This window comes from Colletotrichum graminicola (assembly GCF_000149035.1).
Source record: "Colletotrichum graminicola M1.001 genomic scaffold supercont1.3, whole genome shotgun sequence".
In the NCBI taxonomy this organism is placed as follows: Eukaryota; Fungi; Ascomycota; class Sordariomycetes; order Glomerellales; family Glomerellaceae; genus Colletotrichum; species Colletotrichum graminicola.
In genome coordinates, this window is record NW_007361007.1 from 94,972 (window position 1) to 330,514 (window position 235,543).

The 235,543-nt window shown below is 51.0% G+C and overlaps 69 protein-coding genes and 3 non-coding genes across 72 annotated transcripts; 35 read left to right on the plus strand and 37 right to left on the minus strand.

Moving 5' to 3' along the window:
- Positions 1–6,519: 6,519 nt before the first annotated feature.
- On the plus strand, positions 6,520–8,187 carry GLRG_00934 (ammonium transporter; the record flags this gene model as incomplete). The annotated part of the gene is made up of 4 exons (XM_008091619.1): positions 6,520–6,618; positions 6,682–7,001; positions 7,101–7,778; positions 7,836–8,187. 4 exons carry the CDS (start codon positions 6,520–6,522, stop codon positions 8,185–8,187), a joined length of 1,449 nt encoding a protein of 482 aa, XP_008089810.1.
- A 1,135-nt stretch (positions 8,188–9,322) lies between these two features.
- Positions 9,323–10,170, minus strand: GLRG_00935 (short chain dehydrogenase; the record flags this gene model as incomplete). Its single annotated transcript, XM_008091620.1, has 2 exons — positions 9,323–9,515; positions 9,596–10,170. The coding sequence occupies 2 exons, from the start codon at positions 10,168–10,170 to the stop codon at positions 9,323–9,325; spliced, it is 768 nt and encodes a 255-aa protein (XP_008089811.1).
- A 2,268-nt stretch (positions 10,171–12,438) lies between these two features.
- Positions 12,439–13,857, plus strand: GLRG_00936 (amidohydrolase; the record flags this gene model as incomplete). Its single annotated transcript, XM_008091621.1, has 1 exon — positions 12,439–13,857. The coding sequence occupies one exon, from the start codon at positions 12,439–12,441 to the stop codon at positions 13,855–13,857; it is 1,419 nt and encodes a 472-aa protein (XP_008089812.1).
- A 926-nt stretch (positions 13,858–14,783) lies between these two features.
- Positions 14,784–16,142, plus strand: GLRG_00937 (uncharacterized protein; the record flags this gene model as incomplete). The annotated part of the gene is made up of 1 exon (XM_008091622.1): positions 14,784–16,142. One exon carries the CDS (start codon positions 14,784–14,786, stop codon positions 16,140–16,142), a length of 1,359 nt encoding a protein of 452 aa, XP_008089813.1.
- A 396-nt stretch (positions 16,143–16,538) lies between these two features.
- Positions 16,539–16,943, minus strand: GLRG_00938 (uncharacterized protein; the record flags this gene model as incomplete). The annotated part of the gene is made up of 2 exons (XM_008091623.1): positions 16,539–16,603; positions 16,676–16,943. The coding sequence occupies 2 exons, from the start codon at positions 16,941–16,943 to the stop codon at positions 16,539–16,541; spliced, it is 333 nt and encodes a 110-aa protein (XP_008089814.1).
- A 670-nt stretch (positions 16,944–17,613) lies between these two features.
- GLRG_00939 (uncharacterized protein) lies at positions 17,614–19,346 on the minus strand (the record flags this gene model as incomplete). Its single annotated transcript, XM_008091624.1, has 4 exons — positions 17,614–18,012; positions 18,084–18,929; positions 19,011–19,088; positions 19,182–19,346. 4 exons carry the CDS (start codon positions 19,344–19,346, stop codon positions 17,614–17,616), a joined length of 1,488 nt encoding a protein of 495 aa, XP_008089815.1.
- Positions 19,347–21,942: 2,596 nt separating this feature from the next.
- GLRG_00940 (major facilitator superfamily transporter) lies at positions 21,943–23,660 on the minus strand (the record flags this gene model as incomplete). Its single annotated transcript, XM_008091625.1, has 5 exons — positions 21,943–21,978; positions 22,033–22,824; positions 22,885–23,018; positions 23,081–23,327; positions 23,394–23,660. The coding sequence occupies 5 exons, from the start codon at positions 23,658–23,660 to the stop codon at positions 21,943–21,945; spliced, it is 1,476 nt and encodes a 491-aa protein (XP_008089816.1).
- A 4,475-nt stretch (positions 23,661–28,135) lies between these two features.
- Positions 28,136–29,819, minus strand: GLRG_00941 (glycolipid anchored surface protein; the record flags this gene model as incomplete). Its single annotated transcript, XM_008091626.1, has 2 exons — positions 28,136–29,665; positions 29,739–29,819. 2 exons carry the CDS (start codon positions 29,817–29,819, stop codon positions 28,136–28,138), a joined length of 1,611 nt encoding a protein of 536 aa, XP_008089817.1.
- Positions 29,820–35,941: 6,122 nt separating this feature from the next.
- Positions 35,942–36,601, minus strand: GLRG_00942 (uncharacterized protein; the record flags this gene model as incomplete). Its single annotated transcript, XM_008091627.1, has 1 exon — positions 35,942–36,601. The coding sequence occupies one exon, from the start codon at positions 36,599–36,601 to the stop codon at positions 35,942–35,944; it is 660 nt and encodes a 219-aa protein (XP_008089818.1).
- A 1,656-nt stretch (positions 36,602–38,257) lies between these two features.
- GLRG_00943 (galactoside O-acetyltransferase) lies at positions 38,258–39,024 on the plus strand (the record flags this gene model as incomplete). Its single annotated transcript, XM_008091628.1, has 2 exons — positions 38,258–38,607; positions 38,715–39,024. 2 exons carry the CDS (start codon positions 38,258–38,260, stop codon positions 39,022–39,024), a joined length of 660 nt encoding a protein of 219 aa, XP_008089819.1.
- Positions 39,025–39,703: 679 nt separating this feature from the next.
- GLRG_00944 (uncharacterized protein) lies at positions 39,704–41,120 on the minus strand (the record flags this gene model as incomplete). Its single annotated transcript, XM_008091629.1, has 2 exons — positions 39,704–40,506; positions 40,562–41,120. The coding sequence occupies 2 exons, from the start codon at positions 41,118–41,120 to the stop codon at positions 39,704–39,706; spliced, it is 1,362 nt and encodes a 453-aa protein (XP_008089820.1).
- Positions 41,121–46,353: 5,233 nt separating this feature from the next.
- Positions 46,354–47,034, plus strand: GLRG_00945 (uncharacterized protein; the record flags this gene model as incomplete). The annotated part of the gene is made up of 1 exon (XM_008091630.1): positions 46,354–47,034. One exon carries the CDS (start codon positions 46,354–46,356, stop codon positions 47,032–47,034), a length of 681 nt encoding a protein of 226 aa, XP_008089821.1.
- A 2,155-nt stretch (positions 47,035–49,189) lies between these two features.
- Positions 49,190–49,417, plus strand: GLRG_00946 (uncharacterized protein; the record flags this gene model as incomplete). Its single annotated transcript, XM_008091631.1, has 2 exons — positions 49,190–49,330; positions 49,403–49,417. The coding sequence occupies 2 exons, from the start codon at positions 49,190–49,192 to the stop codon at positions 49,415–49,417; spliced, it is 156 nt and encodes a 51-aa protein (XP_008089822.1).
- Positions 49,418–49,698: 281 nt separating this feature from the next.
- On the plus strand, positions 49,699–49,962 carry GLRG_00947 (uncharacterized protein; the record flags this gene model as incomplete). Its single annotated transcript, XM_008091632.1, has 1 exon — positions 49,699–49,962. The coding sequence occupies one exon, from the start codon at positions 49,699–49,701 to the stop codon at positions 49,960–49,962; it is 264 nt and encodes an 87-aa protein (XP_008089823.1).
- Positions 49,963–51,504: 1,542 nt separating this feature from the next.
- Positions 51,505–52,122, plus strand: GLRG_00948 (tetratricopeptide; the record flags this gene model as incomplete). Its single annotated transcript, XM_008091633.1, has 1 exon — positions 51,505–52,122. The coding sequence occupies one exon, from the start codon at positions 51,505–51,507 to the stop codon at positions 52,120–52,122; it is 618 nt and encodes a 205-aa protein (XP_008089824.1).
- A 1,230-nt stretch (positions 52,123–53,352) lies between these two features.
- On the minus strand, positions 53,353–54,023 carry GLRG_00949 (uncharacterized protein; the record flags this gene model as incomplete). The annotated part of the gene is made up of 2 exons (XM_008091634.1): positions 53,353–53,652; positions 53,979–54,023. The coding sequence occupies 2 exons, from the start codon at positions 54,021–54,023 to the stop codon at positions 53,353–53,355; spliced, it is 345 nt and encodes a 114-aa protein (XP_008089825.1).
- A 7,538-nt stretch (positions 54,024–61,561) lies between these two features.
- GLRG_00950 (ubiquitin-conjugating enzyme) lies at positions 61,562–64,898 on the minus strand (the record flags this gene model as incomplete). Its single annotated transcript, XM_008091635.1, has 4 exons — positions 61,562–62,175; positions 62,240–63,700; positions 63,814–64,022; positions 64,084–64,898. 4 exons carry the CDS (start codon positions 64,896–64,898, stop codon positions 61,562–61,564), a joined length of 3,099 nt encoding a protein of 1,032 aa, XP_008089826.1.
- Positions 64,899–65,724: 826 nt separating this feature from the next.
- Positions 65,725–67,621, minus strand: GLRG_00951 (glycosyl hydrolase family 6; the record flags this gene model as incomplete). The annotated part of the gene is made up of 7 exons (XM_008091636.1): positions 65,725–66,104; positions 66,278–66,320; positions 66,375–66,603; positions 66,659–66,689; positions 66,745–66,992; positions 67,060–67,470; positions 67,530–67,621. The coding sequence occupies 7 exons, from the start codon at positions 67,619–67,621 to the stop codon at positions 65,725–65,727; spliced, it is 1,434 nt and encodes a 477-aa protein (XP_008089827.1).
- Positions 67,622–69,702: 2,081 nt separating this feature from the next.
- On the plus strand, positions 69,703–71,077 carry GLRG_00952 (adaptor complexes medium subunit family protein; the record flags this gene model as incomplete). The annotated part of the gene is made up of 2 exons (XM_008091637.1): positions 69,703–70,039; positions 70,104–71,077. The coding sequence occupies 2 exons, from the start codon at positions 69,703–69,705 to the stop codon at positions 71,075–71,077; spliced, it is 1,311 nt and encodes a 436-aa protein (XP_008089828.1).
- A 414-nt stretch (positions 71,078–71,491) lies between these two features.
- Positions 71,492–72,622, minus strand: GLRG_00953 (uncharacterized protein; the record flags this gene model as incomplete). Its single annotated transcript, XM_008091638.1, has 1 exon — positions 71,492–72,622. The coding sequence occupies one exon, from the start codon at positions 72,620–72,622 to the stop codon at positions 71,492–71,494; it is 1,131 nt and encodes a 376-aa protein (XP_008089829.1).
- Positions 72,623–73,910: 1,288 nt separating this feature from the next.
- Positions 73,911–74,362, minus strand: GLRG_00954 (multicopper oxidase; the record flags this gene model as incomplete). Its single annotated transcript, XM_008091639.1, has 2 exons — positions 73,911–74,262; positions 74,340–74,362. The coding sequence occupies 2 exons, from the start codon at positions 74,360–74,362 to the stop codon at positions 73,911–73,913; spliced, it is 375 nt and encodes a 124-aa protein (XP_008089830.1).
- Positions 74,363–74,533: 171 nt separating this feature from the next.
- Positions 74,534–74,761, minus strand: GLRG_00955 (uncharacterized protein; the record flags this gene model as incomplete). The annotated part of the gene is made up of 2 exons (XM_008091640.1): positions 74,534–74,656; positions 74,696–74,761. The coding sequence occupies 2 exons, from the start codon at positions 74,759–74,761 to the stop codon at positions 74,534–74,536; spliced, it is 189 nt and encodes a 62-aa protein (XP_008089831.1).
- A 4,285-nt stretch (positions 74,762–79,046) lies between these two features.
- Positions 79,047–79,427, plus strand: GLRG_00956 (uncharacterized protein; the record flags this gene model as incomplete). The annotated part of the gene is made up of 1 exon (XM_008091641.1): positions 79,047–79,427. The coding sequence occupies one exon, from the start codon at positions 79,047–79,049 to the stop codon at positions 79,425–79,427; it is 381 nt and encodes a 126-aa protein (XP_008089832.1).
- A 1,075-nt stretch (positions 79,428–80,502) lies between these two features.
- On the plus strand, positions 80,503–80,829 carry GLRG_00957 (uncharacterized protein; the record flags this gene model as incomplete). Its single annotated transcript, XM_008091642.1, has 1 exon — positions 80,503–80,829. A coding segment is annotated over one exon (327 nt), but the record flags the coding sequence as incomplete, so codon positions are not given.
- Positions 80,830–82,295: 1,466 nt separating this feature from the next.
- GLRG_00958 (uncharacterized protein) lies at positions 82,296–83,054 on the plus strand (the record flags this gene model as incomplete). Its single annotated transcript, XM_008091643.1, has 2 exons — positions 82,296–82,629; positions 82,690–83,054. 2 exons carry the CDS (start codon positions 82,296–82,298, stop codon positions 83,052–83,054), a joined length of 699 nt encoding a protein of 232 aa, XP_008089834.1.
- Positions 83,055–84,000: 946 nt separating this feature from the next.
- On the plus strand, positions 84,001–87,488 carry GLRG_00959 (copper-translocating P-type ATPase; the record flags this gene model as incomplete). The annotated part of the gene is made up of 2 exons (XM_008091644.1): positions 84,001–84,499; positions 84,553–87,488. The coding sequence occupies 2 exons, from the start codon at positions 84,001–84,003 to the stop codon at positions 87,486–87,488; spliced, it is 3,435 nt and encodes a 1,144-aa protein (XP_008089835.1).
- Positions 87,489–88,969: 1,481 nt separating this feature from the next.
- Positions 88,970–90,930, plus strand: GLRG_00960 (NupC family nucleoside transporter; the record flags this gene model as incomplete). Its single annotated transcript, XM_008091645.1, has 3 exons — positions 88,970–89,307; positions 89,375–90,710; positions 90,766–90,930. 3 exons carry the CDS (start codon positions 88,970–88,972, stop codon positions 90,928–90,930), a joined length of 1,839 nt encoding a protein of 612 aa, XP_008089836.1.
- Positions 90,931–91,516: 586 nt separating this feature from the next.
- Positions 91,517–91,813, plus strand: GLRG_00961 (uncharacterized protein; the record flags this gene model as incomplete). The annotated part of the gene is made up of 1 exon (XM_008091646.1): positions 91,517–91,813. The coding sequence occupies one exon, from the start codon at positions 91,517–91,519 to the stop codon at positions 91,811–91,813; it is 297 nt and encodes a 98-aa protein (XP_008089837.1).
- Positions 91,814–93,396: 1,583 nt separating this feature from the next.
- On the minus strand, positions 93,397–93,765 carry GLRG_00962 (uncharacterized protein; the record flags this gene model as incomplete). Its single annotated transcript, XM_008091647.1, has 1 exon — positions 93,397–93,765. One exon carries the CDS (start codon positions 93,763–93,765, stop codon positions 93,397–93,399), a length of 369 nt encoding a protein of 122 aa, XP_008089838.1.
- Positions 93,766–96,474: 2,709 nt separating this feature from the next.
- On the plus strand, positions 96,475–98,355 carry GLRG_00963 (amino acid permease; the record flags this gene model as incomplete). The annotated part of the gene is made up of 3 exons (XM_008091648.1): positions 96,475–96,875; positions 96,969–97,262; positions 97,326–98,355. 3 exons carry the CDS (start codon positions 96,475–96,477, stop codon positions 98,353–98,355), a joined length of 1,725 nt encoding a protein of 574 aa, XP_008089839.1.
- A 373-nt stretch (positions 98,356–98,728) lies between these two features.
- GLRG_13031 lies at positions 98,729–98,800 on the plus strand. The gene has a single exon. It is a non-coding gene; the product is annotated as a tRNA-Met (tRNA).
- A 338-nt stretch (positions 98,801–99,138) lies between these two features.
- Positions 99,139–100,968, minus strand: GLRG_00964 (amidase; the record flags this gene model as incomplete). Its single annotated transcript, XM_008091649.1, has 4 exons — positions 99,139–99,286; positions 99,367–100,235; positions 100,289–100,842; positions 100,899–100,968. 4 exons carry the CDS (start codon positions 100,966–100,968, stop codon positions 99,139–99,141), a joined length of 1,641 nt encoding a protein of 546 aa, XP_008089840.1.
- Positions 100,969–104,073: 3,105 nt separating this feature from the next.
- GLRG_00965 (uncharacterized protein) lies at positions 104,074–104,915 on the plus strand (the record flags this gene model as incomplete). The annotated part of the gene is made up of 2 exons (XM_008091650.1): positions 104,074–104,171; positions 104,228–104,915. The coding sequence occupies 2 exons, from the start codon at positions 104,074–104,076 to the stop codon at positions 104,913–104,915; spliced, it is 786 nt and encodes a 261-aa protein (XP_008089841.1).
- Positions 104,916–107,442: 2,527 nt separating this feature from the next.
- GLRG_00966 (uncharacterized protein) lies at positions 107,443–108,726 on the plus strand (the record flags this gene model as incomplete). Its single annotated transcript, XM_008091651.1, has 2 exons — positions 107,443–108,587; positions 108,651–108,726. The coding sequence occupies 2 exons, from the start codon at positions 107,443–107,445 to the stop codon at positions 108,724–108,726; spliced, it is 1,221 nt and encodes a 406-aa protein (XP_008089842.1).
- Positions 108,727–109,279: 553 nt separating this feature from the next.
- GLRG_00967 (uncharacterized protein) lies at positions 109,280–110,044 on the minus strand (the record flags this gene model as incomplete). Its single annotated transcript, XM_008091652.1, has 1 exon — positions 109,280–110,044. One exon carries the CDS (start codon positions 110,042–110,044, stop codon positions 109,280–109,282), a length of 765 nt encoding a protein of 254 aa, XP_008089843.1.
- Positions 110,045–111,652: 1,608 nt separating this feature from the next.
- On the minus strand, positions 111,653–113,806 carry GLRG_00968 (major facilitator superfamily transporter; the record flags this gene model as incomplete). The annotated part of the gene is made up of 5 exons (XM_008091653.1): positions 111,653–112,254; positions 112,353–112,796; positions 112,852–112,920; positions 112,983–113,223; positions 113,276–113,806. 5 exons carry the CDS (start codon positions 113,804–113,806, stop codon positions 111,653–111,655), a joined length of 1,887 nt encoding a protein of 628 aa, XP_008089844.1.
- A 1,231-nt stretch (positions 113,807–115,037) lies between these two features.
- On the plus strand, positions 115,038–115,959 carry GLRG_00969 (uncharacterized protein; the record flags this gene model as incomplete). The annotated part of the gene is made up of 3 exons (XM_008091654.1): positions 115,038–115,722; positions 115,782–115,858; positions 115,912–115,959. The coding sequence occupies 3 exons, from the start codon at positions 115,038–115,040 to the stop codon at positions 115,957–115,959; spliced, it is 810 nt and encodes a 269-aa protein (XP_008089845.1).
- A 301-nt stretch (positions 115,960–116,260) lies between these two features.
- Positions 116,261–117,238, minus strand: GLRG_00970 (uncharacterized protein; the record flags this gene model as incomplete). Its single annotated transcript, XM_008091655.1, has 1 exon — positions 116,261–117,238. The coding sequence occupies one exon, from the start codon at positions 117,236–117,238 to the stop codon at positions 116,261–116,263; it is 978 nt and encodes a 325-aa protein (XP_008089846.1).
- A 913-nt stretch (positions 117,239–118,151) lies between these two features.
- GLRG_00971 (major facilitator superfamily transporter) lies at positions 118,152–119,687 on the minus strand (the record flags this gene model as incomplete). Its single annotated transcript, XM_008091656.1, has 1 exon — positions 118,152–119,687. One exon carries the CDS (start codon positions 119,685–119,687, stop codon positions 118,152–118,154), a length of 1,536 nt encoding a protein of 511 aa, XP_008089847.1.
- A 2,168-nt stretch (positions 119,688–121,855) lies between these two features.
- Positions 121,856–123,485, plus strand: GLRG_00972 (major facilitator superfamily transporter; the record flags this gene model as incomplete). Its single annotated transcript, XM_008091657.1, has 4 exons — positions 121,856–122,152; positions 122,277–122,678; positions 122,735–122,921; positions 122,986–123,485. The coding sequence occupies 4 exons, from the start codon at positions 121,856–121,858 to the stop codon at positions 123,483–123,485; spliced, it is 1,386 nt and encodes a 461-aa protein (XP_008089848.1).
- Positions 123,486–123,904: 419 nt separating this feature from the next.
- Positions 123,905–125,032, minus strand: GLRG_00973 (pectate lyase; the record flags this gene model as incomplete). Its single annotated transcript, XM_008091658.1, has 3 exons — positions 123,905–124,330; positions 124,396–124,640; positions 124,726–125,032. 3 exons carry the CDS (start codon positions 125,030–125,032, stop codon positions 123,905–123,907), a joined length of 978 nt encoding a protein of 325 aa, XP_008089849.1.
- Positions 125,033–127,534: 2,502 nt separating this feature from the next.
- On the minus strand, positions 127,535–128,740 carry GLRG_00974 (tol protein; the record flags this gene model as incomplete). The annotated part of the gene is made up of 1 exon (XM_008091659.1): positions 127,535–128,740. The coding sequence occupies one exon, from the start codon at positions 128,738–128,740 to the stop codon at positions 127,535–127,537; it is 1,206 nt and encodes a 401-aa protein (XP_008089850.1).
- A 1,792-nt stretch (positions 128,741–130,532) lies between these two features.
- On the plus strand, positions 130,533–131,669 carry GLRG_00975 (uncharacterized protein; the record flags this gene model as incomplete). Its single annotated transcript, XM_008091660.1, has 2 exons — positions 130,533–131,425; positions 131,477–131,669. The coding sequence occupies 2 exons, from the start codon at positions 130,533–130,535 to the stop codon at positions 131,667–131,669; spliced, it is 1,086 nt and encodes a 361-aa protein (XP_008089851.1).
- Positions 131,670–132,139: 470 nt separating this feature from the next.
- On the minus strand, positions 132,140–133,063 carry GLRG_00976 (uncharacterized protein; the record flags this gene model as incomplete). The annotated part of the gene is made up of 1 exon (XM_008091661.1): positions 132,140–133,063. The coding sequence occupies one exon, from the start codon at positions 133,061–133,063 to the stop codon at positions 132,140–132,142; it is 924 nt and encodes a 307-aa protein (XP_008089852.1).
- A 2,060-nt stretch (positions 133,064–135,123) lies between these two features.
- Positions 135,124–136,345, plus strand: GLRG_00977 (carbon-nitrogen hydrolase; the record flags this gene model as incomplete). The annotated part of the gene is made up of 3 exons (XM_008091662.1): positions 135,124–135,171; positions 135,222–135,315; positions 135,372–136,345. The coding sequence occupies 3 exons, from the start codon at positions 135,124–135,126 to the stop codon at positions 136,343–136,345; spliced, it is 1,116 nt and encodes a 371-aa protein (XP_008089853.1).
- A 560-nt stretch (positions 136,346–136,905) lies between these two features.
- GLRG_00978 (uncharacterized protein) lies at positions 136,906–138,141 on the minus strand (the record flags this gene model as incomplete). Its single annotated transcript, XM_008091663.1, has 4 exons — positions 136,906–137,267; positions 137,321–137,762; positions 137,820–137,924; positions 137,977–138,141. The coding sequence occupies 4 exons, from the start codon at positions 138,139–138,141 to the stop codon at positions 136,906–136,908; spliced, it is 1,074 nt and encodes a 357-aa protein (XP_008089854.1).
- A 3,421-nt stretch (positions 138,142–141,562) lies between these two features.
- GLRG_00979 (uncharacterized protein) lies at positions 141,563–142,585 on the plus strand (the record flags this gene model as incomplete). Its single annotated transcript, XM_008091664.1, has 1 exon — positions 141,563–142,585. The coding sequence occupies one exon, from the start codon at positions 141,563–141,565 to the stop codon at positions 142,583–142,585; it is 1,023 nt and encodes a 340-aa protein (XP_008089855.1).
- Positions 142,586–143,343: 758 nt separating this feature from the next.
- GLRG_00980 (uncharacterized protein) lies at positions 143,344–144,109 on the plus strand (the record flags this gene model as incomplete). Its single annotated transcript, XM_008091665.1, has 4 exons — positions 143,344–143,489; positions 143,570–143,793; positions 143,855–143,916; positions 144,047–144,109. The coding sequence occupies 4 exons, from the start codon at positions 143,344–143,346 to the stop codon at positions 144,107–144,109; spliced, it is 495 nt and encodes a 164-aa protein (XP_008089856.1).
- A 1,965-nt stretch (positions 144,110–146,074) lies between these two features.
- GLRG_00981 (ankyrin repeat protein) lies at positions 146,075–146,605 on the plus strand (the record flags this gene model as incomplete). The annotated part of the gene is made up of 1 exon (XM_008091666.1): positions 146,075–146,605. The coding sequence occupies one exon, from the start codon at positions 146,075–146,077 to the stop codon at positions 146,603–146,605; it is 531 nt and encodes a 176-aa protein (XP_008089857.1).
- Positions 146,606–147,038: 433 nt separating this feature from the next.
- GLRG_00982 (uncharacterized protein) lies at positions 147,039–147,445 on the minus strand (the record flags this gene model as incomplete). Its single annotated transcript, XM_008091667.1, has 2 exons — positions 147,039–147,210; positions 147,315–147,445. 2 exons carry the CDS (start codon positions 147,443–147,445, stop codon positions 147,039–147,041), a joined length of 303 nt encoding a protein of 100 aa, XP_008089858.1.
- A 327-nt stretch (positions 147,446–147,772) lies between these two features.
- On the minus strand, positions 147,773–147,844 carry GLRG_13032. Its single transcript has one exon. It is a non-coding gene; the product is annotated as a tRNA-Ala (tRNA).
- Positions 147,845–149,063: 1,219 nt separating this feature from the next.
- On the minus strand, positions 149,064–150,276 carry GLRG_00983 (ribosomal protein L13; the record flags this gene model as incomplete). Its single annotated transcript, XM_008091668.1, has 5 exons — positions 149,064–149,202; positions 149,278–149,536; positions 149,634–149,687; positions 149,835–149,970; positions 150,256–150,276. 5 exons carry the CDS (start codon positions 150,274–150,276, stop codon positions 149,064–149,066), a joined length of 609 nt encoding a protein of 202 aa, XP_008089859.1.
- A 1,126-nt stretch (positions 150,277–151,402) lies between these two features.
- On the minus strand, positions 151,403–152,374 carry GLRG_00984 (BAG domain-containing protein; the record flags this gene model as incomplete). The annotated part of the gene is made up of 1 exon (XM_008091669.1): positions 151,403–152,374. The coding sequence occupies one exon, from the start codon at positions 152,372–152,374 to the stop codon at positions 151,403–151,405; it is 972 nt and encodes a 323-aa protein (XP_008089860.1).
- Positions 152,375–154,862: 2,488 nt separating this feature from the next.
- GLRG_00985 (glutaredoxin) lies at positions 154,863–155,336 on the plus strand (the record flags this gene model as incomplete). Its single annotated transcript, XM_008091670.1, has 2 exons — positions 154,863–155,013; positions 155,167–155,336. The coding sequence occupies 2 exons, from the start codon at positions 154,863–154,865 to the stop codon at positions 155,334–155,336; spliced, it is 321 nt and encodes a 106-aa protein (XP_008089861.1).
- A 453-nt stretch (positions 155,337–155,789) lies between these two features.
- Positions 155,790–157,109, minus strand: GLRG_00986 (chalcone-flavanone isomerase; the record flags this gene model as incomplete). The annotated part of the gene is made up of 1 exon (XM_008091671.1): positions 155,790–157,109. One exon carries the CDS (start codon positions 157,107–157,109, stop codon positions 155,790–155,792), a length of 1,320 nt encoding a protein of 439 aa, XP_008089862.1.
- A 6,348-nt stretch (positions 157,110–163,457) lies between these two features.
- Positions 163,458–166,091, plus strand: GLRG_00987 (F-box domain-containing protein; the record flags this gene model as incomplete). Its single annotated transcript, XM_008091672.1, has 4 exons — positions 163,458–164,201; positions 164,369–165,085; positions 165,144–165,255; positions 165,313–166,091. 4 exons carry the CDS (start codon positions 163,458–163,460, stop codon positions 166,089–166,091), a joined length of 2,352 nt encoding a protein of 783 aa, XP_008089863.1.
- An 899-nt stretch (positions 166,092–166,990) lies between these two features.
- Positions 166,991–168,491, minus strand: GLRG_00988 (exonuclease; the record flags this gene model as incomplete). The annotated part of the gene is made up of 2 exons (XM_008091673.1): positions 166,991–167,998; positions 168,066–168,491. The coding sequence occupies 2 exons, from the start codon at positions 168,489–168,491 to the stop codon at positions 166,991–166,993; spliced, it is 1,434 nt and encodes a 477-aa protein (XP_008089864.1).
- Positions 168,492–170,155: 1,664 nt separating this feature from the next.
- Positions 170,156–171,588, minus strand: GLRG_00989 (geranylgeranyl pyrophosphate synthetase; the record flags this gene model as incomplete). The annotated part of the gene is made up of 2 exons (XM_008091674.1): positions 170,156–171,300; positions 171,357–171,588. The coding sequence occupies 2 exons, from the start codon at positions 171,586–171,588 to the stop codon at positions 170,156–170,158; spliced, it is 1,377 nt and encodes a 458-aa protein (XP_008089865.1).
- Positions 171,589–172,204: 616 nt separating this feature from the next.
- Positions 172,205–179,355, plus strand: GLRG_00990 (ATPase; the record flags this gene model as incomplete). The annotated part of the gene is made up of 6 exons (XM_008091675.1): positions 172,205–173,711; positions 173,780–175,234; positions 175,287–175,623; positions 175,702–176,390; positions 176,441–177,334; positions 177,386–179,355. The coding sequence occupies 6 exons, from the start codon at positions 172,205–172,207 to the stop codon at positions 179,353–179,355; spliced, it is 6,852 nt and encodes a 2,283-aa protein (XP_008089866.1).
- Positions 179,356–180,954: 1,599 nt separating this feature from the next.
- Positions 180,955–182,203, minus strand: GLRG_00991 (uncharacterized protein; the record flags this gene model as incomplete). The annotated part of the gene is made up of 3 exons (XM_008091676.1): positions 180,955–181,364; positions 181,499–181,922; positions 182,063–182,203. The coding sequence occupies 3 exons, from the start codon at positions 182,201–182,203 to the stop codon at positions 180,955–180,957; spliced, it is 975 nt and encodes a 324-aa protein (XP_008089867.1).
- Positions 182,204–184,704: 2,501 nt separating this feature from the next.
- On the plus strand, positions 184,705–186,073 carry GLRG_00992 (O-methyltransferase; the record flags this gene model as incomplete). Its single annotated transcript, XM_008091677.1, has 4 exons — positions 184,705–184,996; positions 185,062–185,188; positions 185,247–185,710; positions 185,766–186,073. 4 exons carry the CDS (start codon positions 184,705–184,707, stop codon positions 186,071–186,073), a joined length of 1,191 nt encoding a protein of 396 aa, XP_008089868.1.
- A 456-nt stretch (positions 186,074–186,529) lies between these two features.
- Positions 186,530–188,830, minus strand: GLRG_00993 (uncharacterized protein; the record flags this gene model as incomplete). Its single annotated transcript, XM_008091678.1, has 11 exons — positions 186,530–186,550; positions 186,642–186,874; positions 186,977–187,173; positions 187,235–187,353; positions 187,404–187,537; positions 187,626–187,871; positions 187,923–187,991; positions 188,056–188,131; positions 188,186–188,298; positions 188,369–188,757; positions 188,817–188,830. The coding sequence occupies 11 exons, from the start codon at positions 188,828–188,830 to the stop codon at positions 186,530–186,532; spliced, it is 1,611 nt and encodes a 536-aa protein (XP_008089869.1).
- A 1,875-nt stretch (positions 188,831–190,705) lies between these two features.
- On the plus strand, positions 190,706–191,281 carry GLRG_00994 (uncharacterized protein; the record flags this gene model as incomplete). The annotated part of the gene is made up of 2 exons (XM_008091679.1): positions 190,706–191,061; positions 191,116–191,281. The coding sequence occupies 2 exons, from the start codon at positions 190,706–190,708 to the stop codon at positions 191,279–191,281; spliced, it is 522 nt and encodes a 173-aa protein (XP_008089870.1).
- A 320-nt stretch (positions 191,282–191,601) lies between these two features.
- Positions 191,602–191,684, minus strand: GLRG_13033. The gene has a single exon. It is a non-coding gene; the product is annotated as a tRNA-Arg (tRNA).
- A 1,891-nt stretch (positions 191,685–193,575) lies between these two features.
- Positions 193,576–194,022, plus strand: GLRG_00995 (uncharacterized protein; the record flags this gene model as incomplete). Its single annotated transcript, XM_008091680.1, has 2 exons — positions 193,576–193,758; positions 193,822–194,022. The coding sequence occupies 2 exons, from the start codon at positions 193,576–193,578 to the stop codon at positions 194,020–194,022; spliced, it is 384 nt and encodes a 127-aa protein (XP_008089871.1).
- A 568-nt stretch (positions 194,023–194,590) lies between these two features.
- Positions 194,591–196,415, plus strand: GLRG_00996 (C6 zinc finger domain-containing protein; the record flags this gene model as incomplete). The annotated part of the gene is made up of 4 exons (XM_008091681.1): positions 194,591–194,619; positions 194,790–194,936; positions 195,112–195,819; positions 196,052–196,415. 4 exons carry the CDS (start codon positions 194,591–194,593, stop codon positions 196,413–196,415), a joined length of 1,248 nt encoding a protein of 415 aa, XP_008089872.1.
- A 1,560-nt stretch (positions 196,416–197,975) lies between these two features.
- GLRG_00997 (GMC oxidoreductase) lies at positions 197,976–200,224 on the plus strand (the record flags this gene model as incomplete). Its single annotated transcript, XM_008091682.1, has 4 exons — positions 197,976–198,036; positions 198,097–198,355; positions 198,625–199,530; positions 199,612–200,224. The coding sequence occupies 4 exons, from the start codon at positions 197,976–197,978 to the stop codon at positions 200,222–200,224; spliced, it is 1,839 nt and encodes a 612-aa protein (XP_008089873.1).
- A 536-nt stretch (positions 200,225–200,760) lies between these two features.
- On the minus strand, positions 200,761–201,452 carry GLRG_00998 (quinate permease; the record flags this gene model as incomplete). The annotated part of the gene is made up of 3 exons (XM_008091683.1): positions 200,761–201,063; positions 201,124–201,215; positions 201,269–201,452. The coding sequence occupies 3 exons, from the start codon at positions 201,450–201,452 to the stop codon at positions 200,761–200,763; spliced, it is 579 nt and encodes a 192-aa protein (XP_008089874.1).
- Positions 201,453–209,200: 7,748 nt separating this feature from the next.
- GLRG_00999 (quinate permease) lies at positions 209,201–210,271 on the minus strand (the record flags this gene model as incomplete). Its single annotated transcript, XM_008091684.1, has 3 exons — positions 209,201–209,696; positions 209,769–210,098; positions 210,159–210,271. 3 exons carry the CDS (start codon positions 210,269–210,271, stop codon positions 209,201–209,203), a joined length of 939 nt encoding a protein of 312 aa, XP_008089875.1.
- Positions 210,272–218,004: 7,733 nt separating this feature from the next.
- GLRG_01000 (uncharacterized protein) lies at positions 218,005–219,775 on the plus strand (the record flags this gene model as incomplete). Its single annotated transcript, XM_008091685.1, has 6 exons — positions 218,005–218,011; positions 218,074–218,144; positions 218,219–218,349; positions 218,415–218,531; positions 218,606–219,455; positions 219,545–219,775. 6 exons carry the CDS (start codon positions 218,005–218,007, stop codon positions 219,773–219,775), a joined length of 1,407 nt encoding a protein of 468 aa, XP_008089876.1.
- A 262-nt stretch (positions 219,776–220,037) lies between these two features.
- Positions 220,038–220,354, minus strand: GLRG_01001 (uncharacterized protein; the record flags this gene model as incomplete). Its single annotated transcript, XM_008091686.1, has 2 exons — positions 220,038–220,158; positions 220,233–220,354. The coding sequence occupies 2 exons, from the start codon at positions 220,352–220,354 to the stop codon at positions 220,038–220,040; spliced, it is 243 nt and encodes an 80-aa protein (XP_008089877.1).
- Positions 220,355–221,187: 833 nt separating this feature from the next.
- Positions 221,188–221,742, minus strand: GLRG_01002 (uncharacterized protein; the record flags this gene model as incomplete). The annotated part of the gene is made up of 1 exon (XM_008091687.1): positions 221,188–221,742. One exon carries the CDS (start codon positions 221,740–221,742, stop codon positions 221,188–221,190), a length of 555 nt encoding a protein of 184 aa, XP_008089878.1.
- Positions 221,743–235,543: the final 13,801 nt, after the last annotated feature.

The window sequence follows — 235,543 nt, forward strand, 5'->3', positions numbered from 1 at the left end:
TACGATCTGGTGGATAAGGAAAGGCTGTGCAAGGCTAAGTGCAACCAGACAAAGACGGGGAAGCGCAATCTTGACAAGTTCCAACCGCCAGGCCGACAGCATAGCCAGAGCTAAGGCGTGCTTGTGCCGATTATGGTTTACTTTCTCTGATGCGTGAGTCAAGGTCAGAGTACTAGATAACAATCTCGGTGCAAGAGGGCTCAAATATTTCTCACACTTTAATTCATCCACCAAACCTGTAGCTCACTCGAAAGCTTAAAAGATCTAAGCTTTTCATTAATGGACTCGAGATCTTCAACAGCCAAGATACGTCAGGATCCATCAGAAAGCAAGTGTCTCAACCACCAAAAAAGCCCACGACTGAGGAGGCCGCTTGTTGCCTCGCGTGAGAAGCTGCGACACGCACCAGCCAGGATTTTCCTTTTGCTCCTGGTCTCTAGGATAAGAATCAGAACCTGGACGGCTAGAGCAGCAGTAAGAATGGCTGGCATGAGATGTTTGTCCAATGCCAGGAGCCAGGCAGTTCGGACACGCGCGCCGTTCAGGGGTAGTGATACTATGAGATAACCAGTAATTATAAAGATGGTCGTGGACTTTTGCCATGTTGAACTTAGGACAGGACAGTGAGTGTAAGAGCGGCGCAGAGACTTAACACGGATGAGGCCAGGGTTGCGCGAGTGGTGAATCCATGTCCCAAAGCCCATAAGATCAGCAAGGCTAAGTTAAGTCCAGCATAAACAAGAGTCAATACCTACCAGCCTATGTTAATAACATGAACTTGTTAATAATTACAACAAAGTGTAACAACAAGAGTAGCCAAGAAGTACAAACGAGTTTAAACATCGATAGAAGTAGTAACGGCCTCACAGCCGAAACGGCCTTAAAGATACAGGCCACCTGAACAGGGGCAATTAGGAGAAACCCAGCCGACAGCAGGATAGACAGGACGCTTTCTTCAAATAGCACGGTAGAAAGATCATGTCAGTAACTAGCTACAAAGTATCGCATTATCATTCAAGGGCTGCGTACCTGTAAAGTCAAGTCCGCCTCAACAAGACTCCGTGGCGACGACTGGCCCAAAAAGCTCATCGTGGCAGACATTCGACACATTATTCATGCTAGGTCGCAGAATATTATATGAAGCCTAGTGAATTATTAAGGGTTTCGTTGCTATAAGGGGGTTATCGTATGGCCAGGAAAGGATCTGGTCCTCACGCGAGGACACAAATGAAATTGGAGCTTCCCGAATCTCGTAGGGTGAGGGATAAAGAGAGGCACAGAGCAATCCTTCTAAACAACGTGGGCACGTACGTAAGCAATGATCGGCAACAAGAGCTCCTCACGTCTTCACTGTGATTAGTTTAAGTAAGTAGGTCGTAGGGGGTATGGGGGCGACAACATACATACGTAGTACTAACATTATTGAAATAATGCATCTACCAGTCTCCTGTCGGAAGCGGGCTCGGCACTAGAATATTCTGCAACTCTCGATACTGATTGGGTCACTATGGGAGCTGCTCATGTTCGAAACCTGGAGCAGCCAGATGACGGTGAATTTCTTGGCTTGATCACCGAGGAAAAGGAAGCGCAGTATGCTGAGGATCATAAAGGCCAACTCCACAAACCCTTTGGCTCGCTTCTATTTAGAGCACGAGATGGTCAGGTTAGCGAGCGTCAAGCTGGGCCGGGAGGCGACGACACTCCCTTGCAGGGTACTGCCTTCATAGAAACACACTTAGATCCCCCTTGGATACAACCCCAGCATCTGAGCAACGGAAGCTCAAATCCATTCTCGGCAATGTTTAAGAATCTCAGCGTGAGTGCGTAAAGCAGCACATCGTCAAAGTCCCATAGGATGCACTTTTTCCTTTCGACATCCAGGCAACTACGATCATTCATGGAATGTCTGAAATCAAATGAGAAAGTCGAAGAACTTGTCAAAACAGTATTCGACGACGAATACAGACATTTAGAGGCAGACAAGAGAGACGATACCCAATCCAGGCTCGAAAACGCCCTGGCAGAACACTCGGTGATCGAGCAAGTCGAGAAGAGGCTGGAGGATGTCATAAAGAGTATGGCGTGACGAAGAATGGCCGGAAGAATGTATTCATTGAGATTGGAACCGTCGGCCAGGGAGTGACGTAACAGTGTATTTCATTTTCTGTTTTCTGCAATGGACTTATAGTGTTCAGTGCACTGTGGTCATGGCCAGAGGCCAGAACCTTTATACTTTACAACTCAAGGCATCGCGACCTTGGATAGGTCTGCTGCATATGGGCGCACGCGTGTTGAGATAACTATACGGAGTTGGGATGTTGAAGGAAGGGCTATGATCTGTCTGCAAGCCTCCCCTAGCCTGACTTGAAGATTCGGTTCTCAATGTCTCGTCGTAACTAGTTCTTCGTTGGCAGATGACAGATGTTGGCCGACTGCTGATGCCATGGACTCGTGATTCTAGAGGAGAGTGAGATATTCAAACTGAAGCCGAGATGCACAACATTGGTCCTTAGTTGTGTCGAAACCACCAGAGATATATGAGGACGTAGCAGGACGGAGTGCAGACGTGAATATATAGATGAGTTGCTGGTTGCGCCCGCAAGCACGTGCATGGAGAGCGCCCGTCACCACGACACATACAGCTGGGATGAGTGGATGACGGGCGGTTAGGCGCCGGCCTAGGCTGGCAAATGGGCAAAGAAACGCCCGCAAAGATGCAGGGCACGGGGACAGAACCATGGCCACGGGACGACGGGAGTATGAACGGATGGGATCTAAGAACTCTAATCAAAGCTTCCCGAGTGGTCGCCGTGTCACCCTCTAGAGGTCGTGCTCGCCAACCCGACACATCTAGGTATCCGTACCCATGTTTGGCTAGACAAACGAGGATCGCACGCTTCGAACCTCGGTTTGCTGTACTCTGGAGACAACGAAGCGGAGAGACGAGGATGTCCCAAGTTTGTCTTGTCGCGCCAAGGCTTCCAAAAGACATAAACTTGACTTCAAGGGAAGCTGGGGAGGGACGGGACTGAGTAATATTTTGGTCCTGTTCCAGCTCCACGGAGCTGATAGCAATCAGACAGGGCTGATGAAGAACAAAGATAAAGGGAGAGAGTAGGACAATTTAGGCTAATCAGTGGGTGCAGTCTTATCTTGTGGATATCTAACGACATGTCTCCGATATCAACATGACAAAAAGAAGCCGCCATAGCCGGCTTCTTTGGCAACAGTACGGATAGTTAGTTGCTGCTAGCGCCACGTTAAACAGGACCTCCGGTAGCCGGGGGTGGGGGGTCTTTGGAGATACACAGGTCTGTCAACTACGTGACGAAGATTTAGTATAGTTGAGCTGTCTGTTTTTGTTGTTGTTATTGTAAACTTTGCCAGTGGTACGGAGTGATGGAGGGCGGCATGATAAACCAAAAGACTAATTTTACACAAAGGGGACTTCTCAATGAGAATAATACAAATATTCCGCACCTACCTAGAGTAGAGGTACCTACCTACCTATGGAAGTGAGACAACCGTTGGAATGGGAACTGTGGACGTGCAAGGAGGAGGTCAGGCCGAAAAGGGAAAGACGTTTGATGAAAGAAATGCCCGACATGCCCGGGCCAGGAAGGCTGGTCCCTGCCTTGAACCTTCGTCCTCGCCTTATCAGCGCCAAGATGGCGCTAACATGGATATGACCCACTGTGCCGAGAGATAAGAAACGTCGGCCAATGACGATGCTTTAACCGGGTGGCAGCTTCTCCAAATGGACAAACCAACTTCTATCCTACCATAATCCTACCTATTGTTGCTTTCCTTTGGGCCTACGGTACAAGGGTACATAGGTACAAGGGTACGTAGCCATACACTACACACAAGTGAGTAGGTACGGATTGTGTACATCGTATTCCGTACTCCGTATCTGTAGAGGCATCTGATGATATGTTGGGGTATACGGATACTCCGTACGGATATGTGAAAAGTGTACGATTGCGCTACGGTATGGCTATGCTCTTGAATCGAAGCATTCACAGACAGAATGCTTGGCATGCTTTCATGCTTTCCCCGCGAGACTCTCACACGATCGACGCATAGGGACGCCACAATAATACGCTATCGACTTCGAATCGCTTTCCAAAGCTTCCCTCGGCGAGGGTCCCTGTCTATCGATAGGGAAAATATAGCTATCGCGGCCCAACCACCGAGCACCGCCGTGTAATCCTGGCTTGCCTTGATCCATGATAGCTTCACGGATACTACGCCAGCTTATCCGTACAGCCATCCCCAATCAGTGTTGGTTGTGCTGCCATCTATGAATATTCGGATTTATCGCTCTTCTCTTAGGTGCTCGTATTACCTCTACACTCAGCTTCGCCAAGTGGCGCCTTCACAACAAGGTAGCGGCCACTCTTTAGCGTTTGCTGACAATCATTGCAACACCAAGAAAACCTGTCGACGGCTTGGACCGTTTGCCAGACGCGACTGACAATTTACCGTCATGATCATCCATCTGCGACATGGGGCTTTCTTCTCTCGACGCCCTCCCCTTGTCTGCGTGTTGTCGCAGATGCGGCATATCATCCATCATAGGTTCTAGCTAGAGCCGTTTCTTTTCTTCTTCCCGCGCATGTACAACACACCGCGGGTATCTTGGGCGGGAAAGAAAGCTTTCCTATCACGGCGACACGCTTCAACTTAACCTCGACGTCTCAGCAAACACACACATGGCGCGCTAAGCTACTTTCGTCAACCCCCCCCAACGGCGGGTTGACGAGAACCCGTGGACCGCAGCAATCACCAAGCGCCCCGCGGCTGCATCAAGTGGACTCGAGATTTGCATTGTTCCTCTGGCCACGTACGACTGGGGGGGGGGTGGGGGGGGGATAGCTAGCACGTCACAGATACGAGCCGGTGCTGCGGCTTGCTCGCCAACATGTTGATCACCCGCTCCATCAGGCCACCCACGACGAGCGCCTCACCTGCTGCTTGGTGTAGCTGGGAGGGGGGGCTGTGCGCAACATATGGTACCACTAACCATTGCCATTCTGAGCGTGCGATGCATGTCGTTCATTTCACAAACGCAAGCTGCGCCGGCAAGTTATCATTAGAGGCAGGTCTCTCTCATTGCTGCGGCAGCATGTTATGGAGAAGCCGTCCTCGCCTGATAATTACCTCTAGAACACACCACCGGTCGACCAAAGGGGGCATCTGTCCCGTTCCGCCCATACTTGCGACCGCCGGAAAACGTCCCCACCCGGCCGCGGCCAAGCCAAGCGACCGGAGATCATGGGTAAGACCTGGGCAGCACTAATTCCCTACACTGCCCTCATCTCGAACTGCCCTGATCGCCTGCTCGCTGCAGGCTTGGCTGTCTCGGTTCCAGAGATGTCCGTCCCAACACGTCTGGACCACGTCGCACGGCGGGCGTTGTGGGAGATTTGGAAAACTGTTGTCCCTCCCGGCCGAGCATGCAGCGTCCAATGTCAACATGCGACGACGGGCGGAGGGGGCTTGTCCTCCGGAATTAACTGACCTTTGTCACCTTGGACGGACCAACAGCGACAGATGATGAGCAAAGTTCAAGCCACGTCTTGGCGCGTTCCTCTACCTCTACCTCTACCCATCCAAGTAGGTACCTCGGTCTCCAGAGGTTGACCACGCCTCTGGAGACTTGGACGATGCGGAGCCCATCGCAAAACGGAGGGAAGCGTGTTTGGTGGCCAAGTTCTGCCAAGACACCCCCGGCTTAATGGCTCGAATTAGCCTTAAGCCGAATCCCACCATGGCCTGTCTCCAAATTCCTTATCAGTGTCCACATATTCCAACGACCCACCGGTCCTGGAAGCATGGGGGGCATGTGTACCTACATGGGGTCAAGAGGCATGTGGTGCACACAATTGGTACAACAACTCCATTGACGTGGATTGGGTAGACCCTTCAGATGAAGCTCTAAGCAACCAGCCAACTTCGTACCACCGCATCAGGAGGATTGGGTAGGTAGTCCTTCCAACCAAGACATGGCTCTGCCCCCTCCTCCTCCTCCTTGTCTGCAGCTTGAATCCATCTCATTCTTTTTTTATGCTTTGCTCCCCACCCCTTGGCTTTGCGCCATTGGTGTTCCAGACGAACGAGTAATACAGAGCTGGGCAATGAGTTTCCTCCGCCCCAGTTGATCACTACTTTGTCCAAACTCTCCAATCTTACCCGCACCAGCGGTCTGGGCTGCATATCCCTACCCTGTCCGGACCCATCCAGAGATACCTACAGTGTGCCCTCGGTCCTCAATGGAACACCCATGCTCCCTCTGATTATTTAGCCTTTGGCTTCCCAGCGCACACATCACACCTGTGCCTCTCCCTTCCTTTCTTCCCTCCTCCTCTCCCTGCAGTACCTCAGCCTTCGACGTCTGTTCGCCGCATCTGAGAACTCTTGCCCACCCCCCTGCGAAAGTGGAAGACCTCCGGACGCACCGTACCGCGCGCAGCTCAACCTCATTGACCACATACGCGCCGGTGCGCAACAGTCATCATGTCTGCCGGTCTTTACGCCCTTCCGTACAATGGTACGGAGGGGAGGGCCGACGCCGGCTACTCTTCTGGGGTTCAAGACCTCAACGTCTTCTACGAGGTGGGTTGACAGTCACCTTCCGCAGGCTCGCTTCCGTGTGCGCTTCTAACTGAAAGGAAATAGTCCGGTGACCTGGCATGGATCATGGTCTGCGCAGCTCTCGTGCTGCTCATGATCCCCGGTGTCGGCTTCTTCTACTCGGGCCTTGCTCGTCGCAAGTCCGCGCTGTCCTTGATATTAATGTCGATGATATGCGTCGGCGTAGTGGGCTTCCAATGGTTCTTCTGGGGTTACACATTGACCTTCTCTCACACCGGCTCCGTCTTCCTCGGTGACATGTCCAACTTTGGCCTCAGGGATGTCGTCGCTCAACCCTCTGTGGGCTCCAGCAAGATTCCCGACATTCTCTTCTGCTTGTACCAGGGCATGTTCGCCGCTATTACGTGAGTTACACCTCCTGATTCAAGGATGGAAAAATAAGCCGTCTGTTCGAGTTCGGACAGGAGGGCGGAGTCATGACTCGGCATCTAACAAACCTCCAGTCCCGCGCTTGCCCTCGGCGCCATTGCCGACCGCGGCCGCATTCTTCCCGCCATGGTCTTTGCCTTCATCTGGGCCACCATTGTCTACGACCCCATTGCCTACTGGACTTGGAACTCCAAAGGCTGGCTGTTCATTCTCGGCTCCCTTGACTTCGCCGGAGGTACCCCCGTCCACATCTCCTCTGGTGCCGCCGCCCTTGCCTACTCTCTGATGCTGGGCAAGCGCACCGGTTACAACAAGGTTCACGGCCTTCCCTACCGTCCCCACAACGTTACCCATGTCGTCCTCGGGACCGTGTTCCTCTGGGTCGGCTGGTTCGGCTTCAACGGCGGTTCCGCCCTTGCCTCTAACCTCCGCGCTGTCATGGCCTGCTTCAACACCAACCTCGCCGCCGGTGTCGGCGGTGTCACCTGGATGCTGCTCGACTACCGCCTCGAGAAGAAGTGGTCCACCATTGGCTTCTGCTCCGGTGCCATCGCCGGCCTCGTTGCCATCACGCCCGGTGCCGGTTTCGTTACACCCTGGGCCTCCGTCATCTTCGGTATCGTCGGTGGCTCTGTTTGCAACTTCGGCACCAAGCTCAAGTTTGTTCTCGGCATTGACGACGGTCTGGACATCTTTGCTGTCCACGGCATCGGTGGTATCGCCGGCAACATCCTCACCGGTATCTTTGCTGCGTAAGTTTTCCATTTCTACATCTTCGTGTCCCTCAGTCTCGTTAACCGTCAACACAGCTCCTACATTACTGCCCTCGACGGTGCTTACACTGGCGAGAACGCCATCGCCGGCGGCTGGATCGAGCATCACTATGTTCAGCTCGGCTACCAGCTCGCTGGCTCCGTCGCCGGTTTCACCTGGTCCTTCGTCTTGACCTGCCTCATCCTCTTCCTGATGAACTTCATTCCCGGCCTGAGCCTCCGTGTCAATGTCGACGACGAGGACCTCGGCCTCGATGACTGCCAGCTCGGCGAGTTCGCCTACGATTACGTCGAGGTCACCCGCCACGTTTCGGACATTTCGCCGAACAGCCACGACGGTGTCCCCGGCAGCTGCGCCGACAGTTCCCTCCCCGAGAAGACCGTCTGAAGGATTCTTTGAGGGCCTCGAATCATCTCAACGTCACTATAAGAATGCGCTTGTTTGCCGGTTGGTTAGCCGGAGGTTACAAAAAGGGGAGCGGCCATTATACATAATACTCATGTTCACACTTTTGCTTTGATACCACCTTGGCAACTCGCTTGCAAAATATCCTACCCAAATTTTAAACTACTCAATGAATGACGTTATTTCAAGCAATCGCCTTGGTTTGATGTGACATGATGCTATTCCACCGCCTTCTGGGAAATAACACGGATACTTTGAGTCGCTTACATGGATCTAGACATCAGTAAATGCAGGGTAGGGTGGTCAACAGAAAGGGCCGTCGTTAGTCACAGGCGGTGCTCTGGCTAATCCGCCGCCGAATCCCATTCCACTCACTAACATCCCAATTTCCCGAAATCAATATTGAAGATCTACTAAAGAATTAGAAATAAGCGAATATATAGAGTTAGTAGGGTAGAAGTCAAGATGTAGATTAGGAGTCGGGCTAGGGCTTGTATAAGACATCGGATTGAGGATATGATTGGGGTCAGGAATGTGAATATGTTTGAATTGATGTGTGTTCAATTGGCGGCAGAATAGCCAAAGCTGGCGGCGGGATGTACTTGCCCTTCATACCGTCTACTTGAGGTCATCATGGCTAGACCCCATAACTTCACTGTCGTTCGCAGGGGGGTTCTCAATCGTTGCCACCTCATTGCCTGCACCTTACTACGTAAATTTATGCCAGCCACCCTCTTCGCACCAAAGTTCTCGTTCTCGGGCTGTGTCAGATGCTAGGGTAACAGCAGCCAAGGCCAATGCGGGACGCCTGAATCCCTCGGACCCTTCGCCAATAAGCCGAACCAATGACTCTTCGACAACGAGCATACAACACTTCGGAAGTACAGTCAGCACTCAGCTCAGAAATAGGTCGACCAATGATTCCAAAACGTCAATGGCGAATGAATAGTCTTCTTGTTGGTTCGACACAAGTAGATTCGTAGTCGCCCTCGAACACGAGTTGCCCAAAGTTGACATGGACGTGACGTTGGTACCGACTACATCCAGTTTACCACAGAGACTTAAGGACTCGGGCTGTAATCAACTCATTTTCTACGCTCTCATTTATCCCCAGCCCCTATGGCAACGACCCTCCGTCGACTAACCAAGCTTGACCCGTCACGTACGACGCTTCATCTCCAAGCAGAAACGTGATCGCCGTGGCAATCTCCATGGGCTCTCCAATCCTCCCCAAGAGCGCCGGGAAGACATCCGCTCCAGTTCCCGCAGTCTCCATTGCCTTTCTTAGGATTGGCGTGTCAATCGCACCACTGGTATCAAGTTGTCAGCCGCCGGTTTCGGATTCATGCTCGCTTGCTGCAACCTCGGTGTCGCGGATAAGGGAACTTACGGGCAAATGGCGTTGACCCTCAATCCCTTCCGCCCAAACTCCCTCGCCGCGCTCTTAGTCAAGCCCACAACGGCATGCTTACTCGCGGTATAGGCCCCGTGGAATTCCAAACCATAATGCCCGGCGACCGACGCAACGTTGACGATACTCTTTCCCCTAACACCGTCTCCCATCGAAAGGATCTCGGCCCTCATCGCGTTCAGGACACCCCTCGCGTTGACGCCCATCACAAAGTCCCATTCGTCATCCTCGATCTCGGTGACGTTGGCCTTGTTGCCCTGCCGTCCGAGGACACCGGCGACGTTGGCCGCGCCGTCGAGCGGCCCGAGCTTCTCGACCGTCTCGGCGATCCACGCATCCACCGCCTTTCGGTCCCGCACATCTACAATCTTGGAATAAACGTTCTCCGCACCGTAGAGGCCCGTGAGCTCCGTCGTAACGGAGGAGAGAAGCTCCTCGTTGACATCCGATATCGACACACGCGCGCCAAGAGAGGCGATGTGTCTCGCCGTAGCGTTTCCGATACCCGACGCCGCACCAGTGATGGCAATGACTTTACCCTTCAAGCTGCCCATGTCTGCTTTCTGTTTGTTCTCGTCGCTTGCTGATTTATGGAGGAAAGATAGGGAGGGTGGTGGAGTAACAAGAGTAAGAGAGGGGGTGATGCTTCGTCACTCCAATCTAAATACTGAAAATTAAAAACCTCAACTCCGCACGTCAACAGTCTCGTGGGGACCTTGCATAATAATCTGTTCCCAAACCGGCGTGCCCCCTCCACTATCTGGACATGTCGAATGGCAGGTTTAAGCTTATAAGCATGGCTCCCCCACCTATTACAGTGGCTCGATCGAGATTTCAGGCACATATCTTTGGAGGGTCACGTCAGTTTCGGACTAGCCGATGGGGCCGCAACACGTTGGCCGGACGCAGTGGAGCTTGTCAAGCATTGCAAGCGGTGCCGGAGGGTCATTGTGCACATCACAAGCTGCTCTTTCCGAATAGAGTCGGCGGGGTACAACGTAGCTCAAGTTGGGTGAAAGCAAACAGCATTGAGTACCAGCTTCCGGACACACCTTGTCAAGACCAAAGATGAGGTCCGTTGGGGGCTTTTCGGCTCAAGCCTGGTAGCTATTCATGTAGAAGGTATGCCCGCCTCACGCCGAGTCTTTTGTGATCAGACCTGACGGTGGAAAACTGACGTAGTGGAGGCCGTAGGTGGGCTTTAAATTCGCATCTATTGTTTTGCTCTTATGACTTTTTGCACCTGAAAACTACATTTAGCCTGTCGTCAGCGGCCTAACCTTCACACTTGTTTGTTTCCCCTCTCTCAGCACCCCCTCGTGTTTCGCCTTTTCGTTTTCAAGAGCTTTAGCACTGTGTGCTTACTGCTAGTGGTCGTCAGGTCATTGAAAGCACGTCCCAGTTCGAGGTTTCATTGTGTTAACTTTGTTGTTGTTGCTTGGATATAGTAGACAGCCTCGAAGTCTAGGTCGGCTGGAAATGCATCGATCAAAGATGGGGATGCTTTGTGTCGTGAATAATCTCTCAGCCATGGCAGTTCTAAATATGCAGCGTTGGCAGAGTTGAGAAAGGCAGTGCTTGTGGTTCTATATATGACTGAGATGCCTGGGTGAATTATAAATATGTCAAAGACGTCAGGTCACTGGCGCCGGTTGCTTTTGAGTTAGGGCAGTAGAAAATGGCGCAGGATACGGTGCTTAAGTAGTTTGGAGTTTCAGCGTGATTCGAGCGCACACAGTTCTACAAAAGGGACGGTATCATTTTATTTCCCTGAGATGGAACTCCACTGTAAGTCGCCTTAAGAGTGTTCCTTGTTTCTGCACTGAACCAGCTAAGCACTAAAGATTCTATGCGTAAGAAGGCCCTTTTCTGTCCAGGATGAGGACCAATTGGACGTCATGATTATCATGGACGTTCCAAATGTCATCCCCTATCTGTGTCTACCGCCAGTTTCCAACGAGAGTGGTGACTACTCTCATGATACAGGATTACCGATGTGGTATGTCATGCACTCACTTTGAGCAGAAGGAGACAGGTTAGAAACAAGGACCCGCGGCTTAGCATTCACTCAAGTGTTTAAGGGGTTTAAATGGACCTAGTGATCTGAATATTGATCCAGAATGCCATTACCCCCACAACATTCCATGATGTTTGAACACAAAAGCATACCTATCAGAGGACCAACTTGATTGGTAAGGCAGGGCGACTGACTATCAACGATATGGGAGTCGAAGTGCGATGGAACATATCATTTCTCCCTTTTCAGAACAACTATTCAAAGGAAAGTTAGTATTCAAAGTCAACAAAGTAGCAAAACGTAAGACCATTAAAAGGGTACTTGTTTCCGCGATTCCCCGTCTGGAAAGATACGAAATTCATTTATAAATTATGCGAGTAAATAATCTTACCCAACTAAGCATAAAAGCGTCGGGATCTCAGTGAGCATGCGAGGTGGGGATTTGTGAGTTTGGTTAGAACAGTGAATGACCGATAGCGCAGTCTGCGGTAGGTATTCAGGGATACCGGATAAGCGATTGGGCCAAAGGCAAATGTCTTCCAATTTCCAATCAGAAATGGACCAAAAAACGGCGGCCAACAACGACCTTCCTAATCAGGGTTATGGTCTGACTGCGGTCTAACTGTTTACGAGACGCAAAGGATCACGGCTCACCAGGCAGCTACAACTCCATTTATAACAAATGCGAACAAACTGTCCTGTATGTTGAGTTTGCAGATTCTCTCGGATCCCAGGACGATTGCAGATTACAGACAAAATGACCCGACGGCCCATTGAAAGACCGGCCTACATCTACTCCCCAGCGATGGGCGGTTCCTTCAGACCAAACTACGCCGATGGCCCTGAACCCCCTTTCTCACCCACCAAGAAAACAACACTTGTCATCATCAAGACCTCACTCCTCATCCCCGGCGACGGCGAACCTCTCAAAGATGGCGCCCTCGTCATCTCCTCAAAGGTGATCGCCTGGGTCGGACCGCAGTCCTCCCTCCCCTCCGAATACGCCGACTCGCCTCACAGATCCTATACGGTGCCTTACCTTATGCCGGGCCTCTGGGACTGCCACGCTCACTTCGGCGGCGAGTCGCCCAATGACGATGGCGGCAACGACCCGTACCAAGTCTTCATCACTGAGCACCCCGCCGCGTCCGGCGCACGTCTCACGCGCGGGTGCTGGCTGGCCCTGCAGCGGGGGTACACGTCCCTTCGTGACGTGGCCGGTCTGGGCTGCGAGGTCTCTCGTGCGATCGAGGACGGCAGCATCGTGGGACCCAACGTCTACAGCTCCGGATCGGGTCTGAGCCAGCTGGCCGGCCATGGCGACATCTTCTCCTTGCCCGCAGGCGACGTCCTCCTCAACCTCGGCGTGTCACAAATCACACCGGGTCACTTTGGCACACACGCGACCATGATCGTGGACGGGGTTGACGAGTGCCGCCGCGCGGTTCGGCTCCAGATCCGGCGCGGCGCCAAGTGCATCAAGGTCATGGCCTCCGGCGGCGTCATGTCCCGCGACGACAACCCGAATTACGCCCAGTTCAGCGCGGCGGAGCTCGAGACCATTGTGGAAGAGGCGACGAGACAGAACCGCGTCGTCGCAGCCCACGTTCACGGTAAGGCTGGGATCCTGGCGGCCATCAATGCGGGCGTCACGACCCTGGAACATGCCTCCTTTGCGGACCGCGAGTGTATCGACCTCATCAAGGAGAAGGGCATAGTCTACATCGCCACGCGTATTGTCGTGCACTTGCTCCTCAGCACGGGGGGCAAGGGACTCCCTCCTACGGTATGGGAAAAGGCAAAGTTGGTTGCGAAGAACCACATGACGGCCTACAAGATGGCCATCGAGTCCGGCGTCCAAATCGCTCTAGGCACAGACACAGGGCCGGGGTACAACATGGCGACGGAGCTGGAGTGCGCCGTCGAGGCCGGCATGAGCAACCTGGAGGCGATCAAGGCAGCGACGGCGAACGGCCCGCTGAGCGTTGGAGGACAGGCGCCGAAGACGGGGCAGCTGAAGGTAGGGTACGAGGCGGATGTCATTGGGCTGCTGCAGAACCCGGTGGAAGACGTCAAGGTGTTGCAGAAGGTTGACAACGTCGGCTGGGTTTGGAAGGGCGGGAAGCTCTTCAAAGGACCGGGCGTCGGGCCGTGGGGCGAAGAGCCGGGTGTCTGGGAAGACATTACGGGGGTTTCGCGTCTTCGTTGTACCACTGGGTACTAAAACCTTCATCTATCCTCTGGTCTTTGGCTTGGTATCTCACGTCGCTTCCCGCCTTGGCTTTGGCTAGTTTGTGTATCGGCTTTCCTTGTCTGCATACGGTCGCCAAACAGGCCGCCTCATACCACCGCTGTTGGATGGTAAGGGGTTCTTAAAAGGATAGGAGACCACACACACCTAAGAGATGGAGTGTAACTGACCTGTAGTTCTAATAAAGCATCACCCTTCTCTTCATTCTCATCTTGTAAGTTATCTCGCTTCTGGCTCTCTTCGACGGTTTCATCTAAAACCCCAATCTAGCCAGTCCTATCGTCGTGACTGGACAGAAAATAAAGCTACCAGCCCAAGCCAGACTCATCTTAACAGGCAGCTACGATGGTATGCGTCGCTCGCTCCAGGAGTTTCACTGAAGGGTGGTAGTATCCCAACACTGCAGCGTCCAACGTGACTTGTAGGAGCTCCCCAAGACTAGCCCTTCGTAGCATTTGAGTGCGCATAGCTGCTTTCAACTTGATAAAGAGAAGCGAAGCAGAGCCTTTGTGTTCCTCGGATTCCCGAAACTCCGGTTTAGGACGTTGTCGGTTGTCAAGTATGACCTCTCGGCCTACGTTGTCTGCATCTTTGTGATGCAGATTTGATGCATCAGGTATCAAAGAGATGGCACCTCAGGACTGCTTTGCCGTCGATAGAACACAAGACTTCAAAGGCTTTGCAACGTGTCGTCATTCAAGACTTCCTCCAAGAAACCCGAACATTGTAGACCGCCAATCCCCCGTCGCTCAAACCTGTGTCAGTCAACCCTCTTTTCCCGACATCATCTTAAATGCCACCCGTCCCCAAATCCGTATACACCGACCTCGTGTACCTTCTCAGCATCTCGCATCCCTTCCTCGATTGCCTTTCCCCCAAGAAACCGACCAATAGCAAGAATGTCGCTCAACATGGCCCAACCGACGTTGGAACACGGCCGCCAAGTTGTCCTCGGCTCCAGGCTCCGGCCCGTCAAGATCCAAGACGCCGTGTACAGCAGACTCATCGAGATGGCCGAAGACGACGAAGACTGCGAATTCGCACGCTGGCTCCTCCTCCAGGTCTGCGAGATCTTCAGAGACGATATCGACGACCAGAAAGCTATCGTGCCCATTGGTATGGGTGAGCGAGATTACACCGCCGGCTGGAGGGATGCCCTCGCAACCATCCGCGGCCTGTCTTCCCTTTGCCTCAAAGGACCGCAGGAAGACGGCGACCCATCCCGACCAGAGCCACCTGACGTGTTCAGTGCCCGTTACGGGGACGTGGAGCAGTATTACCAGAAGGGCTTAGGGATTCGGTGGGAAGAAGAGCGGGAGAGACTGAACTGGGGAGACGAAGTCCTCGCGCGTTGTGGCTTTACGGGTGCCACCGCCGAAGCGTTCGAGAACGATCAACAGAACTCTTCTACGAACGACTCCCAAGCCTCCAGCAGCTTGATCAACACACCTTCGAACGTCAGCATCAGCGACTCGGTGCTCGAAGCCCTCTTCCCTCCGGAATCCTCGGCGGAGTTGTCGTCCGCCTCCAACGGCTCGTCCCCCTCGAAGCGGGCTCCTTCCACCCCCGATTCCCGCCAGCCGCCCAACGGGCACAACCGCAACCTCAACAAATCCGACATAATCCGCGGCCTCGACACGACCGCGCTGCTAGCCCACTTTGAGCGCCAATCGCGCCTCTCGGAGCGCCGTATCGTTGCCGAGCTCGGCCGGACGAGCCTCCTCCGCCAGGCTATCTTCCAGGACCGCTTCTTTGGCCGCGTACCGTCCTTCGCGGGAGCCCCAGGCGGCGATGACCTCGTGAACGATGAGTACGACGCGACCGATATCACGGACGGGATCAATGAGCCGTTCCTGGGCGAGGCGCAGCAGATGCGTGCGGTAAGGCAAGTCAAGACGCTCTTCCGGCAGTGGCGGAAGGCTGCGGCGGAAGACCAGGGGGAGGCGGACGAGGGTTCGGACGGGGGTACCCGGGTGACGGGGCGAGAAGATGGCGACGACGACGACGAAGGCGTATCGAGTGATTCGGCGAGTTTGTCCCACGCTCCGGAGCCCTGGCTCGACAGCCACGCTGGAGCAGCGCCGCCTCCCAGCCCAGGGTCGGAGTCCGTCTACAGCGACGATACCCTGTGGCCGTCAGCAGCTTCCGAGCCCTGCGACGAAACGTCGGCACTGGTGGCCCCTCCCACGCATCATTACTGCTTGCCTGATGATCAATGGGCCATGCTGCACAGACACCGGCGACTCCATCAGTCATGATCACGCACGCCCTGATGAGAGCGGACCAAGCAGCGCGTAGAAAACGTGGTAGACGGTATGAGAGATGGACGGTTCACGAAAACATGTTTTGCTAGTGGGTAGGATTGTTGATGATGTATTTTTTCCATTTGTTCTTTTCCGAGGGGGTATCAATTCGTTTGGATTGGGGCTGGGGTTCCACCTGCGCTTTGCGATTCTAGACTTGGGTAGGTTAGTATTTTGTTTCGAGGGCGTTCCAGCCAGGATAGAACAGCAAGAATCGATGGGTTTACTTACGAAGCATGACCATGCCTGCTCCCTATCGTCCCTCTTATCCGTGCCCAAGCCCGAGAGCTTCAACGGAATCACTCTCTCTCTCTCTCTCTCCAGCCAGCATCTGCGCTCCCGAGCCCGCGCCTATTCAATCTTTTCCGTCTCCATATCGCCCTCCTCGGGCTTTCTCTCCTCGGCCTCTTCAACATCTACAGGAGGGGCGAAAATATGTTAGCCTCGGCCGTACCCAGCTCGCGGTTCTCGGTACGAGGCTCACTCACCCTTCATGACAACCTCGCCCTCGGCGGCCATCTTCCTCCTCAGGGCGTGGGCCATCTTCTTCTCGAGCTTCTTGGCCTTCTTCTTGCTCAAGGGCGCGTTGGGACCACTCGTGGGGGCCAGACCGGGCCGCGCGCCGCGCATGGCATCCGTCTTTGCGATCTTGTGCCGGTTCGCCTCCGATTTCTTCTTGCGCTCCATCTTGGCGACGAGGGCCCTGTTGGCCAGGCGGTTCTTGGAGGGGCCGTTGGGGTTCTTGACGGAAGGCATCGTGGCGGTTGGTCGTATTCCTCTTCGTCTTCAAAAGGGGGTCTTGGTTTTGAAGTGGCGAGTTCGCAAAGGTTTTGACAAGAGAGAAAAAAAAAAGAGAGAGGACGAAAATGAGGTCGAGGGGTCGATCACCGCTATGGAATTTTGATTTTTTAGTGGAGATGGCGGGATGCACTACACTACAGGGGTTCCAGGCGTGGCGGGTGTCCCCCCGCATGCCCCTCAACCGCCGCCCACTATTCTTTCTCCCTCTCAATCCGCACTTCACCGACGGCTTCAGGTACCAAACACCCGAGGTAAAACAAGGTCAGCCAGCCGATGCATTGATAAGCAGGGGAACACCATGAATCAACGTCAAAGGGCTAGATGGGGCTCTGATACCGAGTAATTGCAACTTTGTCAGTACCCTTCGCTCTCTGGTCAAGCTTTTAATGCCGTGACGGGCAGGATTATATTCTGAATTTCAAGGCAACATGAACATCATGTTTACACTCTTCCAAACGCTAGATTCTTGTTCTTTTCAGACGCCGCGCAGCCCATTACAACAAATATGCGAGCGTCCCCGGACCCAAACGCCAAGCCTGAATGCAAGATATGTCATCCCTGTCTATTTATTCATTCAATGCCCATGAATGATGTGTGATTGTTTCTGTCTTCGCCCCCGTCGCCCTCACCGCGCTACTCGGTCGCTGTTCTTGCCGATGGTGCTGGGACTGCTCGGACTTCCCAGACCTGGCTCGTCGTCTGTTTCCTCAGTGAGGCCCTTGCGCGCGTCGTCCTCGTCGTCGCTCATGAGTCCTTCGAGTTCAAACTCCTCGGCATCACGCACTTGGCGGTTCTCGCCAGGACGGCCGTTGGCTACCGGGATGCCGTTGACCAGGACCACTTTGCCGTCCGTGTTGGAGTTGCGGTCAAATAGGTGTACGAGCATCATGGTGAAGAGGAAGAGCAGGAACGCAAACGAGTACAGTATGAGGATGTAGGAAACGTGGTCGAGACCCGAGTTGGCCACGAGAGCCATCTGCTCCTCGGTGGCACCCATGAAGAGGAAACCGGAGGCGTACAAAAGCTGCGCATCGTTAGCTGCTGTTTGTGTGTGTACAAGGGGTATCCTATCCGCCTCGGACAAGGGCGACTTACAAAAACAGGAATGAACTGCCAGCTGTTTGTCTGGCGTCCATCGGCCGAGACTCCCGGGGCGTCCCTGACAACAAAAGACACCTCGATAATTCGAGTGATGCCGACTCCCATCAGCGTCTTCCCAAACATGTTGTGGGTCATGGCACTGATGGGCAGGTCCTGAGGATGGGCGGACATGGCCCAGCCAGTGGCGCCGATGACGAAGCCGGGGATGAAGTTTCGCTTGGGGTTCCCGTCACGGTCGCGGCTGAGCCAGATACCAACCAGACCGGCACACCACCAGATGATGCCCATGGTGGTGTGCTGCCAGTCGTTCCTGACCCATGCCGTGCCCCATCGGTGCTCCGTGAAGGTGTTGACGCAGCCCCAGGCTGCAATAACGATACTGTCGAAGAACTCCTGCGACCGACCGCTGCGGCGGATCCAGAGCTGTCCGACCAGGAGCAGAAGCGTCAAGATGATGCCGTAGGCGATGAAGGCGCTGCCCATGATGAAATGGGCCAGGCACTGGCCGAGATGGTCGCCTTGGCAGAAACCCAGAGAGGTGATGCCGCCAAACAGGAACTGGGTCCAAGCCAGAACGGGGGAGGCCTTGCCCAGGATGCCGTGGGCGGGCTTGATGAATTTGCGGATGCGACCGTTGATGCCCTTTTCGAGGTGCAGCTTCAGGTAGATGCCCAGGCCGACCTGGGCGGCCATTATGATCATGAGCCAGGTGGCAAAAGAGGCGTGGACGTTATGGGGGAGGAATTGTCGGCCACCGTGCATGTGACCGAGGAAGTAGCCGAGAATGGCGAGGGCGGAGCCGAGGACTTGAGTCGGAACGTGCCAGCGGCTCTTGGTCATCTGTAGAAAGGGGGGAGAAAGACGAGCGTCAGCGGTTGCGCGCGACCGTCAGGTGGTGAATTGTAGCGTTAGGAAACTTACTCCCAGCACCATGCCGACGGGGAAGATGACCCCGAAGGCCAACATCATGATGAAGATATGTATCCATAGTATAGCGTCCTGTTCCGGCAATCAGCGTCTCGTGTTCTTTCCGTGTTTCTGACCAAGCCCCCTTTGATTGGTGTCGGCGGATGGAAGCTGGGTATTGCTCACGATGGGTTCCTGCGAGGTGGTCTCGCCGTCCTGGATGTGGCTGATGCCGTGTTCGTGACCGAGAGCCATGGGGAGAGATGTGAGGATGATTGCTGCAGCAGCGACGGCAAGGAAGGAGGAAGATTTCAGCGGCGACGAGGCCGTAGAAAACGGGTGCAGCGCCATGACGGGCGTTTCGAAATGAGCAGAAGCGTTCCGCCGTCCCCTGTGTGCTGGGTGGGTGTCGGGGTGGTGCAGGAGCCAAGACGTGTCACGGACTCGAGGCTGGCGAGCGGGGCGGCGTCACGGCGGGGGCGACGCAATTGGCGAGGTTCGGATCGGACGAGGTGTACGGTACAGTACTTACTGTACACTAGGTACGAGGGAGAGGGTCGTCGTGTCGGTCGAGACTTGAGGCCAAGAAGAGAGGATCGGGGATCGCTGATCGGGTGGTAGAGCAAGCGAATGCCTACGGCGTTGTAGCGCGGGGACGAAGAGACGGGGGATGGGGTCTGGAGAGTTTGTCGTTACTGATGGTTGACTCGAAGACTACCTATTCGGGACTGCCTCTACCTGTCTGGAGCTAGGTATTTGGCTTTTTGGATCGGATGGGACGGACGGCGCGGCGCGGCCAAACCTCGGACGCAAGGGCGTGACGGAAGAGGAGGCTCTTCTTTGCTGAGCGACGGACAAGACAAGACAATGTTAGATGAAGGGAAGAAAAGTAAGTAAGAAAGAAAGGAGGAAAAACAAAGAGGGAATGAATGCCAGGAATCGAGACTTGCTTGTTACACGAGAAGGGGAGATCTACCTATCTGCACCGGCAAGTTGAACCCGTCCGACAAAGGATGTAGCGGAGCACCGGTACTCTCCCATACTATTTTGTACCAGATGATACATTTTACTCCATCGCGTTCCACTTCTCGCTGGGCTGCTGCCGAAGGCTCCGGCTCATCAGATTGTCAACGGGGGGCGGGCCCAGCCATCATCCATGTACCTTCCCTTTGATATCAGCAGGAGGGTACCTCCTGACCCCCCTTACCTACCATGTAGGTATTAGTGTGCCTGAGTAAGAATACCGTACGGATACCTACCTAGGTAGGTAGTACGGATACAAGTACGGATACAAAGAGGGCAGCAGCCTGCGACGCCCGCCTTCCCTCCCATCCCATCCAGGCCCTCGCCGTTCGTCAGCGAGGGTACGTACCTTTCTCTGGCTTACGGCATGGTCCTCGTCAAAAATGCCACAACCATTTCCCGCAGTGGGAAAGCGCTTTTCCATCCGTATATCCGTATACTCGGTACGGATACATACATCGTATTACTATGTATATTACCTAAGACATGGGCGAATATGAGCTAAGAACACTGCCTCAATACCAAGTAACCTCTCCGCCCTTGCCAAGAGCATCTATCCATAATCTAGCTAATATACCCCGTACTCCAAATGGACATAATAATTAATGCTTAGAGTTGCGAATAGTCGACGTCTACATAACAGCAGCCATCATGCCTGGAAAAGCCTCTCTCCCTTCCAATACCAAAGCCACCCTAGCTTATTGAGGAACGCTCCTTGGCCCCATGTGAATCAAGCCTAATGCTATTTTCGCCTTTTTCTTCTCCATAGTCGCCGCCGCCACCGCCGCCGCCGCCGCCGCCGCCACGATATGTTGAAGCTATTCGTCGAATTTCCCATCCCCTTGAGATAACTTTGACAGGCTCTACATAAAGTTCGTCGCAAATGCCATTGAGCAAACATGCACAAGTGGCCTAGCTGCTCACGACTGATGACGCGTCCACTTCAAGTCGCCACCCTCTCTACCGTGGCCGTTGTTTGGTTCTGAAGGCCCTCATCGGGCTGGTGAGGAGGTTCGTCCCTTTGCGGAAGATGCCCGCATGAGCTTCAACGAACGCCTGGTCCGTTGTTCCAAGGCCAAACATAGGAACAGGATCAAGCGCCGCCCGTGGATGAGCCTTCGCCATCTTGAGCTGAAACGGCATGGACACACATCCATTTTCCAGTGAAAGCCATGACTGGACGTGCTGTTAATGCCCTCACATCTCGTACCTCTCTCTCTGTAAACTTCCTCGGTTGTGCGGGGTCTCACGCTTCGGCTGAATACACATCGCGAGATACATCCGTAAGAGCCATAGCAGGGACATGGAAACAAATGGCCGTCTGGCAAGACCTTCATGGCGTCCACACCCAACAATCATCATCATTTGTTGACGCGCCGCTCGTAACGTCCTTGGCAAAGAGTTAACTTGACCAATGGCTCGGCCCCAAAAATGACATGTTGCATACTACGCTGGCCACCAAGCACACAACCTCGTCCGGATATTGCTGATGAATGGCCCCGGAGCTGACACCTACACGCCCCTGCCGGAACGCCATTACCCAACCGTCGTCGCCGAAAACGCCTAGCGCCGCCATCTCCTAATTTTCTTCTATACGATTGTCGCAGCCGCCAACCATGCACTTCTCGTCTATCTACCTACTGCCGCCGTCACATGCCTCGGCATTCCATCTTCCATCACTCAAAGATTACTATTGCGTGCTGTGTGTCGGATCGTATAACTAACCGCCTGGGGAGCCAGGCGTTGTTCTTTAGAGATTCCGCTCATGCAACTTCATTGGCATGTATGTGCCTTGGTATTTTGATCAAATATAACTTTATAGCGGGTAGCCCGGCATTCTCCAAATCTCATACCATGATCGAGAACCCATGGACTCACTCTCCCTTCTGAAATCATCAACAGTCGCTCACTCACACGACAAGCCTTAGTAAGTGTACCGGAACCCATGCTGGGCGCCCTCCTGCGGATTCGAGTCAGCAACCGTTCGTAAAGGACTTCGGACAGAGGTACTTACATCAGCCTCAATCTCCATCTCGCCCCGATCAGCCTTTTTGTTCTTGAAGTAGGCGTCAAGGGTTAGCAAGCCAACCAAGATAATGGTTAAAAGGCTACAAGCGATGCAGCCGTATATGCCTGGGCGGTAGTGAGGCTTGTCCTGCTCACGGAAGAGCAAGCTACCGGCAATACCACCGATGCCACCGAACGACACCAGTGTCGCACTGCAGAAAGCTCTCTTCCACTGACCGCGGATGTTGTTGGCCTGGTACGCCATGACGGCCGGGATTTGTGAATTGGCGCCCGCCGTCGTCAAGAAGACGCCAAAGTAGCGCACCGCAGCGTTCGAGTGGAAGCCCATGATGGGCAGGCCGACAATGCAGAACAGCATGTTGATGAGGATCACGGGGCCGCGGAACTTCATCTTGTCGCCGAGCCAGGCGGTGCCGAACATGACGATACCGGCAAAGGCGTACGCCGGCGCGACGAGGCACTGCGCAGCACCAACGTCGAAGCCCATGTTGACCTGCAGGATGATGGGCAAGAAGTACGCGAGTGCATAGGTGACGGTGGTGGTGTTGAAGAAGATCATGGCGTACGCCCAGACCCTCCAGTCGGCGCCGGCGCGGAGGAATCTGCCGAGGTTGAAGGCGGGCATGTGGGCATCGCCGCGGTCACGATTCACGCGCGCGACAATCCAGGCGCGCTCGCGGTCGCCGAGGAAGTTCCAGTCCTTACGCTTGGAGTCGGGGAAGTCGACAAGCAGCCAGTAACCCGCAAGGCCGAGCACGCAGGTAAGCACACCTTCTATCTAATAGCACAAAAGTCAGCTCAAGAAAGCAAAGCTTAACAGGCAATAAGGAAAATTTACAATGAAGATCCACCGCCATCCGGTGAGGCCCTGCTGGCCGTTCATCTGCATGAGGCCGTAGGCAAGGATGCCGGCGAAGGCAGAAGCGACGCATCCGAGGAGGTAGAAGACCGAGTAACGCTTCCCGACCTCGTCTTGTAGATATAAAGTCAGTGGACTGTGCGTGCGGTGAATGCGACTTGACCGGGGGACTTACATCTGGTGTACCACGTGCTGAGGAGGTAGACGCAGCTGGGGAAGAAGCCGGCCTCGAGGACACCAAGCAAAATTCTGCACGCGTACAGATGGATGTGACTGCGCGAAAAACCCATTCCGATCATGACGCCACCCCACAAAAGGGTGAGCCCGCCGAGGTGAAGACGGGGGCCGATATTGCGCACGACGATAGTCGAGGGCGGCTGGAAGATGATGTACGGGATGAAAAAGAGCAGAGAGGCAATGCTCTGTTCGAACCACGGGTCAGACATCCTTCATTCCCCAGGTGAAGCCGCAGCACGCGTGATACTCACATATCTGTTGTCAAGATCAAGAGACAGCTCCTTGGTCATGCCTGCGATGGCGGCGGCAGACAGGTTCGTGCGATCCATCAGAGAAACACAGTACATGGCGCCAACAGTCACGACGAGTCTGCGGTCGATGCGGCGGATGATCCTACGCTGCTCCTCTGGCGTAAAGCCGGCGTCGACATCAATGCCGTAGGAGTCATTCGAGCTGCTTCTGATTTCGTCGGCGTGCTCGAAGCCGGTCTTCTCGGGGTCCTGGGCAGCTCGATCCATGGTAGCGACGATGGTCGTTTGGGGTTTTCTGAGTCGCCAGTACTGCTGAAGAATCCGGTCTAAGAATCGGTGTGAAAGACGAAAGACGAGGGAACTAAATACCGTCGTCGGAAGATAGGTCGACGTAGGGGGGGGGAGCGCGCAGAGAAGCTGCACGACTTGCGTCACTCCAGAGGTCAACCAAGAGATTCGGTTCGCTGGTCGGACGGTCTAGGCCTTTTGGTTATACAACCGCGAAAATGCCGTTCGAATAAAGATCCAGCAAAAGAGATTCGGGGAGGGGGGAAGCCTGGAGGTTATCTACTCGAGAAGCGGAGATCCTGAGAGTACCATCGGATGACACGACCACATATCCTCGATAATGATACGCACACGGCCCTTTGTATCTTTTCGGTTCTTGTCCTCAGTCAGCTGCTCCACGAGTATGGCATCCCTTTCCTCCTCTCGCTCCAGGGCCCCTAACCCTCCTAATGACGAGACATACCCATAAAAGAACCAAGGGCCAAGACCAGCCCTCGCGGCAATCTAAATCACCGGCATCTTCACCCCCCTTTTCCCCAGAAAAAAGCACGCGAAAAGAGGTTTAGCTGGTCCAGGTTGGCAGACAACCCCGCCCCGAAAGGAGAGGGGAACCACCCCTGATGCTGCTCTCTCTTCGTGCGGGGGGGCCAATCAAACGCAAAACAAGACACGAGAATGCCGAGGGTGGCGGTAAGCAACCCAGAAGAAGGGAAAGAGGCATGTCAACGAGAGAAAGAGGGACACCAAGAAAGCGGGACTTGATTGAGGACCGGGGCGTGACCGCAGCTCTTCGTTGTGATCGGAAACTCGGAATGCGCGTGTGTGCGTGCGAGAGTGAGAGAGTGAGAAAGAGAGAGAGCGAGAGAGAGAGAGAGAGAGGAAGGGTGTGTGGGTGTGTGACATGAAGCCAAAGGATGCCCTCTAGCCGTCAGAGGCAAGACATTTCGACCCTGGACAATAAGACAAGCAAGCGGAGGCTCAACATGCATAGAGGTAGGTAGGTAGCAGAGAAGACGAGAAGGAAGACGAGACCGGGGCAAGCTCCCCAGCGTTCCCAAGACATTGATTGACAATTTCTTTTACTACACATACATACATCCAGCACATGTCCGCTCATTCTTGGATTAAAAGCGCAACTTTCTCTCTCGCCCTTCAGCCTCAACAAGCCAGCAGACTACACACAGACCAATGTTAAAATATCGGCTATTAAAGCCTACTATGTAGAGTGGATTTGTTTACCTACCTGTGAGTCTCTGGCTGCGGGGTAAAGCCACTGAATCCATGTCAAACTAGGTGTGTGGGAGGACTGGGAGGACTGGAGCCTCCTCCCCGTCCCGGCCCCGCGCGCCCACGTGTGGGTGGTGAGGAGAAGCGAGAAGGAGGAGCCGGTGTTTGGTGGGATGAAAGCCGGGGAAAGGGACGAGAGTTAAGGTTCATGGTCACTCAGATGGCACTACGGATACCTACCTACTACCTATGCGAGTCCATGAAATCCAAACATGGGTATGAATCAGGCAACCTGAGCTCGGTAGTGTACTTTGCGCTGGAGCGACTTGGCGGCTAATTATGCGATTGGCCTGTCTGCCCGGCGTATTTCCCTTTTCGGCTCTAGAAGCGAGCTGAGACCGAAAGCATGCACACCCACGCGACGAGACCCCAAGAACGAGCTACTTCTATAAGTGTCTTGGAAGTGAGCTGGAGATTGTGTTGCTTTTCAGATCCTGCTCCTCTGGTGATGCACACGGTCCGGAAGCAGTGAGAGCAATCGTGTTATGCGAGTAAGAAAGGGAGAGAGAGAGAGAGAGAGAGAGAGAGGGAAAAGGAAAGCCGTGACAGGGGGGAGGGACCGAAGGGGGGCGGTACGTACAGAGTATGATATGCAACGGAGTAATTAACGGACAATAATATGCCTAGTCCTCACGTTGAATGACACCCACTCGCGAGAGAACATCTTGCAGAAGTGATCTCACCATGTGGAGTGTGCTGCTCCATCCCACGTCTGCGGGCACAGCACAGCAATGGCATCTGCCAGTTTCTCGCCAGGCAAACAAGAAACCCCCCCCCCCCCCCCCCCCCCCCCAAACTGACTGGGCATGGCAGCAATGCAGAGAAGGGTATGAGAGCTCAGGAATGGTTGGGTAATGGACCCTTAGCTCTCAACGATGTCGTCCCACGCTGACGGCACGCGTCGTACGGTCATGTTCGTTTCGCACCGAGGATAGCCAGAATAAAGTTCACGACCCCTCCCCCGCCTGTTCGCTTCACGAGTCGTGTTCCGGGGTGATGTTCAGATGGGGCTTAGAGACCTCATCAAGCGCAGTCCGTCAGGCCCAAGTCAGAAAGACAACACAATGGAGGTTGCATTCTGTTTGGGTACGATACGATATACACTTGCCACCGGACGCCAAGACACCGCCGTCAACCTTGGCCAAAGTCTTGTGCCACGCGCCGAATACAGCTCTTCGTCAACGGCCGCTGAATGCATCCAAATGGCATTGTGAGACAGAAAACAGCCTATCCATCATAATCTTGTAGGATGCAGCACATCTGGCGAGCTGGGTCGCTTGTTCATCTATCAGCAGCAAACCCGGTCGTTTCTTCTCCCAACTAATACTTCGTAAATCGACCAAACACGAAAACCCCAGTAGTCGTTTCTAATTGAGTGCTTGCGTTCTCGCTCCTTAATTCTCGTAGCTGGCTACTTACGCCACAAGCCCAGCCGTTCGGTTCTCCGTGCCCATCAACTCGTCAACCGCAGGTCGCTCGAAAAGAGCTCGGCCGTCCTGGAGGAGAAAGCGCTTGCGACATTACGGTAAGACGTTTTGATCTCCAAGCCTCGAACCGCCGTCATGTATGAAACCTGAGCAGAAGCGTGCCGCCCGCCGCCCGTTACAAAGCCTACTTACATGTCTTTACGCGTACATGGCATGTATGGTCGTTACGTCTCAGAAATCGGGATAGTATTGAGAGATTGAAATGTGTTCCGAGAAGCCGATGAGTAGCGAATCGTTCAAAGGATTCCACACTCATTCGAACTTAATGGTAGTCTGTATCCTAGTTTGGAGACAACTACTTCTGGTTTACTCAGTTTATGATCGTAGAGGTGGGAAGTCCGAATAAACTTCGAATCAAACTTGAACCATGTATCTCATCTTCTCCTTCGTCAACGAAAGGCCTGCATGCTTTTGATAGCCTTGCTTTGAGTTTATTAAAGACTAGGTTTGCCGCTTAGTATACGACGCAGAGGATTTGTCTTTCTTTCCCTACAACGATGGTCCAAGACCCTGAGAGGACGAATAACTTGAGGTATTTGAGAGACATCGGGTCCTATTGCCGGAATGGGCTGGATCGGGATCAATCACGGACCTGAACACCCGCATCGTGGAAATGCCACGGCCGAAACCCCCGGTCCGAGCGGTCCGGATCAGAAGACAATCCAGAAACTCAGCGACCCGACGACAGTCACATCCCCGGCGCATGTCCTACAGGTGAGTCCAACTGCACGTCTTCTCACTTCAAGACGCCTCCTCGCGTGCCCCAATTTAGCAAGCGTTGTTTTCTTCTTTGTCAGAGACTACCTCGGGGAGTACGAGGCGGACACGCCATGGAAAATCACAGAGGCAAACAAAAGGCGCGCTTGTGACGGGACAAGCGACGAAGCGTCCAGCTTCCAAGCCGCGCAAGTTGACCGCGCAACACCGAGCATGGCACATAGGATCTCAATGCTACGCAGGCTCGTCTCGCCCAGGTGCGACAGGTGATAACCAAACAGACAGGCCCCATCCCATCAGGGGCCACATGCGACTTGGTTACCCAAAGAACAGGCAAGTCTCGTTGCTCTGCGTCGCCAAGCGTAGCAATCTTCAAGGCCAAGAATCGATCGTAGGGGCAGAGATTCCAGGCTCGTCTCGCTTTCAGTTTTGCGAGAACCGTGACCTTCACCGCCTGAAAAGAAGGGGGCTGAGCTGGTTTGGTCAAGACAGTCTTGAGATTCCGCCAAGGACTCGGCAGGAGCAGAGAAAAATGACGCCCAGGTTGCCAAGTCAAGATTGCACCGAGCTCAAATGCCAACACACACGCCAAGCCGATGCCAAGGGATATATATATATGACCAAAAACACGTAGAACAGCAGTTAGAACGACGATGAACAAAAAGAAAAATTCTATTCGGTGAGCCTGACAAGACACCTAAAAAACAATTGTGACCTCTACCGTCCAGTCGTGAAGCAGAAACAGCTGCTACCAGTGAGGATCCAACGCCGCTTGTGATGGTGACAAACACAAAAGAGCCTCATGCCAATAGTATGATAAATCCGGTCAAGTCGTGATTGAATTAAAGCAGGCACTGCGGTGCGTAATCGGATATGCTACACGCTCGCATAAATGTATATTGCCCCCGTCCCCAGGCACTCTTATTTCCGTCTCAGTATTTCATTCGGCGAGTGACCATTTGTTTACAGGGCAACCATGGCAGCACCAATGGCACCAGCGGCAACCAGGTAGGCACCGACGGCGAAACCAGCAAAGTTGAACATGGGCTGGTAAGGGTTACCGGCGGCGGCATTGCCAGAAGCGCTGGAGCCGGCCTTGCCGGTGGAAGAAACGGGAGCGGTGGCAGTGGCGGCGGCGCTGTTGGCGGCGGCGGCAGAGGAGAGAGCAGCCTTGCAGGAACTGTCGCTGCTGGCGGGGGTGACAACCTGGGCCTGGCCGTTGAAGTCGCAGGCGGTGCTGGCAGATTTCTGGGCCTTGTAGTAGGTGTCCAGGACATAAGCAAGCTTCTGCGTGTCGTTGCACATGGAGTAGGCGCCGTAGACACCGGTGGTGGTGTTAGTGTTGATGCCGTTGCAGGACTTGGGGTCGGCACCGCAGATGTAGCCGAAGATTTCACCCATGGCATCAGCATCAAGGCCGGCCTTGGGGGTGCAAGAAACGCTCTTGACCATGCATTCGCACAGGGAGCTGTCAGGGGTGGGGGGGAGAGCATCGCCGTGAACCTCCCAGGTAGCAGCGACAGGAGGGCACTCAGCAGGCTTATTAGTAGGCTGGTAAGAGTTCATCTGGACGGGGGAGGGGGTGGCGGCCAGGACACGGGAGGAAAGCACGCCGTAGTCCTTCATGGGGGTGGCCTTGTTGTCCGTGACCTGGACGAGACCATAGTCATTGGCTTCTTCGAAGTACATGTAGACGATACCGCCGGAGAAGACGTCGGTCATTGGCTCCTCATACAGAGCAGTGGTCTCCTCGAAGAGACGGCCAGCGGCGCCGTTGGGCTCGTTGCAACCGTACTCGGCGAAGAAGACGGGGACGGAGAAGTTTTTGAAGAAGTCAAGCTGGGTAGTGTAGCCAGAGCCAGCCAGGGTGTTCTGACCGCACCACGAGTAGATGTTGTAGCCCCAGAAGTCGATAGCAGCACCCTGGTCACCGCAGTTAAAGTAGTGAGCAGAGTTGTCGCGGATATCGGCGTCATCGTTGGCAGCGTAGCCAACACCCATCCAGCGGTAGCCCTTGTCCTTGATGTACTTCTTGGTGTCACGAACAGCAGCCTTGACGAAGGCAGAGGCCTCGGTATTGGACTTGTTGTTGGACACCTCGTTACCGGCGAAGAAACCAATGGTGTTGTCGTACTTGGCGAGTGCATCGATGACTGCCTGGTAGCGCTGGAAGAGGTCGACATTCCACTGGGGGTTGTCACGGTTGATGGACAGCTTGGGCTCGCCCAGGTCAGAGACGAGGTAAATGCCGTTGTCGCTGAGAAGCTTCATGCAGGCATCGTGGTTTTGGGTGGGGTCAATGGCGTAGGTACGGATGATGTTGGTGCCAGCCTTGGCCATGATGGGGATGTCACGCTCGCAGCTGGCCTCATCGGCGAGGGGGTCCTTGTACTCGCCAGTCGTGGACTCACCGCCGGCGGCGGCGGTATCCTGCTGGTAGGCGATACCCTTCATGTAGAACTGGGTGCCGTTCTCGTAGAAGAACTTGGTGCCCTGCAGATGTTGTTAATGGCATGTTACTGGGTAGGCAAGCCTCTCGAAGGGGGGAGGTTCATAGATGGCGTACCTTCATGACGATGGGGTCGAGGGCAGCGGCCTTGCTGGCAAGCAGCAGAGCCGCCGAGAAGACGGTGGCGACCTTGCCCATCGTGTTGTCGCTGGAGCTAAAAATAAAATTGGTGCTTGGTAAATATTTGGCGATGGGAGTCGAGGTTGCTATCGTCTCCGAGGAGTCGGGCTTGAGTTCGAAAGATTCCGATAAATGTGTCTCTTCTTTTCCTCTTTCCTTTATGTGACGAAGAATCTGATCCAAACGGTAGGTAAAAATGGGTTGATGACGAGTTGTGCAAACGAGAGCGCGAAGTGGTTTGAGTTGCTGTTGGGTGATTAAAAGCAGAGTGTGTTGACCAAGAGACAACAACTGACACAACAATCACAAACAAAAAAAGATGAAGATGTCGATGTCTGAGATAAAATCCCCTAAAAATAAATAAAGAAGAAACGATTGCGGATAGCAAGTGAGAGAGTGGACGGGTTTGGAGGAAACACGGAGGAGGAAAAAGGAGGAAGGGTCGGGAAGTAGGAGGCTGTGACGGAGGGAGGCGCGAGGTAGAAAAGCAGAAACACGCCCTGGAATGGGTGGACTAGCGACGGGTGGGCCTGACAGGGAACACGGGCAAGTGCGACGATACAAAGGTACATGGGCTCTTGGGGGGAGCCACAGACGGGCAAGAGAAAGAGATGAGGAACCGCGGCGAACTATGCGTAGACGGCACGGCAAAAGAAGGCAGGCAGGGCAGGGCAGGGCAGCAGTCAACCTAGTGTACCTAGTCGAGGCTTCCATGGCTAATTCCATACAAGTCCAACGGTGCAGAAGAGAAGGAAGGAACAGTATCCTACTTGCCTACCTACCTACCATTGTACCTACGGGAGGGATAAGTACGTACAGCATGTACCTACACTACCATCAATAATGGAAATTTGAATGGAAGGAAGGCAGGCCAGGGGTCATGGATTGCTGACCAGGGGTTGGATGCAAGCTGCTCCACGGGAAAAGGCTTAGGGGGGCAGGAGGGGGGTAGGGTAGGGGCGACCCCTTTCCTCGCAGAATTCATCATTTCCAGCACAGCAAGCAGCAAGCTTCCATTCGATTCAGGTCGCCGCCGTCGAGTATTGGAGGGGCGGCAAATTGGTCAATTCATTACGCGGCATTGCCTACTGTATCCGTATACGGAGTACTGTATCAAGCAAACGCGGACCTGCCTGCATCTCTGCAGCTGCATTGGGCCATTGGATTGGTGCCGTCCATTGGGGGCTTACTACCGAGTATTTGCTACCAATTTAGTGCATTCGGGTCCCGGCAATGCATCGGCGGGCTGTTGGTGGGATGATTGGAACATGACAGTCGGCGCGAAGTTGAGGCGCAGTCGTCTTAGCACGCTTCCTCTCCGGCTACCTCATCTCTCGTTGCGTCTTTTATCTCTACTCTTGGCTACACTATACGACTCGTCGAGGACGACAGCGAGGGCAACAAGCACAAGACGAGACGAGCCGGTACCGAAAATTAGACGCAACCATGTCTGGAACCACTGCGCTACACCACTTGGGCTGACCAAAAGGTGCAGAGACTGACTGCCTTCTTTGCGAGTAGCCTCCTACATGTATCCTCACGTCATAGTAGCAATAATAATAACAGTACTCCCTACGGAGTACGGAGTACTACGGGCTAGTATCCGTAGTGTAGTAATAGTAGGTAGGGCAGCGACAATGCCAGACGTGCCACCCTCCAGGAGCAGTCTCGGCATGTTCATCTCGTTTCAAGGTCGTATGAGAGACTTCGGTACGTACCTGGGTACCTCCCGTACCTAGGTAGGCAAGTTCACACCACAGTGTGCGGGAAGGTACGAGAGCCTCTGCGCCTTCTTCCTTGGAGACGTTGTTACTTCACTAACAGTAAGATACGTATCTGGACGACGAACACAACTAGCGTTCTATCCCCCCTCCATCGATTCCCTCGAACTCCTCCCCAACACCAACACGAGCGGCAACTCTATCCCGATGCTACCACCACTACCACCACCACCACCACCAACACCGCCCGTCGGCCGTAACACTGTGCATCATCGAATACAGCACACACAGTGCTCGCTGCCTCGAGTTAGTGACAGGGCGAGAAATGGGGGCAATCTCCACTCCATGACAGCTTGCTTCGGCCTGGAGAAAGAAGCTGACTTTCCCAGACCGGGACTCGCGGACGCCGGCTCTCGTCTTGTTTCTCTCCCCTCCCCTCCCCGTCAGGGCGATCCATTCGCTCTCGATCCAGCGGTGATCCTTAACGATGGGGAAGCACCTCTAGAGACGCACGACGCTCGCAGCTTCTGTTCTGTCGATTTCATAATCAAGGCGGGGTGAATCGCAACGGCCTGACTCGGGAGGGTCGCACAATCAAGACCATGCTGACGGTTGGGGTTCACGAGGTAAGTTGAGGGAGTTCAGACTGGACATTTGGAGGCCTGAGCTCGTATCATGCTTAAACTACCTACCTACCTCAGCAATACTCGGCAAAAACACAACCGCCAACCGACGCAATCTACTCACACTAGGTAGACGATCAAAGACGAACCGGCTTGCCAAGAGACCAATTACCTCTCAGCATTGGCATTTCTTGTCGACCTGCTCGAATCCTCGGCCTGCCACCGCTCTCTGACAAACACGAAGCAGCTTTCTCAATAGTGCTCAATCTCGATACTTCCTTGGAACCATTGTGATTACAATCAACATGTCGCGCTCTCTCTTCTCCACCCTATGTGCTCTTCCGGCGAGTGCCACATCCAATGGCACCGTCTGCCCCGGTTGACGATTGCACTAGCTGCACACGGGGTCTGCGGTCCAGACCTCACAGCCACCATCGTCCATCAGGCTGTTGCCACACAGTCCAATCATCCCCCAATTTCCAACCTTCAGCGGCTCCTCTGGGGGCCATCCACCGAGTCTCTCGCACACTGTCAACCACGCCGCCGGCCCGAAGTCTCTGGCTCGTTCCTTGTGGCTGTTTGATGACGACTGCAACAACGTCCTTTACTGTGTGCATTCCTCGTATTCAGTGCTTGCATGTCTGTTCTATTTGCCGCGACAACCGGATTGTGCCTCTGAGAGCCTAGCAGCCGAACGTTCGTGACGTGTCTGATAGGATGCTTGGGTTGTCGATGCAGTAGCTGAGGAACCGGAATTCAGACAGACACACACACAACATAGCAACACAACAGAGTGAACCGCCATCATCTTGACGCCCGGCTTGCCGATGTTCCGATGTACTGTGTTTGAACCATCACTATCCATGCTTGCCATCGAAAAGCTGGCCGAAATGGTCCAACGGCCGGGCGAGGCCCACCAAAAGGAAACCCAAAAGACAAACAAGGAATAACGAAAATAGAAAATAGGTCAGGACTGGTGGGCGGGAGTCAATAAACCTGTCTTTTGGCCCCTAGGATCATGCTTGAAACTGGACCCCCGGGAACCCCCTCCTCTCCCTTTTCGCCAGTCGTCTTCCTCACGTCACTCACTCGTGGCCCACGAATCGACGACACCCAGAACCCACACTATTTTTTTATTTTTTTTATTTATTTGGCGGGCCGGCCTACAGCTGCCAATCTCGTCGTGGAATCATCTTTATGCGGAGGCGCTTTCGACGCAAATATTCACAAAAGCAAGTACCTGTAGCGTGCGTGCTTTGCTGCTCGGTAACATATTGTGGACTGCTCGACATTGCTTCATCTACTCGCGGCTGTCTTCCTCTTCCCAAAGTTCCTCGCCATTAAACAAAACACACCCGCTATGGGGGATGGTATGATGTCGATCCTCCAACGCTGCCGATGATTAACGACGCACGTACGTACAGCCTCTTGATGATTCTCTCCTCTCCCACATTCCCCCCCCCCCCCCCCCCCCCCCCCATGGGTACCCTGTGTTTACACTGTGGCTGTCACCAGTTCTGTTTACTCGCATTGTTGGCAAAAAACCTCTGTTGTCACGCTCGTTCTCCCCTCCCATCCCCATCCCATCCAAGCAAGCGACCGTCCATTTGCCCTACAAGTTGGCAGGCTGATCCCATCATGTCGCCGTCTCGCGGCCACACCGCCAGGGCCCCGAAACCGCTGAACCCCTTCCTTACTCCGCCCCCGGTGGGCGGGTGGGTGACAGGATCTCCCTCCTTTTAGGACCGTGTCAAGTTGATGGAGAACCACGTCCTCCGAGCGACCTGGCTTGCGCTGTTGTTGATCGAGATTTCCCGACCAACGTCATTAGTGGGCAAACTACCGTCGATGCCAATATTTTCGTCCGTCCAAACGGGTTATTCCCATGGCGCCTACGGAGTATTGTGGTTCGCAATGCTGATCTCGAAAGGCTTGACATGCTTGATTCCCCCCCTCCCCCCCCGCCCGCGTATCGTCCGTGTCCAAGGAGTGTGTCATGTCGCTCCGTCCGTGTGCCCTTGTCCGTCTTCGACGTTTCTCTCCGTGTCGGCCTCTCGCATCGGCCATACCTCTTCAGCCTGGTGGACCGTAGCAGCGCCACTGGAACCGGCCTCTGGAGGCGTTGATCACCATTTGCCCGTCATCTTGTAATAGGCCTTGCCCACGCCGTAGCAGACGCCACCCCAGACCTCGTACGTCTCGCGCCAGACTGTGCGGAGCGGGTTGCATCCCGAGGACGACGGGCGGGCCTGTCGGCTGTGGCGCTGGTACTGATTGATGGTCGCCATCCTCTTTTCTCGTCTTGCGACTGTCGATCACTCACGGGTTGGGTTTATATTGCTGGGAGTTTTTTCCTCTTCTTCTTTTTTGGGCCTCGCAAGTTCTCTCAGGGCTCGTTTCTCTTGTGGCTAGATGTAAAAGTGTAAATCACAATGGCTCTCTAATGTAAGCCCTCAATTGCGAGGATAATAGAAGGAGAAGAAGAAGAAAAAGACGGCCGGTATCCTTGATTAAATAGGCCTGGGTACGTCTGGCCTCGTTCGCAGCGGCACGCGACTGTCTTTTTTTTTTCATACTGTCGTCACCAGGTCATAGCGATAGTTTACAAACCCGATAATGCTTTTTTTTTTCTCTTCCGCTTTTGCCCTTCCCGTGCCCCGCGTCGTCGCCGCCGTCGTCGCCCGCCTTGTCACCCGGCGGTGCGGCCGTCACGAGCCCACCCCGCCGCCGCAGCACACCACCAGAAATGAAAAACCCCCCCAGCGAGACGCCTGACAGCCGTTCCACCATCGGTAGCGCAGAATGACGGCGCCGCGCCATGGACCGCGTCGCCGGCCACTAAGACAGAGAGTCACACTCGCCGACAGGGTGCAGGCGCATTGTGATAGGCAGCCGGCCGGTGCAGCGCGCCGATCGGATGCCCTCCACGGGCATCCCATCTGCCCAGGGGTTCCCGTCATCTTACACACCACTTGATCGACTATCTCTGCCTTGTGCGGAGGCGGTTGCATCCTGGGGGTGTATGTGATGGGTGACTTTCTAGCGTAGCGCCGCCGTCACGCCCACCCTCGCACTTACATACATTGTTTGCTCGCTCGTTGTTTCTCCAGGCAGAAGCACACTGGTCTGTTGCCTGGCGTGTCTTCTTCTAGCTGTGGTCATCACCACGGTGGTGCACTATCATCGTAAGGCTGTCTCGGTAAATGTCGCAACATGGGGCAAGGAGGAATGGGCGGACATTCGCCACCACGGACCTTTGGGATCATGCAGAGCTCTTCTTAAGTGAATACGGGTGGTGAATGACATTCCTAGAGAGCTACTCAGAGACAGTTTGTCCGTCATCTTGCCGCCACTGGCCTTGTCTATGGATATAATATTTCATGGTGTCCTGACGTATCCCGCAGAGGTTCCGAAGCCCTTGGCTACCCCTTAGTATCCCGTCCCTTTTCTATATACGCATGTTTCATTTCCTTGACTGTATTGCTCGAGTAAGGTCTTAATCGTTTCTTCTTTGGTAGTCCACTCGTATGATCCACATCCTTTATCTAGCTCTCGAGCATATGACCCTCGTGAAGGGTGTTGGTTGCTCAGGTATACAGTGTGTTCCCGTTCTCGCCGTGCGGTGAAGTTCTGTTCAAGTTCCTTGCAAGTGTGTAGTATGTATGTATGTATAGCAAATCTGGGCTCTTCTATTCCAATCGAGGAGTCAGCATCGATGCTACATCACGGACGGAAGACAAGATCCAGGGATGGCTTACCAGAGCTAGGTCGGAGCAAAATACATCTGTCATGTCGATTACAGCTGACGATTGTGTCGGAGTATCTTGCCAGCGTCGTGCCTACTCAAGGCGAATTCTCTTGGCGTCTGTCTCGATGTTAGCTCTGGCCATTCGAAATCTATAATTAAGGCAGGGAACTTACCACGCCCGCCCTGGTCATAGACCCGAATGAATACCTCAACACATCCGGCCGTTACGGATATGGTCGATGTCTGAGACTGGTCCTGCAACTTCACCGACTTGGTCTCCTGTTTGAAAGGCGTGCTCTCACAGACCGTCATGATGGGAGACAAACCCATCCGACGGCGCGGCTTGCAAGACCTTTTGGTCGGGGTAGGCGGGGGACTCAGTGGCCATTGGACGACTCCCTTCACGTCAGGCTGTTTCTGGAGGAAGACGTCGTGGTGTTCCTTGAAGATGTCGGAGGTCACGTATCCGCACTTGGGCGATGCTTCTTGATGTTGATGGTAGGGGTCGTCCTTGGTCTCCCACTTCCAAGCCTGAAGCCTGCAAAAGTCACAAATGACGTTGTCGCCGAGCTTTGCCTGGCTGCCCTGGAGTCGGAAGCCGGCGCCCGCCATGTCCTCGGGCGACAGAGCCGGGTGAGGCCAGCGGCCAGGCTTGCCGTCTGTGCCTCGCTCGAAGAACGAAAGGAGACGCACGCAGAACTCGTCCATCTTCTTGAGCGTTGCGGTGGTAAAGTATAGCTGAGAATGATCTGTGTAGAAAACTGAAGTTTGAGATGAGTGAGGGGAGAAAGGCTGTATATGACAGTAAAGATGTTTAGGCGAAGATGATGCCTAGGCAATTGGGATGGTGCAGTCGAGCTAAAGTTATGTTGAAAGGTATTTTCAGAGAGAGAGAAGTGAAGAATATGAACAAAGGTTTCTCGATACAGACAACACAGGACGCTTTTCAAAGCCGGAAGGAGGGAGCGGTCGCAAGAATTTGATGAAGCAGGAGCCGGTTGGTTGTTCCTGCTTGCTATAATTATATATGGGTTCAAGTTGGTGGCCGAGAGCCAAATACGGTTATGTCTGCTCACTATGATGAGTCTGGTAAGAGATTTCTTAAATAAGACAAGAATAAAATAAAATGCGTAGCTAATAACTGCTGACAACATATTGACGCGCTTGTCTAAACACGAGGTTGCTTTGGTATGAAGAGTCCTTGGAGCAGAGTTAATAATACGATCCAGGTTGAAGCTTGTTCGGAGTTCCTGCCATGCCCCCAACTTAGATCATAAGGTTTTTGAGGAGGTAGAGGCTGCCCATCATTATGTATTATTATGATTTCTGGTTGTGTTGGTTGATGCGTTGGTCAATGAGTGAAATCAGCTTCGTACATGATCAAAAAGGTTCGCTCGGCGCACGGCACAGGGCTTATATCTCATCTTAGGACGTTGTTTCCCTCGCTGATTGTCCTGGTTTTACTCTGATGCAGGCCACCTTATGTTTTGTAAGTCAGAGAAGAGCTGACGTCTTACTGCATTTAGCTATTAGAGTGAAACTATATACACCGTTTGCCCAGATTTGGAAAAGCTGCGTACTGGAGAACCTCGGCCTTGAACCTCAGAAGAGGTACCGAATGCTGATTGGGAATTCTGGAATACCTCCTACTTCCAGATTCGGTAAGTCAATATGCAGTGCTGTGATTTGGAAATGCTGATCCCCGGACCTGTATTACATAGCCCAGTAAAGCGCAGCAAGCAGGGCGCAAGGTCTTCGTTACGTGGCAACAGCTGAACTGACAGCTGCTATCCAGCCTCTTGTATGAATATGGATTACTTCTTGGCGTTAAGACAGCAGTTGGTCTTCTGACCCTGCAGAGCTATCGAAAAACTCGAAATGACGTAATCGTGGGTTATGTTGCTGAATGATTCGGCGAGTGAAAAGTACGTCGAAAGAGAATGTCAACAGGAACGGGATGGATGGGGATAGGACTTAAAACACATAACAAGGCCTTACAGCTCTGGTTCACTCGGATCCCACTCTGCTACAAGTTCCGGGTTATCCCGGCAACGCATGCGATGCATCGCTGCAGTGGTTAAGAGCCACGAACGACCCAAGATGTTACTTTAGGCCCCTCTCGCAGGCGGTTGCGGAGTGGCCCGCAGTCAGATAGTTGGAGCATATACCCTAACAGGAACATTAATTACCCAGCAAACTACGTTAGCGTCATGCACCAGCCGCGCGCGGAGACACCACTTCCGCCTGTGTAGCTCAATTTAAGGTGATGCGACCCCATGTTCATCCACATGAACCTCAACATCGAACCTAATCCCTAGAATCAACGGTCTCTGCACTTCATCGAAACTAATCACAGTCGCCGCCATGGTACCGCCGGTCCGTACAGAGAAGGACGAAAATGCGATCGCGCACGCGAGGACGTTGGATCGGGTGCCCTGGTGCGAAGACTACGAAAAGATGATCTCGGGCATGCTTTACAGCTGCATGGCGCCCGAGCTGGTTGAGTCAAGGAACCGTGCCAGACGCCTGGCGCAGAGGTTCAACACTTACGTCCCGGAAGAGACGGCGTCCGCCGACGATGTCGCCAACACCAGGGTGGGCATGATCAAGGAACTGTTCGGCAGGATTGGGGATGACGTCTACGTTGAGCCCAGTCTGCAGGTGGATTATGGCTGCAACATCACGGTTGGAGACCGGTTCTACGCCAACTTCAAGTATGTTCCTCCAACTTCTTTTTGAACTCTTTAATCTGCTCTGCGCGACGTCTCCTGGGTCTTCTCACACATGGCGATCGGCATCCTGACAAACACACTCTCTCAAGCTGCGTCATTCTCGACTGCGCCCATGTCACCATTGGCGACAGAGTCTTTTTTGCGACGGGGGTGAGCCTCATCACGGCAACTCACGAGACGGGCTTGCAGTCAAGGAGAGACAACATCGAGTACGCGGAGCCCATCACCATTGGGGACGACTGCTGGCTCGGAGCAAACGTCACGGTGCTGCCTGGAGTCAAGATAGGCAAGGGTTGCACAATCGGCGCGGGAGCTCTCGTAAGCAAAGACATTCCGGATTACTCAGTTGCAGTTGGCGTTCCAGCCAAGGTCATCAAGAAGGTAGACCCCGTGGATTAGGCGGTGGTGTAGTGACACAGAATAATAGACAAGCACTATAGCAGATACCCGAGAAGCCGTGTCATCTGCCAAGTGATAGCATGAAGTTGCCCTTCACGCTCATAGGGAGCTGTAAATAATTCTGGGCGTTTCTCATTGAAGCCGTACAAGACACATCTCTGACAGCTCGTGCTTTCTGGTTATTTTGTAATTGTGCCTGGAAAACTGGTATATGCCCCCGGCTATGGTTGATCTGAGCGATTTATATGAAGGAAGGCAATGCGCTTTCCAGGCTGCTTGCAATAAAAACACTTTCATTTTCCGTTTCCTTTTTCAATCCGGATGCGTTCCATGGGGCGGCGAAAGCATTATTTGATGTACACAAGTTGGTGGGAGACCAAGTCCCATATACATGAGATATCATGTCAAGAGATGGTATCAGCTTTGTCTAAACAAGTTGTGAATCTGATACTGAAAAATAGGCAATAAAAGATAGATGGTTCAATTCTGTAACGGTCTAAATGCTAAAACATAGGAGAAGAAGAAAGAAGCAGCAGAAATTTCCACTAATTACAAGAAGTTACATGAGAAAATCACGATCTAATAGGTCAACATCAGACTCCAAATTCGACACCTCGGACACCGTCTTGTATGGTGAGTAGGTCAAGTACAGCTGTGCAAGACCGGGTCGGTACACCGTTTAAGAGGAGCAGAAGCTCCAGCTGCTCTCGAAACCCCAGGAAATGCCACCGCTGTTGCCAGGCTGGTAGGTAGCACCTGAGGGGGCGTATTGCTGAGTGAAGAGACTGCAGTAAGTGCCCTGAGGAATGCCGTTCTCCTTGACCATGAAGGCGTTGAAGAAGTTGCACTTCAGAGGGCTGTAGCCGAACCAGCTGGCCCAAGACGCCAGGCCGAGGAACTTGGAGTTCTGGGCATTCTGGGCGGCGGCATAAGAGGAGCAAAGATTGACATCGAACGGGCCCGGGAAGAACTTCTGACCAAGGCAAGTAGAGGGGTGGTTGTGGATAGAACCGCCGCAGTTCTGGGGCTTGGTCCAGCCAGGGGGGGTCACCGGCGTAGTGTTGTTCGTCTTCTCATATCCGTTGGAGCCGGCAATGACGACTTGGAATCCATCTCTCGGCTGGCCGAAGTTGGTCGCAGCAGCCTTGTCAACACCGGAGCCCCAGAGAGTGCACTTGTAGTTGGTGATGGATGACGGGTTGGTGCAAGAACATTGGCCAGGGTTGATGGACGGGTCGCGCTCAATGTAAATGTTGATTCCGGTGCACAGGCTGGTGCTGTCGCAGTAGCTAGCGCACTTGGCGACATCGTAACTCTGAAGAGTGTGGAGGCCGAGATAGGTGTTGGCATTCACGGAGGCGTTGAGATCCTTGAAAGTCGAAGCATATCCAGACGGTGTCACCGCACCCAGGGCAGTCTGGTGGAACGCCGGGAACGCTTTAAACTGCTCGATGGTGTCCGGCAGAACCTTTGGGCCGTTTCCTGTTGTTCTTGGTTAACATCGTATCAAAGGCAGCTCATCAGGTCTTCAACTCACCATCAGGTTGGGGAGCACAAGGGTCTTCCGGGTTGATAAACCCACAGTAGGTACCAACTTCAAAGGGAGCAGCGCAGCCCGTCGCGGTAGTGAACGCAAAGGTGTTGGTCCAGCTGATTGGCGTACAGGTCGAGGGAGGTAAGGTGACGGAGGGAATACTTGTGATCACAGGAGCGGAAGAAGATGTGGTTACGGTAACGACGGCTGACTTAGTCGATGATGTCGTACAGCTTGAGGTGCTTGTAGGCCACCCATTTTGCGACGTACTCATGGAAGTCGGAGTTCCCATGCAGAACCAAAGGAAACAGAAGCCTCGCCGCCCCACTCCAGCCGGGAGGGACGAAGCGGCACTCGCTGAGGCTACATCAGTGACCGCAGCGGAGGCGACAGCAGCAGCAGCAGACGGGTCGTATACACCCGTCTGGGCCGCAGCAGCGATAGGAGGGCCGGTCAAGGAGGGCGTAGGGGCAGCTAGGACGGCGTTGGGATCGAAAGCTTGGGTGACAGGCGAAGCGGTGGCAAGACCGGCGAGGGCGACGAGAGCCAAGGGATAGATCATGGTGAAGGTTCGGATTACAATGACTGTCAGACGAGTAATTGTGAAAGGTTGCAGTAGAGATCGTGCTGTCAAAAGCTTGATGTATGCTGAGAGACAAGAGACTGAGGCTGTTGAGAGAGAAGAGACTGAAGCTGCTGAGATGAAGTGAAGAACATATCGAGACAGGCAGGGCAGGCGACGGTTTAAATATCAAAATATCAACAGTCGATATTGTTATTCAATGTCTCACATCTACACGATGCGACTGCGTTTGGCCACACGAATCGGCATCTAACAGCCGAGGAGCGCCTCCCATCGTTCTGAGCGCTCCGAAATGGTGGTCTGCATATCGTTAGGTTGGTTTTCCAGAGGTCAAAGCTCTTAGTGTACGGTGAGCCCGTATTGCACCCTTCACGATAGGTCCCCTGGGAGCTGTCAACAACAACTTGGGCCGACATTGTACTATTCCACAGCAGCCCATGTTTTTTTTTTTGATGTAGCGGCTAACATCAAAGTGGATCGACAGTTTCGAGTCCACTGCACAAAGGACTTTTTCAAAAGGAAGAATCAGCCTTTTCGCGGCGTCGAAGACTAACGAGTTCCTTTGTCAGCTGACCCCTGGTTTTTTGGGGGATTTATGATAGGGTCGCAGTCGATGTTCCTGGCTTTGTCTTACCCTACCTGGCAGACGCTAGGACGGATAAGTCGGGATATCCGAGTTCGCTTCGAACCCGCTTCCCGTATAATATAGTGAGGAATGGCGTCCTGAATGGAAGGCTAGATCGTTTCGACAGGCTAGCTCCCCAAAACGTGGCACAAGACAGGCACACCGGAAGTTGTGACTTGTGACTTATGACGAACTAGGGGGGCCAAGAGTGACAAAGAAAGAAAGCTTTTGGCTTCCCGAAAGTTGAGAACGTCACCGGCTTGGCAGTGAGCTATAGCATTTAAACTTGCCTCACTACTCCAGTAGAGGCAATTCGTCATCTGAACCACGGGGAAACATGCAAGTAATGTATACACTTTACGTTGCTTCAATTCCCGTCATATACAATTGGATGCGGAACAGAGCCTACCTATGTTGCATAACAGCAAACCGACGAGATGACGGCCATCGACACTGTCGAAGCGGACGTTCAGGTACCTACCGCCACGTACAAAGCCACCTAACGTTGTCACGGTGACGGCCGCGCGTCAGAAGTCATACCGGAAAGGTCACCATTTCGCGTGTTCTTTATCAACAATTCCCTGAGAGTACCTAACCAGAGTTGGCCTAGATACGTGGTACGCAGTGAGCCTGCCACACTCCGACGCTTTCTTTATCGTTATCAGACTATCAGCAGCCCCCTGAAAGCTAACTGTAGTTGGTTTAAGCGGAGAGCTAGGCCGGCCATGTAGGATAAAGCGTTCGTATTCCTAAAGCTATGCCTGCCGCTATTAATAATTGGCGTCAATGCAATCAGTATTCAATCAAGGCCCCTCTCCACAAAGAAAAAACGATAGGTGATTGACCACGTCCAAGAAGGCTAGCTTTGACTTCGGCTTTGTTTTCGAGGGCGACGGCCCGGACAGTCAGCACTGTAGTGGAGGCAAGATATAGATGCGCACTTGGATCTCTTCAGTGTTGGATTTTGGAAAACTGCCCGAGGAAATCTTGGAGGACCTCATATCCTTGACATGAGATCGAAGGCTGGTGATCGCTAATATCGCCAACGTAACACTGTCATCGCTTCGCAATGCTAGAAGAGGGCAAGATTGCTCTTCTTCAGCATGAATACGGCTATTCAAAAGATGCAACTTTGCGCAGCATGCTTCATAGTTCAAGCACACCTTTCGTGAGAAACAAGAAGCTATTCACAGTCCTCATGACCGGGTTGGATTGCCAAAGCTTAGCCTAGCTGAAGAAATGTTATGATAGTTCCATCAGTTAGCTCACTGGATTCAGCATGTCAAAGGTAGACCGTAATTGTTGTATTGCGCAATGGTATATATATCATGGTCTCATTGCAGCGCATTCCCTATCTTTGTGGCCCAAGGGGATGTTTAGTTCAATAGAGTTCGTCTGAATAACATCCAAGGAATTGAAAGTTAAACCCTTTGATGCCCTGGTATGCGATTACTTCAGTTCAGTCGCAGTGGAAGTTGGGACAAGGCGGTTGGCTCACTCAAGTCGATGGAAAGAGACGAAAGACCACGGGTTTCGAGCGAGCTGAAGAGGATACCATGATGTAGGGTCTGCTCATCTTTGGAATGAAAGCACTATTAGAATTTTGTCTACATCTTTTCGGGTTGTTAAATTAGAACAATGCAATAAAGTTTCATAATGAGGCTAAGCACATGTCGCTGTCGGGGAGACATATTAAGCTTAAAAACTGCATGACGAAAGTCGAATGCACTTGATGTCGTAATCGATCAACCAGAGCCATGATTGTATCATTGAGGTATATATTCAAGGCAGTCTCGTTCAAGGCCGTACAGGTACAAGATGATACCCTTTGCACATTTGCAAAAACGTAGTATAAGTATCATGCCCAATACGCAACACAACATATAGAAGACCGTGATCCTGTCGTGTGCTTCGTTATTGTTTCCTGGGCCAGGAAGAGCTCGATTGTTGGGACGTTTGCTTCTCTGTGTCGAACTAATGAGCTGGCCTTCGAATAAAATGCAAACAGAAGCTTGTCACGAAGATCCAGACAATGAATTGTCCCATATCATTTGATACTATCAATCCGAATCTTGCTCGTGGCTGACAAAGTGTTGTGGCATGAAACAGGTTAGGCCTTCATATTTTGTGGAGGATTAAGATCGGAGCAGGCCACCCTCTGACTCGGTCTCCTCATTCAACGGTGTACCAAGAGCTCCGGATTGGAATGCTGAGGGGATGCTGCTGACTCACAAGCCCTAACATCGAACAGCTCGTCGGTTCAAGGGAAGAACATTTGACCGGATCTGAGCCCTCAACAAATATGACTAATCTCCGAATCGCACAGAATCAATGGGTAAAGTCAGCATCGAAAGATGGTTCGCATATGTGCGCTGACGTGAGTCGTGAGCTGTTAAGGGCCCAGACCTTCTCGGCGTGTCGCCAGGCTCAGGTAACATTGGGGTCGGTCATAAAATCGCTCAGAAGAAGATCCTTTTCGGGCCTTTGGAGCGTTGAAAAACTTAGAAAAAAAAATTTAAAAAAAGAAAAAAAATTATTTTTGAGACAGCTGCTACACAACAAAAGCATTGTCAAGGAAGAAAGACTCAAAGGTACCTTGCATCCCGGCCGGTGGCACACCGATTTGCCGCCGTTATACGGAGTACTCCGTAGTCCACGGTGAGACATTTTTCATCACCATCTAAAGTAGCGTCTATCAATTTTCTCTGACCTGTCTATAATTCCAAGTCTCCGATTGGCACACGAGGGCAACCCTGTTAGATGGGTACAAGACGCAAGCAGTTCGGGCCAGAACACGCCTACCCCTCTCTCAGGTTGCCAACATGACGCCAACCGCCGTCACGGACCCGTCGGGGAGTTTGCCCCGGGCGGCAAACATGGAGGGCAAAGAGGGAGGGAGGGGGGGGGACTTGTGGGAGTTGGCAAAGCGGACACGCCCTCCAGAGTTCCAACTTTGTGTGCCGAGCCCATAGCTCCGGTACAGCTTGCTGGGTGATTATGTGGTTCTCGTGTCATTGTTGCTTGGTCCAAGGTGTGGAAAAGCAACAAAGCGACATCAGGGATTGGAGCCTTGTGGGACCGTTTGTGAAAAAAACTAGCACAGGCACACATCCGCCCTGTCGATCCCTGCGGCGCTATGCCTGCCGTGGTCCTCGTGGCTTGTCCCTGAGTCCGAATTCTCATCTTCCGACTGGCCAAAGCTGGGGATGACCGAGCCTTGCTGTCAACCCGCCCGCGCTTCCACACTGAGTCAAGCGTAAGCACGGTGGTGGGTTGGCTCTCCTCGACAGCGTTTCGACTCGTCCTGTTTCTTGACAACCCACCCCTTCGGCGGCCCGGTAGGTTTCTGTGCGTTGCGTTGTACCTGCGTCTCCCGCCGAGATCACCGAAGCCCTTGGCCCCCTCCAAGAGGATCCTCCAGGGTTCCAAAGAGGAAAAGCGCCAAGAAACTCCCGTGCCGTCATGGCAATAGGTATACCGCCCCCTCGGCCCCCTCCCTCTCCTTCGGGGCTTTGGGGCCTTGACTATGCCTTGCCACAAGCCAAAGTGCGGTTGGTTCCTGAACCGTTCCTGTCATCAAACCTAATTCGCGGGCCCCTTGGCCCATGAGCGATTTTCAATACCCTGGCAGGGCGCATCTCCATTTCCTTGCTGAGCCTTGGCCATGTTTCCTGCTGCTGTTTTCTTCGACGCTTCGACGTTGGCTTGGCGTTTTGCTGGCTGGCCAAACTTTGCAAACATGATGTAGCTTGCTTGCCTATTCATAGCCACTCCTCTAGTAAAGGCCGTGGAATAGCAAGGTTTTCGCTTCGTTTCTGACCGTAGCACCGCAGTCCGGAGTGAGGGGGAAGATATTCTTAGGGGTTCCACGGCCTTAGCTGCCAGATTCATGGCAGCCGTTGATTTGTCCAACGGACTTAGCTCGCCAACTATTGCCAACCCAACTCAAGTAGCTCTGTACATGTGGTCATCCTCTGGACCACGCATCCCTCAGGCCCCCACCTGCCTTTGGCCCCTCTCATGCATACTGCGTAGTCAAAGGAGTGAGTCCAGAGCAAGCTCGCCGTCAAGGATTGCAGGGAGATCCTGCGAGGACCGTCTTGGCTGTACATCTCAGTCAGGGGTGGAGGCGTTTGTGGGGACAGGGCGGCGTCTGCTACGTGGGCCTCCTCCGTAGATGGACCGAAGGGCGAGACACACAGACTTGCAGCACGTGTGAGTGACATCTCATCTTTCCGGCTGATGTTTAACGTTTTCGTCCCGTCTCTTGTAGGGATGGCATTTTGGTATATAACCCCGAGCATCCTCGCTCCCTAAAGAGGTCTGGTCCTTTCACCACAACCACCACCGTCCACACACTCCCTTTCCACCTCTGCTCTCTTCTCTTTCACTCCCTCGGCAGGACCCGAAAGCTCGCAGATCAGGTATCATTCCTTTGAACGCTCAATCAGCAGCTTCACTCCTTTGCAAGTCCAGTCTTCCTGTCCTTCGACAATAGCCTTAGATCAACGAGATCGACTCAACAGCCTACCGAACCACAAACAGTCCCTTCCAGAACCATTACCACATACTTCAACTTCAGTCAATATGTTCTCCACTACTTTGACCACCTTCCTTGTTGCTTCGGCCAGCTTGGTCTCGGCCGCCTCCATCCCGGTCCGGGATGCCGGCAAGTCCGGCTCTGCCAGCATAACGCCCCACGACGTCTTCTCTTCTTCCATCGGTGTCCTTGGTTGCAAAATTGACATCAACCGCGTTGCCTACTGGCCCAACTCCGTCGGCTGCGATGACATCTGCGTTAAAGTCTCCAACGGCGACCGCAGCGTCAAACTGCTCCGCATCGACCAGTCGGGCGGTGCCTTCGACATTTCCTACGATGCCTGGAACTACCTTAGCACTGGCAAATCTGCCACCGATGCTCCCACCGAGGGTGGTGGTGTTCCCATGAACTGGGAGACCGTCCCCGCCAGCGAGTGCAAGCATCTCCTCAAGGACGACGGCAGGCTGCCCCTCTCTGCTGCCAACAGCATGAACTACCTGTCTTCTTGCCTTGCCCAGCCCGAGAGCTTCGTGGCCAAGAACCACGCCCTCTTCAACATTCAGAACTCTGCCTGCACCTGGGGTGTCGATGAGGAGTGCAACCTCGACCTGGCAGTCAGCAACCAAGCCTCCTGCCCCAGCGGCCTCGGCAGCACCAAGGCCTTGACCAGCCTTCCTGTCGAGAACATTGCCTACGGTACTGGCAAGCTTTCTGTTGCTCTTCAGTGAAGGCACGAAAGCGCATGCTTATGATATGATTCACACGAATTTTACGATACTTGTACATACTTGATAGAAAAGGATTAGCAAGACAAAGGATTCATTCACTTTCTACTATAATACTTGCAACTCTATAGTGATGTAATGCCCTGATGAAACGCAAATGTTTTGAATACTGTGGAATGTCACGTCAACCACATGTCATCTTTTCAGCCGTAAGGATGGTAAGCCGTTTTCAAGAGCTTGATGACGAGGTCAACTTGCGACACCCGATGGTGACTACAGCAGGGACCGTCCGTAGTTTATTGGTACGGGGATCCCATTTAAACCATCAATGTAGGAAATTGGAGCGAAGCCTGGACTGTCAGGCAGCCCCCAGGAATGTTCATGGATATATCAGATACACCCCTGAGTCCAAAACTGATCGGTACAAAGGAAGCTGCTGCAACTCCTCCGGAACCGTATGAAGAGCCAGAAACGAGGTTCATGCACATGTCCTGGCAAGATTGTATAAATCATGCGGGTCACCTTCGTCGGCCATGGGAGACACATCGGTTTCGCCTATAGCGTGTAAGCACTACACCAGATGAAAATGAATGTTGACGAAGTTGCAATATGCGCGTCAAAGATCCACGCTCGCAATTCGCTTTTGGGGAGACTGTATTGGAGTTGGCTGGTTGATGCTGGGATGATACTCAAGGTCAGTAGACGTCTAGAAGAAGAAAGATAGGAAGAAGAATAAGAAGGAAGAGAAGAAATAAAGTAAAGTGATGGGCTGGAATAAGCTGGGTTGATATGATGACTAGGTGGCTTACCATCTTTACTCAATTTATTTCGTGCCTTTTTCACGAAACCCACCTGACCAACAGATTCCGGGCCGAGTATATGATGGCCCTGGTCCAAAGAGCGTTCACAAAGAACCATTCCAGTTATATATCACATATGGGGATCAGGTCATCAAACGAGTGGATGAATGATATCTTTGGCATATGATGGGGCGACGGTTGACGGGTTGGTGGCAAGCTTAAGATCTGCGGGGTATGGCCGCCGCGGCTTGTTCCCGTTGCTGACTTTCAGACGACACCGTGGATCAACCAAATTTTCCTGTCTTGCAGGCCAACAATGGAGTCTCGAGGTGGAAGACCCTTGCCAATATTACATTCTTTTAAGGCAATTTATGCCATTTGCTTTTCTGTGCCGGCTCTGGATTCGGTCCGCCTCTGACAGCTGACATTGAGTCAAGATGCTCTTGAAATGACCAGAGTTATATCAATGATTTGGTATATATAAAAATTTCTTCCAATGAGCCAGTGTGGTTGTCGAAATCTCCGAGGTAAACGGCATCTTACAGGTTTGATGTAGTCCTTGCATATTTCTTTGATATATCAATGATACGCCCAAGTTTATTTCATTCCTCTACTAAGTGATAGTTGCGAAACCTTCCCTTAGGTTGACTAAATCCACGTGTCCCCAAATAATCCGAAGCGCCTGCCTTGCAGTAAGCGCCGAATCCAACGTCACACGGCGGCGGCATTTCCGAGGGATTCCCTATTCTTACTTCTATTCAACCTAACTATTCTCCCCAGATGTCAAAATATCTGACGCTCTCTGACCACCGTATAAAAATCCTTTTTTTTCCAAGTAACGCAACTCACATGCCCTGAAATCTGACATATTTCTGTTCGAAAGCTTTACACCGAACATTTGGACACTAACAGCAAGTTATCATTAACGGTAAGAAGCTTTTCGGAATCCAAGCTCTCACCCTTCAGGAAGGGTTCTAAAGTAACAAGGCAACGCTGAACAGATCTCCGTTAACTGGCGTGCGAAACTGGAACGTCGGATTAGCGAAAATACCTTTAGCGACTTGTCAGACCTGTTCATCGAAAACTGCCGGCGGAGGGGTATGATTGGACTGTCGTGTGATTACACCTGCTCACAGATCCAAGAGAGTATTGGCAAGTACCTTGCCTCGGCAGTGTATGGCCGCTCAGACCTAGGTGTAAGCCACAAAGATCGGCGTGCTGAAGCCGCTGCTTCTTGATTTTGGAGATATGGTTTGGACCCAGAGTGAGTTCACGTTCAAGGCCGGCATGGTGAGGGTAATGTATTGTTGAAGCTGGGAAGTGGTGCAAAAAGTGAATGGAAAGCCTGGATCGTGTTCATGCAGATCGGAAAGCCCAACTTCCAAAATAAGGTGGAAGCACAGAAGGCTGAGTCGATTCCGCGGCCCAAGCCGCCTGCGGCGAACGGCGACAGAGGCCATGGCAACCTTGAATCCGAATATGATATTCAGGTCTTGACTGTTGGCGATGGTGGCTTATTGCAAAGCCCAATATTATCTTGTTACAACCCCTTTCCAGCTGACACGGAACAGCCCAACCTGGTTTGATGCTCGGCGCACGGCTCCGACACATTGGCATCAAAACGCTCCTGGTAGAATGAAGCGTCCGGCTTGACGACTCATGACGAGAGCGATAACAGAGCGTGGCCCATCACACGCCTACCTGAGATGGCCCCGGCTGTTGACTAGCGGGTCGCCGAGTTCATGGACCATATCATGTGCCTCGAGATTGCCTTCAACATAGCAGCCACGAAAACGATATATGACGAGATAACTCGAAAATACTGAATGGAAGTCCCAACGCCGGAGGGCATGCGAACAATCTTGACATGACACGTGGTATTGGCGACGGCGTATACGGTGACCAGCCCAGGGCCCCTTACTTTCCGGGTCAAGGGTCCTTCCATGAACAGACGTATCACTCAGAGTACTACAAGACGTCTGCGGCGATCTCCGACGTCGAGGGCCATGAAGTGATGGTCATTGGCTGCGCGATAAGCGGCTACGTCTCGGCAGGCTTTCTAGTGCGAGGCGCCGAAGAGGTGGCCATGGTTCACCGGCACCCCGGCTGCTCTATCTTTCGGCACTTGTGAGAGAGCTTTGTGGAGTATTGGAGTGCTGAGCACGAAAGAGGCGGATATCGTTGAGAATGCGACCTCACCGGTGCTGATCCGGACGATGAGCATCGGTCTAACGAAAGAGATGACAGAGAACGATAAAAGAGCCCGCGACGGTCTCAAGACGGCTGACTTTGTAAGAAAGGATGAACATGACGGGGGCAGTCTGGCAGATTACCAACTCATTAAGGAACGGCAGTACTACATCGACCAGGGGGGGCGAACAAGATGGCCATCGACGGCAAGAATGAGATATAGAGATGCGAGGAGGGGTCAAAGAGTTCCTGTTGGATGAGTGCACCCAGATTCCGGTACATGACTGGCAGCTAAATGGACTGCAGACAGTAGTTTTCCTTTCCGTTGGCAGTGCAGATTGTTGCCGTTGAGCAGGATCTCAACCAGCCTTATGATGAAAGCAGGTTATCATTTTGGCAGGAAGAGGAGTACAAACCGCTCCGGGAAAGTTGTTCGTATCTGTTGGGTGATAGCGGAAAGGATGGCTAATGGACGAAGAAATGTGACATTGTCATCTCTCAATATGAAATATATGACAGCCAATCTCACATGGAAGGCTTCGAGTGTATTGAAGAGGGCTGCCTTGAGTATCGCATATCAGCCATTTCCTAAAGTACAGATTAGCATACCGCCGCACCTATGGTCATGTTGAAAGTGTCTCTTGAATGTCATCTCAGTTCGTTGTAAGATGTGGTAACTGGGTAAGGATTCAGATATAGACTGGCAGCTTCAATCAGGTGAACCAAGTCTTTCGCATAATGGAATCGGGGACGGGACCAGCACGCTGGGTCGGTCATAACTATTTTTCTACGTCACAGGGTTAAACGAGTTTCTCGGTCTTGGTTCGATTATGCGTAGACAAAAGCAATCGAACACGCAGCCAAACAGTGGGTTGGTATGCGGGCAAAAACACCTGTTTCTTGGAGGTGAATCTCCGCTCAATTAGATATATATACAGTAGATATATATGTATAGTTATATATATATACTTAGTAGATCTTCATGTAGGTCTTCGTGGGTAGTCCATGTCTTAGGTACCTAGGTACCTAAAGCTGACGCTATCTGCACGTGACCATCTTGGCGCGGGCTGATAAGGCTCAAGCTCCAGAGAAGTGTCCTCTAATCGCTCCACAGAAGTCCCGACCCCGGGATCGACCAGCTGGCAATTAACCCACCACCGCGGAACCACCACACTCGCTCTCCACGATACCACGTTCTGGCTTTCTTCGAACTTACGATCGCAAACCTCCCTCCACCGCTGCTTGACGACTTACAACGAGATACCCGAAGGCCATCACCCACCTACCCGAGACACACGCGACTCACACACACACACACACACACACTCTCTCTCTCTCTCTCTCCCTCCCCCAAAGCCGCCCATTCCAGACGGACCCTTACAAACAACCAAAAAGTCATCCATCCCGCCAGGAAAACACACACACACACCACCATCGCAAGTGACGCTGCTGCTGTGCTGCTGCCGCCGCCGCCGCCGCCACCATGTCGGAACTCACGCACTTCGACCTCCTCCCCGTCCAGATCGACCCGCAGTCCAAGGCCATCTCCTCCCCCTCGCCCTCGCGCGCCCTCGCCGCCGAGCTCGCCCAGCTCAACGCCCTCCACCGGTCCCTCATCACCTCAGACACCACCGGCCCCCAAGGCGTCCCGCCCCCGCCCATGCCCGTCAACCCCAAGCGCTCCGCCAACGTCGCGAAGCTCCGCGACAGCGGCAACGCCGAGTTCCACAAGAAGAAGTACGCCGAGGCCATCAAGTTCTACACACTCGGGCTCCAGATGGCCCTCACCCGCCCCCTCTGGGAACCCTCCCAGCTCGTCCGCGAGGAGGTCTCGGGCCTGTACGCCAACAGGGCGCAGGCGCACATGGCCCTGCAGCAGTGGCCCGAGGGCTCCGTCGACGCAGAGGCCAGCGTCGAGGCCCGCAAGGTCGGCAACGCAAAGGCCTGGTGGCGCCGCGGTCGCTGCCTCATCGAGATGGGCCGCCTCGAGGAGGCGAGGGACTGGGTCGGCAAGGCCCTCGAGTTCGAGGGCGAGGAGGCCGAGCTCGTCGCTTTGTACAAGGACATTGAGGCCCGCCTCGACAGGAAGGACAGCCCCTGAAGGAACGTCAAAACAAACGGGCTGTGCGGTCACGGGAGATTTCTCTTTTCTCTCTTTTTTTTCCTTTTTTTTATCCCCCCCTTTAGGGGTTGCTTTTAACCCCCCCCCCCCATTTTCCTTTCCCTTTAATTTCTTGGAAACGAAATGAAGTCACAGACCAAAAGGGAGCAGGGATTTTGAGGATGACACGGTAGGGTTATGCACCCCCTTTGTATTCTCCGTCGCCTTGCCTGACAGAATACCCACGCAGAGTCGGACAAGGCAGAGAAGGTAGAAATGTGAGGAATGGGAAGATACGAGCTACCAAGGCCAGTCAGCCAGCAGAGGGTCGAAGACAGGTAGACAGACCGAGAGAGAGAGAGAGAGAGAGAGAGAGAGAGAAAGAGAGAGAGAGGAAAGCGGATCGAAGAGACAAGAACCTGCATCATTGTATAATATAACACGGCTTGGTAGTTGCGTCATTGGCATAGGGATTACAGCGCCCGCTAGACTAGCTCTACGCATGATTCATATGGACTGGGCCATTGGTATCAGTTAGGAACATGGATCAAACAGAGACCAACTTCACTTGCGAACTTGAAAGTAGAAATCTCTTTTCCATGGATTGGATTGGATTGGGCCATCGGCATTTCTATTATACCGCGTGTACCAAGGATTATTTATTGTTAACAAACCCCATTCTGGTCAAGGAAACCACCCCTCATGCCGTGACCAGATGCCTGTACGAGGGATGCTTTGCGGTGTAAAAGAATATGTAACGCGACCGGAAGCGCCAAAGTAAGCCGCCATTTCAACACTATGCATGGGATGCCTTCACTGCGTCGGCGTTCTGGCCATCCTCTGGATATCCCAACAGACCAAAAAGAGAAAAAAAAAACCCAACCAGATTTGGGACCCAACCAAATTGGGAATGGCTTCCACACTTATCAACTTGGTTGGCTCCGCGACGGCCCTGTCCTTGTCCTGTTCCCATTATACCTGTTTGCTTCCATTCGTAGGCGGGTCGCCCGCCTCGTCGCGTCGTCGTGGGCCTTGTGCGACGTGGGTTTCCCCAAGAGCAGGTGTCCGAACCGATCCCATTGTGTGGCTTTCAGCGGCACCATTATCTGACCCAGTTGAAACTAGCCTGTCGTGGCTCGGCTGGGGCTCTTGTATTGTTCGTTTGCCGGATGCGGCGAAAACGGCCTGCCACGGCGATTTCTTCGTGGTCGAGGCTAGCTCGGCGGGCTCCTACGCAGCCTGAGCAGGTTTCTCTTTGAGCGTCTTGCCACGCGGACGCATGACGGCGTCCTGGCTGCTCATCCTCCGGTCCAGGGCACGCTCCAGCTTGGCACCGAGAGCCAGCTTGCTCATGTTGGCGCTCTTCTCCTCGCTCAGAGTAACTCTTTGGGAGCTCAAGGCCTTGTTCTCCATACGGTCGAGGCCGACAGCGATGTCGGTGATTTCGGCGTGGGCCGAGTCGGTGGTCTGGACGGTGTTGGCGAATGATGGTGTCATGCTGAAGGTACTGTATCGCACGGAGGTACGCACCTGAGGAGGAGTCTCTGTCAGAACGGTAGTCATGTTGGGCGGGTGTGGATGGAGAGGAGGCGGGATATGAGAGTGTGAATGGAGGAACTATGGCAGAGCGAGGGAAATGAATTCAAAGCAACAAAGTCGACCACGTGGGTGGAAAGTGGAACTGAGATATGTAGCGTCCAAGAGCATGCAAAGCCAAGTGCACTGTTGCGAGCGAGTCGGTTTAAACAGGCAAGAACTGACGGATATAACAGTTTGTAGGCAGAGGGAGCTGACCGGGGCAAAGGAAAAGGTCCAGGTCGGGAGATGCAGGGCAGGCAGGGAGGGAGGAGACATACCGAGGGAGCCATGATGGGACGAGATGAATCGACGGAGGTGGGCATTGTGACTAGCTTTGTCCGGGTTCGACGAGATCCCTGCGTCTAAAATAAAAATAAAAATAAAGGTTTGGCGAATTATGGGCGTCCAGTCTCGACTGTGGTTCCGAGTTTCCACAGGCCAGGGCTTGCTTCACGACTGTCGGACCAGCGAGCAGGCGAGCGGACAGGCAGGGAGATTGGCGGGGGATTTGATTTTGCAGATTTGGGCAAAAGGCACCCGAGGTGCTTTGCTCTGCTTGACTTTGCGTTGCTGCAGGCAGTGGGCGAGAGCAAGTAGCGGCGGCGGCGGTAATAGTGGTGGAGAGGGGCACGGAGTAATCGACAAGAGACTCTCGCCAGTCGCTTCGGTTGTGGTGGTGTTGACGGTGCTTGTGCGGGCGTAGTGTAGCGTGATTGGGTAAAGATGAGCGCGTCTTCGTCCTTGGTTGGGCGAAGTCACCGGCGGGACTTTGAGAGGAATCAGGGGAACTTGATGATCCAAGGACCAGACTTGTTTGCACGCAGGCGAGATTTGAGGTTCGGAGTGGGCGATCGATGGGGTCTAGCTGGGGGGGAGGAGGAGGAGGAGGAGGGGAAATGGGTCGTATCGTGAGGGTCGAAGAGGCGAACCAGCAGGAGAGAAAAAGGAGGAAAAGAGGAGAAGAAGACTGGAGTCGAACGGTTGTGATTTGAAAGATGAGGGTTGTCCCGATTAGTCTGGTGTACTGTAGACAAACGAACAGACAGACATGAATGAGGTGGAAGAAGTGAAATACGGCGAGAGATGGGGCCAGATGTAATTTGAGAGTCGCGGCGAGGGAGAGAAAGAGAGAGCGAGGGGGCAGAGATAATATCAAGAAGCAGTAGCAAGTGTCCGTCCGTATCAGCAGCGACTTGGGTAGCGGTACGGAGTAGTGGAGGTACATTACGGAGTGCATACTACCTGTACGTACACTAGAAAAGGAAAGGCAGGGACAAGGGGGGGAAGAAGGGGATGGTGGCTCGGGAGGCGACGGAAAAAGCAGGCTGGGAACAGGCTACCTTCCTACCTAGTGTAGGTTAGGCAGCCAGGTACCTGCCCATGTAGCAGTCACGATCTGCTATAGCCTACGTGCCCACCTACTACAGGTAGGTAGGTACTGTACTGTGACCGACCCACCTGACCCTGCCTACCCACCTACCTGTCTACCTACCTACAGATACCTACCTACAAGTACCTACCTACCTCCGTAGAGTTGGTAACTCGAACATTCGTCACGGTGACAGGGTAGACGAGGCAAAATAATCGGTGAGCAAATTAGAAGAGCCAGCCACCAAAACCGGCACCAGCTTTTGTTCTATGTACGGAGTACACATGTACGCATTCATGACTGGATTTCTCTGGGACACACTCTGAGAAGGGAAAGGAGACGAGACACTAAGATGCAGTCGAGGGTAGGTACGCACGCGTACATAGCACCTGCCACCTACCTACCTAGGGATGGATACCTAGGTAGCTAGGTACCTAGCTAATCAGACTCAGAAGACAGACGGATGGACTCCAAGCCGCATCTGGGTAGCGGTACTTGGGCACGAGTGCATCTACGTACAGACGTGCGCGTACCAAGCCCAAAGCAGGTGGCTTGGGTTGTATTGGGTTGGATCTGGGGGAAGACGAAAGTCGAGAGAGCCCCCCACGCAGCGCAGACTGGAAGTAAAAGGGAGGCAGAAACCAAGCAAAAGGGAAAGGGAAAGGGGGGAAAAAAAGAGAGAGAGAGAGAGAGAGAGAGAGAGAGACCGGCAGCTCCTACTTACCTAGGCATTCCGTTCTTCTTTTTTCACGCAGCACACTTGTCAAACGCTATTGCTCCTGTGCCTGCGCCATCGTACGGCACACCACTCTGGACAGGCCATACTAACGGAGTAGCGACTCTCTGCATTGCAACTACTCGGAGCTAAGGAAAGGTAGGTACCGACCTAACCTGTAGAGCTAGGCAAAACTGGGAAGGCATGGCGCACACAGGGGCCGGAGCCATGTGTGTAGCATGGATTAGGAAGGATCGAGGGGGGGGAGGGGGGAAAGGGAAGAGCAGGGGAAGGGGAAGGAAAGAAGGGAGACAGCAGTTTCTGCAGGAAGCGGTACGTACCGTCCGGGTGCGAGCGAGGCTAGGTACCCGAGTACCTAGGTAGGTACTCCGTTCCGTACCTTAGCTAACCTACAGATACGATACAGCACAGCAAGCACAAGCACATCAACCCAGAATCCGGTGCTCTGCCGCCAATAGGTCATGGTTTCTGGTCTATGTTTATCAGTCAAAGATGCGAGACCTGGTCATGAGCAAATCACTTCATACACGTATATAGCCCCGTCTACACTAATCGTGTGTATCTGACTAATCTACATAGTACTTGCAAGTGTGTTGCCGCATCGGTCGCAACCTGCTAGGTACGGATAGTACGGAGTACACTACCGTACATAACCACCTAGGTAGTATAGGTAGTCTGACGGGGCCCCCTGTCCCGCTTGGAGACACATGGCGAACACAGCAGCAATGGCTAGCTAGGTATCCTGGTGACGGCGATCATGACTGCTTCTTCTCGGTTTTTCTTTTCATTTTTTTTTCTTTTTCTTTCCCCGCGCGAGAGGGTCCGATGGACTAATTTGCCGTGGCCCTCAGCGACATCCGAATATGCGGCATCTTCCGAGCCATGTTCGACACGGGCCGTCGAGGCGTCAGCTCGTGCGTGGTTCCGGTCTTCGATAGCACTGCCGTAGTGCCGTTCCGTATACGTGTAAACTACGGATACAGGTACCCGACGAACCTCGAGTAGCCAAGGCACTTACTCTGTGCTACATTGTACAGGACGTAGGTGGGGAGAGAAATGTGCCAGGGAGGGGGCCTGGCAGTGTGTCCCCATCCATCTACAGTACATACCAGTGGTACCTACATGGTCTAGGTGGTATCCGTACAATAATACTCCGTACGGCATAACGGTATGTTCTGTCCTATAACCTCCTATAGGCTTTTGTCGGACAACACTTCAAGGAGGGATATTTGCATATCAAGCGCAGGAATAAAGTAAAGGGTTTTTTAGAAAAAGAAAAATGGAAGAGAAACCCCCCGCCCCCACTGGCTGGCGCCTCCATTTCGCCCTTAATATCGTCCTTAACCTCGCTTTTACTCTTGCCTCACTTCCATACATATTACTACACCGCTGCATAAATCCACACACACGGATATGTCATCTTCAGTATCCGTAAAGACAGTCAGTATTGTGTGCGTAGGCGTCATAAACTTCATGGTTCTCCCTTACAACGCAATGTCACGAGGTGATTCTTTTCTTCTTCTTTTCCCAGACTGACTGCCCCCTATGCCGCACTGGATATTGGAATATTACCAATTCACCGTCCTCTCCCTACTCAGGCAATACGTTCTTCGGCCCGAATACACCAAACCCTGTGCTTGTAGCCCGTTGGGACTCATCCCTCGAGTCTGTAGAGCCAGCGATACCATGTACACCGAGACGGCCGCATCCGTCGATTTGCAATCGGAGGGTTATAGATACCCGCTGTGCTAAATCGAGGAACTGGATGAAATGCAGTCATCTCACCCGCCAACCCAACCGTCGCGACTCGGCCGCTAGGTATCGCATTCGACATGCCCTGTTCATCATCATCAATAATCACTCCATTCATCCTGCTCTCGTATCGCCGCCGCACGCACGCTCCCCCCAAGGATCCCTTTGCCCGTCTGGTAGCTCACAAATCCGGCAAGTATGCAACCGTACAGCTTGGGCATATTCCCACTTTGGCTGCCACTCGGGCTAACGACGATCAACTCGAAAAAAAAAAGGGGGGGGGGGGGGGGGGGGGGGCAGGGATCTCGACCTTTGACTGAAATCATACGGAGGAACGGCCGCCTACGTGAGCCCATCGCTCTCGCGCGCGTCCGGCTGGCTACCCAACAATCTGAGCAGAGGCTTCATCGGATATCCGTCACGTCAGGGACCCCATGATGATGATGCATGCCCATCTATCCGTACACTACCTAGTAGTAGGCACGTAGGTATCCATCCCATCTGCATTGCAGACGACATCGAGCAGGCCTCCCCAAAACGGCAATGAGAGGCCGAGCGGCCCCCGAAGGAGCCTCGTCGCACGGGGGTAGTCCAACGCAGCAATGCTCACTCTGATTCGCCCTCGTCACAGACACTTTGACCCGGAAACGCATATCCAAAACCCACGTGCTGCCTGCATCGGTTGAGTTTGGGCCTCTTGTTAGCGTAACTATGCACACGCACAGCAAGATTGTAGGTAGTGTAGTCTTGCTTCTCTGCCAGCGCTAGCTCCTCCTCCGACAGATGCCAGCAGCACCAAGCGGTCCTGAGCCAATCCTGGTATGATGGTGAACCAGGTTACCTAAGAGTCTCTCGATAGCTGTGATGGATCCGAGCTTAACCTTCCCCCAACATCGCTTGCACGGGTTGACGTCTGCTAGGCTAGCACTGCCCCCGCCGTACACGATGGCGTCGTCCAAACAAGAAGAGGTGTCCTGTCTCAGTCACTGTCAAACACCGGGTGGCGTGCTCGTTGCTGTCATGTCACCTGCGACTTGCCGCTGTTTGTCACTCCAACCCCAGCCAGAGTCCGCTTCATGCTGTAAGCACAATGTCGATCCCACAGAGACGCAATCTTTCTTCCCCCCCCTCCCCGACCCTGGTGACAGGTACATGGATACAGCGGCCTCGAGCACCAGCTTGGCGGTGTCAGCCACCTGTAATGATGACTAGGGTCCCTCTGAATCATGTCGTCAAAACCCTGCCAACAAGCCGCAGTCAGGCATATCGGCCGGAGATCTCGTTGATTGAAAACGGCCAGAACGTGATAATGACTGGTTTTGGCTTTGAGGCACGTCGATCAACATTTGACGAGAACAGCCACTCCAGGAATACCCTTTCCCATTTCCGCCCCCCTCCCCTGGTGCTTCATCGGTCAGCCAGCCGTCCGTCGGCCGGTGATGGCGCACTTTATCTTAGATTTCAAGCACATGGCTCGTCTTAGATGATCTTGTTCCACTTTGTATGGCATACCTAATACCTATTTGACGCTGCCGGACTCGCCCCCCCCCATCGTCTCCTGCTGCTGCTGCTGCATGCGCCGCACGTGGCAAACACATTCCACTCCATCCCGGCCGCTACCTAGTCATATCCACCCATCATCGTTTATGGCTATGGCTATGGCACTCACTGGGCATAGAGTTTCGGCGGAGAGCAGACTTCTCTATTGGTACGAGGCATAATCGTTTTTGGGTTAATGCTCGTCCGCCTGCCTGCCTGCCTGCCTGCCTGCCTGACGTGGACATAGGTAGACCTTGCCGTGAGCTTGGGTTTTGGGCATCGTCATCTACTCTCTTCTAACTGCGCTACTATAATCGTGACTGTGTGGCATCGTGAGAGACAGCTTTGGTAACGTACCTCAGTCATCTGCCGTCTGTTTGTTGATCCGCTCTGATGCCCAGGCTTTGGGACCTAATCAGGCTGGCCTCCCCACTTCCGTCTCTGATGGTACAGCGATCACGGGCATCCCAATCAAAGGCGCAGTCTGGCCTGTATAAACCTTCCATCGTTAGGTTCTGATGGGTCAATCAGCCCCCCCCCCCCCAATAAAGTCGTTTCCTAACGTGCCCATCGCTGCCCTCTCTCATTTGGCTCCACACGCTAATTACAGGATGATACCGAGCGTTCGTGATCTTGACACTCTATTTCCGTACGCAAGTGGGCAATTACTTTTTTTGCTTGAGGCGGCGAACTGTACCCCTGGCCGTCTTGACTCGTGCGTCCATTTGACCTTCCTTGGAGCGGCTCCGACTCTCTGAGATCAAAACTGGGGTGCACCAATCGTCATACATGGGACAAATGGCCATCCACCTGATCACGGTCCGAGTCCGAATGTGCCCATCCGCCCCCTCTTCCACGTGGTTTCCCGCCATCTGGCATCGGACTCATGGGACGCTTGGGTCGGGCAGCGAGCGGAGGGCAGGGCAGGGGAGGGCAAGGGAGTCTCGGTTGCAACACGCAACACAGAACGTCCAGGAGCCTTTGGACGGGCATGATTCGTGATTATCCGTTATCTGCCACTGGCAGCTCCGTCGAAGCCGATCAGATGTCACATCCAGTGCCTAGCAACCAGCTCCTTTACCACTCCCTTCCCTTCCACATCCACGGTACCCGCCGAACGGCAGACCCTTGATAATGAAAAACGTGGCCTCCGCGGCCCAGACCGCGTCTTCGAAACAATTCCACCTACATGCGCCTGCAAATCCCCCTACCTTGGAGAACTGATCACTGCCACAGCCGTCGCCCTGGTGTCCGTATTATCTACACGATGATCATTGTCGAGGCGTCCGTACTGGCACGACGGCGAGTCGTGACGGATGAGCTACCAACGGGGCCCAGCCCTTGCGATTCCCTCGAGTCAGCAAGCATACGAACCTCTACCGCCCTCCGTTCCTACACAGCTACAACAGTTGGCAGGGAAACTTTATCAATCTAGGTACAGTCTGCCCTTCCTCCCCGGCGGCACCATTGGTACGAAGTAGCCAGCCGTGAGCTCATGCATGGGAGGGTCTCCGGTTGCGCTATGACACCCACTGCTATACGGTTGCGAGGGGTCCGCAGATCTCTCAGGGAGGTTTTGCGACATTGCCCCTTCTTATCTGCCGGCTGGCAAGCTGCAATTGAAGATTGGGTGTCGTCCACCTTGGCCCAAAAGCTTAACCTAGCGTCGTACGAGTTGCCCCCCTTGGACGTATGTGACTGCTAATATGCCATGTCACAATATTGACCAGCGGGACGTTACAATAACGGCTTCGTCATTTGCAATTGGCCTGCATGGGTGAGAGAAGACCGTGGACGCCATGAGGCACACTAGTTGGCGTTTGGCGTAACCTTGGGTGACGACTGACTACCGCCAATGCAATGGGCTTGGTCTGCCGCAACTCTCAAACGCCCATTTTTCCTCTCACCGCAGCCCCCTTGTTGAATGGTGAGCGGTGAGCGTCCTGGCATGGAATTGCGCCATCGTCGCCGCTGGAAGCCCGATTCGTCATGATCAGCTCGGCAGGTAGACAATAGGGATAGGCCAGCATACCCGTGTCGCCTCGTGTATGCCCCCTCCAAGAAAAACCATGTTTCGACGCCGCGTTTGGCCCCGAATGCTTGCCTCGGTAGCACGTTCACCGTTGCACAAAACGGGGACGCCCCCGCTGTCGACGAGGCAGTCGAAGCGTAGGCCTGGTGTGCAGCGTTGGCGGTAGTGGCGAGGGAAGCCTCGAAGCGGATGTATGTGTGAACACCATGGCGGGGGACGTGGGAAAGAGGCGGCGAACACGTAATCTGTTGCGCTGGGCGATGCCGCTGCCAGCCTGATGGGAAGCAATATCAGTGAAAGCGAAGGAGATGATGTAATATGTATTCTGTTAGTTTTCAACATGCAGATACATTATCATAGGTTTCTAAAACTAATACCGTATCTGAAAGTGAATCCCCTCCAGCCAAGTTTACATGCCGAAGAAAAGCTCCCTCTACTCTGCTGTATCTAGATAGGATATCGAGGCAACGCTGTCGGAATCGTCGAAGCTCTCCCACTGGTCTGCATCGGACACGCTCTCCGGAATAGCCTCGCCCTCTTTCGCGTGATCAATCTGCACAAGAGACATGTCCTCTTCGGTCCGCGCCCACTCGGCAAAACACCCTTTCAGCCTTAGGATCCCGACACGAAACCTCTCGGCCGCGCGCTTCTCCATCATGATGAATCCCAACCCGGATCTTTCAAAGCTGACCTTCGTGTCGTTCTCCTTCTCCCAACGGATCGCGGTCTCCAAGATCCGACGCCACCGCAGTTCAAAGTGTTTGCCGACGACCTCGTCCCAGGGGTTGTTAACGGCGCCGCCGCTGGCGGCATTCGTGTTGCGGGCGCGGAGCCAGTCGCTCATGGCAAAGATGAGCGTGTCGGCGCGCATCTCCCAGTTGTACAGGTCGGAAACCCAGGTCTCCAGGCGAGAGTCGATGCCGGGCTCGTTCCAGAGGGGCTCGGCGCAGAAGATCATTGCCTGGATGGAGACAAGGAGCTGCAGGAGGGTGGACGTCTTGGGGCACCAGGGTTCGCCGTCCCAGGTGCCGAGCAGAGAGAGACATACTGTCGGCAGATGTTAGCTGTGGGACTGCATCGTAGAGGGTTGGGCTGCATGAGTTTGACTCACTCTTCCCGTCAATGTAGAGGTTCGGGTTGACCCTGCGCCCGCTCCGCGTCGTTTTGAATAGCATCGCCGGCGGCACGTCCGGATATTCGAGAGGACAAAAGAGGTCGAACTCGAAGAGTCCGTTCTCGTACGGCGTGCCCTCGGGACCGACGATGAGGACTTTCATGGCATCCAGGCGCGAGCTGTGGTGTCGAACGAAGATGCCTTCTGGCAGAGAAGTCCTGAGTGTCGAAAGATCGTACACAAGTCTCTTGACGCGACCGCTCTTTACAGCGGCTCCCGCGGTTTGGGCCAGCTTCCGAGAAAAGCTATACCCCCCAAGCCAGTCGTCCGATTCAATCTCGGCGACTTTGTTTACGCTCAGCCAAGTGTGTATGTCTGCCATTTTCTTCTCCTCGGCTTCTTCTACACGCAAAGCGGCGCTGGTAAATACGTTAGAAGCGCGCGCTGGGGTGGTAGGATGGGCCGAGCCCGGAGCCTTTGTACATTCTGCAGTATCGACATTCGGCGGTCTAGCGATATCGTTGGAGAAATCACAGATACGCTGGCACATTGCCATGATCTTGGCAGCGTCCTCGTTCTTGGGATTCATATAATGCATTATAGCACGAGACTGGTCCGTCAGCGACGAGAGCAAGCTGACCAGCGACTGCAGTGTATCCTGCGGCGAGTCGTATAGCGCCTTACCCTTGCCCTTACCCTCGGGGCTTGCGGAGCGAGCCTGCCGGGAAGCGGGCGAAGTGAATTGATCCGGGCCGAAGCACACCGGTAAGAGAGTCCGGCGCAGCGGATATTCGACACGGGGATAATGTACCAGGGGGGCTGAGAAGGGATGCGCGACAACGACCCGGATGAAGTCAAACATGGGCTGGTACATTGTGGCGCGGTACACGACATCTTCCACACAGTCGTTACGCAGGAGCTCTGCCACTTTGATCATGAGGGGGCTGCGGCGGGCCATGGCCAGCAATAGCTCGGGGGGTTCCTGGTCAAACTCGCTCGAGGTCGCGAGGCAAGGCCAAACCTCCTGAAGCTTCGCAAAAAGCCCGGGAAGTACTTCGAAGTCCTTCTTGTCAGCAGACCGGGTGAACCCACTGAAGGTGTTGGCGTAGTCTCCCGGACCCCCGTAGCCTGTGCCGAGAGCCGACCCCGACGCATGCTGCGGACATCCCGTCGCTCTCGCTTGGGTCGAAGGGCCCTTCGAGGCTCCCGGGTTTTCAATCTTGGCGTTAACCTGACAGTCTTGGAGGAGGGAAGCTAGGTTGTCGTTCGGGTGACCGTGTGGACCACAGAGAAGGAGAAATATGAAGAAAAGCCGAGCGGAAGAGCAGCACCACGTAGAGTGGCCTGGGCTGCCGGCTGATCGCTGCACCAGGGCTGTGGCTCTCTTACCTTTCTTCATGCAGGCTGGGCAGAAGTAGACACGGCATCTCTGATGTTGGCATTTGAAAATAGGGTGAGCTGAAAGTACGGAATGTTAGTGTTCAAGTGGTCCAGGGGACGCCCCTATGGTGTGTGCTCGAGTTGTATAAGGGCCTGTATAGACGCGTGAGAGTAGATGAAGTTCGACGTACGCTGCTTGGAAATCAAGATTCTATGGGTATACTCGAAGACGGCACCCGTATTGAAGGGCGCTCCGGTATTGTCACAGCCCGGACACCGGTGCTGGACCATCTGCTGAATAAACACTCGCAGCTTCTGCTCATCTTCGCACAACGGCTCCAGCAACGAGTGGTCCGGCTCCGTGGACGCCGCTTGTCGTGGAATCGCGGCATCGCTGGTCCTTTTAAGACGTGTTACGAAGGGCTTACAATAAGACATGGAAAGAGAGTGTATGAACATACGAAATCGCCCGACTTGGATCGGGTTGTTGGGGAATGGGGCCCTTCTGGTTCGGGGTCAAGGCTTCCCCAACAGTACCCATAACAGGATTCTTGGTAATATGTGCATAAGAGATTTCCAGATACCCTGGGGAGGCCGTGGAAATCATGGCATCTTTAATCCCTTTTACGTAGGCGGTAGATTGTGTATTCTTTTTACCCCACGTCGGCATAGAGTTGGCGGGAAGTGTGTTACTAATGGCCGGGAAGTCGTCGTATGACAGGTGAAAAGCGGAAGCCGAAGTATGGGCAGCCGGTGTCCCCGACTTGGCGCACTCAACTGGCTTCCCTAGCGGCGACTGCGGGCTAGACAGAGATGCAGAGCCGTGGGAACCTTGCCAGTGGAGGTGAAATTCGGCGAGGGCCTGGGCTGGAGAATACGACTGAGAGGGACCAGGAGCGTCAGAAATGAGCTTTGAGGACCAGGCATTGGGTGACGAGGAGGGTAGAGAATGAGAATGATCGCATACAGGCGCGTCTTTCATCTCGATTTCCCCATTGCTCTGCTTGCTCTGGAACCAAGCGGACGGAGTCAGAGCCTCGGTAGTCTTGCTACTCTGGTAGTTCTTGTCTAACGAAGTAGAAGGACACTCCATGGCCGGCTGCGGAAGACTCGGCACCGACTTCTTCTTCCTTTCCTGGAGCTCTTGCTCAAGGTTTCGCTTCGCCGTTGGCTGACTGGGAGAAATGCCAGAAGGGGGTGAACTGATCTCGTGAGCATCCTCATTGAGTTTCCCTTTCGTTACGTAGTCGGCCAGCTTGGCTTTGTAATAAGACATCTCCTTTGGTGGGCGTCCCGTCTCGACCTCGTGGCTGCTCGCCGAGGTAATAGTAGCTTGAGTGTTATGCTTGAGGCCCTTTTTCTTAACCTTTAGATAGCTCGAAACGTCAGTGAGCTATCGTGAAAGAGATGCCAGACTAGTGTGTATGGAAACCAGCCGGACACCCAAAGCCCTACGATGGATGCTGTTGCTTACCTTTATTTCGTGTCCAAGACCCAAGTCCTCGACCACATACGATTCGGAAGCAAGAATGACTCGGGCTTTCCAGAGCGCTCTGAGGAGCCAAAATACGCAAGTCAAGAAAGAGCTCAAGATGCGATAGATCATATGCATGCCGAGCCTGTCCACAGCTCCGAGAACTATCAAGGATGTGGTCGGGAAAGAGTGAGGTTTGGAGGCCGCATTGGAATGGAGGGTAGAATGGATAGGAGGGCGGCAGGCAGAAGAAACAGAGGGAATTTTCTAAATGACGAAATTTACGTTGCATTTTCAGCCAAGAAGGTGTCTGACCAGCCAGGTCTGACGCTGGCACTTTGAGTTTGTCGTTTTCATGGTATCTTAATTGCGGAGCCGAGGCTTATGGACGACGTGATGATATGAACAGACGAAGCCAAGGATACAAGACAGCTTATACGCCGGGGCCATACAGAGTCATACAATCACATTTGGGGGGGAATTTGATGTATCATCCCACGCTATATATACACGTTCGTCTCTGATATTTACGTAAGCTATGTACAAGAAAGTAAACTGAGATATCCAGTCTAGGCGTTGGGCTATCTATATCTGCAGAGAGATCTCATGCAGCCGCTTCGGGACGCGCTTAGAAAGCCGGGTTGGCGTTGATGAGCAGCTGCTCAAAGTAGGCCTGGAACCACGTGCCGGCCTCGGGGGCGGGCTTGAGGGCGTCGGCCTTGCCGCAGTTGAGGTCGTAGCGCGCGGCGGTGGTGTCCGAGGTGCCGTCACTCTCACCGCCAGGCTTGACCCAGACGAAGGCATCGACGAGGGTCGAGCCAGTGTTGGCGGTCGGGCGGACGCCGAAGCCGGTGCCGATGGCGTTGCACCAGTCACCCCACGCCAGCTGGCCGGTGGGCTGCTTGCCGGAGCGGCCCTGGTCGACGATGAACTTGGCGTCCCAGCCCTCGGCTGAAAGAAGGGGGGCGAGGGCCTCGATGTAGTGCTTCTCGTCGTAGTTGGCGTTGCCTGTGAGTAGTCAGATATTATGCACGGTATCTCTGTGTCTATGTAGGTCAAGGAAGGGATATCGAACATCCTGGCAAGTGGACCGCATAGATGGGCAACATGGATGAGCTGCCCCGGCCACAGATACCATAGTCTACATCGAACCGGAAAGCAATGCAAGAGAGAATCATTACCTTGAGTGTAAGAAGGTGCAGTGCTGATGCTGTAGCCATTGTACTGTCCGTTGTCAGTATGCTAGAGCGAGCCTTGCGGTGGGCGGAAACGACTCACGTTGGACACGTTGGTGACGAGACCACGCAGAGCCTTGGGCTTGCCGGCATCCTTGTAGACCTTGGCGTACATCGCAGCAGCAGGGGGCAGGTTAGCAGGCCAGCCGAGCCAACCTGCATGGCCTCCGTCGAGGTACATGGCCACGTTGGGAAGGTTGAGCTGGGTGACGGCGTAGTTGGTGCCCTCGAGATAGGCAGCCTGGGCACCGGCGCATTTGGGCACGTTCAAGCTATGGGCTTGTCAGCATATCTGGCCGAGGCACTACAAGTCGGAATTTCATTTACTTGGTAACGAGGTTGGCGAGAGAGTCGGGCTCTGATGGGAGTTAGAAGCTGTCTCATCCTGTCTGGTGGGTTGTATGAAGACTTACCAATGGTGAGGATGATGCGGATGTCAGAGTACTTGACGACCATGGCGCGGATGTCGTCGATGTACTGCTTGTACTTGGCAACACCACCATCGGCAATGGACAGCTCACCGTTGGAGGCGGCGGCAGCACAGTCACGGTCGGGAAGGTTGTAGACGACGAATTCACCGGCGTAGTTGGCACCGGCCTGGTTAGCCTTCCGGATGTCGGCCAGAGTGGCGTCCACTAGGGGAATCTTGGAGCGGGTATCCCTGAGGAGTAACAGAGTGTCAGAAAAAAAAGAGGTTTCCCCCTGCCCCCGCGAGTTGGTCGACTTACATCCACATGAAGGTAGGGACCTTGGCGACCTTGGCGGCTGCGGTGGCCAGAGCCGGACTCAAGGACGGAATGGCCAGAGTCGATATCTCGGAGGCGTAGTATGAGTTGGCCCAGAGGTTAACGCCTACGAACGGGTTGCCGGTGTAGGTAGCACCGCCGGTAGGAGGAGGAGTGGTGCCGGTGCCGGCGCTGGTGGTGGAGACGGAACCGGTGACGGTCGAGGTGCGAGAGGGGCTGACGACCGGGGTAGAGCTCGTGCGGACGGTCGAAGTCGAAGAGGCGACTGTCGAGCTGGATGAAGGGGCGGCGCTACCGGGGAGGCACTGGCTGTAGAACGGGTTGCTGACGGTGCAGACGCTGCCGGCGGCGCAGCAGGAAGGGCCGGTCCAGCCTTGACCACCACACTGGCCCCTGTGTCTTGTAAGACGGTGGTACTCTTGGAGGCGAACACCATGGTTGGGTTGACTTACCATTGAGACGCGCAAGCTTGTCTCTCCTCGATGGGGACGGCGAAGACGGCAGTACCCAGAAGGGCAGCGGCAAGAAGCGTGCGTGCAGCCATTATTGCTTCGATTCTGAACCTCTCGGCGATGAGTTGAGACTAAGGGGGAGATGAGGTCTGTAGGTTGCAGGTATGGACTAGATGGCTGTATTCCGGCCTGGGACCTGGCCCTTTTATCATCGTCGTGTCTCGGTAACAGACATTCTATCCGTCTAGTTCATAAACTGATCCTTTCGGATCGGCGGGATGGTCGGGTTCATGGCTTATGGCGGGTGAGGGAGTTTGCCCCATCATCCTTGGAGCATAGCTTCGGCATCCTGAGCCCTTGATTACCACTTCGAGACAAGCGTAGAGAAATCGGGCGAAGGCGAGCAAGTTGCTGCAAGCCATGAGGGGCGAATTTGGGCTATGGGATAGACATCCGAAGCTCCAACGGGTGCAGGAGGGACATCGTGGGAACAACCGAGTTGGGGGATGGCATGTTTAGCCAGGAACGAAGGCTGGACATGGATGGCAAATGTCGGCGACCAGGAACGGCCGGCTTTGGGTACAGTTGAAGGTATGAGAAGGGAAGATTTGCCAACCAATGTGCGACGGGAAGACGAGTTGGATGCAACGGAGTCTAAGTCATCTCGGAGGTGACGCTCCATATTGGCCATGAACGGAAGAGCGCGTTGGTCATGGGGGCGCGGTGGATGTGGGGACGGTTGGGGAGGGTGGGACGAGGCGTCGGAAAGGACTCTGGATCGTTCCGAACAAACTATACCTGCGCAAAGTGAGATGGAAGAGCGGCTTCGCCACCCGGGACGTGGAAGCTTGAGGGCAATTGTCCTTGAGCACACTCAATCTAGAGACGGAAGCTTCCTCGATGGGAGAGGGCGTCGCGAATCGGTCTACGGAGGATGGTGAAAGCTGACGTATGGGATGGCCTGCCGAAGGGATCGAATGACGGAGCGAAAGTGGCATGGCTTCAGGTACCACCCAGCGGGGAGAAAAGAGAGGGGGATGACGGAGACGGCAAGTTGGTGTAGGAGCCGCACGTCAGGAACTGGCGGCAGACGATTTGGGGAACTTGATTTGGGGTAACCAGAGAATTGACATATCGTGGCTGATTCCCGATGGGTGGTGACAGGCTGACAACAGAACAACAGCCTGAGGGAGTGATGCCGAGTTATTCGGACCTGTTGGACGTCAACGAGCGTCAATAAGGCTCATGAGAGTTGTAAGCGGGATGCAATTGAGCTCGATTACCGGTCTATCAAGCATTGGCTAACTAACATATTGCGTTTGCAGGGTTATAGGAACGATCCATGTTGAAGTTTCTTTGAAGTTTCCGGCATGTTTCTCTGCCGCTGGGAATCAACGACTTTATGTTTCAGACGTCATGGCATTAGTTAAGGAATAAATGAAGCAAAACGGTTCAGCTTGGTCTGTAGTGACACATGTTAATAGGTGATGATGGAGAAGCAAGGGAACACAGGTATCAATGCGGTAGACTAGGTATGTTCCCATCGGAGTTGGTCACAACTTGAAATAGAGGAGAGAAAGAATAGACAACCTCAATATTGACAATGACAAGAAGACAATCAGAGAGAGGGAGGTGGAATGAGAAATAAAAGGCGGAAGTACCAATATCTATTCGCACAGTCTCGTTGAACTGTGATGACGTAACCCAGCACGCCGCAGGGACCTTACCCACCCCGGAGCCCGCTAAAAAAAAAACAGTCCGCCGAATGACCTTGGAGTCACGTGAGGGTCAGGCGGATCACGTAATCTTGAAGCTGCAGTACGTACCGAGGCGAGTCGGACCTCACCGCCTGGACCCTCTCGCACGGCAGAATTTCCCACGGTGCCCGAAACCGTCACCTCGATCAGTCGAAAGCTCCCCCTGACGGCTAACCGAGACTCCGTCGCAGTCCCCGCTGTCTGTCCCTCCGTCCGTCCGCCCGTCCGTCTGCCTGTTCCGCCCCGCGATCATCCACGAAACACCAGCAGCCGCAGCAGCAGCAGCAGCAGCAGCACCACCACCACCACCACCTCGCCCTCGACCTCCACCTCGCCTCTCCGTGTCGCCGACCAACCCTTCAATCCCCCGTGGTCGCTCCCATCGCGCACTCGCCGCCCCCCCGGTCGTTGCCAATATGCTGTCCGGAATCCTCATCTTCAACCAAAAGGGCGAGAACCTCATCTTCCGCGCCTTTCGCAACGACTGCAGACCCAGGCTTGCCGACGTCTTCCGGATTCAAGTGATCTCGAACGCTCAGGTCCGGTCTCCCATCCTCACCCTCGGCAGCACCACCTTTAGCCATGTCAAGCATGAAAACATCTACCTGGTGGCCATCACAAAGAGCAATGCCAATGCCGCTCTGGTCTTCGAGTTCCTCTATCGCCTGATCGCTCTGGGCAGGGGCTACTTTGGCAAGTTCGACGAGGAGGCTGTCAAGAACAACTTCGTGCTTGTCTATGAGCTGCTCGATGGTGCGTCCAAAATTCCTCCATATGGAACTCGGCCCCTTCATCCCCACTGACACTTCCGTCGCAGAGATCATTGACTTTGGCTACCCTCAAAACACCGAAACCGACACCCTCAAGATGTACATCACCACCGAAGGCGTCAAGTCAGAACGCGCCGCCGAGGACTCGGCCAAGATCACAATGCAGGCGACGGGCGCGCTCTCGTGGCGCAAGGCCGATGTTAAGTACAGAAAGAATGAGGCCTTTGTCGACGTGATCGAAGACGTCAACCTCCTCATGTCGGCGACTGGCGCCGTCCTGCGCGCCGACGTCACCGGCCAGATCGTTATGCGCGCCTACCTATCCGGCACCCCCGAGTGCAAGTTTGGCCTCAACGACCGCCTGCTCCTCGACAATGACGGTCTCCTGAGCCTGCCGAGCGGGAACAGGATGGGCACCAAGGCGACCAAGGCCGCCGCCGGCAGTGTCAGCCTCGAGGACTGCCAGTTCCACCAGTGCGTCAAGCTCGGCAAGTTCGACAGCGACCGCATCATCTCCTTCGTCCCTCCCGACGGCGAGTTCGAGCTCATGCGCTACCGCGCCACCGAGAACGTCAACCTGCCCTTCAAGGTCCACGCCATCGTTAACGAGGTCGGTCGCACAAAGGTCGAGTACAGCATCGGCATCAAGGCCAACTTCGGCTCCAAGCTGTTTGCCACAAACGTCGTCGTCCGCATCCCCACCCCGCTCAACACGGCCAAGATCACCGAGCGCTGCACCCAGGGCAAGGCCAAGTACGAGCCAAGCGAGAACAACATTGTCTGGAAGATTGGCCGCTTCACCGGCCAGAGCGAGTTCGTCCTGAGCGCAGAGGCCATCCTGACGAGCATGACGAACCAGCGTGCCTGGTCGCGCCCGCCGCTGAGCCTCAACTTCAGTCTGTTGATGTTTACGAGTTCGGGCCTGTTGGTCAGGTATCTCAAGGTGTTTGAGAAGAGCAACTACTCAAGCGTCAAGTGGGTGCGGTACATGACGAGGGCGGGTTCCTATGAGATACGGTAAGCTTTCGATCCTTCACCGGCAAGGAGGGCCGACATTGGCGTCCGTTCACGAGCATCTGCTAACTTCTGCACAGTTTCTAGCGGGGTCATCATGTGGGGTTTTCGAGCTTTGTGTGTGGTATATATGCATAGTATGGCGTCAAAAGGTATTCCCAGTTACAAAAAAGCCGGTGGGCTCCAGCACGTTTTGCCAACATTTGACGGCGGCCACGCTTGTTGTCCAGTCTCTTTGCCGGAGACGATAGTAATACAAGGTGTTCCAACCACTCCAGATCGCCTCATTGGCTCGCCGTGAGGTGCGGTTCGTCGTCACACGTCAGCTCCATCTTCCCTCGGCATTTGCTGCAGCATCCGCCTGTCCCTCGGCTTATTCCTCATCCGAGTGCCTGTCTTTGTGGCTCTGCTTACTCTCGCGTCAGGATGACCATCGCAGACACATGCTCGGGGCTTCCCCGGCGAACCTTTTCGAGGCGCTATCCAACCTGCAGTCCATCAGCATGGTTGTGTCTACCCCTTCCACCTCGTCATCCTCGACCAGTAGCACTTTTACCCCCTCGAAAGCCTGCTTATCCGCCTCCGCCTGCTGGCTCCGTATCATCTCGTCCATTGCCGCCGCAAACACATAGTTCGGGTGCTCATACGACCAGCCGAGCCCTTCAAAGTCGAACACCTCGCGATACGCCTTGCCGACGCCGTGTATGACCTCCGGCGCCCGGGCCACGGCGCCGTCCGTATCCCGACTCTGCAGCTGTCGGTACAGAGGCCCGCGTGTCTGAAGCTGGTCGGCCCTGATGTTGTGCTGCTTGCATTGCGTGCAACGCCCGTGGCAGTGGTCGACCAGGTACAGCACCTGGAGACCTTGCTGCAGACAACAAGCCAAGTACGCCGCCTCCTCGTAGACCACCGCTCCGATCGCCGGCGGGGCCCACGCCTCAGCGACGTCGAGGGCGACACGCCCCGCACCGCGCAGCGTCTCAGCCATCTCGACACTCCAAGGGCCCTCTAGCAACTCGGTGAGATCGTTTGTTCTTGACGCCTCGAACTCGCCCAGGAGCACCCCGTCGGTCAGGTTCATGATTGCTCCGCCGTCTCTGAATCGTAAGAACAGCACATCATTGTCGTTGTCGTATTCGATCCTTCTATCTCGGCCCGGGAGGTACACCGTGTTGACACTTTTGCCGCTCATCCTCCTCCGCACTGCCGCCGACGCTTCGGAGCACGTCATTCGCATCGTTGAACGGAGTCTGTACACGGATGGATCGTATGCGTGTCGCGCAACGCGCGTCTGCCGTGCCAGCTCCGCCGGTCCGACTTCCATGGTGTCGAGGAACACGCATTCGCTGTACTTGGTCCATCTGTCGTGGTTACTCTTCGTCATGGCTCTGTCGGCGCCAGGGAAGGCGCGCTTGCTGCGGCCGCTGTCACGCCATGACGGGAAGCAGACGTCAAAGATGTGCATCGACGTTCCGGCCGCCGCCTCGTTCCAGATCTTGAGACGGATCTCGGCTGGGAGGTCGGGGAACCTGGTGAAGGAGCTGGACGGCATCGTGGGCGGCTGCGGACAGGCCAAGGCGGACTGGGAGAGATTCTCGATGTACGATTGCAGGTTTCGTGGGAGTTGATGGAGGCACTTTTGCAGGACCGCCTCTGATATACACCCCGTCAGGTGCTTGGTTCGCAACGTATCCCACCAGCCAGAGACCCATTCGAGGGAATCCGCGGCCAGCTCACACATCTCATCCATGCTTATTCTTGCTCGTGACTCTCGGTCGCAGTCAGTTTCATGGTGTCTTGGTGAGGAATCTAGGGCCGCGAATCGTTGTCTTCTGGGATAATTGTATGCTCACCCGCCCGTCAATCTATTCTCAGCACTTGTCCAAGCTAAGAGATATTTACGCGCCGTTTGTGCCTCCACGGATGGAAGGAATGGCAATCAGCGCCGCCACCATCCCGCAGGATAAGCCGTACTCGTGGATAAGCATCATACGGCCTAGTCTGCGGTCACCACACCCACCAACCGAAGCCCCAGCGCTGATTGGTCAGGGTGCAAGCCAGCAATCCAAAAAATAGGTGATGGATGTGCGTGCAGATCTAGCGAACACCAGCTGAAAGAGCCTTTGCGTGGGGGCTGGTCTGGGAGGGGGGGACTGGGTTGTGATACGGCAGTTGTTTACCATGTAATCTGATTTCGACAAACAACTAATAGCAAACAGCGGTCTTGGCGAATCAGGACTCGAGCTAGGATGTCGACGGAGCTAAACCATCCCCTCAACAGTGCAAACGCCTGTCACGGGGTAAGTGCTGTTGGAATCCATGCAGGCTTACATAGTCAAGTGTTTTGGGAAAGCTGACGGCACCTATGAAGGGAGCGGTTTCTATACCGGCATTTATACTCCGTAACGGCTAGCTGTATTCGTTCCTCCGCCCCGGCCTTGGTACGGAGCCGTGTTCAAACCGTCGGCTAGGAGTACGGCTACTTAGCCGTGGGTACTGTCTCTTAGAACACCTTACTAGACACCGACGGCATCCTGTTTTCTACATTGCGAATGGTGAGCGTCAAGTCTTGAAGTCCTAAAGTATCGCCAAATTCAAGCTGTTTGCCTGTGGACCGCAGCTGCACGCCTTTCCTTCGCTTACGACGTCTCCTCCAAACGTGCCACCCTGGGATACCCAATTGTAGGTCTCAAGACCCACGAATCGTGGCTTTGTCATGGTAACCACACACCAGAATCGCTCTGAAGGTTAAACGCGTCCACACAAGACGGGTAATTAGGAGTGCTCTCGTTGCCTACGTTGCCGGGCCAGTAGTTCTTGCAGTCATAAGCCCAGCTGTTTCAGCTGGCGCAGAGGGAGTGCGCCGCGTCCAACGCTGACGAGTCCCCGGGCGGCCAGATGACGTTCGCTGCGGCTTGTCGCTCCATAATCTGCAGCGACAGTCCCGCGGACGCGTGGTTGGCGATGTGGCAGTGCATCAGCCACACGCCAGGATTGTCAGTTTTGAAGGCGATGGCAGCGAAGCCGTTACTTGGGAGGAGCACAGCGTCGCGGCGCGGCGGGTTCTTTTTGTTGGGTCGAAAGATGTTCGGATCGTTGGGGACCCATGCCTTGTTGTCCTCCTGGTGAACAATGGCGAAATCGTGACCGTGGAGATGGATCTGGACGGAGTCAGGTACCAGGATGCTTGACCTGGAAGCATACTGGTATATCGCTTACCGTATGAGTCCCCTTTTTGTTGGAGTTGAGGACCAAATAGACCTACGCACCAGTCCACGCAGTCAACAAACATATCAAGGCGATCTGTCTTCTGGTAGAGGCACCTACCCAGTCCGTAGCAGTGTAGTTTTCCGGAACGGCAACCCACCCTTCCGGCCACCCGTCGCCGACGTTAACCAGGTTCAGAAAAGTCGGGTTTCCGTACGAGGTTTGGGACGGTCGCACTTCTTTACTGTCTGGGCGCTCAAACGAGAAGATCGACGTCGCGTAAGGGCCAGTGCATGTGCTCGAGAATGTCGATGTTGAACTGCTCTCCTATCTGGCCGTTGGACGGATCTCCAACTGTCCAAGGCACGACGGGCTCGATCTGATCATTGATGGCTGTGTCAGAACAATCTAGGCTTACCGCCCACGCCGTGGTGCTGGGCTTGGCGGTGCTGGTATTGTCATATCGCAGGATGCCCGTTTTCATATAATTCTCCTCGTGGTGTATGTACCCGCCTGCCCAAACGAGTGGACTCCTCGCCAACTCACCGAGGAAATCAAGAACGAAGACAGCGAAGACGAAGACACCGGCTCAATTGCCAGCGAATCGGCTCCCCTCATCGACGAAACGTCTGCCTCACGCAATAGCCTCGGACAATTTGTCACAGAAGAACGCTACCAGCGAGGTCGCGGCGCTCAAGAAGGAGATAGAGCAGCTCAAACGAGTTCATATTCTTGCAAACAACTAATCAATGTCACAGAAATATACGATAAATTTGAAGTGGAATATACTAAACCGAGCTATCAGTTGTAACAAAACCTTGTAGGCTTAAGTCGAGGACGCTGTTAAATAGAAGCAGCAAAATTGGAAGTTTCTCACATTTGGCAATGTTAATGCGATAGATGGTTAAAGCAGGCTCTATAAGACCCTCAAATGCGTAACTCCGGGGTGAGGGACAACTTGGCCGCACAGGACTAGTCCATTGGTCACTTACAGGCTGTCTTAGTCTAAGGCAGTAGGACGAGGCTTGAACCATCCGGGGTCATTCAGCCAGTTGTGGCAAGCCAACGGTCGGCAAGTGCGGCTGCACAGGGGTTAAACAGTCAACCAGCCTCTGGGATTACCTGATTTCGTGATTCGATAGGCTTAAAGTATTCAGCCCCTTGCGCCTGTTCACAGTAGTCATGCGTTGATTCTTGCTACTCTCAGGCGAAAACACGCAGTAACTGTTGTCCCAAGTGCAGATGAAATGTGCAGTAACGTAATTAAGTATTTTGTTATGAAGCTTCCCGGGTAGACAGTCAAGCCATTTTACATCCCTACCGGTTCCGTTTCCCTGTTTTATTGGGGGCAATATTGCGGCTGAGACAGCTGTGTCTTTGATTTGAGGTTGTTCAGTATCTCAAGCTCTCAACTCATACTAACGGAATGATATTTCAGCCAGCCGAGCGGGAAGAATCAAGACTGGAATGATGAATATCCTTTTCTTACCTTTACGCTACAAGCGAGAAGAATCTTGTGGCAAAAGTCTGCATCTGCTTCTAGAACTGTTTTTGTGCCGGCATAATAAAGATCATATCTTTTAATCAATATTTGAGTTTTATCATAGAAAACCCTCTAACACCTGAAGGCGAAACAACGTTGATTTATTATGGATTGATCGCGTTTTACATTGTTTTCATTCAATCCCCAACCATTTTGCTTCAGGTAGATGGCTGCTTTTGAGCTCCCGCATGATGCTTTGGACGGAGAAGGTATGCTCTCGCGGCATGCGCCAATGTGTGGGTGTTTACTACAAATCATGGTCAACTCTGTTAAAGCGATTTCGTGTTTTGCGGATAGGAAGTCCGTCGGGGGGCATATCGATGTTGAATGGCTATATTGTCCACAATTTTATACTTTTACCTCTACATACAGTTTTCTTTTCAAATGTGACTAGTAATAAAAGCCCTTTATGTCTTGATTTGGTAGTCCATGGCGGTATTAGTCAGCCTTACTTCGCGTCTTGTGCAAGAGATAATAGATGTGAAAGTCAGCTTCATCAGTGAGGCTGGTCTAGACCCATTGTTTGTACGAGTAGCACCGCAAACACACAATGTTTCAGTAGGAATGAGTAAGTTGTATGCAAGATGATAAAAAAACCATAAACCTATCACATAAAGCCGGGATAGGTAATCAGCAATATGAACAACGCCAAACCTCTTGGGTTTTCCAATATACGTAGTATGAGCTTTATCTGATAATGAGACTCCTTGGCTTTGTACTACTATGCGTCTCAAGCCTATAGCTATTGTGGAACCCTTTGAAGTACGCTGCAATATGGTTCAAACGCCCTCGTGGTACGATACATGCAAGCGCCTCTCTCTCATAGCCCCTAGCTGCATTTGCCTACCTGATCGTGCAGCATCTGCAGGCCCTTTGGCCGTGATCCTTCAATCGATATCGGGCTATTGGACTGATACATTGAAGTGGGTGGGTCATTGGTGTCCATCAGCAGATCGAGTCGCTTATACGTGTCGAATTGGGTCTTATTACCCTTGCAGCTGAGCTTACAGCCGAAGCTCGAGCTCGGGCTTGGCTATGTGTAACCCACGGAAAGCCACAGCCTTACTGATGTTTGTATAAGCTCATGCATTATTGCGTAACATCTCTTCGGCATATGTTCCTGTTTTGATGGTTCGTTCGGGCCCGATGTCTAAGAAAGTGATGCTCCCTGAGGAGTTTCCGACAGCCTCGACCGAGGTGGCTTGCACATCGATTAAGAACAGACCAATGAAGGAAACGAGCTAGTTTTTATTTGCATGAATGTTCACCCAAACATCGGTCCTCTTCTCTCATAGTGCGAGTTAACAATTCGTATGTTGCTCTGGTTCATTGATTGTCTAGCGACTGCACAAACTACTCGATAGAAGAATGTGCATCATCTGTGTTACCTAATCGATGAAGAATTATCCAGCTGTGTCAATCAGTAGGCTTCATGCCTGTTCTGCTAGAAGACACCTGGTCGGATAACCGACCCTTATGCTGTTCAAGGACGGCATGCTTGAAGTATGTCCACAAAAGCTCTTATCCAGATCATCCGCTTACACAGATGTCATGGCATGATGAACGCTGACTTTCAACATTTTGGATGGTCACTGTAAATCATCTTTGGGACTGTTCTCTGAATGTCAACTTAGCCTAGAAAATAAGCTATGCCTCGATGTTAGTAGCAGAAGCTTTGTGAGAACTTCCCATTAGAAGCACAATGTCTTTGATGCAATATCCGAGACACCGGATGAAGGCATCCATGCCGTGGCAAGCGACGCTGATAATCCTAGGACCGGAAACTCTTCTCTCTCAAACGGAGAATGTTTCGTTCGGTAAGGTTCAAGCAAATAGGAGCTCATACTCACAGTTCATGTCGCCTTTTAGTGTCTGTGGGGCTCTATTCGGGACACCTAATTCGTTATTAACACTGCTGACTTGAGTGGTGGCTGTCGGCGCAATCATACCGAAAACCATCAATCTCCTACTTCACATTCTATCAGAGTCATATTGTATCAAGAGTCACTTCCGTAAACTAGAAGACGAGTGTGAGGGCAGATGAGAGTACTATGTCCTACTGCGAAGCCAGTTCTGTAATAAAACTACACTAGCGTACTCGACACTGTTATGTATTGCGCTTGCTTAGCTTTGAAAACGGGCAATGCAACGGTGTCAGTGACCTTCTAGAATGCGCATGGAATAGTTCTAAGCAATAATAGAGCCACTTGCAAGACAACTTGACTCACTAGCCATGAGATCAGCTTCATAAATGAAGAAGACCCTCGTGGAATCTCGGATTAAACTACTGCTTGTGGTCTTTTACCGCGCTTTTGTCAGGTAGCTTCCATATGGACAGCCAGAAGTGAATCCTCTCGGAACCACCTGCCGTTACAACTGTGTATCTCTGTCTCGAATTACCGAGTATCATTGGCTGTTCAAGCCAAAGGTCTCCTGTACAAAGCCAACAAGCTTGGATACGCCACGTGCTTGTCATTCTCCGGAAGGATGGTGAATGAGGACCATGGGTTTGACAGTGGCGGCAAAGTATTGAAGTGTGGCAGGAAAGTCGTGTCATCCTCCGGAGTCCACAGGAGTAGCAAAAACGGTATGCGGTGACTGGATCCTGAACTTTCGGTATTGGACAGCTTGGATATTGAGGTTCACATGTGTCTTCCTTCATAGCAAGGAGGATGGCTGCTGTCCGTTGGTGAGCTAGCAAGAGGGTGGGTAATATGCTGCAGAGCTTCGTATAAGACCAACAATGCTGCACTCCTGCATGTCACGAATTCTTACCACAATATGCTAACGAGAAACAGGCTACAGCAAAGAAATATTGAAGCACGTTCGCCTAACTCTCGATATCTATTGTCTTGCTCATGCAGTCGGCTTCTAGCCTTTTGTCCTCACTCATATCTTTTTTACATTGCCACAAGCCAGCTCCTGTCTCCTCTAACTCGGTTACCGTAGTTCGACAGCAGCCCGAATTCCGAGAGGACTCATTTCTCCTGCAGTCACTTGCAGCATCCTTCCGGAATCGATATCCCTGTGTCACCGCAGCACTCGATCAGCCACGGAATTTGCGCCCATCGAGATCGGTTTCATCGGCTTTCTTATGCCGATTCTAATTATCGTTTCATATATTCTCTGGTAGGGTGGAAGCAAAGAGGGAAGAAATACCCCGTATTGCAATTCGTCAGCCTTCGCAAGACTAGCTCAAAACCTCTTTCCCCCACAAACATAAACAATGTGTACTTATTCCTATTTACATCACCACCACGTTCAGCCATGCGCCCGCCCTATCGATTATGTGGTTCATTACGAGTTTTGTTTGGATGCTGAGAAGGATTCCGACGGCAAGGCCCAGACTCCCTGCGAGCGCGTCTCTTATGATCCGGTCCAGTCGATTGATTTCGATAACCCCTGTGCGACTGGAGGCTGTCTTATGTCGCCCGACTGCAGCTCCGGAAACTGTCGTCTCAAGGAGCTCAAAGGACAGTGGATATGTTGTCAATGCAGCCGAGGAAGCAATTCACTCCGGTGGTGTCGACACAAGATGAAGAAAAGTCCGGATACTTTCTGTTACCACCGTGTTTGCCAAAACTGTACATCCGACACCGAAACTTGACCGACCTCGCAACAGAAGGACAATTGAGCCGGCCTGGATGATACATGGCCACAGCCTATGACCCAAAAGAGAATGATGAGGGCTATCCAATAAGTGCCTCAGCATCTTTGGAAAGAACGGCACATGATACGGATATCTATTGTGCGGGTGTCTGATATTCACCCTGTTGACTGGCAACTTCGCGTTCTCGGCACCTCTTGGCTTCCGCATCCACGGTACTTTAATCTCCCCTTGAAGCTAGCCGTCCAAAACCGGGGCTAAAGTAGTACAGGAGACTAAGAGGAGCCTAGTCAGGAACGAAAGATTCACCTTGCCAGCTTATGGTCGACAGGTAGATGGGACCTAGACATTCGTTACCAGCTTTCAGGCTGGCCGATGATCGGGAAAGGCTGGAAGATAGAAGCGAAGAGGCTTGTGAGCCTTGCGACCAAACACCAGAGACCAATCGACCTATTCCTGTTCCAAATGCATGTTTCATGCCATTGACATGAGTGACTGCCTTGCTGTAGACTTGCCGCCATGGCGCTGCCAGTGACACTTCGACCGTACCTAGCCACAAGACCTGGACTGCCGAAATCGGTCCCCAATACATATCACCAACCTGGCTGCCACGTTTTCTTGTCGATAGACCTTGAGACTATTTGATTCCTTGAACACATCATACAATTTACGAGTCAGCCATTTGCACCTTTGTTTATCGACTCGTTCAGCCTCATTCTTAGTACCGGTAGTATTGCTGGTTCCTGGCGATCAGGCAGGGGTTTCAGTACGGCCACTTCGTCATATGGTCGAGGATCATGGTTCGACACAGGGGAATCCGGGACGGTCCGCCGAGCTTCCCCTTGGATCTTGCCCATCTTCATGCAAATGCTTTTCAACTATAAAGACGGAAACAGATTCCTGACATTCTGAACTGATCGGAGCTTCTTAACAATATCACAGACGCGTTTCCTCAAGTTTGCTTGGTTGCGACCATCAGGGCACAGCTCAAATTAGCACGTATTATCAAATCTTCAAGTCATACATCACTCGATTCGCACCCTCACCCAAGTTTCGAAACACAGAATCAGCGGCAATGTGCAACATCATCTCTTACAAGTTGCCGTGTGAGCACATCCAGACCCAGGTCAACCACTGTCCAAGGGCACCTTCACCTTCAAGGAAAGATCCCTTCAACCGAAAGACATGCAGAGAAGTTAGTCAGCGGAACATAACCTTTCCGCCTCCCCAGGGCTACACAATGCCTGAATGCCCTTTGGAAAACTGTCCTTACGAAAAACGAAACCGGTGTTGGAACTGCTGTTGGTGTGGAAAGGGTTGGAACAATGGCGGCAGATGCAGCTGCGTCATGATAATTGATGGGGCAGAGTATCGCTGCGAGCATATCTGCTGCAACGCTTGTACTGCCGCTATCGACGGCTGATTACTCAAAGTCTGAATCAGAGATGAGGAGTTGTATGATGGGGGCCATATGGTTTAAGAGCTATGGATGATAGCTATTACGGGGCGTAGGCTTATCTTAGGTTCACTGTTTGACGCTTAATCCATCGGGTAGAAAACCATGCAGACCAATATCGAAATTAGCATTTTATGCCTCATGGATAGCTGATGGAAGAATCACTTTATCAATTCTATCCAATAGCACCGATGATAACAAATGGAACAGTTTCAAAGGCTGAGAATTACCGTCGACCTTTGGTCACCTTTTACCCTTTGATTGTATCTGCTTGTCATTAAAACTTCTTGAATAGTAGTCACAATCATATAGGGTATCAAGGCAATGGAATTGACGAAAGCTTAAAGACAGGCCACCGTCAAGATCTATAGATCGACATAGGATGCTTTTGATAGGGTCAAGTAATCAACGCTAGAGAAAATGTCCATCCCCAGCCCCAGATTCTGCACCCTCCCATTTCGATCCAGCCCTAAAGACATTTTGTCACCCACACCACTATCCCTCACGTCATTGCATCTGGCGAGAAATCGATTGGCTATGGCAAGAATCGATGTCATTCTTACCTTCGGTATTCTCATGAGTTATCGCGGCACCGATGGCCCAGCCAATACAAGAGGGTGATTGTTGCCACAATGCAAGCGAGATCTCAATATCCAGGGCTCTGGGACTGCCGATCGAGCTCTACGTACTTGTCTACTCGTGGAATAAGTTCTCCCATGGCCCCAGCGAAGGCGGGTTACACCAAAGGTGAGGTGGTGATCGCCAAGATCCAATACTGGATGGATCGGTGTGACACAGGCTGCGGCTACCCGTATGGGACCCCCCTCTAACCTCGCCATTGGTGTCATCAGGTACCATTGGCTATCCTGTGAAGCGGCCTGAATGGCTTCTTGGTTGGCGTTTTCCCGCTCCTGAGTATGGGTGCAACCCAAGGTGCTTACACAGTTCCACTAAGCCAGCATGCGGTTCCGAGACATCAGGTGCTCCAAAAGCAATCAATTGGGACCAATTGTGAGATCGTGTTGCACAGCCTCACCACCTGTGGGGTGGTGATGAGAACAGGGGAATGAGACGATGTGATGATGTTCGAGATGGTTGGCGAGAAGTGAAGGTGTGTCAGTGATGTAGAAAAAAGAAACCAAGTGAGGAGTCGGTGAATAGGCTAAGCAGAATAGCGATCATTGCGATACCGCAAGTATGGATTGGGAACGTCACATGTGGAGATAATCCTGATAAAACAAGTCACAAGACAGCGGTATATAAGATGGAACGCGCTGCTCGGAATGTTGCAAGCCTTTCTCATCTTCGTGGTCGGACTAGCACTGGTTGCAACGAACAACATTGCGAAGATCATTCTTATTATCTTATAACCCGCAATATTAGGCGCATAAATCCATACCACAACGTTCACGATGTGTCATGGCCACCCTCGATGGCATCCTTGCTCACACACTTCAATCAACTGGCACTATTGTCCCTCGGCTCTAATCGATCTCGAAACTGGAGTCGAGACTCCATGCACGCATCTCAGCTACGCTATAGGTCAGCCCAGCAATGCTGACTGCCCCCTTCTCAACTGCCAGTTCAAGGCTTTGGGTGGGATCTGGACATGTTGCCAATGTGGTCAGGGGCCCAACGATCAGGGTTGGTGTACAAGGTTGTTGCCAGACCAGGACACTGACGGAATGGCCACTGGTGCGACCGAAACATGTGACCACGGCTGCTGCGCGGAGTGCGCCCGTTACTGTAAGTATATCAGCGTCCGTTATTTGTCACTCTGCAGTGCAGCTTACGAAGACTCCCTAGTTCCGACGCAAGAAACAAACCCGGAAATGAAATTCGGCGAACTTTGCAAGGGAACGGCTAGCCGCAAGTTTGGATACAGCTCCGCGGCGCGCTCGCACCGCCGAGGCTCGGCTTTGTCCAAGATCAACGGGTTTCTTCATTCTGACGAGAAAGTTGAGACCACGGCACTTTCAAGATCTGTGTCGCCCTCAAGGAGCAGTGTTTCTCACAAAACATCTATTTTGAGCAGCACGTCCTGTGGATCACCAACATCTACTAGTCGCGGGCCTACATACAAAGCCGACTTGGAGCACAACATGAAGAGACTTCGAACGCCCTCTGGAAAAACAAGCAAGAAGGGTCACAAGTCACTTAGAGTACGCTAAAAGCGGCATCCCTGATTTCTCTAGACACGATTTTGTACTACAATAGGGATTGATGAATAGCTTGCCAGCTGGTTTGTGTAATTTCAGGAAGCCCCTCGCCGGCAGAAATGCATTTTCTCCGATGCTATATCAAGCTTTGTTTTTTTTATCCAATTCATTTGAGTCTTGAGGGTGTGTATCAGTAGACTGCCAGTACATCGCTCCAGACCGGCTTTTCCCAGTGCAACACTGAGGCAATCAAAGTAGAGGCAGTATGAGGGTGCACAGAAACACATACCGAATAACAGAGTGATTCAGTCGTAACAAGCCAACTGACATTGTTCCAATAGTCGTAATAGCAGCATGGTTTTACGCTGAAATAAAACCACACTTCAGTGAGTTTACCGCAGCGTAGAGTCAATGTAAGAGGAAACTCGATATGAGATAAATTGGGAGGCGTACCGCTGCCCCAGCTACGAAGTGACGGCGGTGGAACTGCTCCCTCAGCCACAGTGAGGAACACTTTCAGCTAGTAATAGCGTGATAGAAACAACAATACAACCGCTACCAGTTCTAAATATTCAACTACCCATAAATTTTAGTAAGGATATAACTTATGTAAGGTAGTTATACTAATTTGTTTCCTCTCAATAATAGATACATAGCATAGATGCAATTGGGAAGCTGTAAACAAGAGATATTCTTAAGCGCAGCCACAGTGTGGCTTGTTCTCGAGTGGTGCAGAAGTGGGGCCTATAAAGTGTGGCTGAGGCTCAAGGCCAATCACGTCCGACCCACACCGGTCACGTGTGTCAAGCCGGCACGTGCTTCCGAAGCCGGCCTCCAGAAGATGTCCGTCCTTCACTGAGGTGCCATCCATCTTATCTATCTTTCGCGTACGAGGACTACAACACACAACAGAGTTTACTCAAGACAAAAAGATTACAAGGCAAGAAGGCTCACCAAAATGGCTTGCGGATCGGGGTGCTGCAGCCCCCAAAACGACCAACCCGACTCTTCAGAGTCCAAGCCCTCACCGACCCCTACTGGATCTAACCATGAGGTCGAGGATGCCTGCAACGATTCGGTTCCTTGCGCTGGATTGACCGAAGCCCTGGATGAATGCTGTGCTGTTGAGGACGTTCCTAGCGATGGTCGCGACAAACGAGACGATTGCCAGAAAGGCTGCTGCTCATCGCCATCCGCTTCTGACACCATACGACATGCATCTACCCAGTCAGCTGTTAAAGACTGCCAAGCTACTCCGAAAGAAGATGTTCGGGAAGATTGCAAGAAGGGCTGCCGCTCGTCTTTCTCCCCTTGCATCGAGGCGGAGGAGGCAAAACCCCCAAGCTGTTGCGAGGGCAAGACGTTCCCGTGCTGCGACTCAACCTGCATTGACCGCCTCGCTCTTCGCGAATGCGCCAGCAAGATGGCCTCGTCAACTCCCCGACGCTCGCCCACAGGTAAGCCCTTCTTCCCGAAAGCACATCGGTCGCGCATCTGATGAACCTTGTAGCATCTGCTGGCGACGATGGTTCTTGCACGGGCGGCGAAGGCGGAATTCCGTGTCGTAGCCACGCACGCACAGTCCGTCAAACATATCAGGCTAAGCTCGAGGCATTGGGTTGCATCTGCCGGGCTCTGCTTGCCCTTGGGCAAGAAACATGCTGTGCTCCTCGCGAACGACCCGCCCAGAAGCACCTAGGCCCTTCGATCAAACGGACTGCTTCTCGTACCTCTGCCAGCTCACGCTGCGCCGGGACAGCGGCGACTACTGCCTGCGGTTCTAATGCACGTACCGGAGCTAAGAAAGGTTCCCGTTCCGTAAGCAATACAGCCACGGGCGATGGTTGCATCGATGGATGCTGCGCCCAACCGAAAGTTTCAAGCATCGCGGCACCCTGCGCTGATTCTTGTTGTGAGGCCAATAATTCGGAAGACGCTGTAACGAAGACCTTTGAGTATGTAGCCAACGATGCGATTGTTGACGTTGAATATGGACTATCTGGAGCTGAGCATGTCATTCTCAGCGTTTCCGGCATGACTTGCACTGGCTGTGAAACCAAACTGAGACGAACGCTCGCCACTGTCAACGCCGTCAAAAACCTCAAGACTAGCTTGGTACTGGCCCGCGCCGAATTTGACTTGGACATGCGAACTGGTTCGGTGGCCGAGATCATCAAACACCTTGAGCGGACAACCGAGTTCAGGTGCGAAAAAGTAAGCAGCCAAGGTGCCAACATCGATATTCTCACACCCGGCAATCCTCAGGATTTTATCAACCAGCCGTGGCCGGAGGGTGTCAAAGACATCCGCGTAGTAGACAAGACAAGTGTCCATGTCGAATTTGACGCTGAGATCATCGGGGCCCGCGACCTACTTGACAAGGGATGGGACACGCCCGTCAGGCTGGCGCCGCTCCGCGCCGACCCCACGTTGGAAGCCGGGAGTAATCATGTCCGCAACATGGGACTCACTACCTTGCTTTCGACTGCTCTGACCATCCCTGTCCTCGTCATGGCTTGGGCCTCTCTTCCTGAGAGGGATATTGCCTACGGCTCCGCGTCTCTGGCACTGGCGACTATCGTACAGGTGGTCGTGGCCGGTCCATTCTACCCGACGGCCCTGAAGAGTTTGGTCTTCTCGAAGGTCATCGAGATGGACCTGCTGATTGTTTTGAGCACAAGCGCTGCGTACGTATTTTCTGTCGTATCCTTCGGCTTCCTCGTCTCTCACAGCCCTCTCTCGACTGGAGAGTTTTTCGAGACAAGCACACTGCTTGTCACGCTCATCATGGTTGGTCGATACGTCAGCGCCCTGGCACGCCAAAAGGCCGTGGAATCCATCTCGATTCGGTCGCTGCAAGCCTCTACGGCGTTGCTTATTGACCAGTCTGGCAACGAGGAAGAAATCGACGCACGCCTCCTCCAATACGGAGACATTTTCAAGGTTTTGCCAGACTGTAGAGTTCCGACTGACGGGACGGTGATCTCTGGCTCCTCAGAGCTTGACGAGTCCATGATGACCGGAGAGTCGAAGACAGTCGAGAAACATGTTGGTTCTTCGCTGATCGCCGGGTCGGTTAACGGCTTCGGCACTCTCACTGTTCGTCTTACCCGCCTCCCGGGCGAAAATACCATCAGCAATATCGCCTGTATGGTCGACGAGGCCAAGCTCTCCAAGCCCAAGATTCAAGACATCGCCGATCGAGTAGCGTCATACTTCGTACCAGTGGTTGTGGCCATAACGGCCATAACCTTTTCAACCTGGATCGCCGTTGGCATTGCTGTCCGCAAACAGTCCAGCTCCGAGGCGACAATCCAGGCCGTTACTTACGCCATCACCGTTCTAATCGTATCCTGTCCATGTGCTATCGGACTGGCTGTTCCAATGGTTATTGTAATTGCGAGTGGTGTTGCCGCGGAGAGAGGTGTGATTTTCAAGTCTGCTGACAGCATCGAGATCGCTTATAAGACCTCACATGTCGTCTTTGACAAGACTGGAACCATCACCAACGGCAAATTGACCATTGCGGAAGAGCACTACATCACTGATGATGCAGAGTCAACCAAGTCCTTGATTCTCGGCCTTGTTGGTAGCATCAAGCACCCCGTGTCTGCCGCTGTCGCGGCGCATCTCAGAGCCAGCGGTGTATTGGCCTCCGCGGTACCGGACCCCAAGACCATGACTGGGAAAGGCGTTGAGGCTATTGCTTCTGGACGTCGAATTCAGGCAGGTAATTCGCGATGGCTCGGGTTCTCCACAGATCCGAAAGTAGAGCCCATTCTCTCCAGGGGCTGCACAGCATTCTGTTTCGCCATCGACGGCTTCTTAGCGGCGGTGTTTGGCCTTGAGGATTCCATTCGACCTGATGCCTTGGAAACCATCACAGTGCTGCAGAACTCGGGGATTGCGGTCCATGTGCTCTCTGGGGACGACGATGGCGCCGTTCGGGCAGCTGCTACTCAACTGGGCATTCCTGACACCAACGTCCGCTCTCGTTGCACCCCGGGGGACAAACAAGCCTACATCCGGACGCTGCTGTGTCCTTCCGTTGAAACCAACCCCCACAGGTTTCCGAAGAGAAATTTGAGAGAACCAGTCGTCATCTTCTGTGGTGATGGTAGCAACGATGCAGTTGCACTGGCTCAGGCTACGATTGGCGTGCACATGAACGAGGGCACCGACGTTGCAAAGTCCGCCGCAGATGTGGTTCTCATGAGGCCCAACCTGGCCGGCATCCTCACCATCATCAACATCAGCAAGAGGGCCATTCACAGGATCGCCTTCAACTTTGGCTGGAGCTTCGTCTACAACCTGTCTGCTATCCTCCTTGGGGCCGGGGCGTTCGTCAACGCAAGAATCCCGCCCGAGTTTGCTGGCCTGGGTGAACTGGCGAGTGTGCTGCCCGTAATTGCGGCAGCCGTTCTCCTACGCTGGAGCAAGGTTTAGCCCAATGGAAAACCGGACGTATCGGATGGTGTAGGACGGCGCACTCTAGAGAGGGTGCGTGGCATTTCCAGGGGAGGTGCCAGATGTTAATGCGCCGGCAGGAAAATTCAACATCTGGTGTAGGGAAACGGTGTGGCCTCTTGGGACTTCAACTCCTGTTGATATTGTGGCCGGATGTGTAAGCGGAGGCGGTATTATCCCAAATTTTATTCAAGTTTCGGATCACCATCTCTAGGTCAACCATAACCATTGTCTGCAGTGTGTTACTGATACTCGGAGACCTCAATTGTCAACTGACTTTGTCTCTGTTACCTAATCCACATTTGTATGGAGATACAGGCAGAATAGGAGTGCTGGAGCTGGGCATCAGGATTAGGCTTGACCGTGTTCTCGGCTGCGATTCCATCCTACAACATCCAGGTAGACCAAGCTTTAGCCAATTTCATTACAAAACATGCAATGAAGAGCCCTTTCAACGCCTAGCCCGACGCTTTCATGAAGAAATCGTAGGCTGAGAACATCTTCATCACACGCTTACTAAGAACCTTGCCACATGTATGGTGATGAAGTTACATAATCTATATGACTGGACGCGTGGCGAAGTCAAGGTTTAAGCCGCAGCTCGGCGCAAGCCTCAACTTGGAATATTTCCGCCAGCGACGTCACCTTGGTTCTCTCCCATTCACACTTTATGCACCATTCCAGCAATTGCATTGTGTTGATGTGGGCAATCTGTCCCATGAAGCGTCTTCTTGGCTAGCTTGAATATTACGGGCTTTGGTGGACGAACAGCACATTGCTCTAGGGGCCGGCCCCTTGATAGGAAGCCGAGGTACAACACGCCGTCGCAGCGACCCCTGCGGAGCTTTTCGCGGTACTCTATCCGTATCTTGGTCCTAGTTGTGTAGACCGCATTGTATTCGTAACCGAGTCCTGGTTGTGTAGCGCCGCGCCCCTATAACCCTGAATGGAGAAACGGACCGACTCGGGCCAAGCCGGTTCAGTGCAATGAGAAAACTGCCGACGTGCGTGAATCGATGTCGATTCTCCACAGAACCGGACAGCTGAACAGGTTGACAGGTGGATGGATGGAAGGATGGATATACCTGTACCTACACGCCAAGGTGATCGTATGACCGGATTTTAGCCTGTGTCTCACACCATTTTCTTGCTAGGTACTCGGCCAACTTCAGCCATCGACGGGCCGCTATGAACTAGCACTCGGTTGATCGTTCAACTACAGTGGCTTGGCTTATCATTCGGTGGGTATCCGTACATTGCTCGCACTGGCCTTTCCCCCTCCTTGCATCATGGCCTCATCGTGCTTGGATCGCCACCCGCGGTTAAGGTCTCGGTGGCCCGCTATTCCTCTCCACAACTACCAAATTTTTTTTCTAAAAGGGGGGACTCGCTCACCGAAACCTCGGCTTGCTCACCACCTTCTCATCGACATCTTGTGAAGGGTTACGGCACAGGCAATCATGCATTCCGCCCCTACAGCGTCGCCGGGTGGTGACCGGTCTGCCACCGAGGTCAGCTCCGAGAAGCACGGCAGGCCCGAGAACGACGTCGGGGCCGGCGAGTTTGAAGTGGGTCGTGCGCCTCTCCCGAAGAGCGTCGAGATGGAAAAGCCGTCGGCCAAGGACAGCGAAGCCGCTGCCACCGCCGCGGCCGCTGAGGCCGACACCAGCGACGTCGAGGTCGGCACCAACCAGACGGACTCGATGCGAGACTCGAAGGGCAAGCGGGCCAAGTGGTTGAGGTTCTACCGGAAGTTCAAGCTTCCAGTCCACATGTTCGTGTGGATGCTGTTCACGGCGTAAGTTCTGTTGAGATGTGCATGCTCAGATGCCTTGGGACAGGCATCGGTTGACCAATGCGAACAGATGGTGGGTTGTCGGCCTCGTCTTCCAACGCGACAGGCTCGGCTGGCTGAAGCCATTCCTGGTCTACCTCGCCATCACCATCCGGATCGTCACCCTCTGGCTCCCCGCCTCCGCCGTCATGGTGCCCTTGCGCTTCGTCTGGATGCACACCGTCTCCAGGGTCTATGACCTGACGCCCGAGAAGCTGCACCAGCCTCTCGCTGCGCTTCTAACCATCGGCGTCTTCTTGGTTGGATCCATGATCCCCGAAGAGGTAGGAGAGAACACACGCGCCAGCCGGGCCATCTCCCTCTTCGGCCTGCTACTTATGATCGGCCTCCTCACTCTCACGTCCCGCGACTGGAGAAAGATCCCTTGGCACACCGTCATTGGAGGCATGTTGACCCAGTTCATCATTGCTGTGTTCGTCCTCAAGACGAGCGTCGGCTACGACATCTTTGCCTTCATCTCCGAGATGGCCCGTACGCTCCTGGGATTCGCCAAGGACGGCCTCGAGTTCTTGACCGACACGCAAGTCACCACCCGAACGTGGTTCATCATCTCCGTCATCCCGGCCATCATCTTCTTCATCTCGCTGGTCCAGCTGCTGTACCACTGCGGGCTGCTGCAGTGGTTCATCAAGAAGTTCGCCGTCTTCTTCTTCTGGTCCCTGCGCGTCTCGGGCGCCGAAGCAGTGGTGGCCACGGCGACCCCGTTCATCGGACAGGGCGAGTCGGCAATGCTGATCAAACCCTACGTGCCGTATCTCACCCTCTCCGAGATTCACCAGGTCATGACCTGCGGTTTTGCCACCATTGCGGGGTCGGTACTGGTGGGATATATCGGCCTCGGCCTCGACGCCCAAGTTCTCGTCTCGTCGTGCGTCATGTCGATCCCGGCCAGTATCGCGGTCTCGAAGCTTCGTTACCCCGAAACCGAGGAGAGTCTCACAAAAGGCAGCATCACGGTCCCCGATGACGAGGAGAAGGCGGCAAACGCCATCCATGCCTTTGCCAACGGAGCCTGGTTCGGTCTCAAGGTGGCCGGCATGATTGTGGCCACTCTCCTTTGCATCATCTCGTTTGTCGCCCTCATCAACGGCATTCTGGGATGGTTCGGCAAGTTTTTGGGCATCGACAATCCGCCGTTGACACTGCAGCTCATCTTGGGCTACGTCTTCTACCCGGTTGCATGGTGTCTTGGGGTCCCGAAGCAGGACTTGCTCGTCGTGGGAGAGCTCATTGGTATCAAGATCATCACGAACGAGTTCGTCGCCTTCAGCTCGCTTTCGAGCAACGTCGAGCCCTATATTTCCATGTCTCCTCGGTCCAAGCTCATTGCCACGTACGCTTGCTGTGTAGGTAGTCGATCTGGGACCCACTCTCGGAGCATTGCTAACTGTGTGTACGTAGGGCTTCGGCAATATCGGATCTCTCGGCACGCAGATCGGCGTTCTCTCACAGATCGCCCCGGGCCGCGCCGGCGATGTCTCCCGCGTTGCCCTGTCGGCCCTGTTTGCCGGCGTTCTATCGACCTTGACGTCTGCTAGCGTGGCCGGTATGCTGTACACTGGCTAGCTCCGGAGTGAAGACAGCAACCAACTATCAATAGACAGATACACGTGAAAAAAGTCCCTAGGACACTAGCGTAGACCCATTTTGACGTGATACGCACCGCTGAAGACAAGATCTCAACGGACCACGCCTGTCCTAAAGGGGCGCAACTCTTCAAAACTCATCATTTATTCGCTTTCATTAAGACGCAAGTGCGTCGCCTATGAGATTGGCCAACTCTGTTCGGCCTTGCACAATGTCTTTCCTTCGAGACCAAGGCGGGGCGGGTAAGCACGGAAAGCACAGAAGCTGCTGATGTATGTGTCTTGGCTATGCACACAGCCCGGCCGGTGTCTTGCAGCACGGTAATCTTTTTGGCTCTAAATGAGTGACTAACGGTAAGGATTCCTCACGCGTCGATTATGACAGCGATGGTAGAGCCCTATTTGCCTTACATGGATGGCGGGACACTTGATCTTCTAGCCGATGTCCGGCATCCGAGACCAGGCTCATCTTAAGATTTCTAGCCTCCTTTGCGCGGCAACGCAACGGCTGCCGAGGTTGATTCCGTCCAGCAACGAGTGTTACGGTTAAAACAGTCCATTGTAGTATGAACTACAAGTCATCCGGCGGTAAGCGAAAAGGGAGTCAGTCTTATGGCCCAGAGACATCTCAAGGTCTACTTGACTTATGCCGCTATCGTTTTGTCTTTGAAAAAGAGACCATCCCGCAATCCATACATACCCCCCCCATACGGGCCATACTTTTTCCCTGGTTGTATTTTTGCCCAATTTTGGGCTTGTCTTTTCATGCAATAAACCCACGAGAGGATAAATGGCGCAATAGCCAGTTTGGCCAATCAAACTGTCGGCGTTCTGTCAGATTGTTGGATTCCTACGGTAGATAACCGGGCCAGCATGGTCCCGTCAGGAATGTGAACCTCTTACGAGATATTTACCACATCGCTTCCCTTTCCCCAACTGTGCGCTCGCCAACGAGCCTCGAAAGAGCCACCAAATATCTGGAGAAAACGGCTGGGCATGCACGTGCTAATATCATCGTACATTTGCACTGCCATGGATAAGCTTTCCCCGCGGTCATATTGGGGTGTCATTCTTTTTCTTCAAGAGAGAGGGGAATCTGGGGGGGCGAGGCCGGGGAAGAGGTCCACCACCCATCAACCTGTTTGAACGAACACACCTGACTACCGGTCCCTGTTTGTAAAACTACCTAGGAGAGAGCCCAATCATGAGAGTGATGGAGGGGTTATCAGTAGACTACATGGCATGAGGCGAAAGCGGCGATGGAAACGCTAGAAAACGCATGGAAGGGCATAAAACCAGCGGCAGGCCGGGAGCTGGACGAGGTGCATCGAGAACCGCGGGAAATGCACGAAGATGCCGCCGCCGTGGCTAGCTGGGAATGTGGTGACAGGGGACACCGTGGACAGGACGGGCCCCAATGTTCGCGGGTTGCTTCAGACCTGCAGTGAAGGTCGATTCCAATGCGACGACAGCTGTTACTGGTTGATAGGTAAAATACCGCATCTAGGGACTCTTGGCGAACGTGACTCGGCAAGATATTCGGGCCAGGGGCGCGTTGAGAATGGCACAGGTTAATGGGGAAAAGTCAAGAGCAGTCAATATTGGACGCCCGCAACACCATCATCCCAGGGCCACCATACCGCATCCAAAGGCATGTCGGGTTGGACCGGCCAGGCGGTATCGTGACGGAAGGCAATTCGTCACGGGCGTTGACCGCTCACCAGTGCGATCCAGGTGTCATGCTTGTGTCGAACCCACCCAAGATCCCACAACTTGCGGCTTTACAAAACACGCTTCGGCAATTAAAGCTGGGTCCCTTGAAGCAAAGATGAACAAGTCTCGACTCGGCCGTCACTCTCTCAAGTTAGAGTTGCGGGCACCGGACAGGGACAGGTATCGGAACTTGGAAACGGTGCTCAGAGTAAATACGAAGGAAGATATAGGACATAGAAGATACAAGGACGCACTCGGCTTATCCGTTCAAGGTGGTCAGCGTGAAGGAATAGAACGAAAGGTACAGAGAAGGGAGAGTGAGGTCAAGGCGAACTGGTAGCCAGAATCATAGGCTGCAAAGAGGCCATTCGCGCGATATGCGCACAGGTGGCCTGTTAAGCTTGCTCGCAGCTGGATGATCCCTCCCTCGGTACTGGTTCCGGCGCTCTATCGTGACTCGTGGCCAAAATTCCGGGTCGAATCCGCCTCGGGTCCGCTGCCGCAGCGCATCACCAACTTTACACCAAGGGAAGGGCTGACAGTCTTTCAGCTACCCAATTTACTCTGCTTCCATCAGCTCTGCCTAGGGGGGTAACGCCTGGCCCGAGTCCCTAGAGTTGCACCAGGTCTGGAGACGGTGTTGTTATGACTTATGTGGGAGAAGGGCTTCCGACCATTCGGGCATGGCTCCCGTGCGCCAGGGCCGTGTTTTCGCGCCGCCAGGTATCCTTACTCACTTCACAGGCTGCCGGATTGTTTTCACTGGCGGGCGGGCGCGGGGACGGGGCGGCGCAACGGCAGCCAGCCTCTCGACATTCCAAGGCATCAGGCGTTGGGCGAGAAGAGACGGAGTACTCCGTACGAGGTACTCGAACCGTCCCAAGCCATCTGAAGTGGCCCCCTCCATCGGTGGACTAGGCCAGGGGCGGTCAAGGGCGAGGATAAGCTCGACCAAATCCATGTCGTTCTCTATGGGAACGAGCACAGGGAATGGGGGCATTGTGGGGGAGATAAGGACCTGCTTATTTAGGTCAGAGATAAACGTCTTGGCGGGGAGAGAGATACCCGGCTCTGGATGGGCTGTATGGCCGGAACGAAGCATCAGATGGAGAAAGCGGCCAGGGGGTGATGAGGGAGGGGGTGGAAGAGAGTGCAGCAGCAGGGATGATGGTGGTGGCGGGAGAGAGGCGAAGACGCAACATGTTTCTAGAACGTGTGATGGAGAAAGCACACTGGCCTTGGGAGCATATTATCAATAAGCGTTAGTGTCAGCTTCGTGATTAGACTTTTTTTCGGCCCCGGACACCTAACAGAATCACATAACCAATACGTACAATGCCGACTTCTTTGTGGAAGACGCAAGGCAGAGAGAGCCGAGCAGATGCGTCCAGGGCATTCTTTCGGTGAGACAGACCCTCAGGAGGGAGGGAGGGAGATGGATGCTGGGAAGCCCTGCCAGTACGAAGCGTTCTGCCCGCGGCTTTAGTCGGCTGTCAAGTCTGGGACCTTTGCTAGTCTTGTCAATGGAGGTGGCGTCCTCCAAGCTTACTACCTACCGGTATGTATGTTAGATGCAGCCATCACCCGTCGGGAAGCCTTGGCTTGATCATCGAGTGCGTGTGGCCTTGTCTGATCTGGTCTATTCTGGTCTAGTCTGATCTGGCCTGGTGCCAGTGTCCAATTCCCTCAATCTGGAAGCCGATTGTTTCACTGGCAGACACGGACATCCCCGTGTCTAGTCAATCAGGTGCCGGGTTGTCTCGAGGACGGTGTTCTTGGCTCGATCCTCCGTGGCCAACCTCGCCAACAGGCTCTCCCAGCATCCAGCCAAAGGGTTAATTCGGCGAGTGAACAGCCTATCTGTGCACGAGCCCTCGCGCAGTGATTGGCGAGAGAGGATAGGTCTGTCTCTATTACTACGTACTCGTACCGCAGGCTTCTCCGAGTTGGCTCCAAGGGAGAGAGATTGGAGAGATGGAGGGTGGGCCTTATCCGTTGGGGACAAAACCCACGAGGAGGCCGACGTCCTGAAAACGTCCCGTTTCTGTCACTCTTCTCACGTTACGCCGCCAGGCTGACCGAATGTTCCCGTGTCTTACCAGCACAAGATGATGCTAGTAGGCTGGCATTTAGCTGTTGGTTGGCTCATCTCCCCCCCAGTATGAAAAGGAGGGAAAAGGTCAGTCAACCTTGGCTACCTATTCGCCCCCGAGATAAGCATCGCATGGTCCCGGTGAGCCCTGTCACGCAACATGCAATATTCCCGTGTGCTACTATGAAAAAATTTTGATCCTCGAATCTCTCTTCGCCTGCTACGCTGGAGGGTGCCACCTTGTTTCCGAGCCAGTAGAAGCGTGTCTGGGCAGGCTCTGGAATCCCGCGCAGCCAGCCATTGTCTTGGTGTTTTCTTGGTACCACCCATCATGTCCGCCTTGAGCAAGGGCCGTCTCGTCTTGTCAGGTTCCTCGGTGCTTGACTCTTTTGCTTGTCACATCTAAGCTTTTCCCAACTGTCCACAACAGCGCGCAGATGAGGGCCTTGGAGAGACTTGGCCGCTGGGCGTGTCTAGGCACATTGTTCCAACTTTCCGTATGGGGGATAACCCCAAGTCCACGACTCGCGGGCACGAGTCGACGATGCTTGGCGTTAATGAGTGACTTTGGTCGCTAAGTATCTTCTTTTGCCCTCTCCCCTCGTTGCCTTGATCTGATCCCAGCGCGTTCCCCCCCTCTGCAAGTAAGAACTCTAGCGTCTCATGATGATATCCGCCAAGGCTGAACCAGCGCTGCTGGATGCACAGCCTCCTCTCGTCGCAGTGTCCAATAACAAACACCGCGAGGCATCACAAACGGACAAACTACCGGTACACCACTTTGTTGCTTTTCCTCTTCTTGAGATACGGTCCCGCCGCGGGCGAACCCTTGCCACATTCTCCCCCATTCGTCCCATACTGGTCTCTCTGCCTTTCAACCCCGGCAGACACGCCATTCCATCCCTCCCCCCCTCCGATAGGTCACCCCAATCCCCTCACTCAACCTTAAGCAGTATGAGGTCTCCTCCTTCGGTCAGTGCTAACCCTGTCAACTGGCGCTAAAGTCCACGCCCGGTGCCCTTTCTCTATGTACTCCTCTCACTCTCCGCAATATTGCACGTTGGCGGCGCAGAAATGTTTGACGCGGTACGCATTGGTCTCCGCAGCCTCCATAGATTGGCCCGTTATGGACTCGCATGCCTGGGTGCTGAGTCGCCGACACAAGATACCAAGAGATTACGCGTGTAATTTCTACAGCCAACACACGTCGCTGTCTTCGTCCGTCGCTTTCCAGGCAAACCACAGGGATCACCCTCGCCCGGCCTAGTATAAGTGTCTTGGCGTATGCCACCTCTCTGAGGTCCCCAGTCTGCCTGCAGGGCTCCACCTAGTGCCTCATGCAAGCTACAAGCTAGGCCAGGTCCAGTCCACGAACCTGTAAGAGAGAGAGAGAGAGAGAGAGAGAGACATGGGGGTGGGATGTGTGAGCGACAGAGAGCAGACAGCTTGGGCTGACAGTTGATCTAACGGGCATGCAAGCCGTAATCACGTATGATAGCCCGTCGCTGCTCCGGTCTCACATGCGGCGCCGAAATTTCTTGATTAAGAACGTCTTGCCCCCCTCCTCTCCCTAGACGTGGATTCCTCTTCTTCCCTCTCATCCCTCTCGCTCCTAGAGCCATCTCTCCTGCGAAGCACGCGACTCCTCTACTGCTTCCCAACCCAGATCTCTTGCATACAGTGTACGACAACCCCCCTCCTCGTCACGCGCAAGTAGCCATGAGCGAAGGCCTCGTCAAGAGGACGTCCTCCTCGGAGGGCGCCCACGATGTCGAGAAGACGGGCTACCAGACCCAGACCTACGATGCCGACAATGTCCACATCCGCGGTATGGAGACCAGCGGGGAGACCTCGCTGCATCGCGGTCTTAAGGCTCGCCACATCACCATGATTGCCATTGGCGGCGCCATCGGTACCGGTCTCATCATCGGAACCGGCAAGGCCCTCGCCCAGGCCGGCCCCGGCTCCGTCTTCATCTCATACACTCTCATCGGTTTCATCGTCTTCCTCGTCATGGCTGGTCTCGGTGAGATGGCTGCCTGGCTTCCCATCTCCTCTGGATTCACCGGCTACGCCTCGAGATTCTGCGATCCCTCGCTCGGCTTTGCCCTCGGCTGGACGTAAGTACTCCCAATAATCCTCCCCTTCGGAAACACTGCCTGCTTGCCTGCCTTTCCTCCGCACATGCGCTGACCCGACCGTCTGCCTCACAGTTATTGGTTCAAGTACATCATCGTCACGCCCAACCAGCTTACAGCCGCCGCCCTCGTCATCCAGTTCTGGGTGCCGCGCGAGACCGTGAACCCGGGTGTCTTCATCGCCATCTTCCTGGTCGTCATCATCGCCATCAACTACTTCGGTATCAAGTTCTTTGGCGAATTCGAGTTCTGGCTTTCCAGCTTCAAGGTCGTCACCATTGTCGGAATCATCCTCTTCGCCCTCATTCTGGCCCTGGGCGGTGGCCCCGACCACGACCGCAAAGGCTTCCGCTACTGGCAGAACCCTGGGTATGTCTTCCAACTGCACCCGCATCACCAGATGGTTGTGCCAGCCCACTAACATTGTCTCAGTGCCTTCAAGGAGTACATCGACACCGGCGCAAGCGGTCGCTTCCTTGGTTTCTGGTCTTGCATGATCAACGCCACTTTCGCCTACCTGGGAACTGAGCTCGTCGGTGTAACCGTTGCCGAGGCCCAGAACCCCCGCAAGACCGTCCCCCGTGCCATCAAGCTGACCTTCTACCGCATCTTGTTCTTCTACTGCTTGAGTGTCCTCCTCGTCGGCATGCTCGTCCCTTACAACTCCCCGGATCTCGTCTTCGCCAACAAGGCCCAGGCCGGCGCCTCCGCTTCACCTTTCGTCGTCGCTGCCACGCTCGCTGGTGTCAAGGTCATCCCCCACATCATCAACGCCTGCATCTGCGTCTTCGTCTTCTCCGCATCCAACTCGGACTTGTACATCGCTAGTCGTACCCTCTACGGTCTGGCCTCTGACGGCTCTGCCCCCGCCATCTTCAAGCGCACCGACAAGCGTGGTGTTCCCATCTACGCCCTCGGCTTCTCCTCCCTCTTCTGCCTGCTGGCCTTCATGAACGTTTCCAACGACTCCAAGACCGTTTTCGGCTACTTCGTCAACCTCACCACCATTTTCGGTCTGCTGACCTGGATCTCGATCCTCGTCACCCACATCTGGTGGTGCAAGGCCCGCAAGGCCCAGAACATCCCCAACGAGATCCTCCCCTACGTCGCTCCCCTCGGCATCTGGGGATCCTACGGCGCCCTGGCCCTCTGCATCATCGTCGCGCTCACCAAGAACTTTGACGTCTTCACCGGCGGCGACTTCGGCAAGGAGAAGTACAAGACCTTCATCACTGGTTACCTCGGTATTCCTCTCTACCTCATCCTCATCTTCGGCCACAAGCTCTACTACAAGACTCGTGGCGTCAAGTCCCACGAGGCCGACTTCTACACCGGCAAGGACATCATCGACCGCGAGGAGGAGGAATTCCTGGCTCGCACGGCTGCCGAGAAGGAGGCTAGAGGTGGCAAGGACGGCAAGTTCGGATGGTTCTACAACACCTTCCTGTCCTGGCTGTTCTGAGCGGAAACAAGAATGTGTAATGCTAGAAGGGGGGAGGGGAACTGTTGTCGTTTCATGAGTATCATGTCCTGCGAATATACCACGGCGTGTTGGGTCCGCCTAGTCGTTAGATATCCCAATCTAAACCAAAGATATTGTCTATTATGCACACGTCGTCACCCATTCGAATAAGTTGATGTTTTTCAAGCCAGCAGTTCCTTAGGTGTGTGTGGTGGGCTAGGGTGGGCTTCGGAAAACCACGGCTTTGTCAAGGCGACTCGGAACTTGGCCGGGGGTGGGTGGGGGTTATTAACGAGTTACACGAGATGACTCACACACAGACTGTATGGGTCCAAATGAACAGAAGAATAGTATATCTCACCAAGCCATCTCAAGCACAATAGCTCAGGGGTAGAGCGCTGGGCTCATAACCCAGAGGTCCCTGGATCGAAGCCAGGTTGTGCTAGATATACTTTTCCTTTTTGCATTTCCGCTCTGCCATAAACTTTTTGGATTGGGCTTAGATCTCGGCACTGGGGTTGCTGCTCCGATTCCTTGATCACATAGACTTATCAGCGTTAGTCCAGGTATCTGAACTTGGCTGGAGTATGTGAAAAATCCCGCTTCATTTTCTGACAATTGTGGTCCCTTCAATAAAGGTTACTGAACCCTGTTCAAAACTAGGAGGAATTTGAAGTATGGAGTTTGAAAGTCTGTCGAACTCGAAGAACATGCAAATATATTGTCATGGCAACACCCAAGGCCGTCTTGTCATATCAGAAACCCAAAAACCTCAATATCATTTCAACGCCCAGCCACGTCCCCAATCTCAAAGTTGGGCGTGATGTATGGACGAACCCTTGACCTAGTAAGGGTCCTCTGCTCATACGCGTATGCCAACCCGATAAGTTTAGCCTCCTGGAACCTTGCACCAAGAAAGCTGATGCCGAATCTGCAGGTTGTCAGTCAAAGTCTTGTAAGAGTGTCATCTGAGATCTATGTCATGATGACCAGCATTGACGAATCACTTACGGCACATGGGGACCGGTGTTTACCAAGTTCCCCCTGCCGTTCTTGATCACAGTCGCATTCGCGGGGTAGAACCCTAACGGGACCGTCACAACAGGCGCCCCAACGATGGCGGCCCACGTGCTCGAGAAGCTGGTCGGCAAGATGACGGCGTCGAGGTCGTGCCTCTCCAGCGTTCCAAACAGTCCGCCTTCACCGCCAAGGAACTGGCTCTCTTGCCACGCGGCCCAGAAACGGGGGTCGGTGTTGTTGAAACCCTGCTCGTCCAGAGCCTGGTCCCACACGGCCGTGTTGCGATCCGGAAAAGCCTCGAGTCCAAAGGACTGGGTGAACTCACGGATGTCGGCCAGAGATGACAGGTTGTTTGGGTTGACGCTCAACTCGGCGAGATAAGATGCCAGGTTCGATATGAAGTCGGCGTTGAGGACGATGGTCTCCGAGTTGGAGGTCACGAGTTTGTCAGCGGCGGTAAAGTTTGCGTTATCGACGATGATGGCGCCGGCTGACCTGAAGACGTCGAGGGCCTCTTCGAAAGCGCGCGTCTCGATGCCGGTGGTGTTGTCGGAGAAGAGCTCAATTGCGTTGCGCGGGATGCCGATGCGTGCTCCGCAGAGGGCGTAGGTGTCGCAAGCCGCCGGGTAGTTGGGGATCTCCCCATTGTTCGGAATTGCCGAGGTGTAGTTATCCTTGGAGTCCGCTCCGGCGATTGCGTGTAGGATGTAAGCAGCGTCCTTGACGGTCCGGGCCATTGGCCCGATCGTATCTTGGTGCTCGCTAATGGGGATGACGAGGTGCCTCGAGGTGAGGCCCACGGTCGGTTTGATGCCGACTAGGTTGTTACGCTGAGCAGGAGAGACGATTGAGCCGTCAGTCTGACGAGTGTCAGCACGAAACAATCAGCAGTACTGCAAGCTTCGGCACAAACCTCGGTGCCCAACGTCGCAAGAGCAAGGCCCAGATCAGAGGCCACGCCACTGCCGCTAGAACTTCCACTCGGATCCTGTTGGGGATAGTAAGCGGCGTATACCTGGCCGCCATAGGCAGACCAGCCGTTGCTGGTGTTGTTGCTCCTGTAATTGGCCCACTGGCTGAGATTTGTCTTGCCAAGGATGATGGCACCAGCCTCGCGCAGCTTCTTCGCCATGAAGCTGTCCTGTGAAACTTTGGCACCAACGAGCGCCCAGGACCCTGCGGTGTTGTTCATCCTGTCGGCGGTCGCGATGTTGTTCTTGATGAGGATTGGGATTCCATGAAGCGGACCTTTGATGGACCCCTTGGCCCGCGAAGCGTCCAAATCCGCAGCGATGGAGAGCGCATCGGGGTTCACCTCTGTCACGACATTCAAGGTGCCGTTTACCTGGTTGATGCGGCCTAGATAGGTGTTGACCAAATCGACGCTGGTGAAGAGACCCTTCTCCAGGCCGTTGGCCAGGTCATCGATTGTCACGTCCAATAGGCTGGGAAATTGAACACCCTTGACTGGAAACAAAGTTAGCCGATGCACATATGACGAACTCAATACGATTTAAACGTACCGCTTAAGCAGGTCGCTATGTTGGCGACTGCTAGCCAGACGAGGGCCGCAGCGAGAAGCGAACGCTGCATTGTCATGGTGCAATCGAGTGCAAAAGGTGGAAATCGTCAAGAGCTCAATCGACTGGGGCACATCCAGGCACCCGGAAGATGCATCCAAATGGGCTCTGATCTAATATAGATATCGAGTTCCAAGCGAGTCCCTCTCCTCCTCCGTCTGCATGCCCAGATTGATGCAACGCTGCGTCGCTTGGAGGATTTCGCCGCCACGGCCCCGACCAACGGCAACGCTGATAAGAGACGTCCGGGATCATGAGCCTCTAGGGCGCGCTAGTATTCTGGCGGATGCACCCCAAAAGGGCAGCTCGGTGCGATCAACCCAGCAAAAGGAAAAAAGTCATGACGTACAAGGTTTCTTGCCTGCTTCTCTTGATAATGCAAGACAGTACAGGCAAACACGCACAGCATGCGGGTCTCAATCTTCTGGAACCCAATCGCTTACCGGTGGATGATGAGATCACAGGAATCCTTCGATGGCTTTCCAAGACCGTTGACAAGAACGTTTACCGGTAGGTACTCCCGCATCAGAAGCCGACAGATTGAAGGAAAAGGGGAGGGGCTTGAAAGCATCAAGAGAAACAAAGTGCGGGGAACAAATGCCGAAGGCGCCGGGGGCCGCGGGAGAAACCCGGCGGGTGGAGACCGGTACGTACCTGCACGGCCGGACAAGCCTCCGGCTTACCTCAGCATCCGAGGCCGGCTGATATCCGGCGTATCATCTTTTGTAGGGAGAGAAACCCGGAGAAATCCCGATGATTATATAAGGAGGTTTTGATCCTTTTGCACCGGCATCATCACTAAGGCTATATATACTATACTATACGTAGGCCAGTCGCTGCCCTCTATCCATATACTCGGGCTGATACACTGTTCTCATACATAGACTTTATCTGGTTCTTGGTCAGGCAGTTGCCCTTGATGAAGTTGTTTGTGACCTTATCTCGGCCAGGGCCTGGGTTGATTCAAGGCTGGAGAGCTGTAGTACCGAAGCTTCCAGCCCAATCCAGTTCCCAAGTATCCAAAATAATCACTGCAGCATACTTAACATCCTGCATCGTGAAATCCCATGTAGCTATTGTCCTTGCTTCACGTTTGCTCATCGGCCCACGAGACCCCGGCGGTGTTCTGGCGGCATCAGTCGTTCAAACCCATCTACCCACGTTTCAGCGGACACCTGCGACCTCGATAGAAATTGCAAGGTACCCCAATAAGACCTTGTTAGCAACAAATGTTTAGCCTCTGTTCAAACACAACTGCATGGCCCCTGTGACTAGCCCTTGAACTTTGTCACTAAACAATAGCAAGCCCAGCCCCTCACTTGTCCTCGCCTACGCAAGCAGCGGCAGAGTGTCCAGCAGTGGACGGTTTCCGGAGACGCCATAGGTTGCATTGTTGTACCTGCATATTTGCCACTGGACCATCCCGTCTTTTGATACGGTGCCCGCCGATTCAGTCTGTTCTTACTATCAGATGCAGCCACCAGTCGCACAGTCAGGCATCTCGGCAGGTCTTCCTCAACCTTGTATTTCGGCACATCCATACCGATGGGAGGCGCACGAAACGTGATCGTCGCTATAATTACCAGGTATGCGGTTCCCGGAGTCCAGCTGCTTGGTAGCTCCTCGCCGAACAACCGAACGGCAAACCTGATCCGCGACTTTATGCATTGGCCACTTCCGTACATATCTTCGTTGATCCCAGCGCGCGTCAGTAGCTGCTACCGTTCTAGCCATTCAATCTGACATCGTTCTCTTGCTTAAAATCACCAAAAGCGCCCAGTATTCTCATCTGACAGTGTTGCTGAACCACCACAGTTCGCTACGAGATCATCACAAGCAATGCCATCTGAAGCGGCCTTGGTCGTCCATTCCATAGCTGTCACCGGAATCGGGGTCGTGCGGCATAAAGAACTTCGGCCTTGGCAGGAATATATCAGGACTGAACGTGGACGCTGGCTCTGTCCGGCGTTGAAATTGATTGCTCGTGCAAAGTCGAGCCCCGGGCAAGCCCACCTACCATAACACGATTTGCTTGCTTCTATTGCGTCTCATGGGTACAGGGTAGAACTAGTTCCTCGGGATCCGATGGCGTATACACCCAAGACTTGTCAGCTACACCGAGAGGTTAAGTTTTTGTTCTTCTTCTCTGGCCGCACACAACCAACCATGGACCATGTAATGCTCCGACATGACTCTACGTAATAAAACACATTCGAAATGGGCCTAACGAAAACTTTGCAGACTGCCCTCAGCATTTGAGCATCACGAGAGAAGGGCAGAGTTTACGAAACCTCCGGGGCGGGGTCGAATTCGTGGGTTCGGCTACACAGACCGTGGCAACCATCCCCTTGCTTGGCAACATTGGAGTCGGGATCCCGTAAGGTAAGCTTATGATATGTATACCGCTTGCCGAGTGAGCGATGAAATTGCCTCGATATACATTATCGTGGGGCGCTGAAACATTGCCAGACCGGACGAATTCGGTTTCTTGCCTTATTCTGCGGAAGTTTCTTGATCCTCACACCATGGGAAGGGAGCTTTCTAGTCGGAACCTGCCTTTATCCCCACAGGTAACCTTGGGTAGATGACTTTACAAGGGATCGCCTCCATTCCTCAGGAAACTTAGGCAATCCCGTTGCAAGGTGGTGTCCCAAACCATGTGGATCCACCCTTTTCGTGGATGGCCCGTCCAAGTATGACCACTCCTAGACGCGAAGTCTAGCATCTATCGTCGAACAACTATGGATGCTGGTTTCAGCCTCTCGCGAGTCGGTCTTTTCACGAATGTTAACCGTAGCTCGTCACCAAGGGACCAACAAGCACTCGTCAATTGGTGCCGTGGACGAAGCCCTCAAGGTTTGAGTGAGGATATGACATCCCTGGCTGGGACAATAAGCTGAGGTCGTTCAGAAGAAGTATTAAAGGAAGATCCGTCGCCAACTTGAAAAATGGAAGACCAGGCTGGCCCCTCAGTTTCCACACTGATCCTTACGACATATAAACATCGATTAGCATTTCTCTTCTACCACGCACCAATCGAAACTTGGTTGTATTTTCTTCCTCTCTTTCCACGTTCTATTCACTTTCTGTTATTGAAACGACTTCACCACTTGCTACGATGAGGTTCTCAACGTCAGTTCTCGTCCTTGCCTCGGCCCTCCTAGTCGGCATCAATGGTGCTCCGGCAGGGTCCGACGTGTCGCCTAGAGAACCCAGGTAGGTTCTCTCCGCCCTAGAGATAGTCGTGGTGACAAACGATTGACAGGTAACAGTGGACTTGATCCAAGGGCAGACACACCAAGCATTGATCCTCCAGTAGCTGTAGCCGCTGTTGAACAGCCAGACGCCGCACTAGTCGCCCCAGAGGTTAAGCCCAGACAGCTCGCCAAGCTTGTTGGCAAGCTTCTAGGGGGTGCCGCCGGTGGCAAGAAAAATAAGGCGAAAGCCAACGCGGCCAACGCGGCTAACCGTCCGGCAAAGGCGGCCAATCCCGCCAACAATCAGGCAAAGGCCGCCAACCCCGCCAACCGCCCGGCCAACGCGGCCAACGCTGCCGGCGGTGCTGGTGCTACTACTCCGAAGACGCCCGCCGCTGCCCCCAACGTCGCCGCCCGCAATGCTGGCGCTCCCAATTCGCAACAGCAACCGAAGAAGGGCAACTCTGCTGCCGGAGCCGCTGCTGCGGCTGCCGGTGATGCTGCCGGTGATGCCGCCAAAGGTAACCTTGACCCTGCAAAGCCCGCCCTCGTCCCAGCCAGAATCGACCCGCCCAAGGCCAAAGACCCTAATACCCCAGCTCCTGCACCAGCAGGAGCTCTCGTGGCTGGTGCTGCTGTGGGAGTCCAAGGCGGCAAGCCGGCCGCGGCACCCCAAGGTCCCGCTACGGAGCCGCAAGCACCGAATCCCGCTGGAGCCGGTGGTGCCTTGCCCCTTGCTGTTCCCGCGAAGATCGTTAGTTGAGCTTTTGTGTTGACAATTGCTTTTTCAGCAGGGAACTAAGCCAGCCATCCACCAAGAGACAGCGGACTGTATACGAAAGCTGGGATCGACACATTATTTCTAACGGGCGCGTTTTGGGTCAGCCTGAAGTCCATAATTCCAAACTTTATTTCGGAGGTTGGGTGACGTCTGCGACGCGAAGAACCAGCCATGGAATGGGATGCATATCAATGGCTTTGGCCCAGGGCCGACAGGTTGACATGTAACTATGAATCACGGCTGTAAATGATTGAAGGTTCACAAGTCGGATTCCATACCGCCTATGCTTCATGGTAGCAGGATGACCCCCGTCAGAGCACATCCGTTCTCCGACGAGCCTCATTTCTGCACAAAGTCTAAATGACTAACAAATGTCGCCATGTGATTGGGTAATTTCAACTCCTGGAGCTTGCCTCCAGGGGTATAGAGTTCGAATTTGACGCAGGCAGATTTCTAGAATCAGTAAAAGTTGCGTGAAGAGATGTCTACGGATATTAGGGATACATATTGAAGCCGGAGATAGTCAGTGGGTTAGTCTTTGGGAGTGTTTAGCAATGGTAGCCTCGCAGTACTAGCCACTGTTACAGTTCGTTGATGGAGCCATGATTGGTGATTGGATGGGCATTCCTCGCCAAAGATAATGTACATAGCAGGGCTGTGTATTCGATGCTCTTCTATCTATTCAGTTCTTTTATGCTGAAGTTGACCTAAGCCTGGTTAAACCTAATCGGTCTCGAGTAGTATTACACTTGGTGCCTCCTACGTATCTCTTGGATGAAAGCAGCAAAAACTAGTCAGCCTCCCAGTGAAGGAACATTTGCAGATCATGAAGCATATCATTTTGTAAACTTATTGATATGACATAAATAGAGTTCTAGATATATCAGGTCAACAATAGCAAGGTGTAATGGAGATGCCACAATGCCAGCAATTAGCTGAAAACTTCACAAGCGACAGGTAGATAATTGGGTTGGATAGCTGGATTGCATCCAAATATCATATGCAATACATTAATCCATATTTAATTACACTTTGTTGACGTGGGAGTGAAAAGAATGGCCCAGCAGCTTGTGGAATGGTTACTATTGCTGACCCTTAACGCGTCAGACTCGAGATGCGTTCCATACCCATCCATGATCTTTGTTCATCTTCAATAGCAAGAATACTAGATTACACACGCAACTGGAAGATTGAAATGTATCTGGTTCATATTCTTTGTTGAAACTACAAGACTTGTTTCTTGAAAGGCTAGATAGTCTCGGTAAAGTGGTCGCAAAGAGAAAGTCAGATGGCCCAGGATTTCAAGCCATATAAGGCGGATTGCCTATTGAATGGACATGGACTTTAGGGTTTCAGGCTTGGCAAAGTCTAGTTTATGATCAAGCTTGCTCAAAAGCTGAGTCTTTCTCACAAGGGGGATGCAAATTGGCGTGTGAATGCTTTACAATCAATGTCCCTTGTACTTGCATCCTTGGAACATGCGACCCAAAATGACCTAATGGAAATTATGCTGTTAGTAAGGTCCCTTTCTATGATTTTGGGACTGAATAAACAAGGCAATCCTCACCCGGCTTTGGTTGTGATAGAGATTTGTGCCTGGCGAGTTTGGTATCCAGCCCTTGATTGGTTTTACTGGCAGTTATCGGTTATTTGAGGTCTTTTTCATCCTTTGAATACCGGACAAAAAAAGCAGAAGAAAACCAAAAAGATGCAAAGAGAAGGGAAGAAGAATCCACAACAACAGTGCACTGACAAGGCAACAAAAAGTCCATTGCCTGGGAGCACAGATTGGGGTTTACCAGCGTCTCTTGTGAAACCATTATGAGTTGTGGAACCCGTCATACACCAGAGTCTGGAACGTGCAATTCTTTGACCCAAATCCCAATCATTTCACAGAAGAGGTCAGGTTAGCAATCCTTGGGACTGATGGTGTGTTAGGAGACACCCCCTAACTGGATCTGTATGTACATATTTTGCTTAAACTGACTTCTGCTCAAGAATCGGATTAGACTTGGACTTTTGCGCTGGTTCTTCTGAGATAACTTCACTGGAGTCAGAAGTAAAGTCCGAGGCAATTGTTATCAGTCTATATCCTGGGAGATATTTGCTTCCCTTCAAAGCTGCCAAGCTCCTTGAGGGAGTATCCATGGACTATTCCCTTACTTCTTTGGTGATATTCTTATTTTTGATGCCTTCGAAAGAAACCTATCCCTTTCCTAGTCCCTTACTTGCTAAATGAAGTCTGCTGGCAGTAAGCTCCTTTGTCCAAGACGCTCAAGCACTCCGAGAAGGCTTCTTCTAGGACCGCATGATGAATCTATAAAAGTCGCTTTTCACTGGACAGCTGTCTGGACTTACATCAAATTGTTCAGTTGTTCGGTAGATAAGTCTCACTTCATTTCTACTCCCTTGGGGCATTTCGGACTACAAGTCCTTGTCCTGGATTGAGAACAATAGGGGCGATATTTGACATCAATATTGTTTTGTTTCCGAAAAAGAGGCCATCACAATGGTTGCAGGACGCTTGCTCCTAGGCATTCTCGTTGGTGTCAACGACTATATCTTCAACGTCCAGTGGTCACATGACCGAGGCATTCCCTCACAGCACGTGGACTACACCCTCGTCACTCTGATGCTTGGAGACGAAAGAGGTGCAGGCGGCCATGAGCCAATAATTGAGCTTTTGGACGACCGCGGATTTAGGTTGGGAACTCGAACTTCAGGAGATCACAACACAATTTCGAAGATCAACAACCTCGACGATCATATAATCAAGATCCAGCACGACATACACGACGACCCAATGGAATCGCCAAAATATGTGACCTTGTACCAATGGAGCCAGGACGCTATATGTATCTCAGCTATACAGGTTTCAAACGGAAAGATGTCCGCTGTCCTCTTTGGCGACGTAGCTGCTCGATGCGGCCAGAGTTGGTTCTTGAGTCGGCGACGACTGGATACCAAACTACCACATCCGAAGTGCGTCTGGATTGATGCAGACCACACAGACAATTTCAACGCGCGGTCTATGAGCTTTCATCTCCCCGACTTCATTGGAACTCCCGACAAGGTGGAGATGTACAGAGAGGACAAAGATTACATGTGCAAAAGCACACCACGTCTGGCGTTCTGGAAATACCTATGGGAAGGCAGCGAGATACCCATTTTTAAGCCTCCTTTGCAATACATCCCCGACAAAATCACTGGTTTGGAAGGCAGAGACAAGGATCCAAAACAAGCCACCGACAAGGTCAAGTGGGACATGGATGCCGATTTTGATCCCGATCCCATTATGAGACGATCATCAACGGCCACCCAACTGGAAGGTAAGAGAAAGAAGCTTGCAAATAGGTCAGGCACAAATGTGGATACTGGGCACCTCATCATTACCAGAGCAGAGGGACATGAGGCTTCACTGGTCTGCAACAGTACTTCATCGTATGGTTACGATGTCGTCTCACTGCGAGAGAAAGCCTACTGCGATATGACTGTCAAGCGACTATACAACCTTTGCGACAGCATCTACAAAACCAATTGTTTTGATGTGGAGAGGAAGGTTATTGTTGGCCACGGCGGGATCAATGCTCGGGGACAGGTCTCTACCATCGGCGTCCCAATCAAGCGCTACGAGTCAGCAGACCATTGGGAAGAGTGAGTAATTTAGTTATAGAAGTGTCCTTCAAGTGGTCTCTTAGAGCTAGATTCAAAAGATAGTCAATGCCCTTCGCTGGAGCAGGCCAGGGGCTCCACAGATGTTTCTACTACAGACCTGTACCTCTCCAAGGACTAGCAGTTTGGTTGTGATTTCTACTGGAAAGTAACTCTGGATTCTGCTTTATGTATAGTAATCTCAAAGATAACTATTGAAGGCATTGTCAATCTGAATACAGACATTTGACAGTGGATCTACTAGTTACAATGGCTTCTAACCTTATCAATGTACGCTTACTGCCATTTTGTATCTCAGTTTTTATGTATCCGTGCTGTTGAAAAGAAGCCGGTCTGGTAGCTCTATCTGGTCTTCTGTTATCAAAAAGAAAACTTGAAAAGGCAGAGATCAAACTAGCTGCTGCACTATCAATATGTCATTATGTGAAGCATCATGCTGAGACTAAGTAAATACTGTACTTACGAAAGAAAGTAAAGAGCTTTGTGCAAAGCAATTGAGGACTTCTTTCCTAATTGTTGTCTAAGGATCTATGTTTAAGACGTTCTTTGTAAGCGCTACTTTTTATTTCAAAAACCAATGCTGGTAGTTCTGTGTTAAGACTTTGCTTGCTTCTGACTTTATGCCAAGCTAGTATTAAGGTTGCACGTAGACCGCAACTCCCTATCTGTTTCTCTTAAACCATGAAGTTGTCAATGGATTCATCGTCAGAGTTGTCTTGTCCGCTCGAGTGACATTCACTCTCTGACCCATCATCATGGCCGAAAATCAATTGCGGCAGGTCCTCGCCTCGGTTTCGACTTGCAGCAACGCAGAAGTCATAGGTCCTGGTAAAGCTTCTCGAGAAATCGAAGTCAGAATCATCATCAAGGATGTCCAAGTCGTAAAGACTAATGGGTTTCTGCGGGTACCCCAAGCTGTCCTCACTTGTGTAGATAACAATGCACTTTCTGTTTGCCATGCCGACGGCTTGTGATGGGCAAGTCTTCACCACTTTCGCGAAGTTGAGTCCTGGATACTCAGGAGTGTCAGGACTGTAGAGCAAAACTGTGCTAAGCAGTACGGTTCTTGTGATCAAGAAAACCACAAAAGGGAACCGGCTGAGAAACTCTGCCATGTCATTGTCAAGGTCGGGGACAGACCAGCCTCTTTGCTTATACTTTTTGTAGCACTTGCCAAAGCCCGTCAGGATAATCTTGTCCTCTGAGCATTGCCTCAAGTATATACCAACTCTCTGAATTCCTAGTCGGGCAATAGATCGATTGATGGCTTCCATGGAAGAATTTCCAGGGTTTGGAGAAATACGGAAGCGTCCTGGGCAAGAGCATGCCAGATCAGCCGCATTATCGCACTTAACCACCCACTGGGTACCAGGAGCCTCTTCAGGTAGCGAAAAGCGAATGTGAACACGAAGTCCTCGAAGGTTCATGTCTTGTGTCATGATGATTCTGCGTGTTTAGTATGTTGAGACTCTATGTCAAGCAAGTAGGGTGTTGGATTCTGACTTCAGTGCTGATGTTGATAAGTATGGGAGACGCTACTGTTGATGCTTTGATTTTGAGAAATAGAAGTGCCTTCAATGTGAAATTGTAGTGGCTTGTATATCTATTGAGATAGGTGAAGTGAATCAAAGACCAAACACACCGGTATTCCATTGATGTGGATGCTTGTCATGAATCACAGAGAAACATCATAGAATTATGTTCAATTACAGGGTACAGAAGGGTTGAATTATTTACAAAGCTTGATGAGTTCCTCAAAGTAATCAAAGCAAATAGAGATATGTTATTCATAGATCTACAATGTCTCTTGTATATATTTACCGCCCATATATTTGATCTACAGTGATGAATTTGGGAAGGGGGTTATCTTCTAAGGTCTTTGATGATGATCAATATCCTAATGGCTCGATGCATAACTCTGAAGCCAGACTAAGCCTATTTCAAGGTCAAATTCTACTCTAACGGCTTGCCAAACCGGGCTTAGAGATCAATGACTGAGGTTCAGCCCATCAACTAATGAATCTGCTTGTCCTGTGTGGCTTTATGACAGCTTGAACATGAAAACTCATTGATTACCTACGTAATAGTTCTTAAACATTAGCTGATTGTGTGTTGATCAAAGAGAAAAGACTCCTTCGACCATTAATAGCAGAACCCTCGGCATGCAATGTCACTCTAGGTATGTAGATAACCTGGTAGGATAAGGAATGTGAGTTTCCCCTTATTGACAGACAATAGGCGGCTAGAAAGGAGAAGGCATAAAATTCAGATGCAAGTTAAGTCCATGATATATGTACATTAGAGAGTATGCTTATAAATACATCGCGGGCTAACATGAAGACGCCATGCCAAGTCTTAATTCTGCAACTGTGATAAAGACCCATATAGTGAATTAGCCTATAATCGGCCACAGTAGCTCAGCAGCGGTCTACGGATGTAGTCATTGTTGGCATCTTTACTTTTTGCTAATGGGCTAATGACTTAGCAGTCAGCCGATATGATTACCGGGTGATTTGTGACATGTCGGACAGCAAAGTATGGCAACCATCCAGACTACCCATCGTGACTCGTGTATCCATGCCTTGGGAAGTTCTAACCAGGATGCCGCTGCTTAGATAAGGGGTCTCAGCTCAAAGACTAGACGACTTGTAACATGAAAGATCGCTTTGGGAGAACTCTAATATTCCTGCCTACCCCCAGAAGCCAGAAGTGTGAGGCAGACACAAGTTGGGGGGTTTCTCGTGAATTTCATAGGTCTTGATCGAAGGACCTACTGCAGGTCAAAGATCTACTACGTCAATCCTACTCATCTACAAATTTGATAACAAGAACGAAAGATGAAGGAGCACCCCATGCAAACTGATTCGGGGAACCGTCAAATGGTCTTGTATCAGTAGGCATTGATTTACTGAGGCGAAACTCCCACTTTTATGCTAGTGCAACCTTGTAATTACGTTAAGCAAATACGCTTTGCGCGCGACCATTGACGCCTTGCTCGAGAATTCTAACCCAATCGCCAGTCATTTCTTGGGTAGCTGATTGAATGTTTAAGCTTTCTGCCGATCTTGGCCAATCGCATTCATCTTGGGTCTCCTCATTTCCCTCTGTGCTCGCCACAAGGGCCCCCAGAATTGGTTGACCACCTGGATTGGGGAGACAGCAATAACAGCCATTCCCAGGGACAGAAAGGCTGTTCCAGGACCAACAGCGTTAAGCATTTGCTCCGTGAAGGCCACGCCGAGGGCGGCGAGACCACAGCGGACCAAATTGTTGACCGCTGTCGCGCTCGCTCCTTGTCCGGGGCAGAGATCTGATATGATGGTCTGGTTAAGAGCAAACATGGCATTTGCCGAAGCTGCAATGAGAAACTGCATCGTGAGTGGCAGTGCAATCCAACCGGGTAGAGCAGTCATTCTGGGATATGACAACGAGTACCCATACCCGGCGAGGGAAGCGACAAACAGAAACACCATCCACGGTAGACGCTGCAAGCGCGCTTGCTCCAAGGGGAAGTCCGGCGGGATGTCCATTGGTGAGAGTTCCTCGTCGTAAGGAATGTTGTGCGTTTCCTTATACCTGGTCTCTACGGACTTATAGTCTCTAGTCAAGGTTTTCGCGGCAACAACTGAGCCGGCAATGGTTCCGAATCCTGACCACATTACGTTAGCCACCATCAAGCAAACCCAAACCCTCGGTGAATGATAGACGCTTGTCCCCAGAGCCTTGGAATAGGGACTCATCTCCTACCATTCGGAATAAACGCTACTCCCAGCAAAAGTTCGTTCAAGCCGAAGTTTGCTTTGAATAATGGTGTCGTGCTTGTCGTCACCATGTTCCATATGGCGTAGATGACTCCACCCCACACGAGGTTGATGACTAAATCTTTTTCTTTGAAGAGTCTGAATGGTCTCAAAAAGGTGTAGACGGTGATCTTTTGAAGAACCAGCGGACCGTCTGGATCTTGAATGTACTTCGGTTCCTTTATGTAATAGTAAAGGGGTTTGTGAACGCCAGTCAAACGCAGCGACCCGTTACCGGCAATCGATCGCAACGTCTCTGGCAGAAACAACACAATGGTGGTGAGTATGAGCGACGACACGATCAGCAGGAATATGAAGACTGATCGGAAGCCAAAAGAATTGGCCAACGCGCCGCCCATGACTGGGCCGAATGCTGTGCTAAAATTCCGAACTGCGCAAGGTCAGTCATTCGTTTATACTGATACATAACCAGCGTCACAGCTTACTAGCTTGATAGAAGGAGATGAAGGCACCTCTCTCGGAGTGTGGGGCTATATCTTGCATAACGCCGTTACCTGCGGTCATCGTTCAGTTGCCCAATCAAAAAGGCGAAGAAACAGGTGGGATGGGGACATACCAATACTGACGGTTGACGAGCTTCCAGAAGCCTGAACACCCCTAAAAATGAGTAAGACCGCGAGGTTGGGAGAAAAGCTTAGCGCGACATTCCCAACAATGTAGACTGCAAAAGAGGCGATATATGTCGGCCGTCTGCCGAGTAAGTCTGACAGCGGACCCCATAATAACGGCGTTATAGCTTGCATAACCAAGTAAGATGTTATCGTGAGGGAGACTTGAGATGCGGATGCTTTCAGTTCCTTGGGGGGTTAGTTGGCTTTTGTGGCGTAACTTGGGGTAATATCGACATACCCTTGAGATAACATCCAAGGAGGGATTGTAAATGTTAGAGGATAAACCTGAAAAAAGCCCTGCCAATCCGATAATAACAATAATGGTCCATTTCTGCTTCTTCGAGTAAATTGAAAACGGCTCCTCGGTCTCGCTGTGTTGGTGGTACTGATTCTCAACTTCGGTCAAGTTGTCGAAAGGGTTTCGATCCTGTCCTCCGCGAGCCTCGTCATACTGACTGAACTGCGCATCCTCGTAAGACTTGTTGTGCAGCTCCCCATTCTCATCCTTTTGCCATGTGCGCTTGCGAATAGCCGGTGGCTTCAGTGGATAGTTGTTGCGGCCATGCGCTTGTCCGAGTCGGATGCTCGAGCCGGCCCGAGATAAACGAGTTGGGTAAGCCGTTTCGTCTCGATAGCGGTCTGGTACATCTTCAAAGTCGTGTGCGAGGAAATTATAGGCGGCAACCGAGGCAGTAGTCAGACTTCCCCAAATTCCTCTTTGCAAAGCAGGTCTAGGCGGCCTCTGCGATTGCAGCCGGTCGGTATTCATAGCTCTTTGACGCTTTCTTCTCTTCCCTCTGTTGTCGGCGAAAGAGAGTAGACATAACGGACATACAACTCAAGAACATACGTTATATCGTTCTCATTACTATATGCTTTCAGATGCATATAAGCTTGTCTCGGTGATTGCCACCAGCAAGTATGGGAGCCCAACTATGTCTTTTACTGTTATGACGTGGCGCAGTCGTCCAGTTGCCATCAACGTACCTGACGTCAGCTAATAGACTGCGAACATGGCTAGGAAGAGCCGGATCAGAGCAGGGTCATCATCTCGATTGGCCATCGCCGAGTTGATGGTGATGGAAACAAGCCAATCCTGGTAGGAATTGGCCCGTAGGCCCGGAATTGCCTGCTATACCACGCACGGGCGTAAATCCCCTCTCGAATGCACGGGCAATCTCAAAGAGGCTCAACAGAGTTACAGAAAACTGTTTCGCAAAACACAAAATCCATTGGGCATCCCATCTCTTCGGACATTTTGCCTCCCGGATGAAACAACGAGACAGATTCGTTGCCGCGGCGGGACTTCTTCCTGCAACGCGTCGACTGTGTGGCTCTCCGACCCCTCCAGAGCACGGCATACTCCCCTTTACCGCAAACCGGGGGAGGGAGGGGGTAAGCTTTGAGAACAGAAGAAACAAAAAGAAACCGGGGAAGAGAGCAACAAGAGGCATTTGAGGAGCGCACGTTCTTTCAAAGCCCATCCTGCGCCGCATTCTCTTTTCCTCCCTTCTTCGGTCGCCATGCCGTGGCACCTATTTGATTTACCCATTGACATGTTGCTCCCCCATTCAGAAACTCGACGCCTTTTTCCTTACTAGGAAACACACTCGTAAACCAGGTTGAAAGGGTCCGAGTGGCGGCATCCCGGCCCTGTGAGTTTGACGCGAGCCTGAAGTCAAATGAAAGCCAGTTCAACAAATCACAAGAGGAAGGACGAGCGAATGCTGAATAAAGAGTGCATGGGTTCCGCATCAATCGCATTCCCGGATTTCCCCTCGAGAAACCCAAGGATATTTTATCAGTTGACCATACTCGGACTAGTACGGCAAGGTCATCTGTGAGACGTTTGCAACTGAGCTACGAGATTTCGGCTCGCCCACCGACTGGAGGACCCTCAGACTACATCTTGAAGTCTTGAACAGCATCACTCTCGAGAGAAAGGGGGATAGATCACAGCGCCATCCCAAGTCGCAATAGCGCGAGAGGTTTTCAGCACAATGAACATGGGGGAAGACAACGCCTTCGACGGCGAGGAGAGGCATCAGGAGGAGCGTCGACAAATGAAGGATGCCGAAACTGCCAATGCTGAAGCCGTTGCCGCTGGAGCCAGGCTAGCTGCCGGTTCTGGTCCCAATGCATTGCCTCTGGACACGAATCAACTTCTATCGGTTTTGGGCCTTCTCGACGACCAACCGTTAGGAACACCGGTGGTAGTGGCAGCACCAGCTGCGTCAGGCACAAGCTTGAATAACAACGCAAACGTGCCGACAGTCACCTCCTTCGTGACGGTAACTCTGCCGGCTCAGACAATCATGGTCACGTTGTCAACAACAATTACAGTGACTGGGACACCCCCAGTACCGTCTACCATTCCTGTTCCGCCGCCGCCCCCTCCTCCTCCAGTGACAACATCATCACCACCACCACCTCCACCACCTCCACCGATGAGTACGGCTCCGCCGCCGCCGCCGGTAGTGCTACCGCCTCCTCCTCCACCTCCCCAATCTCCTGTGACCGGGATTACGACTCCCCTGATGGGATCCGGCCCGTTGACAATTCCACCCTTGATCTCAGCTACCTCTCACACGTCCTCGATATCAGCATCGGCAACAAGCAGTCCTAAAGGCGGCGCCGCTGGCACCCCTACTGCGGTCGTATTACTCGGTGTTTTCGGTGGTGTTGGTAAGCCAACCCTTGCATTCAAAAACTTGGTCATTCAGACAATTACTCACGCGATACAGCTGGTGTTTCACTGTTGGCAATGGGGGCATTTATCTACGGCCTCATGAGAAAGAGGAAAGTCAAGGGCGAGACTGAAGTAAGATCCTGACGAGAAAGCTATCGGGATGATCGCCGCTTACCGTGACACAGTCTGGTAGTGTCGAGAGCATGCAGATTGGACGGCCCATGCCGACCTAGATTCTTTAACAGGATCGGTTAGAGAACTTCGAATGCCAGATTGCTAATCAGAATACTAAAAAGTCTTCTTTGAGATGGCGTAGTATTAGTGTGTTGAGGGTAACAGCAACTGACACACTTGTGTATAAAATATTTGCAGGGGAAGACATATGGAATGGAGGGAGAGTGGACGCGACACCCCTCCATTTCATCGACGTGTCAGACGACAAGCGTCCAATATTTTGCTACAGAAATACATTACTGTCTATTGTCTAATAATTATACGACTTGCTAATATATCTGGCTCAATGACCCGAGTTTTTCATGTTGCCGGCTGTGCCAAACCATCCCAAACCTCCTTCAGCCAATCTGCTACCTTGCCAGCGACGACCTCACTGTTCTTCTCCGTTGTGCAGAAGGCGTGAGGGAGCCCGGTGTCGTCGATCTCCACTCGTGCCCATCCGTTCTCGATGTGCTTCTCTCGAGCTCTGATGAAATGATCCCTGAAGTGATCGCCCACCCAATGGTCCTTCTTCCCGAAGAAGAAGAAGAATCTTGGCGCAGCCCTCCCCCCAGCGCTATTGTCTTGCTCCTTAACCTCCCACAGTTCCTTATCCCACTTCTCTTCGGTTATAACCTTCATCTCATCTTTGCCCATGTGGATCGCCTGCCACACACCGTCCCGGCTTTTCAAGAACTTGGTTGTGACATCGGCTGCCTTGGGCCCAAAGCCGAGCACGGTGCCAACGAACCACCGGAGCGCCACTGCCGGCCACAGGTCAAGAAACCTTTGAGCTACAACATGCGCCGTCTTGTTGAGGAAGGGTGTCGTGCGGAGGACCTCGAGCTGCTTTCCACTCGGCGACTGGGCTATGTGCGTCACAGTGGGGAAGAGGAGCATGCCGGCTTGCAGCTTGAGATGAGGCGCACGCGAGGGGTCCCTCATATGGCGGTGGAATATCTCAAGAGCGATATAGCTACCCACCGAGTGACCCGCCAGAATGACAAAGTCATACGGCTCGCCCTTCTTGCCAGGTGCATTGCGCGACGAGTCTGTCCGTCTCAGCGATGCCAAATGACCATAGACAAGCTCAATCTGGCGTTCAACGTCATATGGCGGGTTGTCACTGCTGAAGGGCTCGTGACTATCATCGCGAAAGCCAAAGAGGTCGCGCCCGTGGACGTGGACGTGGCCATCAGCCCAATCTATGCGGGCCTTGAGCGCTTCGAAGAAGTCGGTGTAGTAATCCACGAGCCCTGGGTTGCCGGGAATGAAGAACAGGAGGCCGTGTCCGGGCATATCTGCGGGGGTTGCACGCTTTGGCAAGGCCTTCTTGCGACACTGCACGGCCTGCACGGATTGTATCGGCTATGTGACAGGTACCCGACGTCGTCTGAAGTCGAGGGGGCGTGGAAGACAACGGGAGGCGGACAGGAGATGTTTGAGTGACGGAGTATTACGGATACCCACCTAGCAAATCGACATCCTTTCATCCATTACTTTTAGCCTTGTCTGGACGCCCGGAGATAGTCTCGCATCTTCGGCGTTTAGACACTAGGTACGTACTCTCATTCATCACTTATCATTCTGCTAATACTGCTTGACAAATGCCAATGCAGCAAATGAACACTACTACGTAGTAATAGTGTCTATCGACTTGATCAAAGCCTCGGCAACCCTCCCCGAAGCCTTTGTTGTCTATCTGTCGGGGCATTTAGAGTTGAGTTCACGCTTACCAAGTCTTGAAACTTGTCTGGCCTGCGTGTTATTCCATTTGGTTCCGGCCCCTGCACCCGGAAACTCGACGCCTGATGCCATCGAACAAATAACTTTTTTGCAGGGAAAGGACGATATGAGCAGCATGCAGCTTATATGTGATGAATTTCGTAGCGAAATGTCAAAAATCCAAGCAATGAGATAAAGCCTGCTATTATACTGTATTGGAAGACCTCCTAGCCACTGAACGACAGGACAGGTGTTTAACAAAGTCTCAAAGCTACACCAACTCAGACCTTGAACCGGAAGTGGGGATGCATCCACCCAAGTCTGAATTCATGTTCCTCTGCCGAAAGGCCATTCCTTTGACTCTCTTCCAGCCTCCAGTCTCGTTCGCCTCGGGCCCGTTTTCGGTTTTCCCATTTCATGTATGCGGGTAAGCAGATGCCGACAAGCAAAACCCCCATCAAACATCCAAAATTGATAAAGTGACCCTTCAGATACCTACGATGTTGTGCCCGTCAGTGACTGCAAAGTGAATGGAAGTTGAAATAACTTGCCTTGGTGCCTCGGTCTTGATGTAAGTAAAGGATGCTAGGAATGTAGCTGAATTACCGATAGACAGGACAAATCCCAAGGCAATTGCTCTGACATAATGCGGCGAAGCGTTGATACTCATCCAGGTCAACGCCAAGGGGGGGATTGCGTTAACCGCCATGGCGACTAGGAACGTCCCAGCATATTGGATGTCAACGTCCATGAATAGGGGGGCTACCCCAATCTTCGCACCAACAATAAGCAGAGTGTACCCCAGGATTCCGGTGATACTGCAAACGTTCAGCGGCAGCGCAGTCTTTCCCGATCTTCGACTCCAGACACAAATAGCAATGGTGAAAACCAGGGCCGCAAGATTAGGTGGTGCCGTCATTAATGAAGCTTGAAGCCTCTCGTAACCCATCGCAGATATAATCGTTGGTAGGAATATGGAAAAGCTGTAGATAGCCTGTATAGAAAAGAACGAGGCAACAGCCACGGTCATTGTGATGACGTTGAATATTGCGCTTGCCACTGTTGCCCATGTGAGAGGGTCGTTGTTCGTCGGGGTTTCTCCGTGTCGCTGTACTCGCCCTTCTGTATCATGATCCATGGGCTGGGGTGTGCCCAGATGGTGCCACCGATCTTGTAACCGCATGCGCTGAATAGCAAGAGACCTCTCGGCCGAAGACAGGAATTTCGCGTCAGAAGGTGTATGTGGCAAAACAAACAAAAGGCTGATTCCCAGGATAACCGTCAAGGACCCCTCGATGAAAAATATCCAAGGCCAGCCGTTATGACCAGCGACCCTGACCTGGCCCAGCCCGGCAGCCAACAGGCCGCCCAGGAATCCAGCGAGAGCGGTGCTCGAGTAAAATAGACCAACACGCAGGATGAGCTCATCGGCGGTATAGAAGAAGCCAAGATAAATCAAGACTGCCCCCAGGAAAGAGCTCTCTGTCAAGCCCAAAAATACACGCGTGGCACAAAGGCCTGCGAAGTTCGTGATAAATCCGCTGAAAGTTGTGACAAGACCCCACGCTGTGATCAACGCCGGAAGCCATATCGCTCCTCCGACACGACGAACAGCTAGGTTGCCTGGGATGTTGAACAGGATATTTAGAATGAAGAACATCGCCATGGCCGTGTTGAACTGGGTCCCAGTTAGCTGCAGATCCTGTTCGAGTCCGTTGATGCGGGCAAGGGCAATATTGCTCTTGTCGAGAAAGAAGAGAAGATGGGCAAGGAATATTGCCGGGACCAGCCTGCGGTCGAATTTGCGGACAAGGGATGCCCGGAGATTTTCGGTGCTTTCGAAACCCCTGGCATCAGTGGACCCGGTGCTAACTTTGTCGGTTGCGTTTTCTGGCACATTACTGTGTCTATGGACCAGAGACTCGTTCGTCGTAGTATCTCCATTCTTGGCTTCGTCTGCGAACGACTTTTGCTCGCTCAGCTTGCCGTCTTCCCCACCGCTGCCATCGATGGAGTTTGGCATATCACTGATCTTATCTTGGGGTGGACGTCGGATAATCTTAAGAAACGTAAGTTGATCCAGTTCATTGGGAGATCAAAAGTGAGTCTGCGCGAGGAGAAATATGTAGACAAAACTGTGAAGGGGGTTAGAGCGATTGATAACCAAGAGCTTGACAACAGATGAAGAAGACGGTCTTAGGCCAAGTGACGCAACTAATCTCCAAGCCAAACAGTTGGAGGTTGGCACCGACGTTGTTATCTTTCTGGATCGGAAGATGACGGTTAACTGCATGTGGAGTTTTGAAGCAGAGACATCCAGTCCTGCGGGATTCGGCGGTAGAACATGACAAAATGTCGGTGATCTTCCATTGTCTCTAAATACATTCATTCCATCAGCCGTTACACCGCATTATTGGTACTAGTATCGAAAATTAAATGGCTCACTTGGCATTTCGGAAGAAAATGTCCAGACGCCAATCAACCGTTGCAACCACAATCATGGAGGTCATATGAACGAGACCACCTTGAAGGACAAGAAATGCCCCTGTCTGTTAGAAAGCGCCACAGCCTTTTAGATATGCTTCCTGAGTGTTTCTCGTATTTGATCCCTTTTCCACACTGTATTCTTTGGCCAATTGAAATACGAGTGCATACAGGCCCGAAAGGGTCGCAGCGTGTCATTGAATGTGAACCCGACTTGTAAAACGTGGTGGGAAACACAAACATTACACTGCCTCAGCTTGTGTGACTCGCCTGTCGATACCAAGATTTGAAGGTCCAGTTCATTCGTCTGCCCATAGTCATGACTAATCTTGGCTTTCTTCAAGAATCTTGGCACAGCATGGGAAGTCAACATTCAGTACTAAACTCGAGTTTGTTGGCTTCGGTTTCCATGCTTAATAAAGCTGAAGTAAGAATATGCGGGATATTACTCGTATGCTGACCGAAGCCTACCATATTCATCCAGTGGTTCAGGTAGCCATGGTGGCTTCGAAATATTCGCGTAATCCTCCAGCCAATACCTTGAAGTGAAGTCTCGAACGTGACGCAGCACTCGGTTGACTCACTATTCCGGATCTACGGCACTCCTTCCAATGCATGGAAGACATCACTGATAACGTCTATCCTTTGCATGCGCTTCTTTCAACTTCCAAAACCCGAGACAATTCTCGCTACGACTGCCAAGTTCGTTACGCACTACTGATTATATTGATCACTGGTAGCCCGGGTGTAATGCCTAATCACCGCGTTTGAAACACCGAGTGGGCCATTTATGCCAAGTCTGTTGTTGCCAATAAATAATGTCGATGATGCCTCGAGGTGCTGGATAAACACAGAGAACAGAGTACATTCAACAATATTGGGTTATGGGTTAGTCTGCGCTTCCAACCGAGAAAACTTGCAAATTGGTTACCTGCGTTACCAAAAGCAGAATTCCAGTTCTTTATCAGAGAAATGTCTGGCCGTAGAAGTCTCTATGGGTTATGGTCGTTACTGCCAGCCAAGTAGTAGATGATTCGATCTTCTACTGGCTCCAAAGAGAAAGTCGAGGGCGTTATACATAATTATGCTCCCATATTACATTGTCAAGCACCCGTCATATCAGGATGGTCAATCACGACTCTACCCCGACAAACACCAAACTTATGTACGGTTCGATGTCCTCATTTGAAAGACCACGACACCAAGAGCGTACCCAAAATATATCGCTGCCATATTGCACAGACTGTTACTATCGCCTCCTTTAGCGGCTATCTCTTCGCAGACATCCTTCCCTCCACCTTCTAGTAGGCCCGATGGCTCGACTCGTGTGGCGAAGCAAAAACCAGAGCCCATCAAAGGCGCTAACCCTCCTAAGCCTTAAAACGTGTTGATTATTGCCAGTAATGGACTGCTGCCCCGACCGATGCGGAGTTCTCCGCCAGTATTCCACTTCCCCCGCGCCCGATACCGAAAGGGGGCCTAGTTCAGCCGGGTAATTATCGGGGTCGAAACCTCCCCGCCCCGCTCATCTCGCCGGTCGGGCTCGTCGGTCCTATATGTTCGAATCTTCCGCTGGTGCTTCTTCTTCACCCGGAGTCTTTCTGCAGTCTTTATTCAGTTGGAGCACCTTGTCACCGCAACGGCCACAGCTAAGCTGTCTGAGTTGCATCGCAAAAAGCTACCCGTGAACCGGTCATTACAGCCAGCATGTCGCAGACCGCCACCGAGACGCGTTCCGATACGCAGCAACACAAACCTTTCGGGCCAGATGTCTTCGAGCTCGGCCACTTGACTTCCAGTCATGGCCGATCGCTCGAAGATATTTCGCTGAAGCTGGACGGTTCTGAGGCCCATCAGTCAAGAACAGACGACCTGGACAGTGCCCCACCGCCGTACGCTCATGGAACCATCGAGCGGTGGAACTCACCCAAGGGCAACGTTGGCAGGATTGTGTTCGCTTTCTTCTCGTTTATTATTTCTGGCATGAATGATGCGGCAGTTGGTGTAGGTTGTCTGGACCGTGCATGAGAAATATCACTTACTCACCACTTATATAGGCCCTGATTCCATATGTAAGCCCAGCTGATGTGTCTCTTGAAGCTTGTCAGCCATTCTCATTCGTGAATAGCTCGAAACATACTATGACTTGAGCTACACCATCGTCTCACTCATCTTCCTAACGCCCTTCGCCGGCTACTCAGTTGCGGCGTTCACAAATGCCAGAATCCACCAGAAATTCGGACAGCGAGGGGTTGCGATCATGGCTCCCCTGTGTCATATCGTCACCTATGTTGTTCTCTCCCTGCATCCTCCCTATCCAGTCCTAGTGGTTGCCAATATGATCAGCGGCTTTGGCAATGGACTGACCGACGCTTGCTTCTGTGCTTGGATTGGCGCCATGGACAAGACCAACACGATCCAGGGCTTCCTCCACGCCTCCTACTCCGTGGGTGCCCTCATTGCCCCGCTGATTGCTACGTCGATGGTGGTTACTGCTAAACTTCCATGGTACAACTATTACTATTTCATGGTGAGTCAACGATGCACAAGCGCATGAAGTCTACGGAAACCCTGACGAATCTACAGGTTGGTGCGTCTGTTCTCGAACTCGTCGGTCTTACCATCACTTTCTGGCCAAAGACAGGTGCTATGTACCGCGCCGAACACGCTCATGAGAACGAGGGTCAAGGGGGTGCTGGCACCCGAATCGCACTCAAGTCCAAGGTCACCTGGCTTTGCTCCGTGTTCTTCTTCTCATACATGGGCGTCGAAGGTATGTTTTGATACCGAGTGGGTAAATTCATCCGTATCGACGCACATCTAACATTATTTGATAGTTGGCCTAGGTGGTTGGATTGTCACTTTCATGCTTCGCGTCCGCAAGGCGTCCGCCTATGCATCTGGTATCTCTGCCACGGGCTTTTGGGCAGGACAGGCCCTGGGCCGCGCATGCCTAGGTTTCGTAACCGAGAGATACGGGGAGAGGCTCTGTATCAGTATCTATCTCGTTATCTGCATTGCTCTTCAACTTCTCTTCTGGCTTGTACCCCAGTTCATCGTCTCGGCTATTGCTGTGGCCTTCCTTGGTTTCTTCCTGGGTCCGATGTTCCCTGGTGCTGTTACAATGACAGCCAAGCTTCTTCCGAAACACATTCATGTCAGTGCTATTGGCTTCGCTATGGCTATTGGTGGCACAGGGGGGACAGTGTTCCCATTCATCATTGGTGCCATTGCGACAAGCAAGGGTGTTACGGTGCTCCAACCCATCGTTCTATCATTGATTGCGGTGGTGGCTATCGTGTGGCTTTGCTTCCCACGTATTCAAAAGAGAGACTAGGGTACTCCGTGGTACTTTGAAACAGCCTTCTCTTCTCTGTCTGGCAACTAATACACAACTAGACTTTTCAGGTTGCAAGGAATTTTGCTTTCCTGTTCCTCGAAAAATCAGAAGCCGTTTGCAATCGGATCAACGCTGCAATCTGAAGATCACTATTTAGATTTTGCCCCGCTGAGAGAAGGTGATAACAGTGAGAGATGGAAAGAATCCGATTAAGGCCATACAATAGACAAATTTATATATGGTTTCTTTCAGGTTCCAACACTGGCAAAAGCGCAGTGTTGACCCCAAAGTATGTACAATGTAGGGGCACATATCAAGGATCCATCGCCACCGCACTTATATACTCAGTCAAGTATGTACAACAATACCTCGAGTTTAGTCTTCCACCTTCACCTCGCCGAGGCCGAATATGCTGCTCACAACTTCTGGCCAGCAGTGCCGGGGATGGTGCTGGCGACCTTGCTGGAACCAATAGCGGTGAGCTTGTATGGAAGCAAGGCAGAGGTGAGGGTTCCCTTGGGGGCAGTGTTCTGAGAGCCGCCTAGGCTGACGTCCTCAGCAACGGCGTAGCCGGTCTGCTTAGAATCGGCAAAGAAGATAGCCTTGGCATGGCTGTTGGTGAACGCGGTGCTCTGGACAAGGACCTGAGCGCCCATGCGCGAGTTTATGCCCGACGCAAGGAGCTTGTTGTAGTAGTTGTTGACGACGTGGACGGTGCCGAAGCGAACTAGGGGGGTACGGGAGTTGATGTTGAACCAGTGGTTGTTGGCGTAGGTGACATGGAGCTTGCCCGTATCCTCGCCGGCATTGTTGTCGGAGTGCCCAACCAGGGATCCCTTCCACTGAGTGTGCGATGTTACTTTCCGAAGGTCCGAGTAGCTGATGATACGGAAAAGACGAAACTTACGTGGTCGTGAAAGTAAACGTTGGAGATAGTGATCCAGTCGGCGCCGTGAGAGACATCAAGAAGACCATCGAGGTCATCCTTGCCGCCACTCAGGTCGCCAGAAAGGTCGCAATGGTCAACCCAGATATTGGTTGACTCATCAATGCCAATGGCATCACCGTTGGATGCTTTCACACCGCCTATCTTCAAGTTGCGAACGATAACGTTCTTGGCCTGACGAATGTATAAGCCAACGTTGTTCAGGGCTAGCGATGCAGTCAGTATGGCAATAAGTAGTGATGAAAATGATTTCCCAGGTACACAGTATGTTGTTGGCTCGGGTCTACTTACAGCTTCCCTTCTCTCCAACAATGGTCTTGTCCGAAGAGACGCGAACTTTGGCGCTGCCCGAAATGGCGCCGGAGACAACAATTGTAAGAGGACCTGTTCGCTTGGCGGCTGCAACGAGTTCGTCAACGGTCTTGACAGTCACGCTAGAGCCGCCGGCACCACCGGTGGTGCCGCCATTCTGAGTGCAGTAACCGATGTTACAAGCCGCAGCGGCCTGTCTTAAAGCAAGCTCGTTGCGTGCATTGATAGTGTTGGCTGGCGAAGCCGTGGCCAGAGCGGCCACGAATGTGACGGCGGAGAACTTCATCTTGATGTTTGTAATGGATTGTTTGTTGAACGCACAGTCAGAAGAGAGCAAGTATAAGTGTGACAAGCGGGCGACTGGCACCACAAAGGCTTGTAGTAACAATATGAATATAAGCTTGAACGAAAGACAGAGACTAGGCGCGATGGGGCATAAGAATAAGTGTTCGTCCAGTGTGCTGATGGTGCTGACTTAAATATACGGACCGTTCTCAATCCTTAGCATCCTTGTCGGAGAAAATGTCGTTCTTTCTGATGCTGGAAATTACGAGACAGGTTACCCCATGTTGAAGACTAGTGTATACTGCCAGGCACTTTAAACCACACATGGCCCTTGTCCTGGACCAAGATCTCGACCACCCCGGCATATGCAACTGGGGTGCCCTCAAATTCATTCCAGGGTGTCGAAAGCTCAGGGGAGGAAGTCTCCGCGGAGGGTGCCCTTGCCCTAGTAGAATGTGATGAAATTTGATTGGTCTCAAAAGTCCTTCGCATCGAGATAGACAGCACAAGTTGTGGAAGTACCATCTTTTTTCGATCTTTCTCGGCCTGGTGAGGTTATCCAAACCAAGAGATAGGGCACAATTCCACTTACCAAGAAGTTGCGAAATAAAAGAACACGCTTCTTCATAGCAGGTGTGTTATGCGGAGCAAATATTGATTGCTCAAGACATGCTTGAACACTGAAATCCAGTGGCATTCGGCTCACCTTTCGCGTGTTACCCCAGAGGTAGAGCAGCGCCGAGAGCTGAGGTGACTGAACGAGGAGCAACCGTTGGAGGAATAACTTACATGGGTGGGATGGGGGGCTGCCGTCTAGATACAACAAGAGTTGACGGCTCTTTGAGCAGATGAGTTATTGACTAGTGGAAAGGCAGCTAGCAAACATGTGGCAACGATCCCTGACTTTGGATGACTATGAGAAGGATACAGTTGTCACCTCTTTGCAGGACACCCTCGATTATTGAAACGACCTCAGAGGGTAGTGATCTACCTGTGCACCACTACACACCCTTGGAATGTTTGTGCTGTTGAAAAGGATTAATTGCCAAGCCCTTTCTGAGTGTTGGCATCTTGCACTGTCAATCCTTTCCCCTCCAATCACCGTGCGGTCTTACATGTACTATCCACTCCAACCCTTTTCTTCTTCTGACCCTATAGTCCGTACAGCAAAGAACACTCGGTACTCCGTCCAGTCGCCGGCATGAGTGCCTCGCCCATCTGACCTTTGTTTTCCGGCATGCTTGCCTTCATCAGTCCAACCCGGATTTAAGCGCCGAGATGTTTGTCCTCGTTTGATCTTGGCGCGCTAGGGTTAATAAGAGTGATGCCTGGACATCGCAGGGCTCGTATCCAACAGTGGAATACAATCCCACAGTCAAGAAAGAAATTTCGAAAAGATAGGGTTGGAGGGGGGGAAGGGACAGTAAGCGTAATTTCGCCCAGCACCATACAACGGCAGAACATGAGGTCCAGTCACAAAGTTCGATAACGTGCGTAGAGAGCCTCTTGATGCAGCATTTCGTTGCTACAGCTAATAGCAAACAATATATCACATCTTTTGAGCGCCGAATCATCCTCAAAGGTAGCATTGCCGTGCAGTTCTTTTATATCAGTGAAACGTTAAGAACTCGGAACATGCTGCAGCTCGCAGCTTTTTGCAATCTTCCGGCTGTTTTCAAAATCATGATTCGCGTCTGACATCGCTCGGGCTAGCGGCATTCGGCATGGCTAATTCTTGCACGAATGAGAAATTCTCTAGCTTCGCCAATAACTATCCCTTTGAGTGCTACCGAACCTCGCATAACCCAAAAGTGGGTCTCTGCGAGTAATTACTAACAGCTATTGGATACTTAGCCTGGATTGCTGTAGTCTTCTTGGTCTGAGGTTATGTGAGGTCCAGTGGCATTCAAAGGGATACATTAACACCACCAAGAGACGTCTTCAACAGGCAAGGAGGGTAAACAGCCGCCTGTCCCCGCATTCTCGGTATGATTTGCTTTGCTGGCAGACATTGATTCGCTTACAGAGCCCAGCTGCTTTGTGTATTTTCAATTTCGATCGGATTTCAAGACATAGACGTGTATAGGCATCAGCAGCAATGTATTCTTCCTCAGAGACATGGAAGTTATGAACCTCTTCGCTTCATCTATTCTAATAGCGACATCCTGAGAGTTGCAATTCTGCAGCTCTTCTCCACGCGATCAAATTACATGGCGCATAAGAAGAGTAAGTTTCCAGACCGCTGGAGAAGGAAAGCGCTGTTATCTTTCTCCTTCGAGACTAATTGAAGATCTTGCAACTTCGTGATTTCTCACAGCACATCTTATATATTTTCATTCGCATGAAAGGTTGATCTGCTCACTACCTCAGTGCTTTGTATCATAGTATAGAGGAGAGATAGTTAGGAGCCTGATTGAATAGCTTAAAGTCGTCTCTAATGAAGTTGCACAAATCTTTACGTGTTCCACTGTCCCTACGAGTCCTGTATCGCTCTTTCGACTCCTTACACAAGAAATATTGTTTGTTCGTCAGTCGCCCCATCACACGGAAGGCCGTGAGCATCCTTCGGTTGAGTCTTTAAGGTCTCCAACAAGCGCTCGTAACACTCGTCCAAAAACTCACGCCCTCGTTTCTTTATTTCAGGCGCCCAGCCAACATTCGTGTCCACGTGGCTCGGCGTTCCGTTGTATGATAAATCAAGTCGGAAGAAGCCCACCCGCCGATATGGTGCCGTGGTGTCGGATACGGAAACTGGCGCAAGAAGAATACCCATGTATTCAGGCCGGCAGTGTGACCTCGTCAGAAGGACGCATAGCAAGTCTCCTGGCACTGGCTTGTCTTCTCTTTCGGTCTCCGGCCCATCGAACTGCGCTACGGAATCGCATCGGTCCGCCACACCCTCCACCCTTCGCATGATCTCCTTTTGGACCATATCAGGGTCGAAGTTGGAGGCAGGGGACTCGGTACTGATGGAAAACATGGGGCCCTGCAGTCCCAAAATGCCGTCTGTCATCGTACCCCACGTTCGCGGGATCGCCTCAGTTTGAGTAAAGTCAAAGTACTGCGGTTTTCGCACACACGCCCACGACCAACTGGGTGCCTCGATCCCAGGTCTTCGCTCATGCGTCTCGTCCCACCAGGCGAGACACTTGGCCAGATCGGCCTCCCAGAGTCCATGCAGGTACTTGGATCCAGACAGCTGCCTTACCCTCTCGGCAAGACCACCGAGCGCGTAGAAGGTATCGGTCGCGAATGAGAGGTTGGTCTTAGCGTATGCGTTGATGATTAACCGCCATGTCTCGAAACATGTCTCCGGAGTGAACTTGCTCGGGATCATGCGTGGGTCGGAGAACTCGAAGTACAGATCCGCACTATTGTTGTCGGGGTGTACTTGCCGGGTGATGTCGTGGGGACACTGGAAATAAACGTTTTGCCGCGTGAAGATGGCGCTGCGCGTTGACAGGAGTCGTTCCTGCAGCACCCATCCACGTCTGTATAAGGGTTCAGCGCTGAGCTGTTCGAACCATTTACCTTCTTCGTTGATGTCCTCTAGGCCTTGGACATATGTTGACATGTTGTCAGAGTCTGTGCCAGGGATAATGCAAGGAGTAATGAGTCGCACGTCCCGCTTGTTGAAGAGAGGCTCGCTGCTGTTCCCAGCCGAAGCCGCCATGATATTGCAGAGACCGTGTTGATACACATTATGCATAGTGGCGCTTTCCCGGATCCAGTCATCCTTTGAATCTTGGATAATGCACTGTCTCGCAATTAGTATCAAGCTTCAAGAACGATTTTTGTTGGTTATTTCAACTTATGTCTCTTCAGACTAAACAAAGCAACACGCATAGTGATAGTATTCAAGAGCCATAGCCTAGCTTTGCACAATAGTAGGCATGAGCACTGCTTGCGCTTTGTTGTAGATGTACTTACTGGCAGAATTGACTCAACTGAAAAAGTAGAACACGTTACAAGTCTAAGGAGATAATATGTATAAGAAGTAAATGATATTGTGTACTTACCAATGAGTCAATCCATATATATCCAGCCCCGATCTTCATCGCAACAAACGCCGCATCCAGGAACAGCTGCGGTATTACGAAGGCCGGCATCCCCGTGATGCAGTATTCCTTATAGTTATCCAACTTTAGAGTCAAATTGGGTTTAGTCCCCCAACAATAACTTAGTGTAGCATACGGGCCGTGAACTGGGGTCTCTTCCGTTTCCACTAGGCGTAGCCCTGTAACAGTAGTCCGGTCGCCGGGCGACACAATCTGCAATAGCCGCCGGGGATACCAAGTAGACCTGGAGGGCACACGACAATTATCATGAGTCTCCATGCATTTGCGAATTTGAGCTCCGATATATTCCATCGTACGCTGCGAGCCCGTGTTATCTTCCAGTTCGCCGAGGTGGTACATCCAACGCGGAAGATACTCGAATGGATCCCCGCTGCGGGTGGAATCTGGCTTGAAACAAATGCCTCGTGGGGACCGCGCCCAATCTTTACGCCCAAACCACACCGCGTCACGCAACGACCCCTCAGTCATTCTCCACGTGAGGAAACAAGTTGCGCTGCCCTCGTTCCAGTCTTCCAGGCCGCGGGAGAAGGAATGGAAGCCCGGATAGGTCCTGAGCAAGTGCTCGATAGTCATCGGACCGTGCGCTTTCTGGATCGCCAAGAAGACCCGGTTGCACCAGCAGCAGCCTTGCTCGATGCCGTCTGCAAGGTTGTCTGGGTTTTGATGGAGTATCTTATGTGGTATATCTGCGATATTAACTACCAGGTGATGGCGATCGGGTGAGGGACTCGTTAGCTCCGGGTGAAAGTATTGCAGGCATCTTTGGCATGCCTGGCTGGGCCGGAATTCGACTTTGATTTCCTCGTCAGTCATCTCTTGTATTTCCGCCGGAATGTGTTTTTCGACATTATCTAGTTCCAGCTGGTGTTGGTTATTATTCATGATGTATCGTGATTTGGAAACACGATGGTTGTTTTTAGATGGACGTCTTCGGTGGGTGTTTAGTTGTAAGTTAATAGCTTCCAATAAAAAGACATTATAATGTCTTTGGTTAGGAAAGGTCAACTTCATCCATGAAGGGAGGGGATTCACCCCTGTTGTGCGTCCTATAAATTTGTTGGCTGCATCGCGAGTCTAGGGTCCACTAATGCAATGGCCCCAAAGCAAAAGACAAGAAAGCCAGTCGTTGATACGTAACTAATTTACCTTGTGGGATTCTAGGGTATCAAACACGCTGCATGCATGTTAAACCAAGATGCGGGGTTTCGCGGCTTACACCGGCTGAACCTTGCCTAGCTGTGGTTAAAGTCATGGCGTTGACGGCGATACAATGTTAGATAAGCTGCTGTTATCTCAACATTCGTGAAGTTCCCCTCTTTCGGGATCAACTACGGGAATCAAACAACTATACCGAAGACTCCTGATCTTGCGTTACTACACATCATTGACACGCAGCAGACCGTTCAAACGTTGTCGCACGCCATGGCCGATATCAAGAAGTTCGTGCTTGGTGACTTCAAGCTCCAGAGCGGCAAAACGTTGCCTGGTGCTTGGATTGCCTACAGAACATTCGGCGATGCTTCCTTGCCAGCCGTTGTCTATCCCACTTGGTTCTCCGGTGCCATTGCAGACAACGAATGGTTGGTCGGAGATGACAAGACTCTCGACCCGTCAAAGTACTTCATCATAATTCCTGCCCTCTTTGGCAACGGGCAGTCCATCAGCCCGTCCAACTCTGACATCAGCCCATTCCCCGACGTTTCTCTATATGACAATGTGCGTGCACAACACCAGCTCGTTACCGAAGAACTCAAGGTCAAGCACCTGAGGGCAGTTCTAGGCTGGTCTATGGGTGCTGCTCAATCATTCCAATGGGCGACACAATACCCTGACATGGTGGACATTTGCGTTCCTTTCTGCGGCGCGGCCAAGTGTGCTCTACATAACAAGGTGTTCCTAGAAGGAGTCAAGTCAGCGCTCCTCGCTGCGAAGAAGATCAGCTCGGCCGGGAGTGGCAACGGGCGCGAGGCGGCGGCCAACGACAAGTCTGTCCGAATCTGGTCCGACGAAGAGAAACAAGCGGGCTTGAAGGCATTTGGCCGTGTGTATGCTGGATGGGGCTTCTCCCAGTCCTTCTACCGACAAGAACTCTACAAGGAACACTACAAATCTAAAGACCTCGAAGACTTTCTTCAGACCTTTTGGGAGAAGTGGGCTCTGAGCAAGGACCCCGAGAACCTTCTGACCATGATCCATAGCTGGCAGAGCGCCGATGTGAGCGACCAGGAGCCATACAACGGCGACTTCAAGAAGGCCATGGCGGGCATCAAAGCCACAACATTGGTACTACCTTCGAAGACTGATCTCTACTTCCCGTAAGACTTTCTCGTAGACTCTACCATTCCTATTGTTACTGACAGGTACAGACCTGAGGATTCCGAGATTGAGGTAGAGTACATGACCAAGGGTGTTGGGAAGCTGGCCATCTTTCCATCCATCTGGGGACATTGGGCCGGCGGCCCTCCAGGTAACTTTGACGACGTCAAGTGGTTGGACAACCAGTTGAAAGAGATATTTTCCACCGCACCCCGGAGATGTCAGAAGGAGCATCCAATATGATGAGTGGGAAACACGGCACTTTGAGCTGTTCTTATCAGTTCTATTCTTCATCCAGGAGGCAAAGGACAAGTTCCTCAAGTAAATGGACGCACATTAATAATCTTGCAAATCGACTTTGTCAAACTTCAATCAGTGACTGTAAGAATTTCCAGTGTTTGTCAGAAAATATGTGACAATCTCACCTTGTATTACAAATATTCAGTAAGGCCGCGTGGCCTACATGCTGCCCTCGATCCGCTTAAAGAATGATGCTTACCAAGCTCAATTACAAGCGCTTTGCTGCTTGTTGCTTTTTCTTTTTGCCTGAATCCAAATGATACTATTTTATTTCATTGCCAGGTGAAAACACCATAGGATTCGCCGAACCACTCCTTTAGTTCCTGGACGCCGTCATTAATTGCCCCTTTTTCTTCTCCAGTCGCACGTCGTAGTACCAACAGTGCATCTTTGATCCACCATCACCATCTCCATTACCACCTGACCATTCTCATATAACTTGTCTTATCCAATATTGCCTCTTGCTTTGCTTTGTACTCCTCCATTGTGTCACTCTGTCTCAAGGGATGAGCGATATTATTCTGAATCCTTTGACGGCGTCCTCTTCTGGTCTGCATAGAAGCGCTCTCCTGGGACTTCAGGAACCTGGACAAGGACTGCACGCGAACGGCTTCGTTACTCAGCTGAATAAAATATTCCTTGAGGTTGGTCTTGAGTAAGTCTGAAGGGTGTTTGGCTGAAAACTGATCGTAGACGACGATTTTGTGGGTTTGATCTTTGGGCGGGATATTGGAGGAAAACTTGTTGACATTCTCTACTATGAGATGTGGCTTTCGCCGATAAACCGAACGATCGTGTGATCGAGGTGTGAGGGAAATAGTCTGCATGACCATCTCCGTCAGGCTTTCAGATGGATTTATAGCTTGAATTAGGCCGTTTATCGACTGTTTCTTATTATTTATGGCATCTCTGGCAGTTATCTGTATGTCACCAGCTTTCCTGGCTGTGCTGTCATTGCTGCCGCGTTTCACGCGGATTCTGAACGCGTCAACAAGCCTCGCGAGACTGCTGTTGTCCGATCGCGAGTCTTGCAGGTTCTTTTCGTCGAGTATGCCGTTGCTCGTAGAAAACGGATTTACAACTCTTGATCCAGTGGCGTTCAGGTTGGTGGTCACATCTTCGGAGTCGCTCCATGTCGACAGCCCAATATCGGAGCTTTCCTGGGGGGGTTCAAAAAGATCCCAATCGGGATCATCGGGTATCGGTACCTGAGCGGCAATAGTGGCAAACTCTTCAAGAGATGCAAGATTGATGATGCGATCAATCTCTCTTTTAATTGTCCGGGCTCTATTCGCCGTGGCCTTGAGATACATATCCCGTGCAGTTTCGGTAAGCATTGTATTTGAATGGAAGTCAGTTGGGTGCTGATTTCCGGTATTAGAGGGGAGAATACTTCTATAAGGATCATTTAAGGGGAAACGGAATGATGCATGGGGTATGAATCATGATAGTTGGGGGGCCGTCCGCCGTGGCCCATCAGTGATGTCAGACGACTCAGCCTGGCGGGGGAGGGGGGATAATGATAACTATGTAGAAGAAGGTGAAACCTTGATATTGCTGTTTCCCGCTTGTAGAATAATGGCAGGGGAAAGCCAACTGTTCAGAGACGCCTTCCCTCCACCCCGGTTGTCGTCATGGGAATAACATCTTCTTGCCTGATAGTAGATGGGAGACAATCACCTTCCTTTGAATTCAAACCTCTTCAAGGAGGCAGGAGAGGTCTTGTTTATACCTTTAGATTTTGTTGCATTCACCTTTATGCAATTACAAGCAGAATCTCAGTGAAACCTGCAAGGAATTGTGTGCTACATCGATCACGATTCACACCGGACTAGTTCGCTGTGAATCAAACCATGAATAAAGGTCCAAAGCAGGCATAATTTGTATATACACCAAGTCCCAAGTCTGTGTAATGGAATAAATGACAAAGCCTTTGTTCCCTATCTATACGCTTTACGCAATCCTTGCTAGATATCATTTGCACCGAGGCCTGATCAGTAATCATGAGCAAGATGAACTTGCAAGCTTCGTGGCTTAGGGACTTTGAATGGGCAATGCTTCTACTAGGTACACGGAGGTCAGGCTCATCTGCAGCAATGTTCACTACGCCTAGCCTTTCTCCGAGTGAGCTGCAAAGACGTGACTCGATGCTAAACCTTGATATCAAGTCAAGCATCCTCCGCAAGCGACCACTGTCATTCCTCTCCTGGAGCAAGACCACCATATTGATCAGACAGATGCAAGGTTTTCCATACTTGGCATGGAAGGTAATCAATCGAGATTATGATGTGTGTATTACCGGTCGGGGCTTCGGGACATACAAATGCATAGGGGCTACGCATGCCAATCCAAGGGTCTCGACTCGAGGATTTATAGGCAGTTGATGTGACGGCGAGGTTGCAAACGCAACCTGCAGCTATGGCATGATCAACTCGGTAATAAAAGAGGAGTGATGCAATCAGTACGCGCTGGTAACTCCCTTCTTGCATGGCATCCAATGTCATCCGCGCGAACACCGATGCCGACTGTACCCGAATATCAGGCGATGAATTAGGCGTTTGCTCCGCCGGGGTTTGAGTACACATAAGCTCCAGACCCCGTTGTCCACCTCCGGCCATGGCACGGAGGCTGACTACATGCCGTGTCTCTTTTATCGAGAGGGCAGAAGTCAGAACAGGTTGGCCGCCAAACCTCACCCATCGGCCCTGCCCGGCGTCTCGCGGCAGTAGATAGATGTTGGTGTCACGCACACAACACGCCACTTCCGGGCAGCGGCTTTTGGTGTTGTGTTCCCATGACTTCGGATGAACCTCGCCGGGCTCGGGATTGTGTACTTCAAGGGAGCTGCCATCATGGTTATCCGAGGCCTGCCATGCAGTGCTGAATAAGTTTTTCTACAATGACACATATTTAGTTCATTCAGCGTAGTATGGCCTCTGCACCCAATCATCCGTCCTTGATACGTAGTCTCGCCACAAAAATAGAGGCGAGGGGCATGAAACAATTACCGAATCAAAACCTAACCAGCCCGGGATAGACTGATCCATCTGCAATATCGGGTACTACACAGACGACGTTAGGAGCTTTGCTTTGTGACTTTCGTCAACTTCACGGCTTTTGCTTTTCTTTTTTCTTTTTTCTTTTTTGCATGTCAATAGATCAGGGGCACATGTAAGAATCGGGTTTCAAAGCCCGATCACGCCTACTGACATGTTGATAGAAACCTCATGTAGTTGAGGACGAAGAATGCATATAAAACCATCAAACAGGCATTTCAATTTAATGACTCTCCTTCACGTTACCAGGCTCATACAAGCTTTACCAATTGGATACAGAATCTCGGCCAAGTGTCTATCACGCCCATCCCAACTTCGTTCGAAACCATAACACCGTCAACATGCCTAACACCAAATACAAGGCCGCTGCTGTCACTTCCGAGCCCGGTGTAAGGTTTCTCTCCTACGGAGCATCAACTCGTTTTGCTAATTCCCACAGTGGTTCGACCTTGAGGGTAGTGTTCAGAAGACTGTCAACTTCATCGACGAGGCTGGCCAGGCCGGCTGCAAGCTGGTGGCTTTCCCGGAAGTCTGTAAGTTGTTTGTCACTGGCCCCAAAAACAACGATGAACCTGCTGAACATTCTCAGGGGTTCCTGGCTACCCCTACTGGATGTGGAAGGTCACCTACCTGCAATCTCTCCCCATGCTCAAGAAGTACCGCCAGAACGCCCTCCGCGTAGACTCGGAAGAGATGCGCCGTATCCGCCGCGCCGCCCGCGACAACCAGATTTTCGTCTCTATGGGCTTTGCCGAGCTCGACCAAGCCACCCTCTACCTCTCCCAGGTCCTCATCGATCCGAGTGGCAACGTCATCAACCACCGCCGCAAGATCAAGCCTACCCATGTCGAGAAGCTCGTCTACGGCGATGGATCCGGCGACACCTTCATGTCGGTCACCGAAACTGGCATTGGCCGCGTCGGCCAACTCAACTGCTGGGAGAACATGAACCCCTTCCTGAAGGCCCTCAACGTCTCCCAGGGTGAGCAGGTTCACATCGCCGGCTGGCCCGTCTACCCAGGCAAGGAGTGCCAGGTCGCTCCCGATCCAGCCACCAACTACGCTGACCCTGCCTCCGACCTCGTCACCCCCGCCTATGCCATCGAGACTGGCACCTGGGTTCTCGCTCCCTTCCAGCGTCTGTCGATTGAGGGCCTCAAGAAGAACACCCCCGAGGGCGTTGAACCCGAGACAGACCCCTCCGTCTACAACGGCCATGCTCGCATTTACAAGCCTGACGGCAGCTTGGTAGCGAAGCCCGACAAGGACTTTGATGGTCTGCTATTCGTCGACATTGACCTCGACGAGATCCACCTTACCAAAGCCCTTGCCGACTTTGCCGGCCACTACATGCGACCCGACCTCATCCGCCTCCTAGTTGATACACGCCGCAAAGAGCTCGTAACAGAAGCCGATCCCCATAGCAGCATTGCCCGTTACAGCACCTACAACCGGCTTGGACTTGACCGTCCGCTGGATTCTAAGCCCGAGATGTACGAGCACGACGCAGCCATCAAGAGCGTTTCCAAGGAGCCTACGATGAACTCCATCAAGAAACTATGAGATTCAGCAATGCCGCCTTATCTGGAAGAATCCCCATTGGTATCTTCTGATGTACCCTGATGCACCCATGCAAATATGTATAAAATCCTCATCTCAGCTCGTTTTTAGGTCTCGAAAGGGGTTCCAGACATTGTGAACATAACCTTCGCACAATATATTAGTTTTACAGACAAGAAACCTCATTCGTAAGTCCAAAGCCTTCATGAGTAGTTGGGCTCTTTATACATGCCCTCGTTCCAGACTTTGTGCCGCCGCCAGATGTCAGCTTTCTCTTGACTGAGATGCCGTTAGCTACAAAAGACCGCGTGTGTCTTACGAGGTCTCTTTCTCCTTGATAGCTTTTATTTGCTTGCATACAGGTAGCATCAATTTTGCTGTTGGTGTGAAGAAACTCCTCCCATAGGTTTTGCCTATCTGAGTGGAGTTAATGTACCCTGACGGGCGGTATTATCTAACACCTTGATGCCGTTTCTTTTCGGCACTCTTCACCTAACGTTCGGCCCTTTCTTTTTCAAGGGCCGTAGGAAGCGGATGTCTTCCCAATAGCCTTACAGTCCACATCATTCTCGCGATGTGCTCCTTACGTGCCCATCTTCTATATTGACGGGCAATATGTACTCCTTACTCGTATCGTTCCTGACTTCAGCACCTTTTGCCTCTAGTTCCATCATATGGGTACCATTCCTCCCTTCGCTACCCGGGTATGGGTGCCAGTCGTTACGGTTCGTACTGGTTCGGATGAGGGTGCTGTCATTCGTATGCGGTGCGGAGCCGATTTCGTAGCACCCAACACTCGAGTCCTTCTTTGAAGCGAAGTATAACGGGAAGATGTGTTTCAGAGGGATACGGCACATGGGTAGACAGGCGCAGATGATGGCGAGGTTCTCCTCGACGAGTGTCCAAAGAGTAGATGCAATGTCAACTATGGCAGTTGGTTAGCACCTCAAGTAAATGGTGAGCAGAAAGCCGACTAACATGTTGTGTCTGGACTAGTTGTAGAGAGATTCAGCGTCGTCATGCGTAGAATGCTCGTGATGGTGACAAACAACCCCAGGGCGAAGATAATCATGATCGCCATTTTCTGCTTGGTCGGAAGTTTTGACCGCCAAATCACATGCTGTGGCAACGCCATAATAAGAATATCAGTTGCGATAGAAAATCCGGCATTGGCGTACCAGTTCATCGTCAAGCTGATGCAGGTGCCGGGGATAGACTTATCCCATGCGCGGGGGATGGGAGTGCATTGCCAGATGGACGAAGCCGATGTGGTCACCATATATGTCAGAATTATGCTGAGTAGTACGTGGCATAGAATCCTAAAGTACCGTTGTACAAAGATACGTAGGTAAAGGAGCAGGATCGAGGCTTTTGTAAGGTTGATGGTGACCTTGTAGAAGATTTGCGCTACATAAAACGTCTATTAGTGGTTAGGGGTATTGCATCAAAATGCACAGGATAACTAGGTTCAGCTTACTTTGAGTGACATTAACTTGTTTGGCCTTGATAGGTTCTTGATATGCTGGCCGAATCCATACTCGCAAGAGATGATCATCAGGACTGATACGATCAGGCAGCAAAACTGTGAGACTGTCAGCCGGTGCTTCTACGTTCTAATACCAGATTAGCCTCACGAATGAGAATAAGATTGTCCAGTCATCCCAACCTATACCAGACCTTGTCTTGATCCGTGACCAAAAGCGTATGCCCACGAATATGGGTGTCAGAACAAAGAAGACGATGGCCGGCACTTGAACCATGTGCGCATTGCTCTCCCCGGGGAGATTCCCCTCGACCATACTGAATGGCATGATCAAACACGCTCAGAGAAGCGGCTGGTGGATCTGATGAGGTTGATGGCCCACCATGGCCAAAGATGTAAACGAGTCAATCGGAGAGCTCAACGGAAGCAGAAGCTGATCAGGAGAGAATCAGATACTATAACGGGAAGAATGGGTCTCCGAAGGAGTTATATGTTCATACCCAAGTCTTTCTCCTGCAATCATATCTACCGGCGGAAACTTTCAGCCAGGGAGGTCCGGTTAGACTCGTTCAATATCCTCCACAGTTTTATGAAAGGCGCGATTTTCATTGGACAGCATAAGATGGTGCTTCGAAAGAAGACTGGCCATCCCTCTTCTTAAGCTCCATCTTGTCACTATGGTAGCGAATACCATGTGTGCTAGCGGCGTGGAGGAGGTGTGACAGTCTGCAGGATGATGCTGAGAGGTACTGTGATGGAAAGGAGGGCTTGCATTCACCCCGAGAGCAGACGGGAGGGATGTAACGTAAGCGGACGGGCTGACATGTAAGGAAGTCAAATAAGACTTAGGGCTACAGAGAGTGGATAACTGACAGTAAAAGAAATTGTGATGTGGCTGCGATATCCTCCACAATATCCGTACAGCGTTCGACTTTGGGGCATAAGAGGTTTTGATATTATGTCGGGAGCGGGTAGCAAAATGCACAACAGAGGTTAAGTCTACACTTTCCTAGGAGTTCACCCAGAACTTACGTACGCAAAGCTGTTGAGGCGGAAGTTTCGCGAGGTCTACCAATAAGGACGTCCATTGGAAGGAAGCCTGTGTCTGGAAGCATATGAGAGTCACAAAGGGGGGTGACATAAAAACAATATGTGCGACGAGCCCGTGCCTGGACGGGATGATCCAGGCACACTACCTACTCGTGTCAGGCACATATTCCGTGTACCCAACATGCCGAAGAATGTCTAGGCATCGGGCTGTAGTACCAGACAGGTTAGCTCCTGTTTCCCCGAGGTGTGTCGATGTGACAAGTGAAATGAGGCGCAGAGCACCCTGGCCCATTAATACGTATCCGTGATTTTAGCTTTGCATCGTCTTCTCTCCCAGCGGCTGATGATTCCGGTGATCATAGGCTTCGTCAGATAGATAGGCAATTGCCAGTGTTCTACAGATTATACATTCTGCAAGAGCTCGAATTCATCTGCAAAGCGTTTGTGAAAGCCAAGGAGAAGAGTTCTAGTCCGTGGCCGTAATCACTATCATCGCGTTTGCGTCACAGACTTTTACAGTTGATCTCTGCCAAAGGTACCCTGGCCGCCTCCGTATTACGCCACTATTGAACAGTCGGTCTTACCTGGCAAGGGATTTCTGCAGCCTTCTATCGAGGCATCTGCATGCTACTCGTCCTCGGCTGTTCGATAAAGACATGCAGTTCATCTTGGGTAAACTGGGGTTGCATTCTATCCGCTAGGTTTATTTAGAGTCCCCGCCGTATCCGTCGCCTCTTGAGGCCCGTCTGTCGTCTGTGCGCAATAGCACATTAGGGTCATTCTGCCCTGCGGCCCGTGGCGTGATGATCCCTTTATGAAGGGGATATGGAACGTCCCATTCTGGTTGCTGCTCCCGGCCAACTCGTCTTAGTGGAGTGATGTGTGCGGGCTACTCCGGGCATGGGTGGAACTTGGCATTATCCAAGTAATCCAGTCACTTTTTCGATGGAGCTCCCAGGGCCCTGTATATGGCCTTCCTAATGTGGCTATGTCTTCTACGGGCATGTATGTTCTCACATTTTCGTTCTCCAACATATTGCCGGGGATGGGTGGCCGCCCTGGTCACGAACCCTGATATGCCCCAGAGAGCGCGCTATCGGCCGGACACACAACCTTCTGAGGTATTTTCCCCCGCCATCTTGTGTTGGGGAACAATAGCCTAGCCGCGGGTGCTCGGGACGATGCCCCAAAGCTGCCCGGGTCCTTGCCGTCGACTACGGCTATAAATGGGCTCACAAGGGGGGCAACATGATCAAGGAGACTGTGGAATGATATGCTACGGAGCTATTGACTATCGCCAAATTAAACAAGCAATGGTTCCGGCGAGTATTGAAAAAGCCCTCCATATAATTGACAGTCAACCGATGGATCAAGGTTACTCAGATATTGGGTGTATTGTTTTGTGTGATAGCTGGGATGGAGGACTGGGTGCATGGCACTTCTCTAGTTCGCCGTAGGACCACGAAGAGCGCCGTGGATGATAGAGATTTGAGACATTGTGCAACATCATCTCGGGCATTCCGCTGTCTCAACTGTCAACGCACGTCGACAAGAGGGTACATGTAAATTCTCCCTCTCCTCAGAATTATCTAACAGGTTCTTGCCAAGGATATGAACCAGAAAGAACCTGCCTTTCTGCAAGGTGCTCGCTGGGATATGCTCTCCGTTCTCGTTATTCCCGGCTGCAGCACTCTGTCGGTGCTCCCCAGTCAATGATCCCAGTGTGTGTCCCCATATGGACCAAGGCTTCACCAGGGTTTTTTCGAACATCTGCTCCGCCTTGAACCAACAGAGCACTAAGCGATGCTACCTCGTTCCATCTTTCACCCTTGGTCGTGGACAGCCAAGTCGCCAGCTCTGCTGTGACCGGTATTGCGATGTAGGTACGGAGTACAGGAAGATAGAACAATAGAGGCAGCGAAACCCTCTCGAGTCCTTTTCACATGAAGACAGCGCTCACAAGAAACCCTCGCGAACACGCGAGCGTATGCTCAGCATCTCGACTTCGACGGCGCAGCATTCAAGTGAATGTGAGCATGCATGAGGAACAGCGCCAGCCAACTATTCGGGGCACCTTCGCCAGCGCAACCGAAGACCTTGCAGGCCCACTGGAGCGGAAATGAGGTCGATGCTCCGGCGAAGCTATTGAGTATGGATCTTTCGCCTTGCAGCGGCCACAACCAGGCACGGCGTCATGATCTGCTTCCGCCTTACTCCCTTGTCTCCCTCCAAGGGACATTTCCCCTCCTCCGTTTCTCGTGCAGCTTTGCCATGCATACCCCACGCGTGTTACGAAATACGCACTTGTTGGAATCAGCAGCATATGATTTTAGTGCTGTAACATAAACAAGAGGCGCCCATCCTAGATCCAAGTCTGGTAGATGATCTTCTCTCGCACGCACATCTAGCCGTCTCTTTGCTCAAGTCAACGGGGTTATTTCCCAGGTCTAATCTCGGTCGTGTTGTCAACCAAGTAAGCAAGCAAGCTTTCGGACATCTCAACTCTCCTTCTTCTGTGGCTATTGGAGAGCACTGCATCGGCACAAGGGGCTTGTATCTCATTTTGCCCAGCATTTTGCAATTGATCTCGAACTCAACACACCTTATTCCATGAATTGCACACTTCTCCATGCCTCGTTTCATGTCTCGCACACATAACTAACGCTCCATTGCCAGGAACCACCACAATGAAGGTCTTCTCACTCCTTGCCACCCTCGCTACAGCGGGCATCGCGCTCGTGTCCGCCCAGGGCATCATCGATGACAACTCCGAATCTTTCCCCGAAGACCTCAATGGCTCCAACTTCACCTACCCCTGGCCCGTAAAGCTGTACAAGTTCACCTCCCAGCTACAGGAGCTCGAGATGGCCTTCATGGATGTTGAGCCCAAGTGCGATCCCAACGGCAAGACAGCTGTCCTCTTCCACGGCAAGAACTTCTGCGGCCCGACCTGGGAGGCCACCATCCGCGTTCTCGCCCAGTCCGGCTACCGCGTCATCGCGCCGGACCAAGTCGGCTTCTGCAAGTCCTCCAAGCCCGAGCGATACCAGTTCTCTCTGCAGCAGTTCGCCACCAACACCAACGGCCTGCTCAAGACACTGGGCATCGAGCGCGTCACCGTCATGGGCCACTCGCTCGGCGGCATGCTCACCACCCGCTACGGCCTCATGTTCCCCGATGAGGTCGACGAGATGGTCCTCGTCAACCCCGTCGGCCTGGAGGACTACAAGGCGCTCGGCGTCCCGTACCTCTCCATCGACGACAACTACAAGACGGAACGGGCCAGCTCCTACGCCTCCATCAAGGGCTACGAGCAGGCCACCTACTACGTCGGCGAGTGGAAGACCGAGTACGACACCTGGGTCAACATGCTCGTCAACATCTACAAGGGCTCCAAGGCCGAGACGTATGCGCTCAACCAGGCCCAGATCGTCGACCTCGTCCTCACTCAGCCTGTCAGCTGGGAGTTCCCCTTGGTCAAGCCGCGCACCCTGCTCATGATCGGTGAGAAAGACAACACCGCCATCGGCAAGCAGTGGTCGCCCCCCGACGTCGCCGCCAAGCTGGGCAACTTTACCGCTCTCGGCCCGGCTGTTGCTGCTCAGATCCCAAACGCGACGCTGCACACTTTCCCCACGCTTGGTCACGCGCCCCAGATCTCTCACCCGGAGGAGTTCCACGAGGCTCTCGTCGCTTGGTTGTCCAAATAAGGGCCCAGAGAGGCAGTGTTATGGTGCTCTGCAATGAAGGGTACTGTTCGGGCACATGATATGACCTTGTAATGGCTGTACATAGCCAATGACTTCTTCCAGATCTTAGACACTAGAATCAAGTACATATTTGTTATTCGGAGACTCGCCCAGCATGGGCTTAGTGATACGGTTATCGATTGGCCATGCCTTCTGAACTCCCGTGTGCTGATGCATATTTCCGACAGGTGATGGAGAACTTAATGAAGCCCGACCAAACGAAATATGTGCATGGTTAGGCTCCAAGAGTACAGCCACCAAGGCGAACCAGTCAACTAGCTGGAGCACATCCTGACCGCTCAGCCTGCATGATAGGCGTCAGTAAGTAAGCATCAACCTGCAGCTCGGCTGTGCAATTCGCCCACACACCTCGTTGTGAATGCTGCAGAGGCTCTCCAGATTATGGCAATAACCAATGGCAAGACTTTCAACCATTACTCTCCTTGAATGGCCTAGTCACCCAGGTCTACTAACAACAGACACCATAAGATTTTGGCATCAGCCAATCAAAATTAGTAACCAGAGCCTCTTTGGACAAGCTACAAATACCGTCTTTCGCTCGCCAGCACAGCCTTACGCAAACATCTCATCATCCACACCAGCTTTCGTGTGATCTCATAAGGACATAGTTCCAGAAGTATCTTTAAGACTTGCCTAAAGTCCCTGAACCATACTTTCCAAGTCGCCCTCGAAAGGCACTCGCACCAGCGCTTATCAGCATGCCTCTTCGGACTAAAAACGCCATCATCAAGGATGAGGAGTGGATGAGGGTCCAACCGATCATCCGCAGACTTTACCCCCTGGAGGACAAGAGTTTGAAGGATGTCATTTCAAAACTCTGCACATTTCATGATTTCCGTCCAAGGTTAGTTCATTTGCTTGCGCTGTGTCATTTTTCATTCGGATATCCTCGACCCTCTCCGTGCTGTACAATACAATAGCCAGTCTGACAGGGCGGGGCCAGCTGGGGTCGAAGCTTAAGCAATGGCACATGACGAAAAATATGACGAGCCTGGAGTGGAAGCATGTCGACGCAAGAATACGCCGGCGCCGAATCCAGGGCAAAGAAAGCAAGGTCTATCTGTCGGGTATCCCACTCCGTCCCGCGACTGTCGAGAAGGCGAGAAGCCGCCATTCCTTTGAGTCTACCTTGGACAAACTTGCTGGAAGTAAGTCACCTGTGAGGGTTTCCTTAATAACAAACAAGATACTGACCATACCACTTGCAAGAAACACCCCCGTCTCCAAAAGACCTTCCCTTGATCATTCGCACGCCGTCGCCACCAGCTGAGGTACGAGTGTGTAATGCGCGTAACATCCCATGGATACTTGCGAAAGACTTCCTTGGAGGTATGGATTGCAGTCGCGGTTTTTCGTTCCGGAATGTTTAAAGTGTCTGTTGCTGACCCCGATTCCACGCAGGAGTCAACTTGGGAGCGATCTTTCGGTCCCAGCGCAGCAGTGGTTCACAGCCGCTCCCCGTGAACGAGCTGCTTTCCCTCACTCTCCACAACCGTTCTGAGCTTTTCAATCACACAAGCAAACTTCAATACACAGTTCAAGCACTTACGTTAATCATGCCTGAAATGGCCCTGGAAAACCATGTCTTCCTCGCCGAAAGCCACCTTCTGTCGTCATTTGGCTCCAACAGTTTACAGTCGTTCGAACTGCTCCTGTTTCTTCTTTCCAACAATCTCTTTATGGACGAAATCAGTCCTGAAGACAGAAAAGATAACGATGCAGTCATTGGACACTTGCTGAACATGGTCAAAACATCTCGAGTATTGGATTCTCTAGCGAGTCAACAGCTTGCAGAACTTCCATTGAGCTTGCAATCAGCTTCGAGCTGTCTTTTCAAGGAAGCTGTTCAGAGATCAGATATTGACCTTATACGATCGTTGCTCCAGATAGGCGTCGATGTGAATCAACGCTTGTCTGGCTTGTTTTTTGAGTTTCAATACTGGGAACTATGTACGGCATTCCAGTACGCGGCTGTGGTATACGATCAGGATCTCATACGAATTCTTATCGATTTCGGAGCCGATAAGCGTACTGAGGATTTATCGTTGATTGACCTAATGTACGCTAGGCAAAAGAACTCGCACATCCACATGGAAAAGTTCCGTCTCACTTCTACTCTCGAACTACCACTTCGACCCGCATGATGAGGGCGATGCACAGTGGCTGTTTGGTGATATTGGACGTGACCTGGCTTGCCCTATTTCCGAACAGATCATTGGATTTTTCCGAGCCAAGATTCGTCGTCCAAAATCAATATCAGCGTTACTCGTTGCAGCGATTAGGTCACAGAGCCGGTTCACTTTTGACTTGCTATCAGAAAAGCGGCAATCCATCAATGTCTCGAACCGTCATGGAGAAACTCCGTTGGCTGCGGCTATAAGCATTGGATCCAGTCACTACGTCGAGTATTTGTTACAGTTGGGGGCCGACCACTCTCAGCCTGCACAACCTCGTGGATCCCTGCTCCTCCCCTCCCCCCTTCAATATGCTGCTTTCTATGCCGACGTCAACATGGTTCGTCGCCTATTACATGTAGGTGCTGATATCGACTTTTGTCACTCTTTCAATGCATTCGAGATGGACGTGTCCGTAATGGAACGCCGCAAGAACTTGGGGAGAACTGCATTGCAAGCGGCCATACTTGGGACCAACACCAAAGTGGCGCTTTTCCTGCTGGCCGCAGGCGCAAGACGGGTGGGCGGTGAGTTGGCTCTCGCTATCCGGTCTCGTCAGCAGATCATCACTGAAGCGCTATTGGCGGAAGGAGCTTCGCTTGGGGACAATTCAGCTGCCTTCGAGTGCGGATCAGTCCTTGAGGCAGCCGTGATGGCGCAAGACGTGGGCTTGATTTTGCTGATCATCCAAACCGATGCAAAAGCTGTCGACGAACGTGCTTTGTGGGCTGCCATTTTCGTCGCAAAGCATTCATCGGATCTAGCCATCATCGACATTATTATCGCACAATATGCGAGACTGGGAGTGACAAACGACCTTTGGCTAGGAACAGCCGTAACCCTGGCAGCACAGCTAGGCCTCCACAAGATATCGGAGGCGTTATTAGCTACGGGCATGCATCCAACAATTTATAGGCATAGTGCGTTTGCCAATCACATGGATGAAGATGATGCTCAAACAACGATCCTTGAGTGGTACCTTCAATGGCGTTGGTCGATTTTGGACAGCCCATCACTATTTCAGGGGCCTCTGGTACGTGGGGCCATACACCTCAGACAACCGGGATATCTCAGATTATTGCTGCGGTTTGGGTATCAGCCGCCCCCTTATTGCCAATGTTTTGACATGAGGTATACAGGCCTTGAGATTCTCCAGATACTACACATTCACGGAACAATCATGACGCCGCGGATTCTCGGGAGATCGATAAAATTAGGTCTGCAACCGATTACCCGGTGGCTTTTGTCTTTGAACATGGATTTCCACGAAACTGTGTCATACGACGAACAATTGAACGCTGTACAAGGGGATAGGTCACCCATACAAGCCGCTGCCGAGCAGGGAGATATCGCCTTGTTTGAGATGCTTCTAGGACTTGGAGCCGACATCAACGAGTCACCAATCTCTAATCAGGCAGTAGTTACGGCACTTCAGGCTGCTTCTATCAAGGGGTACTTTGGTCTCGTTAGCAAGATGCTAGATTTGCATGCGGATCCAAACGCACCCGGAGCTGATATTTTTGGACGAACGGCATTGGAAGGAGCGGCCGAGCACGGTAGATTGGACGTCGTGCAACTACCACTCAACTCGGGGGCCCAAACGTGCGGCAACGGTCGACATCAGTATATCCGCGCCATTGAGTTTGCTTTCCAGGAGGGTCACCACGCTGTTGTGACGCTTCTCAAATCCCATCGGCCTTGGACCGAAGCTGACCAAGAGGTCCTTGAGGACAAGACCCTCTTTTGCCACAAACAGACCCCTGAAGGCATCATAAAGATACCTTGAAGAACTCGATAGAAGATCTTTGGAGGACGAAAACGAAGATTACCAAGATGGGGACGAAGCGTTGGAAGCATCAGAAACTAGGGATCCACAAGGATGATCCGGAAGATACACACATCCTCTCCCTTCCTTCTTCGACCCTCGAAGAAATCAGGGAGACTCTAAGAGACAACTGCGAGGCACCCGGCCTACCCGGCGACGCCATTTGGGCAGAGTTTTATGAGAACTTTTCCTCGGAGTACCCCGGGCTGTTGGAATGAAGGTGGTGTATTGATGCTGGAATGATTTTCTCTATTTCTTCCGTAGGCTCCTCTGAAATGTATATCCGGTTCGCCACTGTATCTATCCGATCGTGTTGTAGTATGATTGTGTACCTGTACGACCTCGAGAGGGCCACTTGGACATGTACTTCAGTCTGGTTCCCTACACCCCCAGCTCAGTCTTTGGGCCCGACACCAAATTCCCCCGTCCGGTACAGGCTCCCAACTGTGACGCCCCGGAGCTCGGCGACCATGCCCATCAGCTGCTGTCCGACGTCCTTGATCTCGTTGTACTCCCGCAGCAGCTTGACGTGCCGCGCCACCACCGCCGAGGCTTCCTCGAACTCTCTGTGAGCGGGTGAAGGTCAATAAAAGTCCATGGGTAAGTAAGATATGCATCCAAGGTATCGATTTCATGTAAATGAGATGTGGAGATGATGTTGTTGACTCACTTGTCATTTTTCTCAGTCAATGTTGTATTGTTTTCAAATTGATATTGATTTTGGGCGACGTCATGAGCAGATTCATTGCGCGTGTCGCCAGTAGTCTCAGAGAGACTCCCTTCAGGCTTTGATGACCCCATACCCCTGTCTCTATGAAGATTTTGTATCGTTAGCCTTGTTGTTAGTGAAGATACGTCGTCGTTTTTTCGGAACTCGGTGTCGTGATGGCGATGTGAGGTCAAAGCACAGACCACGTCCAGGCAGCGAGCAACATGGAGGAAATCAGGCAAACAAGGTATTATGCCATGCTACCTACGTGCAGTAAGAGTGGAACCCATATGAGAAGCAAAAGGAGACTTTGTTTTCAGATGAGGAACTCACACGATGTCATGATACTACCAACAATTTCATACCCTGTCATCGATATCAACAAAAGGAAAGGATGACGTAGGCAGAAATGCAAAAGTTGGACGATCAGGGAATCGAACCCTGGACCTACCGCATGCTAAGCGGTCATTATACCACTAAACCAATCGCCCATTTCAAGTTAGTAAGAGGGGATGGAGCCTCTAACATATACCGCAGTGAGATAGCACGCAAGCGGCGACGACTAGGACCCAGCGGGGCTGTCTCCAAGTAATGCCTCTCTCTGCGCTACGAGTCGGACGGTGACATGCTCGTGCCGAACAGCATGGTAGAGCAGGGCAGGCGGGTGGGCGGGTCACCCGGGATAGGGCACACGCCAAGCGCGTTGGACCGCGAACTCGTCACGTCTGTAGAGTGAGGGAAGGGATGGCTGATCACAGGCTCATCTCACACCTGATGCACCTCATATCCTCACACTCACTCACACGCACAATGTCTGAATGCAATGCGATGCAATTACTTCTTCTAAGCACAAACCGCCTCGCCAAGGTTCCCTCCTAGAATGCCGCGGTACACACACTCTTTTCTTGTCTCGCATGCACCGTTTCTACTTCGAAAATCGCCTCATCTGGCGAGAATGGTTGGTTCGTCGAGGGAAGACCTTTTGGATAGGGAAAAGAAAAGAATAAAAAACCAGACGAGACTTTTTGCGAGGGAACGGTGGACCGGTTTGTGTCGTGTAAGTGATATCAATTCCCATAATAATCAGAAGCCAGAAAACCCCCGTTTTGTTTTGTTTTGCAATATAAACCACCGTCATTACACAGGCAAGCCCGTTGGACATGAATCATCTTGGATTGTGTGTTGTTTGTTGGTGACTTATTGCGAGTGGGAAGGGGGGAAAGTGGCTGAACCGGACCGAAACACCGTGAACGGCGGCGTGGGGGGGTAATGTGGGTAGTGAACAGGATGAAGGCTTTTGTTGTAGAATAGGTCTCTCGACTCACTCCAGTGTAAAAAAAAAAAAAAGCCAACATGAATCTCTCCGCTCCGGGAACACCACCCTCCCAAAAATATCATCTTTTTCCCCCCCTTCCAATGACCAGCCCATTGTGTGCCATCAGCAAATGAAGAATTTCCCTTATGAACCGCCCACGCCAATCTAATGAGGAAACGCGAGGATGAGGACAGAAATGCGCAAGAAATCACCCTCCGGGTTTTTTGTAAACGTCAGACTACCACGGGGGATGATGGTGGTGGTGGTGGTGGTGGCGGCGGCGTGGCGGCCATCGGGGAATCAAGCCCTCCTCGCTTGCCCCTCCTCCTCCTCCTCCTCCGCCATGCCCCTGCGGCAACCAAAGCAACAAATCGAAGGGGACTTGTCGGCTACATTTAGTAGCCGAAGGCCTCGAGGGCCTGCGCCGTCTTCTCGTCGACCTTGGCGTTCTTCTTCGCGTCAGAGAGCTGGCGCTGAGCGACCTTCTTGCGCTCGTAGTAGGCGGCACCCTTCGCCTTGCGGCGCTCCTCGAGTCTGTGTGCATGTCAGTACATCTATAGCAGGGAGGAAAGAGGGACCGTGAAGTAGGTCCACCGGGAGAACACCAACCTAGCAACGACATCCTGGTACTTCCAGCCGACCTCGTGAGACAGACGGCCGACGGTGCAGTACTTGCGGCCGGGCTGCAATCTGAGGACACGGAGGGCCTGGGGAACGACCATCTTCTTCTGAGTGTCGTAGGGAGGGGGGACACCCTCGAAGACCTTGAGGCGCTCAAGGGCGGCGGCACCGCGAGCAGTCTTGTGGGGGATCATGCCACGGACGGTCTTGTAGAAGATTCTCGAAGGGGCGCGGAAGTGGAAGGGACCTATTTCGTCAGGTCAGACATTTGAATGTCCTCGAGTTGATATCTCATCTAGGAGACAGAGCAGAGCCCGGATATATATGTGTATGTGTTGGCTTACCACCGCGAGTCGGGTTGTAACGGGTCATCTTGCGCAGGTAGGCGTGGTACTTGACTATAGCCATTGATCAGTATTGGTTCGTCCGGTGCACGTTCATCATTTCCCAGTCTGTCTCCATATGATGCGTTGACGGAGCGTATTCCTCCTCTTGACAGACTGGGAGTGACGGTGGCGGTTGGGCTGGGGGGGTTTTCGACATACGCTTGGCACGGAAGAACTCGCCAGAGATGTTGAGGGCCTCAGTGCGGACAACGACGATCTTCTGGCCGTTGAGAAGCTGCTTGGCCACGATGGAGGCGAGACGACCAAGGAGATGGCCCTTGCCGTCGATGACGACCTGTGAAAAGAGTTGGAGTCAGCCATCTGCAACTTCTTTTGCAGTTTCCGCAGTCGGCGATGAGGATCTGATTCGAATGTTGCGGCAGGACGGTCGAAGACGACCAGCGAAGACGAGGCACGAAGAACTGCCGTGGTCGAGTTGCCGTGGTCCATCGCGCGAGTCGCATGTCTGTCGCTCGCCGCCGTGTCCGGCCGTCCGCCCACAAACATCGATATCGAAATCCATTCATGGTCGGAACAACGTCCTGCGACCCCTCGGATTGAATATGAGTGCAAAACTCACCACCGGCTCGAAAGACGACATCGTTCCTGTTCCTTGGGGGGATATCTGAAAAGAAGGAAAAGGGTGAGGAGGATTCAAATCTCTGGGCGAAGGTCGGGTGCCTCTGTAGAGATCTGTTGTGCTGCCGTTGGGGTTAGTATTGTCGGAGGGTGAGTTTTGCAAAGAGGCCGTCGCGACAATCTTCAAATTCGGGGGAGGCACACTGGGCTGAGTTTCCGGGGTGGGAGAGAAATTTACACTGCGCACACACAAAACCCCCCAATGGCACGGCAGGAACGATGGGTGCGCTAGCCGTTTCTGGTAAGACGTCCTGCACCGCAAGCGAGGGTTCCATGTGGGGCCTCAGGCAGCTTAGGGCTGGAAAGACCTACCAGAAGACAGAGCTCACCTTGCTGACTCATCCGTGTTTGTCTTTCGGTCTGTGCTGGCAGCTGGCCGGCGGGGCTCCGTGGCGTCGGTGTGGTGGCCGGCCAGACCCTCCTTCCGATCAACGGGTCCTCACCGTCCATTATTCACCGAGCGTTTCCACCCGAGTGACCACAAAAAAGGTGTGTGAACCGCCACAGGAATATGGACTTTAATGACTAAGCAGACGACGTCAACTTCGCTCATACCAAACCGGGATTATCCCCAGCGAACAAACGACCCGGGCAATTGTCGACTAACGTCACCTTGTAGCCCTGCTTCCAATGTCGACGGTCGACGAGGCGATTCCAAGACACCATGGATACATCATGTGAACATGCCTAGAGCGAAGATCCCAGAAACTTGGGTTGTTGTTGGCCATTTCTGTCTACGACATCTCATCATCGCCACAGACCCTCTCCCCTCTCCCCCCCTCTGCTCGGCGGCTCTTTACAGTGCTGCCCATGACCCTCCCTGTCCTATCGTAGCAAAAGCACAGTATCCCACCCTGTACTCCATACTCAACGCATCCGCTCTCTGCGGGCACGCCTCTAGATGCGAATCTCGCTTTGATTAAAATGCATTCCGGCTTACAAGTAGAAAAAAAGAAAGAGAACCGCACACATGCTCATCTAGAAAAGAACAAGTCGGCCGTTTCCTAGTAAACAAACGTATCGCAGGAACCTTGGGCACTCTGGGTGCCGGGCGGTTTTCCTTTAAAACTTGGTCGTGAACTTGTGCATCACGACGCCTCGGCACGTGCATCAAGACGCCTCAGCACGTCCTGCACGTCCTGGACGAGAGCCTTCCTCGTGGCTCTAGCATCCGGATCGCCTGCCGTCTCGACCTCGTCGAGCTTCAGGAGAACGTGCTGCATCGTCGTCTCGGACAGCTTGCGGTGCTCTTCGACCCTCTTCTTGGCGTCCGTCGGAGGCGCGGCAATGAAGTCCTCGCAGGGCTGGCGAAGGTCCGCGTTGAACTTGGCAGCAATGGCCTCGAGCTTAGCGTGAGGGCCAGCGGCGGCCTGGCTGTTGGGGGACGACGGTCGGTGGCTCTCCTGGCCGGTCGGCACGCCGAGATTTGAGGCGCTGTCCCGCGGGCTCGTGTTACTGCTGCGCTTCTTAGACTTGCGACCCTTCTTCTTGCCGCGGCGCTTCTTTCCGTCGTCGGTGCCGCCGGTGCTGCCGACGGCACTGGCGCCGTCGCTGGCCACGACGACCATCTCCTCGTTCGAGGCGTCGCTGCTCTCGGCATCGACGTCGCCGTCCGGCAGTACCACCAGGACCTCGCTGTTGTTCTTGACCCCGTAGTCCCGGACGGGCGCGGCCGGCTCCTTCAGCTGGCGGCCCTTGTAGAGGAGCTTGGTGCGGCGTACGCGGCGGTCTGACAGCTCCAGCATGACGCCGACACGGTCCCGGACGTCGCGAACGCGCAGCTTGCCATCGCCAATGGCATAGGCAGGGAAGTGGGCGGGATAGGTGACGCCCTTGTTCTTAATGAGGAGCACGTCGTCTTCGGGGACGGCGCTGCCGCGGGGTCGGGGTGAGTGAGCGTAGGTTCTCGTGGGGACGGAGGATCCTAGCGAGGTGGATTGGAGGTCTTCGGTGGTGATGTAGCTAAAGTCTTCGTCCGTGACGTGGGGTACGCCGCTCAGAGTGGATGAATAGGGGGATATCTGGTCCCGATTCGTGGACCAGCCGTACCGAGACGACATGGTTAGAGGAACGGCGAGGAAGATACAGGCGATGGTGGTGTAGAGGATGAGGTTCGGATCGATGCCGGTAGTATCGGAGACGTATCGGGAGGAGTCGACGATGACCTTGGTCAGGCTAGCAATGGACTTTTCGATATAGAGCTGAAGGGTGGTGGGCAACAGGGCGGTGATGTTGGAAAGGGCAGCACCGGAAGATGCCAGAAGCGGCTGCTGACTGGAAGCCACCTTGGCGGAAGTAGGCGGTCCTTAAAGCTAAGGACGCTGCACCGGGGAAAGGGAAAAAAAAAGTGGAATGGGAAAGGAAAGGGTGGTGGAGGGGAAGGAGGGAGAAGTGAGGCAAAGGTCGACGACGATGCTCGGATTGTGTGTCACGGGGAGGCGGTAGTCTGGCGGGATAGGGAATGATCGTGGGGATGCCCTCGTCTGGAGGGGCTTTCTTCCGCTTGCCGACTCAAGCTAGGGGTTCGAAGATCAGGCCGTTCCGCAGTAACGCAAGGAGGCACAGGGCAGGCTCTCTGCTGTAGGTCCTTGAAGGCAGGGCTCTCGAGTTGATTGAAGCAGGAAAGCGGGTTTTTGGGTCTGGCGTCGGACAGGACAAGCCTCGACGATCACCGGCCTGGGTCAGGGATCCAGGTGGTGGTTCGGGTGAGGCTTTCGAAGCAAGACGCTGTCAGCTTTCGGGGCGCGATGGAGGGGGTGGTGAAGGGCGTGAGCAGGCGGCGGGCAGGCGGCTGGCAGGCAAGCAGGACAGGGATGCGGTCAGAGCAGGAGCTGCGGCAAAACGAGAGGTGGCCCCCTTTGGCTCGGGATCGGGAGTATGACGGCAGAAGGTCGGGGACGAGGGCGTGTTGTGAGTGGTCACTGACAGTGGCAGTGATGTGGTGGTGAGCAGAGAAAACGAGTGGATGTGGATGTGGATGTGGATGTGGGATGTGGAGGGGAGGTTCTAGAAAACCGGGAAAGGTACGGATACCCTGTAGTCAGCGAATGACCGGGGGTGGCCGTGGTCATTGGCCGGGCCGATGGACGGCGCCTTTTACCTTTTTTAGAAAAGAACAAAAAGAATAAAAATCAGTGTCGACAAGGCCTTGATGCAATTCAGTCCGTCTGCTTTAATTTACGGGGTGCCTCAGGGAGGATACAGATAATGTGTCCCGAGTCCCAAGTCCAACAAGTTTTTGTTCTTTGACAGCGGGATGGATGATCTGTTTTTTTAGCGTACATATGTCCCGTACCTACCTACCTGCTCTTAGGTAATTCCCAGCACATTTTTCCAATGGTAGACCTGACGGCGTGGCAAACACAGCAACAGCAACCGTGTCTCCTCCGCTTGACGCGCCACTGGCGACTGCGAGTCGTTTCCCGTACGATCCATGACTAGGCGAGCAACTGAGGCGCAGGGATCTGTCGCTGGTTCAAACCCAACCCAGCAGCGGGGCGCATCACGAACCTCGCGACGTGCGCTGTGCTGTATGGGTGCCCGAGGACCCCCGGCCATGCGCTAAGCGCGGGTATCTGTAAGTGATGCGACTCGAACAGATCGGGCACCCTTTGCCCATCACCGAGTCCTCAGGGTCATGTACACTACCGTTCCCAAGGTGAGAAGGCAAATTGACAGATGAGATGACGAGTGTGAGGTGCGCTCCTTCGTCAGGGTCCTCTTATCTTATCGGCATTCCTGATGCTTATCTCATCTCATACCAGCAAACCTAAGTGCCTCCGACCTAGAGGCTATAGGTAGGTAGGTACTTGAAGCACAAGCCGCTGCACAAACATTGCAAACGTGATCCCGCAGTGGTGTGGTGTCTGCAGTTCACACATTACAAGTAGGTAAGCATATCAAGGATACACCTCCTATGCCTCTTGCACTCGTCAAGCAGGGATAAAAGCGCCAACACATGTGGTGAAGCGTTGGAATGCATTGCCACTGCGTTCCTCGAGGGCCGGCGAGACAAACGGCGTATTTCTGGAAGTACAGAGTGCCACAAGCCTATTACCTCAGCTTACCTAACTAACCTCGATATACTCAAAGTAACGCTCGGGCAGCCACCGCCTGCCCATCTTGTAGATCGGCTCCCCCAGCCAGCCGCTATCACAAGCCCATATCCGCCGCGGCAAGGACCCTCCTCCGCCCTCCACCTTCTAGGGAGAAAGGGGGGAAAAACCATCGATTTGGAATCCCCGATTGCATCATCATCCATTTCGCACCATTCGCCCGAATTCGTCCTTCCAAAGTGCACACGCAACTGGAATCAATCTCCCGCAGCAGTGGTTGCGCGATACCTGACAAATACAAAAGCCCCCCCCCCCCCCCCCCGCTCCTCTCCCCCACTTGTCAAGTACCCAAGTACATTGGCCGCGTTGCCATACCTACTTATATCATCATCGCGCGCCCCTCATCCCCCCCTCCCCCTCTCTGTTTCTCTCCGTAATGGCATTCCTATTCCGACGTCTATTCTCCTTATCAGTCAACAAATCACCAGAAAACATGGCCGCCGCTAAGCAGAAAGTCCAACAGCTCATCGACGAGAACAACGTCGTCGTCTTCTCCAAGAGCTACTGCCCCTACTGCCGCCAAACGAAGTCGACCCTCGACGAGCTCAACACCGACTACACCGTCCTCGAGCTCGACCAGATGGGTGAGTCTTGCTGCCTTTCTTTGCCGCCTTTGTTGCGCCGCACGGCCTGCCCCCCCCCCTCCCTCCTCCTCCCCCCCCTTTCGCACTGCATCACGTCGCTTCCCGCCTCTAACAAGAGACCTCATGCTAACCTTGTCCCCCCCTCACCCGCAGAAGACGGCAGCGCCATCCAGGACGCCCTCCAGGAGATCTCGGGCCAGCGCACCGTCCCCAACTCCTGGATCGCCAAGAAGCACATTGGCGGCAACTCGGACCTGCAGGGCCTGCTCAAGGGCGGCAAGCTCGAGAACCTCCTCAAGGAGGCCGGCGCCCTCAAGGCGTAAGGCAAACCCCTCTACGTCCTTGTTGTTGTATGGTGTGAGACGGCGGTGGTGATGGCGGGGAGGCTTCGCGCCCAGCAAGATAGAGAAGGCTGACCGGGGCCGCGACTTGGATCCGACGCAAAAGGCCGTCCAAGCTCTAGCTCGACAAGCTGTAGCCCCACGTGTTTTCTTGTTAGAAAGCAAGATCGGAGGTGACGATGTCGCGAGATATATACCACTGGGAAGGGTCGTCATGGGATAGAGGACTATAGCGTGTAGAACTACGTCTTTTGACGAGAATACATTCTTCAACACCAGAAGCAAAACTAAAAGAAAACCGTTTCGTTCAAGTCGAGGCCCCTTGATCACAGGGTAGGCATCTTGCTCTTGATTGTACATGTATGGGCTATGGCTTGTGTTTTGTTTTTGATTTTACAAATCCTTTTACACGGACGAGGCGTGCAAACCCCTCCCTCACACGACCTGCGTCGCGACGGTGCCGACGGGCCTCTCGACAAACTCCATGACGCCGTCGACGATGCTGTGCCGCGCCGGCTCCGAGGCGACGCTCTTGCCGGCCAGCCAATTGAGCCACAGCAGCCTCGAGACGCGCTCGTCCTCCACCCTGCCGATCGTCTGCCTGCCGGAGCTCGTGCCGTCGTCGAGGACGACATCGAGCGCGCCGCTGCCGTCGCGGCAGAGCAGCAGCTCCCGCTCCTTCTGCAGCTTGCCCCGGTTGAACAGCCTCTTGAATTCGCGCATGGCCTCGCCAAAGGCTTCGTCGCCGTAGGCCGTCTTGTCGGCGGCGGACCGCGCCGTGATGGCCCGCACGAAGCCGTCGCGCAGGTGGGGGAAGTCGGTGTCGCGGACGGGCACGATGCGGAAGGCGGTGCGGCAGCCGACCTCCTGCAGGAGCTCCGACCACGTCGCCTCGCCCTCCCGGGGGTCCAGCAGCTTGGCCTTGAGGCTGTCGCGTTCCGAGGGCACGAGCGTCGTGGCGATGGGGTCGATCTTCCGGGTGAGGTGGCGCTGCAGCCGGGCGACGTCGGCGGTGGCGACGTAGTAGCCCACCATGTAGACCTGGATGCCCAGGAAGGTGACGGTGCGGATGCCGAGACCGACGAGCGTGTACTCGACGCCGTCCGAGTCGGCCACGGAGGCGGCGATGGGCGCGGCGGCTGGGTCGTCGCGGTGCGGCTGGCTGAGGGAGAGGTCGATGGTCCGGGGGAAGGTGGGCACCGTCTTGTTCCCCGTGGGCACGAGCTCCCTGCCCTCGTCATCATGGATGACGACCTTGCGCTTGCTGCCGGCCTCGGTCTTGAAGGTCTCGGTCGGCACCGACGAGTCGAGCTGGAAGCCGGATCCGTTGTTGTTGTTGTCAATGTCGTCATTGTTGCTGTAAATGTCGTCGTAGCCGTCACTGTTGTGATGTCCGTCGCCGTCCTGGTAGCTGTTGCGATTCTTTTCAGCGGCGGCCTTTATGAAGGCGGCCCTTTCGAGAGTGGCCTTGTCGAGGGCGGCCTTGCGCTTGTAGTGGACGGCGAGGTCCTTGCGGATTATGTTGCACGTGTAGATCAAGGATATGAGGCCAAAAAGAGCGCTCCAGCCGAGGCAGTAGGCGCGGTCGCGGTCGTAGTTGGAGCGTGCCTCGTCGGGGCGTTCGAGGCGGTACTTTTCGTCGGGGCGGGACGACGAGTTGCGCCGGCGAGAGGAGAAGGTGCGCCGCGAGACGGTTCGGACGGCGGGCTGCTGCAGACCCCTGGGCAGAGCCCGGAGAGTGCGTGGGCGAAGCATTGGAGGAGAGGGGTACCTTGGTGCACGGCGTTCGAGGGTTGTTTTTGTTTCTTCTCGCGAATCGTGGCGGTGATCGTGGGGGATGATGCAAGGAGGAGGGGGGATGAGCCGTGTGTGGTGGGCTGATGATGGGCTCGGAGTTCCTTCAGACGGCGAGCGGGATGTTCGGGCGGGGACAGCCGTCGGAATCGTGGCAGCGACGGGCCCAGCTATTCCAAGTTCGGGGCCGGACGGGTACGACGAAGCATTACCTGGTCATGTGGCAGGGTCTTTGAGGCTTTGCTGGCACAGACTGGTGAGCTGCAAGGAAAGTCTGATCCTCGCGAAGAGTCCGTACTCAGTATGCAGAGTGCGGACCACTTGGTTGAGGCTGAGAGGTGTCAGTGATGCAGATTGGGGGGGCAATGCAGCATTGCATAATCAGGTACACGTACATTACGGATACAGAGTAGCTTAACCTTGGGTAGGTAGTGTACGCTGGGAAAGCTGCAATTGGAGCTTCGTCGTCTCAATGCATACGGATCTTCTCCACCCTCAAATGGGACACGAAGAAAAGGAAAAAGACAAATTTAAAAAAAAATACAAATCGGTATCCCTATACGGAGTACTGAGTAACCGTACGGCGTAGTAGGAGACCAATGGTTGTGGAGCGGCATGTGCCGGGTCCTCCAGAATGACGTAGCGTATTAGTCATCACGTGCTGGCATCCCTCGCTCACCTCGCTGGGACACTCAGTACGTACCGTACGTATCACATGGCATAGCTCGCGCACATGACATTCTATTCTCTCCTCGGATTCCAACCTGAAAGATCCCTGAACATCTCTCCAGTGATGAGCGAAGCAAGGCCGGCGCAAACCGCCTTATTACCTAGTCTACTACGCAATACTGTGTAGGCTCATAAAGTTCACATAGTGCAGCCGACCAGCCGCTGCGAGGCCTATTGAAGGCAATACTCATCTTCTGCAGGGGTACTATGTAGATACTTACTGCCTCTGCGACTAACCATCTGTCAGACTCGGCGAGGGCGACCATTAGCCCGTGATTCGCAGCGTAGCAGTAGCAGCAGCAACTAAAGGTCACGTCTGCCCCTCCGTCAGAGAATGTTGACAGGGAGGGGCGGCGTGTCTGTGATGCCAGGAGCGATGGGCGAAGCTGAGTGGTCAGCCATCCGTGGCCGTCTAAGCGCCCACGCGTGATGGCGTTTAGGCGTCCTAGGATCGTGATGGTATCACACTGAGTCCCCCCCCCCCAAAGCCACCGCTCACACGCATTCGCCCTTGGTCGCCTCGACGGGTGCCGTGAGCCTCCTCGTACCTATGCAGACGTCGACCGCTATCCCGGATCACCTTGCATATGGCGGTATCGCAACACAGGACGGCTGTGCACTGCTCCCAAGGACTCGCGCATATGTATGTTTGGAGGTGGCTCCCCCCGGTTTCCTACAACCGGGAGTGAATGATGGCTTGCGTAGGTACTACATCCAACGCTGTCGCCCACGCCCGTCCCAACGACGAATGAGATGAGACCCTGGCTAGATGATCGGTCTCCGACGCTTGAACCCCCTCCCCTCCCCGCAGACCCTACCCACGTTGGTAGCAAGGATGTCGTTGCTGACATCACTGAAGCTTTCTACCCCTCAGCTCAGTCGGTCGCTGCCACCGTGGATATGACCCTAATGGTGGGGCCCGAAAGCCCATGAGTATACGAACAAAACAAAACCAAAGAAAAGCAAAACAGAATTCCACCTACCTACGTAGGTAGGTAGGGTGCCTGTCAAGGCGATTGTGGCTGCAGCTGTGTCTTGACGTGTCTCTCGCCCTCCCTTCATCTGCGTGTCATGGAGCTAAAAAGGGGGCGGGAGGCCAAAGACCAGAGGCCTGAAAAAACCCAAAAGCTAAAAAGGAAAGAAAACAAAAAACAAACAACAAAAAAAAATAATAATAAGAATGGGTGTCCCTCGAAGCGGTCCTGGCATCCTGTCCGTGTGTTGATGGGGCTAGCAAATACATGCCCACTTGAACAACGCACCGGAGACGCGAACCGGCTCTCGTAACCGCCGACCACCGACGTCTGACGTCCGACATGGTCTGCAGAACATGTCGTTGGTTCGACTGCGAACGAACGTGTACCTAGACTACCAATAGCCCTGCGTCGTCATGCCATTGAAGGCACTCTCAGATGTGAGACATGAATGGTACAGATTAGGGTCGGCCAAGACTGAGTCGGGATGGCGGAAATGAAACGGCATCGAATGAATTGGAAATGATAATAAAAAAGGACAAAGGGGGTGAGCCATTATTACGGGTCTAGCATTCCCAGCAGACGCTCAGCAAGACGGGAATGCAAGCCGGACAAGGTGGGGGGTGTTACCGGATCAAAATAGACAACAAGGTTGAAAGGACGTCTAACCTCGTTGGATGCGGATGGCATGATGGTAAAGCATCCGAGGCCCTGACATCCCGTCTAGTAAGGCAAGGCAGAAGCAATTCATGAGACCGTCGTCACCATTCTCTCTTCCCAGTGTTCTGGGCCTCGGCTTGACTCGACTAATGAATGGAAATGGGGAAATAGAGACGAGAAGGGGTGTCTGTGCCCAAGAGGCAGCAGCGTCCTGAAGCAGTTAAAGGGAGAGACGGCGATGCCCAAGCGCGTGAAGTCAGACAGACAGACAGACGGGTATCAAGCGCTGCCGTGGTCCCCGAGTAGCGAAGAGGCGAAGGCAGCGAGCGATGCATGACGCACTGACTCGTCGTTCATGATTAGACGGTCCCTTTCCCCTGTGGTCCATGTTGGGAGTCTGTATGCAATCCATCTTCAATGGCATTTGTGGGCCGGGAGCCAATAACAAAAGGCATGTCGGGGAAACAAACAAAGAAGAGGGGGGAGGAATGCAGAAATCTGAGATGGTGGCGTTTCCAATCTTTTCGCAACGGCCGGGACTGTTTGTTAGGTATGATGAATGGGACCGGCGGGAGACATTCCACAAGGCGACGGAGTTATGTCGTTTGCGGATAGCGCCAGGTACAAGCGCGCTGTCTATTTATTTCCTTTCTTATTGCCAAGACTTGTGCTGGGCGTTTTGGCAGTGGAATTGGACCCAGCACGGCGACTTATTGATTCCCGGCGAGGCGAGCGATGGCGATTCGAGGTGTAGATGCTGGTATTCGTGGATGCATCTATTGGTAGAGATGCTGTGCCCTAGGGGCGTAGGTACCCACGTAGTCTCCCTTTCCCGTGTGTAAGTGGAGAGGTACTGTTTCGCGCGCCACAGCGGCCAAAGATACCCGGGAGCGCTACGCGACGTTTCTTCAGAAGGGGCGCATGGCGCCGTCGAAAGGGGTACGCTGCGTCGACATTACTTACATTGACATGCTGCTTCACAGAAAAGCGACTGGCGCATTAACGCGCACGACATCTCCTACGAGACAGAGAAACATGGCCCCACATTCCGCGTCGGGGAAACCGTCTCGTCTGTCGGTTTCGAGCCCGTTGCTGCGACCGGTCCAGGTCCAGGTCCAGTCTTTTATTGCAGGCGAGTGAAAGGAGAAGCAGAGAGGAATGTTGGTTTCAAATCAACATGTACAACAGGTGGCCGTTGAGGTCATCATTCAGATTCCCCGCAGGCACCTACCGCGGTAGCGACGAATGGAAAAGGGAGTCGTCTCCTTCCCTCGAGCTTTAAAGGTAAAAAGCGAAAGAGCTCGTTCCGGTCTCAGCCATCTATATGCAGTACGTACCGAAGTAGATGAGCAAGCCTCCGGTACCTAGAAGTAGCTATGTATACAAGCTCACATATAGAGAAGCTATGTACATTGTACTCCGTACCTACCTAAACACCACATAACGAGTGTGGGGTGATGGAAGAGTATCTACATAGTAGATAGGTAGGCACAGACGGACAAGGTACGTATCTGGTATCAGGAAACCTGTCCCATACCAAGGTACGGATACTCTGTATATACACCTACCCTACCGGTACCTGAGGGAGAGAGACGGTCACGAAGTATTGCCTTGCATCGCCAACGCTGTAAGATACAATACATCCAGCTAGCCGCTGCTCCGCCCCCCCCTGCTTCCATGTCCCTCCCTCCCGTCCCTTCCGTGCTCCTCCTACCTACCTACCCCTTCCCTTTTCCTTTCCTCGTTGACATGGGTTGTTTGTAATTGGCGATTAGTCAAGACCCAAGATAGGTACCTACCTACGGAGTGATTGGCTTAGGTACGTATGTGATATGTGCTGTACCCGTACCTCCCATCTTGTACCCCCGTCGGGCGCTCAACGTTGACCTCGACGCTCTCAGTATCGTCTTTTTCTTTTTCTCCTCCGGCCGATATCCATCCCTTGGACTCTGCGATCAAATCAGACAACAGCAGAAGGGACGGCTACAGAGGGGAAACGGGAGGGGGTTACGGACATGCAAAAAGAAAACAAAGGAAAAGAAGGGGGTCAGGCGTCCACTTTGTTCTTATTTCACCGCAGCCTTACCAAGTGACTAACTTGGTAGTGTATCTACACTAGCAATGTCGAGCAGTGGTTTAGCATTGTTCATTGTACACTGTACATCCTACATTGTACATTCTACATTGTACCTTCCTCATGACGACTCCGCAGTGTCTTGCCTTGTGCTGCCTCGCCTCTCCTTCCTCCTCACCTCCAGGCCTCCTGCCCGCTGTAGCACTGCAACCCAGCCGCATGGCAGGACATTGCAGAGCATTGCAGATCTCCCCTTCCCCTTCCCCTTTGGCCTCCGACCGTGACTCAAAACATTAATTAAATAGATAGGTATGTACTGTGTAACAACGTCTCTTGCCTTGCACTTGCACCTGCACCTGCCTAAGCCTTGGGGTGAAGTGAAGCCTTGGCGTTTCTTTCAGGTCAGTCAGTTACCGCAGTACAGTCCATCCTTCCATCCTTCAGTGTCTCCTTGTTTCCACTTTCAGCCCGGTTTAGCTTCAACAGGTGTCACCTCTTCGTCCCCAATCCCTCTGCCCTCGAGGTCCAGAGCCCACAAACCAAATACGGGCTGCCACCGCCAACAGCAAAAAAAAAAAAAAAAAAAAAAGAAGAAAGGAAGACGAGGAAAACCACCCCTCTCCCGTCGTTCGTCATTCGCTGTTTGATCGTGTTGGTCACTGCTGTTGCTCCATCCTCCTGGCGCCCTTTGCTTACTTACTCGCCTTCTGTTCAGACTTCCTCTTGCTATTACGACACCACACGCATGAACAGACAACGGCGGACTGAGAGAACGACGGAACGAAAGACATTTAGATAGAAAGAGACGGACAGTGCCACCGCAAAGACTTGCATCACCGCATAACCGCCCCATCGCATCGCATCGCGTCGCGTCGCATTGCATCTTTTCGTCCGCAACCGCAACCCACGCCCCCTTCCATCCATCACATACGAAGCCGCCCAACAACCCGTGCTGGGCCTTGCGACGCGAACCAACCGTCTCTCGACTTCTCGTCCCGTCCTCTCTCTTCCTGACCTCATTTTCCTCCTCACCACGGGAACTTCAGACCAAGAATCACCCGTCACTAAAATACATACCTCGCCCACCGTTCGCCCCCCCCCCAAAACGTCCGTCTGACGACCCTTCTCTCTTCCGCCCGACCGATAATAAACAGTGTGTGTCTCTCCCTGACGTCTTTGTTTCTTCTGCATCCCGCCTCGCCTCGCTTCGCCTCGTCCTTCCCTCAACTTGGCACGCCGTTCGTCGCACAAAACCCTCCCACACCCTGCCCTGCACCACCAAAGCCACAGCACGGGTACTTACACGCAAACTGTACACAGTACTTCGACCCCCCCCGCCACCCCCGGCCGCCCTGTGTGCTAACCTAGCCAGTCAGTCAGTCGACCTCGAGGTACCTACCTACACCTACCTGTTCTACCAACCACCTGCCCAGTGTCAGCATCTGCACCACTACACTACCACCAACGCCGCCGTCTTCCTTGTTCCTGTTCCTCCCCCTCCTCCACTGCCGGAGCCTCTCCATTTCCATACTCTGTGGGTCAGCCGTCACTGTCACACTATTCAGCGTCGTGGCACTGGTTCGTTCGCCTTTTCATAACCCTCCGATCTGGTGACAAATCCCCGCCATTCACCTCGTCGACCCAACCACAACCCGACCGACCTTTGCACAAACATCAACACAACCGCGACGACGAGAACACCTCCTACCCTCGACGTCGCTTGCTGCCCGAGTCTTCAATCTCCGAACGGGGACTCGACTCCCCTTTCCCCTTCCCCGTCTCCCTTGACCGAATAGCCTCGAATCCTTCCACTTGCCAGCCGTCTGCTCGCACGCGCGCTCTCTCTTTTTCTCTCGCACGTCGCCGCCCATCATGAGGCCCGCCGCCCCCTCGATCGAGATCATGGCGGTACAGTCAGTCACCCCCGACTCGCGCTCCTCGTCCTCCACCAACTCGCCTCTCCCCGCCGACAACGAGGAGTCGGACTTCTTCATCGCCGGCAACGACTCGCAGTCGTCCCTCGGCGTGCCCAACATTGAGGACATGCAGGTCAACGACGACCCGTGCCAACCCGCCGTAAACCGCTTGCCGAGCGAGATCCTCATCTCCATCTTCGCCAAGCTCAACAACACATCTGACCTCTTCCACTGCATGCTCACCTGCAAGCGCTGGGCCAAGAACTCGGTCGACCTCCTATGGCACCGTCCCGCCTGCACCAACTGGAGGAATCACTCGTCCATATGCCAGACGCTCCAGCTTCCCACTCCCTTCTTCGCCTACCGCGACTTCATCAAGCGCCTCAACTTGGCCGCCGCCCCTCTCGCTGATAAGATCAGCGATGGCAGCGTCATGCCTCTCGCCGTCTGCACCCGCGTCGAGCGACTCACCCTGACGCACTGCCGGAACCTCACTGACCAGGGCTTGACGAAGCTAGTCGAAAACAGCTCCTCTCTTCTGGCACTCGATATTTCGGGCGACGAGAACATCACTGACGTCTCCATCCTTACCATTGCCGACCACTGCAAGAGACTGCAGGGCTTGAACATCTCGGGCTGCCGCCTGATCAACAACGAGAGTATGATCAAGCTTGCCGAGAACTGTCGCTACATCAAGAGGGTATGTACCTTTTCTTCCTTTTTCTTCCTCTTTCCATTCTTTCCTCGACGTCATCTCTGCTGCCTGCGTGCCTTCGCACCGCGACGTCTATGCTGTGGTCTCGATGGTGACGCCTCGTCCCCGGCTCCTGCCGTTTGCATTTTTGGCTGATACAATTCCCACTCCAGCTCAAACTCAACGATTGTCATCAACTGCGAGATAATGCCATCCTTGCCTTTGCCGACAACTGCCCGAACATCCTCGAAATCGACCTGCATCAGTGTGCTCAGATTGGAAACGAGCCCATTACCGCACTCATCGCCAAAGGCCAGTCTTTGCGCGAGCTCAGGCTGGCAGGTTGCGAACTCATCGACGATACGGCTTTCATGTCACTGCCGCTCGGCAAGACATACGATCACCTCCGCATCCTCGACCTGACGTCGTGCGCCAGGCTCACCGATCAGTCCGTGCAGAAGATCATTGACGCCGCTCCCCGTCTCCGCAACCTCGTTCTGGCCAAGTGTCGCAACATCACCGACGTCGCCGTCAATGCCATTGCGAAGCTTGGTAAGAACCTGCATTACCTGCATCTCGGCCACTGCGGCCACATCACCGACGAGGCCGTGAAGCGGCTTGTTCAGGCATGCAACCGTATACGTTACATCGACCTGGGATGCTGCACCAACCTCACTGATGATTCAGTCACGAAACTGGCTCAGCTTCCCAAACTCAAGAGAATCGGCCTTGTCAAGTGCAGCAGCATCACCGACGAGTCCGTGTTTGCTCTCGCCCGTGCCAACCACCGCCCTCGCGCACGCCGAGACGCAAACGGCAACATTGACGAGTACTATTCGTCCAGTCTCGAGAGAGTCCATCTCAGTTACTGCACAAACTTGACCCTCAAGGTATGTTTGTCACCTGTTGACACAGTCGATATCCGCACCCCATGCTGACAGCTCGCAGAGCATCATCAAACTACTGAACTACTGCCCGCGTCTCACCCATCTCAGTTTGACGGGAGTTACTGCTTTCCTCAGGGAAGAGTTTGGCGAGTTCTGCCGTCCTCCCCCGCCTGGTACGTTCCTTGTAACCGTTGTCGTGGCGGCAGCAGTAAATACTAACCAAGGCTCAGAATTCACCGATCACCAACGTGGTGTGTTTTGCGTCTTTTCCGGTACCGGCGTTTCGAGACTTCGCGATTACCTCAACTCCTCTGCCGAATACGAGAGCTTGCGCGATTCGCCCGCCCGATTCCCTGGCATTCCGGGATTCGGCGCCCGTCGCCCGGCGGACCCCCGTAATGCAACCGCCGGCAATACTGAACAGGTCAACGGAGATGGCGAGGTTGATGACGCCGAGGTGCCGGAGGACGACGACTTTGAGGGCCTGGACGGCAGCGAAATGGCGGTAGATGGCCAACCCCTGTTGGCACAGAACCTGGTAAACGGAAATGCTCAGAACGGCGTTCCTCCGCCTCCGCCGAACCACGTGCCTTCGGCCAGCGCCGTGCCCATGTTCGCTCAGCCCCTGGGCCAGGCTCCTCTGCTGTTCAGCCCCGTCAGCCCAGCGTTTCCTCAGTCGGCTCGCTCGCCAACGACCGGCAGCCCGTCCAACCACGCACCGCCCCTGGTTGTGTCTAGTCACTATTCCCCGACGAGTCCAGGACCCAGCACATCGACGGCAAACACTCTCTCGCCCCAGGGAACAAACCTTGGGTTCCCCGCATACACAAGCAGGAGGCCCGCACCTCTGGGTGCCAGCACTGCGTCGATGGAAGCTTCCATGCTCAGCCCGGCTAACCACCAGAGTCGCCCAGCGAGTGTCATCTCCATGGAGGCGTCGATGCTGGGGCCCGCCGATCCGGAGATGGCGGAGCCGTCCACGCCCAACGGGCAGCAACAGCATTCGTAACCTGGAGGAACGGAGTTTCGGCGGGGCTCTCAATCCCGATTCAGAGCGTTGTTGGAGATTATGAAATGCTGGCATGAGATACGCAAATACAATATACCCAGGAGCGCGCGAGGGAAACACCGGGACGAAAAGGATTGACTGGCACAGGCAGGGGGAGGGTGTTGTTTACCACTTTTAAAACCTTGGTTGGGCCTTTTTTCTTTTTCTCTTTTTTTTATGTCCAACGTAACCTTTTTGGCATCGATATTGCCATTGGAATGGGGTAGATGAGTGCAGCAAAGCATACAAGTATCTTGGGAGGCGTTGACGGCTCTGCCTTGTTTTGGCCGCCCGACGGGGTTTGCTTTGGCTCCTGGGTCTGATTCTTTGCGCACAGCATGGGTCACTTGGCTTCGTTCATTTTGTTATCATGCGGCGGTAGAACATTGGCTCCCTTTTCCTTCTGTCTCTCTCTCTTTTTTTTTTCTTCTCTTCTCTTTACTTATTCCAACTCAACTCGTTAGTTGACCTTGACTTTTTTGGTAGCTAGGAAGCAGGAGGTGCGAAGTTTTGAGATTGAGGTATCGGCCTCAGAAAGACTACAGTATCAAATATACACAGGCATCGACGAGGAAACACAAAACATTATGCAGCCACGGAATGCGAAGAGGAGGCCATCATGAGACGTGTAATGTCTTTGGTTCTTTCTTTTCTTTTACCTAATGATCAGTCGCTGTCGTCCCTCGATGTGCCGTGATCCGTCGAGACGTCAAAAATCCTCGACTCCGAACTCAAACGCCTTTGCGCAAAGCGCAGGGTGCCGTCACACCCGCTCGCTCAAGTTGATCATGCTATCGCTCGCTCTCTCTCTCTCTCCACACCTCAGAACGTCTAGAAGTACAAACCCTCCGTTTCCCACATCACCAGACATCTGATGTGACGGACCCCCCGCCTTGTGCTTGCGCCCCCGCCATCTTTTCCATGACGAACCAGTGTACAATGTCCCTGGCGGCCAGCGCGTCTTCCAGGCTGTCGTGGCCCTGCTTCGCCTTTTGGATCTGGCGGTCGAACATTTCGGCCGTGAGTGCCTTGAGTGAGAGGCCGCCAGGTTTGCGCCTAACCCTGGTCTTGGCGACCGAGGGCTTCTTTGGGTTCTCCTTGCTATCCCGGGGCCCGAGGGCAAGCTCTTCAAAGGAAATGAGGTCGCCGCCGCCGTCCTCCTCATCCTCCCCCTCCTCTAAAGTGGCGACGGTGGCAGCAGCCTTCTCTTTCTCGTTTCCTTGCTCGCCACGCTTCTCCTCGTACTTGTCATCCTCCTCTCGCTTCTTCTTTTCCTTCTCCTCTTGCTCGCGTTTCTCCTGCTCAGCACGTGTGGTGGTGGCGAGAACGAGCGAGTCGACGACGAGCGGGTGGATCCAGCGCAGGGCGGCGAGGTCGTTATGGACGGCGTGGCCGACGACGACGGTGCTGGGGCCGACCCAGCGCCAGACTGCTTCGCGGACGGCGGCAGGGCCTCCGGCGATGCACTTGCCCTTGTCGCGGGCGTCCTTCATCTGCTGGCGCGATACGCCGGACCACTTTGTGTTGTAGTGCTGCATGGGGACCTGGGGGTAGACGAGGCTGTCGAGGAGGATCTCCGAGGTGAAGTAATCGACCAGGGTGACGCGGATAAGCTCGGACTCGCCGTCGTAGGCGGTGCCCATCTCGCAGTCGATGGCGACGGCGAAGTGGGGTCTGCGATGAGGTGGTGCGGCGCGGGAGGAGACGGTGGTAGTGGTAGCAGTAGTAGTGGCGGCTGGGGAGAAGGCAGGGGTGTGGTGGTATTGGTGCCGGGTCTTGAAGTCGGCCCGGGCATAGGTCCAGGTGAGGTGCTCCGGGGCCCAAGTGCAGCCTGGGGTGGAGGCGTGAGCGCGGCAGCAGGTCCAGTACTGATGGTCGTGTAAGTGAGGAAAGGGTTCGGTCAAGATGAGGAGGGAAGGGATGGGGGGGACGTACCATGCGGTCAACGCGGCCGGTGTGGTACCGGCACTTGAGAACCGGTTTGGAGAGCTTCTCGTTGGACGAGGGGTCGGGGTTCAAGGTATCCTTCTTGGGCCCTATCTTTCCGTCTTTGTCATTCGGCTTATATTTGTTCTTGTTGTTGGAGCCTGCAGGGAAATGCTTTAGCAGACGCGGACCAACCCCGGGGCGAGGGAGGAAAGACTGACAGCGGAGGTTGCACTTGCGGCAGCGTTTCTTATCGTCCATGTCGGCTTCGGAGAGCGGGTGGACGACGAAGCCGTTCCTAACGAGGACGTCTCTGCGGTGGGCCATGGAGTGCAGCTGGCGCAAGTAGAGCTGGGTCGGCTCGATGGTTATCGAGGGGACTCCGTAGGGGTTGGGGGGCCGCTGGGCCTTCGCAAGTCGTAGGTCTGAGGCCATCGTCGCGCGCTCAAAAGGCGAAGCTAATGCGTGATGGAATGGGATGGTGGGAATAGAGAGAGAGAGAGTGTGTGTGTGTGTGTGTCCTTGTCTCTCTGGCGGCAAAGACTTGTGTTTGAGAAAGTGGTCAATGAATGGATTGTTTTCGTTTTCTTTTTTCTTCCGCTATCGGACATAAAAAAGGAGAATGGAAAAAGGGAAGAATAATGGTGGCAGACGATGGATGGCTTTTATGTTCTTTCAAGTCGCGAGATGATGAAGGTGCGGACCACACGAGGCCGGAGGGTTCCTGCAGTCGCGTTTGGCCCCACGTTTGCCCTTTCCCGTTGGCTAGAGGAAAAGAGAGAGAGAAAGAGAGAGAAGTAAAGCGTGTCTTTCTGGGGGCAGACAAGATGGCTCATTGATGCTCGTCTGCTTTCACCGTCCAACACTAGAGGGTATTTCCACTTCTAGACGATGTTGGAAGGAGGATTGAGCTGAAAAACGTCACCCTTGACTGTTGGCGGGCGATGCAAGGGGGAAACGACCCAATCCCACGGCTTCGACCCTTTTTTGACTGCAAGGGATAACACTAGGAGAACTGCTCAGCCTCGCAGGCCGCCGGCCGTTTATGAGGCCCTCCTTGAAGCGGCTTTTTAGACTCGGTCCATCTCGGTCAAAAGCGCGGTCATGACTAGCCTTTTGAGTGTGTGTGTGTGTGTGTATGTTACTGGTGTCACGGTGATAACAGCCTCAGCCAGGCTGGAATTACTCGAATGAATTGGATGGTTATTGCTCGGAGGCTGAAAGCTGCCGGTTCAATATGTCAGTCATTGTTTCGTTTGTGGGTTTCCAATAATTATCGATGTTCATCTACGCCAATGAGGCTGTTTTCTTCTCGGAAATACGACGCGAAAGAAAAACATGCAAGAAAAGTTCGTTCCTCTCTTCGGAACCCGAAAATTCCTTCATTGAACGTTAATCGTATCAGAAGAACCTACTCAGTCTACCTCCAGTAAGAACCAGCGAAAGAGAACGTTTCCTGTCATCCAGAACCGGCATGGCGGGACATGATAGAGTTACGCTCAAGGCTCGGAAACGTCCACAACGACCCAGGGCCAGGGCACAGTCGCTCCCACCAAACTTAACTTGGAACCGCGCGTCTAAGCAGTAAGATTTTTTCAATGGAACATAGTAGCGTCATGATGAGAAAATAGAGGGTTTTATCACGCATTCAAAACTCGGCTTTGCGGGGTTGTGTGGACTGCTCAGCCATTCCGAGTGAACGGAGGGAGCACTAGTGAGCAGCGCATCGGCCGGGGGACAGGCAGACATATGCGTAGGATGATCAATATAAGAAATTCAGCCATATATATATAGTTTACATGTTATTCCCTCATAAGTACGGCTTTATATGAAGTTCGATGAGTGAGTAAGGCATTCATTCATTCATTCAGTTGCGGGGACGATGACATCGGTGAGAGGCCGCCTCACCGAGAAAGACCCACCTGGACAACCCCTTCGACCAATCACGTGTCCTTCAACAGAGCAGGGCTCCACCGGCTTTGCCCTGACGCGTCTCGGTGGGCAGCATTTCCACCTGTCCACAAACAACATTGAAGCTATCGTCATCTATCCTAGTCCGCCTTTCTCTCCTGTCGTCCACCAGCAAACTCCTCGACGCCTCAGTACGTGCACTTTCCGCAGTAGGAACAATTCTCCGAGCACGCAGTGTAATCATCGTCTCCGACGGTCCATGCAAAATCGTCTTCCGCCTCTTTTTCCAAGTCATCAGCCCGCCTCTCAGCTCCGCTTACCTTGCTCTTGGCGTCCAAGGCCAGCCAATCCTCCCACTTGATCATCATGTCATCCGAGAATGCGAGAGGCAGTTCGGGGCATTGCTCTCGAACTTGGAGCGTCGAAGCCTCCTGCCGGATGACCTCAAGCCGTCCATCTCGACTCGCATGTGCAAGACTAACGATGCGATGCAAGAGTGCTGCCAGCTGAGAGAGCTCCCGTTGCATCGACTTCTCCCACACCTTGACCTTTTCCGACACATCCATGACCTCGATCTCGGTGAAGGTGCCCCGCTGGTGGTAGGCCAGGATGAAGTTGGGGATCTGTGCCACCCACAACCGAGGAAGCTCCTCTGCAAGGAAGTCTTTGCCTTTCCGGAATATGGACCGTGTCTTGAGGTCGAAAACCGCTGCCTGGGGTACTTGAAAACCTCCCGGGTGCGAACTCAGCGGAGACGAGTGGCTGGGACTCTTGGACTCCATTTCACTGGCGCCCAAGCCTTGAATCAGCGAGTCGACGGACCACTTTTCGTTAGCGACCGCACCGCCTCCATCTGACAACGACCCAAGCTTGTCTGCGAGATAGCCGTCACCCTCGTGCCGGACGACACAGCTGAGTCCGCCAAAGTTGTACCGGAGCACGCGCTGGTGGGATGCGGACCCGCGCACGCCGGCATCCCAAGTGGTGTAGGCTTCCGGGAATGTGTGTCCGTATCCTCTGACACTGGGAATGGTCTCAGTGGGCGAGTTCTCCCTCCGGATCAAGTGCACGACGCCCCCAACCACCTCGACAAGCATTCGGAAAGGCCGCTCTTCACCCCGAACGAAGCGCAAGAGGTTTCCGATGGTGCTTCCGCAACCGACAATGTCCACCGGCTTCTTGAATGGCTCCGGATGCATCGTCAGAACGGCCAGGGCGGTAGGCTCCATCGGATGAGCTGGGTACCTGGCGGCGTTCTTGTCGCGGTAGTAGACACCGCTGTCTTCTGCCAGAGGTCGAGGCTTTGCAACGGGCGTCCATCTTGGCGGCGCACCTGAACCGAGTTAGCAGAATTACAGAGAAACCTCCGAGTTGTTGAATTGCATGTACCCGGGATCAAGACCGACGGTGCCGTCTTGTCGAGCCAGTTGTATGACGCCACCACCTCGCAGCTGGTCACCTGAGCAGAGGCTTCGAACTTTGCGGCTGTCACCGAAAGCTCCGCCATGTCGACTGTCTCTACCAGCGACCCGAACGGCGGCGCTGGTGATGGCGTTTCGGGCTCCGGCTGCCGCCACCGAGGCTTGCTTTGGAATTGGTTGTACTTGTTCTGTCGATACATTATGGTCCAGAGAGATGGGTGTCATGCAGGTGAGTAAAGTGAACTGGAATACTAACATCCAGACTGCACATTCAGGTGTTTTATCACCTTCGTCCATCGGTTATTTGTTTGTCTGTCTGCCTTGTAGGCGCCACGTAGGGTGCCTAGTACGTACCGCTTCCATGCGGCCGTCATGCCGGAGGCCGACCACCCCCCCTCCACCCCGCCCGCAGCAAACGGCGACGGCGACCGATTTTGAGGCCTTCGGTTGGTTGCCGTTCTTCCACTTTGACTTCTACTTTGACGTTCTTCTTTGTCCCCAACAGACCTACAGAGCCTTTGGCAGTCAAAGCCTAACCTTGTCTGCCTACGAGGCGCAGCTCTGCATGGGATGAATACCCGCCGTCCCTGCAAGACATGTTGTTGGTCTCTTATCTGGCTTTTTCGCCCATTGGTTTGTCCTCCTCAACCACGCCAGGCAGATCAGAGACAAGAGGACCGCAGTCGAATAATTACCAATGCAATCCCAGTTGCCGACCGGCGCTCGTATCCAGCTCTTCATTTACTGTACTACAACCCCAGAGTTCCTCCGACTTGGTCCCATCTCCATTTCTTGCACACCAAATCAGAAAGCATCATGGTCTCTACCGTTACCGACTCCCAGCGTGCTTCTCGCCTGTCCAAGGTTTTTCGGGACGTCACCAAAGGCGGGAGGGCAATCACCACACCTGCCGATGCTCGCCTGTTCCTTGAGGCGATCCGGACGAACCCTTCTCCGGCTGCTTGTTTGGAGATCATAACGGCTAGCGATGTTGCCAAGGATGCCGTTCGACACAGCATCCGGATCGACTCATCGACCTCCTTCGTCCAAAAGCACGTCATTCCCTTCGTTGCGTACCTGACCGATCCCGGAGTGAAGATGATGTACAATGGCGACCTCCTTCGTCAGCTCCTGCTTATCATCGCTCAGCCCCCCGTACTCTGGGGCAACCTCTTGCGCACCTATCGGGCATCTGAGTTGACAGAGGGCGAGCTCTACGTGTTTGCCTGGCTCTGCTTCGAGCTGGCAAGTCTTGCTGACAACGCGCTCGACAACATCGTCGACGATATATCTGCCGCCTTGGAACAAGCACCGCTGAAAGGGGCCCAGGACCACAGAACCCGTGACCTCACTTACAGAATCAAGAAGGTGCTGGACCTCAGATCGTCCGCCTCCCCCGATCAGGGCCTCGAGGCGGCTGGCGGCCGCCATGACAACGACTTTGCCAATTTTCGGGACATTTCCATCTTCCCCACCAGCGACGAGTTTTACTCCAGTGCCTTGCCCTTCTACCGTCGAGCGGCTGAAGTCGCCAGCGTCGACTACGCCCAGCGACCGCGTGTGCATCTCGATAACCAATTCCGCCTTCTCCGCGAGGATATGCTCGCAGAGCTCCGAGACGACCTGAAGGTAGCCACGGGCAGGAAGAAAAGCAACAAGAAAGCCCAGATCCTCGCCGGGCTGAGACTCATCGGCATAGATACTGGCGACGACAAACGAAGCCACTCCTGTGCCGTGCATGTTGCTTGCTACGAGGGGCTCCAGTTCCTGAGGAATCTGACGCCAGCGAGGCGCAAGACCTTTCTGGACGACCACAAGAACGTCCTCCGCCATCAGTCTTTTGGTGTTTTATGCGGGGACAAGCACATCATCGCCTTTGCCTTCCTACTTCGTGACATGGACGAGCTTGTCAAGAGCCCGCCGGTCGTTACCCTGCAGTTCACCAGCAGCGATGCGACTGCCAGAGCTCTGCTGGCCCTTCAAGCGCCCGCAAGCCTAAAATTCATCCTGGTCGATACTCCTGTCTTTGCCTACCAACCTGTTCTGGAATGTCTGCGAGACATAGTGGAGATGCCTCTGGGAGCGGAGCTGCTTCGCCTTGGAACCGATGACGAGGGCGACCACTCGCCCACTCCCTTGCAGCAGTCCTCCCACATTCAGATCTATCTTGAGAAGCTACAACAGCTCGTCGAGTCCAAATCGCACAGGCTCGTACTCGGTCAACGGGGCCTCCGTGAACAGCGCTTCGACCTTGACGGGTCTCAGATTCTGTCTCTGCTGCACGCGCTGGAGAATTCGGTGGCCCTCATTCAAGGACCTCCTGGTAAGTCTTGTCTACTTGGCTCGTCTGAACCTGGAAGCGGAACTGGAGACTGATTTGCCTCATTCTAGGAACCGGCAAATCCTTCGTGGGCGCGCTGGCAGCCAAGATCCTACTGACGGATCCGTCAAAACGTATTCTAGTGCTCAGCTACACAAACCATGCGCTCGACCAGTTTCTCGAGGATCTCATGAACATCGGCATCCCGGCAAGCGACATGGTGCGACTGGGATCCAAGTCTACAGAGGCAACCGCGTCGCTATCTCTGGACAGAAAGCTTCGCGAAGCGACGACTTCCCGCCTAAGTCATCGGGCATGGCAACTCATTGACGGAGTGAAGGGAGAGCTCAGTACAGTCAGAGACGAAATCAATCATGCATGCAGCGGCCTGGTCCGAGGCAGAGTCAGCTCAACGGAGATTTTGAGTTTCCTTGAGTTTTCCGAAAATGACCAGAATTTCTATGAGGCCTTTCTTTTACCCGAACAGGAGCAAGGCTTCCGGATTGCGGGTAGCAAAAACCAAGAGATGACGTCTGCCCACTTGCTCGAACGATGGAGGCAGGGACAAGGCGCTGGCCAACTACGCAACCTCATGTCGCCTGCAAGCAAGCGTATCTGGAGCTTGCCCAAAGACGAGAGGTCCCGGCACTTCCAGAGCTGGACAGAGTGTGTGCAGAAGGAGCAGATCGAGGCGGTCCAGGGTCTGGTCAGACGCTTCGACGAGGCTGACGAGAAGCTGGCTATTCTCTTCAACGAGAACAAGTGCTCCTTCATGCAGACGAAGAGGCTCATTGGGTGCACGACCACCGCAGCCGCAAAATACAAGTCGCTGATCAAGGCTGCAAAGCCGGACGTCGTTCTCGTAGAAGAGGCTGGAGAAATTCTCGAGGCCCACGTGCTGACGGCCCTGCATAGCGAAACGAGCCAGCTGATCTTGATCGGAGACCACAAGCAACTCCGACCTAAGATCAACAACTACAAGTTGAGCGTCGAGAAGGGGGAAGGGTTCGACCTCAACCGCTCGCTCTTTGAACGGTTGATTGTCCACGGGCACGAACACATCACGCTACAGAAGCAGCACCGCATGCATCCCAACATCTCGGACATTGTGCGGCAGATGACGTACCCTGCTTTGTTGGACGACCCCAAGACTGAAGCACGAAAACCTCCCAAGGGACTGCAAGGCAGAGTGAGCTTCGTCAACCACGGCCACCCCGAGGACCTGGCCGGTGACATCGCCGATCGCCGCGACGACGGCGCCCCCTCTAGCAAACAAAACAGTTTCGAGGCGCAGATGGTCCTGAAGCTTGTCAAGTATCTGGGCCAGCAAGGATACGGAACTGAGAACCTGGTCGTTCTCACGCCCTACCTCGGGCAGCTTCGTTTGCTCAGGGACATGCTGAGCAAAGATAACGACCCGTGGCTCAACGACCTCGACACGTTCGAGCTCACCCGCGCGGGACTGATGACCGCGGCGGCGGCCAAAGTAAAATCTGGATCAGGGAGAATCAGGCTGTCTACTATAGGTAAGTTCGGTGTGATCCTTCACTTGAATTCTCTCGGGCTTATCTTTTCTAGATAACTATCAGGGAGAGGAAAGCGACATTGTCATTGCTTCTCTGACAAGAAGCAACAACAATGGTGACATTGGATTCATGAAGGCGCCCGAACGCCTGAATGTGCTGTGCTCTCGAGCTAGGGAATGCCTAGTCTTGATAGGGAACATGGAAACGTTCATGGCATCTTCGCAGGGCAAGGCGGTCTGGAATTCATTCTTCAAATTGCTCAAGGAGAAGGGGTATCTTCATGATGGCGTGTCCATCCGGTGCGAACAGCATCCCGAAAAGACGGCATTGCTAAAGGAACCCGAGGACTTTGATCTCAAGTGCCCCGATGGAGGCTGCGACCAAGTCTGGTGAGTTGCGAAGACACCCACCGATGGCCGCGTACCCAACTGCGCGCGGGTTCTATGATGCTAACGACGTGGACGCAGCAATGCCATTTTATCATGTGGAAAACACGCATGCCAGATGCGGTGCCATCGGATTGTGGACCACAGCAAGTCACCGTGCGAACTACGCATCGAGAAGACATGCGACCGTAACCACAAGTTCCGCGTCCCTTGCAGCAAGCAAGACGTCGCGTGTCACGCTTGTCTCAAGGAAGACGAGGATACCAGAAGGAGGATTCAGCGAGACCTCAAGATGGAAACTGAACGCCACTTGGCACAGAAGCGGTACGCGCAGGATATTCAGCAGATACAGGACGAGCTTGATCATGAACGACGTCTACTGAAACACGCTCAAGAGCAAGAAGATCACGAAAAGACACTTGAGAAGACGCGCGAAGAGCTCGAGGCTCTCCGACAGACAAGATCTCGAGCAGAGGCGATGAAGGCGGCGGCCAAAGCCCAGTCAAATATGCAGGCAAATCACGTACAGGGTGACGAACCTAAGCTGCATGGACCTCCTGCCCCCGATAGTGCCGAGTCAGAATGGGCCAGCATGAAGCGGGACGGGGCGAGCAGCAGTGCTTTGGATACGCTGATGGGCATGATTGGCTTGGAGAGTGTCAAGGAGGAGTTCCTATCAATAAAGTCCATGGTCGATACTGCGGTGCGACAAAACATCTCGCTATCAACCGAGAGGTTTGGCTGCACACTCTTGGGAAACCCTGGCACTGGTGAGAAGACCTTTGCCAACTGTTTATGCAGGAAACTAACACGGAAACAGGCAAAACAACTGTAGCGCGAATCTACAGCAAATTTCTCACCTCAGTTGGTGTCATAGCTGGCAGCGGCTTCAAGGAAACCTCCGGATCGAAGCTTGCGTCGATGGGAGTTGCGGCCTGCCAGAAGATGCTGGAAGACATGCTTAACGATGGCGGCGGGGTCGTCTTCATCGACGAGGCCTACCAGCTATCATCCGGAAACAGCCCCGGCGGCAAAGCGGTGCTGGATTTCCTGCTTGCCGAGGTTGAGAACCTGACGGGAAAAATTGTCTTCATCCTGGCCGGCTACAACAAGCAGATGGAGTCTTTCTTCACCCATAACCCAGGCTTCCCCAGCCGGTTCCCGAGAGAGATGAAGTTTGACGACTACAACGACGACGAGCTTCGGCGTATCCTCGAGGCGCAGATTCACAAGAAGTACGGGGGCCGCATGAAGTGGGACGATCCTCTTTACGTCCGGGTCGTCTGCCGGAGACTCGGTCGGGGACGTGGTAAAGAAGGATTCGGCAATGCGAGAGCGGTAGAGAATCTTCTCGCCAAGATTTCCAGCCGGCAGGCCAACAGAATCCGCAAAGAACGACTCGCCAAGGGAACCCCTGATGACCTCATGTTCACCAAGGAGGACCTGATAGGCCCGGAACCCTCCAGCGCTCTCGGCAATTGTCAAGCCTGGGCCGAGCTACAAAGCCTCATCGGTCTCTCGTCGGTCAAGGAGTCGGTTCGAGCCTTGGTCGACAGCATCCAGATGAACTATGTTCGAGAACTTGCGGAGGAACCCGTCATAGAGTATTCTCTGAACAAGGTCTTTCTCGGGTCGCCCGGAACAGGGAAGACAACAGTCGCAAAGCTCTATGGCCAGATCCTGGTCGATATTGGATTGCTTTCAAATGGAGAAGGTGAGTGCTGTAGCCATGACTATCCCCGCTTACAGAGCTAACTATGAGTAGTGGTCGTCAAGAACCCGTCCGACTTTGTGGGTGCCGTTTTGGGCGGTTCCGAAGAGAAGACAAAGGGCATTCTCGCATCGACTGTAGGCAAGGTCCTCGTCATTGACGAAGCATACGGCTTGTATGGCGGTGGCGGCTCAAGCGGGGATATCTCCGACCCTTACAAGACCGCGGTCGTCGACACGATTGTTGCCGAGGTCCAAAGTGTCCCAGGAGAGGACCGCTGTGTGTTGCTCCTCGGATACACAGACCAGATGGAGGAAATGTTCCAGAACGTGAATCCGGGCCTCAGCCGGCGGTTCCCTATATCTTCTGCATTCGTGTTCGAAGACTTTGGCAGATCCGAGTTGATGACGATCCTCGATCTGAAGCTCAAGCAACAGGGGTTCTCGGCGACCAATCAAGCCAAAAATGTCGCCAATGACATGCTGGAGCGCGCGCGCAACCGCCCGAACTTTGGCAACGCCGGCGAGGTGGACATTCTCCTGAACGAAGCCAAGAGTCGCCACCAAAAACGCGTCTCGTCTAAGCAGGCCAAACATGTTTCTACCCTCGAGGCCCTGGACTTTGACCTGGACTTTGATCGGGCGGAACGCGCCGACACCAACGTGGCCAAGCTGTTCGAGGGCACGGTCGGCTGCGAGAAGATCGTTGCCACGTTAGAAGGATTTCAGGAGAGCGCCCGATCCATGAAAGCCCTTGGTATTGATCTCAAACAGAATATCCCATTCAACTTCCTCTTCCGCGGGCCCCCTGGAACGGGCAAGACGTCGACTGCGAAGAAAATGGGCAAGGTCTTTTACGATATGGGGTTCTTGGCGAACGACAAGGTTATGGAATGCTCAGCCTCTGACCTCATCGCACAGTATGTTGGACAGACGAGCCACAAGGTCCTGGAGGCTCTCGACAAGGCTCTCGGTCGAGTGCTGTTCATCGACGAGGCGTACCGGCTGGCTGAAGGCGGTTACGCCAAGGAAGCCGTTGACGAGCTCGTTGATGCCGTGACCAAAGACAAGTACAAGGGCCGTCTTGTCATCATCCTGGCGGGGTACGACGACGACATCAACCGGCTGCTTTCCGTCAACCCCGGTATGTCTAGCCGCTTCCCCGAGGTCGTCGACTTCCACAGCCTCAGTCCGGAGCACTGCTTCGACCTCTTATACCAGGTCCTTCGGAAACAGAACCGCGATCTTGAGATCAAAAAGGCATCCGCCCGCCTCGTGCTGGACTGCCTTCAGCACCCCAACGCAAACTTCAAGGACGACGTAGTGTGCACATTCCGTGCGCTCTCCAAGCAACCCAGCTGGGCCAGCGCCCGCGATGTGGAGACACTGGCCAAGTCAATCTTCCTCAAAGCCCTCGAGTCCCGCGAGGGGCAGTACATCACGGTCACGGAGGCCGTGGTCGAGACGGAGCTCGACAAGATGCTTGACGAGCGCGATGCCCGTGGCAAACAAGCGGGCACGATGCGCGGCATGCCTGGGCCGCAGGATATGCCGATGGCGACCCCACCCCCTCAGACCCCGCACAACATCACGACACAGCATCAGACGGCCGTCCAGGAAGAGGAGGTGACCTACACACCCCCTGAAAGCCCGGTCGAAGAGGTCGAAGAGGTCGAGGAGGAGGAGGAGGGGGGGAGGGGGAAGCACAAGGCCATCCGTGACGTTGGCGTCAGCGACGAGGTCTGGGAGCAGTTGGAGAAGGACAAGAAGGCCGAGGAGGAGAGAGAGGCCAAGTACCAGGCCATGACGGAGGCCAAGCGCAGAGCGGTCGGCGCTGCGCGGGAAGCCATCCTTCGGCAGTTGATCGAGGAGGAGGAGCGGCGCAGGCAGGAAGAGGAGCAGCGCAAGAAGGCCGCGATGATGGGGCGATGCCCTGTAGGGTACCATTGGATAAAACAAGCTCAGGGGTTCAGGTGTGCGGGCGGGTCACACTTCATCTCTGACGAGCAGCTGGAGAGATTCTGAGGGACATCCTGGATAGAGACTGATGTTTAACCTATGAAACGGGTCGGTGTTTACTTGACTTTGTTGGAGTATTAATATTGCGTACTTGTGCGACTTTAAGAGGGACGGACCGCCTCGAATACCTAGCTAGCTCAATTCTCATGATCCCGGTCTATGTCAGGCACTCGCGTGGTAACCATCGACTTCAGTCAGAGACTCGTTGTCTCCTTTCCCTTGATGTGAATTATTTCAAAGGCAACTATCTCCTGGATCAACGGCCAACATTATACGGGATTCACATGCTCACCTAGCTTTGGATGATTCATCATCGCCAGACTTACGAGATGGCCAAGCGCTTTGGATACCACCTTTTCCCATGTTCTTTATATGTCGAGTATCATGCGTGATACTCTCACACCGTGTTACTTTTACTGTGTTTCTAAGTCTTTGTTTAGTTTGATATCGTGCGCCTGTGTGACCCAGTGGGGAACCGTCTTGGATAAGTGCGTTAGTGTTTCATACCATGCTTGATTATGAGGGCAAAACGGGGGCATCGTTGAGCTTCTTTCAACAAGGATGCCATGGCTGGCGGATCGACGATCCTAAAGCGTTGGGTAAATATCCCCGGCTTCCCCCCCTCCGGATCGGCTGACAAGCGCAGCGCATCCGCACGGCCCGGGAGATCCCCGGCTTTCCCCCGCACTGTCAGTATCTGCTCCGAATGGAATGTCCTCCTCGGATTGGTGGCCCGCGTTGATCGCGCCAGGGTCGCTCATTGTTAGGGGGGGGCAGGATCAGACGTGGACGATACGTCAGCCAATGCTCAACAGGGGCGCTTGAGTGTCGGCAGTGGCACATGATCAGGCTGCTCGGGGACGGCATTCTGAGCCTGAGCATGGAGGCGGAGGTGGCGTTGGTGAGCATGGTGAGAGGGTATACTGGGTTTTCCTACATCCTTTCGGAGGAGAGTTTGCTTCCATGCGGGGTAAGTTCTGTCAGGATAAGGTTTTGCGGGGATAAAGGGCACGGGGAGAAAGAAGCGGGAACAAAGGAGACGGTATATGTGCTCTATTATTATAAGTAAGACAAGTAGGTAAAAGGTCTTGTGTTGAGGGGCGTCATCCCGAACTCAATGTCATGGGATGGGTAAGGGAATCTATCGAAGCCGCGGCATCACGGGATAGGAGTTAGAGACACGGCATCTGCAACCCACCTCTGCGTGATGGGGGTTTGCACCTGTGCTCTTGTGATCGGCCATGAAGGGGCGGCAAACAGCCGGAAGAGACACCGAGGCGGATAGATCTGATAATCTTCATAGGAACAATATCCAGTTCTCACTACCAACAATACTCCAAAGCAAGTGGTCCAGCACCGATCTAGAAGGCCCAGCTTGCAGACCACCTCGTGAAGCTAACTACTTCTTGTTTGATAACTGCTCAACGTCATTGCCAACTTGGAGAACTGAATCTAATCATTCAAGGCCATTAAAGTCGGACTAAGATTCACGCTAGGTGTCACAGGTAGACAGAGCGCGGAGACAACCGCATCCAAATCGAACGAAAGCCGCAATGATGATTTGCTAAAAACTAAGAAGCTGCAAAGAATATCATGTTCAGAAACTTATTTCCCAGCCTCTGCCACATCCGCCACCTTCCCCTTCGGCGCACCACCGCCGAGAAGACCAAGAAGAGCGCCGAGCCCTCCAGCGCCACCCGCACCGCCACCCTTCGCACCGCCGCCAGCGCCAGCGCCGCCGAGAAGGCCGAGAAGAGCACCGAGCCCTCCGGCGCCGCCAGCGCCGCCAGTGCCGCCAGCACCACCAGCTGCACCTCCCGTGAGACCTCCGAGAAGACTAAGTCCACCTGCGCCGCCTGCGCCGCCAAGACCCCCTAGCAAACTCCCGATGCCCCCGGCTGGGGTAGCATCGGTAGCCTCCTGAGCAGTGACGGGGGTCTTGGGGGCAGAGGCCGGCGACTCGGGCGTAGCGGGAGCAGCAGCTGGAGAAGCGGCGGTACTATCGCCGGGTTCAGCTGAAAAAGAGTGGCGCAATGGTTAGTACGACTTTTATGGCCAGTATATATCTCGAACGGAAGCGCGCCAATACGAAAAAGGAGGGGTTGAGCGAGGGGATGGCGGACGGCGAAAGGGGGGCCGCTCTACGCACCCGCTACTGGAGCACTGTCGACGGCGGCGGCAGCGGCGGAACCCGAGTAGGCTTGAATTCCCTTATCGATGGTGGCGCCGACGCCATCAATGGCCTGCTGAGCGATGCCCTGGCCGATGGCGGGAACCTTGGAGATGAGAGAGGTGCCGAGGGACTGAACGGTGGACTTCTGTTGCTGGAGGTTCTGGAGGACGACCTTGGAGACGCCGAGCTTGTCAAAGTTGGCCTTCTTGGAGATGAGATCGTCGATCAGGGTGCCGGTCGTGGTCTGGAGCTGGCTGGCGAGGTTCTGGAGGCCAAGAGCCTCCTGGAGCTGCAAGGGCTGGGAGGCCCCGATATCTGACCCGGCCTTGGTGATGACATTCTGGAGGTCGGTGGCGGCGGCCAGGACAGGTTGCGCGGTAGAGATGTCGTCGCCGACGCCCTGCAGTAACGCGTGTTAGTTTTGAGGCTGATACCTGAACTACGCATGCGACTTGCAGCAGCCACGATGAGTTAAGGGAGGCTTCAGGAACAATGGCTGCGGCGGGTCGCTGTTTTGACTGATGTTCTGACCAAACGTACCTTGACGGCGGTGTCGAGCTTGGTGATGGCGTCCTGGACTGAGGTGACGGCAGACTGGATGACGGACGCTTGTCGCTTCTCAGTGGGAGCCGCGAAGGCCGTGCCGATGAGAGCGAAGAGGAGAGTCTTGGTGAGCTGCATTGTGTCGATGGTTCACTGGCCAGAGTGGTTCTTGGTTGGTATCGTAGAAAAGAATGAGTATTAGGGACGGCAAGAGAACAAGTATGAGACTCCAAAACCAGGGAGTATATATGTGTGAGCGTTGAGAGCGTCTGTGCCGAGTTGAGTTTTTGTTCGACAATGATAATGCTTTCTCACTCCCGATGCAGAGCTGGGAACTCTAAGCTTGATATAAGTTTTGGCGAGATGGCAGTATGCTGACATCGATAGCCGCTTGGCGAACACATGTAGAGCAATCGCGGACGCATACAGAGAGTTTACCTCGGAAGCAAAATCTTCTTGGGATCTGAGGAAGGGTTCCAGTGACGGCGCATAGCCCTGGGGCGTGAGATGCTGGACCCTGTAAGGTTACCTCACGGTGTCTTGCGAGAATCCCAATCTGACGTCTCAAGTGATTCGTCAATCCGCCCTTGTCCTCGCGACGAAGGGGAGGAGTGTGTGTCAAGCCGGGCCTGATAGGTAGATGTGTCTCAAGGAGTCATCACGTTCTTCCCCCCGCCTAAGCCATGGAGTTGCAGGGAGCGATCGTGGTTTCCATAGCACACCCTGCAATCCGGATCGGTGACTTGAGTGGTTTGCCAAGCCTATAGCGGGTGTGGCTCCGGTTGATGGCGTGGCCCGCCAGTGCGGTTTGATTGTATTGTATGCACACTTCGAGCATTGCCAACTTCGGATGAAACAAAACCCGGTGTAAGCCGTCTCAGATGGGCTGGGTGCAGCTACCAGCTGTGATATGCACCAAGGGTCTCCCATGTCCGAGCGAGAACGTTTTCCACCTATGCAGTGATTGGACGTGTGTTTGGCGGAAATACAAACAGGCCCGACTGGCCGGGACTTCCTTGCGGACATGGGTGTGATTAATAGTAAGGAGAGGGCCGCAGAGTTGAGGCTCATTCGAATTCTCACGAAATTACCCGTTTAAGTTGGTTTCCGCGGCTGGCGCCCCTTCTACCCCGCCCGGAGTCAGTCAAAGTTCTCCAGGAGAGAAGACACATGCCATTCGCCAATGGCTTCCAAGGACTCGCCTACCAAAGATGGGCACCAAGGGGTCAGAACTCGAATCCTCAGACCTGGCCGAAAGAGGTATCTAGCAGAGAGAACCTTCTTTGAGGAAACTGACCTTTTCCTCGGATGGAGGTAGCCCCCAAACATGTTCAAACCGATTGTGCCTCTAGATCGCCGCATGGCTTGCATAGTGGCATAACATCGGCTCCCGGCTCACGGCTCACGGCTACGATCCATCACTGTACTGGGTTTAAACTCAGCATTAGGGTGCGGGGCGACATTTCCACATGATGCTCCCGGAATTTTCTTGTACATCAGCTTCAGGCCCTCTGGCCTGGTCTGAAAGGGTAGACAATAGCTGCGCGGTGTGTCTCAACCGATTACAGGCGAAATGCCGCTGATGTTGTATCCTCTCGCATCGTGTCGCAGCTACACTGGGCCCAAACGAATGAAAGGCACAGCCCCTGATGGGCCGCCGTTCACATTTGGCACCGCATGGTCTTTTTATTCGTTTAAAAAAAGGAAGATGGAACTGGAACACGAAGACATGGCCAAGAGTTCAAAGTAGAGACGGTCAAACCAAGGAAACAGTTGATTCTACAAGTCTTTGTCGCCTACCGCCAGATATCCAGGCCCTGCGATGCGAGGGTTTGTAGCTGGGAGAACGTGGCTTTTTGTTTAGTGTTGAGTTGCAGAATCGGGTCGAGACTTGTTTGTTTCATGGTTTCGAAGGGTCTCGGCATATAAACATGGGATCACTTGAGGAATATATCAGACAGTATCGCGTCAGGTCCATCTCGAGACCAAGTCACTGGGCGACTGAGGCCAAGAGTTTACATACAGCACTGCACAGTAATTGATGCGAGCGCGATGACCCGATATATTCCCATGTGGATCAAACGGGAGATTGGACGAAGGTTCGAGGGAGGGAGCATAGAGCCTGGTGGCTGTCGGCGGAATGCGATTCGCCCGCCAAGTGACTGGGTCCTGCAAGATCCGGCCACTTGTTTGACAGAGCATAGGCGGATTCATCCGGATCGTTCCTTTCTGCTCTGAGAATCCTTGACAGGAGGGGGGAGGGGGTTCCCACGGTGCCACGATAACAGATGCAGCGAGTCCCATGTCGAAAGACCGAAGGATTCGGCCCCACTGCCGGCGCGGAGATAGTCGCTAGAGGGCCTCCGAATCGGGCATCCGCGCCCCACATGGCTCCGGCAAATTTGCTCGGTGAATTTGCTCGGTGATTCAGAGTCGGGCGTAAGCCTCGGAGTCAACTCAGTCATCGGATTGGATTTAACGATAATAAGACACCAAAACACTTATATATATGGTAAGGATATTTGAGCCTTCATTTAAACTTTGCCAATATGTACACTATCCAGTCTGAATCGTCTCATCATACTACATCCTGAATTGAGAACAACCTTATCATATTATCTGTCAACGCAACAGCAAAGATGAGCAATCACTCGGATTCACTTTGTAGTTTCGCATCACAGCTTTCTAAGTTGGCCGATTCGTCTTGTAGCGATGATGAGAAGAACAAAGACGCTGTTGCCATTGCGCAGAATATCCTCAAAGCAGCCGGAGGATCGATGCCGGAATGGATGGATAGAATGGCCAACGCCATGCAGTTGATCGCTCTGAAGCTTTTCTTAGACTGGGAAGTCTTCGATATTATTCCCATGGATGACTCGGTGTCGTATGACCACCTAGCGGGTCATTTAGTAGCAGACGTTTCTCTTATTAGTGAGTCATATTGAAAGATTACTACCCACAGTCTCGGCCCATTTCTTATGCTAACGATCCTAAAGAACGTCTTTCTTGGGTTCTAATATCCGGCGGGATCTTGACCCAGGTTGGCGAAGATAGGGTTGCGCATAACGAGAAGTCCAAATCGTATCTTTCTGGCACACCTAATGAGCTATTCCTCCGTATGATGCAAGTCTTGTGTAACTGCTTCGCCGCTTATAGCCTCTACCTGCTAAAAATTATGAAGGTACGAAGAGCACATCTTGACTGCCCTGAAACTCCCTGAGTATTTCGCGCTGTATGGTCGCCGCGAACCTGCAACTCGTATCCATACTCCCTACGCTTTCGCCCGTGGAAAGCCGGAGAGTGAGGTATGGGAGATCCAGCGAGAGAACCCAGAACAGGTCAAGGGAACCATGAAGCGAATGGAGATGCTGCAGCAATTTATTCCGCTAGAGGGAATCTACGACTTTAGTTGGGTGCGAGAAAAGGTCCCAGAAGACCACGACCGACCAATTTTCGTCGACGTGGGTGGCAGCAAGGGACATGCCATCAGAGCAATCTTGAAAGAGAACCCTTTTCTCCCTGCAGACCGTGTGATTCTACAAGACAGAGACGAGGTCATCGAGCAAGTAATTGCGCTAAAGCACCCTGAGCTTGAAAGGGTCAAGTTTCAGGTGCATGATTTTCACACTGAGCAGCCTGCGAAGAGTAAGTTCATGACATCATCACATTTTCCTTTCCGGAAGCGAGCTGACACATCAAGACGCATTGATCTACTGGATCCGCCGATGCCTGCACGACTTCGGAGACGACGACAGTGTCAAGATTCTTTCCCAACTCTCAGATGCCATGGGCTTGGATAGCAAGGTATTGATTGTTGAATACGTCCTCCAGAGCCCTCCGTCGCTAATGGGCGCTCTGGCGGACTTCGGAATGATGAACATCGGCGGAAAGGAGCGAACGGCCGAGAACTGGGAGACGTTGGTGGCTCATGCGGGCTTGAAGATCGAGAAGTTCCATGGCATGGATATGAAGATGCAGGTAATCGAATGTGTCAAAGTCCGAATTTGAAGATATCCCTGGATAACAGTAGAGCATCTGGCAGTAGCGCGTTTTACGGGAGATTTTCTCGGTCGTGGGTACGGTTACAGATCCTTATGATACTGAGAACCACCTATCAAACTTAATTGACTAATATACGATAATGAAAACGATGTCATTTGATGCAAAATGGGCAGAGATAGATTTCCGTAAGCGATTTTCATTACCCTTTAATTATATCCTAGGAAGCCGCGTCCTTTCTTTTAGGGCTCAAGACCCTCAGCCTGCGCCGAACTGCCCATGGAGCTTTGCTAAATGCATAAAAATTCTCATACTTGTTGAAAGTTTGCTCATCTCCATGTTACCCAGGAACTCGCTATGAAACAACGCCAAAGATTTGACAAAGGCTCTTCGTATTGACACATGTCTAGATTGATACCCACAGAAGGGATGATTGTAAAAGCTGGATTAGCGGCGGAATTGCCATTAATGAAACATAGGATGGTCCTATCAGAGGTATGGTCAGCAAGATACTGGCTATAGTCCTTTAAAGGTCAACGCAATCTATGTGTAATTCGTAGGCTGGTGACGAACTAACTTTATGCATGCCCCAGAGTTCTTCGAAATAGAACGTACGATCGAGGTCAGGTTGCACGTCTCCGTTTCCTAGCCAGGCCATTGGATGGTCATATTCATCCAGTCTCTCGTAGTCAAAGTCTTCCCAACGAGGATGGCGCAAAGCAGTGTAGGCGTGCAGGCAGGATCCAGGCCACAAGGTCCTAATTTTCGCTTTACCCGTGGCTCCGTTCTTGTACCAGGACCTACAGTTCCCTATCACAGTGTCATATTAGATCAAAGAGATTCTGGGGGATCCGAATGGGCCAGCGGGCACCAGTCATGGAGCGTATTTCGCATAGAACGTAGGTTGCTCACCGTTGAACACTGTCCTATCAAAGTAGTTATCTGTGTATTTGAGAAACGAATCCACTGCACTCCCTTTGACGACGATGCTTTTGTAGCCCTCTCGGGCGCACTTTTGAATGCATTTGGTTGCGTAGGCGATTTGCTGCTCCATCAAGAGAAGAAGCGAGCCTGTACCGACGCCCGACTGGGCGCCCAAAACCATGAAGCTGTCATAAAAGTCAGGACGCAAGACTCACATACGGGACCTATGAGTGGTTGGCATCTTACAGGTTGGGCATTTGGGGAATGCAGACGCCCAAGTATTGCTTTGGTTCCTTGGCCCAGAGATCCTGAAGGTTCACCCTGTCCAAGCCATGAATGGGGAAAGCGGGTACGGCGGATACGTCCTATACGTATAAGCAACGATTCTGTCCCAGGATTCTTTCGCAAAACCTACAAAACCGGTTGCACAGATAATGGCGTCGAACTCGCGTTCGCAGCCATCAGCGGTCATCAGCCCTTTCTCGGTGAAACATGCCAATTCCTGGGAACAGAAATCAACATTGTCCGCCAAAAGGCATTCCAGATAGCCTAAAATTCATGTCAGTCTCTATGAGGCTATTCTTTTGAGAGAGGCACAGCAAGGAAATGTCGTAGTAACTCCAGCAGTCATTCTCACCTGGCCCCGGCGTGAGACGCTTGCAAGCCACCGGGAAATCTGGTATCAGCTTCTCGGCAATCTCGGGTTTTGCTTCCAGCTTCTCTTTCATTGCTTGCTCCACAACCTTTCTAGCCTCAAGCTGTGTCGGATGGTCCTGCTCGGTGAGCTTGTGGACGGAGTTAAGCCCCCGTTCGAGTTCGCGGCGAACCTGCTGGTAGTAGCTTTCATCCATGAAGCGCTTCTTTTCTTCAGCCGTAAAGGTATCTGGACGCATTATTAACAAGCTTCAAACTTAAATCGAATAGGAACGCTTACGGTTGCTGGAACCTTTGGGACAATCAAACTTTTCCATGAAATCAGCTGCAAACGTCGAAGATACCCATGCTGGAAAGACCATTTGGTTAGCCCGGACAGCATGCGGTAAAAATTATACTAGAAAATTACGTACTTCTGCTCCTCACAAAGTTGGTGACATGTTTGGCTTTCCTCTGCATTTCTGGCATGATCTGAATACCGCTGGACCCCTACAGGTGCCAATGTGAGTGCATGCCATATCAAAACCACAGTGTTATACTTACTGCCCCGATAACAGCAACTCTCTTGTCTTTCCACGAAAAGCCGTCTTGCTTCTCTTCTTTCGCAGCATCCCAATTTGCGGAGTGATGAAGAAGGCCTTGATAAGTTTCTCGCCCTGCAGATGGTGTCAGTACCGAATGTGCCACCCCACTTTCTCTACACTTTAGCGTAGATAGGCAACATACCCGTAATGGAAGGCCACTTAGGCTTGGATAACAATCCAGTGGCGTACAGAATAAAGTCAGCCTCGTCAACTGTCTCTTTTCCCGTTTCAAGGTTTTGTACAGCGACGGCCCATTTTCCCTTTTCTTGAGACCAAGTTGCTCCGATAACTCGGTGCCTGAGCTTGATGAATCTTTGCAGGTTATAGTGGCCAACTACCCTTTTTAGATAGTTATGGATCTCCTCACCAGGGGCGTAGAACTTTGACCACTGCGTATTTTGGCAGAAGGAAAACTGATAACTGTGTGATGGAATATCACAGGCGACTCCGGCGTACCGGTTATGGTGCCATACTCCGCCGATATCGTCGGCAGCCTCGTAGACTTGGAACTCGACATCGCGAATATGTTCTCTTATATGGATAGCAGAACCGATTCCGCTGAAACCGGCGCCAACACAGATGACTCTTACCTTGCGATCTGCATCGATTGGCCGTTCAAGGAGTGGTGCTGCCCATGAGCAGTCAACCTGAGCCCTACATTCACAAGCAGTCTAAGCAAACTTTCGGGGAAAAGTGGAGTTCTTTCAGAATTCGACCTACTGCAGAGTTTGTTCTCTATTTTCGTTAACAGAATTGAGAGATTCACCGTTTACAAACCCCATTGGAACGTTTCGAGTCAGACTGTGCTTGATGAAGGTGAGATGAACGAGCAAACTTTGAACCCTTCTTAAGACAAATTCGGGAAAAGCGAAGGGAATCCAACAGAGAGGAACAGAAATAAGTCTTGAACCAATTAACCTCAGGTCTTTAATGTTTTGGAAACCGGCAAGGGGGGATTTGGTCCGAACTTGGGTGTTTCAATGTCCAAGTTGGCTCTCAATGGCTTCGTTACTGGAGAAGAACCAGAAGGTAACTGGAACAGTGAATCCCATTCTGGATATATGATACCAATAACTGTCATTTAGATAGGGACCCCTCTTGGTTTACCGATCACTTGCCGAATATGAGCCGGCGATCAGTGATTCTGTTGGATTGACCGGTTGTTTGCTGACTCTGGTGGTTTCAAGTGAGGGGTAATGTGGCACAGACACCCCCCGCCTCCCACTGTATGGGCCGATCGATGACATCGTGTTGGGTAATTATTGGACATAATACATGTACGGTGTTTGTTCAACTGTGTAAGAGTATATTTGCGTACTCGTGCGACCTTACGAGGGACCGCCTTGGATAAGTACCTCAGCATGAGCTTAGCGAGGATGGAAACACGAAGACGATGCTACCTTACTAAGAGCCGGCGCACGATATTGCAGCTTAGTCAGGGCTGCTTCATCGATTAGCTTTCAGGAAAGATATACAGCATTTGGTATTTTTGTGCTGTCCTAACACGAGCCTTGGTGACCACAATGGTGGCCCAGCAGCCTTGGATAGAACTCTGTAGTAAACATTGGAAGATGATCAGCAGTGGGTGCAGTATTTGCGCGTATGTCGAAGATCGTAAAGAAAACAAAAGAAGGAAAGTATCATCAATATCAGAAAGCGATTTATTTTCGATTGAGAGGAATTCGTTGCTTGGCAGCTCAGTGCTGCGTGCTGTGCTGGTAAAGACGTGAAGTTAACTACGTCAGACCTGGTTCGTCATTTGAACTCCTTGCATACTTATCGAACCAATTGGGGAAAATGACAAGTCCTTGGGAAGAGGATTTGACGGCTCTATTGGCACCGCCGCAAAGGTCTTAGCCAACCACTAACATTAGCTCTTAGCATTGTTTGGCAATTCTTTCCATAGTCGACTTGTAAGTGAACCCGTCAACTCCTCAATGCTTCTATTTCATGCTGTCAAGATGAGTACGTCAGATTATCAATGGCCATATCAATCAACTCGGCGGCATTGTGATTAGCTGGGACTAGGGCGATGTCGCGGGGTTCGTGGTTCATATTGATGACGCCATCTCCCCATCGATAACGTGACGTTCCACCAAGATGGTGCGAACCTGAAGCCAAACTCACCCTAGTAACTTCTACGAAGAAGCCCCTGAACCCCCGATTTTCATAACACAGAGACCACTCGAAGATGCGTAATTTTGCGATTGAGACTTGGGGCTTTATCTACGGTCACCGCTTGCTATCAAGCTGACTCCTGTAATTAGTAATAACTTGAAGCTTACCAAGCACGCAATCGTTGGGAATTCTGACAAATCCACGAAATGTTATCGCTTCAGACGACTCTGGAACTCAGCTATAAAGGAAGCTGTCGCATTGGGCATGCTGCTCCAATTCAGCACACAACCCTCAGACTTTATTGCCTTCTTACCACTGTCCATTAATCATTGTCTTGACGGATCCTGCTCATTAAGCAAATATGTCTTCTATCACTGTTTACGACGCTGTCATCCCCTTATTCATTAATGGGCTCAAGACCTTTGACCACATCCTGAGCAAGGCTGAGGAATACGCGAAAGCCAACAATATCGATGCCAATACGTACCCCGAGGCCCGTCTCGTCGAGGATCAATTACCACTCACCTTCCAGGTGCAAAACGCTACGAAGACTGTCAAGACGAACGTAGGCCGCCTGACAGGCGTTGAGTTGGAGCCTTTTGAGAACAAGGAGAAGACGATCGAAGACCTGCACAAGCGCATTGAAGAGGCGCTGGATTTGCTTAGCAAGGTTGATGCTGCTACTGTAAACGCCAAAGCCGACGACCAAGTTGACCTGTAAGTGTTATTCCAATTTGTGGGCTAACAGCGGCATCTAACGAAGTTGAGTAGACCGATTTTTGGTGGAAAGACACTGAAGGTTTCGGCAAAAGAAGCGGCGTTGAGCCACGGTGTTCCAAACTTCTTTTTCCATTTGAACGCGGGATATGCTATCTTGAGGTCAAAAGGTGTGCCTGTTGGCAAGGCAGACTACCTTGGCAGCTTTTTGAACCACTAAACTAGGTGTAAAATGGGAAGAGTCGAACTTTTGACGACTCTCTATTTAGAATAGAACCATGCCTTATAAACTCAGCGTCCCCGCAACGTGTAGTCGATATATGATTCGTTCCATAAATGGGTTGTGAGAGGCTTAGTGAACAGACCTCTTCTTCTGTCCAGGCCACTCAAAGATTAAGGGTGGTTCTGACGCTCAGAGTATAAGGACCTAGAAACGAAGACTTCCAATACATGGGTCACTCACTTCCTGTGACCGATCAGAGTCAAATCTGTGTCGGTGACATATTTAGCCAAAATATGTAGAGACTTACATCAAAAAGTCGACCAACCTGGGACTCGAACCCAGAATCTTCGGATTACGCTCTTGATAGGAGTCCGACGCCTTACCATTTGGCCAGCCAGCCAGAAGCTGCTTCTCTGCACGCGAAGGATGTCATCATCCAACAGCAATCACAAAATCTAATGGAAATGGCGCATGAGTGGAGAGTTGTGCGTCGTTTAGCACAGATGCTGGGGCATGTCTTGCTGGAGTGGGGTCTCACTTATTCAGTGGGCACAATGGGAATGCTGAGTATAAAGTATATTGTCGGACTCAAGAGAACATTATCTTTTCGTGTTGCTCTCCTGCTCAACTGCGGTAGTTATCCGATTAAAGTAGTCTTGGAGCCATGATACTTGCTTATCACACACACACACACACACACACACAAGGCGCCTACCTGTACTGGTTAGTCTCTGCTGAGGTTAGCGTTGGTAGTACAGCGCTGCTGAGATAAAAACCTAAAACGATGGGGCATCGGGCTTGTGCCGGCAAGGCTTGGAACACGTTTCGTCCGACTCCCGGGTTGCTGTGCTCGGAATAAGCATAAGTCATCAATACGAACCAATAAATACAACGTGATTGCTTTGTAGGAGGCGAATTCTTTGATTCAATCAACCAAGAAACCCTGTCCTAATCCAGCATAATGAAATGTAGTATGCCAAGATTGTAGCGCCCGTTATTGATGTTCTCGTCTCAGATGCCAGGGCCCCTGCTCGCCATTTGGAGCTATGTAGTGAGACTATGCGGAGCAATAACACATCTAGTCTCTCGAATGGCATTCCCCAGACTCCCACCATGGACATCCGGCTTTGAGCACCAATGAGAGTTATAGAACGCTAAGAATCCCTTTTTAGGTTTCCAACGCCACAGGTCTGACAGTAACCGCAGCAAGAGTTAGCTACCTTGTACTTTCACTGTCATCACGAACCAGTTACAGCTGCTTGAATGTTCAATGTCACCATCATCCGATAGTATGTACTGCCTAGCGGGCTCTGCGTTATCGGGTATTTATGTAGCATGAATAGATTGAGATGAGGTGTAGGTCAGAGGTGCCGCGTATCAGGTTTTACGTATCGCAATATTACATGTGTACCTGGAGAACTGCACTATATCGCGTATGAGAGGTTAGAGTGTTGTGAAGCCAACGGCGAAGGCCTGGATGCATAGCTGACTCGTTGGGTTAACACATCTGGCCTGATACGTTCAGGTCCCCACTACTTAGGGAGCTGAGAGGGAACGACATGTATCAAGGCCTGCAAAGTATAGAAGCCCAACCCTTCCATCTCATCGGTTTGTCCGATGTATACCCCACACGTCACCACATATCGCACCCGCCAAGCCTGCTCAAAAAAATGTACGGTTTCAGATAGGACTTGATCGACAACCATATTGAGATTTCTGGCTATTTGCGCTGGTTGCGGGTAATCTACGGGTGCACTTCTGGTATTATGTGGGTGTCTAACTGTATCCGGTAATTACAGCCACCACCACCACAACACAACATAATCCATTACACCTAACATAACCAAATAGTAACTTGAAAAGATGCGCAGGGTTAGTGGTTAGGATGGTTAGGGTCTGGGTTAGGGTTTGGGTTTGGTTATGTTAGGTGTAAGTGATGGAATATGAGATTTCTGCACAGACGAGCCGAAATAGGCTTAGACACCCGCATAATACCAAAAGTGCATTTGGGTAGTATGTCAGGAGGTGCATGTCGGAACTGCTCATAAACGTGATACTACGACACCGGCCCCCTGCCCCTTGAATAGATTTAATGAGATCCAATGCAAACTTCTCTCTAGAGTCTTTTTAATACTTCCGAACTATATAAATGTCCCCTCTTCACGTATCATCGGTCCTGTATTCACACCAACACTCATTAGTTCTTGACGAACAACCGTCGAAACAAATAACCATTATACCTTCCGATATCCTCTGCTTTTTTCTAACTCTCTGCCGGTCAGCTGGAAAAAATGCGTTTCTCTACTCTCCTCTTCTTCTTGGCCCCACTTGCCGTTCTTGGCGATGATGACGACGTTTTTGATGACCAGGGACGCATTACTGCTGGCGATCCGGCGACCGGTCCTCTGTGCTGCAATAGGGGTGTTGCAGACCCCAGTGGAACATGCAAGGCCATGGGATTGAACTCCTATGCTGTAAGTTCTCGCGTTCTCATTTGAAACGACAGAGGGGAGACAGAAAACTAAATATTTGTGTAGTGCGAATCTTTCAGGAAGAACAACGAAGGACCTGTGGCGGGTGATCCTGATGATAAGTCAGGTTGCGACAATGGTTCGTTGGAACTGTTTCCGGTCGGACGCGACGTTAAGGGATTCGTTGCGAACTCCAAGGACTCAGTCATACTGGGTCCCAGCTCCTTGGGTGCTGTTTTCAAAGCATTCATTGGATGTGCAGCATGATTATAATGGTCCGACAGAATTGGGTACGGAGTTGGTAGGGTCAGGTAAAGGCTGTAACGACAGAAATGAGGAAGAACACACAATCTTACAAGATCTCAAGAGAAAAAACCATTGCCTCTCTTAACGCCGAAAAGGAGGCCAAGTATTGAATTGTGCTGACTGAATGCTGAAGCAAGCATTTAGTCGTCTCGACTGAGCGTCCTTCGACTTATCTCGGGCCCGAACACTTCCAATGAGGCTAGACAATCCTCGCCCCCTGCAAGACAGCGCGGTTTATGCCTCCAACCAACCAATGTGAGGCCGGCGAGTCGAGCCGAGAAGGATCATGCTAGTCCTCTTTAATGCCCGACGTTTCCGAGCATAGTCTCGTCCAGGCAATCCTGACATCAGTCACCCTTTGTTGTTGTCTCAGAAAATGAAATTCCGACGTTGAGCTCACAATTTTCAAAACCATCAGTACGCCCCCAAAGGCCATTCAACTATGCCAAGTTGATAATATCTCAACTTAGCCAACTCAGTCTTTCTATGACTACCCCACAGTCATCAAGTCCTCAGGGTCAGCACAAACATGCCTGCTCCCTTTGCGCACGGCGGAAGGTAAAATGCAACAAAGCCGACCCCTATTCAAATTGCGACAAGGCGAAGGCTCGTTGTCTCTACGAATTTCCTATACAGCCTCGGCCTCGTAAGAGAGCTGCCGATGAAGACCTGCTGAACCGATTGGCTGCATACGAGGAGCTGATGCGGAAACACAACATTGACTACAGTCGGTATGCCCGCACTTGGGTTACTACGGGACCAAACGGTCAAGTAAAGGAGCATGAATCTGCAAGTCCAGTCTGGACGCTGCCTACGATCAGCCATGATAGACCATGGACCCAGGCTCAAGAAGAGATACCTACGGAGATGGAACGGTCAGTCCATACATGCTTGATGGGCTGAGGTCTCCATTTTCGACGACTAACTTGGCAATAAAGATGCTTGTGGGCAAGTCTCCCACCAGAGGTCTGTTTGTGCTCGACCTCCCATGTTTGCTCTTCTGATCTGACAATCTTGCGGAGGAAAGCTCAAATACCCCCCTTACCAAAGTTTGCCTCGCAACGATGACGGAATCAAACATCCTGGCCTGTCAATGAGTGACTTACTATCAAGCAATCAACCCGGGATATCACAAGTGCACCCGGAACCAAGGCAGATCTATCGCTCCTGGCAGGTATTTGTCGAGTCGGTCAACCCCCTCTTGAAGATAATTCACGTGCCAACGTTACAACAACGAGTCCTGGACGCCAGCTGGAACCCAGACTCGGAGCTGACGTCCACACCGACCGGGGCCGCCATCCGGATCGGTCAGAAGATTGGCCTACATCTACATAAAGCAGCCCCCAAGATCTCGGCATTTGACGGAGAAATGCGCGTCCGCCTTTGGTGGCAGTTATACGGTATAGACGCCCGAACCCGTGCCGCTGGTCGAAGCTCCCAGCCGTCCGCAGGCGAGTTCGGCAACGTCTGCCTCCCGCTCAACGTCAACGATGCCGACCTGCACCCCGAAATGACCGAGCTGCCCACCGAGCACACAGGGCCGACCGAAATGACTTGCGTCCTGGTCAAGTTTGAGGTGACCAATTGGGTTCGCTCATCCGCCAGGGCATTCGTAATCCTCGACTTATGTTCTCAAGGGACAGCGAGGGGGACGAAGCAGACGGGGCTGGAAGAGAAAGCCATCGACGAGCTGGAGGCCAGGTACCACGACAAGTTCCTTCGCTATCTCGACCACAATGTCCCTCTCCACGCCTTAATGTACGCAATGGCCTAGATTGCAATCGCTCGCATGCGATGCAAGGTTCACAACCCGCGGGGGCAAGCTTGGGGCGTCGGAGAGGCTCTCATGTCACGAGAAAAAGGCGACGTGCTTTTCGAATCGATCCTAACATGGTTGGAGATGCTGGGCCTGGCCTTGCGTACCAAGTTTTCGTCGCACCTCATCACCCACATGACAACTAGGTACACCTTGGACGCCTATATCGATCAGCGACCTTCGACGGCGGTGTTCGGGGGCGCGTGTGGCTTTGGCCTGGAGGCTAGTCGAAAAGCTGTACGGAGAGCACCCTGAGATGATTCGGGATATTAGTCAAAACCCGTTCTTTGCAGCCCTGGGCGATTTAACCCTTGAGGCTTGGGAGGCTGGTAGGAAGGAGCTGGTCGACTCTCAAGAAACTCGCGCCGCTGGTGCCTCGCCCGCGTTTATCCAATCTATATGGGACCAGAGGCGCAACCAAGCTGTGCAGGTATCCCAACTATTATCAGCCCCAGAGTTGCAGAATCTTGACGCGGTTGGTTTGAAGGACAACGGAGACCTGGGCTGGGAATATTGGAATGATTTTCTGCGGCTTTAAGTAGCTGATAGCTCTACGATCATGGGGACTCTCACGTCAAGTATCAGCTGTGGCGTCAAAGTTGCCAGATATTCAATTTCAACCCCTAGATCTTCCTTCAAGCGGTGAGTCCTGATTCACTGCTGTCGCAAGCCTTGTGAGTCAACCAACAACAGCAACAACAATAGCTTGTATGGCGATACTGCCCACTCCAGGCAGCCCCAATCCATGTACATATACAAGCCGGTTCCTCTTGAGGCCCCATAGGTACGCAATGATACTCTTAAGACAATCGAAAAGACGTAGTACAAGTATCATGCTCCATGCTCATTATAATACGAGGTGGCCCAGACTCCTCGCTAAAAATGAACTTTTGAGCACCATGTAACGTAATGAAAAGACCTATTTAAAGCCATGTATCACCGAGAGCTTCCCCATCAAGATGCATTAATTATATTGGATCGTAGCCCCTGGTGTGTAAGCAACCTCCCTGTCACCCCCGCACACACGCACATACCTCTCTTCCTAGGACTCGTCCCTCATCCCTCACAACCCCTCTACCCGACGGAGTGCGGGGGATAAGGCGTTTAATCATTCTTCAGCTGTAGAATTGTCGTAACATTGGCTGTGGCTTCGGGAAAGATCCTATCTGCACGTTTGTCAGTCCTCCCTTACATAACGTTTAACAAAAGTCCTCTTTGCCTGCATGTTTGTATCTTCTTTCTTGTTTCCCACAAGATCTACATTGTAAGGCACTAATGTGCGCGTTCTGGCACGTCCACCTCGCCCAAAACTCGAACCAAATCGAGACAGACCCCCCAATATGTTCTTCAACACCTCTAACTCCGGGGTCATGCTCTCAGTCATTCGACTACATAGAGCCCACAAAAAGGGCAGATTGTCGTGCTTTTGAACGAAGCAAACAGTCGAGAAGCAAGTCCGAACCCCACCTGGTCCCTGAAACATTGCCAGGACACTTAAGCTGCATGCAGCTAGATTGACACATCGCCCAAAAAGTGATATATGATATATAAAGCGTCAATTTTGGCCCGTACTCGACGCTGTCGGTCTTGCGATACTCTGTACACAATGTACACATGTCACGACGATGCACCATGCCGACTAAGCAGCCGTCGGCCAAATCTTAACTTTCGCCACCATCCCCATATCCAATGTAATATCCAATACCAACCCGACCCCATAGTATCCATTTTGCCGCGACGAGGTCGTCCGTACTTGTGACGTGCCCCTCACTAGACTTGCAGTTATGTAGAACATACCCTGTAGGCTCAGGGTATTGACCCTTGATACAGCATGAGTGGATTGGTAGCGTTTGGTGGAAAAAAGACCGACTCCGCGGCACCTGTCATTCTCGCCATTCTATCGAGGGTGAGGTTTGTTCCCTCTCGCCCGCGTGGCTGGTAACCTACGGAATATAAAGCATGAACCCTCGCGGCACATGGAAGTGTGCATTATTTCCTCGTTCCTGCCCTCGTTACATTCTTCAGCCACGCGAGATCCTTGGCCTGTTACCTGTGTGATCAACCCATGCTAGTGTGACGTGTAGATGAGATAGCAACTATGGGTATTTACAGCAAGTTGGCAGATGACATCCAAGAGGTGGATGTGATCATCGCAGGAGGTACATAGCTATGGCTTCTGCACCCATATTCTCCAGGCAATGCTGACCCTCGGTTCTCAGGCGGCACAGCAGCATGCACACTCGCCGGACGTCTTGCAGACTCGGACCCGGGTCTTTCGATCCTCGTCATTGAGGGTGGCACGAATAACCGGGACGTGCCCAGCGTCGTCCACCCGGCCTTCTTCCTTGACCACCTCGCCCCGGACAGCAAGACCGCCATCTTCTACCAGGGCAAAAAGTCCGACAAGCTGGCAGGGCGCAGTCCCATCGTCCCAGCAGGAGGGATCCTCGGCGGCGGTTCCTCGATAAACTTTATGCTGTAAGTGCCTGGGTTTCCCCTCTCCCGAGCTTCTGGTCTCCTCCGGTTCACGATGGTACCCATGACCACTCGGGTTCCTTCTCCGCACACATTCGCGCGCGCCCGCACAACGAATTTTATTGCACCCATCCCTGACTTGAGCATGCGAGGTGAAGATAATTGGGATAGCTCCCTTCTGAGACTCATCATTTGACGGCTCCTACGACCATCCCATCCCATCCCGTCCTCTTCTCGAACACCAAGCTAACGGGCTATGCCTCGCAATGCAGTTACGCGCGCGCTCAGAAATCAGACTATGATTCATGGCGAACCCCGGGCTGGTCGGCCGACGACCTCCGCCCGTACCTCAACCGCTTCGAGACGTACCACGGCAACGGCGACCCTTCGCACCACGGCGACTCTGGCCCGGTGCATATCTCGTCCGGCGGGTTCCGCGTGAAAGACGCCGAGGACGACATCCTCGCCGCGGCGAAGCAGACCGGGTACCCCGAGATCCGGGACCTGCAGAACCTCGACACGAACAACGGGTATGAGAGGTGGATGAGGTACGTCTCGCCGGAAGGCCGGCGGCAGGACGCCGCGCACACGTTCCTGCACCCACGTCTGGAGGACGGCAAGCACCCCAACCTGCACGTCGTGGTGGAGTCCAAGGTCATCCGCGTCCTGTTCGACGACAACAAGCGCGCCATCGGCGTGGAGTACACGCCGAACCCGCAGTACCAGGCTGTCCTGAGCACGACGAAGCATCCCGTCCAGACCGTGCGCGCGAGGAAGATGGTCGTCCTCTCGTGCGGCGCCTGCGGGACCCCTAGCGTCCTGGAACGGTCCGGCCTGGGCGACAAAAAGGTCCTGGACAAGGCGGGCGTGCCCGTCGTCGCGGATCTACCGGGCGTGGGGCACGACTACCAGGACCACCACCTGCTCTTGTACCCGTACAAGACTGCGTTGAAGCCGGAAGAGACGTTGGATGACATCTTGAGCAGGCGCATCAGCCACGAGGAGGCGATCGAGAGGAAGCACAAGATGCTCGGTTGGAATGGCGTCGACATTGTCAGCAAGATCCGACCCTCGGAAGAGGAGGTCAAGGCCCTTGGTCCCGAGTTCGAGAAGGCCTGGGAGAAGGACTTCAAGAATGACCCCAACCGGCCGCTCATGCTCAGCGGCTTTTTGCACGGGTGAGCATCTCCGTTCTCTTCCGTTTCTCATAAAAGACAGCGGAACAAAATGGATAGATCAAAAGACTAACACCGGCCCAGATATCTCGGAGACCACTCCGCCATCCCTCAAGGCCAATACACAACCGCCGCAAACTACACCGCGTACCCCTATTCCCGCGGCAGTATCCACATCACTGGCCCCTCCCTCGAAGACCCCGTCGATTTCGACACTGGCTTTTTCAACGACCCGGACGACCTCGACCTCAAGAAGCAGGTATGGGCCTACAAGCACTCGCGAGAGGTCACCCGCCGGACGGCCCTCTACCGCGGCGAGGTCGCCGGCGGCCACCCCTCCTTCCCCGCAGGATCCAAGGCCGCGCTCGTCGACTCAGTCTCGCCCGGCGCGCACAAGAACGTGACGCCGCTCGAGTACTCCGAGGCGGATAACAAGGCGATCGAGCAGTTTCTGCGGGAGAACGTGAACACAACGTGGCACTCGCTCGGGACGGCCAAGATGGCGCCCCGGGAGGAGCTGGGCGTCGTCGACTCGTCGCTCAGCGTGTACGGCGTCGACGGGCTCAAGGTTGTGGACCTGAGCATCGTGCCGGAGAATGTGGCCGCAAACACGAACAACACAGCGTTTGTGGTTGGCGAGAAGGCGGCGGATATCATTGCGAACGAGCTGGGCCTCTCGGTCCCGCCAAAATTGTAGGTTTTCCTCTAAGAAAAGATATAATGTTTGGCCAGAGCCAAGGACGGTGAAGTATTCGTCTACTTCATCATTCATGAGCTATCAATCTCCGCGTAAATACATCGTTCTGAATCATATACCCTGGTGCAAATGGAAATGACTTGCAAAGTATTGCAATGGGTTGCGAGCCTTGTATTCGTATACCTGAAACCATCATTTCCCCCTAGAGCTTCCAAGCTCAGCTCCCGTGGCGCCTACCATCTGTAATGGAGTTCGAAACATGGCTATAATGGTGTTTTCTCGCCCATGAAGCCAGACAGTGGGAGATTGGCCGCAGGAAGGCTAAGATCCCACAGCCCCGCGTATGAAAAACGCGGTATTAGCATTAAGTATCAACCACTGCTGAACGGGTCCAAGCATCCCTGTGATTCTGACTCTTTTTGCGAGCTCAGTAGTGAATATTGCAAGCTAGCAAACTAAGGTCCATTTTATATCGACAGGGGTATTGGGTCTTTGTTTTAGATTTTGCTTAGATATACCTTATCCCCTGAAAAAGCTTAAGCAGACTCAAGCTGACTCTCGCCGAGACTCTTCTTCTCGGACTGGATGGCGTTGTCCTCCAGATCTTCGGTCAAGCCGACATCCCTTCTGGCCTGCTCAAGTAAGATCGTGTCCTCGGCGGCTGTGTTACTGCCAAAGACACGGTCCATCTCCTCGAGGGTAACGCCCTTGGTCTCCGGAAGGCAGAACCAAACCCACACGATGCTGCCGCCAAGAAAGACGGCGAAGAAGATGTACGTGCCCCATTGCCAATTCTTGAGCATAGAAGGGACGTAGAAGGCGACGGCGAAGTTATTGATCTGATGGCTATGTTAGCATACTGCGGTGGAAGGGGTGGCAGTTGATATGCTATTACGTACCCAGTTGCTAGATGCGCCGATCGAAGCACCCTTAGCACGGATGGAAAGGGGAAAGATCTCGGAGATCAGCGTCCAAGAAACCGGGCCCCACGCTGAAAGTCTGTCAGTAAGCTATTACCAGTAGGGAAGACAAAGAAACACGTACAAGCACCAAACGCTCCGATATAGATCCAGATAAACGCAACAGCAATCCAGCCCTCGGCAGGGTGACCCGGCCAGTCATAACTAAATTTGGCAACGATGATTCCAGGAATGATCATGGAAATCAACATAACGATAGAGCCTCCGATGAGAATGGGCTTCCGGCCGACCTTGTCGATGAAGGCCATTGCAGGCAGAGTACTGATGAAAAACACCACTCCAGTAACCCCTGTAGCAAGGAGAGCAGTAGTACCGCCAGTAAGACCTAGGCTCTGAAACACGTTACTCGCATAGTAGATGATTGCATCGATGCCGCTCCACAGTTGGAGATGGAGGCTCCATACACCTGTACCTAGAAGCATCACCATATGCATCATCATATGCATCACCATATGCACCTGCATATGCATGTCTCACTACACCTGGCCTACTTAAGGCCAGTGAAGAAGATCCACCTGGGGGATGGATCTTCTTCCATACACAGTTCATATATACATACTGTTCAAGTGGTTATGAGCCCAGTGTTTTACTATCTGGTGTCACTGGTGTACTACGACCAGACTCTATATTGAGTCTGCTTTAATCGGACTTACTACATTGAAGAGTCCTGAACCCCCCAAACCCTAACCGTACCTACGTGGGACGACAAACGCCGAAATGGCATTGAATATTGACACCGCCCCTACAGCCAAACAGCTGCTGCAAGGCAAATCGAACTATGTGGAATGGATTTGTCTCTTCTGTCGAGCGGCCAAGGCCAAAGATGTCTGGCGAATCCTTGATGGCACCGAGAGGATAACGAGAGAGCCAAGAGAAACGGACTGTTTGGTCTACATCGGGCTACCCAAGGAACCCGAATCAACCACCAACGACGCCCCCCCCTTGGCCGGAACCAGAAGCAAAGAGAGGGCAAGGGAGGAGGATACCTCGGCCGGAACCAGAGGCAAAGAGAAGGCAAAGGAGGAGGATACTACACCTGCACAAATCGACACTGCCAGATCCTTCCTCAAGTGGCAGACCTTCTACTGGAAGTGGGAAAAGAACTAGGAGAAAGCCCGGGTCGCCTATCACCTCCTTATTTAGTGGCTCAGCCCTGGAATTGCAATTGAGACCGAGGATCTGGAGGATGTCTACGTGGCCTTTAAACAGATCAAGAAGCGCTATGGGGTCTCTAACGAACTAGCTTGTTAGCAAGTTCTTGAAAAAATCGGCAAGCTCCGTCTTAACGGAGACATGACTGAGTACCTTGGAAAACACCGCGAATACCGAGCCGATCTTGCTGTGGCAGACTATCCATACACGGATAGTCAGTTTGTCACCAACGTCCTGATGGGCCTACCTAAAGCCTACGACAACCTTCGCTCCCAATACGACTGGATCCGCGCCCAACAGATGGACACTCCACCTGATGTGGAATTCCTCTTCAACCGTTTGTTCATTGAAGAGGAAAACATCTGTGTACGACAGCCGACTGCAAACAGAGCAGCGAATTTGAAAGAATCCGGAGGAAAAGGGGGAGCTAAGTCCGACCTGCAGTGTGCCGGCTGTGGCAAGCGAGGGCACGAGAAGGGTGACTGCTGGCATGAGCATCCTGAGAAAGCCCTAAAGGCACTTCGAGAAAAACTTAAGAAGGCTTAGGAAAACACTAACAATACCACCGGCACTAACAGCGGCAAGAACACCAACGCTACTGACAATAACAACGACAAACTGAAGCCTAAAGGCCTTGTTGCTGTAACCGACGGTTCTACTTTCTATCTCGTAATGGAGAACTCATATGACGGTGTCAATGACACCCGTCACGTCAGCATTGGACCATGGTTTCCGTTTGCCTCAGACAAGGAACGTGAGCTGATGGCTCTATACCGATGCCTAATCGAACACATCATCAACGATCCGTTCAAAGTCAAGACGACGCTTATCTTTACTAGCGAGCTAACCCCCGCCGAATGGGGAAGATCTGACCTCATCGCTGTCCGAGTTGCGCAAACCATGCTGGGTGAGGCCATGGAAACTGGACGTATTGTGCTACAAAAGCACAAGGAAGACAACTAATCCACTCCTGCTTGAGCTAACTCTACGACCGAGGTCACCGAGACCGAACATGGCGCGGAGGAGCTTCAAGCTACCCAAAAGGAGGACAACAAGGACACTGTTGAACGCAAGAACTCTGGAGAAGACAATGGTGAGATCAACATCCTCAACCTCCCTGGTCAAGACATCCCTGCTGATACTCTCCAACAGAAGATCTCTGAAGGAGGGATAACGTCACAGGAGTGCCAGGATTAGGGGGTATGTGAAGAGGATAGAGATCAGATCAAGTCAGTTAGTAGCTAGAAGATATCTTTAGAATGCAACACGCTTCAGGCATATGAATAACACAAGGAGGCAGATGTTATCCTACTTGATTCAGGTGTAGATACTTGCCTCTTTAAAGATAAAGAGCGTTTTATTGACTTGAGACCCCTTGATGTTACTATTGGCTCTATTAACAGTGCTGCAGGCCTTAAGATCAAAGGAGGTGGAAATGCAGTTGTGACACTGAAAACCTTAGAGGGAAAACCCACTCTAATTACCCTCATAAGATCGGCATATGCCCCGGGAGCTCGGCATAACATCGTTTCCCTGTCTCAGTTGGCTGTTAAGGGTAAACTCTACGGGACATGGGATGATGAGAGTATCACTGTTCTTAATGGCGAAGACGAGGTTGGAAAGGCTAAGCTCATCAATGGCCTGTATTACCTCTAGCTCTACAAGAACGATGATCTCACTGGACTAGAAGAAGAATTGTTTGCTGGTCTAATAGAGTTTGATGACGAAGTCTGGATGTGGCACAGACGTCTGGGACACCTTAGCCTCCACAACATGATTAAATTGATTGATGTTAGCAAGGGTATTACAGTCACAAAAGCGGCGATACTGAAGAAGATCAAGAATGACGAGATATGCCCGGTTTGTTGGACCATGAAGGTCACTAACAAGATACCTTGTGACCTAGCAACCAGGAGAGAAAAGACTTTTGGAGTACTGATTTATGCTGATACATGGGGACCCTACCTAGTTGAGGGCTATGATGGCACCAAGTACTTCCTCTTCTTTACAGATGATGCCAAACGTTTTACGTTCGCAGCTAGTCTAATAGCAAAGGGGAATCTTGCTGACACATTCAAGAACCTTTATCGACAAATTGAGAAGACCTTTGATACAACGATTTGAGGGTACAGATTTGACAACGAGTTCTGGAAAGGGCTAATTGGCAGATGGTTGGAGAAGAAGAACTGCAGGATTGAACCAACGGTTGCATGGCAACACTACATGGGAGGCACCCATGAGAGAGTAAACAGGGTGATGAGAGACAAGGCGGCACTAATGATTCAAGAACACTTGATGACTGGCTAACTCTCTAAAATTATCACCGAAAAGAGCCTGGAAGCGATACGGCAATCAACACTCCCTGTAAACCTCTGGCCGGAGGCAGTCAGGTACTCTATCTATCAGAAAAACCGAGCTCCCTCAAGAGCCCTGCGTAAGGGAAGAGACGACCAGAATGGGACTCAAGAGGCTCTGGCGGATGTACCTAACGTCTAGCCACAAGCAGAGGAGCATGCTGAGGAACAGGAGCAACCAAACGGCCCACGACAGAAAAGCTAAGTAATCACACTGTGGGAGGCAGTTTATTATCACCAGCCTAAATTTGACAAAGAATCAGTATGGGGAAGCCGTGTCTATGTGGTGATCCCACCGGAGATCCGAGACCGGGGCAAACTTCATGCTCTGAGGGGATGGATGGGATATTTCGTTGGCATGGAATCAGAAGCTGTCATGCGGGTCTGGTCTCCGGACAAACATGAGGTCTTTAGAGTTGGGGTGGCGAGAGTCCAACACGCTCACGGTCTGGACGATCCTTAAGAAGGAGACGAGCAACACCCTACACAGGAACAACAAGTGGATGTACGACAACAGGGGGAGCCACAAGAGCGCACGGAGTCGGAAGGGAATGCTAGGTCCTCGTTTTGGGTAGACGAGGACGACGAGAGTCAACAACAAGATCACGAAGAAAGCGCAAACGACAATGGCGGCAGTGGCCCTTTATCTTAGTTAGCTATCTTGTTTGCGGGAAAACGTTCACGCTTGCCAGACGATGATTTTTCACTATCACAATCCGAGTCACAATCCCAGTCATACTCGTCGAACTCGAACCCACTCAGCCCACAGTCACTAAAGGAGAAGCTATCTTAACTATTAACATAGCTGAAGGGGACAAGAAAGAAGACTTCTCCTCTAAAGAAGAGAGGCCGCAAGGTGGGAACCCTGAGGAAGGGCCTTTTACCACAGAAGAAAAGGATTAGGCTCTAGGATAACGACCGAGTCTGTTGTCAGTGTGCACGCGTAGGCAGACAGTGCTACTGGGACCCAGAATGGCGAATGGATCCAGAGTACCTGACTATTTGACAAAAATGCGAACCCTGTACACAGGAGGGAAGGGTCGGTGACTGTGTTATGATTACTGATCGAAAGGACTTGGAGATGTATCATGCCAAGCAAAAGGAGTCGTGGGACAAGGTCAGAGCAAGACAGGGGAAAGTCCTAAGGAAGGGAGTACTAAAGGACGAGAAGTGTCACCGCTGTGCAGACCGGCGATGGGCCTGTGATGGCAAGATTCCCTGTAACACCTGTATAGCGAAGAATGTCCCCTGCTTCCCACAAGGAGCCAAAGATATTCCAAAATGTAACTGGTGTAAGGGGAGAAAGCTTACGTGTAACAAACAGACACTATGCAATGGGTGTCTAAAGGACAACGTGGACTGCGCTTGCCATGACCAGGATGGACTAGTTACAAGAGTCTGGCCGGTCAAGAAAACAACGAAGACGAGATACGACGAGGCCCAAGAACACAGGTGCATTGTATGCATCAAAGAAGGAGCAACCTGTGATGCAGGACAGCCGTGCACAAAATGTGTTACTAGGAGGAAGAAAGGTAGAATGGTTCTCTGCGTCTACAAGAATCTGGAGCTAGGATGCCTTGAGAAATGGAATACTGCTGCTTACGACATTGATGATAGTAACAAGGCTGTCCTTAAGGATAACTGGGAAGAGTTAGGCAACAGGGCGAACATACTCAAACGAACTATTAAGAGGAACCCTTTGGTTGAATTACGCCACGTTAAGAGGGCGAAACAGAAGGAAGAGGCAAAAGCAACTTACATGCGCCTGAATGGTCCAGTTAACAGACAACACTCTGCCGAACGACGCAACACAGATCTTCTAAATGGATGGGAGATAGTCCATACTCCTTTAGATGGAGACCTCTGTGGCCTCTATGCCGTCATGTTCAGTATCCTGCTCCAATGGCCTGACGTACTAGCTCCATCGCTAGGTGATCTCCAAAGAATTCACAACCAGCTCGCCGAGGAGAATCCAGATTTCGACATGGGCAACAGGGAGATGTTTCGGGCCGACCAACTAGCAGCCATAATACTGAGGTATGGCCGACAACTCAGCAGACCTGTGACGCTTTATCTAGGATACATACTACCGAATGGGAGCATACTGATCTACCCTATCGATGACGAGCTAGCAAACGGACTCTAGCATGTGGTTTGGATTCATAACAACAACGTCGAAGATGATGACTTTAGAAGTGCCTATTACTTGGGGATCAGACTACATGGGGAACGACTTAGACGCCCGGAGGGACTAGAAGGACAGACAGGCCACGACAAAGACGTGCAGCCAGACTCTGACAAGGACTCAGGAGAGTCGTCGACGGGAGGACTGGGAGATTCAAGTGTTGATGATGACATTGCTGCCTTTGGAAAAGGGCAGGTTATGTTGACCTAATGGCTTATTAGCGACACCATGGACGGAGGGTTAGAAGATCTTACAGACTCTGAAGACTGGTCTGATGAGAGCGAGCCCTAGATTGATAGGGATATCGATGTGTTTGCTCTAAGTCACTACATTGCACTGGCACACCAAGATGGCTCCTGTATGCCAGATCCAGAGACATATAAGGAGGCAATGCGAGCTCCAGATGCGGATGAGTTTTGAGCAGCCATTACTAGCGAAATGGCGAGTCACGTTAAGAACGGCACATTCGTTGAAGTGGACGAAAACGAGATACCTAAGGGGCAAAGACCGCTTTCATCATGATGGGTCTTTAACCGCAAGATTGGGATGGACGGCAAGGTTGCTAAGCACAAGGCAAGACTGGTGGCCAGAGGATTTTCTTAGAAAGAAGGAGTTGATTACGAAGAAACCTTTGCAGCCGTGATGAAGTCGACTACATACCGTATTCTCATTGCAATCGCAGCTATCCTGGGTTGGGAAGCTCACTGTATGGATGTTGTTACGGCTTTCCTAAACGGCACTCTGAGTGAGATTGTCTATATGAGAAGTCCTATGGGTTGGACCTTATCCCTGGGAAAGGTTTGGAAGCTTGTGAAGGCGTTATATGGCCTTAAACAAGCACCAAGAGCCTGGTACAGTAAGTTCTTGGAAACACTCATGGAATGGGGTTTTGAGGTTTGCCCATATGACAGCTGCGTCTTCACTCATCCGGAACATCAAGTCATTATCGGTATATGGGTTGACGACAGCATCATTATTGGCCCTACCTGGGAACGGATCAACACAGTTAAGGCGATGCTGAGCTCTGCCTTTGAGATGAAAGACGAGGGACTTATGCAATACTACCTAGGTCTTTAGATCGACCAACGAGCGGATGGTACCTTCGTGAGCCAGAAGAACTACGCATAGCACATACTACGCCGGTTCAACCTCGAGTCCTGCCACGGAAGGAAAGTTCCTATGCAGCCAGGAATCACGCTCAGCAAAAACAACGATGAGGCTGACGAGGCTCGTCGCACGGAGTTTCAGCGGAAGGCGGGATCTCTCAACTACCTGGCTGGACAGACAAGACCAGATATAGCCTTCTCGACGTTCCTGAACGCAAGGTATAACGCTAACCCAGGTGCTGAGCATCTCCGATCGATAAACAACGTCTACGCGTACATCAAGAACACCATGAATTGAGGGATCTTTTACCGAAAGGGTGCACGAGAACTGGCAGGTTTCTCCGACAGTGACCACGCTGGATGCGAAGATACTGCGAGGTCAACCACGGGATGGATCTTTGTGCTGGGGGGAGCACCAATCTCATGGTCTTCACAACGGCAGAAGACTGTCTCTATCTTAACTACGGAGGCCGAGTACATTGCTGCAGCAGAGGCAGCAAAGGAAGCCGTATGGATCCGGAACTTCATTAACTCGTTAAAGACCGAACTCTAATACGACACTGTCCTACTGTACATGGACAACGACGCGGCGAAAAAGCTGACGAGAAACCCAGAGTTTCACAACCGGACAAAGTATATCGACATCCGATATTACTTTGTAAGAGAACGAGTGATGGAAACAAGGGATATTGACACACAACGGGTTGATACCAAGTTCAACATCGCTGACATCCTGACGAAGCCGTTGGCGTCTCAAAGACTTGAGGAACTTGTCGCGTTGATGGGGATGGTAGATAGCGACGTTGGAAACAGAGGTGATGAATAAGGCACAAGAGTATGGTGCCAGGGGGAGAGTTGGAGATGGAGGCTCCATACACCTGTACCTAGAAGCATCACCATATGCATCATCATATGCATCACCATATGCACCTGCATATGCATGTCTCACTACACCTGGCCTACTTAAGGCCAGTGAAGAAGATCCACCTGGGGGATGGATCTTCTTCCATACACAGTTCATATATACATACTGTTCAAGTTCCACTGTTGGAAGAACATTATTAACCAACTAGTTTGATGTTAGTATACTTATATAGGGTTAGGGTTGGTGATGATAGCCTGGTCTAACTTTAGGGTTACTAGGGTACAAGGAATAAGGGAGTTTGCAGCAGTACGGTTGGTAAAAGGTAATGTAGAACTCACGCAGTAGCAACACGCTTAAAATGGGACCATTCGCGGACAATACGCCAGTACTGCGCAACCTCGCGCATCCACACGCTGGTTTCCTCCTTCTCGGCCAGTTGAGGGAAAGCCTTTTGGAAAGCGCGCTGCTCAAAAAGAGCCTCGGCTTTGATCTCCTTGAACTCCACCTGGACGAGGTCGTTTTCCTCAGGGAGCTTGCGGAGGTAGGCAATGGTCTTGACGGCTTCCTCGTCTCGGCCCTGCTTCACTAGCCAGCGAGGCGAGAAGGGGAGCCACCAGATTCCGAGGGCTAACAAGATGGCGGGAATACCCTGAATGTAGGATGGGAGTCTCCAGGCGAGGTCCGACTGGCCTTCGCCAATGCCGCCGATGTAGTTGCTGCCGTAGCCGACCCAGAAGCTCAACATGATGCCTAGGATGGTAGCGAACTGGTAGAAAGAAACCATGAGGCCACGCATCTCGGGGGCGGCGAGCTCCGCGTTATAGAGGGGGCTATATGTAAGTCAACATTCTGTACATTGGGGGCCGTGCTGTATACCGATGCGTCGAAGCCAAGACACTTACGCAACACCACTGAAAGTGCCGACACCGAGGCCGGTAAAGAAGCGACCGGCATAGAGAAGCTCCGGCTTGTGGTAGCTCGCTCCAGTGTACAGGTAACTTCCGAGGATGACCCAGATGCAGGCTGAGAACATGGTGTACTTGCGGGAGAAGACCTCGCCAAAGACGCCGGCGGTGAGAGAGCCAAGAATACCTCCCAGCTGAAGGACAGAAGTCAACCAACCGGTGGCGCTGGATGACTTGACGACGGATGGGAAGTTGTCCGTGAAGCGTGTCATGACAAGGGACTGGCCCAAGACTCCTTGTTGAAAACCATATTCAAGGCCTCCGATCCTGGTTTGAAAGCAGTCAGCTAGGTGCTCGCTATGATGACTTTCCGAACATCCAACTTACGAAGCAAAAAGAGCAATAACGAGGATCTTTGGGTTGTTCGCCAGGGTCTTCCATCGGTTTTGGAACGCAAGTCTCGTGCGCGCCTCGGCGGCGGTTTCCGCTTCGACGGCCATGGTGATGACAATGGCGGCTTGCTTTCGGACAACGACTAATCAGACAACAGAAGGCAGGACCTCGTCCTTGTTTGACGAAACAAATACTCGGCCGGAATGAAACCCGAGAGTACAAGACGATCATCTCGCCCCGTGGGCTGGGACATCGGTACTTAAAGCTGCAGAACCGACGCTAAGGGTTGCCTTCCCGGGACGTTGACCGGGGAGGCGTCCGTCGACGATGGGGGCGGTTTTTGCCTGATTGGGACGGCACGTGTCAAGCTTTGATGAGACTTTGTTTTGACAGAACTGCGAGGCTGGGTGAGATGGGATCCATGTTCCTGGGTCGCGTGGCGTTTGCCGTGCACTTCTGGTAGCTCTGGGGGTTTTCGTGGACGGCTCGTGTGTACCCTCCGTTCTTTCGTTCGACCACATGACCGTAACGTATCTTTGCCATTTTGTTTTCATGTCGCCAAACCACATCTGACTATTTCTCACGGCGGCTGTCCTTGCCAGAACCGGTTGAAAGCGTTGGATGGTCCGTCCTAGCTTACTGGCCAAGAATATGGTCCTCCGGAACTCGCATCTTCGTACCATGTATAGGCTACGCGAGGTCATACCCCGCCATTTCTCCAGGCTGTGAGAATTTGATACATCACCCGATTTTGGTCCGCCCCCGCAGCGGGCTGCAGTGAAATTTTCATTTGATCCTTTGCCTGCTGCTATTGATGATGAGTGTCGTAAAGTCGTGCAACGTGGGGAAAGATGCAAGGAGCTAGTGCTCGAAGCGGAAGTTGGCCGAGTGGTGGACCGCCGTATGAGTGGTGACCACTCCACCGAATAGCGGTACGCGAACATGTCCATGACTAATGGAGTCAGCTGGTGTGCCCATGGGGATTTGAACCGTGGGGATTTTGGCTTCTCTGGGGATCCCGCTGGGCCAGGCTTCGGTAAAGAAAGTTGTGAGGGGAATCCTCCGTCGTTTGGCAATGGCACCGAGGAGAGGCCGCCGAATGTCAACTTACCCGCAGATGATCGGCCATTGAACTTAGAGGCCCTTTAACCTGGTCGCCACGTTGTTCTGATGTTCCGGAACAAAAAGCTTCTCGAGGAGCCAAGATATTTCTTATTAAGACGAAAAGCTTTGATGGCACGCCGAAATCAGTTGCGACCTTGGCAACGAGACGACGACTGCGCTATTACCCAACCGAGCCTATTGTTTGATGGTTCCAGAATGACGTTTTTGGGCGCGCATCGAGCTCAAACATTGGGAAACCAAAAGCCATGGTATTTCGGTTGATGCTTGACCCGAAGTCAGAAGTACCGCCCTCATCGTGTACTCAGTCCTCATCCTGCGGGGGAGTTCTTCGCCGGTTCCCGGAGCACGGGAAAGGTTTGCGCATTATCGGGCCGTTGCCGGGCATCGAGCTGCTGCCGGCAAGAGCTGCCTGGCGTATACTGAAGTATTACCTGTCAAACGTCAAACGTTGTGACTTGGGCCACCTGCTCCACAGGTTTATGCTGGGCGCAGTACGGATACACCAATGCATAATCCGTCGGTTTCGCAAGCAGTCTAGCCGGCCGTGGGGAACGAGCAACATGGCTCTTTGCGGAAGGATTTGTCTGTTCCCGTGGTCCAACGGTCCCGTTACTTGAGGAATTTTGTCATGTCCTGTCCTGGTGCCATCGGAAATGGGTCTCGTTTGGCTTTTGCAGGGGGGTCTTGTAGACTTACCGCCCACTCGCCGATAATACCGGAAATGCAAAAGCAGTTCCGCGACTCAGGCCCCGGTCCCAAGTTTGCAGCAGTGGTCCTACCGCCGGTGTTTGGTGAGTCACCACTGGTGACGAATACCACAACACCAATGGACTGTCGCATGTCCGCTTTCGGCCGCTGCCCTGCAAATATTAATCATGATCAGAAAACTTGTATCAGTCGGCGCTGAAATTGCTGGTATATATATGTAGCATGTGACGAGATCCTTGTCTTGCAACATGTCGTTTATCTGTGCATTCTTTTTTGCTCGACTCAGCACAGGCTTGGGTGTTGCGATCCGTCTCCTCGCTATCAGGCAGCAAGGTTGGACTATTGTTCTAGAGATCAACGGCTTTATGTCACTGACTGTTGGAGACAGCATTGTTGATGCTGTTGAGATTTTCTGCATAAAACTCACTTAGTCCGAGTAAACCAAGTAGCTCAAGCTTTCTTTTCGGAACGAGGCGGTATTTGTTCGTCGACCAGTTGGCTCTTCCACTCGAAGAGAAAATAGATTCTTTCTGAGACGAATCAATTGGATGCCAGAGTCAAAAACCCAGTCCAGCATTAATCGCCGAGCAAGCAGCAATGTGCTGATTCAGTGTCCGTCGTAGGGCGTCGGAAGAAAGTTTGGCAGGTGAGAATTAGCCAGTCGGCAAGGCCGCCTCATCTGCCCGCTTCACAAGCTTTTTCATCCCAGCCAAAGAGTGTCGCCTCATCTTTCAGCTGTGTTCTACTTGACAATTGAAAACACCGGGCTCTGGCGATGTCAGGGCTCGCAGTGATTGCCAAGTGGACCGTGATGATTGATAGACACTCCAACTTCATGCGACACTGGTAACAGTTATTCCCTAGCGCAACAGTACGCCGCCTAAGGACAGAGAGAGGGTTATTATTAACACACTGGACTTAATTACGCTCTTTACTACTAAAGTAATAGAGTAAGCGTGGACACTACTAGAAGAAATGGATAACCTACTTACCCTAGACAAGGTAGCCCTAGCGCTTACAGAGCTACTACAGGGAGCTGCCTAAATAGCCAGCAGGACATAGATTAAAGCTAACTTAGCAGCCTAGTAGACTATAAAGTGCTTAGAGGCTAGGAGATAATACAGACAGGCATAAAGGAGTAGGGAGGCTAAAGATTAGGATGCTGCTATAAAAACCCTCTAGGATATAGTCTAGAGAGTAAAGGCAAGATACTAGACAGACTAGATTAATAAGATACAGTTAGATAGAGAGATATACTATATTATAGGATAGTATAAGCCTAGTAGTTAGTTCTAGGCGCCCCCTCTATAGGATAGTAATAAGGTAATTACTACGCCTATTAAGAAAGCTAACACTTTATAAAAATACCTCTTAAAAAGGTTTAACATAAAGATAAATATTAATCCCCTAATACTAATAGTCTTAAGGAGGACTATTAACTAAGATAACGTAATACCCTTAGTAGAGGTAGAATTAGCCCTACTTAGGGCTAGTAATATAACACTAGGGGTTAATAGGATCACTATTACACTCCTCTGTGTAGCGTAGCTATATATCTATAACTACACTAGGCAGCTATTTAAGGCCTGCTTATACCTAGGGCACTACCCCCTAGTGTTTAGAGATATAAAGATAGTAATAATCCCTAAGCTAAATTAGGATATTAGCACCTTAGGGGGGTAGCGCCTAATCTCCCTCTTCTTAATAATAAGTAAGGGCCTAAAGCAGCTAATAGCCTAAAGGATAGCTAAGAAATATATAGAATTAAGGATCCTCTACCCCTAGGTAGTAAGGGCCCTCCTAAAATAATTAGCTATAGATATTATAGTAGCCCTAGTATATAATATTAAGATAGCGCTAGACTAATAGAGGTGCTACACCTTAGTAATAATAGATATTAAGGGCGCCTTTAATACTATTAATAATAGCCGCCTAGTTAGGATAATATAGGAATAAGGCTAGCTATATAGCCTTATATAATAGACCTACTTTTTTACTAATAAGAGGTAAGTAAGGATTAGATATAAAGGATATATAACACTAATCTTGTTACTATACTACAGCCTCTTATAAGGATCCTTAGTATTACTAATTCTTTACTTCTACTATATTAAACTACTATACTACTTTAGACTAATAGCTACCTAATTTAGCTATATAAATAACTATATAATACTATACGTTAGTAACACTAAGGAAGACAGTAAGGACTAGGTATAAAAGATCTTAGATAAAACTACTAAGTAAGGGAAATAGAATAAGATCTTATTTAATATAAAGAAAACTAAGCTTATATATTTCTTAAGGCACTATAATACTACTAGCCTTCTAGTTATATATAATAAGATAGTAATACACTTTAGTAAAATAATAAAGTAGCTTAGCGTCTACTTAGACTATATACTTAACTTTAAGATATATATTAAGAAGTATATAGCTATAGTATATATAATAGCTAGACATATCTTAAGGCTTAACTAGGTCTACTAAGGGGCCCCCCTAGCGCTAATATAGAGGGCTATATATATAATAGTTATCCTAAAGGCACTATATACCTCTAAGATTTAGTACCTAAGGGATAGCAGACTAGGCCTTAAGATAAAGAATAGGTAGCACCTTAGGGTTAACTATAGCTTATTATATTAAATTAATAAGATATAAAAGGTAATTAATAAGGTAATTAAAGGCTACCTCCTAGTGTAGCAGACTATACCTATCTTAGTCCTGCTAAGGGAATTAAGCACCCCCCTAGCAGCTTAGCTGCTAGAAGCGTCTTAACTTAAGTATAGCCTAAGGCTAGGTAAGTTAGACGCTAGCTACCCCTTAGTATAGAGAATCTAAGGGGCTAAGAAATATAACTAAAAAGGTATACTAGTATAGCTAATAACACTTATTAAGGTAGTAAAGGCTACCTTAAACTTCCCTTAACTAAAACTATAGTTCTAGACCTATAACTAGATATCTAACTACTAAGTAATAAATATAGTAGACAAGAAGTAGGTAGTAAGGGACTATAAGGCGTAAATACTAGGCTAGCCTAGTAACTATATTATAGTATATACTAATAGCTTATAGGTTAAACCTAATAAAATAGGCTATAGATATACAGTCTACTATAGGACTAGGAAACAGCTCTCAGGATAAAGAAGGCTACTAAATACTAAGGTCTATAATATAAAAGCTAAAGGAGCTAGGGTAGGACTCTAAGCAGCGCTAGTGTATATAAAGGAGCTTAATATTAATAGGATTACTATCTGCCTAGATAACTTAGTAGTTATCTATAGCCTTAACAGCTTACTTACTACCTCCTTATAGGAGGCGTTCTTAGACTTTATAAATATAGCTACTATAAGTAGTAAGAATATTAGGGTATAATAGGTACCTAAATATCTAGGAGTAAAAGGGAATAACGTTATAGATAGTCTAGTAAAAAGGGAAGTAAAGATATCCCTAGTAGACCTATATACTTAGCCCCCTATATACTTAGTAGTAAAAAGGAGGATTAAGGCCTATATTAGGGCTAATTTTAGCTAATAGTAGTAAGAAAACAGACTAAAAAGTTACTACTAGCTAGACCTTAACATAAAGCTTAAGCTAATATATAAACTTATTAACCTATTATATATAAAACTTTACTAGCTTATTATAGCTAGGTTAGGATATAAGGACTTTACCTAATACTATTAGAGATTTAACTACCTAGAAGCTAGGTTAGAATACTTATATAGCTAACTAAAAACCCTATTATACCTACTGCTTTACTAAAAAATATAGTATAAAATTAACACTCCTTAGTTTAATATATCTAGCTATATTATTAACACCTTCTCTTATAAGTATAAGAGGTTTATATAGAATATTTATAAGATATACTTCTTTACTTAGATCTGCCCCTAATAATAAATATATACTTACTTTATTACTATACCTCTTACTATAGTAAATAGGCCCCCTAGTACTCTCTGTCTTAAGCGTATAACGTAAGAAAACCCTACGCTAGTATAACTTACTAGTTAGTCTAGAATAAAGAGGCCCTCTAGCACACAGCGCTACGTATAGTAAAGGTAATACTAACACTAGTGCGGCTTATATACTAACACACTAGACTATAATAAGGAGACATAGCTTTATTATAAGATAACTTTCTTCTAGTACGTTTAAAAAAAAATACCCTCTAGACTATAGTATAGTCTAGATAGTAGTGTCTTATATATAAGGTCTATATACTTATAATACTTTACACTATAATAAAGCCTTAGCCCCTCCTTATTACTCTCCCCCCCTACTACACTTTCTCTTCTCTCTCTTTTGTCCCCTTTTCTTCTTCTTTTTTCCCTACTATAAGGGAAGAACTTAACATAAGTGTAGAGGGTTAGCCTACTGCTATAGATAAGGATATGTAAATAGCACTATATAACTAAGTATATAGAATCCCTTTATTAGACTGTAAAGAAAAAAGAGGCATATTGCATAGCACCTAGAAGCTAAAGAGCCCTTAGGCACTTAATAGTAATAATAGTATTTAGTTTAAAACTCCTAGGTATAGTTATTAAGGATTTATAAGATAGATATACTAGCTAGACTATAGAAGGTTAGGCTAAGATTATTCTCTGTATTATAGACCCTAAGATAGTTACCCTAGGCGCCCTTTGTCCTTTTTAGGAACGTACTAGGCGTTAAATATAACAACAACAATAACAACAATCCAACTTCATGCGTGATGCTCTTGGCAGGTGGTGAACTGTGGCCCTGGGTTGTCGAAAGTATGGTCAAGGATACTGGTGGCAAGCGTGCCGAATTGGCACATGTCATTGTGGCCCAAAAGGTTTCACCTGCAGGTCAATAGCACACTTATCGGATGCTCTCCCGTCAGGACCTGGACAAATGTCGATTATTGATGACATGCCGGGTCGTGGCTCAGAGTCTCTAGAACTTCATGTAGGACATGGCTCGTCGTAAAGTGCCTCCCGGGTTGCAGAATGTTCATGATGAACCATGTAGATCATGGAGACCCGCAAGTCGTTGGTTCGTAGTGGCTCGAACCTACATTAGTGTACATTGGTGAGGGAACTGTGGATTGTAATACTGGTAATCGAAGTTGTGGCTGAAGCTCCTATCTTAGCCGAGGAGGAGATGCTGCTGGTCGGTTCTGTGCCACGCCGCGCGTTCTTGGGTCGACAAATACTCGGCGGATCTGAGGTGATGAATGGCAACGACAAGTGAATCAAGCTAGCTGGCTGGCTGGCTGGGAGAAGGATCGGGAAAGTTTTCCAAACTCGGGCACGCTTATCTTTCAAGCCGCGAAAAGAACCCCTTCCCAATAGCATGGGATGTCGTCGTGAAACCGTCGCGGCAGTCTCCAATCAGGCGCACAGGCCAAACAATGGCACGTGTGGCGGTATTGCCGTACGGGTTATGGGTGGTGTGTGTTTGGGACCTGCAAGAAAAATGGAGGATGAGGGAATAATTTGAGAAGACGCGGGATAGTTCGAGAATATGACGTCCGAGACAGTGCTGTAGCGGTGGTTTTTTTCTTCTTCTTTTTTACGTGGTCTGCCGATATCCCAAGGATAGAGAGGAGATGGTGGAGATGAATTGTGAGGAAGGTGAAGGAAGGTGAAGAGACATACTGGGCGGTGATTGGTCAATTGCAACAGTATTCCCGTCCGCTTAACAAAGTCACCCTTTTAAGTGCATATAGCTATCCGAAACGAGGAGCTTGCGCCAATTCGGGTATAGTATGCCGCTACCGGGGATGTGCCCCGCGGTGCTGCCCCACCAGCCAGCCGCGGGCGGGAGAGAGCGGGGGTATAGCTGCTTTTTTGTAGCAGAAATCCGCTGAAGGTGGTCCATTCCATGAAGCCTTGGTCGTGTTTGGCCGATACTACGCCGTCTGAGACTCATCAGCTTGTAACAATCTTTTCTACAGCTATAATATCTCTGCATTTCCCTCTCCCAACACATCCCGTATTCGACCTGATCTCCACATACCCATACACAGTTCAAGATGCCTGGTACCATACACTCCCTTTGCCAACTCCCCAGCTGTACAAGGAAACCTAACGTGTCACGGCAGCTCCCTACTCAACCGGCGACAAGCGGTCCTTTGGCTGGGTCACCGCTCGCGAGCGCTGGCCTGTCATCATCGTTCGTTCTCTACCCCCATCCCTCGCTTCCTTGTGTCCATGCTGCCATGTTCGAGCTGACGTCTCGTGTCACAGACCCAAGCCATCGACGATCTTTACCGGTCCGTCTCGCAGACCAAGGACGCCGAGAAGGAGGCCGATGGCAAGAAGATCATCGAGAAGATTGCCCGCCTCAAGTACGAGGTCCAACACGACCGACCGTTGACGTATGACCGATCTGCCTATCCCCCCTTTTCACTCGCAGCAGACCTTGTTAACTCGACCGTACCAGACCGATCGAGGACGATGGATACCCCGACGTTAGCATCTACAACGAGGAGCTGAAGAAGCTCGGCTCACCTTCATGGCTCAATATTCCCTGGCTCTACTGCGAATGCTACCTGTTCAGGTGAGTGTTTCACAGCTGGGCGCCGAACCGAATGCCCGTCGGCAAAGACGCGGTGCTGATGGAGTGACTGATAGACGCATCGCCACTTACTTTGCCCAATCCACACACTGGAAGAACTACGACGTCTTCGCCCGCCAGAAGATCAGCACCTTCCGATCCTCTCGCCCCGCCGTGCTGGAGCTGGCCTCCAAGTACAAGGAGCTGGTGGAGCAGCTGCGGGCGAACAAGGGCACCGCCCAGGACGACGAGGCCGAGAAGATCCTCTTCGCCGAGATGTGCGAGATCTGTTTGTGGGGCAACGCGACGGACCTGTCTCTGCTGACGAGCCTGACGTACGAGGACATCCAGAAGCTGCAGGGCTCCGAGGCCCGCAAGGCGTCGGAGAAGAACATCGTCGTCAACGACCTCCCCGCCGTCTACGAGCTGCTCAAGAAGGCCAAGGCCGAGGGCAAGAAAGAGCGCCGCATCGACATCGTCCTCGACAACGCCGGCTTCGAGCTCTACGTCGACCTCATTCTCGCCGGCTACCTGCTCTCGGCCGGCCTGGCGACGCACGTCGTCCTGCATCCCAAGTCGATCCCGTGGTTCGTCTCGGACGTGCTGCCGGGCGACTTTGCCCAGCTGCTCGGCGCCATCGCCAACCCCAAGCCCTTCTACGAGACCCCCTCGGAGGAGGAGGAGCTCCAGAAAAAGACCCCCGAGCCGCTCTCGGAGGCGGACGCGGGCAACCTGTCGTTCCTTTTCCAGGAGTGGAGCCAGTTCCACGCCGAGGGCCAGCTCATCCTCCGACCCAACCGATACTGGACGCATCCGGGCCCCTTCTGGCAATTGCCAGAAGAGGCCAAGGACCTCTACGAGGATCTCAAGGCAAGCGAGGTGGTCATCTTCAAGGGAGACCTCAACTACCGCAAGTTGACTGGTGACGTAAGTGGTCTTCTTTATCAAATTCAGTTTTCTTCTTGTGGCGTTCTTCCCCACCACTGCCGAAACCATACTGACTGGCATAACTCCAGGCCGACTGGGATGCCGCAACGCCGTTCACCGAAGCTCTGAAGAACCTCGGTCCGGGGTCTGGCCTTAACATCCTGGCGCTCCGCACCTGCAAGGCCGATGTCGTCGTGGGTCTCCAGCCCGGCGACGACGAGAAGCTGCTGGCGACCGAGGGTGGCGGCGGCGACTCGGGCTCGCGTAAGTGGGCGTGGAGCGGCAAGTGGGCCGTTGTGTCGTTCTCGGGCGGCAAATGATGATGATGACGATGACCTGTTGTTTTTCTTCTAGCTCTTGCTTTACCCACCTGCGCGAATTCCTTTCTATAGAGCATTGGTCAATAGACTTTGAAAGAGGGAGAGAGAGAATGACTCTTTATACAAATAGAAGCCTTCACCGTCTGAGGCCAGTCCGGCATCGCTTTTCTTTGGGCACCCATTGGTTCCAAGTCCGTCACAACCCAAGCGAGTATTCCTTATATTGAGTAAACCACCCGCATCCCTCCGCCTCTGATTACACCTAGTCACCAACAGAAGGGTTGTATAATGGTACCGGTGGTAGTCGCGTAGCAGACTTGGCTATTCCACTCCATTTGATGTGCTCTAGTGCGTTGTACTTGGTCGTCCTTGCACCGCCTTTCCTGGGACGAACCACTTGGCTCTGTCAGTCTCCCTGTGCCGCTTTCTTGCTTGCAGCCTGCCCGAAGGAACTCACAGGGTTTGCACTCGGAACAAATGATGTGTCCGCACCTTTTGATGGCGCACCGCGAGGCCTTCTGGTTTGGTCCGTTGCACTTGTGGCAGACCCAGCGCCTGCGCCACACTCTGTAGACGCATCGCGGCCTACAGTGATACGGGTCGAAGCACTCTTCCTTGATCACTTTTCCGCAGTCCCCGAATGCGTCGGTGTTGCACCGGACCTTTTGGCATGCGCCTTTAAAAGTGCTGTGGTGGTCGCACATATATCGTGTTGTTATAAGTTGGCACATTATTGGTTGAGGTACAGGGCTTGCCACTGGCTATCCCCCTGATCGCCAGAAGTTGAACTTGAAGTCGAAGTTGAAGTTGACGTGGAAATCGGATTTTGTAGTGGGAGCGTAGGCCAGAGTGAATGGATACCTGTTACGGATGTGTCAAAGGGTTGTAAATGTGAAGGAGACCAGTAGGTGAGGCTGATGAATGTGAATCTCGGATGGTTGTGGAGAGCCTGGAGAGATGTTTTCTTCATAATTCTTCTAGTAAACAAACAATGTGAAGATTGGAAGAATCTTCGACAGAGAAGAAGGAAAACGAGCAGTAATCGTCTAGCTGCCCAGGGAAGGGAAAGAACCATTGCTGTGGTTCATAGCTCCTGCTTTCCCTCCCAACCTGCCGAGCCGGCAATTCACCGATGCTTCACCGGCGCTGACCGAGAACCACCACCCTACCTCTTCTTCACGTCAAGACATAGGTTAGGACACGGCAATGACGAAGCAGCATCCATCCATCAAGACATCAGGATATTTCAATCTTGTTAATGATCTGTTTTGCTCCCGGAGAATGTCGCCAGAGAGCTGTCCCCCGGAAACAAGTACAAAGAAAAACCTTACCACAAAAGAAACATGTTCGTTGACGACGCCAGCCCGTCCCATATTGATATCCCGACATCCGACTCTTCTCCTCCTCTTCTTCTAAAGACAAAGTCCAATGCAGTCGGCGCCGCCCTTTCCCGGAATGCAATCGTCTCTCGGGTCGTCCACGCAAATCTTGCCATCCGGGCACTTGGTACCCGGGAACCCGCCGCACTTGATCGGCACCACGCAGATGCCCGGTCCGTCGCACGCCGGCCCGCACCCGCCATCGAACGGGTTCTTGATGCACTCGAAGCTGGCCGGGCACGGCGTCGGCGTCGCGCGGAAGCCGCCGCAGGCCTGGTACGACGTGGTCTTGACCGGCCGCAGAGTGACGGTCCTCGTGGCGGCGATCGTGGAGGTGACTGTCTTGTTAAGTGCCGAGGACGCCGAGTTTTGGGGCAGTGCTGGAGCCGCCGTCGAGTACGTCAAGTTTTTGGATAGTGCTAGCGCCGCCGTTGAGGATATTGTGGCTGGTAGCGGGACGGGGACAAGGGTCGTCGGGACGCCGCTGCCGGAGGTGGTGAGGAAGGGTGTGACGGCCGGAGCCTTAGGGCTCGCGGCGGCGGCCAAGGCGGTCGCGCCGAGGACGGCGAGGATACTGCGAACGAGCATCGTGACTGATTAACGTCTGCTGGGTCTTGAAATGTTGGGTGGCTTGTTTTCCGTTTGGCCTACCCGTTGAACAAGAGGTAGAGAAGTGGGCACCGAGCAGTCGAGGAGAAAAGTCAGCGACCATTGAGCTGTTGATAAATGGGAGGGGCCTCTCTCCCTTTCGTCGGGAATGCTGGTTAATGGGCTTGTCTTGGTGCCTTATATAACCCGAATTCCAGTCCACAGTAGGACCGCGTAACCTTGCAGCATCTCTAGGGGAACAGGGAGTGAGCTTCCCCTCCCATTCTTCCTCAAAGTGCCCGTCGTTGTTTCTCGACTCCTGTCTCAGTTTGCTAAGAAGGGAGGGCATAGCACGTCCGAGTTTGGCAACAACACAACGATGAACGCCTTTTTCGGTAGCGCCACTTACCCTATAAGCGGCCCCCTTCGTAATTCAAGCGAGGCTCACAGGACTGGGCACGAGGCTTTTCCCAACCTAGGAAAACTGCCTGGCTGGCGTTTCGGGGAAGATCGCTTCCCATTGCGGGGACGTGGACTCAGCTCGTGTCGTTCCTAGCTAAGTGCTTATGTTTCATGACGAGACCTGCGAAGCCAAGGCATACTTTTGGCTAGTGTAACGCGGATCAACGGTTCGATGGCTGCTGCTGCGAGAATTCGCTATGAGCATCTACCCGAAGCCGGCCAGGTGCGGCTGTGGTTGGGAGCATACCGAACGGGTCGATCTACGGTTGGTGGAAGTCAGGGAGATCAAGTCCGTTTGACAGAACTGGCGTGCATCACCTCACATTCGACGATCATGCTGGGATATGCCTAATCTGTCTTGAGATTTTAGTGTAGACGGCCCGCGCCGGGATCGAAGCCGGTTGGACGCACTTTCTGTTCCCGGACTGGGATTGTGCCACGGCATTGACATAGTTTTTAACGTTTCTGAACCGTGGCTGTCGATGTCCTGGTCTGGCCTGATTCGATGCCCCGATTCTCGCTGTATGACTATCCTGGCCGTAAAAGGTCTCCTGAGAATATCTCTAGAATCAAGGTCATCGTCCTGAATTAGCTGTAGAGCAGCAGTTGGTTAATTTTGGAGAAAGTGGCAGGCTTCAATATCAATTTCAAGCTCTGGAAGCAGATCACTTCCATTCTTATCGTCGTCAGTGTAAACAACTTCCTTGGACTAGGTCTAAACCTGTGACAGAGGCCTCCCCACTGCCATCTCTGCTGGGCTCGATTAGGCAAAATGACAACCGCCGGATCGTACCACACCAAGGGTCTACAAGCACGCCAAGAACACCGGCCGTTGCATCCTCGTCCTTTCTAAATCGTAGCAGCAGTCATGTTAGGTCCTATGCAGCCGCGAACGCTACGGACTCCTTTTTCTCTTCTGCAAGACGTGTCTCCAGTGGCCAGCAGGGAAGGGGCGAAAACCATATCCACGACACCAGCCAATATGTCCTCGCGCAGATCAAGGAACAAGCCCGGATACGCTGGGTGCTCTTGTTGCCTCAGAGGGTCATTATTAAAAAACACCCTATTGCCTTAGGGAGTATCTTGTGGCAGGCATGGCGGATCACAAAGTCAAGTACGAATTTCACAGCCTATATCAACGTCCTATCGCCCGCGCCAGCTTTCCCTGACAGACCAGCGCTTCACTCAAAGCAACCCTATCAACCAACTTTATTAATCAACCTGTTAACTTTACAAATAGCGTTATATTAACTAACTAACTTTAAGACTAAATATACTAACTTTTCTCTACATATAAACATAGCCTCTTCTTCTAAAGAAAGTCGTATTATCCTTACTATCTAGGCTCTTAAAAACAACCTAAAAATGTCTATATAAAGTGCTGCCTCTAACTTTAAGGTCCCTAAATTAACCCTTTATATATAACGCACTAGTATACTTCTATAAGCTAAGACGTGTTTAAAATTAATAAAAATAACTATTTTAGAAGAAAAGGTAATTCTTAAATAGGTTATTAACCTAATTAATTAAGGGTTTTCTTTATAATAAGATAATATATAAGATATAGCTAACTAACTTTTTTCTAAACGTAACGTAATATATATTAGACCCTAATAGGTAAAGAACTTTATATAATAATAACCTTAATTAAAAATATAATTTTAATATTAGATTAACTATTAGAGAGCCTTAGCTAAGGATTTTATAATTATATAAGGCTAGTTTATACTTATATAAAATATAATTATAAAGTATAAGATATAGGATTATAATATTTATAATTTTAATAAGACTAGCTTCTTAATAGAAATACTATTATATATAAAGGTTATTATAACCTCTAATTATAAAAGAAGGCCTTATATAAAGTAGCTATTATAAAACAAGAGGTTAAGTGCTTATAGCTAGAAGTTAGGTAGATAGTAAGAATATACCTATAGTATATATAATATAGTATATATACTATAGGTATATATCTCTTTAGTTAAAGCCTCTTTATAAAGAAAGAAGGTAACTAAGAATATTACTACCTATCTATTACTTATTTTATTTTATATTATTTATTTAGCTTCTTATTATTATTTATCTTACTTTACTACTTTACTATTACGCTTTACCTTTATACTATATTACTTTACCTTACTACTATAGCCTAGCTTTATTTTATTAAATCTATAATAGCTACTAAAAAGACTATATTAAGTAGTATTATAACTATTTTAATTTACACTATTTTATTATTTTTATTACTTTTATTATTTTTATTACTTTTATTTAGACCTTTTTTCTACTACTATATAGTAAAGAAATATATATACCTTAATAAAAGTAATAGGCTTAAAAATATAGCATACTAAGAACGCTTTAACCTAAGTAGATCTCTAAACTTAGGCGTCTTTATATATAGCTTAAGTAAAATCTATTTTATAAGATTACTTAGTAGCTACCCTAAAGTCTTTATAATAATATATAATTCTTTATAACTATAGAATTTAATAAGGATATATTATACTACTTTAGTAATAACTAGTAATAAGGCTTTTAGTTAGACGCTAGCTAAGCTAATAACTTTTATTAAGTTAAAAACACTTTTTATATAATAAAAAAGATTATTAGAGATATAAAAACTAACTAGCTACTTTTATTAAGACTATATAGTAAGGTAAAAGATATCTAACTATCTTATAATAACTTATAAAGCTTTTAGTTATTTAAAAACCTAGTTATACTAAAAACAACCTAACTAAGTAGATACTTTTTACCTTTTAAAAAAAGCCTCCTTAGTAACTACTTTTAAGTAAAGATATTATAATAAGTAATATACTTAAATAAAAAGGAGATATCTTTTTAGACTTATTATCTTTAGAGTAAATAAAAGCTACTATAATAATATAGTCTAAGTTAAAAGGTAAGAAATAAGAAATTATAGGCCTACTAGGCTATAACACTATCTTACTAGTAGGCCTACTTAGACTATAATTTTTTACTATACTAGGCTAATTCTTAAATAGTATAGACTATTATATCTAGGGTTAATAAAAGTAAGATATATACTTACCCTTAGGGTAGACATAATATTTACTACTTTTAGCCTAAGGTTAGGTAAAAGATATAATTCCCCTAAGTTAGTACTTTAGTAAAAAGGCTAGCACTATAACTATAGCTACTTAATTAGTAAAGTTAAAGTTAATAGTAAGATAATTATAAAAACACTAAGACCTAATAAGTATAGCCTAGCTATAAAATAACTTTAGATAGTAAAGGTAATAAAGAAGCCTATAGTTAACTATAGCTAACGTATATATATAATAAGCTATATATTATAGTAAGCTATATATATTTTTTTACCTTTTAATTATTTCTATAAGTTAATTTAACTAGATTATATAAAATTAATTAAAAATATATATTACCTTATTTTTTATTACTATTCTAAACTACCTTATAGGTTTATATGTTATACTTAGTCTTTTTATAATTACTATATTATTAAACGCGTGGCTTACTACCCTTTATATAAGCCTCTTTTTAAGACGTTTTCTTACCTCTAGCCTTAACACCCTCCTTCTCTCCTTATAGCACCTCTAATTTAGTTATATTAAGTAACCTTTTAAGACGTAGTTAGGTCTTTTTAGCCTTTTACTACTTACTTAGTATATCTATCCTTATATAAAGTCTAAGGTTTTTAGCCTTAATAAAAGTAAGCCTATATACTAACTTACTAATAGTTTTAGCTTAAAGATTAATTACCTTATATATTAGTGTTAGTAAGCTTCTTTAATATCTTTAGATCTTTTTTTTAAGTAAACTAGCACTTTATACGCCCTCTAGTGCTATAGTTAGTGTCTTTATGTCTTATAAGCCTAAGCTAGTTAGATATAAGTAAGGAGGTGTTAGTATATTTAGCTTAAAATCTAGGTAAGAAATAACTACTTTAAGGTAAAAGATATAAGGCTAGCCTATCTAAAGCTAGCTTATACGTTTCTTTCTTTTATTAAAGTAAAAAATACTACTTTAAAGGTAAAAGAAAAGTTATTTTTTATAATATATAAAATCTATATTAATATTATCTTTTTAATTTTCTTACTATATAAAAGCTTTAATAGGCTAAAATAACTTATATTAAGAGGCTAAAGCTTATATAATAAATAGGGAGGTATATATAAAGTAATAATCCTTTTTTTTATAGTAGTTATTAAATTTAGTTAATTTATAGCTATTATAGCTATTTAGGATTAAAAGGTAATAAGTACCTTTTATATAAGACTTTATATACTAATTAAAGTGCTTTAGCTAATTTAGGCTAATTCTATTTATAGTCTATTTATTTTTACTTAGGTAAATACGCTATATAACTAGAAATTAGCTATTTTAGTACTAAGAAAAAAGGTAATATTTACCTTTTATAATAACATATAGAGGTATTACCTAGCTATTTATATATATACCTTAAATAATAAAAACCTATTTTTAATTACTAGGCTGCTTTATATAAAGCCTTCTCTTATAATTAAAGGTTATAATAATCTTTATATATAATAGTATTTCTATTAAAAAGCTAGTCTTATTAAAATTATAAATATTATAATCTTATATCCTATAATTTATAATTATATTTTATATAAGTATAAACTAGCCTTATATAATTATAAGATCCCTAGCTAAGGCTTTCTAATAGCTAGTTTAATATTAAAATTATATTTTTAATTAGGGTTATTATTATATAAAGTTCTCTACTTATTAGGGTCTAATACATGTTATATTACGTTTAGAAAAAAGTTAGTTAGCTATATCTTATATATTATCTTATTATAAAGGAAACCTTTAATTAATTAGGTTAATAACTTATTTAAGAATTACTTTTTCTCCTAAAATAGTTATCTTTATTAATTTTAAATACGTCTTAGCTTATAGGAGTATACTAGTGCGTTATATATAAAGGGTTAATTTAGGGACCTTAAAGTTAGAGGTAGCACTTTATATAGACATTTTTAGGTTGTTTTTAAGAGCCTAGATAGTAAGGATAATATAACTTTCTTTAGAAGAAGAGGCTATATTTATATATAAAGAAAAGTTAGTATAAAGGTTAAAGAGGTATAAAGAGGGAGGATATATATAGCTTACTATAATATATAGCTTACTATAATATATAGCTTACTATAATATATAGCTTACTATAATATATAGCTTACTATATATATACGTTATACTACTTTTATTAATATTAAATATAAAAGAACTTATAGTAGCTTTTTTTTATATTATAACTACTTAGGTATAAGTAGTAGTAGTACTAGTAACTACTATAGCTATCTTAGGTTACTCCTTAGCCTAGATATAAGTACTACTTACTATAGGAATCTTCTAGCCTAATACTAACACTAAGAGGTACTTACTAGACCTTATTTTTATAACTACCTTATAATATACTACTATAACGTAAAGCTTTAGATCTAGGTAGTTAAGGTAACTTATATAGACCCCTTATCTCTATAGTGTTTTTATTAGATAATTAACTAATACCTTTATAAATATGTATAGAACTAATAGGAATTTTAACTAACTAATATAAAGTAAAATATTTTGAAGTAAGAAAGTTAGCTATTAATCTTAAGGTAATTTAAGTACTATTTTAAACTAACTTTTATTAAAGTAAAGAAGTAGTTCTAAGAAAACTACTTTACTACTAATAAGATTAATAAGTAGTATAATATTTACACTTTTACCTAATCCTACTTTAAGTATACTAAGGCATAAGGTAACTAGACCTAATACTAATAGCTAATAAGGTTTTATAATAACCTTACCTTATAGCTATAGTAATTTCTTTATAAGCCTAAGGACTATAACTCTTTAGATAAGTATATTACTTTTACTAAAAAGAAACACTAGGCTCTCTAAGACGCTACTTTACTATTATAAACTACCTCTATATATACTAATAATATAGCTAGTTAAAGTAGTATAAATAATAGTATAGCGCTATAAAGAAATATAATAAAGTAACTATAGGACTACTACCCCTAAAATAAGGACCCCCTAGAGGCTAATAGGGAGAATATAGCCTTATAAGGATCTAATAATAATAATAACTAGTAAAGGAGAAGTAACTACTAGTATAAAGAAAACTTTTAAGAAAACTATAAAAAGTACTAACTATATAGTAACTAATAGTAAAAGTATTACTAGACTAACTTAGAACGTAAAGCCTAAGACTAGTAATCTTAGAAAGGTCCTTAATAAGGAGAGGGATAATAATAGTAAGCGTAATATATATAAAAAACTAAAAGTAAAGATAAAGTGTAGTTTATTTAGGAGTATAATAAGGATATAGATATTAAGATTAATAAACTTATTAATAAAAAGTATATCTTTAAGACTACTAAGGAGTTCTTACTAATAATAACTAACACTATAAACTTTATTACACTACTACCTACTAAGATTACTATAGCCCTAGCAGACTATAAGAAGATCTTTAAGGCCTATAAAGAGGTTACTTTATAATAAGATAAGATTAAGAAGTACCTTATAAAGGTAGCTAAAAGTAATAACAGTATAAAGCTATTACTAACGCTAAGTAAGGCTATAACTTCTATAACACTAGACTTCTCTAAAGAAGCACTATATAATAGTAATATAGTAAACTTTACTTTTTAGTTAGGAGAAGTAATTAAAGCTATTATAAAACCTAATAAAAAAAGAAACTAGCGTAAGCGTACCTACCTATAGGTAAAGATCTAGATAAATAAGAACTTAGAGGAAAACGCTATATACCTAGATATAGGCGTGTCTGTTAATCTAGTAGATTATAAGTAGGTAAAGAAATTTATAAGAAACCTATAATTCTCTATAGTAAAACTATAGAAAGTAAGAGTAGTTAGATTATTATTTACGCTTATAGAAAACGTTACTTTTAATATATACTTTAATAAAGTAGTAAAAGACACTAAGATAAAGGTCTATACTATAATTACTATTAAGGTAGTTAAGAAGCTTCTAGCTTAACTATTACTAGGCACCTTATTTTATAATAACTATAAAGTAGTTATTAACTTTAATAAGAAATAGGTAAAACTCTACTTTACTTATAATATAATAATACTAATAATAGTAGAAAGCTATTTCCTTATAACGTAAAGAATTATAGTATAATTTACTATAATAATCTAGCTAAAGTTAATATACTACCTTTTAGTTAACTTTATTAACCTTCTTAATAAATATAATAATAATAAGAAACTATATAGATACTATATATTCTTAATAAACGCCTATATTCTAAGTATAATACTAGATTTATTATTTACTAAAGTAGTACTAGTATATAATAATATAAATACCCTTATTATTATTAAGAAAGGCACTAAGGTTATATAAATCTTACTAGTCTTAAGGAAAAAAAGCGCGTAGGCTATTAATAAAGGGACACTAGATGCTATTACTAAGAGTGGCTTTATTAACTTTATTAATATTACTAATAACTTCCTTAATATAGAGAGGGAGTTCGCTATAGGAGCTAAAAAAGAAGAAGAACTACTAGATATCCCTACACTACTATAAGAAATACTAAGATATAGTATATTAAAGCTAGATAAACAGTTTATAATTATTAACTACTATAGCATAAAGATCTATACTAATAACCTAGAGTTTACTAAAAAGCTTAAAATCCTCTTAAATAAATATAATATTTATTATAACTATAGGTTAATACTTATACTAAATAAAAATAAGATATAAATTAAGCTCTTAAATAGATAGTAAAATTAGAAACAGAACGTCTATATATTCCCTTTTAGTCTTAAGGATATAAAGCTTATTAATAACTAAGATAATAAATAATATAAAATTAAGAAAATAGGTTAGTAGTAACACCTTATAGTAATAGCCTGCCCTCTCTTTATAGTATAGAAATATAAGGAGGATAAGATAAAGCATAAGGGGCATATAGTAGTTAATATAAGGCTACTTAATAAATAAGCTATACCTAATATATATCCTCTTCTAGACTAAAAAGATTATATATAATCCCTAAGGTAAAAAGAGGGTAATAGTCTTTAACGTATTAAGGTTCTTTTACTAACTTAGTATGTATTTACTATATTAAGATTATATAATAAGAATTAGCTTATAAAGGCTTAAATACTTTAACGTAGTGCTAATAGGCTTTAAGAACTCCCTAGCCTATACCTAGTACTTTATAAATTAAATCTTCTTTAAATATTAATATTTTATTAAGGTATATATTAATAATATTATAATCTTTAGTAACTTAAATAAGAAACACCTCTAGCACCTAAAGATAGTCCTAAAGATCCTTAATAAATACTATATCTATATTGAAGCACTAAAGTTATTTACTAGTTTTCTTTTAGTAAAGCTTCTTAGCTATATTATAAATAGAAATAGTATTTATAAGCTAAATAACTATATTTAGGCCTTTAAGTAGCTTATTTTCCCTTATAGCCTATAGGACCTTAAGATATATCTTAAAATAAGTAAATAGTTATATATAGGAATCCCTTAGTTTAATATAATTACTAAGCCTTTTTACTATAATAAAATAAAACTTACTAAGCGTCTATAAAAAGATAATATACTAAAACCTAGTATAATATATTAGTATAAAGTAAAGATTATAGTAAAAGAGATATTTAACCTTATACCTAAGGAGCTTAATATATAGAAATTACTATAAAAGAAACTCTATAAATAAGTTACTATAACCTTAAGAAACTACTCTTCTTTAAGATTAATACTTATATTAGTAGTTTTAGGCTTATAGTTTTTTAATTAGATTATAACTAAGATAAAGAGAAAATACTTAGTATTAATATAGAGAATAAATATATTAAGCTAATCTTATTCTTTTTATAAACTATAACTTAAGTAAAAAAACGTTTTAGTATAACTAAGGCTAAAGTTATAGCTGTTATATAGGCTATAGAGAAACTCTAAAAGCTTAATTAGTCTAATAGGTATAAAGTTAATATTCTTATAAACTATATAACATATATAATAAGTAAGCGCACTAAATAAGTAGACCTTAATAAGGCTAACCTCTACCTTACTAATATAGTAAACTACCTCTTTTAGTTTTACTTATATATCTTCTATATCCCTAGTAAACTTAATATAGTACTAAATATACTTTCTTCTATTATATAGCCTAATCTCTTAAAGTATTTCTTATAAAAAAATAAGCTTACTAATATTAATAATAATAATAAAGAAAATATAGTAGTAATAGTATAGTATATAGGTAATAAGCTACTAAACCTTAGGGCTACTACTATAATAATAGTATAGATTAATAATAACTTTATAAGGAGTATAGTCTTAGGTTACTAAGGTAATAAAAGATTTAGAAAGCTAAGGGCCTAGATTAAATAATTATATAAAAGTAACTAAAAATTTATAACCCTAGATAAGGCTAAGAGAGAGTAACAGCTGCCTTATAAGAAAAGGTAATAGCTATAAGTACTAACCTTACCTTAGGTAATTAATAATAAGGGACTAATCTTTTATATTACGTTAGATAGAATATATAGACTTTATATCTTAAAACCTATAGTAAGAAGAATCTTTACTTTTACTTATAATAAGAAATTTTACTTTAGATATAATAAGATACTTACTAAGTTATATAACTTTAATATACCTAGAAAAGCTAGGTTAGTAAAGTTATACCTTACTTACTACTTAACTTACTAAAGTAACTAAATAAATTACTAAAAAGCTATAAGATTACTTTAACTTATTATAACGCTAAAGTGCCCTACTATACTATCTTTATAGACTTTATTATAGATATACCTAAGGTACTTATATAAAGTAGCTTCTAGGTATTACCTAATTACCTTATATTTAACTACCTTTACACTATAACCTATAAGTTTAGTAAAAAAACGTTACTTATCTTAAGATATACTAAGTATAAGGCTTACTACTAGGCCTAAGTACTTTTATAAACTCTTATAATATATAACTAGGGCCTACTAATAGCTATTATTAGTAATTATAACCCTAAATTTATATTCTTATTTAGGTAGGTATCTTTAATATACTAAAAGTAAAGCTACTTATATCTATAGTATACTACCTTTAAACTAATAGTTAAAGTAAAAAAATAAACTAAATAGTTAAAATTACTATCTATTTCTATATATATACTAACCTAGATATACTATAGATTAATATTCTCCTAGCGCTATAGCACTTACTTCATAACTTACTTATAGTTATAATTAGATAATCTTTAAATAAGTTAGCCCTTAGATTCTACCTATAAATAGTACTAAAGTACGTTAGTACTAAGGGACTACTAATAAAGTCCCTAGACGTCCTTTACTAGATATACTAATCTAAAGCTTTAACTTTAATTAATATAGTAGGATTAATATAAAAAAAGTAATATAACTAATACTATTACCCTATATATTTTACTATTAGTAATAAGGTATTTTTCTAACTTAGTAAAGGCTACTTACTCTCTAGTAAACCTAAGAGGAAGTAGTCTTCCTAGCGTATAGGCCTTTTCTAGATTACTTATATAGTTAGGCCTAGCGCTTATAAACTTAACCTACTACTATAATAAAGGGTTTACTTAGTAGTGTTAACTATATAACTATAGAAGGCACCTCTAGGTAAAGACCCCTTTAATAAAAAGTAATAGCTACTAAAGCTAGTAAAGGTTACTAAAATAAAAAAGTATAAGGTTAAATAAATTAAAGGCTAAAGAATTAAGTAAAAAAGAAATAAGCTATTAATTAAATATCTTATTAAATAGAAAAAGTACTTACTAGTAGAGAACACTTAGAAACCTTATAGAAATCTTATACTAAACGCTAGTAATCTAATATAAAAATATAAGAAAGGTAACCTTATTAGTTAAAGCCTAGAATATATAAAAATATAAGGCTAGAAGCTAGCGCTAGAGGAATCCCTTTAGAAAACCTTATAGGTAACACTAGAATTATAGTAATCTTTCTTAATAACATAAGGTAATATATAGCCTTATACTATTATTCTTAATAACACTCTTGTTTTTTAATCTTCTTTTTAATAAGAAGAAATAACACCTTTAATACGCTAACACTCTCTTTTTATTAAATTATATAATAGCATAGTAAAAAAAGACCTAAATAACTATACGTTATTAACAGTTAAAGAAAATAAAAAAAGTAACTATCTAAAATAGGTAACTACACCTACTTTACTTATACCTATAGTTAATAGCTAAAGGATATTTTAACTTACCTACCTATAACTACTATTTTTTTTATTTTTTTAACCTATCTAACTTATTACTTTTCTTTATAATCTACTACTACCTTTTATATTATAATTTACCCTTACTTTCTATAACGCTAGTAGTAGTTAAAGCTAATTATAAGTATAATATATAATCTTATAATTATACTATTAAGAAAACCTAAAGCTTTATAAGTAATTTTAACCTATATAAGGACATCCTTAACTAAAATACCTTTAACTTTAATAAATTTATTAATAAGGATGTTAATAACAATAAGATATCTAAACATATTAACTACCTTACCTAGGCTAGCGCTACTAGTAATTAGTAGCTTATAGAGGAGTATAGTAGTAGCGCTATAAGACCTAGCTTTACCCCTATTAATCCCTTAGCCTAGGATAATAACTAACTAGACACTAGTATAGGCAGTATAAGTAAAAAAACTAAGAAATGCGACCGTACAAAAGAGTACGCAGGTCACCTGTTTTGTTACTGCAATTGAATGGTTACACACTTATAAGGGCAATTGATATCTAACTAAAAAGGCTAAAATAATAAGGCTATTATAAAGGACCCTAACTATAGTAATAAGGATGCTAGTAATAAGGATTTTAGCCTTAACTTTAATAATAATAAGGTAAGTAGTAAGAACTTTAAGGTGTCTAAAGTCCTAACTAAGGAAATTAAGCTCTTAGATAATATTTATAATAAGACTAAAGAGGCTAATAAATATATTTAGTAATAGAAAACAGTTAAGTAATAAGAGAAGTATAATAAGCTTTATAAATATATTAAGTAATACCTTAATACGCTTAATTAAGATAGTATACTATTAACTAAATAAAGCACTATTAAGAAGACTAAAAATAAAATAGTAAAAAAGGTTACTATAGTAGCTAAGGTAAAGGCACCTACTACCTTATATAAGAATATATTTACTACTAAAGAGTTAATAATCTTTATTAAGAAAAAGGTAATTATATACCTTAATAAAGCCTTTTATAGTAGTAGTAACTAAATACTATATAAAAAGACTAAGGTCTAGGTCTAGCGCTTCTATATAAGCTAATAAAGCTTTAATACTAAATAGTTATATACCTCCTTAACCTTAGATAAGTACTTCTAATAGTAGATTATAGCCCCTATAAACGCTATCCTTACTAATTATAAAAAAAGTAAACTATAGTCTAAAGAACTCCCTAGTTATATAGCGTTAATTAGCTTTATATTCTTATACTAACCTAAGTAAAGTAATTCTAAAGTTATAAGTACCTTTTTACTTATCTAGCGTCTAAACTATATCTCTATACTAGAAATTTAGTATACTTACTATATAAAAGGCTAATTACGCCTAATTAACTAGCTAAAAGACTAGGTTACTAACCTTACTACTAAAGTTAATAAGTATACTAAGTTAATTTATAAGAATATAAAAAACACTACTACCTTAGTAATAGCTATTAATAAGGCTAAGGTAGCTATAGTAGTATAAGGTAATATTAATAAGGCTATTAGAAAAAGCTTATATACTAAGGCTAAGAAGATTTACTAGTAAGTAGCCTAAATTAATAACGTTAAAAAATAGATTAACACTATTAAAAATAAGGTTAAGAACCTTAACTATAAGGTAGATAATCTTAACGCCCTTAATAAGTTTAAGGCTAGGGATTTTAAGTAGTTATAGGATTAGGTTACCTTACTTATAGAGACACTCTACCTCTAGTAGGAGACACGTACTACTACCTAGAGCGTTATTAGTAACGTAAGCTTAGGCAGCAGAAGTAATAAGTAACCCTACCTAGTAGAGGAACTTAGTAGCCCTATAGGCCTATAAGGAAAAAAGCACTAGGCTAGGGCTATTAACCTAAGTAATAATAATAATAAGTAAATAGTAAGGTTAGAATATAAATAAATAACCCTAAGGCATAAGGCTATAACATAAGGGAGATAGGAAATAGTAGATATTACTTTCTTAATTAGCTCTTAGAGTATTTAGTAAAAGAAGATAAGGTCTTTTTAAGGGGGGGCACTTATTATAGGATAAGGTAGTAAGTGCCTATAGTTAGGAGATAGATAGAT